Source organism: Rhinatrema bivittatum, chromosome 4, assembly GCF_901001135.1.
Source record: "Rhinatrema bivittatum chromosome 4, aRhiBiv1.1, whole genome shotgun sequence".
Classification (NCBI taxonomy): Eukaryota; Metazoa; Chordata; class Amphibia; order Gymnophiona; family Rhinatrematidae; genus Rhinatrema; species Rhinatrema bivittatum.
Genome location: NC_042618.1, coordinates 467159888 through 467448245, shown reverse-complemented (window position 1 = coordinate 467448245; position 288358 = coordinate 467159888). Strand labels below are relative to the sequence as shown.

Sequence of the window (288358 nt, the reverse complement as noted above, 5' to 3'; positions counted from 1 at the left end):
TGAAAGGTTACAGGTGAAATTTTCAGACCCTTCTACCTTAAGCCTTTTCATTCTTCCAGCTCATTCACCACAGAGCAGTTCTACAATCCTAAAACAAGCAATAATCTCTGGCATCTGCCATAGTAGCAAAGTCATGATGGCAGAAAAAGACCAAACGGTCCATCCAGTCTGCCCAGTAAGTTTATTATGTTAGTAACTACCTCTCCGTGCAGGTTACCCCCATGAGTTCTGTTAAGGGCAGTAACTGCCACTCCGTGCAGGTTACCCCATGTTTCTGTTAAGGGCAGTAACTGCCACTCCGTGCAGGTTACCCCATGTTTCTGTTAAGGGCAGTAACTGCCACTCCGTGCAGGTTACCACATGTTTCTGTTAAGGGCAGTAACTGCCGCTCCGTGCAGGTTACCCCATGTTTCTGTTAAGGGCAGTAACTGCCACTCCGTGCTGGTTACCCCCATGTTTCTGTTAAGGGTAGGAACTGCCGCTCCGTGCAGGTTACCCTCATGTTTCTGTTAAGGGCAGTAACTGCCACTCCCTACAGGTTACCCCCATGTTTCTGTTAAGGGTAGTAACTGCCGCTTCGTGCAGGTTACCCCCATGTTTCTGTTAAGGATAGTGACTGCCAATCTGTGCAGGTTACCCCCATGTTTCTGTTAAGGGCAGTAACTGCCACTCCCTGCAGGTTACCCCCATGTTTCTGTTAAGGGTAGTAACTGCCGCTCCGTGCAGGTTACCCCCATGTTTCTGTTAAGGATAGTGACTGCCAATCTGTGCAGTTACCCCCATGTTTCTATTAAGGGTAGTAACTGCCCCTCCGTGCAGGTTACCCCCATGTTTCTGTTAAGGGTAGTAACTGCCGCTCCGTGCAGGTTACCCCCATGTTTCTGTTAAGGGCAGTAACTGCCACTCTGTGCAGGTTACCCCCATGTTTCTGTTAAGGATAGTGACTGCCAATCTGTGCAGTTACCCCCATGTTTCTGTTAAGGGTAGTAACTGCCCCTCCGTGCAGGTTACCCCCATGTTTCTGTTAAGGATAGTGACTGCCAATCTGTGCAGGTTACCCCCATGTTTCTGTTAAGGATAGTGACTGCCAATCTGTGCAGGTTACCCCCATGTTTCTGTTAAGGGTAGTAACTGCCCCTCCGTGCAGGTTACCCCCATGTTTCTGTTAAGGGTGGTAACTGCCACTCTGTGCAGGTTACCCCTATGTTTCTGTTAAGGGCAGTAACTGCCGTTTCAGTGAAATGCCAGTTCCAGTGACGGAGAACAAGGATTTTTACTCAAGATAATTCCTGATACTAAAGAAATCAGGTGGCCTTTGCCCTATCCTGGATGTAAGAGAACTGAAAACTTGAAAATGAATTCCCTTGCCAGCCTTCATCCTCATGTGGAAACCAGTGGCTGTTTAACCTCAGAAAGTATCTCAGGATGACACCAGAGGACAAACATCACCAATATAAAGTTCTGTTTGGTCTTTCGGCTGCCCTGAGGGGTTTCACAAGATGTTATAGCAGAGGTAGCCTCCTACCTGAGAAGGAACACGCAGGCCGATACAGTAAGGTCGCACAGAAAGCAGGTGCTCAGCGTTGTGTGCCTGCTTTCCTAACGCACGCCACTAGCGCCTCCTTGGCAGCAGGCGCCCAGGAGAGGAGGCTGTCAGCGGATTTGGAAAACAGATGCTCAATTTTACTAACCTGACCGCCGGCACAATTTTTTTTTTTAATTCTTTTTTAAATTTTTTTTTTATCCTTTTGCTTCCCCCGACTTAATATCGCCACGATTTGAAGTCGGAGGATGTACAGAAAAGCAGTATTTTCTGTACACTTTTTCGGGCTGCTCATAAATTAACGCCTGCTCTTGGTCAGGCGTTAATTTCTGAGCGTAAAATGCGCAGATCAGGCGCACATTTTTTTACTGTATCCCGGGCGAATAGCTAATAGCCTCATGAACATGCATTTGCAGGTGATGAGCACTGTTAGTTTCGGGAGGAGGAGAATTTGGACGCACTAAACCTCTTATTGTATAAGGGGTTGTGGACGCGCGTCCAAAATGCGCATCCCACCCGGGTTGAACAATGCGCTCAGCTGAGTGCATTTTATTGTGTCGGCCTGAAAGTAACATAATGATGATGGCAGAACAATGTCAGTTTTTCCAGAGTAGTTGTTCCAGTTGTCCTAACAGTTTAATATTGAGCAGATCCTTAAAAGAAGTCAAAATACGTGTGACAATCTTCCTTCAAACTCTTCTCTCACAGGTGTAAACCCCGCTTCATGGGAATCATTGAATAAAGGGGATCGCACAGTTCCCCAGGCTGCTCCTCAAAGTCCCAGACCTCTGTTACTCTCAAACATAGGGACCCCAGGGTGGGGGGTGGGCGGGGGAGGTCTATCTCTTGAGCCCCTGGTGCTGGGATGGGTAACACAGTCTCAGTCCTCAACTTGCACCCCCAACTGGTTCAAACTGGTCAGTATGCTCACAGCAGAGGAGGTCTTCCAAGGGATGCAGCCTGTAAGAAACCACAGACTCAGGAAGGATGGTGTTCAAATAAAAGTTTGTAAAGGAAGATCCAGGGCAAACTGATGAAAATGAAGCCATCAGGAAAATCAGAATAACAAAAACAAGAGTTTCTTCATCCATGATGCATCCCGAAATTGCTCGTCCTCTAGCAACTGAAGCAATGTCCAACTCAGAAAATACTTCCCCCCCCTGGAGGGGTGGTCCTCTGAAACAACCAGCATTAAACAGGTGCTGGGTGATGATGAAAAAATCCTTTCGTAGAAAACTTCAAATCTTCGCTCAAAAAACATTAATAGTATCCAGATCTTCTCCTCTGCTGCTTTCTGGGCACAAAGGCAAGGAAAACCCCCAAGATCCAGCTCTTCAAGTGCGAGCGACGTGCTCCTCTTTCAGGAACGGATCCAAAGTCCATTCCTGAGCCTCAGCTCTTCCGAAATTCTTCTTTCCTCAAAACACCTCACTCTTCACTTCTCCAAGAAGCCCTGCATCAGCAGAGACCTTCTGTTCCGTTCTCTTAGCAAAAAGCAAAGACCCTCCAACTTGATCAGTCCACCAGGAAGCGGAAAGACTCTTGATTAATCTGCCAGGGATGCAGAAAGACCTTGTGCTCTTTGCCGTATCTCCTAATCCATGGACTCTGAGCATGCTAAAAAGGCAATTTGTAACCCCAAGCAAAAGCCAACAAAGAGGTGGGGGATAGGCAAGAGGAGGACCTCAAAAATGAAGAAAGAAACCCAACCCTCAGATAATGAATCAGGGAAAAATATTAGCGATAAGCAAGGCCGGGTCACACGGGTATTCATCCTCAACTATGAGAAGCCTCATCACCTACGGGCTGTTGCAGTGTGAAGTGCGAAAAAAACCTGCGTCCAAACTGTCCCCACGTTTTTTCAATGTGCGCACATCCCCCTCTCCTGGGTGCCCCATGCAACAGGCAAATGAGCTGCTGCACTAAAAAGGACGCGCTAGGGATAAATTGTGCGTTCCTAGCACGTCCATGGCATCGGGCACCCAAGAAATGTGGCTGTTAATTGAGCATCCGTTAATTGAGAGTAAATTGAGCGTCCGTTTTCCTAACCTGAGTGCCATCAAGATTTTTTTTTCATGCTGCTTCCTGTGGTTCCAATAATACTAAGTAGGAGGAAGCACAGAAAAGCAGTATTGTTTGCTTTTATGTGGCGCTTTGGGGTGCTTCAATACTTAACACCAACTGCGGGGCTGGTGTTAACTTTTGCATGTGTGCTGGGCGCTTGGTGATTTTTTGCATCGGGGTAAGAGCTAATAGCCTCATCTATATGGCATTTACATGGGATGAGTTTGGATGTGCTGGTTTGGATGTGTGGTTTAGATCTGCTAATCCCATTATTACATCGAGAGTTATTCTAGTGCGTCCAAAACGCGCAGCCAACTACGCGGCAAGATGTGCGCTAGGCTGAGCGCACTGTACTGCATCAGCCTGCTAGAGGTTGTAAGGAGTATGCTTAGATACTCAAGCAGGAAAAGCTTTCCTTCCTTTCCAAAGAATGAGCAAGCTAATTCAATTAACACATTTTCTTTGTAACCAGGGGCAGGACCAGTGAAAGATGACACAAAATTATGCAGAGTTGTTAAATCTCAAGTGGATTGTGATGAATTGCAGGAGGACCTTTTGAGGCTGGAAGATTGGGCATCCAAATGGCAGATGAAATTTTAATGTGGACAAATGCAAGATGGTGCATATAGGGAAAAATAATCCATGCTATAGTTTCACGATGTTAGGTTCCACATTAGGAGTTATCACCCAGGAAAAAGATCTAGGCGTCATAGTGGATAATACTTTAAAATCATCGGCTCAGTGTGCTGTGGTGGTCAAAAAAGCAAACAGAATGTTAGGAATTATTAGGAAGGGAATGGTGAATAAAACGGAAAATGTCATAATGCCTCTGTATTGCTCCATGGTGAGACCACACCTTGAATACTGTGTACAATTCTGGTCACCGCATCTCAAAAAAGATATAGTTGCGATGGAGAAGGTACAGAGAAGGGCAGGCAAAATGATAAAGGGGATGGAACAGCTTCCCTATGAGGAAAGGCTGAAGAGGTTAGGGCTGTTCAGCTTGGAGAAGAGACAGTTGAGGGGAGACATGATAGAAGTCTACAAAATCATGAAAGGACTTGAATGGGTAAATGTGAATCAGTTATTTACTCTTTTGGATAATACAAGTACTAGGGGGCACTCCACAAAATTAGCAAGTAGCTTATTTAAAACAAATCAGAAAAAAATATTTTTCACTCATTGCATAATTAAGCTCTGGAATTCATTGCCCGAGGATCTGGTTACTGCAGTTAGTGTAACTACGTTTAAAAAAAGGTTTGGATAAGTTCCTAGAGCAGAAGTCCATAAACTGCTATTAATCAATAAGGATTAGTAGCTTGGAATCTATTCATTTAATGTTTGGGTACTTGCCAGGTACTTGTAGCCTGGATTTGCCACTGTTGGACATAGGATACTGGGCTTGATGGACCCTTGGTCTGACCCAGTATGGCATATCTTATGTTCTTACGAAACCACACCCAAGAGATCTATTAAATTAATCATCCACATGGCAGCCAGAATTTGTGTGACACCCAGGGCCGGCGGAAGCACTAGGCGAACTAGGCGATCGCCTAGGGCGCTGAGCATTAGGGGGCGCCGAGCCGCTGATGGCCAATGGCCGCCGGTGGACGTCATCCCAATGGCGGCTGAGCGGTGAACTACTGCTATGCTGTGTGCCGGATACACACAGCAAGAAGATCGGCAGGACCGTGGTACAGTCGCGTCTAAACATGCTGGTGCTCCTCCTCCTCCTTCCTGCCCGCGCGGCCCCGGAAGAAAAATGTTGCCGGGGCCGCGCGGGCAGGAAAGAGGAGGAGCATCAGCCAATGCAGGAACTTCTCCTCCTTCCTGCCCGCGCGGCCCCGGAAGAAAAATGTTGCCGGGGCCGCGCGGGCAGGAAAGAGGAGGAGCATCAGCCAATGCAGGAACTTCTCCTCCTTCCTGCCCCCGCGGCCCCGGAAGAAAAATGTGGCCGGAGCAGCGCGGGCAGGAAAGAGGAGGAGCATCAGCCGCGTGCAGAAGAGGATCAGCGCGGCTCGAGAAGACCGGGGCCGCTGCAGAGCCCATCCTGCAGTGGCCCGTGAAGAGGAGGCCCAGAGGTGAGAGAGAGACTGAGGGTTTGTACAGTGTGTATGTGTGCGTGTATGAGATGAGTTGAGAGACTGTGTGTGTGGGTGTGAGTGAAGACCTGAATGTTTGCAGAGACAGCATGGGAGAGCCTCTGTGTGTGTGAGAGACAGCATGTGATAGTGAGAGCCTGTGCTTGAGCAAGACAGCATGTGGGAGTGAGAGAGAGCCTGTGTGTGTGTGTGTGAGTCAGCATGTGACAGTAAGAGCCTGTGTGTAGGAATGATTGTATGAGAGAGAGCATGTGACAGTGAGAGCCTGTGCTTGAGCAGGACAGCATGTGGGAGTGAGAGAGAGCCTGTGTGTGTGAGTCAGCATGTGACAGTGAGAGCCTGTGTGTAGGAATGATTGTATGAGAGAGAGCATGTGACAGTGAGAACCTGTGCTTGAGCAAGACAGCATGTGGGAGTGAGAGAGAGCCTGTGTGTGTGTGTGTGAGTCAGCATGTGACAGTGAGAGCCTGTGTGTAGGAATGATTGTATGAGAGAGAGCATGTGACAGTGAGAACCTGTGCTTGAGCAAGACAGCATGTGGGAGTGAGAGTTAGGATGTGCAAGAGAGAGACTGTGTATAAATAATTGTATGAGGGACAGCATGTGAGAATGCCTGTGTATGTGAGAGAGAGAAAGCATGTGAGAATGAGAACCTGACTGTGTGTTTGAGGGAAGCAGACAGATGGAGAGAAAAGAAATATGTTATAAAAGGAATTGGCAAAAAAATAAGAAAGGGAAGGTGGAAAAAAAAAGCCTGTGACCAACCGATTAGAAAACTAAGATAAGACAGCAAATGTAAAACGAAATAAATTACTTTTTACTGATTGGAACATGTAATCTTTGGGAATGTGCAAGAGTAGCACTTTCTCTATGCGGATCTCACAATGTACGAGATCAGCATAGAGGAACTGGAAGCCCATGGGGCCTGCACAGAGGAGGCAGCAGAATGGGCTTCAGTGCCAATAGCAGCAATCAGCACCTCCGCAATAGCCATACAGCAGCAGTGACAGTGGCAGCAGAGGGATGAGAGAGGCTCTGAGGTTGCTGGCAAAAGAAAGAGAGGGGGTCTCTGCCTTTAGTGTGTGCATGTGTATGAATGGGAGTCTGCCTGGCGGTGTATGTGTGTGAATGCATGGGTGCCTGCCTGAGGGTGTGTCTGTGTATGAGAATGTATGGGTGTCTTCCTGGGGTTTGTATGTGTAAGAATATGTGCCTGCCTGTTTGTGGTGTATGTGTGTGTGTGAGAATAAATTGGTGCCTGCCTGGGGGTCTGTGTGTGTGAGAATGAATGTGTGCATGCCTGGGGGATGGAGAGGGAGTGGTGTGAAAATGAATGGGAGCCTGCCTGGGGTTCAGTGTGAGAATGACTAGGAGCTTGCCTGTGTGTGTGTGTCTGTGTGAGAACGAGTGGGAGCTTGCCTGGGAGTGTGTGTTTGTGTGTATGTGAGGGAGCCAGTGAGAGCATGAGTGTGTATGAGAAAATCCAGGGGAGTAAGAGTGTGTGTGAGTGGGGGGGGGGGGGGGGGAAAGAGAGTGTCTTACACCCTGAGAGTGTGTCAGTGTCTGAGAGAGCGAGAGGTTATGGTTGGGTATAAGAGCATGAATGTGTATGTATGTGACAGTGTATGTGTGAGAGAGAATGGACATGTGAGTATGTGTGAGAGAGAGAGGATAACCTCCTAATCCTCGACAATATCAGGGTGACTGGAAATCAAGAGCTCCCATGTATGGACAGCAGGGGCTTTTTAAAATCCTTATTAGTTTTAATTATTGTGTGTTATTTGATATATGTACTGTTTTGAAATATTTTATTGGTGTTTGGGAAATTGTAAAAAATGTATATGATTTTAATTAATAGAAATTCTATTTATCAGTAGTTTTAAAATATTTTATTAGTATGGTTTTACTATTATAACTGATGCTTTGTTTCTTGATTTTATTTGTTTTATGAGGAATGGTTGTTCTGTTTTCCATTGCTAATACACAGAGTCTGGCTTCTTGGGGTTTCCATTTCAGTTTTTTCTAATTTGTGCTCCTTTATTTTGTATTCTGTATTTGGTGAAGGTCTGTCTCTGCTCTGTGTGTGTGACCATGATGAGAGATTCTGCTAGCATAGGGATCTATAGCAATTGGGTTTGTTTTGTTTCCTCAGTAGGTGGTGTATTGGTATTCTAGGACCCAGTGTAATATTTACCCTTGCTTATTCACAGGTAGGGTTATTGTTGTTTGAGTCCTTGGTGTTATTACTGTTATGTTATGATGGGATTGCAGTATAGATTTTGGGTGTCTCTTTTGCGGTGCTTTATGTTAGTTCACAATGTGTCTGGCAGTGGAAGGTGTTTGTGCTGCTGTTACTGTGAGGTGACACCAGAATTTGAAAATATCTTTTAGTATGATGAGCTGTAAGGGAAACATCCAAGCTCCATTGTTTGGGGGAATTTCAGTGGATGCACAGAGATACAGAACTGGAGGTGCAGGATTTGTATTGACATTCTGTCCCTTCCTATAAATTCCAGACTTCACTCTCATAATCCATATAGAATTAGTTGAATGAGGCTATCAAATAATTTATAGTAGTTTTACTAGAAGTGTGAAACTGGCCAGCTTTTTAAAATAATGCAGAGGACCCTTTGGACTTTTTTTAACAACACTTTTTTTTATAACCAATTTTAAAGCAGGATCCATGCTATAGAGGTGGGTGTGATGAAGAAATGTCATTTTGGCTCCCCCCCCCCCCACCCAAAACAAATTCTTCTGTCTAGAGATGCCACTGATTTTCTGTGGCACACAAATGCATTGGCCCCTGGGCGCTGGAGACCCTTGGTGCGCCACTGGGTGCGAGCCATATGGGGCCGCAAGTGGTGGCAAAGAGGAGTGGAGATTTGGCGGGCCGCAAGCAGTGCCCAATCTGCTCGCGACCCAGAAAACCCCAGTCAGCGGGCGTGATTGAGAATGAGGTAGGAGTCGGGGCCGAGACCGGGGGGGGGGGGGGGGGGGCGCAAGGAAGAAGGCTCGCCTAGGGCGCCAAATCCCCTTGCACCGGCCCTGGTGACACCCTTTGCTCGACTACAAGATATCCTACAAGATACTGGTTTCTCTTTCTCTTCTGCATTTCCTACAATGATGAACACAACTGTCACAGATGTGAGCCCTTGGACTGTGGCATAGTTGACACATGTTAGTAGATGAACCTACAAGGCCTTATAGCTGGTAGACACACCCTACAGGGACTGAGCTGGAGCTTCACTTATACCAGCCCTGTTCCCTGCAGGTTGAACCCATGGGTTCCAGGGTCTGGCAGGACGTAGGCAAATGCCCTTTAAAGGGCAGTCTGACATAGTCCAGGTATGGGCAGCAGTCAGTGCTGGCAGTGAGGAGACAGGGTCCAGGTCCATGCCAAGGTCGGGGCAGGGCAGCAGTACAAGAAGTATCCAGAGTCTGTAGCAGCAGTCAGTACCAGGCAGCAGGCAAGAAGGTAGTAAGGGTCAATAGAAGAGGTCAGTACCAGATGGCAGGCAAGGGAGTGGTCCAGGTCCATAGTAGGAGTCAGTACCAGGAGACAGAACAAGAAGATGGTCACAGAGGACTAGGACAAAACAGGATGGGCCAGGCAAGGAAACAGAAAGGTGGGAGAGGGCAGGAACAGGACAAGGAGGTACAGAGGCAAAAGGGAAAGTAGGGCATGGCAAGAAGACACAGAGAAACATAGATAGCAACATGCACTGCAGGCTAGGCAGGGAACCTCAACATGCACTGCAGGATGGGCAGGGAACCTCAACATGCACTGCAGGATGGGCAGGGAACCTCAGGATGCACTGCAGGCTAGGCAGGGAACCTCAGGATGCACTGCAGGATGGGCAGGGAACCTCAACATGCACTGCAGGCTAGGCAGGGAACCTCAACATGCACTGCAGGATGGGCAGGGAACCTCAACATGCACTGCAGGATGGGCAGGGAACCTCAGCATGCACTGCAGGATGGGCAGGGAACCTCAGGATGCACTGCAGGCTAGGCAGGGAACCTCAGGATGCACTGCAGGATGGGCAGGGAACCTCAACATGCACTGCAGGATGGGCAGGGAACCTCAACATGCACTGCAGGATGGGCAGGGAACCTCAACATGCATTGCGGGCTAGGCAGGGAACCTCAACATGCACTGCAGGATGGGCAGGGAACCTCAACATGCACTGCAGGCTAGGCAGGGAACCTCAACATGCACTGCAGGCTGGGCAGGAAACCTCAACATGCACTGCAGGCTAGGCAGGGAACCTCAACATGCATTGCAGGCTGGGCAGGAAACCTCAACATGCACTGCAGGCTAGGCAGGGAACCTCAACATGCATTGCAGGCTAGGCAGGGACCCTCAACATGCACTGCAGGATGGGCAGGGAACCTCAACATGCACTGCAGGATGGGCAGGGACCCTCAACATGCACTGCAGGATGGGCAGGGAACCTCAACATGCACTGCAGGATGGGCAGGGAACCTCAACATGCACTGCAGGCTAGGCAGGGAACCTCAACATGCACTGCAGGCTAGGCAGGAAACCTCAACATGCACTGCAGGCTAGGCAGGGAACCTCAACATGCATTGCAGGCTAGGCAGGGACCCTCAACATGCACTGCAGGATGGGCAGGGACCCTCAACATGCACTGCAGGATGGGCAGGGAACCTCAACATGCACTGCAGGATGGGCAGGGAACCTCAACATGCATTGCAGGCTAGGCAGGGACCCTCAACATGCACTGCAGGATGGGCAGGGACCCTCAACATGCACTGCAGGATGGGCAGGGACCCTCAACATGCACTGCAGGATGGGCAGGGAACCTCAACATGCACTGCAGGCTGGGCAGGGAACCTCAACATGCACTGCAGGCTGCGCAGGGAACCTGTTGCTGAGAGGCATTGGCACATAGCATGGCTGGGATTTAAATACCAAGCCGCATGATGACATCATTGAGCACCGGTCCTAGGATTTCCCACCTTGGAGCCTTTAAGGCATGCGTGCCTAGGAGGGCCCAACGGTAGAGTAGTGTGGCAGCATCAGCAGTGTGAGAGGGCTGGGAAACTGATGGTGAATGTGGCTGGTTATGGGACATCCCATGGCTGGCCAAACGTTTTAACAACCACCCAATGTTCTATTGGGCCATTCTTTTCATCCTCCTCAAATTTAGGAAATCTTGACCACGGATAGGGAGCACATATACATGCGGTCTGTTCTCAAGGGACCTGGTCCTCCCAGGAGGAAAAAACTTCACATAAATGTTTTGGAATTAAAAGCCATCTACAAAGCCCTCATAGCTTTTGAACCTTTCATAACAGGGAAGGTGATTTAAATTCAAAGCGACAACATTGTCGCAATGAATTATATAAACAAAGGAGGAGTAGCTGATTCCACAAAGCTCTGCCAAAAAGCAATAACAATATGGACTTGGGTTTTAGCACAAAATATTCATCTTAGTGTGAAACATCTACCAGGGAATTATAACATCATGAGCCAACATCTTCAACCTCTACTCCTCAAATTGATCTCTTTACGGGTCTGTTCAATTTTAAGCTTCCCCTATATCGCCCAAATTGCCACAGTGTCAGACACATTTACAATCTCCTGCTCAGGAGCTCTTTTTTCCATTTCCTCTGATTGCTAAGCAAATTACAAAGAGGCAAGGAGAAAATGGTTGTAATAACTCCATTCTGTCCACACGACGTCCTTCCGGTTTCCTTCCTTCCAGAGGATGACCGTAACTCATCCGATCCACCTAAAAATATTCCCATGTCTCCTAACTCAATACAAAGGATCTCTTCTCCACCCAATCTCAGCTCTCTAGCATGGACTGTCGAAAGACATGCCTTTTTCCTCAGATAAATAAATAAACAATTATCAAATAAGTATTACTTGGCAGCAAGGAAACCATCTACATGATGCTCCTACAACTTTAACTGGAAAAGATCCTCTGGTTGATGCTCTTCCCAGAACCAGAATCCTTTTCAATGGTAAATATCCAAGTTGCTTCAATATCTTTATCACCTTTCCAGGTCAGTTTAAAATCCAATTCTGTTACAGTGCATCTGAGTGCTATTGCAGCATACCACCATCCTTCAGGAGGGCACGGTGTGAGAGAGAGAGAGAGAGACTCTTTATAAAGCTCTCATATAAGTAAACTATTTATGCCACTGTAGGAGGGACAACTAGTAACTCAAGGAGAGGTTTTGATGGTGGTCTAGGCTTTGGGGGCAGTTTTACATGCACAGTCAAATCACATGAAATCACATCAAATCACATCAAATCTGCACTGATGTGTACTGGGTCGTTCGTGCCTCTGCCTTTGCAGGTAAAACTGCCCCCCCCAAGCCTAGACCAGCAGTAAAACCTCACCTCGTGTTACTAGTTGGCCCTCCTACAGTGGTATAAAAAGTTGACTAATATGTGTGCTTCCCCAGAGGCTCTCTCTCTCTCTCCCCAAATGCCCTTCATTTTCATATCCCCTTTGACTACATTTTTCAAATTTGCATACACATCTTGTGATGCAATAAATTTCACATGCGTTATGGCATTATTGCGGGCATTAGGGCCATAACGTGCACAATGACGCCTTAACGAGATTTGAAAAATCACCCCCTTAGCCAGATAAAACTTATCCGGGAAAGAGTATTTATTTATTTACATAGTCAAAAATCATCCAAGGCGGTGTACAAAAATACTAAAAACAATAAAATTAAATAATGCAAATACCATAATAACAATGAACAATACCAATTGGCTGCCACCATATCATTTCAATTATTTGCAACTTGGGCAAATACCAACAGAAAGTACCTGTACAGAGTTACAGATGTTGGCCAAACAAATGTAATACTGCACGTGCATAGCCAGTCTGCTTGGCAGTTACATGCAGACAGTCATAATGACCACTTGTTCTAGTCCATTCACTGCAGCAATCCAAACTAGAGAGAAATAACTATAGATTGGCAGGGAAAACTACGTTTTCACTTTTTTCCCCCTAAAAGCAAGGTAATTGGTTTCCTGCCCAACATCCACAGGTTGATCATGCTATAGCCTAGGAGCTGCTATGGAAAACATCCTAGCTCTGACTTGAGACCACTGAACTTAACGCAACAAAAGGATGCTTTAAAGGCAGCCCTGGCCTGAGTAAAGCTCCCTTCCTGGCCTGCACCAGGCCAATCTGCCTTTAAAATGGGGAGAGCAATTGCCTGGCAATACTTGAAAGACGAGGGTAAGGGAGCTGCAGCCGAGCTCTTGCTGTCGTGGGTAATAACGAATGTAAACTTTAGAGCCATGGTCCAGACCCAGTCCTCCTTCTACACCCTAGGTCCACTCTTGCTGAAGCATTTTGTATGATTTGTAACCTGCAAACAGTGCTTGCAGGCGAACCCACCTACAGAACATCACATACAGAGCAATATATATTTCAATGTTCTCGGGGCTTTTAAAGTGTGCACGTACGTTCCCTTTCAAAACAGGTGCAGAGCCCATAAGTAAAAATACCCCCAGACTTTGCATCAGTGCATCCAATTGTAACGGACCCTATGATCCCGTTACCAGTAAGCCCTGGGAAACTCCTGACTTACATAGTGCAGGCAGAGGAAATAATTAGGGGAGGATCCGTTCGATACAGCCCTTGGGTACTTGCCAGGTTCTTATGGCCTGGATTGGCCACTGTTGGAAACAGGATGCTGGGCTTGATGGACCCTTGGTCTGACCCAGTATGGCATGTTCTTAATGATCTTGTGCATTTGAGGGTACTGGGATGGACGTCCCCCTCTGAGGGTTTATAAGCAGCTCTCTAGAGAGAGTTTGGGGAGGCAGTATGACTTGAGAGTTTGGGAGGAGGTTGGAGTGTTTTCCCTCTCAGTTGGATTCTTGGCCTACCTGGAGGCCTGTGCTCCACCTTGCCTGGGACTTTCGGGGTCAGGTCGGGGACTCCACTCCTGCAGGGTGGTTGTCCTGGGTTCTTTTGTTGTAAGAGGACTGTGATACCCCAGGGCGTTGCTCGGGGAGAGTTCTTGGAGAACCCTCTCCTTGGAAGACCCTGGGTAGGGAAGACCTGCCCAGGAAACAGCCGTATGGTGGTGAACTCGCTGCAGTGTCCTCTGGAGCTTCCTCTGAGGTTGGGGAGGAAAACGTTTGTCGCTGGCCAGAAGGAAGATTTTTGCCCTTTTCCTGCCTGGGACTCAGTACATCTGTACCTGCCTGCTCCCATAGGGATCCCTCCTTTCGGGAGTCTGGAAATACGAGACAAGTTTAAGAACATTCAGGACCCCCATCTGGAGTCTTCACCCCTGGGAGAGCGAGGGATTGACGCTATGCAGTGACGGAGTTTTTCAAAGACCAGTGGTTGGAAGGGGTTTTCCTATTTTTAAACAAGGACACCCCGCTCACCTGGGGATACCACTTATCCAAGCCCTGGAGGGTGGAATCTCCCGTATTTGGCCAGATTGAGGGAAGAGACTGTAAGTTGGACGCCATTGTGGTACTGAGGACTCTGTTAATTGTGCCATTCACCACGTCTGATTCACCTCAGTAAAGACTTTTATTTCGGACACAAACTGAGAAGTCTCCAGTGTTTTATTTGGCCCTACAGACCACTGTGGGCAGAAGGAAAAATAGTAACCCCTTTCCCAGAGAGAGAAGATCGAAGGTACAAAGGGTCATCCCTAGCACTCTGGGCCGTGAAAGGATGATCCTTTACCCCCACCAAGCCAAGGATTCCCACCCTGGGTTTTAAAAGCAGGCCAGGCGTGGTTCCAGCCCCTAAGAGACTTAAAATCTTGTACACACCCCCTTCCCTTCCGGTGCTTAGCCTGCTCCCGAAGGTGGAGTTACAGATTTCTAGTCAGTATATGCTCTTCTAGCCACCAAAAGGGAGGGGAGTAACCAGAGTCCAGGAAAATCAAAGGCTCATGAAGGATTTGCACAGGTTTCGGACAGTTGTTTTATTTTTCTTGATTCAGGCCTGAAGAGTCAGCCTCTCCATGTTTCACATTCAAAATGACTCATAGATCCCTTTAATTAAGCCCTTTTGTGTTTGTATAACCTCAGAGGGTGCAGGAGTGGTGAGTATGAGTAACACTTCTGATGCCCCAGAATGGGGTAAAAATCCACCAGGGATCATCAGTTGGGGACCAGAAAAACCCCTAGATTTCACACCTCTGCATGCTGGGAGGGCCCCGGGGGAGGATCACAGAAAGCTAGGATTCACAGCTCTGCATGCTGGGAGGGCCCCGGGGGAGGATCACAGAAAGATAGGATTCACAGCTCTGCATGCTGGGAGGGCCCCGGGGGAGGATCACAGAAAGCTAGGATTCACAGCTCTGCATGCTGGGAGGCACCAGGGGGAGGATCACAGAAAGCTAGGATTCACAGCTCTGCATGCTGGGAGGCATCAGGGGGAGGATCACAGAAAGCTAGGATTCACAGCTCTGCATGCTGGGAGGCACCAGGGGGAGGATCACAGAAAGCTAGGATTCACAGCTCTGCATGCTGGGAGGCACCAGGGGGAGGATCACAGAAAGCTAGGATTCACAGCTCTGCATGCTGGGAGGCACCAGGGGGAGGATCACAGAAAGCTAGGATTCACAGCTCTGCATGCTGGGAGGGCCCCGGGGGAGGATCACAGAAAGCTAGGATTCACAGCTCTGCATGCTGGGAGGCACCAGGGGGAGGATCACAGAAAGCTAGGATTCACAGCTCTGCATGCTGGGAGGCACCAGGGGCAGGATCACAGAAAGCTAGGATTCACAGCTCTGCATGCTGGGAGGGCCCCGGGGGAGGATCACAGAAAGCTAGGATTCACTGCTCTGCATGCTGGGAGGGCCCCGGGGGAGGATCAAAGAAAGCTAGGATTCACATCTCTGCATGCTGGGAGGCACCAGGGGGAGGATCACAGAAAGCTAGGATTCACAGCTCTGCATGCTGGGAAGGCCCCGGGGGAGGATCACAGAAAGCTAGGATTCACAGCTCTGCATGCTGGGAGGCACCAGGGGGAGGATCACAGAAAGCTAGGATTCACAGCTCTGCATGCTGGGAGGCACCAGGGGGAGGATCACAGAAAGCTAGGATTCACAGCTCTGCATGCTGGGAAGGCCCCGGGGGAGGATCACAGAAAGCTAGGATTCACAGCTCTGCATGCTGGGAGGGCCCCGGGGGAGGATCACAGAAAGCTAGGATTCACAGCTCTGCATGCTGGGAGGCCCCGGGGGAGGCTCACAGAAAGCTAGGATTCACAGCTCTGCATGCTGGGAGGGCCCCGGGGGAGGATCACAGAAAGCTAGGATTCACAGCTCTGCATGCTGGGAGGGCCCCGGGGGAGGATCACAGAAAGCTAGGATTCACAGCTCTGCATGCTGGGAGGGCCCCGGGGGAGGATCACAGAAAGCTAGGATTCACAGCTCTGCATGCTGGGAGGGCCCCGGGGGAGGATCACAGAAAGCTAGGATTCACAGCTCTGCATGCTGGGAGAGCCCAGGGGGAGGATCACAGAAAGCTAGGATTCACAGCTCTGCATGCTGGGAGGGCCCCGGGGGAGGATCACAGAAAGCTAGGATTCACAGCTCTGCATGCTGGGAGGGCCCCGGGGGAGGATCACAGAAAGCTAGGATTCACAGCTCTGCATGCTGGGAGAGCCCAGGGGGAGGATCACAGAAAGCTAGGATTCACAGCTCTGCATGCTGGGAGAGCCCAGGGGGAGGATCACAGAAAGCTAGGATTCACAGCTCTGCATGCTGGGAGAGCCCAGGGGGAGGATCACAGAAAGCTAGGATTCACACCTCTGCATGCTGGGAGGGCCCCGGGGGAGGATCACAGAAAGCTAGGATTCACAGCTCTGCATGCTGGGAGGGCCCCAGGGGAGGATCACAGAAAGCTAGGATTCACAGCTCTGCATGCTGGGAGAGCCCAGGGGGAGGATCACAGAAAGCTAGGATTCACAGCTCTGCATGCTGGGAGAGCCCAGGGGGAGGATCACAGAAAGCTAGGATTCACAGCTCTGCATGCTGGGAGGGCCCCGGGGGAGGATCACAGAAAGCTAGGATTCACAGCTCTGCATGCTGGGAGGCACCAGGGGGAAGATCACAGAAAGCTAGGATTCACACCTCTGCATGCTGGGAGGCACCAGGGGGAGGATCACAGAAAGCTAGGATTCACAGCTCTGCATGCTGGGAGAGCCCCGGGGGAGGATCACAGAAAGCTAGGATTCACAGCTCTGCATGCTGGGAGAGCCCCGGGGGAGGCTCACAGAAAGCTAGGATTCACATCTCTGCATGCTGGGAGGGCCCCGGGGGAGGATCACAGAAAGCTAGGATTCACAGCTCTGCATGCTGGGAGGGCCCCGGGGGAGGCTCACAGAAAGCTAGGATTCACAGCTCTGCATGCTGGGAGGGCCCCGGGGGAGGATCACAGAAAGCTAGGATTCACACCTCTGCATGCTGGGAGGCACCAGGGGGAGGATCACAGAAAGCTAGGATTCACAGCTCTGCATGCTGGGAGGCACCAGGGGGAGGATCACAGAAAGCTAGGATTCACACCTCTGCATGCTGGGAGGCACCAGGGGGAGGATCACAGAAAGCTAGGATTCACAGCTCTGCATGCTGGGAGGGCCCCGGGGGAGGATCACAGAAAGCTAGGATTCACACCTCTGCATGCTGGGAGGCACCAGGGGGAGGATCACAGAAAGCTAGGATTCACAGCTCTGCATGCTGGGAGGCACCAGGGGGAGGATCACAGAAAGCTAGGATTCACACCTCTGCATGCTGGGAGGCACCAGGGGGAGGATCACAGAAAGCTAGGATTCACAGCTCTGCATGCTGGGAGGGCCCCGGGGGAGGCTCACAGAAAGCTAGGATTCACAGCTCTGCATGCTGGGAGGGCCCCGGGGGAGGATCACAGAAAGCTAGGATTCACACCTCTGCATGCTGGGAGGCACCAGGGGGAGGATCACAGAAAGCTAGGATTCACAGCTCTGCATGCTGGGAGGTCCCGGGGGAGGATCACAGAAAGCTAGGATTCACAGCTCTGCATGCTGGGAGGTCCCGGGGGAGGATCACAGAAAGCTAGGATTCACACCTCTGCATGCTGGGAGGCCCCGGGGGAGGATCACAGAAAGCTAGGATTCACAGCTCTGCATGCTGGGAGGGCCCCGGGGGAGGATCACAGAAAGCTAGGATTCACAGCTCTGCATGCTGGGAGGCCCCAGGGGAGGATCACAGAAAGCTAGGATTCACACCTCTGCATGCTGGGAGGCACCAGGGGGAGGATCACAGAAAGCTAGGATTCACACCTCTGCATGCTGGGAGGGCCCCGGGGGAGGATCACAGAAAGCTAGGATTCACAGCTCTGCATGCTGGGAGGCACCAGGGGGAGGATCACAGAAAGCTAGGATTCACAGCTCTGCATGCTGGGAGAGCCCAGGGGGAGGATCACAGAAAGCTAGGATTCACACCTCTGCATGCTGGGAGGCACCAGGGGGAGGATCACAGAAAGCTAGGATTCACAGCTCTGCATGCTGGGAGGCACCAGGGGGAGGATCACAGAAAGCTAGGATTCACACCTCTGCATGCTGGGAGGCACCAGGGGGAGGATCACAGAAAGCTAGGATTCACAGCTCTGCATGCTGGGAGAGCCCAGGGGGAGGATCACAGAAAGCTAGGATTCACAGCTCTGCATGCTGGGAGGCCCCGGGGGAGGATCACAGAAAGCTAGGATTCACACGTCTGCATGCTGGGAGGCCCCGGGGGAGGATCACAGAAAGCTAGGATTCACAGCTCTGCATGCTGGGAGGCACCAGGGGGAGGATCACAGAAAGCTAGGATTCACACGTCTGCATGCTGGGAGGCCCCGGGGGAGGATCACAGAAAGCTAGGATTCACAGCTCTGCATGCTGGGAGGCACCAGGGGGAGGATCACAGAAAGCTAGGATTCACACCTCTGCATGCTGGGAGGCCCCGGGGGAGGATCACAGAAAGCTAGGATTCACACCTCTGCATGCTGGGAGGCACCAGGGGGGGGATCACAGAAAGCTAGGATTCACACCTCTGCATGTAATTCCAAAGCCAGGGCAGGCGGGAGCATTAGGCGGAGCAGGTGGTCTCCTAGGGCACCGTAAGCAGGTGGGGGCAGCAGAGTCGGAGGTAAGGGAGGCATGGAGGGGCGAGGCACGGCTGAGGTACGAAGATGGCGACGGTGGTGGTTGTGGTGTCTGACTTGCCGCACATTTTACTTTCAGAAATTAGCGCCTACCAAAAGATAGACACTAATTTCTTCCGGCACTGGGAAAGTGCCCAGAAAAGCAGTAAAAACTGCTTTTCTGTGCACCCTCCGACTTAATATCACGGCGATATTAATTCGGAGGTCCCGCAGAGTAAACTAAGAAAAAAAGAAAAAAAAAATTTGAAGTCGGCCGGCGGCTGTCTGGTCGAAAACCGGATGCTCAATTTTGCCCGCGTCCGTTTTCCGAGCCCTTGGCTGTCAGCAGGCTCGAGAACGGATGCCGGCAAAAATGAGCGTCGGGTGTCAAACCCGCTGATAGCCGCCGCTCTGGGCCAAAAGGAGGCGCTAGGGATGCGCCAGTGTCCCTAGAGCCTCCTTGTGCCCATTTCTACCGCCCGGCCTCATTTAAATACTGTATCGCGTGCACAGTCGAGTGGCCTGTGCGCGTGCCGGGAGAAGTTCGCCCGCTCTCCTGCGGACTTTACTGAATCGGCCCGATAGTTCTCCTCTACCACTTAGTCAGAATCCTGTTTTAGGAATCCCCAGCCTCTCCCTCCTGCTTATCTTCTGCTCCCTTATCTATTCCCACCCTTTAAAGGAAGGTGGGGTTGCCAGCTGGCTCCAGATTTTCAGGACAGGTTTGATCCAGTCCTGGTTTTACCCCATTGCATGCTGGGACTTGTTCTGATTTGCCTATTGCATTCCCTAAGAGAAGCAGGACTTTAAACACCTGCATGCAGAGGAGTAAAACCAGGACTGGATCAACCTGTCCTGAAAACCTGGAGCCAGTTGGCCACCTTAAAGGAAGGAAAGAGAAAAAAAAACCCCGCCTCTCCCCCAAGCAATGCTTGCACAGTAGCTCTCTGCACTTGTCAGGAATCTCCTTTGCAGGAAGCCCAGCTCCAAACCTTAACGTCAGCTTAGAGACCCTAGGCAGGGTTTCATGCTTATACTGTGCATTCTCATACGCTGATTCTGCCTGAAATGGCCATAAAATGTCACTAAGCAACCCAATAATGGGGCAAATCCATACTTGTTCTGGGTTTCCCTCTGACTTACTCCCTGGGCCAGGCAGTGCTGGCAAAGGTGCAGAAGAAGGAAGCCAAGATCCCAAGCCAGGACGTGGTCAACCCAATCGTCCCTACAATCTCTCATCTCTCACCTCCCTGTGCTTTATTGCCCTTCCATTTGCTCCATCCCTCTGCCCTCCCCACCCCATACAAAAAAAGCAACTGCCACCATATGAAACATAGAAATCCAGTATTTTATAGCCCTTGCAAGAATGAATGTGTAACTTATTAACCCAGTATAAAGGAAGATATTGTTCTGGAACGGTGAAAGGGAATCCTGGCTCTGACACTTCCAGTGTCGTCCCTTCAGCTCATGCTTGGTGGGTTTAAACTGTTTCAGCGATGCCCTTGCTTGGGTGTCCTTGAGTTATAATGCATGCACCAGTTTATAACCTGGTAGAAGCTTCCTTTTAAAGTGGCAGGGCTAAGGAACACAAACTCTCAATAACGCAGCTTCTACAATGATGAGCGTTTTCCTTTGTTTTGGGTTGGGTTTTTTTTGTCCAAGATCTTGCCATATTCCTCCTGAAATATTCGTCTTTAAAGTTTGAAAGCCTCCCACTCCGCTGCTCCCATCAGAGTCATTCTAAGTAAGCTGGCATGGTGCTGCACCAGTTTTCATGGGAGGTTCACGCACGCATCCCCCTGATGCCTGAACATGGGTGCAAGCATCTGAGAGAGGATGCATCCCAGGAGGCCATAAGAAACATTGCAAATCTTTTATTTAAAAAAAAATGTTAAAATATAAGAAATGAAAAAATTAAAGAAGGAGCCACGAGGCTGAATGAGGAAGCAGCCAAATGCTGTCAGGAGCTAAAAAGAGCACAATTAGGGGGCGAGTTCACAAAGACGTTTTGTGCACTCTCTTCCTATGGGGAAAACTATTTACTGAATAAGTCACATAAATGACTTTTATGTCTTTGGTTGTGATGGCTGCTCCTGCATAGAAGAAACTTGCCTGACACCATCTGTCTTGTGAGCAAGAATCCTCAGTGCAGCAATGAATAGCGGTCTGGACGTTGATGGAGAGTCCTGAAACAGTCTAACAAATTTAAGAAGACTCCACGCACGTGAACCGCGTAGCGCGTGGAGCGTTAAAATGAGTCTGGAAGCCAGCCCGGTGGCTGAACCGTGCACTGCCCTGCGGAAGGACCCATGCTCAGGTCTTCTGCTCCCCGGATGGGCCAGGGCTGAAGACGCGATGCAGGCAGCATTCAGACCCAACCCCTGGGGGGGAGGAAGGACGGCACGGCGTTGCCGAGTGGTGACATCTAGTGGTCATGCTTGGAGCCCCTGATTGCGTGGTTCCAGAAGCAGCCTGTGGGCAAGGTCTGCCGCCGCAGTAACTGAACTTCAGTAAACTGAGAGGGGATATAACATTTGGGGAAAAAATATCCATGGGTAGTTGCAAACGAAAGCTCATGGCACAGGATCCCAGCCCTGATTTCGATTGAGCTGGATGTTCAAAGGAGCAAGAGGCACCTGCCTAGTCGGGAGGGAAGGGGGGAAGATGAGTTCAGATGATTCAGCACGGAGCCCTGTTACAGTGATAAGAGTGTTCATTCCGTTCCCTTAATATATTGTTCATTATGTAACTCTTGGGCTGAAGTCCTCACCGAGGAGTCCTTGAGCACACTTCAATTTCAAGGGCTTAAGATGTCCAAACTCTCCGTACGTTCCATAGGTCCTTCTCTTTCCAGAATTACCTGTCTAGGGGAGGGAGAATAATCTCCAAAGGCCTGAGGGTTGTTTTCACGGATAGTTTGATTGTGAAGTGCAATGAACAACTATTCACAAGTCCTTGCTCGTTGCAGTCCATTACATTCTCAGTTTCCAATAAATCTGATGGTTTAATTTCATCTGTGCGTTCCACTTCCCAACCCAATTTCAGGGGCAGTTTTGGAGCTCCACCCAAATTGTTGGACAGTGCTCCATGAATTCAAAGTCCCATTCCTCATGCCTTCAGTCAGATGTCAAGAATGGTCCCCACCCAGAATATCCTGATGATAGGTTGGTGCTCCTGCTCCTAGGAATGAATGAAGATCCATTCCATGCATGACCCTCTGAAAATTCCTTTCCAATGATGGCAACTAAATTCCCTTGACTACAAGGAATTTGGTTGGCTGGAAAAAAACATTAAACAAAATATTCTTCAAAATCCCAAAGAAGGAAGGAAGGGCAGACAAAATCTTCCTTCAATAAAACTGAACAAAAACATGGCAGAAAATAATGTTCCTTGAAATTCTGTCTTTTACATAAGAACATAAGGTTTACCATATTGAGTCAGACCAAGGGTCCTTCAAGCCCGGCATTCTGTGTCCAACAGTTACTAATCCAAGTCACAAGTACCTGGCAAGTACCCAAACATTACATAGATCCCATGCTACTAATGCCGGCAACGAGCAGTGGCTATTCCCTACAGAATAATAGCAGTTTATGGACTTCTCCTCCAGGAACTTATCCAAACCTTTTTTTAAACCCAGCTACACCAACTGCCTTAACCATGTCCTCTGGCAATGAATTCCAGAGCTTAATTGTGCATTGAGTGAAAAAGAATTGTATCCACTTTGTTTTAAATGTGCTACTTGCTCACTTCATGGAATGCCTGCTAGTCTTTCTGTTATCTAAAAGAGTAAATAACTGATTCACATTTACCTGTTCAAGTCCTTTCATGATTTTGAGGTTATCTATCATACCCCTCCTCAGTCGTCTCTTCTCCAAGCTTAACAGCCCTTACCTCTTTAGCCTTTCCTCATAGGGGAGTCGTTCCATCCTCTTTATCATTTTGGTCACCCTTCTCTGGACTTTCTCCACTGCACCAATATCTTTTTTGAGATGCAGAGACCAAAACTGCACATAGTGTAAAAGGTGCAGTCTCACCATGGAGCGATACAGAGGCATTATGACATCTACTATTTTATTCACCATTCCCTTCCTAATAATTCCTAACATTCTGTTTTCTTTTTTGACTGCCGCAGCACACTGAGCCAACAATTTCAATGTTTTATACACTATGATGCCTAGATCTTTTTCCTGGGTGGTAGCACCTAATATGGAACCTAATATTGTGTAACTACATCATGGATCATTTTTCTTTATATGTATCACCTTGCACTTATCCACATTACATTTCAGCTGCGATTTGGACGCCCAGTCTTCCAGTCCTTCTGCAATTTATCACAAGCCGCTTGAGATTTAACTGCTCTGAATGATTTTGTGTCATCTGCAAATTTGATCACCTCACTCATTGTACCCCTTTCCAGATCATTTATAAATATATTAAAAAGCACCGGTCCAAGTAGAGAAACCTGAGGCACTCCACTGTTTGCATTTTTCCAATGTGAAAATAGATATTTAATCCTACTCTCTGTTTCCTGTCTTTAAATCAGTTTGCAATCCACAAAAGGACATCTGTGTCCCATTAAACCAGGTCTATCTAAATGTTCTGTGATTTTATTCTTTATAACAGTTTCCACAATTTTTCCCGGCACTGAAGTCAGACTCTCCGGTCTATAGTTTTCCTGATCACCTCTGTAGCCCTTTTTATATTATCAGGGTTACATTGCCACCTTCCAGTCTTCAGGTGCAATGGATGATTTTAATGATAGCTTATAAATTACGTGTAGGTCTGAAACTTCATTTTTTAGTTCTTTCAGAACCCTGGGATGTATACCATCCGGTCTAGGTGATTTGCTACTCCAGTTTGTCAATCTGGCCTATTACATTTTCCAAGTTTACCGTGATTTGAGTTAGTTCATCTGAATTATCACCTTTGAAAACTGTCTCTGAAACGGGTATTTCCCTAACATCCTCCTCAGTAAGCACCAAAGCAAAGAATTCATTTAGTCTTTCCGTGATGGCCTTTTCTTCCTTAAGTGCCCCTTTAACCCCTCAATCATCTAAAGGTCCAACAGACTCCCTCACAGGTTTCCTGCTTCGGATATATTTTAAAAAGTTTTTATTATGAGTTTTTGCCTCTACTGCCAACTTCTTTTCAAATTCTCATTTAGCCTGTCTTATTAATGTTTTACATTTAACTTGCCAATGCTTATGCTTTTTCTTATTTTCTTCACATGGATCCTTCTACTTTTTGAAGAAAGATCTTTTAGCTAAAATAGCCTCTTTCACCTCGCCTTTTAACCATACTGGTAATCATTTGGACTTCCTTCTACTTTTCTTAATGCATGGAATACATCTGGATTGCACTTCTAAGATGGTACTTTTTAACAGTGTCCATGCCTGTTGTACACTCTTAACATTTGTAGCTGCACCGTTTATTTTTTTTCTATTATTCTCATTTTATCAAAGTTTCCCTTTTGAAAGTTTAGTGCTAGAGTCATGGATTTACTTATTGTCCCCCTTCCAGTCATTAATTCAAATTTGATCATGCTATGATCACTACTGCCAAGTGGCCCCACCACCTTTACCTCGCTCACCAAATCATGCTCTCCACTAAGAATTACATCTAAAATAGTTCATTCTCTCATTGGTTTCTGAACCAATTGCTCCATAAAGCTGTCATTTATTCCTTCCAGGAACTTTATCTCTAGCATGTCCTGATGGTACATTTGCCCAGTCAGTATTGGGGTAATTGTAATCTATATTTGAAACACGTGGTATTAGAAACTTTGACAATTTACAATACTGTATATGACAATATTTTTATATATTTATTTAAAATATGAGTTTAAGGACCATCATACCACCCACAGTGCTCACAAGTTAGAACTTGTATCTCATGCACTTCATTTGGGTCACTTTTAATCATTGGTCAGATCAGCTAGCATCCAAAACGTCAATGTTCAATTTTTTTGTTTTTTTGTATTTTTTAACAATATATATTAAAAGGTATCAACTTCCCTTTATGTAGCTGTCGGGGTCACTCGTCCGACGCACGCGTTTCGCAACCCAGGCTGCTTCAGAGACATCAGTTTACACTCTCCTGATCCAGCACTCCCCTTTTAATTCATTCACGGGGATATAGACAGGTCTTTAAGCGGTGCGAATTCATGCAAAAAACTTGAGCGATGCTGCGGGTCCATCAATTTTTCGGACCTGACGCCATTTCCCCGCTTAGAATTTTTAGCGGACCCAAATGAAGTGCATTTAAATAAATATATAAAAATATTGTCATATACAGCGTTGTAAATTGTCAAAGTTTCTAATACCACGTGTTTCAAATATAGATTGCTTTAATCGTGGGATTACATAGTAAGAGAATTTTGAATTTGGTAATTGTAATCTCCCATTATTACTGCACTATCAATTTGGTTACCGTCCCTAATTTCTTTTAGTATTTCATCGTTCATCCCATCGTTTTGGCTAGGTGAACGGTAGTATACTCCTGTCATAAGAACATAAGAAATTGCCATACTGGGTCAGACTAAGGGTCCATCAAGCCCAGCATCCTGTTTCCAACAGTGACCAATCCACGCTACAAGTACCTGGCAAGTACCCAAACACTAAGTAGATCCCATGCTACTGATGCCCGTAATAGCATACTCTTCCCCAACACAAGGGATTTCTACCTATAAAGATTCTATTGTGCATTTAGTCTCTTGGAGGATCTTTATCCTGTTGGACTCTATGCCCTCCGGAACATAAAGCACCCCCCACCCCACCAAGTTGCTCTCCCTATCATTGCAATCCATAATATATCGGGCTTGGTAGTGTGTCCGTCAGTGCTCGCACATGTTCCCCAGCCCGCCGATAGATGGCACAGGCAGCTCCCTGGCCATCTTGGAGGCTCAAATACTCCATCATGGGACAGGCAGAATATAGCAGAGGAGACCCTGGCATGCCACGATCAGTGTGCCCGGGCCTTCATCTTCGCCGCAAACGGAGCGTGTGCCGCAGGACGCACTCCGTTTGCGGCATGCCGGGATCTCTGCTGATATTTTCTGCTCAAGGCGAAAATGGAAGGCCCCCGTGTGCCATGAATGGCACACCAGGCCTTCATCTTCACCGCGAACAGCGCGCCAGGCCTTCATTTTCACCGCGAATGACGCGGGTCCCGTGGCATGCCGGTGAGAGAGAATGTGTGTCGGGGAGGGGAGGGTAAGAGAGAGCAGGAGGGTATGAGAGAGAGGGCATGGGGGGATGCCGATGAGAGAGAATGTGTGTGTGAGAGGGGTTGGGGAGGGTGTGAGAGAGAGCATGGGAGGTAAGAGAGGGTGGGTGGGGGGATGCTTGACTGTGGGATTCAGAGAGAGGGAGCCTATATGAGGGGAGGGGGATGCTGGTGAGAGAGACTGTGTCTGTGAGAGAGGAGAGAGGGTGTGGGGGAGTGCGAGAGACAGTTTGGTTGGTAAGAGGGGGAGTGCGGGGGATGCTTAACAAGAGCAGATGTGCCAATAAAAAGGCTCGCCACCCGGGCGTAGAACGGGTACAGTTGCTTGTATAATTTATACCCTGGTATAGCACTGTCCCATTCGTTATCCTCCTTCCATCATGTCTCTGAAATGCCAATTAAGTTTATCTCATCATTCACTGCTTTACACTCTAATTCTCCCATCTTCTTAGATTTCTGGCATTGGCATACAGACATTTCAAAGTGTGTTTTTTATATTAACAGCTTGCTTTTCAGTTGACAGGAATAATTTGGAATCTTTTAGCTCAGGTGAATTTTTAATTATAGGCACTTGGACTACTTTTCTTATTATTGGAACCTCTCTGTTGGGATGCCCTAATTCTAATGCTTCATTAGTATCTTTTTAAGATACCTGCCTCCTGCCCCCCCCCCCTCACCTCCCCCCACCCACCTCCACCACCTTCCTTCCTCTAAGCAGCTTCCTCCTTCTGTTACCAACTCACCATCCTCACCGTTACCCACAGCTCACTTGTACAGTTTCACCCCCTCCCCCCCCACTTATTACACCCTTCCCCCCGCCTCTTGTACAATTACTCATAATGCTCGCCATATCTCGTGTACAGCACCCCTCCCTCCCTCCACCACCCTACCCTCTTCCCCCCTCCCTTTTATTGCCCCTGCTTCCCCTGTCACCCTCCGCCTCCCCAGCCCCTCCTCCTCCCCCTCCCCCCCACGCCTCACCTTCCACCCCCCGCCCCCCGCACCACCTCCCCCTGTAATTAATTAATTTTGTCTAACTTTGTATAATATTATCTAATTCTTCTCTAATATGGTTTATCATATATAATCGCGTTTTAACTGTGATGCATGTTGGCACCACAGTAAAGTTAACCTACCTTTTAACTATTTATCTTTCTTCCACCTATCATTGTAATTTCCTTTCTCAGTTACATGTAAACCGACATGATGTTTTTTACGAATGCCGGTATATAAAAGTTATAAAAAAAAAAATATTAAAAATACCTCTCTCCAAACCATGCGCTGCTGAGCAACTGTCGGCTTGCCTGAAGGAAGTTTCTCCTGTTCTCTGCATGCCTACAACTCCAGTGATGGCAGGACTGCCGCCTCAATATGCATCATTCAGTGGTGTGTTTTCCAAAGAAGCTGCTGACATCCTCCCTCCACACAGATCTTATGACTGTGTCATTCGGCTGAAACCAAACACTGAACCTCCGAAAGGACGTGTCTATCCACTCTCTGCAATAGAGAATAAGGCTATATCCGAGGACATCAAGGAGAATTTACAGAAAGATTTCATTAGACCTTCAAAGTCGCCAGCCAGCACACGATTCTTCTTTGTGGGGAAGAAGGACGGAACCTTACGTCCTTGTATCAACTATTGAGGTCTGAAAGAGATTATGATTAAAGACCGTTACCCCCTGCCTTTAATCTCAGAGCTGTTTGACCGGCTTCAGGGGGCCAAGATATTTTCGAAACTTGACTTGAAGGGAGCCTACAACTTAGTCCAGATTCGCAGTGGTGACGAGTGGAAAACGGCTTTCAACACTCGAGACGGTCATTTTGAGTACTTAGTAATGCCCTTCGGCCTGTGCAACACACCCACTGTGTTCCAGAACATGATGAATGACATTCTGCGGGATTTATTGTACAAGAGTGTCGTAGTGTACCTAGATGACATCCTGATATTTTCTCAGAATTTGTCTACTCATCTAGAAGACGTCATGCAAGTTCTACTAAGACTCCGAGAACACCGACTCTACGCCAAGCTATCCAAGTGCGAATTCCATAAAGACTCTGTGCCTTTTCTTGGCTACATTGTGTCTAAAAATGGCTTCCAGATGGATCCCCAAAAATTAGAAAGTATCAAGAATTGGTCCCAACCTACCAGCCTGAAGGCCCTGAGATGACTTTTGGGGTTCACCAATTAGTATAGAAGCTTTATAAAGAACTATTCTTCTTTAACAGTGCCCTTGACTGCTATGACCCGGAAAGGGGCCAATGCTTCTAAATGGTCTGCGGAGACCATTTCCGCATTTGAAGATTTAAAAACTGCCTTTTCCACGGAACCATGCCTACATCATCCGGACCCCAACAAGCCATTCATCGTAGAGGTCGACGCCTCTGATGTCGGTGTGGCGGCTGTTCTGAGCCAGATGGAGACTCCAGGTCCTTACGTTCCTGCTCTTTCTTCTCACGACGTTTTTCTCTGGCAGAGAAGAATTATGGGATTGGTGACAAAGAGCTCCTGGCTATTAAGTTGGCATTCGAAGAATAGCGGCCTTGGCTCAAAGGTGCTCAACATCAAATTACCGTGTTTACGGACCATAAGAATCTAGAGTATCTCTGCCATGCGCAATGTCTTCACCATAGACAAGCTAGATGGTCCTTATTTTTCAAGCGCTTTGACTTCGTGCTCAAATATAGCCCCGAAGATAAGAATACCAGAGCTGATGCCCTATCACTCTCCTTTCTCTTGGAGGATATTCTGGAAGAGCCGCAGCACATAATCGACCTGAAGAAAGTCATCTTAGCGGCTACTTATTCTGTGCTCGCTGGTAAGACCATCGTGCCAAAGCATCTCAGAAAGAAAGTGCTCTATTGGGCGCACAATTCCAAGCTGGCTGGCTATCCTGGTCAACACCATACCCTGCTGAAGCTACAGAAGCATTATTGGTGGCCAACGATCAAGGAAGATACACTCTCCTATGTGGCATCTTGTGCCAACTGTGCCAAGCACAAACCTACTTCTGGCCAACTGTGGGGATTCCTGCAATCGCTTCCAGCTCCAGATAGCCTTGGATGCATATTGCTACTGATTTTGTAATTGATCTACCCCTTTCTGGAGGTATGAATACCATCTGGGTCACAGTCGACCGCTTCAGCAAGATGGCCCACTTCGTGGCACTGCCTGGCTTACCTTCAGCCTCGGAACTTGCGAAGTTCTTCATAGTCCATATCTTTTGCCTCCACAGCCTACCGAAGCACACAGTCTCGGATCGAGGATCACAGTTCACGGCAAGATTCTGGAAGGCCCTGTGCAAACTCTTCGACATCTCTCTAGATTACACATCTGCCTATCATCCTCAATCTAATGGCCAAACAGAACGGATGAATAGGACCCTGAAATAGTTCATTCGGGCCTTTGTGAGTTGCCATCAGAATAACTGGGCCGAACTGTTACCATGGGCTGAATTCGCCATTAATTCTCATCCAGCAACATCAACTGGATCATTACCATTTGAAGTGGTATATGGATGCTTACCATCAACGCCACTTCCACTGAAGCTCTCAGTGACGTCCCGAGCAGCTCAATCTACTGCTGAAGAAATCCATCATTTATGGATTCAGACGAAAGCAATGCTACTCAAAGCGAGTGATTGAGCCAAAAGGTTTTATGATGCTCATCATTCCAAAGTGCCTGTCTTTCAACCTGGTGACAAAGTCTGGCTATCCACTAAGCACCTTAGACTGAAGTTACTCTCTTCTCGATTTTCTCCTCGCTACGTTGGACCATTTCCAATCCTCCGACATCTTGGCAATGTTACCTACAGTCTGAACTTACCACCTGGATTGAACATCCATAATGCTATTCATGTTTCACTTCTGAAACCACTCATCAGTGAATTATCTTCCAAATCTCAGGAACCACCTCCTATCAATGCAGAAGATGACCTAGAATACAAGGTCGAAGCCATTCTTGATGTCCGCAAAAGAGGCAAAACCTGGGAATACCTTCTCTCATGGGAAGGTTTTGGCTCTGAAGAAAATTCTTGGGAGCCTCTGGCTAATATCCTTGACAAAGAGATGCTTCATCAGTTTCATCTCTCGCATCCTTGGAAACCAAAACCTGGTACCCGCAGAGGAGACCGCCCTTTGAAGGGGGGTACTGTTGCAACCATCCCTTCACGACGGCTTCACTCTGCCTATCTTTCTTTCTTTGTACCTCCTCTTGCTGTGGATGGACGCCTGGCTGCCTGCCGCCTCTCCAGTGTCCCCGGACCGGCTTGGGCGCTGCCTCTTGCCATGCTCCGTCAGTACCTTAGGGCGCACGCGCCGCGTGGCCCTCACTCTTATTTCCTACTTGGCGCGAACTTCAGGGGCGTCCCCCTGTGATGACGTCACGCTACCCAGATATTTAAAGCCTACAATGTTTGCTAGCCTTTGAGTTAGCAAGGGGATACCTTACGAATGGGATTCGCTCTCCGTACCCAGCTACTCTGCCTCCAATCTTCTTTTGGTCTCTTAACGCCTTCGGGGTACCCGCTCCTCGGGGGCCTCACTTGCTTTTCAGGTCGCTATCAGGAAACTGGTACTCGCTCCTCGAGGGACCATGTTCCCTGACTCGCTGCCTGCTCCTACCTTCTCTTCTGCCTAGAAGGATTCGCTATCTTCAACACCAGTGAGTACTACCATCTTCACCTCAGAGCTGTTCCCTGGAACCAGGTACTCGCTCCTCGAGGGCCTGCCTCCGTTCCAGCCCTGGTGCCATCTCCTACGTGGAACCGCTGTGTGAGTTCATCACCTTCCAGCCTCTCAGCTCCTATCCTGGGGTTTTCCTTACTGGGGCTTTGTGCATATTCCACTGTACTCATTATTCTCAGTTCTCTCCACTACAGCACTGCTACCGGAGGAGTCGCTGTTCCAGTGCCTGAGGAATACTAGCCCAGCCGGGCTACTTCTACTGCTCACTACTGCCACTTCTGGTGGCTTCATCACATTGTCTAATAAAAGATCAATCTCTGTGTTTGTGTGTCCTAAGCTGAGCCTCACCTGTGGCCCCTCACGGGACTTCCCTCCATGGGCGTGGTCAGCTGCCACAGTGTCCAAGGGTCCACCCAAACCTCACTAATTATAACAGATATGTATCCCAGAGTGCTGAAAGAACTGAGAAATGAAATTGTGGACCTGCTATTGGAAATTTGTAAACTATCAATAACATCATCTATGGTACCTGAAGAATGGAGGGTTGCCAATATAACATCAATTTTTAAAAAGGGATAAGGGGATGATCCAGGAAATTACAGACCAGTGAGTCTAACGTCTATGCCAGGCAAAATAGTAGAAACCATCATAAAGAACAAAACTGCTAATCATATAGATAATCATAGTTTAATGGGACAAAGCCAACATGGATTTAGCCAAGGGAAGTCTTGCCTCACAAATTTGCTACATTTTTTTTTGAGAAAACGAAAAAATGTAAGGGATTTAACTAGTATATATTTGACAAATCAGAAGAATCCACTAGTTAATATTCCTTGTAAAGGCACCACAATAAGTCCTGTGATTTCGAAGTTGCTATCTATAATTAAAATATCTTACTTTATTCCACTGTTGTTAAAACCTTTTTTTGAACAATTATTTTATTCGTTAAATTTGTTATTTTTCATTTTATCAATTATTTTTATAAAAGAGAAGATTTGCTACATCTTTTTTGAGGGCATAAATAAACATGGATAAAGGTGAGTCATTTGATATAGTGTATCTGGATTTCCAGAAAGCATTTGACAAAGTCCATCATGAGAGACTTCTTAGGAAATTAGGAAGTCATGAGATAGGTGGCAGTGTCCTATTGTGGATTGCCAACTGGTTAAAAGATAGAAAACAGAGAACTGGGCTAAATGATAAATTTTCCCAATGGAAAAAGATGAATAGTGGAGTGTCCCATAGATCTGCTCTGGGACTGATGCTTTTTAATATATTTATAAATGACCTTGAAATGGGAACAATAAGTGAGGTGATCAAATTTGCCGATGACACAAAAGTGTTCAAAGTTGTCAAATCACAAGAGGATTGTGAGAATTTGCAAGAGGACAGAGCAAAACTGGGAGACTGGGCATACAAATGTCAAATGAAACTTAATGTAGACAAGTGCAAAGTGATGCACTTAGGGAAGAGTAATCCAAATTATAGCTACACAATGCAAGGTTTCACATTAGGAGTCACCACTCAGAAAAAGGATCTAGGTGTCATCGCTGAAAATAAGTTGAAATCTTCTGCTCAGTGTGCAGCAACAGCCAAGAAAGCAAATAGAATGCTAGATATTATTAGGAAAGGAATGGAGAATAAAACAGAGAATATCATAATGCCTCTGATTCGACCTCGTCTTGAGTATTGTGTTCAGTTGTGGTCACCACATCTCAAGAAAGATATAGCAGGATTAGAAAAGATACAGAGAAGTGTGACCAAGATGATAAAGGGAATGGAACAATTCCCCTATGAAGAAATGCTAGAGGTTAGGACTCTTCAGCTTGGAGAAGAGACGGCTGAGGGAAGATATGATAGAGGTCTATAAAATAATGAGTAGAATGGAACAAGTAAACGTTAATCAGTTTTCTCTTTTGAAAAGTACAAAGACCAGGGGACACACAATGACCTTACTGGGTAATACATGTAAAACTAATAAGAGAAAATATTTTTTTTACTCAATGCATAATTAAGCTCTTGGATTCATTTCCAGAGGATGTGGTGAAAGCTATTTGTATAGCTGTGTTTAAAAAAGGTTTGGACAAGTTCCTGGAGGAAAAGCCCATTAACAATTATTAAGCTAAAGTTGCAGAATCTATCTACCCCTTGGGATTCTGCCAGGTACTTGTGACATGGCTTGGCTACTGTTGGAAACAAGATACTGGGCTTCATGGACTCTTGGTCTGATCTAGTCTGGCAAGCCTTAAGTTATGTTTTTATGTTCTAATTATTGTTGAGCTCCTAGTTGAGTTTAGGTTACTATGGGAGTAGGAATGTATACAATTAGAGTCCTTTAAATTTATTGGTATATTCACTTATTAATCTGATAGTGACCTGCAACAGGATAATTAAACTCCTGATAAAGCCTGGGGCAATCTTGTGTTAAAGATAAAAGGCTGATTGATTTCTAATGTGAAAGTATCTCTTGCCTATAAATCAAAGGATGAGCTAAGAGTGGGTGAGAGAAGGGTGGGAGGGAAGGCAATATAAACACACACAAACTAAGCTTTTCCTACCTTATGGCTAGATTGTTATAACAAACACACACACACTAAGCTTTTCCTACCTTTTGGCTAGATTTTTATAACAAACACACATAAAGTAAGCTTTTCCTACCTTTTGGCTAGATTTTTATAACAAACACACACAAACTGAGCTTTTCCTACCTTTTGGCTAGATTTTTATAACAAGCACATACAAACTAAGCTTTTCCTAACTTTTGCCTAGATTTTTATAACAAACACACACAAACTAAGCTTTTCCTACCTTTTGCCTAGATTTTTATAACAAACACACACAAACTAAGCTTTTCCTACCTTTTGGCTAGATTTTTATAACAAGCACATACAAACTAAGCTTTTCCTACCTTTTGGCTAGATTTTTATAACAAATACAATAGTTTACTCTCCCAAAATTTTTTTAAATTCTAAAATGTCCCAAAACAATACTTACCAATGCTCTTCAGCCACCAGCAAGATGATCCTCTCCTCTCAGTGGCTTTAATGCCTAAGACCCAAAGGGTCCTTTCCCAAAAGCAAGCGAAAAGAACAGCAGCATTCTGCTGCGTGGTAAAGTTAACAAAAACTCCACCTTCTCTAGATGTTTCTCCCATATATAACAGTAAGAAACAACCAACACAGCAGCCCTCATGGAGATCTGTAAATCATTTGGAATGCTTTATCTCTACCTTCACAGATGATTTGGTCTTCTTAGTAGAAACCCCATAGGGTTCTCTATACTTAGTTAATGATTGCATGGGGAAAAATAAAAGCATTTCTGTGTTTTCCCTCATTCTACGACCTATTGGCATTGATATTGAGTAGAGATCACTTAGCAGTCAAAAACATTTCCAAGGGTCCCTGCATAGGAATGGCCCTTATAGATCTCCTTATTCTATGATGGATGCTGAAAATGCTTCATAGATACATATATACATATATTTTTTTTTTTTTAATGTCTCATATGCAAAATTAGGAAAGCAAGACAAAATATTTGTATTGACCAGTGTCTACTCTAAGATTTGTACTTTAAGAAATCCTTCTTTACAATTTATTTTGTTCTAAATTAACCTCTTTGGCAACAGCAATGTTTGCAATATCACCTCATAAGAAAGATGGAGTTCCTTTCTGGGTGTAAATAAGGAAGAGCAGGCCAATTAGATTTCCTCTTTGGGAATGGTTTTAGATATGCTCCAAATTTTGATGTTGAATTATTCAGTGTTGGTGATGTTGGAGTCTGGAGACAGTGCTGGGACCAGCATTTTCTGTGCCTGGGGCAGATATTCAGAATTACACCCTCCCACCCCCCAGACCTACCCTTGGTTGTTCAGACACAGCGCCTTCTCTTTTTGGTGGCAAAGGCACAGCTCTCCCTTTGATGGTGGCAGCTCCAGCAGAGCACTCCTTTCTCTCCTGCCTAGCATCCCCCTCTCTATCTTCACTCCACTCCCTCTCCCCAATTCAATCTGCAACCTGCATCCCCCATTTCCCTCCCACTCTAATCCATGCCCTGCAAACCCTCTCCCTCTCTTTTCCCAAAATCCTGCATTCCCCTTTCTCTCCTCCACCCACTGCTTACCTCACATTCCTGTGTTTCTCCCCATCCGCTCCTTGCACTGCTGTGGCAAACCAGCCACACCAAAACAGCACCAACTCCCAGAATCCAGGCAGCAAGAACCCTGCAGGCAAATATTTCACCGGGCATTAAAACACCACTGCAGCTTCCAGTGGGAGGAAAAGAACAGCTGGACCACTGCAGATCCCTACACGCTAGCAAAATACTTCACCTCGGTCACACGTATAAGAACCCAGACCCGCACCAGATATTGACTATGGGATCACAAATTAGAAATATGCAAAGAAAAGCTGAATTCTCTTTGGTTCTGCTGTTCACTCCGGCTTCACCCTCTCCCTGTTCCCCGCAGACAGGGGGGAATGAGAAGAGAGGATGGGGCTGGGTTAGGGAGCAGAGGGCTCTCCTTTGCTTTGCACTGTCTGCTCGTAGCTCCCTCCCCTCCCCCCCCCCCCCCCCCCCCCCCCCCATACCGCTGGGGATGGAGCAGGAGGCAGAGGGCTGTACCCTGCTCCCTGACATTCAGGGCACTGGCCAACAGAGTCAGCCGGGCAGAGCCCTGGGTGCTTCTTCTTGTAGGTAAAAGCAGCCCTGCCGATGATGCCCCAGGTGCCCATGAGCCTGGCACCTGGGGCAACTGCCCCTCCCCTCCCCCAGTCCTGACCACACAGGACTCTTCTTCGGACATCTAAACATTCTGAAAAAAAACAAAACAAAAAACCACATTCCCTTGAACCTATGCAGCCAAAAGACCCCTGGGAGAATTTTCAGTGCAAAAAAGAGGAAGGAGGCAAAAGTTTGGCAATTTTGCAGAACTTCTGCCAGATTTATTTTTTTTTTGTGAGGATTAAAAAAGAGAGGGGGGGGGGGGAGAGTTGCAGATGCAGGGGAAAATGCCGGCTTTGCCGTTTTCCACCTCCTCCCAGCAAAACGTCTGGGGTTGTGCAATATTCGACGAATGGCAGAAAGCTGAATTTTCCTGGGAATGTCCACTTTTCCCATAAATCTCTGGGCCTAACCAGGCATTATCATTAGGATTCTACCAGAGAGAAGCAAAAAACAACAAAACAAAAACACACGGCAAACTTTACAGCACCACCAGAGGAATAGGGAAGGAGGAGGGGGTCTTGTGGTTAGGGCAATGGGCAAGGGATCCCCCAGGGTTCAAATCCCACTTAAACATTGAACATGGCAGCAGATAAGGGCCATAAGGCCCCTCTAGTCTGCTCCTTTCCCTTCCTGTTCCAGTACAGTGGGGCCCCAGTTGATCTCTGGCTCTCTTCTCACCTCTGGGCTTATCCCGGGCTTTCTTAAAATTCTGTTACTGTTTTGTCTCCATCACCTCCATCTCCATCACAGTCCCTTCTGATGCTGCTCCTACGTCTACCCCCCTGCAGTCTCTTACTGTGACCTCTCCTTCTGGAGCAGGGGTAGGCAACGCCTCCTCCCACTGGCCCTGCTCGTGACCTTGGGAAAGTGACCTTATCTCCCGTAGCCTCGGGTACCCACTTAGGTTGTAAGCTCTTTGGGGCAGGGATGTATCATACCTGGATACTTATCACCATTGGCCCGGCGCTACACACGTCCCACTAACAAAATACAAATTAAGCAGTAAAATATTTGTTCCCAGCTCCCTCGCCTCTCTTCTTCCATCCCTCCTGAATGTAACCCACCTTCCTGAAGGCTCTAGGCTTCCCGGCCCGCCTGCCCCGAAGGTGCAGAATGAAATGATAAGTCATTAGTACCTCGTTCCTCTGAAATCTCCCGAAACGTTCAGCAGAATTTATTAGAAAGGCCTCCTTTTAATCTTCGGGTCTGGCGTGCTTCACTGGGACCACGGGGAGCAGATGGTACTTGTTATGTGGAGTAAACCACAGCTTTTGTTGGCAGCCAGATTTACATTTTACTCATTCAGCGGTTGGGACACGATGCTAGAACTATGCAGGAGACAGATATAACTAAAAAAATAAAATAAAAAAAAATAAAATAAAACACGTACATAAATATACGGAACAGAAAAAGGGCGATGAATTATACCAAACAGCTGTATTATTCTAGCATCATAGCTTTCAATTATAGATATATATATATATACAGTATATAAAATATCCAGACATATTTTATACTGGACAGCAGTTCTGGACCTTTGCAGGCAACAAAACAGAATAATCACCAGGGCCATACTGCTACTTACAATTCCCCTAGTGCCAGGTCAGATTCTTGCGGGAGATATTGAGATGAGGATAAAACAGAAGCTGCTAACAAAAATATTATAAAATCAGGGGGGTTATTTTGGAGAAAAACAAGAGTAAAAGAAGAAAATAAATTATATATATATATATATATATATATATATATATATAATTTACCTGCATGAACAGGCGTGGAAGGACACTAAGGGGGTAATTTTCATAAGGATTTACACGTGTAAATGTAACTGCTACTGTAGCAATTTTCAAAAGCCATTTACTTGCGTAAAGGACACGTACGCGAGCAAATCCTATGGACAATTCATGGCATATATTGTAGCAATTTTCAAAAGTCCACTTATACGAGTACTGTGGGGTAATTTCAAAAGGATTTACATGTGTAAATGTAACTACTATTGTAGCAATTTTCAAAAGCCATTTACTGGAGTAAAGTGCACTTACACAAGTATATCCTATGGACAATTCAATGGCATATATTATAGCAATTTTCAAAAGCCCACTTACTCAAGTAAAGTGCATTTACTCGAGTAAAACCCTGTTTTACTCGAGTAAATGCTTTTTAAAATCAGGCCCTAAGTGCAGTAGAAGAGAAATACCAGAATAACAGAGTGAGAGTGAGAGGAGAAAGCATCTAACACAATCCCGTCGCTCTGGCCCCGGCGTACACGGCCGTCTGCTAAAGCCGAGGATTTAGGACTGCTGATATTATCATATGTTTTCCAGAAGGTCGGAAAGCCAAACGCTCAAGCGCTCGGTGGAGTTTGGCGCATGTCTCGCCCACGCGCGTGCTCCTCCTGCACCAGAATCCTAAATGTATCGGTGCACGTCCCTGCTTTGTGATCTGGAAATTGCCCAAAAGCCGATATAACTTAACTACTACAAACGATGTGAAATGTCACATACACGCAGAGCAGAGAGGAAAGTCTCCCACGGCGCCTGGGTCCTGTTGCCATAGAGGTAGACCTTCCAAAATAAATCGCAACTGGTTTTAAAATAGGCTTTTCCTGGATTATAAACAGCAGAGCAATGCAGCTATCGGAGACCTGCGATATCAGCATCTCAACAGCTTCAACCCGATTGCAACTAGAGCCAGGCCAGCTGGTTTTTTTATATTCAGCTTTTCATGACACTTCAAAGCAGATTGCGTTCAGGTGCTGTAGATATTTCCCGATCCCCAGGGGGCTTACAATCTCATTTTGTACCTGAGGCAATGGAGGGCACAAGGAGCGACAGTGGGATCTGGGCTCTGCTTTCCCCGGTTGGTAGCCCGCTCCTGTAACCACTAGGCTACTCCTCTAGCCGCCATGCACAAGACCTGGCGTCCATGAGCAGCCGGAGCTGGAGATGCTGCAGGGTTAGCGCTCACAGTCCCTGGGGGGGGGGCGACGGATTCCTGAGCATCGCAGCAAGAGTGACCCTTAGTGACAGGGTCTGGGGGGGGTGTCCGTGTCAGCTCAGAGGGGATGCACAACAGAAGGATTTTGCCTGATCATTTAAATTAAACAGGACTCAATATTGGTCCTCTAAAGCAAGGGTGAGCGAACGGGGATGGAGGGAGAGGCTTGAACAGTCCTGAAGGGGGGGGTAGGAGGGGCCGCCGGGTGCTCAATCGGGCAAGAAAAAATGGCTGCGCCGTGGAGCCTTTGCTCGGTGGCAGCATTGCCCGCTGAGGAGGGAGGGAGCTGCCAGGATTTAGGGACATCCCCGGAAGCCCCGGGCCACGGCTTAGCCCTGTGTCTCTTTTGGTGGGGCCCGGGAGAGGAGCTGCTGCCTCTGCGCTAGGACTGGACATGGGAGGAGCCAGTGCGGTGATCCACAACCCAGGAAGAGCTGCCACCCGCAGGGGCTCAGCCCGGGAGGAGGCCCTACCCCGGGGAGAGAGATGACAGCTGTTGCCTGCCGGGGGGGGGGGGGGGGGGGGGGGGGGGGGGAAAGGGGCGAGGTTAGGTAGGGGGATGGGCGAAGAGGCCAGAGAGAATGAGCCCGTGGAGGGGAGAGAGGGAGGAGCTGGGGAAGGGAGAATAAAGGCAAAACGTGTTAAAAAAAAAAAAGAGTTAAATAAAGCAAGTCAAAATATGAGAAAATTAAAAAGATGAACAAACTAAGAAAAATACAAAAATAAAGAAGGAGAAGAATGAAAAGAGTAAAATGAAAAAATAAGTGTTGGGTGGGGAGGAATGGAATGGAGTTTTTCTCAGCACCTAAAACATTTTCACAGGTGCCAGAGGTTTTTTTCTAGTCCTTTCCATTGTGGGGTGGCCCATTTGTTTGGGTGTGGTGTGGAGTGGAGTGTGTGTCTCCCTGTTTGTCTGCTCTATATCTCTATGTGTGATGTGGCCTGTCTGCCTGTTTCTCTCTCTGTGTCTGTGAGTGCTGTGTCTGGCTGTGTTAGGGTGAGTTGTGTCTATACCTCTGTCTGTGTCCGGGTGTCTGTCTTCCATCTGCGAGTGCTATGTCTGACTGTCTTTGGGAGCGTTGTGTCTATACCTCTGTCTGTGTCTGGGTGTCTGTCTTCCATCTGCGAGTGCTATGTCTGGCTGTGTTTGGGAGCGTTGTGTCTATACCTCTGTCTGTGTCTGCGTGTCTGTCTTCCATCTGCGAGTGCTATGTCTGGCTATGTTTGGGTGCGTTGTGTCTATACCTCTGTCTGTGTCAGGGTGTCTGTCTTCCGTCTGGGGGTGGTGTGTCTGTATTTTTCTGTCTAATAGGGTCATTCTTTAAAACGCGATAGGCTGTTATCGCGTGTGTTAGGGCCCTAACGCAGGTGGTAACTACCGCATTGGATCGGTAATATTTAAATTCGGGAAAGGGGAATGGTTAGGGCAGGGTTTGGGCGGGTAAAAAAAAAAAATGTACACATTATCGCCAGCAGTAGTGCCAGAAATAACACCACCTTTTTTTTTTTTTTTGTGGCGCTATGGGGGCAAAGGTGGGCAGCGAGGCTGAAACCACGGCGGGCGAAAACTCACTGCTGCGATGCGGCCGGCTGCCCACTATCTCCCCTCCCCCGCCCCTTTTTTTTTTCACGACTCATCATAAATTCTGCTATAAATATAAATATAGCAGAATGATGAATCTAGGGGTAAGTGGGGTATGTCTGTGTCTCTGTGCCTGTCTGAGCGTTGGGTTTCTGTCTTTTTGTGGGGAGTCTGCCTCCCCATGCCCGTGTGTGTGTGTGTGTGTGTGTGTGAGCTTACTCCTGTCAGCAACTTGGAAAAGAAACAAGATGGGGGCTTTGAGCTGCTGGTTGGCAGTGTGGCTGCCTGGTGACTTCACTTCACATGCATGTGTGTATAATATATATATAATGTATAATATATAAATATATATACATACCCACATCCTGAGGGGCCTCAACCAACTGCATGAATCCCTGCTCTGAAGCCACCGTCTCTACGAGTCCTAGCTCCCGCTGCTGATGGTCAGAGTTCAAACGAGGAGCTTTAGCAGTGGAAAGCTTTTTAAAAAGCAGCTGTGCCGGCTATGATTAGAAGGAAAGAAACCAAATAGTTAATCCACAAATGACTTTATAACTCTTCCTCAGTCACAGGGTTTGGAGAGCTTTTCTAAAACTCCTTGCATTGCATGTTTTCTCCATTTTTCTTGAGATTTTTATAAACACTTTGTCTTATAAATCAAAGGTGATGTCAGCAGACAAGGGGCACCCGGTCCACGCAGACGGCTCTCTTGTACCCGCCGCCCGTGCTGTCACGAGTCTCCTCTCTCCCTTCACCATGAAGGTCCCGGAAGGGACAATGTTCAGACTCTCCATGTTGGGACAAAGACCGCGTGCACTTTTTATGTGCCTCGGGTACAGAGAGAGTGCAGGGGTGGCTTGCAATGCTACCTCTAATTTTTGAAAGGATACATGTGCAAAATGTTTTTTTTGTGCAACTTTTGATAAGCCGAGTTCAAGTTTGTACGCTATGAGCCAGTCTAATGCAAACAATCAGGCCAATACAGAAAAACGCGCGGGAGAGCCGGCGAGCGCCCGCTCTTCCAGCGCGAGCACAGGCCACTCTCCTGGGCGCGCGATTCAGGAGGGTGGCCTATGCAAATTATGACCCGCGGTAAAAAGAGGCGCTAGGAACACTAGCGCGTCCCTAGCGCCTCTTTTTTGACAGGAGCGGCGGCTGTCAGCGGGTTTGACAGCCGATGCTCAATTTTGCCGGCGTCGGTTCTCAAACCCACTGACAGCCACAGGTTTGGAAAATGGACGCCGGCATAATTGAGCATCCGTGTTCCGACCCGCGAGCCACAGGCCGATTTTAAATTGGTTTTTTTTTTAATTTTTGATTTTTTTTATTTTTGGGGCCTCTGACTTAATATCGCCATGATATTAAGTCGGAGGATGCACAGAAAAGCAGTTTTTTCTGCTTTTCTGTACACTTCCCCGGCGCCGGCAGAAATTAACGCCTACCTTTGGGCAGGCGTTAATTTTGAAAGTAAAATGTGGGCTTGGCTGCACATTTTGCTTTCTGGATCGCGTGGGAATAACTAATAGGGCCCGCAACATGCATTTGCATGTTGCGGGCCCTATTAGTTTCAGGGGGTTGGATGCGAGTTTTCGACGCACTATTACCCCTTACTGTATAAGGGGTAAAGCTAGCGCGTTGAAAACGCGCGTTCAAACCTGGGCTAACAGTGGAGCGCACTGTACTGTATCAGCCCGAATGTCGGGATTTCTTATGTGCGCGCTACGTTTTGCAGTTTGCGCGGGGTTCATGACCTGCGTGTGCACACACGTGTGCACAGCTTAGAAGGAACAGTGGTCACTTGCACCTGCATTTTTCTGCGGGTGGAGCTCTGCTGGAAAAGTATCTGACAATGAGATCTCCGTGCATACTTTTCCCAGTGACGGACTGAGGATTTTGCTGTCTCCAGCTGCTGGGTGCAGGGTGCAGAGGTTTTCAGCAGTAGCTCAGGGGTAGATTCTGTAGCAAGAACACGAATATTCTGAAATGCATAGACAAAGTATTTCCATCGTTTATTTTATGTTGTAATAGTAAAGTAATTTTCCAATCTTGCTTGTGTCCGTATAACTTATTTTCCTTTTATTGGGTAAGGAAAAGGAATCTCAAGAATCGGCACAGGAAGGAGAGGATGGGGAGAGGAAGGGAGGAGGACAGGAATGGAGTGAGGAGAGGGATAGAGGACCAGGATGATGGAAGATCAGAAATCTGCTAGGGGAGAGGAGGAGGAAGAGGGAGGGATTCAGGAAGGGGAGGAGGGAGTTGGGGGGTGGGTTCCAAGATCTGGGGAGAAAAGAGAGGTCGGGAGAAAGGGAGGTCCCCAGATCTGGGGGAGAGAATCTAAGATCAAGGGAGAGAAGGTCTAACTTGCTGTTGGAGGTGGGGAGAGGGTTGGGAGGGGGAGGGGGAGGGGGAGGGGGAGCAGAAAACTGTCCCTACCATACTCCAGTCCTGTTCCTTCTTGCACCCCCTTTCTAACCTCCCACCCAATCTAGCATGCACACCCCCCCCAGCACCAACCCCTTCTCTCATACACACAAACACTGCCCCCTTCCCCGCCTTCCCCCTCTCACATACACACTCACCCCCCAGCATAACCCCTTCTCTCATACACACAAACACTGCCCCCCTTCCCCACTTCCCCCCTCTCTCACATACACACTCACCCCCCAGCATAACCCCTTCTCTCATACACACAAACACTGCCCCCTTCCCCGCCTTCCCCCTCTCACATACACACTCACCCCCCAGCATAACCCCTTCTCTCATACACACAAACACTGCCCCTTCCTCACTTCCCCCTCTCTCACACTCACCCCCCCAGCATAACCCCTTCTCTCAAACACACACACTGCCCCTCTTTCCCACCTTTCCCCCTCTCTCACATACACACTCACCCCCAGCACCAACCCCTTCTCTCATACACACAAACACTGCCCTCTTCCCTGCCTTCCCCCTTCTCATACATACACACTCACACCCCCCAGCACCAACCCCTTCTCTCATACACACAAACACTGCCCCCTTCCCTGCTTTCCCCCTTCTCTCATATACACACTCACACACCCCCAGCACCAACCCTTCTCTCATACACACACACTGTCCCTCTTCCTCACCTTCCCCCTCTCACATACACACTCACCCCCCAGCACCAACCCCTTCTCTCATATACACAAACACTGCCCCCTTCCCTGCCTTCCCCCTTCTCATACATACACACTCACACCCCCCAGCACCAACCCCTTCTCTCATATACACAAACACTGCCCCCTTCCCTGCCTTCCCCCCTCTCTCACATACACACTCACACCCCCCAGCACCAACCCCTTCTCTCATACACACAGACACTGCCCCCTTTCCCGCCTTCCCCCTCTCTCACACATACACACTCACCCCCTCAGCACCAACCCCTTCTCTCATACAGACAAACCCTGCCCCTATTCCCTGCCTTCCCCCTTCTCACACATACACACTCACACCCCCCAGCACCAACCCCTTCTCTCATAAACACAAACACTGCCCCTCTTCCCCGCCTTCCCCCCCTCACACATACACACTCATACCCCACCAACCTCCTCTCTCATACCCACACTTTCCCTCTTCCCCTCTCTCTCTCTTGCACATACACACTCAAACACACACGCACCACCAACCCCTTCTCTCACACAAACTGTCCCTCTTAACCACCTGCCAAACTAGCACAGACATCATCACATTTAAAATATACTATTTTTCTACTGTGCTTTTGTGTCTATAATTTTCTGATCTCTGTCTCTGCTTGATATTCTTTTAATTTCCTCTCTGCATCCTCTTTCTTTCCCTTACAAAACTGACATTTCCTATCTTAATTTCTTTAGCATTTCTGTTCCCTTTCCAAAGACGTTATAGACTCCTCTTCTTACAGCCAGCATCCCTTCTTCCACCTCCTGTCCCAGAAAGCATCCCCTTCTCTCTCTTCCAACCTGCTTTCCGACTGCTAGCCAGGGCCGGTGCAAGAATATTTGGTGCCCTAGACGAACCTTTGGTCATTTACCCCCACCATACTTAACTCTTTGCAGCAACTCCAACACAGTGCTCCCGTCTTCTGACGGCGGTGACTCCAGCACACTGTTCCCTTCTTTGGTGTATTGGCTGTGGTACAGCAGCACTCTGGACCTCATGCTGGCAAGATTTTACTGCCCCCCAAAATCTTGCCGCTCTAGGCAACCGCCTAGCTTGCCTGATGGAAGCACCGGCCCTGTTCCCAACTCCTATCTCAGTCCCTTCTCTTTCTCACTCACCTCATAGCTGCTCCTCTCTTAGCCTCTTTCTCCTCTCCTGATCCCCCCCCTCTCCGCAGCTCTCATAGCAAATCTGTCAGCTCCTCTTCCCCTCTTTCCACTTCTCTTTGTCATCCCTTTTTCCCAGCTGCTCTGTGAGCTCCTCTCCCCCTGCAATGCTGCTTTATTCCTCCCCTTGCAGTCCATTGGTCGGGCAGTCCTTTGCCAGCCAATAGGCTGCTGGAGATGGAGGAGTTTGCAGCAGTAGCAGGGCAAACCCTCCTGCTGCCACCTCATCCCGTGGTTGTACGGCACCGATTTTAATCTCCCGGGAGACCTTCTCCCAACCTCCTTGGGAGTGCAGGGCACTTGGCAGGTCTGCAATTGGAACAATGCTGTGTATAATTAATGACAAAGGAGAAGGTGGACCAATTAGATCCAGCGTGTGGGAGATAGTTTATAATGACAGTCCAATCATGGCTGTTCCCATGGGTTCAAGGTAGCAACATAAAAGTTGTCAAAAATAATTTAAAATCCACATTATTGTTACTGTTCATAAGCTTTGAAAACTGTACCCACTGTGTGCTGGGTAAATTTTTTTAAGTAATTTTTTTCTATAAAAATTGCTTCTTCTTTTTCAAATACTGCTACAATGCGTTCACGTACGACCATGGGGATGTCTGAGACCTGGCCAAGCATGATTCTGGAAGAGCTGACCTCCATAACTGCAGTTAAACCTTTTAGATACCAAATGCTTTTAAGCACTTTGTCAGGCAGCCAGTAACACAGGTACATAAAGTACCTAGAGCTCCTTTAGGCAAGCAACATTTCCATTCCAAAAGAGGAAGCGTGCTGTGCATTTTACAAATCAAAAAACACCGGCGTACTGTTCCAGCTCCTCGCCACCTCTGCCAAGGCTGCCAACTGCAATGATGTGGCAATGACTAAATCGGGCTGTGCCGCTCTGGGCCTTCAGCCACGGCCTTATCTGCAGCTGCGTCCCATCTCTTCTGCCGCTGCTATTCTGCAAGGACGCTCCCACCCCTGTCCCGGGGAGGAGCAGCTCTAAATGGTAACGGGAAAGTCGTCGGTTTGCTTTTAGCAAAGCCAAGTCCTCCAAGGTTCATGGGGCACTGGTTGGCTTCAACCCGTCGAAGAGAGCACTAGACAACCTGAGGTGGAACAGCCCATGGAGAGGCAGCGTACAACGAAATAAAACAGGTGGGAAATTCGGGAGTAGTTTTGTACCTGCGGCCCTTGCTGGCCCCAGATTTTTAAAAAGTAAACCGCGTGGAGAGGTTGCAGGGTCACTGGATGCAAAGTGCCCATGGGCCTGCAAGCTTAGGAGTCAGAATGGGGCGTGGCCATGTGGACGTGCCTGGGAACTTGAGGCTGTCCTGGAATAGCCGGGAAAATGAGGAGGCCAGTAGACACACATACATTCTCCTCTCTCATACACGCACACTCTTAACTCACATGTTCTCTTTCGTACTCTCACTCACAGGCTCATTCTCACATAGGCTCACTCGCATAGTAACACAGCAATGATGGCAGAAAACGGCCAAGTGGTCCATCCAGTCGGCCCAGCAGGTTTCTCAAAGTAGTAACTGCCGCTCTGTGCATGCTACCCCCATGTTTCTGTTAAGGGTAGTAATTGCCACTTTGTGCAGGCTACCCCCATGTATCTGTTAAGGGTAGTAACTGCCGCTCTGTGCATGCTACCCCCATGTTTCTGTTAAGGGTAGTAACTGCCACTCTGTGCATGCTACCCCATGTTTCTGTTAAGGGTAGTAACTGCTGCTCTGTGCATGCTACCCCCATGTTTCTGTTAAGGGTAGTAACTGTCGCTCTGTGCATGCTACCCCCATGTTTCTGTTAAAACTAGTAACTGCCACTCTGTGCATGCTACCCCATGTTTCTGTTAAGGGTAGTAACTGCCACTCTGTGCATGCTACCCCCATGTTTCTGTTAAGGGTAGTAACTGCCACTCTGTGCATGCTACCCCCATGTTTCTGTTAAGGGTAGTAACTGCCACTCTGTGCATGCTACCCCCATGTTTCTGTTAAAACTAGTAACTGCCACTCTGTGCATGCTACCCCCATGTTTCTGTTAAAACTAGTAACTGCCGCTCTGTGCATGCTACCCCATGTTTCTGTTAAGGGTAGTAACTGCCACTCTGTGCATGCTACCCCCATGTTTCTGTTAAGGGTAGTAACTGCCACTCTGTGCATGCTACCCCCATGTTTCTGTTAAGGGTAGTAACTGCCGCTCTGTGCATGCTACCCCCATGTTTCTGTTAAGGGTAGTAACTGTCGCTCTGTGCATGCTACCCCCATGTTTCTGTTAAAACTAGTAACTGCCACTCTGTGCATGCTACCCCCATGTTTCTGTTAAGGGTAGTAACTGCCGCTCTGTGCATGCTACCCCCATGTTTCTGTTAAAACTAGTAACTGCCACTCTGTGCATGTTACCCCCCATGTTTCTGTTAAAGGTAGTAACTGCCGCTCTGTGCATGTTACCCCCCATGTTTCTGTTAAAGGTAGCAACTGCCACTCTGTGCATGTTACCCCCCATGTTACTGTTAAAGGGAGTAACTGCCGCTCTGTGCAGGTTACCCCACATGTTTCTGTTAAAGGTAGTACTGCCGCTTCGTGCAGTTACTTCCAAGCCTTATTTAGGGGAGGTAACTGCCACACTGTGCCGGTTACCCCCAAGCCTTATGTTAAGGGTAGTAATATGTTATTATTTGTGATAATTGTGAGATAGTGAGTAGGCAGAGTATGCAGAGTTCAGGAACAGAACCTGGATACTAACACTCACACAATAGTCCCTTGGAACAGCCCAGGAGTTGGAATGAAGCAGGTACTCGCTCCTCGAGGGCCTACTTCACTCCTCTCCTGCCTCCAGCTGCTCGCGAAGATGGACACCTGCACGGCCGCTGAAGACGTGACGTCACGACGTTTGGCGTCACGGTATGTGATGTCACGTCTTCAGCGGCCGTGCAGGCGTCCATCTTCACGAGCAGCTGGAGGCAGGAGAGGTCGTCCGATGTCCGGAGGGGGGTGCAAAAAGTAAGTCGCTTCGCCGCTTCGTCGCTTTACACTTTGATGTCCAATCCAGAATCGAGGTGGTTTTGGGTAAGAGTGTTGACTCTGCAACCTCGGGTTTATGTTGGGAGTTGCTGCGGGAGGCTGCTAGCCTAAGTGCAGCAGAGAAGTGCTTCCTTTATTTGGTGGCATGATTGACTAGAAAATGGCGCCGATAGCCTTTGCCCATACTATGTCACAGGGGCTACCGGTGCCATTGGTCAGCCCCTGTCACATGGTAGGAGCACAAGATGGTGCCGATGGCCATGTGACAGGGGCTGACCAATGGCACCGGTAGCCCGTGTGACATAAAATGGGCAAAGGCTATCAGCGCCATTTTGATAGAGGCAGGCCCGAAAGTCAGACAGCACGGAGAGAGAAATCCCTCGCAGGACCCCGCTGGACCACCAGGGATGTTAGTAAGTCTCGGGGAGGGATAGGGATGGTGGGGGGGGAGGTTGTATTTAATGTATTAAAGTAAATTTTAATGCTTGGGATGGGGGTTTTTTTGAGCTTCGTTTTCCCATGTCGTTTTTTGGGCCGGTTTCGTTTTCCCCGTTTGGTTTTTGGTCGTTTTTCCAAAAACTAACCGAGGAAAAACGAACTTTACCCTGAAGCATCCGACTCAAAAAACGACCCGGTAGAAAAAAACGAAGCTCATCTCTAGTATGTTGTGTTCCCTCCAATCATTGTCGCCAAGCCTCAAAAGCCAGTTTTATGGCCAGGAGCTCCTTATCTCCGATACCATATCCTTTTTCAACAGCAGAGAATTTGCAAGAAAAATAGGAACAAGGGTGGAAAACTCCCTTAGTAGAAATTTGACCCAAGACAGCCCCAACAGCAGTTGAGGAGGCATCCACTTCTAAAACAAAAGGACGCGCAGGATTTGGATGGTGAAGGCAGGTTTCAGAAAGAAAGGCCTTCTTTAGCCTGGAAAAAGCGTCCACTGCCTCCATTGACCACTCCCTGGTATTGGCTCCTTTTCGAGTTAATGCGGTCAATGGAGCAACTAATTGGGAGTAATGTGGAATGAAGTGCCTGTAAAATTTGGCAAAACCCAAGAATCATTGCAGGGAGTGCAGACCGGAGGGCTGGGGACAGTCCCGAATGCAGGCCACTTTATCTGGATCCATTTGGAACCCGGTATTGGAAATAATGTATCCCAAAAAGGGCAAGGACCTGGCTTCAAAAATACATTTTTCCAACTTAACCTATAACTTGTGAGCTCGCAGACATTGCAGTACTTGTTGGACATCATAGTGGTGAGATTGAAGATCTCGGGAGAAAATCAGTATGTGATCCAGATAGACAACTACTTTATTGTACAATAGATCCCAAAACATTTCATTCATCATAGACTGGAAAACTGCAGGTGCATTGCATAGTCCGAAGGGCATTACTAAATATTCAAAATGTCCATCCCAAGTATTAAAAGCAGTCTTCCATTCGTCGCCAGGTCTGATGCGGACTAAGTTATATGCCCCTCGTAGATCAAGTTTCGTAAACACTTGGGCGCCCTGTAACCGGTCCAATAATTCCGGAATGAGGGGCAACGGGTAACAATCTTTCCTGGTTATGGCATTCAAGCCTCGATAATCTATGCAGGGCCGTAAAGTACCATCTTTTTTGGCCACAAAGAAAAAACCATCTCCAGCCGGCGATGTTGACGAGCGAATGAATCCCTGGTCTAAATTCTCCTGGATATATTGGGCCATAGCCTGGGTCTCAGGAAGTGATAATGGATACACCCTTCCTCGAGGAGGTATGGTCCCAGGAAGCAGATTGATGGCATAATCAAACTGCCGATGTTCAGGTAGAATTTCTGCATTTTCTTTGGAGAATACATCAGTATAACTGGAGTATTGTGAAGGGAGATCTCCTGAGATGGTAGCAAGACAGACAGTGAGAGGACGTGTCACTGGAAGAAGGCATTGCTGTTGACATCGTGAACTCCATTTGGTTAACTGAAGTGTCTCCCAATCGATCGTGGGGGAATGTTTTTGGAGCCAAGGCATCCCTAGAATGACTGGATGAACGGCCTTGTCAATGACATGAAGGGAGATATTTTCCATATGTAGAATACCAGTCCTGAGGCACACCGGAAGTGTAGTCTGAAGGATTCGTCCAGGAAGTGGATTTCCGATATAGAAGAAAGTACCAACGGTGTTGCTTGTAGTGCAGTAGGTAAACCAAGGTATTCGACCAGATTACTCATAATAAAATTCCCTCCTGCCCTGGAATCCAGAAGAGCCAAGGTAGAGAATTCTTCCTGGTTCTGAATCAACGTTACAGGAGGAATAAGCTGGGAGCAGAGCTGGTAAAACCTAGGTTCTAGGCTCTGAAGTTTCCCCCTTTCTCAGGACAATTGGCCAGAAAATGCCCCTTTCCAGCGGAGTATAAACATAAACCTTGAGTTTGGTGATACCGTCTTTCTTCGGTCGTTAAAGGACTCCTCCTTAATTGCATAGGTTCTTCCGGCTGAAGGCTCACAGCAGTCGTCTGGGGGCTTGACAGTGGCCTGGAGAAGGAGGGTGCCAGAGTGATTGGTCTACGTGGCCCACGCAATTCCCTGGAGGATTGCTGAAGATGCTGATCGATTTTGCCAGCTAGATCACTCAGACCATCCAAAGAATCAGGGAGATCTCGAGCAGCCAACTCATCTTTGATTCGGGTGGCTAATCCTTCCAAAAAAGTACTCTGTAAACTGTCCTCTCGCCAATTTAATTCAGTAGCCATTGTCCAAAATTTGATGGCGTAATCGGATAATATGAGCGCCTTGACATAGATGAAGAATATCTGACCCTGTAGCTGCCAAATGACCAGGATCATCAAAGGTCCATTTAAAAACCTGAAGGAAATGTTGAAGATCCTGAAGAATTGGATCTCCCCTCTCCCATAGCGGGGATGCCCAGGCCAGAGCCTTGCCGTCTAAATGAAAGTATGAAGGTGGTCTTTATTGTATCCGAAGGAAACTGCGTTGGTTGCAGCGAAAAGTGCATTGAACACTGATTGAGAAAACCTCGATATTGTCCTGGATCACCTGTGTACTGGAGAGGGGCCGGTAATCGAATGGGAGAGGTGCTGAGTGTTGGAACGACTGGTGGTCCACTGGGAATTTCAGAGGCGTCTAACCGGTAGTTCAGACATTGTAGGGATGACGTCAGGGAGTCTCTATAAATATGATCTTCCTGCGGGTTTTACGCTTCCGTGCCTAGGTACATTGCACACGAATCTGGGCCCTCCGCCGGGGATCAGCGGGAATTAGGATTGCTTCAGAGCAAAAGGGGCTATGGAGGCCTCAGCTGCCGTAAGAATGGATTCGAGTCAGTGAGAATGGGACGTGGCCTCTCTTGGGGGGGGGGGGGGGGGTTACACGGCTGTCACGTGCCTGCATTCTCTGTTGTTAGACCAAATTTATCATTTCAGAGTAGCAACCTATACAAAAAAAAAAAAAAAGAGGTTGATCACACTTCAATTATCATCAAAATCTATCTAACGTGGGAGTCCATCTTACAGTCTCGCTCTCTCACGCTTGAGTCAGAAAAGGCTGGATATTCTGTCTGCAAACTCTTAAGGATTTTCATTAGGAAATGTAAATATCTCAACAGAGTTCAGACTGATCTCCTTACCTTTCCCTCCAAGTCCAGCTCCCCTCTTCCTCCTTCCTCCGTTTCTGTGGATATTATACTTTAATCCTCTCAGTTCCCTCAACTTGTAACCTTGGAGTCACCTTCAGCTCCTCTCTCTCCTCCTCTATACATAGCTCTAGCGCTGCTAAAACGTGCCGTTTCTTTCCCTATAACATCGCCAAAATCCACCCCTTCCTTTCTGAGCGCACTGCCAGAGCCTTATTCACTCTCTCACCTCCCGCTTAGTCTCCTGCAACCCAACAGGTCTCCCCGCGAGCCATCTCTCTCCACTACCATCTATCCAAAATCCAGCTGTGCGACTTATCTTTCCCCAAAGTCGCTACACCCACATAACTCCTCTTCTCCAGTCACTACGTTGGCTCCCTATCCATTCCCACTTACAGTTCAAGCTCCTCTTACTCACCTACAAGTGCCTTCTCTCTGCAGCTCCTCACTACCTCTCCTCTCTTATCTCTGCTCACCAGACAAGTCCCTCCTATCTAGGGGCTTCTCCTCTACCACTAATTCCCGACTCCGTGCTTTCCAGTTGGCTGTGCCGTGTGCTTGGAATAGACTTCCTGAGCTGGTGACCCATGCTCCATCTCTCACCTGCTTTAAATCCAATCCAAAATCCCACCTTTATGAAGCTGCTTTTAAATCTTAAGCCTGAATCTCCGTCTTCATCATCTCATCATCTAATTTTAACTATGTTCTTATTATACGAAACTCCCCAAGTCTCTTGACCTGTAGGTTTGTCTCGATCGGATTGTAAGCTCTATCGAGCAGGGACCGTCTCTTATGTGTTGTTTGTACAGCGCTGCGTACATGGAGCAGCGCTTTACAAATGTTAAGTAACGGTATTAGTAGTAGTAAACATGAACGGGGAAGCAGGTTATTAGAGGGATGTGATTGTCCAGGCAGGGGAGGAGGGGGCTAGGAGAGAAGCACACTTTTATTTTTATAACAAAAGTAGGTGGCTGGGATGCTAGCCTTGGGACTGAAGCTAAAATCCCAAAAAATATGGCAAAAAAAAAATCATACACTACCACTGATCTTGCCACCATCCCGGAAATAAAGGGCAACGAGAGAGTTGTAGACGAGGCCTTTTCGCTGGACCAGTGGAATCTGTGACCAGGTTTGGGGAGCTCTGCTCCCTTCGTCACATCCTGAGACCGTGCAAGCAGCTGCCTGACCTCACCCCCCCCCCCGGTCAGCCCAGCAGTGCCCCGGTGAGCTCCGCTCTGGGTGGCACATTTGGTGCCTGCAGGCATTCAGCAGAGAGAGGATGTGCCACATGCCAAAGCTTTGATACAGTAAGCACCCCCCGGGTTGGGGGGTGGGAGAGGCTGTTCCCGGCCCCCCCCCCTCTCTCTCTCCACCGGCTAAAAGCGGCAGCACCCTTCTTGGGGGGTGACTTTGATCTTCCCTGGAACCTAAATGAAAGGGGCCTGTGCTATTTGGCTCCGATCAGTGGGCATGAGGAGAAATACTTGACATGCCTGATGGGAGTAACAGATTGTGGGATAAGGGGTTGCTAGGCATTGCTTGAAGATACAACACATGCGGGATGCCGGGCACGATGAAAGCAGCATTGCAAAGGACATCAGAGCGAAAGCTCATACCAGAAGAAGAAGATAGCACAATAGAGCTGCAGGGGAAACCTGGCCCGCTGCTTTTATCCAGAAAAGGAGGTTTTTGTGCAACTGTAGGACCACGCGGTGCAGTAGTGCAGGTAGGGAGGTCTATACCCTAGTGCTCGTGACAAAAACAAAAAAAAATGGCCAGTGGCACCGCTTCTGCGTTTCTCCACCCCAAACCCAAGAAAGTGACTTTAATGCGTTTTACATGGGTGGGAGAGAAAGTCAGAACAAAACAAGCACGAGCATCGGGAAAATCAGCATTCGTGTTCCCTAGAGAAAACTGTTTTATTGGGGGGCAGCGAGATATGGCAGGGTAGTTTCCCTTTGACTATTCACTAAAGGTTGCGTGGGTAAAAAAAGAGCCCCCATATCTTACCCCAGCTGATATCTGCACCTTGACCAGGAACTATATCTGCATATTTAAATTTGAATACGTGCACATGTTTTCCTCCCTCGACGCGACTCATCTCCCTGAAACATCTACATTTTCAGCTGCTAAATAAGGCAGTTATATTTATTCCCCCCCCCCCCCCCCCCAGGGAGCAATGTTCAGCCCGACAGATCACACTGCCTAACTCCTTAGAGGCCGAAGCAAAACAAATGCCTCCAGCTTAGTGCACAGGGTAACGAGCGGTTGGATGCGCATTTTGGACACAATAAGGGGATCAGCGCCTCCAAAACGCGCGTCCAAGCAAAGGCGTGGCTAATAGCGCTCATCACATGTAAATGCCATGTAGATGAGGCTATTAGCTATTACCTCGCCAATGCAAAAAAACCTTTTAAACCCATCAAATTTTATGCCTGCCCTGGAGCCTACTTAAAATCAAAAAAATACTGCTTTTCCTTGGTTCCTCCTAACTAGGATCGTCGCGATACAAGTAGGAGGAACCACAGAAAGCAGCGATCAAGAGAAAAAAAAAAAGGCTTGATGGAAACCAAAAATTTCTGGGCTCACAATGCACCTGCACAATATTCACAATCCAAGCCATGTATATTGTGCGTGTATATTGTGTGTGTATACTGTGCATGTATATTGTGCATGTATATTGTGTGTGTATATTGTGCATGTATATTCACTGCCGCGGGATAAAACGGACGCTCGTAAATTGAACGCCTGTTTTGGTAACCCGCACACAGCCACGTCTCCTGGGCGCCCGATGCCAAGGATGGGCTAGGGACGCATAATTTATCCCTAGTGCATCCGTTTTAGCATGGCAGCTCATTTACATATTGCATCGGGTGCCCAGGAGAGGTGGATGCGCACATGTTAAAAAAACGGGCGCCCGGTTCGGACTCATGATTTTTACATGCACTTTACTGCTTCGTCCTCACTTAGATGAGGGGCTCTGTTTGAAGGTAACCATGCCCTAGTTCTGAATATTAGTTCCTGCAACCATGCAAATGTTAGTAGCTGTATTTTATTTAATTTTATTGTACGATTGTATTTTTTTTAATTGTTTTATTTTTATTTATGTAAAGTAGATGTACTTTGTTATCCACTTAGCACGTTTGAATATTTATTTATTTATGTTCTGCTTTTCGGGCACTTCAAAGCCGATTATATTCAGGTACTGTAGGTGTTTCGCTCTGCGCAGAGGGCTCACAATCTAACAGGGTCATTCATCAAATCGCGATAAAAAAAACGCATCGCGGGAGTCGTATGCACACATTTTTAAATTTTAATCAAAAGGGAGGAGTTTGGGCAGAGTTTATGAAAATGAGGGGCGTTTAATGTTGCGTGCGTTAGCGTAACGCATGGCCTTAGGGCCGTGCGATATGCCCAAAACGTGATTTATTTATTTATCTATTTATTTTATTTATTTATTTAACGCTTTTTATATACCGGCATTCGTAGGACACATCATGTCGGTTTACAGGTAACTGAGAAAGGAAATTACAATGAACGATGAAAGAAGGCTAAATAGATAATATACGACAGTGCAAGGAAGGAGAGCCAGCGAACAGAAATACAACTTGGTAGAACGAAATGGATTTTGATTATCCATATTAAAATTAGATATACAAGTGAACTTATACACAATGTTAGGGAGGCGTGTGCACTTATGAGCTTAGCATATGAACTATGAACAATATAAAGAAATTATGTGCACTACTGTACAATTGAATAAAGGGGAGGGGGCAGAGAGGGAGGGAGCGAGGAGGAAAAGGGCGGAAGGGGGGGATAAGTGGGGGGGATGAGGGTGGGGCAAAGGGAAAAAAGGGTACTTTAAGTCAGGGGTACTTTAGAGGAAAAGTTGCTAAGGGGTGAAAGGGCGGGGTGGGGGGAGATATTTATCGCGAATCCCGTTTCAGACAGGAGAGAGAAGGGAGAGGGGGAAGGAGCAGAGTGGAGTGGTGTAGAGAGAGAGACAGAGAGAGACTCTGGGGTGGCACACATATTATTATACACATATTTATACCACTGCAGGAGGGGCAACTCGTAACTCGAGGTGAGGTTTTGTTGGGGGGCTAGGGTTTGGGGGCAGTTTTACATGCACAGGCAGAGGTACGAGCAGCACGGTACACTTCAGTGACAATTTGATGTGATTTGGAGTGAGAAAAGGTGCAGAAAGATGAGATTTGTACTCTTGACCCAGTCTGATGCACTCCCTACCCAGCTGCTATGGGGGACCCAGAATCAAACCAGCAGGTGCCGCCAGAAGGGCCGTGAATGCTCCCTCCACAATCTCCCCTGTGCTGGCCAAAGCGGAAGATCGGAACTGGAAATTAAACCCATGTCCTCCGCATGGCAGTGCAATAGTAATTAATGTTATTAATTATTGAAATCCAGAAAAAAGAGAGCCGAAACCCTTCAGATGTGTTTGGTCATGACTGCTTTAGTGAAACTGTTTTTGTCTGCTGCCTTGGGGAGGGATCATAAGAACATAAGAGCATTGCCATGCTGGGTCAGACCAAGGGTCCATCAAGCCCAGCATCCTGTTTCCAACAGAGGCCAATCCAGGCCATAAGAACCTGGCAATTACCTAAACACCAAGAAGATCCCATGCTACTGATGCAATTAATAGCAGTGGCTATTCCCTAAGTAAACTTGATTAATAGCCATTAATGGACTTCTCCTCCAAGAACCTATCCAAACCTTTTTTGAACCCAGCTACACTAACTGTACTAACCACATCCTCTGGCAACAAATTCCAGAGCTTTATTGTGCGTTGAGTGAAAAAGAATTTTCTCCATTTAGTCTTAAATGTGCTACTTGCTAGCTTCATGGAATGCCCCGTTTATGGGATGAAGACAAGATGCCAGAAATCTGCAATAACTATGGCAAAACCTTTCCTTTTTGTGCAAGAAGCTGCAGATCTGGAAGAAATGGGCCCTCACATTCCAGCACAAAATATTTTATCAGGAGGAAAGCAATTGTGTTTTAAAATCTCCATTACCAGCAATCTTTATATTAGCCTGTATGCTTTATTTTAAATTAATTACTTTGTGGTTTGGATTTGTGCGTGTGTGGACAAACTGTCAATACAGCTCAAGCCCTCTCTCTTTCTGCCCCTCACCCACCCACCCCATTTCTTGTTTTTCTTCTATAGGGCCTCATTTGCTAAGCATTTTCCCATAGTAAACCAGGCCCACAGATTGTTATTAGGGCAAACTCCTGACTTCCAGCAGATTTATTCCATTAGATAATTTGTCTATAACTCTCAGAGCCTCTTGTCTATGCATATTGACTAGATTGTAAGCTCAATGAATCAGAGACCATCTCTTGTGTCTATACCCTGCTGCATACTCCTTGTAGCACTATAGAAATGAGCTGTATTAATAATAATTTATTTGTAGCGGCCTCTTGTTGTGCACTGTGTGCGTCCTCAGGAGGTGGCAGAATGGCGTCGTGTTGATTGACAACCCCCTTGCTTTTCTCCCCTGCTTAGTAATACCCACTGCCGAATGCAGAAACTCTTCCCAGCAGCGAGAAGGAAACAGAACTAGGAAGCTTGAATAAACTGAATGCAACATAATGACCAGGGTTTGGGAAACCTTTGGGTTTATGGGGCCTACAGAGCGGGTTGTAATTATATTTTTATAATATGGAATATGTCCATCTTTGTTACCTAGATTTGTTTTCTCAGTGTTTTATTGGGTCAGTGTGGTAGAGAATACTTATTTTATGTGGGAGTAGGAGTTTGGTTAGGGCTAAGAACATTTTTCTATTTTTTGGTTCCTCTGTTTTGTGTGGGTTTATTTGAGGTTTATGGTCTGGGGTGGATTTTGTTTTGTCTGTTTCACAGCCCTTCTGAGAGAGGAGGGGGTGGGGTTGGTATAATTTGGGGAAGGGTTGTTGTTGTTTTACAATTATTGTATTTTATATTCCATCTTATTTTGTTATTTGTATTATATTTTATTGGATACAGGTGGGGAATATCGAAAAGTGCTAAAAGCCTGCAAGTCAGATTTGCTCTCACGGTTTTGAATTTGCATGCCCTTTACTTGAAATTTCTAGGAAGGAGAAAAATTGCACTTTATTTTCATCTTAGAATTGCTTTCTGTATTGCACTGAACACAACAAATCAGAGAAATTATTTTTCACTCAATGCACAATTAAGCTCTGGAATTCATTGCCAGAGGATGTGGTTAAGGCAGATACAGGCCGATACAGTACCGATGCATAAAAAAAAAAGTGTGGCAGAACCGGGCGCCCGCACGTTTGACGTGCGCACATTTTAGTTCGCAAGCCGCTCGATTCAGTATTCAAATTAGACGCAAATCCAAGCGGCGGCAAAGGAGCGTCAGAAGCGCGCCTATGAAGCGGTAGGCGTTCGCAATCCATTTTACTGTATAGAGCGGTATACAGCACCTATACAGTATCCAGTATCCATACCTGTCATTTCAAATGTCATTTCAAATGTCATTCCAGCAGGTAAGTGGATGGTTCTTTTCTACAGACCCCGCATGGACACTGGGGCCGCTGCCCTGAGCATCCGGACGTCCTTGACCGGAGGCCACCCCCAACCTTCCAAATCCGGGTGCTTAAGGATGTGCAAGGACGTCTGGGCATCTGTGAAGGTCGGGGCCTCCGAGCATGGACGCCCATGATTGGAGGCCCGGCTGCCTTCCAAACGTCCATGGCCGCTGCCTTGAGTGCCCGGCTGGATGTCCAAGGTCGTGGCTTCCATTCATGGACATTCCCACTTCTTTCCGGGCGTCCATGATCGGAGGGGAGGCCCCACTGCCTTCCAATGTCCATGGCCGCTGCCTTGAGTGCCCGGCCGGATGTCCAAGGTTGGGGCCTCTGAGCATGGATGCCTGGAAAGAGACGGGAATGCTGGCTTCCAACGTCCATGGCCGCTGCCTTGAGCGCCCGGCAGTATGTCCAAGGTCGGGGCCTCCGAGCATGGACGTGCGAGGACGTCCGGGCGTCTGTGAAGGTTGGGGCCTCTGAACATGGATGCCCGGAAACAAACGGGAACGCTGCCTTCCAACGTCCATGGACGTTCCCGCCTCTTTCCGGGCGTCCATGATCGGAGGCCCCGCTGCCTTCCAACATCCATGGCCGCTGCCTTGAGCGCCCGCCCGGACATCCAAGGTCAGGGCTTCCGTTCATGGACGTCAGAGCCAATATATATATAAACTACGACTTTTAAAACATCTTCGACCATTACTCTTCTACCGTGACTATAGAACCATTCTTCAATCACTAGTATTTTCCGGATTAGACTATTGCAATGCACTCTATTTAGGACTACCTGATTCCTCTCTACATTCCCTTCAATTGATTCAAAATAGTGCCGCCCGAATATTAACCAGGACCCCTTTACACAGCCATATCACCCCAATCCTTCAATCATTACATTGGCTCCCAGTAAAATTTAGGATACAATTTAAAATTTTGTCTATTATTCATGGCTTGATCCATAACCCAACCTCCATCTGGCTTTGCTCATCACTGCGGATCTACAAACCTATCCGTCATTTACGTTCTCTTACCCAAAATCTCCTAGATATCCCCTCTCCTAAACTAGCAAGGCTAGAAGTCACCCGAAAACGAGCTTTCTCGGTAGCTGGGCCTATTTTATGGAATTCCCTTCCCAATCCTCTTCGTTCAATTTCAAATTCTTCCCATTTCAAAAAATCACTTAAAACCCATCTTTTTCAATTAGCATTTAAAACACTTACTCCAGAACAAACATAAAGTCTTCTCTACCACCTCATTTACAGCCACTATCATTCTTTTTCATTTCATTTCCCCCCCCCCTTTTTTCCCATTTGTTCCCCAGTTTTCGGTCTTACTTTGTCACTTCTCTACCTTTCCTCTCCTTCCCCCCTCCCTTCCATATTAATAGCAAGTTCCACGGCAACAGTTTTATTTTTATTTACTTTAGTAAATATTTGTTTATTTCTAGCTAGAATTTGTTCCAGCTATTAATTAATTTTATGTACTTTTAATTTTATTTATTTATTACCCTTTCTTTATAATTTTATTTTATTCTTTTTATTTTATTACTCTTTCCAATGTAAACCACTTTGACAAAAACTAATTTTATAAAGTGGTATATAAATTCTTTTAAATAAAATAAATAAATAAATAAATGTTGTCCATGACGCTGTCATGTCCGAAGCTGACTAAACACCACACTAATGCCAGGGTCAGGGTAGGTGGTAAATATAGAGGTTAAAGACGCGGTAAATAAGCTGGTTAAAAACGCGATAATTTGGGCGCGCATTACTGTATCGGGGGAATAGCTAATCCGATCATTAACATATCATATACATGCGGCGGGCGGAAATGGATATGCGTCTTTGGCAAGCGCTAAGGATGCGTAAAAGCCGATACTAAATTGCGCATCCGTCTTATGCTCTCAAAACGTGTATCCAAAGTGGGTTAAAAACCGCGCAACCGCGGCTGCGCTTTACTGTATTGGCCCGTTAGTGTAGCTGGGTTTAAAAAAGGTTTGGATACGTTTCTGGAGGAGAAATCTATAAACTGCTATTAATCAATAAGGAACAGCCACTGCTTGTTATTAGCAATAGTACCTTGGATCTATTTAATGTTTGGATATTTTCCAGGTACTTGTGACTTGGATTGGTCACTCTTGGAAACAGGATACTGGGCTTGATGGACCCTTGATCCAATATGGCATATCTTATGTTCTAACCTTATGTTTCAAACTAGCTGACATTTTTGGTTCACCTACCTGGTGTCACTGTTATGCTCATCATATATTTTGCCACATTTAAACAAAAATAAAAAAAAATATATATATAGTAGCAATAAACCAATAGTACATAGTGCAGACAGCAGTTTGAGAACATTCATTTTCCATGGCACTATGTTTCCACACACACAATAAATCTAAGAAAAGTAAATTGTTTTTACATCAAGCTGCCCTAAACTGTTTTCCCTTACTTGAGAAACATCTGATCTACGTGTCTCCAGAGAGAGATCCCACTGGATAACATCTGCTCTATGTCCTTGAAAAAAATAAGGTGAGCCTGAAGGCCTGCACGGGGGATTCCCAAGCCTGTCCGGAGACACCCCCTTCCCCCACCGCCCCTCCAGTCAGCTGCATTTTCAGGATATCCACAATGAATGTACATGAGATCAGTTTGTATACATTGGATACCCAGTGTTCGGTAATTTATCCCACGCAACTCAAAATATCAGTATAGAAAATATGTAATGCATTTATCTCTGCAGCCCACAATATCACAAGTTAGTATAAGCTCTACAGCACAGAAAGCAATGTTATATTAACATTCAAAGTGTTTTTCAATGAGATTGAAATACGGTATATATATGAAGCCTTCCACTCTAGACTGGTCAATCACTCCTATGCACAACCCTTGCAGTTAAGCGCCATCAAATTGGTATTGGCATCTGGTGAGCTGATGCATCAGCTCTCTCCAATGTACTGATTCTATTTGTCACGGCTTCCACTAGTACCAAACGAAAAGCACACACAAATGACTGATCACCTTATTGGGAGAAAAAATATTGTCCTTTATCTGATGATTTCCTTTATACACATCTGGATTAGATAAGATAGTACAGGGTGCTACACTCTGCACCCGGTCTGTCGCAGGTTTTTTGCTCATCCTGTTCACTATGAGGAAAACCTTTAATACCTCTGGCCCTGTGAGTCTTAGCAAACGTAAGCAGAGCCTTTATTCACCGACCAGTGCTCATATAAAATAATACTCGACACCCCCCCAGCACAGATGTGCGAGATCCTTATTTGACCTTGGTGTCTGTCTACAGTGCTTAACACAAAATAATGTTTATGTGGCCTTCTACACTCATATTAATCTTCTTCGTCCAGGGCCATTTCAAAGTATTTCAGGAACAGCGGAGTCAGGCAGGCGAGCAAACCAAGTCTGTCTGGCTCCACGGGAGCCTTCACAAAGACCAGATGGGGCTTGTATCGATAAGTTCAATAAAATGATTTAAAACAAGACACTACAGAAACAACAGGCCAGTGCTGGCTTTACATTGTGTGCCTTTGATTCTTTTCCATTTAAAAAAAAAAAAAAAAAAAAAGGACTGCATGGTTTTCTTGCAGTTCCAAAGAGAGTAAAATGTTTGTGCCTACAAGTAGGACCAGACGTCTTTAGAAAGGTTACATCAGTAGCAGCAGTGTATGGGCTGCGATACTTGTTCTACTACTAAGGACATGCATTGGTTTTAATTCCTTTTTGGCAATTCGTTTACCTGCGTACAGGCGCATAAAATGTGATTTTTATTTGGGGGTCTGATTTTCAAGGCCATTTCAGAGCATAAACCCAGATGTCCTGTGCATGAATAACCGTTCTCAGAGCGCATGAAAGTGTGCATGTGACTCAGTTTGCATGGAGTGGAGAGCGGCGTCCCAGGGGATGGAGTTGGAAGTCACCCCCACACTTATGCACCAGCTATGCCCAGGGCATTTACACCTCCGTTTTCAAAACAAACTGATAGGTTCGCTCTGAAAATTTGGGGTTACGTCTGCCTATAAAAGATGGGAGCAGATTTTATCCCATCAAGCACAGTTCTTACAATTACCCTCCCATCTGCGCAAGCACGACGTGCGTGCATATCATTAAATTTAACGCGTGCACAACAGCATTTATGTGCATAAACTTCTGAAATGAAAAACAAAACAACCATGAGGGGAAAAAAAAGGCAAAATGAATCACAGGACCAAACCGAAAACTTTGCGTGCGCACATCCCTCGAGCCTGCTGGTCACCTGCTCAGCAGATGGCAGCACAGAGCTACTGAGGGCTCAAAAAGGAGATTTTCCTGTACAAAACTTGTCCACTTAAGCAAGGAACAAAGCACCTCCACAGAATGAGCTATGTTTTAATGGAATAGCTGCAGTCACCTGACCAGCATCAGTAGACCTATTAAGTAGGGCTGGATGGTATTTAAAACACAATTGTGTTAAAAAGATGTTTTCTCTATCTGTTGCCAGAATGGAGGACTGAGCACAACCCCTTTCATCATTTTTGTCATAAGCCAGGGATGAGCAAACTGGGGGGGCCTGAACAGTCCTGAAGGGGGGGGGGGGGTAGGAGGGGCCGCCGGGTGCGCAATCAGGGAAGGAGAAATGGCTGCGCCGTGGAGTCTTTGCTCGGTGGCGGCATTGCCCGCTGAGGAGGGAGGGAGCTGCCAGGATTTAGGGACATCCCCGGAAGCCCCGGGCCACGGCTTAGCCCTGCGTCTCTTTTGGTGGGGCCCGGGAGAGGAGCTGCTGCCTCTGCGCTAGGACTGGACATGGGAGGAGCCAGTGCGGTGATCCACAACCCAGGAAGAGCTGCCACCCGCAGGGGCTCAGCCCGGGAGGAGTCCCTACCCGGGGAGAGAATGGGGAAGTGAGAATAAAAGCAAAAAGTGTAAAAAAGTTAAATAAGCAAATCAAAACTTGAGAAAATAAAACAGAGCAAACCTAAGAAAAATACAAACATATAGGGTCATTCATGCACGTGACAATAACACTGGTGCAGATGCAAAGGGGTGGGATCAGGGAGGAGTTTGGGTGGGATTTATGAAAATGGGGGACAATATCACACAGTTTTAACTACACTTTTTTCTGAGAGGCAGAGCCTGTAGGATGGCCCTCACAGGGTGCAACTATTTATATCTGTATAGGAGGACCATCATCTAATGGCTCAAGGCGAGGTGTTGGTTTAGGGACCGGTTTCTCATGTAGAGTGAGACGTACCCCTTGAAGTTTTGACATCATTTGGAGTTTGGAGATTCTCGCACATCTGACACTTCATATTCCACTTTTTGCAACACTTCAAAGTGGATTGCATGCAGGTACTGTAGGTATTTCCCTGTTGGGCTTACAATCTAAGGTTCAGATTTTAAAAAGGTTACGCGTGCCGGGCCTATTTTAAAAAGGCCCGGCGGCGTGCATAAAGCCTGCGCCTTTTGCGCCTGCTGGCCAATTGACTGGCAGGCGCAAAAGGTAAAACAAAAAATTTTTTTGGATGGGGGGGGTTAGAGTAGGGCTGGGGGGGAAAGGTCTGGTTAGGGGGAAGGGAATTTCCCTCACAGACCGTTCTGATTTCGGAGCGGCCTGGGAGGGAACGCGGGAAGGCTGTGCAGCTCAGCACGCACAATTGTGCACCCCGACCCCTGATTTTATAACTTGCAAGTGCCTGCACGTTATAAAATCAGGTGTGCTTGTGCGCGCACATGTACGCCCACGCCTAAGTTTGTATCTGAGCCAATGGAGGGTAAAGTGACTTACCCAAGGTCATGAGGAGTGACAGTGGGACTCAAACTGTAGTCTCCTGGGTCCTAGCCTGCTTCTCTAACCACTAGGCTCCTCCTCCACTATCTTGCCCTGTTATAGAGTCCATCAAGCTAGGGTGAGAGAACATAGTAGACATGGCATCTTTGCGAGACTTTCCTCACTCCAAATGACGTCAAATCTTCACCAAGGTGTACTGTCCTGTTTGTATGTCTCACTCCATATGAGAAACTGGCCCTTAAACCCTAAAGCACCACCAACACCTCACCTTGAGCTATTCAATGTATTAGACTAAGGAATTATATTTCCTGCTTATTCAGTTTCACTGTAAACCGGCCTGATTTGCATTGTATGCAAGAATGTCGGTATATAAAAATTAAAAATAAATAAAATAAATAAATAGATGGCCTTCCTATTGAGATACAAATACTTGACTACTATAACAGCCTTGTAGATTGATATATATTCATTCTTTCTCTCTGTTTCTCATATGAATTATCTGCATCTATCTGCATATGGGGTGTCTGCCTCTCTGTTCCCATGTATGTGTGAGCTTACTTATGTCAGCAACTTGAAGAGAAACAAAATGGGGGCACTAAACTAGGGGTTAGCAGTGCAGATGCCTGGTGAATGCACTTTGTGTGGGTGGGTATAATACAATAACCCATCTCGAGGGGCCCCAACCAGTTTCGTGAATGGAAGGGGGGCTGCAGCTCAAGGTTTGCCTACCCCTCTCATAAGCCATATCACAGGCAGCAGTTCATATGATAGCCACTGCCCTCTCTCACATATAATTTAAGACACAAAACATCCTGGCTATTTGAGTCCTACAGTAAAATGTTTGTCATCAAAGAATGACTTCTATGCATTTAGTACTGTAGTACAAAAGGTCCCCAAAGTCACTCCTCAAAAGCAGTAGCCCTTTTGGGCTTTCCCCGATGTCTATGCACGAGGTATATGGGGAGGTGCACTTGTTTGAAACGAATTGGGAAATTTGTTAACAAACCTTCCCATTTTATTTCAATTCATTTATAAAATAAAATGAAAGCAAAATGAATGCGGTTTTATTCAGTTTCAGTCCTTTTGTTTTAAAAGGAAAATAAGGTCGACCCCAGCCCAAAATAAAACACCCCCAGAGCTCCCCCTCCCCCCACCAAAATCTTCAGCCCCTATTACCCTTGTGAGGTATCTTTGCAGGGCATGAGCAGTCTTCGGCTCCTCCTGGCCCACCGGAGCTGTGATTATAAATGGCACTGGAAGACAGAGGCCGGAACCATGGTTCATTTCCCTCCATGTGAAATGGCACCATCCGAGACTGGCCCCGGTCTGAGCTATTTCATATGAGAGAAATGAACCATAATTCCCACTGCACTGCTGAAATACACAGTGGATCTTCAGCATTTTTGGAATGGTGAGTTCATTTTTCATTTAATTTAACTTGGTTTCACCTACAATATGGACCCACCACCCTAAGATAAAGATTTTTCTCAGCACAGAAACATACTGTAATTTTGAAAATATATTGGAAACGTTATAAGCATCCTTAGGATAACCTAAGTATATGAGATTTTAGTATCCTGACTCAGACTCATGGGGTTACTACAGGGGAATAAAACAAGCACAGGAAAGGGGCTATTTATAAGATACATACAAATAATCACAGGGTAATATTAGAGTAAAAATAAAAGTTTTAAAACAAAATATTAAAAAAGAAGATCATTATAAATTATTTTGTAGACGTTTTTGTATGCTGTTGAATTATTCTGCATTATAAAACAATTAATATACGGGGGGGGGTGACAAGATTGCATCTTATCAGAGACACTGAGTGCTAGGAACTCCTACCTTGTCCTTATTTTTGCTTTCCATGATGCCACATACCAAGAGAAAGGTGAAAGTCCGGGAGGTGACCCCAGCTACTCCTCTTCTGACCCTTCTCAGCTCAAGACTGTTGGGTTCCTTGCCCACGGCTGGGCCATTATCTCCGGTTGCTGGTTCCTTGGAGGTGCCGAGGAGCGTGCGGCCCTCCTTCAGGACGCCGATGTCACTCTTTGAGTCCTGGTGTGCCGATTACTCCGTCCCCTCCGCGGCTGATATCATCAACGGGACTGGCCTTGCCGCTGTGTGGGCAGCTTCAGAGCTCTGGGAGGCTCTTCTCGCTGATGTGAGTCCTCTGGTTGGGAGCACATCTGCGGGACCTGTGGAGCTTCCGGGAATGCCTGAGGATATACTGGGGCTTGCTGTGGAAACTGCAGCCATCATGCAGATTCAAGCCTCAAAGCAGCTGCGAGGAGCAGGAGCACTCAGAGGCCTTCCATCATCTCCCACCAAACAAGGTTTGAGGAATCCTATTATTTCTCCTATGCTGGATAAGCCTGTTGTGGTGACTTTGGACTTAGTTTGGTCTGCTTTGATGACCTTAGAGAAATCCATTTCCTCCTTGTTTGGTGTTACCTCTGACATTTACAATCGGTTTAAAGGTACTGAATTGTTGGTTGCCCAATAGGGAGAAAAGTTAACTGATATGGGTAATCAAACTACTATTTGCCAAATCTGAATACAATCTGAATTGATTCATTCTAGAAAGTTAGAAAACATTGAGAATTCCCTTTGCTATTTAAGTCTCAGAGTTTTGAATTTCCTATTGAGTGATCTGCTCTTCCCATTGGATACCTTTAAGAAATGCGCTTCTGAAGTCCTTGAGATTCCACCTGACCATATGCCTTCTATTGCTAAGCTTTACTTTTTGAAGAACTCAAAAGTGGATTCTAATGTTTCTACCCACCTGCCAAGTTTGAATATAACAGAGTTCTTAGAATCTTCTGTTGATCCAGTGATCTCTAATCATGGGACATTGATTATTTCCTTTGTTTTTTCCAAAGAACGTGATTTTGTTCTGAAAATCTTTTTGCCACAGAACATCATTATTTTTTGGTCAGCGTGTACAGATGTTTCCAGACATTATACGTGCTATGCAGGAAAGAAGAAAAAACTTTCTTGCAATGTGTCAAGAGCTTATATCCCTTGGCACTAATTTCAATCTTCGTTATCCTTGCAAATGCATCTTTATTCATCAAAACTCTAAGTTTATATATTTTGACCCTCCGCAGCTGAGATCATATCTGGATGCTCACCTTGTCTCTGATGTCTTTTTGATTGGCTTTTTTGTGAATTGTGCCAATTTAATCTCTGCATGTTTTTGTACAACCTGCTCAAAATTAAGTAAGGGATGGACTTGATGGAAGAAGTTGAGCAGAAATGCTGACGTAGCACAACTTGGCCATTTCTGGTTTTCCGTCTACTCTCGGCTGCTGATCACAGAACCAAAGACTTCCTTCCGTGAGTCTGATAAACTGACAGGGGAGTATCTACTCTGCCTGAATGTAATTTGTCTTGAGCTACCAGTGAAAAGGCAAGAGCTAAATATTGGTAAATAAATAAATGGCAGAAGGATTAGTTTGACAGGGTTTTGACCTTGCTGGACAGGTCTTATGATTTTTTTTTTTTTATTATTTATCAAAGTTTCATAATACATAACAAAGAACTTCTTTGCACAGAAACTTCATGAGTGAAAATATATATATGAAATAAAGGAAAAACATATTGAAATAATCCCTCACTCATTATAACATTCTGAAAATTCATGGGGGAGGAGAGGAAAAAGGAGAAAGGAACGATAACTAGAAAGGGAAAAGCATTAGCACTGAGCATAAACCCAGTCTGAATTGAATATAATAGACCTAGCAACTCAAGGCTCTAGATGTTATGGCTCATTCCTGTTTCTACTATCAATAAAGACTCTAAGCTGCTCAGGAAGAAAAGAAACGAAGGAATCCGAATTTAGCTTCACAATACATCTACAGGGATATCTTAGAAGGAAGGAAGCATCCAAGGCCAAAACCTCATGGCGCATACCCAAAAATCCCCTTCCTTCTTTCCTGCGTCGTCTTAGCCTGCCTAGGAAATTCTCATTCATGTGACGGAAATATGTTTTCATTACAAAGCTTAGTTCTTGATCACATATAAAGGAAACTAACCATGTTGGTCTTTCAATAATTTCATATGCTGAAGACTCCAAAAAGAGACAGTAAGATTCCCAGAAATATCTGTCACTTGAGAGACATTAGATTTAAAAGGTAAAAAGTAAACCTTGTTAAAGGAAGGCATTTGTTCAATTGAAATCTGTAAAATCTCAGATACTTACGTAAGGTAAATCTGGGGAGGTCGCCCATGACTCTAGGATAAAGTATGTAAATCTCAAGTTTAAATGACGAAGCTGGTTTTCCATATTCTTAACTCTCCTAGTGAGAAAGGCTCACTCCCGCATAAAAGTAGCGTTGACTTCCTTTAAGACATGAATATCTTTTTCCACATCTTGAATTTTCTGTGAATGATCCTGGGTAATCTGTTGTTGGTCTGAAGCCAAAAGATCTAACCTTTGGGAAACAGCCTGGAAGTTGAAAGAAAAAGCCAAAAGGGACTGGGTTAGAGTAGCCGTTAAGTCCCATAGAGCGTCAAGGGTCACCACTGTTGGCTTAGTGAGGGAAAGGATATTTATTTATTTATTTAGAACTTTTTTATACCGACATTCATGTAAAATACATATCACATCGGTTTACAGCGAAACAACTTTTGGAAAAACATTACATCAAACAGGGGTTACATTGAACTGGGACCAAGGATATTTAAATAAAACTGATAACATATTTTTTAAATAAAAGTACAAGGGTGAGCGGAACAGAGAAGGACCACCACCTTCTCTGAGGTGTTCAGGGTTACTTCTATGACAGGAGAGGGATAAGGATCTAGTATATGAGGGGTAGGGAATGCTAATGCAAGTTGAACAAAGAGATTACAACAGGTAGGGGATGCTTATGGTAGTTTAACAGGAAGATTACAACAGGTGCCTAAGAGACTGCTAGCTCTCTAATAGATTGATATGCTAATAGATTGATATGGGGACAGAATCCAAATGTCCTCCACTGGCTTCTTCATATACACCCATCAAAAAAGCCCTGGACACTGCTTCTAAAGAGCAAATTCTTACACCGCTGGGAGCGCTGACCGCCCCCTCCGTGCGGGCACTCAGGATGACATCATCTTCCCGCACCCGAAGCTGGTTGGCAGTGCACAGCTCGAGTCCTGGCGGGCTGAGTGAGACTTCCCCAGGTGAAAGCAGAACTCCTCCATCCGCACTACGCCAATGGGGCTCTGCACCGCATCAGACTGAGACTTGGGAGATGCGAACTCATCAATAAACCACTGGTCGGAAGGAGTAGAGGCCACGGTAGGGAAGATTCTAATCTTCCCTTCCCTCTTAGCAGCCATCTTAGTCGAGGAAAAATTGAAAAGAGGAAACCGAGGAATATCAGCGTCGAGAGTCGCGTCTAGCTCCGGCTGCCATCTTGTTCCCGGTCTTGTGATTTTTGACCCTGCAGTTTTCTCCTGCTTTTTAGGGCTGTAGTTCAGTTGGAGCCAGGGCTGGGATCTTGGCATCAGGAGCCTTCGTTCATGTTTACTTGGGGATCCCCCCCCCCCATTTCATATCCCTTTCTTTACCCCCTCCCAACATAACAAGTCTCGCCACTGCAGCAAGAATCCTGGGCCAGGGGCCAAGCTCCAGAGCTCCTTCTGGTTCCCTGTAAGCACAGGCCATTAGATGTGACTGCCTCCTCCCCTTGCCTGGGGGCGGGGACTGCTAAAGCCATCTCTGCAGCATCCATGGCCCAGCTAACATAACTAGAGGACTGAACCAGGGACCTTCCTCATGACAGCACGCAGCACCGTCAGAAATGGATGCATCAGTGAAATTAATTTTTGTTACTCGATGAACTCAGACCTTTAAAAATAAATAACAACCAACATAAGCATGGCCACATCTCTAACTTTCATTATATCTGGCAAACGGGTATGGGGGTCTGAAGTCTGAAGTAAATTGGCTTAGTGAACTTATTTAACTTACCTATAATGTAGTGTTACATGCCAAGGTGCACGGAGGTTAACTGGAGGTCGACTCAGAGTCCCTCAGCTAGTCCACGTCTATCGCAGAAAGAGGTGATGCATGATTTAAAAAAAAGAAAAGCTAAACCAGCCAAGCAGACTGATTTATGTTTTTCTGCTGTCTGTCTCCTCGCTATATGGGAGATATAAACCAGTCATTGGACATCTTAGTCAGCTCCTATATCACAGGATATGCTGCAGTGCAAGCCTTGATGAGCTATTGAAGCAGTCAAGAAACTAATGCAATACTTGTGCCCAGCACCTACCAAAAATCTCTGCAGTTCACACAAGAGACTGCATAAATTACACTTTTCTGTTTCAGAAGAAAAAGTTTGACCGTCGTAGTCTTAATTCTTGCCATATTTATTGGAAATGAAAGGGGTCATTTATCAAGGTGCTATATGGTGTTTTTGCTTTACACTTTGCAATGTTTTCCCAAATAGCATTTTAAAATGGAGAGAGAGAGAGAGAGACTAGCTAAAAGGCCCTCATACTAGGTAGGTATTTATACCTCTATATGAGGCCCACCTAGCTGCTCCAGGTGAGGTTTAGGTATTAGTGTAGGGGTTAGGGGCCACTTTGACATGCAGAGTGAGACGTACGAACAGAACAGTGCACTCTTGTGAAGATTTGATGACCCTCGGAGTGAGGAAACTCACCCAAAGATGAGATTTGTGCAATGTTCTCTCCACCTAGCTTGATGATACCCAGGTAGAGAGTCCATCAAGCTAGGTGGAGAGAACATTGCACAAATCTCATCATTGGGTGAGTTTCCTCACTCTGAAGGTCATCAAATCTTCACAAGAGAGCACTGTTCTGTTCGTACGTCGCACTCTGCATGTCAAAGTGGCCCCTAACCCCTACACTACTACCTAAACCTCTCCTGGAGTAGCTAGGTGGGCCTCATATAGAGGTAAAAATACCTACCTAGTATGAGGGCCTTATAGCTAGTCTCTCTCTCTCTCTCTCTCTCTCTCAGAATTACAACAATTCTGGCACTTCCCGCAAACTGTGAAAAAGTTATTGTGGTAATACCTATGCTAAAATAGTGCACTTTGCGATAAACCCCCTATTACCATAAAACACACCCCTTTTCCTATCACATGAGATATTTAATGCATTTTGATAAATCCAAGCCTAAATTAGTAGAGAGAAAGTGGAAATCATCAAATCTTCATGCTAAGCCATTGGTAAAGGGTGAGCCTGTGTAATAGGTGAAGAATGCTACAGATAAAGGGATTGTGGTCACCTTCCGGGATGGTTATAATTTACTCTGGCACATTTTCAGGATTTCTGACCGGTTAGCCTTGCATTTACCAGCACAAAAGCATACATTTCTTGTTTGTTTTATGGTTTACTTGGGGGGGCTTTCCAATTATTTTATTTTTTGGAAAAAGCAAAAAAAAAAAAAAAGTTTCTTCATGTAATACAATATCAAAAATATTCCTTTAATAATGCAAAAAAAAAAGAGAGAAAATCTGTAAACCTAGGCACATGACATATTCAGAGATTTATTTTATTATTAATATTTTGATGATGTTATTTTTAACAGTTTTCCTGTTCCTGGTTTCTGCTACAAAACCTGGCTGTGTTTCTTGCTGTTCAGTTCTGAAACAGTCCGAGTTGTTTTTGTCCATATATATATATATATAATGACTCTGAATATACAATTTGGCTTCCATTCATTTGCCATAAATCAGGTGATTTCAGAGCCGTTTTTTTTAGGACAACTGCAAAAACAAAACAGAACAAAAAGCTAAGCAGTCTGCCTGTGGAGTAATAAAACCTCCTACAGTTGTCAAGATCTATACAAATGCACTATTATTTTCAGATTCATCACACATGTTTCTAAAAACAAACTGTATGTTAAGAAGAGTTTATATCACAATGAATCGTTCAGTCTGTGCTCAGGTGCCTCCAGCTGGTGAAACAGGTTTAATATTTCAGGATGGATTCAATCAGGCAGGGCTCTTAGGAGCTTCTATCATTCCTCCCCAAGAAACCTGTTGGTAAATGCAAAATTAAAAAAAAAAAAAAAGCAAAATACCATAGGTTCAAGTTGTGGCGTTCGAGCAGCTGTATCACTCTTGGCAAAGGGAAAAAAGCCGTTTCCTTGACAGCTGTGATATCTTATATGGGACCATCAGAAGAATTTACCCATGGACGTGGCTGGATGTGAGCTTTCAAGACCACAGCAGTTCCTCGGGTACCACAGGAGCCCACATATGGAGACATCTTTGGTTGCCAACAAAAGGTATCAAAGCCTGAAAATCAATGCGGAATGTTGCTTACCAGGAGCTTTAATAGTGCAATGATGTATTTACGATGTGTATTATGCCTTGTGGTTGTGATGTATTTTTTTTTTTTATGACGTTTTGCTACTGATTGCATGATTGTTATGTTTGGTGAATCACTTTGGGTTAGACTATGTCTAAGGAAGGCGATAAATAAATTTAGGGTATCATTTGGGTAGGGCTCGGAAGATTTTGAAATTGGTGATCGCTGGGCGCAGCTCTGCTAGGATGGGGAAGGGATTAATACTCAGGTAACCGGAAACTTGTCATGATGCCTCCGTTTGGGTTTTTCCGTTTCAGTCCAATATGGTGATGAAGAGTGTTGCTAAAGGTGGGTCCCTTCTCAGCCAGAAGCCTCAGAGATAAGGAAGGCCCGGGAGAAAAGTACTCTTAGCTCTGAGAGTTGACTTTAAGTGCATTTTTCTTAAGATACTCCAAATATTGGGTACATTCATACAGAGCCAAAAAAAACGGATAATAGATGGAACACTGGTGTCTAGAAATATTTGAGGCCCCTCCCCCTACATGCCCTTCCTCAGTCTCTCCCTCCCCAGCTCTTCTTCTCCACACACTCCTCCCTCAGTGCCCACTCTCACTCAAACCCCACCTCTGCCAGTCTCGGTCCCCGCCTGCCCTCTTCCACCAGTCAGGCTCCAGCATCCTGCCCCTGCCTCCATCCCCATGCTCCCCTCACCTTGCCGGCAGGGCTGACTGCAGGCGCTGCCTTCGGAGCAGGCGTCCTGTCTTCCTCTGGCATGTTTGAGCCGGACGGTGCCTGAAGCTTCTGCGCTGTTTTCACAATCTCAGGAGAACAGCGCAGGAGTTGGGGGCACAACCGCAGCTCAAACTCACCGAGAGCTGCGTGGTGCCGGAAGGGAACAGAACAGCTTCTTATGGAGCCACCAGAGAAGGTAATGGGAGATGTGAATTGTGTGGAATCGGTCGGAGAGCCAGGCTTAGGGTCGGTGGGAGAAGCCACTGGCTCCTGGTCCTTAAAATGAAACACAGTGCTAAAGAGAGGGTAAACAGAGCCATAGTTTCATGACTTATTTTTTTTTTCCACAGATTTCCTCCCATTTTTATTCATTGGAATAAATGCTGATAAATACCCTCTGAAAGATAAGATTAAACACTAAAATTGAAAGTCCCTAGCCATGGCAGTTCTTGCTCAATGCGCTGCAGGCATCAGCACGGGGCAGAAGGGGGTAATGCCCCACCTGGGCTCCCATTCCAGAGTGCAGCTGCTGGCTCTGCTTCACCCTCTGTTACCTCCCCAGCTGAAAGGAGAACAGCATCAGTGGCCTGACACTGCCAACCCACTCCCCCTGCCACCCCTGCAGCTCACGGATCAGCTGTTTGAACCATGCAATGCTCTGCACATCTACAGCTAAACACAATCACAAAAGGCTGAGTTGTACACCCCCTAACAAGCAATAAAGAAAACAACTTGAGACACACCTTTTTTTTTTTAGCATAAAACACAGTTCCTCAAATATTTTGCAGCACAAATATGGGACATTTATGCACAGTTTCCTATGATGATAGGGTTTCCCGCAGCATCCCAGTCTGTTGCAGTCCAGATATTTGAGGAACTGTGTTTTATGTTAAAAAAAGTTGTGTCTTGCGTTGTTTTCTTTGTAGTCTGCAGATCTACAGAGCACCGTGTAATTCAAACCACTGATGGTCGTACTTTGAGTCACGTGCAAGAGGTGCTGGTGGTGGGAGGCGTGGGTGAGAAGAGCCAGGACACTGTCACCGCTCTCCTGCAAGGTAAGACAGGGCTGCGGAGGGGGTCCAGGCAGGAAAATGTTTGAAGCTTCGTGGGAGAAGGAGAGAGCAGAACCTGGGACTGAGTGGGTAGTGAAGCATTGGGGGAGAGTGGACAGAGGATAGTAGGGACTTGGGGAGAGCATAGACTGAGATTGTATGGGAGAGTGGGGACTCTGATTAGGGGAACAGCAAGCACTTGGCAATCGAGTGGAGCTTTGAATGGGAATGCGTTAGGCTGAAGGATATACATATCTATTAGATAAATGAGGCTTGACCGACGTGCCGCAAATGCGCAGTAGAGAGCAGCTCTACTGCGCATGTGCGGGCGGACACGTCGGTCAGAGCAGAGCGTCAGCTCTTTGAAAACATGGCGGCAGCGAGGAGCAGCGGCGAGGAGCGGTAGCAGCGGTGGCAAGGAGCGGCGGTGACGCGCGCGAGGGAAGGAGGGACCTCCCCCGGAGATCTTTCGTTTGTGCCATCCGAAGGGGTTGTGAATGAACTGAGAGAGGGGGAGTGACTGAGGGGAGGGAGTGACTGAGGGGAGGAGGGAGAGAGGAGGGAGTGACTGAGGGGGGGAGAGGCGAGGGAGTGACTGAGGGGAGGAGGGGGTGACTGAGGGGAGGGAGGAGGGAGTGACTGAGGGGAGGTGGGAGGAGAGAGGGAGGGGAGGGGGGAGGTGGGAGGGAGAATAGAGAGGGAGGGGAAGGAAATGGACCGAAAAAAAATATAGCCCATTGTTACGGGCTTAACGGCTAGTACCTACATAATTTGTACACTGTTCTCTCAACCTACCTTGATGTTACCCAGGTAGAGAGTCCTTCAAACTAGGTTGAGAGAACATTGTACAAATCTCATCATTGTGTGAGTTTCCTCACTCCGAAGACATCAAATCTTCACAAGAGTGCACTGTCATGTTCATACGTCTCACTCTGCATTTAAAAGTGGCCCCTAATCCCTACACTACTACATAAACCTCACCTCGAGTTACTAGGTAGGCCTCCTATAGTAGCATAAATAGCTAACTACTATCGAGACCTTGAACATCACTGTTGAATCTGTGCCCTCTGTGTATAGGATATTTTGACTCCCTGGGAGAAGAATTTGGGGTGGTCTGGTGAGGAACGTGGAGCAGGTCAGATTACTTTGGACAGTCTGGACTTGACTGCTCTTCTGGAAAGGTCAGCTTTGGAAGAACAGGATCCAAGTGTGATTATTTGCCTGCACTTTCAGAAAGCTCAGAGGTAACAAATCTGGAGTTTTCCAGACCTGTCTAAGGCAACTCAAGAATGGAGACAATTTTTCCCAGATATGCACAAGAATCTCATGCTCTTGGAGCATTGTTTTTTCCTTCATTACCCCTGTAAATGCATAGTTAAATTTTGCAATAAATATGTTTTCTTTGTCCCTGATCGGTTTAGATTTTTCATAGAATCTAAAAACCTGACTAGAGCTAGTTCCACTATGGTAAAGGAAATCTATGGTACAGGAAATATAAAGTTGACATATTGGTTTGATATCTTTTCCAGGTTCAAATGCCTTTGCCATTTCCTTAGATATATTCTGGCAAATTATCTTTTTTGTTTTTTTTACTCTTCTCCATCTTATTTAGGATCTAATGGAAAGATGACATCCTATGTTTTATTTGTTTTCTTTTCCTACTTGTTTCTTGATAGTTCTTGCTGAATGTAATTTGAAATTCAATAAATAAATAATAAAAATGGGGACTGAAGACCAGAAGATGAGAGAGGAGGAGAAGGAGGAATGAAATCTAACTATGAGTGGGAAGAGAGGAAAAGGAGAGAGAAATGGAGAAATAGGAGATGACGAGGAAAGATCAGCTTTTTGTCTTCTTTACTTCCTCCCCTACAGCAATGTCAGAGGGTGAAGTGAAGAAGAGAAGAGAAAAAAATAGAAAATGGAAAGGAGACCCTAGAAAAGGCAATAAGAGAAGACCAATAAGAGGCAAGTAGAAAAGAGAGATCTAGACCATTGTAATCGGAAAAATAGAAGGGAACACTTTGTTTCAACACTGGAACAAAGTGCTTTAAAACTTGCCGCTAGTAAGAAGTAACCACAGACATTTGCACCTGCTTTTTGGGCTGGTAGAGTTTTCATGGTAAATTACATGCGTAGCTCTGAAGATGCAGTCCACATGTGTCATTTCCTCCTCCGACCTAAACACATGAGATGATGTGAAATTTGGAAAGGTGGGCTGCGAGAATCCAGCAAACTCAAAAGTTGTGCCATGAAATTAAAAAAAAAAGTTGAGAAGCAACGACCTAGAAAATGGCCATTTATTTCATTTTTGTATTTATTTATTTTTAAAATGTATGGGCCGCAATTATCCTAAGTCCTAAGCAGCTTACATAAAAAATGTTACATAAAATCAAGCACTCAAATTGACAAAACAAGACAAACTCCAAAAAAAAAAATATATAAACAGCAAATTTGACTCATAGGCCAACAAAGATCTTAGCCTAAGGGAAACAAGGATGTTACTCAGGATGTTGCCAGCCAGCTCTTAGATAAGCTACACAAGTTCTCTATGCTCTGGAAACCAGACAACCGGCTAGTGGTGATGGGATAGCAAGCTGGCTCTGCATCCGATCTCTATGCCATCCCTCTGGCATGGTGCTGTCTAGCGACAAGGTTACTTACATGATGCCAAATGTTCTGCAAGTCACCAGCCCAACCTTCTGCCTTTTCTATTTTACTCCGTATTGTGCTTTTACCTTGGTAGAATTTCATACTCTTTACTCTGCTTATTTGTCTCTCTGCTGCAGAGGAGCACAGACTCCCGTTAATCCAGCAAGACTGAGATAGCCAGGTCACCAAAAAAAAGGCATAGGAAAAAGATGGATTTGTTTTTCTATACCTCCTCCACGCTTGACCATCTGCCCCAAATAACGGGTCAGGAATGTTTTAATTAAAAATAAAAGGAGAGGGAGGAAGCTTCCCTTTAAAAGATAAACTCATTAAGAGAAAGAATTGTATTAAAAGAACATTAATAAATTGGTGATATGCTGTGAAGGGTGGCGGTGGGGGTGTGTGTGTGAGGCCTTTGTGCTACGGCATAGTTGACGCAGCCTCGCAGGTGAACCCATGAGGCCAGCTGGCGAACGCGCCCTATAGTGGGGACAGCCTGGAGCCTTCCCTATAGCAGCCACCTCTCCTGCAAGCTGAGCTCTCACGTTCTGGTGCCAGAGATCTAGAGTCCAAAGGCACACCGGGGTCAGAGACAAAATATTTTCTCCTATTTGTTTTAAATGTACTATTTAGTAACTTCATTGCAAGTCCCCTAGTTTTTGTACTTTTTAAAAGAGTAAACAATTGAATTGTGTTCAACTGATCCATTCTGCTTATTATTTTATAGACCTCTATCATATCTCCCCTCAGACGTCTCTTCTCCAAGCTGAAGAGCCCTAACCTCTTTAGCCTTTCCTCAAGGAGGAATTGTTCCAACCCCGTCAACATTTGGTCTCCATTCTCTGTACCTTTTCTAATTCTGCTATATCTTTTTTGAGCTACGGTGACCAGAATTGCACCCAGTACTCAAGATGAGGTCGCACCATGGAGTTATACAGAGGCATTATGATATTCTCTGTTTTATTCTCCTTTCTTTTCCTAATAATCCCTAACATTCTATTTGCTTTCTTGGTTGCCGCCGGACACTGAGCAGAGGATTTCAACGTATTATCCACGATGATGCCTAGATCCTTTTCCTGAGTGGTGACTCCTAAGGTGGAACCTTGCTTTGTGTAGCTATAATTTAGATTGCTCTTCCCTAAGTGCATCACTTTGCACTTGTTCATAATAAATGTCATCTGCAAGCCCAGTCTCCCAGTCTTGCAAGGTGGTCTTGCAATTTCTTACAATCCTCTTGTGAATTAACGACTTTGAATAATTTTGTGACATCTGCAAATTAGATCACCTCACTCATTGTTCCCATCTCTAGGTCATTTATAAATATGTTCAAAAGCAGTGGTCCCAGAATAGATCCCTGGGATACCCTACTATTCACCTTTCTCCATTAAGAAAATTGACCATTTAGCCCTACTCTCTGTTTTCTCTCTTTTAACCAGTTCCCAATCTACAATAGGATATTGCCACCTATCCCATGACTTCTAAATTTCCTCAAAAGTCTCTCATGAGGAATTTTGCCAAATGCTTTCTGCAAATCCAGATACACTATATTTACTGGTTCATCTTTAATCACATTTATTTACAATTTCAAAAAATGTAGCAGTTTGGTGAAGAGGTGAAGGAAGACTTCTCTTGGCTAAATCTTTGTTGGCTATCTGTATGTTCAGTGATTTTGTTTTTTATGATAGTTTCTACCATTTTTCCTGGCACTGATGTCAGGCTCACTGGTTGTTAGCTTCCTGGATCATCCCTGAAGCCCTTTTTAAAAAATGGCATTACATTGGCAGCCCTCCAATCTTCAGCTACTACAGATGATTCTAAAGATAGTTTATAAATGACTAATAGTATGTCTGAAATTTCATGTTTCCGTTTTTTCATCACTCTGAGATGTGTACCATCTGGTCCAGGTGATTTGCTATTCTTTAGTTCGTCAATTTGCCTTATTTTATCTTCCAGGTTCACTGAGATTTGTTTCAGTTGCTCTGAATCGTCACCTTTAAATATAATTTCTGACATAGGTATTTCCCTTTTACCTTCCTTAGTAAAGACTGAAACATAGAATTAATTTAGTCTCTCCGCTATGGCCTTGTCTTCCCTAAGTGCCTCTTGTACCCTTGATCATATAGGGGCCGATGTAATAAAGTGCGCCCAGCCTAGCGAGCAGTTGGACGCATGTTTTGGATGTGCGTCCATAACCCCCGATGCAATAAGGGGATCAGCGTGTCCAAAACACGCGTCCAAACTTGCATGTAGCTAATAGTGCTCATCACATGTACATTCCATGTAGATGAGGCTATTAGCTATTACCCTACAATGCAATAAATTACTGCTTGCCCAATGTACCCTTTACAATGCAGCCAATTTAATGCCAGCCCCTAAAGCTAGCATTAAGCCTTGCCAGGTGTCAAGGGCTCATTAAAAAAAAATAAATCCTGCTTTCTGTGGTGCCTCCTATTTAGTATCGTGATGATACTAAATCAGAGGAACCACAGAAAGGTGTATCATGACAAAATGAAAAGAGGAAATGCAATACTGCGCGCTCAGGCTAGCACACAGGTTAACTGTGGGGCTGGACATGCTTTTTGGACACGTGTCCATAACCCCTGATGCAATAAGGGGGTCAGTTATTCCAAAATACCTGGAGCTGGCATTAAGTTTTGAGGAGCCCCAAAAGTTGATTATAAAAGCAGAAAATACTGCTTTTCTGTAGTTCCTATGAATTAATCCATGACAATCTCGGGATGACTGGAGATCAAAGTTCCCAGGTTATGGAGATCATGAATTTTTTAAATCCTTTTTAGTTTTATTTTTCAGGTGTTATTTGCTGTGTCTGCTGTTTTGAAATATTTTATTGGTGTTTGAGACATTTAAAAGAACTTGCATATGAGTTTTTAATTATTTGATCTTTTATTCATCAGCTTTTTAAAAAATATTATTAGTATGTTTTTAGTATTATGATTATATATTTATTTTATTTCTTGATTTTATTTTTTGATGTTTGAGGAATGGTGATGGTTCTGATTTTTCATTGCTGCACTGCATAGAGTGTCTGGCTTCTTGCGGTTTCCAGTTCAGTTTTTGTCTGCGCATTTGTATTTCTGCTTTATGGTTACTCTATTCTGTAATTGGTGAGGGTCTGTTTATGTTCTGCATGTGTGACTGAGGTGAGGCATTCTCCTAATAGGAAGTATATTAGTGTTTTAGGGCTTTCAGAGGGTCAAGCCCACACCCAAGACACATCACAATAGGCCTAATACCATATGGGTTCCAAGGGTCTTTTTTGCAGGGATTTCTGGTTGGTGTCACAGCAGTGCATGTAAATATAATGTAAGGGATATTTTTATCTCAGAATACTGTACTTTGATAAAATGTAAAATATAAATGCATAACTCTTACCTGTGTGTGTGGAATGGGACGGGGGAGGGGGTTTCGCCTGGGACACCTAATACCTTGCACCGGCCATGGGTTCGGGGTGTGGGGGGGGATGGTGTCAATTTTTAAAGTTTGTAGCACTGGAGGGAGCTGGGATTATTTTTGGTGGTCCCGGGACAGAGAATGAATGAATGGGGGCGGGGGGGGGGGGGGCGCAGCACAGTAATTGTTCACACAGGGCAGCAGAAAACCTAGCACCGACCCTGGCTGGGGGGAGGGGGGGGCAGGGGCACCTAGTTTCCCAGCGATCTCTGATCTGCACATTTGAGGCCAATTCCTTTTAATCGGCGCCTCCCTAATGCTACTTGCAGATAGGTCGGTTGGGTGAAAATACTGTAGGCAGGTCATCCAACAGAAATCCTATTTTCTCTGAGATTCTTTTACCTTAGTTTGTAATCACTATTTAACATAGCAAAAAGGCTTTGGGTTTCTTTTGAAGATGTTTTTTTTTTGTTTGTTTGTTTGTTTTGTGGTTTTTCTTTACCAACCTGAAACTCAAGTCAAGTGGATGCCTGGTAATGTTTGGTTCCATGGATTCCAAAAAAGGTGGCCACATCCATGCTAAAAATGTCACCGACAGAGAGTCTGCTGAGGCACGGAGGGACCCGTCCTTCAAGGAAGCTCCTGCCTGCATCTCCGCCAGTTTCTGGGGTCAGGAAAGAGGTCACTCGTTACGTCGGCCTCATCCGCTCTGGTGATTCCCCCCCCCCCCGAAATAGGGCACCGTTCATAAATGCCCGCAGGAGACTGAGGTGAGAAGCACCAAGTACCCCAGCCCTGAGCCGGACCCTGGCTGGAGACGGAAGGATGCTTGTGCTCAGGGCCATCGGCGGCTTCGCCCTTCTGGCCGGGCAGACTGCACTTGTCTGACAGCTTTTCCTCTCGGGTTCCTTGCATGCGGTTTCTCTGGCCCTGCAGGCGACTGCACTGGCCGGCAAGCGAGGTCAAGTGGACAGGAGGAGACCTGTCGGTCTCCCTTCCCTCTGCCTTCACGGAGCAGCCAAGGAGAGCTCCCAAGGTGCAATAAAGAAGAGCGAGTCGCATTGAAGCGGGGAATACAAAGGATGGAGCTGCTGGGAGCGAAGGGGCAGCGCCTCTGCAGAGCCGCTTGACAGGTTTCTGCTCCCGGGAGAAGGAAGATCCCCAGACACGAGTCCGGAATGACCCGAGGCCGGTGCAAAGCGCGTGCCTTTCCCCCCACCCTCGGCCGGGGGGGAAGAGATTGGGTAAACACTGGGCGCCCAGCGCTTTCTCGCAAGTCAAATAAGCCCAGAATAGGCCACCGGTTTAAGTAAATACGAGTCCACTGCACCTAGGGGCTGAAATATTTGCTCTGCCTTTTAGCTCCGATTATTCGTCGCCCTTGCACCAGACGCGGGCACGGCCCAGTCCCTGGGAACAGCCACCCCGCAAAGATCTGAAGGAGAGAAGCGCGCGAGGAATTACGCAGGAATGTATTAAAGACGAAGGGAAACTATCGGTGGCGGAGCTCGCGAGGTCCTCCCTCGCCTCGTGGGAGGAGAGGAGGGTGGGGAGCGGAGCGGCCGAAGAGCCCGGCATCCTCCCCTCCCGGCCGGAGCTCCCCCAGCGCCGGCGTGACGTCAGCGGGCGCACGGCGCTGGCCGCCGCTCTTTAAAGCAGCGCGCGCGAGGCGCGAGGCTCCAGACTGCAGCCCTGCGGAGAAGCGGCACGAGAGAGCGGGAAACTACCCCCATGGACGCCTCCCCCACGGCGAGGGCGCTGCTGCGGCTCGCGCTCTGCCTCCAGGTGCTGGCCGGGGCCGGCAGGCCGAGGAGGGGCTGCCCCGCCGCCTGCCGCTGCGAGGACGAGGGCCTGCTGCTGAGGGTGGACTGCTCGGACCTGGGGCTGGCGGAGCTGCCCCGAAACCTCAGCGTCTTCACCTCCTACCTGTAAGTGGCCGGAGGGGGGCTGCAGCCGGGGTGGCACCTGCAGGGTGCAGGGAAGCCCACACCTCGGAGGGGGAGGGGGATGCACTTTGCAGCTGAATCGCCCTGCTGCCGTGCAGAAGATGCCCTTGCATGCAGCAAGCCTGCCCAGACTGCAGCCTTACCATCCCCTTTTGCTTCAGCCGTTCATAGTAGGTTTACGATGAAAGTGGGGTAGGGTTGTAAAACTTTTTTTTTTTTTTTTTTTTTTACAAATGTTGCTTTACCTAGAGTTGCAAAATCAAGCATTGCTCATACACCACAACACGGAATTACTATGTGCTTTATCGTCTGCAGGGCAATTAAAAGTGAGGCAACAGCCGATCTTGATTAGCCCTGCCAAAAGCCTTTTATCTTTACCTTTGCTTCATGGGACAAGGCTTTGAACTGTCGATGTAATCTTTAACTGATTTAGGAAAACAACGTATAAACCAATCCACTATGCTCGGGTGCTGCTGCTAGCCTTCCAGGAGAGCGGGGTGCAGAATCTCGCTCGTGCAGTGCTGCAAGGCATCCATTTGGGGCTGATCGTGGGGAGGGGGGCGATCTGGTTAGGCATTTCGTGGGGGGGGGGGTGCCGAGGGGGCTGTGCGTTTCTGACACGTGGATCTCGGGCGAGTGCACGTGTGCCACCCCGTTGCTGACAGCTCCTAGCAAAGCCTGACAGCAGATTTGTGAATGAAAACCGGGGGGGGGGGATGGGGGATTCTCGGAGAAACCTCTTGGCTTAGGGCTTCCCGGAGCCTGCACGTGTTGTAGGCTTTGCGCTCCCTATGAGGTAATCAGACAGCACGACTTAGCCACTTATTTCGTTTCGGAGGATTTTGGACTCCTAACGCCCTATACGCCTTGCATTAGAGCACCCACAAAAAAACACCAAAATAAAACAAACCCCGGAAGCTTGGGTGCGAGCTCGGATTTCTGCAGAATCTGTCTGGGATCCGCCGCGAAGAGGTTTTTGCTCGTCCGCTTCACTTCTCTGCTTTGACTTTCTCCATTTCTGCAAATACAGGGCATGGCGCTGTATAGTAGGGAAGTGTTTTAGATCCCTTTTGTTAAATCCTTTTCTTTCCCCCTCTTGTTGTCCTGAGCACACCGGGGAAACGTTATCCTCCTTCCTGGCCGGCTCCCCGGCGTCTCGGATCGGGACCGAGCCGTCTCCTTTCTCACCTGTCCGGACGGCCGGTGTCGGTGGGAGACGTTCACGCTGGGGGGGGGGGGGTGGTGCCTGCCTAGGGATTTCGCCAGTAACGCTGGCGGTGCGGGGCCGGCTCGGGCGGCGGAAAGCTTTCCGTGCCGCTGGGATGCGCCAGATGTGCTGCAGCTGCCAGGGATGCTCCCAGCGGGCCTTGCCCAAACGGCCGCTTCACATGCAAAGCGTGCCCCCCCCCCCCCCGCACCGGCGGCGGCGGGGGGGGGGCTGCTGGTTGCCCTCCTTCCGATCGGTTACCTTTGCAAGGTGTAAGAGGGAGTTCATCAGCAGACGCCCCGGAGTGTTAATGAGTGCCAGCTTATTATTAGTGCCTGGCGTTTCCCCTCGCAGTGGAGGGGGCAAGGCGCGCGCCATTTGCTGCTGAGGATCAGGGCTGTAGGGGGAGCCGTGCCGCGTGCTTGACGTGCGTGACATTGCTCCTCGCGGGGCTTGACCTTGCCGCTGCTTCTTCTGAAGGCAGCTCCCCCCCCCCCGGCGGCCACAGATTCAGCGCCTGGGCGCTACCGAGGGATGTTTCGGATTCCTTTCGGCTGTGTAAGCGCTGCACGTGACGCCCGGCCGCTTCTGGCTTAAGAAGATCCGGGCGGACGGGAGGCAGAGAGGAGCTCCGGCGCTGCCGCATCAGAAGGGGGCAGGGCAGCTGGCAGAGGGCGCCCCCGCTGCCAACTCCCGTTAAGCCCGTGCTCGAGGCAGGGGGGGGAGGGGGCTTCTCGCTCCGTCGCCAGCAGTCACTTGGGGACTCGACCCGCTGCCTGGCTCCGCCGGAATGAGCAGACCAAACTTTAAAACGAAACTGCCCGCTTCGGTTTATTCAGCTAGGTTAAGGCTGCAGCTATAAAAAGGCGCAGTTTGGCTAGCAAGGTGCACGTCGAGTTAAGTATTTTCAAACTGCTTCACGTATTCCCAAGAGTGCTTGCTTGCAAGCTGATCTGGGCTTGTAGACTAGTGAGGGAAGTGGCGGCAGTGTACAGAATAAATTCTGTGCTGTGTGGATAAAATCGCCGTGCTTCATTCAAAGGTTCCCCCGGGGACGTTTCCTTCTGTTTATCAGAAATATCAGAGCTTCGCTTGTGCTGTTTCACTGCATCTTATTTGCTGTGCTAACTTTTCCAGCTATCGGCATCTATAATATTTAAATCATGCCAACGAGTTGATCTTGGAAATGCTGCATTTTTGTTGAATTAGTCAGGGATAGGGAGGGGATCTTGCACTTATTTTCCTGTAATTCTGTTACACGGAGTGTCCCCAGTCCTAGCATAAATTGATTCAGTAGACTGAATAGTATTAATGGTGTCTGAGACTATCTTGGAATTATTGATATGTTTGCATGTCTGCTTTATAGAAGCTTCCTAACTCTCCTAGACAAATGAGTAATATTAAAGTGTTGTCCACGCGAATATTTAAAACCATTTGATTGTCATGACTGATTGCATTGGAAAACCATGTTAACAGGCACCACTTGCTCTCAAATAAGTGCAAAATTACAAGCAGAAGATACAACATACAAACAATCCATAAAGCATTTTCTAAGGCTAACGCCCGCACCTCTGCAAAGCTTAAGAGCAATGAAAATGTCTTGCTTGGGAATTGGACTGCTTTTCCAACTTCACAGTGAAGCAAGGACACAAGGTGATTAATCACAACACACTTTGTAGTGCCTTATTGCTTCTTTGGGTACAGCAACTACGTTTTTTACTATGAGGAAAAAGATAACTAGCTCATGACAGGAGGTTGTAAGCTTTTTAAGCATGTCCACTTTAAGAGCTTGCTGGTCGTGGGCTCATTTTAAAGCATTTCAGTGTCTCCTGGGCTGGGAAGAGTCCACCAGTTCCGGGTTTTCTGTACATGTATCATATTACTTATGTTTAAGTTTATTTTTATTAACCATATGTAGTTCCACTTTTTCCAAGAGGAGTGGTGCCATCTTTCGATCAAATCCCAATTTGGGTTTTTGCACGTTGGGCTGGTGAGGACTGGGAGTGAGCACGCAGCTGACAGTATGAGCATCCGACACTAGTCTAGACTCTGTTAAGGCCGGGTGCCATCTATATCGCAAGTGGTCACTGCACAATCTTATTCTTAATAGGGGAGAGAATGGAGATGTAAAAAACGTTTTAGCCTTTTCCAACCCATAAAGAGCAAACAGCAGCATCTTAATCCTCTCTTTCAATGCCGATAGTGAGTCATGGCCTCTCATGCTGGAATGCCCTGCACGTCTTCTGTACTGGGAATGCCACTTGTCAGCCCACCAAAAACCCCATTTTATTCTCAGTCTGACTCTGTTAGAAGCTTCCTAAAGAGGCCCAGCTCCTAGTACATTTTAGCGATCATGTGTGTGTGAATGAATCAGAAGTGTACTTAAACTTCTTTCCCCATAGGAGTGAAGGGGGAAAAAACATTCATAACTCAGATTTTGTGTATTACACTGTCCTCACAATAGTGGTTTGACTGGAACCTCAGATTATATGCTTTATATACTGTTATCATACAGACTTTGTGATTATCTTATAGTTAGATATCTTATGATGCATATATATACTCATTCAGCAAACAGTAACAGAGACTGCTGTGGTAGATAACAGCAGAAAGACCAAGCTGCTCATCCAGTCTGCCCCAGTTACTCCTATCCCAGCTGCCAGCCATAGAGAGATCATTCCCAGTCCTCCTTAGCTTCCCACCATCTTGGGTAGATAACCTTGCAAGACCTGCTGTTTAGTTCACACTCTGTATCTCTCTTCCCATGTTTAGCCATAAGTTGATGCCTGAACATCTGGCCTCCTAGCTCTTGAGTAGCCTGTCACCCACCTGAACATCTGGCCTCCTAGCTCTCTTGAGTAGCCTGTCACCCACCTAACCACGTGAGCACCTGTTTCTGGACAGCCTGCTAGCTGAATTCTGTAATCGCAGTCTGCACACACATCCTGTCTTAATCTCCCTAAACAAATTAAATACCTTCCCACATTTTCTTCTCCATTCCATCTTTCATACCAGTTTCTTTGAGGCGGTATCTGAGCAGACAGTCCTAGTTTAGGGGAATAAAGCTCGTAGCCAAGTCTTCCATAGTTCATTGAACTGGGGAAAGACCCTGTATAACAATTTGGGAGCTGAGCTAATAGCAATGAATTTAATACATTACTGTTTGTTTTTTTTGTTTGAATTCATTAATGAGTTCAAATCCCTTGCTGACCACAAGCTCATTGCCTTCTAGGTGAGTCTGAAAGATATGCAGTAACGTTGATCCCATCTCGTTCAGTCTTTCTATCCAGGGAATATGTACCCCTTTTGGTGCTAATGCTAACTTTTACCATCTCTTCTGCAGCTTGTTTTCTTGGCTGCTAATGCAAACGTTTCACTGTGTCCTGCTAAGGCTTGGTCATCTGCTCTCGTGTGTGGTACCTTGCCTCTGCACCAACCACTAAAGTTTACTAGATGTGGGTTACACGTTTTTACCTCAATCGCTACCAACCTGGCCTGGGGAGCTGTAGCTTGCTGATACCAATTCGGCTACCCTCAATGACTTGCAGTGTCAGATGCTTCTGCCATCTCTCTGCCTTTTTTTTTTTTTGCAAGTAAGGATCCCCTGTGTTTCTCTTATATTCTTGAAGCCTATTACTTAATTAGCCTCTACCACTTGTTCCAGGAGGGTGTTCTACACATCCAGCCCCCTTCCTGTGAAAACATATTTCCTGACGTTTGGTCCCGAGTCCCATGACTTAGAACTTCCTTGCCATCAAAAAGGTTTACTTCTTGTGCATTAATACCTTTCAGATATTTGAATTTCTTTCAGATCTCGCCTCTCCTTTAGGTCCTTAAATCTCGTCTCATGTAGATTTTGTTGGCCGTTCTCTGGATTGCCTCCAGCTTGTCTCAAAGGAGAACAACCTTCACAATTGAAAATACCTTAGGTGAGGTATCACCAATGACCTGTATGCTTATACTTATGCACCCTCGTTTCTCGTTGGCTCTGGTAAAACCATCCTGCCTCAGATAGCCCACGATCTGCTAGGTTCTAGAAAGTTCTTTACTTCGGTAGTCTTACTGCTAAGGTAAGACTAAGCAGCTTGTGAACTTCCATACACGTCCACCATAGAAGGATGCCATTTGCATAAAGTTGTGCTAGTCCATTTTTGACCTTTTGGGGGTCGATCTTTCTTTCTCTAGGGAAAGAAGCTTTGAGATCTGTTTCTAATGAGCTTAGGGGTTTGGTTATCCTATCTACATCAGACTTTCAGGACAGGGGAGGGGAGGAAGGAGGATTTAGACCAGGCTCTGTCTTGCTGGACCCATGCCTTTCCATGAGCTGCAGATGCACATGTCCTGGAAAGGAGGCTCGTTATCTGGTGAAGCCCCTAGCAGCATGGGGGGCTTAGGGTGGGGGCTGCGTTAGATAATTCCATCCTCAAAACTCAGGAGTTGTAAGGTGGCAATGTCAACAGATTAGTTCTGCATACTAGGGCCCTGCCTCAAGAGTCTATCAACACTGAGAAGAAGCCTTGCATCTAAACGGCAATGTAATTGTTGCTGCTCTTATCTCGCTGTTAGCAAATATTGGACTCTTATCCATGCAGCCTACGGACATAGAGCAGCATCTGCATAATGCGAGGTGACTGTATAAACAGACATGTGGTCATTAACACTCTGCAGCGTTTCTCGAGAGCGTTTGCATGGCTTGGCTCTCAGAAGCAGCACTGACCGGAGCTAAGCAAGATGAATGAGGAGCATCGAGCATCATTTATTGTGTCGAGAACACGAATGCGAGCAATCCTGCTAATCCCTTACCATGAGAGAGTGCGACTTTGGAAGCAGCATCCTAAAAAAAAAAAAAAAAAATCTTGTTTAAAGCTGGTGCTTGATTGATCCCAGTAGTGCTAGGGAAAACTGAGAATCTGATGTCACCAGTGCAGGAATGCATCCCCAGAAACAGAACTGCAGCAGCACCCCCGCAGGAACTTTGATTGCATAAGTCAAGTGCCTGTGACCTTTTTATTTTGGCAGAAGCTTACCACTCTCTGTAGACCACAGCACCTGGCCTTACCTGGCTGTCCCTCATCCAGGTATTAGCTAGGCATGACCCTGCTTAACCTCTGGGATTTAACAAGTTCAGACTTTCCTGGGCCAGTGCTGCTGAAGGAGCTTGGAGTATCACATTCAAATATTTAGTGTTCTATCTTCTTGAACAGATTTAGTTTCCACAGTTTCTAAAGTCACGTCCTTATGGTAATTACTGTTCATTCACAATAATATGCTTTCAAAAGTTGTGCTAAGGTTTCTGTAATGTTGATCAGAATGGTACACTCTAGCGTTCAGGACACAACCGCAAGGCAAAAACTGACGGAACAGGAAGTTCATCAGTTAGATTCATTGGATGACCTCTAATTTAAAATCTGTACAGTGCATGTAAATTCCATAAAATAGGTCAAGCTGTCATCACAGGTTTTAATCTGTATTGATAGGGTTGCACTCTAATGAGGCTGTAATAGCTGATTAAAGATTTATGGCAGTGATTTTCACAAGGTTAGCATGTTTCTCGTTTTTAGCCAAATACAACCCTCCACAGAAGACGTCATCAGCTCATTTACTGCCCGAGTAATTCATCAGTTCAAACTGTTAGGATGACAGTAATTATTCATTTTGTTAATCTGCAGCTCTGAGCATGTCTTATGTCAACCTCTTTGTTATTTGATACGATTTATAAATGATGCTACTCTAGGGGTAGAAACTACTAAGCAAAAGTAATCAAAATAGCTCAGAATTATAGTCGGGGAGGTTGTGACCTGTACGCACAAAATGTTTTAATTACAGTTGCATTTCCTTAATTCCCGTGTCCTTGATCTTTGCAAATTAATCTGCCATTTTCAGTGAACCATGACTAGCATGCATAAAGAAAAAAACAAAACAGGGACAACAAATTGACTTTAGTGCAGACGTTAAGGGCCAGATAATTAAAACCTCTTTCCCAGAGACCTAAAATGGGGGGGAAAGTCTTTGGCACATGTGGTGCTGAATCTGCCTTTCTGCCAGGCACAGGATATTTATTGCACCAGTCAGTTGATCTGTGATGCAAGGAACAGTTCTCTGGTCTAGGAGGTTTTAGAGGAAAGCATACGAACACAATGAAGGGTGCTGGGCTGAGGGCCGTGTCCATGCTGAGGTGACACTTTCATATGGATTTTTTTAATTTGTCAAAAGTGGTTCTTGAACTCGACCCTAAAACACATTTCTATCTTCTACTGATTTTCTACAAACATAGGATTTTTTTTTAATTTCAAACAAAACCAGACACAACTCCAATGTCCCTTTCTTTCCCTGATTACTTCCCTTATAAAACCTCTTGATTTGGCACCAAAGGATTGAATCAATTACAGCAGCTATTTTTTTTCTTTTTTTTTTATAAAAATCAATGTCTCACAACCATTTGGATTGCATCTTTCCTGAGCTGTTCAACACATCTTATTTCTAGTGACGTCTCTTGCTTTGGATACTCACCCAGCATTCTAAGGCCTGGATTTATCAAAATGCACTAAATATCGCATGCGATAGGAAAAGGGGCGTGTTTTATGGCAATAGTGCATTTTTCAATAAACAGCCTATCTTAATGCTTTGCATAGGTATTACTGCAAACTGCGATAACTTTTCGTACTTTGTTGTAATTCCTACCTGGACTGAGAGAGACTGACTATAAGTCAGTCTCTCTCAGTCCAGTCTCTCTACCTAGTATAAGTCCCTCATACTAGGTAGGTATTTATACCTCTATAGGAGGCCCACCTAGTAATTTGAGGTGAGGTTTAGGTATTAGTGTAGGTTAGGGGCCACTTTGACATTCAGAGTGAGACGTACGAACAGAACAGTGCTCTCTTTTGAAGATTTGTTGACCCTCGGAGTGAGGAAACTCACTCAAAGATGAGATTTGTACCGTGTTCTCTCATCCTAGCTTGATGTTACCCATGTAGTCCATCAAGCTAGGTTGAGAGAACATAGTACAAATCTCATCATTATGTGAGTTTCCTCACTCCGAGGGTCATCAAATCTTCACAAGAGAGCACTGTTCTGTTCGTACGTCTCACTCTGAATGTCAAAGTGGCCCCTAACCCCTACAGTAATACCTAAAACTCACCTCCAGTAGCTAGGTGGGCCTCAGAGGTATAAATACCTACCTAGGAGAGCCTTATAGCTTCTCTTGCGAAAACGCTATTTGCGAAAACATTGCAAAGTGCAATAAAGCCATATTGCACGGCTTAACGCAAATGAAAAAGGTGTACTTAAAGCTGTGCCACTTGGCCAGAAATCCTGCCCCAAACTCCTCCCCTTTTCCTAATTTGCATTGCAGCATGCGTTGCGGTGCTTTTCACAAGCACTTTGATAAGTGAACCCCTAAGTGATTGATCTCCTGGGCTATTGCGCTAATCATGGAAGAGGACAGAGTGAGAAAAACCTCTGTATACTTAATTAGATGAGTTTATATAGTCACGTAGTAAGTGACAGCAGATAAGACCAAAATGACTCATCCAGTTTGGCCAGCAAAGTGTTTAAGTAGGTAGTACCTGATTTTAAAAAGGCTATGGTTTGGCCAGTTCTCAAACCTGGCTTGCCAGTGGCTGAGAGTTATAGACCTATTTCAAATTTTCCTGTATTGAGAGGTGCTGGGGGAAAATTCGTGTTTTTTTTTTTTCTTTTTTAAATCATAGCTTAATGTCTTTTTAGAAGAAAGTAAGTTTACATTTGTTACGATGCAGGTTTCATAAGAATCGCAGCACCAAAATTGTGCTCTCTGTGCCCTGTTGTGTGAATTAGATAGAGTAACTCCAGTGCCTCCCCTTTATCTGTAGACACTTCTGCTGCCTTTGACTCTCTCATTCTGCTGGAGAGGACAGGATTGCTTGGTATAGGAGGGGACATTCGTAGGTGGTTTAATTCATTGCTAATGACTTGTCAACAGCAAAATAGGAGCTGTGCAGTCAGGTGGGTCCAAGGTTCAGTGCCTTCTTCAGTGCTGTTGAATGTCTGTTTGCAGCTATCTTGTCAATGAATTGAGTTATTGAGTACAAGTAATTTGTCCCATTGCTAAGAATACTCCTCTGTTATGATGGCGTGTGTAAAAGTGACTAGTGGTTGGTCTGATAGAATGGATTCACAATAAATATGTCTAAAACCGAAGCCCTGTGGGTTGAACATTCTTTGCCTGCTGTAGGATTCCCTAAATTGCAGATAGAAAAGACTGAAAGAATCCCATCTAAGTCAGAAATTTAGGTGTTCAAATGGACACTTGCCTTTGCCCACAGCTGAGCTCTGTTTACATTCTGCATCTTTTTAATTGTATTTAAGTTGTCTTGTTAGGCACTTATAAAATATCTTGTCAAAGGGGCAATTTCCAGATGTGGCAAGGGTCATTACATGTAATTTAAGAGCTCATATCACACCAACTTTAAAGCAGGTACCTTTGGTTACCAGTTAGCCAGAGAATCATATTTAAGGTGACAGTATTAACTTTTATGACCCTAAAGGACATGGTCCCTTATATTTGCATAATGTACTTCAGAAATACTCCCAAACAGATCATTAACAGTTACTTAAGTGTCTTTTTAGTGATTTCCATCTAAACATGAAGCTAATCTTCAAGTCACATGTAAGCGTGCCTTTTCTTTTTTATCATACTCCTTACCATTAGATTTGAGACAAATTGATCGTAAGATTTTTGTCACAAACGTATGAAAGCTTGGCTATTTTGTCAAGCATTTGAAGGGCTCTGAATTACTCTTATTTATTTATTTGAAGAGTTTTATATACCGTTATTCGGAAAGCCATCATAACTGTTTACAAAGAGAATACATTTTAACAAAGAGGTTTTAGATATCAAAACATGTTGTAATTACAATAATGATAAACATATATTTTATATAGTTTTACTGTTATGATTGCCACATAACTATCTTATCCCAAAGCAATCTGCTTAGAGTGGCTATGGTCAAGATTAGGTGGAATATATTAGAGATGTGCTTCGGCTGAACCTTTCAGTTTGACCTTTATTATTGGCCCGCCGCAGGAAAATTTTGGTTTCCCACGGTTTGGCCTTTTTTTTTTTTTTTTTTTGGCTGCCCCGAATTTCAGGTTAGTGCGCACTAACTCCCGTTGAAATTGTCTGATTCGTCCTAGACGAATGCACATACCTAGGGGCCGAGCGCTCTGTATAACCCGCCTTCCGACGCAGGTTAATAAACGCTAATCCACCCCCTAATGCAATAGGGGGATTAGCGCCTATTTAACCTGTGGACGCGGAGTGAATGTAATAGCGCCTATTACTCATTCACTCCGCATTCAAAAAAATAAATGTGCGTCTGGAGCAGGCGTTAATAGCTGAGCGCAAGTAAAAGAAGCACAGAAAAGCAGAAAACTGCTTTTCTGTACTTTTAAAAAAAATTAAAAAAATAACTCTGACTGCTGAGTTATGAAGACAGATGCCGGTCTTATCTTATCAGCGGCCGTTTTTCATTACTGGCAGACGGCTGGTTATGAAAACAGAAGCTGAGTTTACCGGCGTTGGTCTTCATAACCGGCAGCCGCGGCAGGGTCACGTTAGCGAGACCCTCCCTAATTTGAGTATTGCAAGGTGCCCCCTCCCCCTTGCAGGTGCCATGCACGCATTAGGAAAGCGGGCGCTGACTTTTCAGTGCCCACTCTCTGTGCTTCGTATTGCATTGGCCCCCTGGAATATATACATTTAAATAAGGTTTATAACTGCCACTCATTGCAAGTTAACACTAAACAGAAGACATAGGGTAAAACTGTAGCTCTTTCTAGGGTTCATTATGACTTGCACCGTTTCTATAATACATTCTAACTTGATATGTCTTCATCTTCCACTCAGTTAATCGGTATGGGCTATATTTTTTTTTGCACCTGAAAAAAAAATCATGCTCTTCTCAAGATTTGAAATATCTGAATTAGGTCAGGCCTCGTAACCTGTGACCACCCCTTCCTCATGAGCCTCCCTATTTGCAGCTTCTCTCGTAGAAGTCCCAGCTAGGCATGGGTGATCGTGTCTAGAGCAAGCAACAAGAGTGAAACACAACATAGAACCATAGAATATGACAGTCTCACCATTTCTGTCTTCTGAAATATGGCAGACTCTACTTGATTTCTAGCATAATCTCTTGCTTTTCCACCATGGAGTCTGTCTTAAATATTTACTGTGTATTTCTTCCACACCTGCACTGGGAGGCTATCGCACGAATCCACGCCCCTTTCACCTCGTTCCTTTTTGCCTGTTTTTGAGGCTGTATTTACTGCATGACCCTGCATTTCAAAATGGCCTCATCAAGCACTTGAGCTCTTCTCTATCTTCTACTAGGGACGTTACATCCTGTGCTCCTTCCTCCACACTCCCCCCCCCCCCCCCTTCTCAAACCTTGAAGCATCAATTCTATAATACTTCCCATGGAAGATCCAACCAAAAATGGGCCTCGTTCTCTGACGTGCATAGAACTAACCACTACCTGACAGGCATTCCTTGTGGCGGGATCTTAATGTTAACATTAATGTAGCATGTGTTTAACTCCTGCCTCAGGAATTCTTCAGCGTTTAAACCGGCATAAGTATACGTCAGGGCACAGTTTCTTGCTGGAGGAGGTCAACAAGCATGCACTTCTGCAACTGGTACTTCTTACCCTTATCAGCACAGGCAGTACCATGCCTCTTTGCCCGTTGTGCCTCCAGGCCTGGATGCTGCAGCTTTAAATTCTGCTATCAAACTCCACTCACCCCACCGAAACTTATGATCGGCAAACAAAGGTTTATTAACTATCCCCTCTGTTCCATCTGCACATCTCTCCCAAGTAAGAGACCGTGCGATTTCATTAGCGGCCCCAAAGATATGGAATTCTCTCCCAGCAGATATAAGATTACAACAAGTGCAAGGTGTTGCATATAGGGAAAAATAACCCTAGCTGTAGTTACACGATGTTAGGTTCCATATTAGGAGCTACCACCCAAGAAAGAGATCTAGGCGTCATAGTAGATAATACATTGAAATCGTCAGCTCAGTGTGCTGCAGCAGTCAAAAAAGCAAATAAAATGTTAGGAATTATTAGGAAGGGAATGGTTAATAAAACGGAAAATGTCATAATGCCTCTATATCGCTCCATGGTGAGACCACACCTTGAATACTGTGTACAATTCTGGTCGCCGTATCTCAAAAAAGATATAGTTGCAATGGAGAAGGTACAGAGAAGGGCAACCAAAATGATAAAGGGGATGGAACAGCTCCCCTATGAGGAAAGGCTGAAGAGGTTAGGGCTGTTCAGCTTGGAGAAGAGACGGCTGAGGGGGGATATCATAGAGGTCTTTAAGATCATGAGAGGTCTTGAACGAGTAGATGTGACTCGGTTATTTACACTTTCGAATAATAGAAGGACTAGGGGGCATTCCATGAAGTTAGCAAGTAGCACATTTAAGACTAATCGGAGAAAATTCTTTTTCACTCAACGCACAATAAATCTCTGGAATTTGTTGCCAGAGGATGTGGTTAGTGCAGTTAGTGTAGCTGGGTTCAAAAAAGGTTTGGATAAGTTCTTGGAAGAGAAGTCCATTAACTGCTATTAATCAAGTTTACTTAGGGAATAGTCACTGCTATTAATTGCATCAGTAGCATGGGAACTTCTAGGTGTTTGGGTAATTGCCAGGTTCTTGTGGCCTGGTTTGGCCTCTGTTGGAAACAGGATGCTGGGCTTGATGGACCCTTGGTCTGACCCAGCATGGCAATTTCTTATGTTCTTATGTTCTTAACAGTTTAAAGATCTTCAAAAAGGATGTTAAGACCTGGCTATTTATGAAGGCATACCAAGACCCTATATCTACCTACCCTCTCACACTTATTTCACCCTATTTTATCGTTTTATGAAATCTTAATCTATTTACTATTTTTTTTTTTTTTAAATTTATTATTGACATGTATTAATAACCATTTTACTATTTTTATTTTATCTATTACACATTGGGGTAGATTTTCAAAAAACGCGAATAGGCGTACTTTTGCTGGCGCATCAGGCGCAAGCAAAAGTACGCTGGATTTTAGTAGATACGCGCGGAGCCGCGCGTATCTACTAAAATCCTGGATCGGCGCGCGCAAGGCTATGAATTCTGTATAGCCGGCGCGCGCCGAGCCGCGCAGCCTACCCCCGTTCCCTCCGAGGCCGCTCCGAAATCGGAGCGGCCTCGGAGGGAACTTCCTTTTGCCCTCCCCTCACCGCCCCCCCTTACCTTTGTCGGGATTTACGCCTCCTGGAGGGAGGCGTAAATCCCCGCGCGCCAGCAGGCCGCTAGCACGCCGGGACGCGACCTGGGGACGGGTCCGGAGGGCGTGGCCACGCCCCCGGGCCCGCCCCGAAACGCTCCTGGCACACCCCCTAAACGCCGCGACGACCGGGCCCGCCCCAGACACGCCCCCTCAGAGAACCCCGGGACTTACGCGAGTCCCGGGGTCTGCGCGCGCCGGTGAGCCTATGTAAAATAGGCTCACCGGCGCGCAGGGCCCTGCTCGCCTAAATCCGCCCGGATTTAGGCGAGCAGGGCTCTTAAAATCCGCCCCATTGTATTTATGTTCTTATACATTGTATATTTCTTTCTATCATGTTGTAAACGGTTGTGATGGTCCCACCGAACAATGGTATACAAAATCAGCTAAAAAATAAATAAAATGAGAAAGGGAATCTGCTTCTTCTGCTACTGATGTACCCAGCTCCCTGGATTACTGCGGACCCATTTTTCCTTTTGCAGTGCTTCCATAAGACAGCTATTTTTAGAATCTACTAGATAAATGAGGCTTGACCGATGTGCCGCACATGCGCAGTAGAGAGCAGCTCCAAAGCACGTGCGCAAGAGCACGTCGGTCAGAGGGCAGCAACATGGTGCTGGGAAGCGGCGGGGAGGAACAGTGGTGACGGCGGCAGTACAGAAAGCCTCCGGGGGTCTCTCTCTCACGCAGGGAGAAGCAGTGGCGGCACAGACAGAAATGGGAGGTCTCCGAGAGTCTCTCTCTCTCTCGTGCGCATGCCTCATCACCGAGCGTCGGGCGGGCCAGCAACGAGCCCGGTGGAGAGGTGCGCGAGAGAGACCCCCAGTGGTGAGACACACGTCCCGGATAAGAGAAGAAGAGGAGTGGAGGAGGGCTGAGGGAGAGGGACAGGGTTGTGGAGGAGGTGGGAGGGGAAGGAAGAGGATGTGAGTAAGCAGGGAGGGTAAAGTTGTGGAGTACAGAAAAAGGAAGTGGAGGAGGGCTGAGGGAGAAGGAAGGGGTTGAGGAGGTGGGAGGGGAAGGAAGAGGATGTGAGTAAGCGGGAAGGGTAAAGTTGTGGAGGAGGGCTGAGGGAGAAGGAAGGAAAGGGAAGGTGAGAGGGGAAGGAAAAGGGAAGAGGATATGACTGAACAAGTGAGAAGGGTAAGAAGTTCTGGAGCAGAGAAAAAAGAGTGGAGGAGGGCTGGGAGAGGGAAGGGGTTGTAGATGAGAGGGGATGGAAGGAAATGGGAAGTTGTGGAGAACAGAGCAGCTCTAACCGTGCCGGTCTGACCGATGGAAACTCGCCCGTTTTTAACGGGCTTAACGGCTAGTATAAAATAAAATGTACATTATTTAATGCACGCATGTGAATTTTATATAAATATGCTACAGGAAACTCTCTCCATAAGACAGTCCCGTCTGCCCATCAGCCAGACCGATTCCCTCAGGACATTCAAGGCATGGGCACGAGAACTTCTGGATTCCTTAATTTCCACTAAGACGGGTTATCACGGGGATCTGGATTCCTTAATTTCCACTAAGACGGGTTATCACGGGGATCTGGATTCCTTAATTTCCACTAAGGCGGGTTATCACGGGGATCTGGATTCCTTAATTTCCACTAAGGCGGGTTATCACGGGGATCTGGATTCTTTAATTTCCACTAAGACGGGTTATCACGGGGATCTGGAGTCCTTAATTTCCACTAAGACGGGTTATCACGGGGATCTGGATTCCTTAATTTCCACTAAGACGGGTTATCACGGGGATCTGGATTCCTTAATTTCCACTAAGACGGGTTATCACGGGGATCTGGATTCCTTAATTTCCACTAAGGCGGGTTATCACGGGGATCTGGTTTGCTTCTGCTTTTACCAGAGCCTGAGCCGGATCCACTTTTAACAACTACATCTTGCTCGTTAGCGATTACATCACTTAATTTTCATATAAGCTGCTTATTACTGCTATCTCCCAATGACTGGACTAGGCAGCTGCTGTATTTGGTTATCTTCAGATGCAGAACCAGGCACCATCTCACTGGCTTAGGCAATGGGCTCTTTGCCATTCAGAAGTTCCAATCTCTTGGCTCGTTTTCTTTTTTTTTGCTACTAAATGCTAGTTCTCTTATATTTTTATTAAAATTCTTTTAGAGCCCTCATCAGTCTTTGACTTCCTTCTCTCTCATATCTGCCCTGTAAAAACCTTTTTTTTTTTTTTATATTTAGTTGGGGATGGGGGAGGGGGGGTCTGCTGTCTCTATTCATTTTCTGCTGGGAGGTGCACCTCCTCCCTCCCCCATCCCACACACAGACGTTTAAACGCCAGCAGCCTTCTGTGGACTGATACCCTGGGAATCATTGCCAGTACCTCTGTGTGCCTTTCCTTAAGAAGACTTGCTTGTGGGATAAATGTGCGAAACAGATGTTGTCTCTTAGTAAAGAGAAGTGCGGCCTAATGTATTCGCCTCCCAGGATCTTTGGGTACAGTTGTACAGGGTCATCTCCTGCTTTAACAGAGCTCTCCCGACAGCAGGCTCACTTCAGCCTGCAGGCCGCCACGTTATTTGCTAGTGATGTCTGTCGTTGGCGCTCAGTGTTTTTACTAAGTATAAGCCCAGCGAGGTAACAGGTTTTGACTTTCTCTTCCCGAGTATGTTGCTTTCTATGTAACTTTTTTTTTATCAGCTAGGGCACAGGAAGAGGCAAAGTAAAACTGCACTGGTGAACCGTAGGCCATCAGTAATACTGGTTAAAACAAAATGCTCTTCTCCCTGTCCACGGAGTTTATGTTAAAGGTTTGGAAATGGGGGGGAAAATATTTCCATTTGATTGCACTTTAAGCTTTCAGTCTACAAGTTGTAGAACTATTTCATATGTTGAACTAAAGTCAATGATTGCATAGCCTTCAGGGGTATAATCCTCTCTAGGGGTCTGCAGACCAAAAATGTAGGGCTTTTGCAATAGGGGATGGGGTTGGGGGTTGTGGTTTTTGGTTTTTTTTTTTTAGATTATTCCACACACTTAAAGGTTTTTCCTGTAACTTTATTTTGAAAACAAGAGAAATGTGGTAATTGTGTTAAAATCAAAACAAAACAAAAGGCACATCCCCACTTTTTTTTTTGTACCTGTTGCAGAAATTGCTAGTAAGACTGTGGTTCCCCGTCCCCCAAATTTAAAAGGTGCATTACCAAGTTCCACGAATGTGCCCTGGCCCCACTGTAATTCAGTCCTTCATTGTGCTGGCAGTTTCTGTAGAGCCCATGTCATTGCAAAGTACGGGTGCCCTTCTGCCTGTGCTGCTCTGAAAATGAGTCGCGTGCAAGCTATGCCCGTTGAAGGCCTCCACCTGCTTTGCACCTGCTGTCTGTATAGGCAGGTGGGGGCGGGGACAAAATAGCCAGGTATGTTTTAATATGTAAGGCCAAGGCACTGCTCCCTGCCTCCCCCCCCCCCCCATGGTTAAAAGTACAGGAGCTATGGAACCTGCAAGGACTTAACAGAATTTGAGGGCACATTTGAACTTATGGCCTTTTTACCTTAGTGGGTGGAGGGCAGACTTTTCTATCTGGGCACTTCAAGCACCAACCAAATGTGCTCCACTAACATGAAGAACTGCAACAATAATCCCTCAATGTTGCTTGGAGGAAAGCCTCTCCCATCACTGCTCCTCCTGCTTTATTACTCGTTCTTTTTTTTTTTCATCCCTTATTGTTGTTGTTTACGTTTCTTGACCATTACTCAGCCACTTAATTGTTTTCACAGTTTAGAAGGCTCTGCAGATTTGCCTTAGAAGTTTATTCAGCTCCTCAACATTAAATCAACAGCCGGGGCTACTTTTCTGCCTTTCTCTGGCAAGATGAATAGGTTTTGGCATGGTGTGCATGTCCTGTAGTACAGCCTCTCGCTGGGAAAGCCACGAAGCCTGACTAATTCTCAGCAGGGCAAACTTCATAAACTTATTTTAAGCTTTTAACTTGAATTGAAGATTAAGGGCAAGGGCATCGGGTTATTAAATTGTCAGATGGTCAAAAGTAATGCTGGACTTTTTTTTTTTTCAGTAACTGGATAGTATTTATAGAATAAAACATAAGTAAATGGTTTTTTTTTTTGTTTTGTTTTTTACAAGGACCTAATAACCACTGAGGAATTCCGGTGATCTTGGTGGCGCAGTCTGTGTTTTTTCCCAGCGAATTAAGTTAGGATTCTGGTTATGTACAGGTTTATTGCCAATTCAGGAAGGTGAATCCGTGTATATTACAGAAACTGACTTGCAAGCCAGGCGTCGGGCAGACTACGCCAGTGATTAGGGTCGAGAAATCCAACTTAATGTCACTTTTCTCTCTATGGTGTGACCTTCAGCTGGTCACTCTACCTTTCTGTGTACAAAGATAGACTGCAGACTCTTCTGTGGCGAAAATAGAAGGGCTGTTAAATGTTCCCTGAAACTTACTGTACAATAAGCACATGGCTTACGAATTATCGCTGATATGGTCTTAAAGGCAGAAAATGTTTCACTGAATGCTTTACTCCTTACAAAGGATATGGAAGCATGAAAAATGTATAGAAGTAGGAAGCCAAACAGCAAGGTAGATAATGAAATAAACTGGAAAACAAAAGTAATGTGCAGGGCAATTGATGCAAAAGTTCTCTTTTTTAACAGCATAAACACTTCATTCAAAAAAAAACTTAAAACCTGGCTCTTTAGCCAAGCTTTTCCAGGACCATGATCATCATTTTTTCCCCTCCAACCAGCAAGAACATATCTTCTTCACAAACCCCCATTTTCCATACCACTACCTACTTCGGTATCTAATCTCTTGCTGCAGGACACTTGAGACTTTCTCACTTATACGTTATAATTTTTATGCTCAATAAGACCTGTCAACTTAATTGTTTAAGTCTTTTTTTTTTTTTTTTTCTCCTTTATCTTTTGGTCATCAATGTTACAACGTTATTGTTAAATTTTGAACTTATGTACACTGTTCCAAGTTTCATAACCTTGTTCTATGTAATGCCTTTTGGCAATTTTCATGTTCTGTTTCAATGTAAACCGATGTGATCTTTATTTCATATAGGAACACCGGTATATAAAAATCTAAAAATAAAATAAATAAATAAATGAATGATGTAATATTATACATTTATAAATGTATATTTAGTTATACATAAAAACATTTGGAAAGTTAAACTCTTGAGTTTAAGCAATATAAAAAATTGTAAAAATCCTATTGTAATGTATGTAAAAATACCCATGCGTCCATTTAAATAGGGAACTTACCAATGCTGACTATTTTTTATTGTATTCCAGTAGCTCGAAAGGATACATTTTCACCTCAAAAGACGTGCAATTAGCATTTGCCTTTTGCCATTACCGGCTTAGAACTGGCAATTCAAAAGTCTGAAAGAACACAGAAGGAGAAAAAAATATTTCCAGGCTGCCTGACAAGACGACATGAAAAGCCCCTGATGAAAAGGTCCTAAGTACACTTTACTGGTGCGATAAACAACATTTTTGTCTCTCTTTTTTTTTTTTTTTTATTAGATTTATTTTTTTCCTCTGAAAACTGCGGTAGCCAGCGTAGCGCTTTGTGAAAGAAAGCTGGCAGGGGCTGTAGGTTTTTGTTTTTTTTTTTATTCCTAATTAACACCTTCGGTCGAAAAAGTATGAACAGGAATGCCATAAAACGTTGCAGCTGCAGTCTTATTCCGCTCGGTTGGTTTGTTAAAAAGTCGGCTGTGCATTGGCAGCTGCAATAAAGGGAAAAACTCAATAGATGTTTTGTATCGTGCCTACTGAAGTGAGAGAAGCCAACCATTTTCTGTTGAAATGGACAGCTGCACAGCAATCTTTTAAACAGAGCTAAATGTAAGATTTACTGTTAAATTTAATAGTAATTGATTATAAATAGTCAATGCGGCTTCATCTTTTTAGAAACTGATTATAGGAAGCAGAAAAGATGTACAATTTTTTTTTTTTCCCCCCAGGGTCTCTAAGAGAAAATATTTGGAGTAGCATTAGCTGCAAGAAGGAACATGGTTTCATGCTAAAAAAAAAAAAAAAAATCCTATCTGCTCCTTGTGCGTAAACTAGCTAAGACGGGTCATTCATTATCCAGATGCCTGCTCTTATAACACAAGTGTGTATGTCTATATATAATTTTTCTAGTGCTCAGAGGTGCAGTTCTGCCTTTTTGGCTTTTGGTAGTAAAATAAAGAGGGCTTTTAGGTTTGGCTTTCTATTTAAAAAAAAAAAAAAAATGCATGCAATTAGGGCAATATGTAAATGTTTCATGAAATGCTGGGCTAAGGGGTTAACGGTTCTTTTCCAGCACAATGAATGAATTAAAAGAACTTCAGCGTCTGTGTAAGGAGCATTGTCCCGGAGGCAGCGCCTGTTTGGAAGCGGAGTCCAGCCCGGCCGTGGGAAATACCCACATATTTGACACAAGCCCCCTTTTTTCCCGAGAGAGAGGAATACAGAGTATGGAGATTTTTACTGTTGCATTCTATACGAGCCATGATGATCCGCCTAATTTACTTTGATCGGGGAAGATAAAACTCATTTTTCTATAGTCCGAGCGAAAGCAATTAGCAGTGGAGTGCTTTCATGTCTGAAAGGGTATAGAAAGGCAGATACGGTCATGGGTGGTGGGAGCTGGGGGTGCATCTTTTTTTCTTTTTTTTTTTTTTTTCGGCTCATCTGAGCATTGTTGCTTCGTAAATAGGAGGGTGACACGGGAGAGGAGCCTTTTTGGCCTGAGATGGATTCATGGCTGAAGGGTGATCGCAAACCTCCAATGGCCTCTGTTTTACTACCAAAAAGGCCCTAGGGAGAGATTCGGTCACCACTTTCACTCTTTCTACTTCTTCTGTCTTCATAGGTGACCATGTTTGTAGGTTTTGGAAAAATATAAAAAATAAGTCACATATTTCTGGCACAAATGTAAGCTGTATCTGTGATGCTCAACTCCTTCTTCTCCCCCCTGAAAAAAAATAATTTTGACTTTTCCCCTTGTATTCAATGAATGCTCTAAGATGAATTCAGAAGGTTAGCTTCCTTATGATAAATCTTGTGACTTCAGAAAATGTAACGCGTACTGTTGGGGGGTGTAATCTAGTCATTGTAACACTTTCCACCTAACACCCCCCACCTCGATGCCTGGTCATTGAAAGAACTGCACATCTATAACAAAATTACAGAGCAATCTGGTCAATAACTGGAGGTAACAGCTCATTGCCTCTTGCTCAGCCTCAGCTAACAGGTGTGAGCTCCCAGCTGTTGCCTAAAAGTAAATTTAGAAATACTGCACATAGGATAAGGAAGCCACGATCCAGGGCGCACCACGGGAGATGCATTCTGGGGCCCTTGTCACAGCCCCCTTTATCCCAATAGCTTGTCTGTCTATAAACGTCCTCCTCTGCTGGCTAGAAGGGTGCGCAGGAGTACATTTAACCACAATTAGGAGAGGCATGAGGGGGAGAGTTGTTTTGAGCAGGATCAGAAATTAAGGGGCGTAGGGTGTAATTCCAATTTTTTTTTTCCTGCTTTCTCTAGAAACTTTTATCCATCTACAAAGCTCATAGGTACACCCCCTTCTCTATGCATGTCCAAAACGCTGCTGAAACGTGCTGTCTTGCTGTAACATCACCAACATCCATCCCTTCCATTCTGAGCAGGTTACCCAAACCCTTTTCCGCTCTCTCTCATCGCCTCCCACTCAGACTATTGCAACCTGCGCCTCACGGGTATCCCAGCGAGCCATCTCTCTCCACTACAGCTGCGCGACTTACCTTTTTTGCCAAATTTGCTACACCCATGTAACCCCCTTCTCGAGTCACTATATGGGCTTCCTGTCCGTTCCTGCATACAGTTCAAGCCCCTCTTACTCATCTACCAGAGCCTTCTCTCTACACCCTTCTCTGTAGAGAGAAGAGTCCCTCCTATCTGTGCCCTTCTCTACCACCAACTCCTGACTCTCTCTATCTCTCGCTTTCCATCTGATTGCACAGTATGCTTGGAATTGTTCCTGAACTTGTGCATCATGCGCCCTCTTGCCTTATTCAAGTCCAGTCTAAAACCCACCTTTTTCAGGCTTCTTTTACATATTAACCCCTGATTATCTCACTTGCAGCCTTATTGATCTGAATCATTTTCTTTACAAAAAAAAATGCTTTAAGTGTATCTTGCCCTGTATGTTTGTCTTGTCTTGATTGGATTGTAAACTCTACAGAGTAAATTATGCATTTTTTTTTTTTTAAACAGTACTGCATCTATTGAGTACTGCTATAGAAGGTATTTTTATACCCTTGGCAATTTTCAAAGGAGAGTACTTGAATACTTTCCCTCTTGAAAATTACAAGGTCCTCAGGGATATTGCACCTAGGTGTGGACAGTGACCTGAGGACTATATAAATATGGTTAAACTCAAATATTTTGATTTTGTCAGACAGTATCATGTGACTGGTCCAAATGCTCACTTGGTCCATAATCCTAAGGCCCTGGCCAGTAGGAAAACAGCCCTAGCAGTACTTGATGACATCACAATGTGTTCCAACTCCTCCTAGCTTTATGCTTGAACATATGGTGACAGGCTACATAGGTTAGGGCTCTTCAGCTTGGAGAAGAGATGACTGAACACAAGCATTTGTCTTACTGGGTCAGATCCAGGGCTCCATCAAACCCAGTATCCTGTTTCCAACAATGGCCAATCCAGGTCACAAGAACCTGGCAAACTTCCAGATAGTAAATAAATCCCATGCTGCTATCATACAGCAATTAACTAGTAGCTATTTCTTAAATCTACTTGGTTTAATAAGTTTATTGACTTCTCCAGAAACGTGTCCAAACCTTTTTATTTTTTTAAGCCCTGTGCTAATTGCCTTAACCACATCCTCTGGTAATGAATTCCAGACCTTAATTGTGCATTGAGTGAGACTGTCTGTCTGATTTAGTATGTAGTGCATTCAAAACAAACTTACTTCATGGAGTGCCCACAGTCCTCTGGCTTTTTTTTTTTCTTTTCCCCTTTCAAAAAAATGTACAAAAACTAATTTAATTTACATTTACCTGTTCCACTCATGGCTTTATACTTCCAGCATCTCCCCTCACCTCCCTCAGCCATCTCTTCTCCAAGTGGAACAGTCCTAACCTCGTTAGCCTTTTCCTCAAAGGAGAGCTGTTCCATCCCTTTTAGCATTTTGGTAGCCCTTCTCTTGTACCTTTCCCAATTCAACTATCTCTTGAGGTGCACTGACCACAAACTGCACACTACAGTAGGTGCAGCCTCTCCATGGAGCAATAGAGGCATATTGACACGATTAGACATTTTATTCTCCTTTCATTCCTAATTCCTAACATTCTGTTTGCTTTTTTTTGACCGCCACCACAAACTGAGCTGAGTACTTCAGAGTATTGTCCACTATGACATCCAGATCCTTTTCCTGGCAGTAACTCAGTGTGGAACCTAATATTGTGTAACTACACTGTGGGTTACTTCCCCATATGCATCACTTTCCACTTGTCCACATTAAATTTCATCTGCCATTTTTGGATGCCCAATCTTCCAGTCTCACAACGTCCTCCTGCAATTTATCACAATCCATTTGTGACTTAAGAACTTGGATTAATTTTGTGTTTGCAAATTTGATAATTTCACGTGCCCCTCTTTCCAGATCATTTATAAATATATTAAGCACTGGTCCCAATACAGATCCCTGAGGCACTCCACTGCCTACCCTTCTCCACTGAGAAAACTGATCACTTAGAAAATGAAGTAGGACTATCTTTTTAACCAGTTTTCAATCCATAATAGGACATCACTTCCTATTCCATGACTCTTTTTTTTTTTTTAAATTTTCTTAGGAGGCACTTTCTGAAAATCCAAATGTGGAAAGTGAGCCGGTAAATGTAGTATGTTAACCCTTCAAAAGAAAATGTAGCAGACTGAGGCAAGATTTTTCTTGTCAATCCTTGCTAGCTGTGCCCCATTAAACCATGTCTTTCTATATGGTCTGAGATTAGGTTCCACGATTTCTCCTGACACTAAAGTCAGTCACTGGTCTACTTTCCTGAATCACCTGGGATCCCTTTTTTTTTAAAGATCGAGGTTAGATCAGTCACCCTCCAGTCTTGAGGCACTATGGATGATTGCAACGTTAGCTTACAAATTACCAGTAACAGGTCTGCAATCTGAGTCTAGGGTGGGACCATTTTGGTCCAAGCAACTTGCCACTCTTCTGCCTTACAAATCACTGCAAAGCTGGAAGATGTAATATCAGTTCTTCTGAATTATCACCACTGAATAATTCTGGCACTGGTAACTCCCCAACATCCTCTTCAGTAAACACTGAAGAAAATAATTCAGTCTTTCCAAGATGGGCTTATCTTCCCTAAGTACCCCCTTTAACCACTAATGGTCAAACTACCTCACATGTATGTATGTACACAAGCTTGTAACAGACCTCTGATACCTATATAAAGGATCAAACTTAACTAGGACCTTCAATATTGGGAGAAGACAAAAGCTGCTTCCTGGAATCTGAACACAATACGAAGCAATCTGCAATTAACTTTCTAACACATTTGCAAGGATATCTCAACCAAACAGATGCACCTAAAGACTGAACTTCCTGGAAGGACTAAAAACCTTTCCTTCTTTGAGTGACTCTGGTAAGGTCTGGAAAGATCCATACAAGACAAATATCTTGTTCAGAAACAAGAGACTAATGTTGCATTTTCAGATATTTCTAAAGTGGAGGAGTCAGAAAAGTTACATTTGCGAAGTCTGAAGGGGCTTTTGCCGATCCTCAGCCCTGGAATAAGGAAAGAGCAGGAAGAACACGTTATTAAAAACATTTTTCTAAAGAAATATGCAAAACATCAAGTACTTTTTTTGCAGAGAAATTTGTAGTAATTCCCCCCCAATAATTTTAGGAAAAATTTTTTAAATCAAAATTCTGATGCTTCAAACTCTACTTTCCTTGTAAGAGCTTCCCATACCAGTATCATGGCATTAACAGATTGAATATTTTTCAGATCCTCTTCCAATAATTGAATCCTTCCCTGCTCCTGCAACTGACCATTGTAATCTCAGTTTAGGGTGTCCAGTCTAGAGGGCATTAAAGAAACCTTTGAACAGTCCAGAAATTCAAAGTTGACTACAGCTGGCTTAAGGAAAAGATGGGTGAGGTTCTGGATGGCATTGGAGTCAGGTAGTAATAGAGGTGGCTGCCGGCGCACATTTAGTTGTAACAGAAGAAAATGTCTCAGCAGTTAAGCCATAAAGCAACTGCAGACATCCCAGAACTTAGTCCTGGATGAAGAAAACGCCATTTCCAAACCTCAACCAGCAGCAACGCCCTCCGTCGCGGCTCTAATGGTATCGCCACTAGGAGATGCAGGAGACTCAATACATCCACAGATGAGAGACCTCTTATGGATCCTAGCAACAGGGTTCTTGTCCCCCACCACAGGAGTCAAAGCTACAAAGTCTGGACTACTAGGCTTCAGAGGCAAAACACAAACTTTCCCTTTCCTCTCTGAAGGCATAGCAGGTAAAAAAGAATAAGGAGGCTCTGACTACCATAGCCAAGCCCTACTGCCATCTTGACTCCTCTGCATCAGATATATAAAGTTTTTATTATGAGTTTTTTTGCCTCTGAACAGCTTATTTTCAGATACGTTTAGCCCACATTACATGTTTACCTCTAACATTTCAAGACACTGAAGAGCACCTAGTGCTTATAAAATAATTTCCCTGAAGCAATTTGGTTTTTATGAAACACCAGCTGGTGCTGGGTTGATGGCTTTCTGTTGACAAAACACTGAAGTTTTTTATGTGCTATGTGAAAATTATCTCAAACTAATTAGGAGGTAAATGGTGGTGGCGCAAGCATGCCACATGCATCATTGGCTTGCCGATAACTCCTAGTTTCAGTTGGGTTTGTCAATGGTGGTGTGCTGCAATGGAGTACAGCTTTTTCTAGACTTCTGATTTTTTTTACATCTAACTTGCAAAGGCTTATGCTCTTCATATTTTTCAGATGGATCCTTTCTCCAGTTTTTGTGTTTTTTTAAGTGTTTTTGGCTAAAATAACCTTTCACCTCACCTTTTAACCATGCTGGCAGTTGTTTTTTTGCCATCTTTCCACTTTAATGCATAGAATACATCTGGACTGGGCTTCTAAGGTGGTATTTTTAAACAATGACCATGCCTGATAGAAAACAAATGAGGTGTAGCTGTAAAGGTTAATGTACATTTTCCTCATTTTATCAGTCTCCCTCTTTGAAAATTTAATGCTAGAGCTGTATATTTACTTAGGGGTAGATTTTACAAATTTGCGCACACGCGTACTTTTGTTCGCGCACCAGGCGCAAACAAGAGTACGCGGGATTTTAATAGATACGTGCGTAGCCGTTAACATCCCGGATCGGTGCGCGCAAGGCTGTGCAAAATCGGCAGCCTGTGTGCGCCGAGCCGTGCAGCCTGCCTCAGGTCCCCCCCCCCCCCCCAGTATCTTTGTTGCACAAGTTACACCGGCCTGAGGCAGGCGTAACTTGTGCGCGCCGGGCCAGTCGCCGGCGTGCGATTCCCAGGCCCGAGAGCAGTTTCGGAGGCCTCGGCCCCGCCCCCAAATGATGCACCGCCGCGACATGTCTCCCCCCCCCCCCCAAGGAAAGCACCAGGACTTACGAGCGTCCCGGGGCTTGCGTGTGCTGCTGAGCCTACTCAAAATAGGCTCGGCGCATGTAGGGAGAACTTCGGGCAGGTTTTTGGAGGGTACCTGCTTATCCCTTTGAAAATCCGGCCCTTAATGTCCTCCTAGTCATTAAATCAAATGTGTGTGCACTATGATCACTTTTGCCTCTTGTGCCACATACTGCTTTCCATTAAGAATTATTAGGTTTAAAATGGCGTCCCCTCTTGGTTCCCAGCTCAGCTGCTCTATGGAACAATGTTTCATCTAGAAAATTTGCTTCCCTTGCATGTCCTGATGTTATGTTTACCTGGTCAATACTGGGATAATCGAAATTTCCCATTACTGTGCTGCTAAGTTTATTAGCTTCCCTAATCTGTTCATTTTGGCCAGGTGGACAGTAATGGATCCCCATGGCTATACTCTTCCTCATTACATATAGAATTTCTACACAAGTATTCTACTGCACATTTAGTCACCTGCAGTATCTTTATCCTGTTGGACTATGGTATCCCTAATATAAAGCTCCACCCTCCCACCAAGTTGATCTCTTAGCATTGTGATAATTTAAACCCTGGAATAGCAGTGTCCCACTGGCTATCCTCCTTCCTGGTCTCTGATATATCAGGATGCTCTAACTCCTCTATTTTAGTATCCTTGGAAGATACCACCCTCTGAACCTTATGTTGCTGAGCAACAGTTGGATTTTCCCCAAATTCTAGTTTAAAAGCTGCTCTATTTCCTTTTTAAAAGGTTAGTGCTATTCCCATCCTGGTTAAGATGGGGCCCATACTTTCTAAATAGGCTCCATCTTCCTCAATGTTGCCAAGTTCCTAACAAAACTAAAGCCCTCTTCTCTGCACCATAGTCTCATCCTCGCCTTGAGAGTCTGGAGCTTTGCCTGCCCCTGTCCTGCAAGTAGAATGCAACCCTGAAGGTTCTGGACTTCAACTTTCTACCTAAGAGTAAATGTGGCTCCCAGAATCTCCCTCCCATACCTTCCTATCAGGCCCATACAGTAAAACCCGCAGGAGAGCCGGTGCTCTGAGGCGAGCACCCACTCTCCCAACGCGTGCCCAGGCCACTCTTCTGTGCGCGCGATCAAGTATTTAAATGAGGGCCTGCAGTAAAAGGAGGCACTAGGGACACTAGCGCGTCCCTAGCGCCTCCTTTTTGACAGAAGCGGTGGCTGTCAGCGGGTTTGACAGCTGATGCTGAATTTTACTGGCGTCGGTTGTTGAACCCGCTGACAGCCACGGGTTCGGAAAATGGACACCGGCTAAATTGAGCGTCCGTCTTCCGACCCTTGGGCTGATTTTTTTTTTTTTAAATTTCTTTAAATTTTGGGGCCTCTGACTTAATATCGCTATGATTAAGTCGGAGGGTGTACAGAAAAGCATTTTTTTTTCTGCTTTTCTGTACACTTTCCTGGTGCCGAGAGAAATTTAATGCTTACCTTTGGGCAGGTGTTAATTTCTGAAAGTAAAATGTGCGGCTTGGCTGCACATTTTACTTCCTGTATGGCATGGGAATAACTAATAGGCCCATCAATATGCATTTGCATGTTGCGGACGCTGTTAGTTTCGGGGGGGGGGGGGGGGGTTGACCGCATGTTTGATGCTATTTTTACCCCTTATACAGTAAGAGGTAATAGTGCGAGTCAAAAACGTGCGGCCAATCGTGGGCTAACAGTGCGCTCCGCTGTAGCACACTGTACTGTATAGGCCTGTATGTCATTAGTGCCCAAATGTTCCATGACAGCCAACTCCTCCCTAGCACTATCTAAAATCTTATCTAGGTGATGCGTGAGGTCCACCAACTTTGCCCCAGGCAGGCAAGTTACTAAGTAATCCTCACATCTACCAACCACCCAGCTATCTAAATTCCTAATAACTGAATCGCCAGTTATGATGGCTGACTTCACCCTTCCTTCCTGGGGACTAGCCCTTGGAGACACATCCATGTGAGAGGATAATGCACTACCTGAAGAGCAGAATCTTGCTACAGGATCACTTCCTGTTCTCCGACCAGGTGACCTCCTTCCTCCAAAGCATCATAATGGGGGCTGCTAGACTAGAGTTGGGAATTGGCTACTTGTGTCCCTGAAGATCTCCTCTGTATCCTAAGCTCTTCCAGATGTGTTACTCTAGGATCCAGAGATCAGACTCATTTTCTGACAGCTTGGATCTCTTTGCACTGGGTGCACACAGAACTTCTTGCCAACTGGTAGATGATCATACATGTGGGTCTTCAGTCTTTTGCACTGAGTGCCACATCTTGCAGCTTGACCGCTGTCAGAAGCTTAATATTGGAGAGTTCCTAGTTTAGATTGCTATAGGAGTGGGGATATATAAATAAGAGTCCTTTTTAAATTTATTTTCCGAATTAACATTAAATACACCAATGACCTGCAAGGGAACACAATCTAATTGATAAGGGTTAAGTCACTCCCTTGTTTTAGATAAATCCCCAATTTGATTTTGTTGTGGAAATCTCTTGCCCATTTTATAAATCAGCATAGGGGGTGGATGAGAAATGGAATAAGTAAGGGAAAGAAAACCACTAAAGTACCTAGCTTTCTATCTGTTTTTTTTGTTAAGATACATATATACTAAATTACTTTCCTTTTCTAGTTTTTAATCAAAACCACACACACACACCTACTTTACCTCACAATTTCATCTCTCCCCAGTATTACCCAGCAGGCAATACTTACCAAGTTTTTCAGCCACCAGCCAAATCTTCTCAGTATTCCTCTCCTGGGAGGAGATATGAAAACCATGAGTGGGGTGGAATGAATAAATAGGGAATGGATATTTGAGAAGGTAAATAGCACACAGACTACGGGGCACATCATGAAACTGATATTTAAAACAAATTGGAGATTTTATTTTAGTCCTGGGGGAATTCTGTTCTACTGCGGAGCGCAGAATTCCCCCTCTGCACAGAAATTCCAGTTTCTGCGCAGAATTTGGAGCAGACCCCATCCTGCTTGCAGCAAAGAGGTGCAAGTCCCAGCATGCCGCAAGCAAAGCAGGCCCTGATGAGTCTGTGTAGTGGTTGTGAGAGAGGGAACCAATGTGCAGGGGTGTGTGTGTATGAGAGAGGTAGCTTGTGTGAGGGTGTATGCATGAGAGAAGGTGGGGGGTGTGCGAGAGAGAGAGGAAGCCTGTATGAGGGGGAGTGTATATGCATATGAGAGAGGGAACCTGTGAGTGAGAGAGAGGGACAGAGGGAGCCTGTGTGAGAGGCAGTACTGAGAGAGGGGTCAAACTCTGGGAATGGAGATAGAGTGGAAGGGGTTGAGCCTAGTGGGGAAGGGGAGAGATAGTGGAGGGTGAAGGAGTTTGGGGGCCTGAGAAGGCAAAGTGAAAGGAGACTGAGCAGGGAGGGAGGAAGGGACATTCTTACAATGTACTTCTAGGGAAATTCTGCTCAAAATAGTCAAAACTCTGCATCTTTAACTAATAATTTTTTTCTGTATTATATTTTAAATGAATTACTTAAAGATTATCATGTGTATTGTGCTATTTTAACCAATATAGAGTGTGCAGAATTCCCCCAGAAGTGTTATCTCATTCAATGGACAGGTAACTGAGATTTGTGGCCGGATGTGGTTAAGCCATCTAGCATAGCTGGGTTTGGGTTTGAAAGGGGTTTTGTACAAGTTCCTGGAAGAAGAGTCCATGAACAGTGAGCCAGGTGGATTTGGGGAAATCCACTGCTTATGAAAGTCTCTACTCTTTGGGATATGCCAGGTTTCTCCTCGAGAGCCAGATGGACCAGTGTTGAAGACAGGGCAGTAGGCTTGATGGACCCTTGTACAAAATTAATGTTCCTTGTACTCCAAGCAAGTTTTTAAGTTCATGCCAGGATGTCAATGACCTTCACGTTGCTGAAGGTACTTCAGCTTTGGACTCATGCCTCAGGGTACCCAGGGCACTCAGAATCCATTAAGGTCTGCTCTGTTGTGCGTTATTGCGCATTCACCAGCTGCAGTCTGATGTATAAGATTTTAAATTCCTCTGATTACTCAACCCCTTTGTTACCATTCTTAGTTTCAAGTAATTCTTTCCTGTTAATACTGTTCTATGTAAACCGGCATGAGGTACCTATGAATGTCGGTAGATAAAAACCGTAAATAAATAAGGTAAATGTACCTAGGAAATGCATTGAAATCGAATGGCAGACCGTGAAATGTGTTTATTGCAATTACAAAATATATTACAATAAGTCGTAATCTTTTAATTTTAAAGAAAACATTACATTCTTTTCTTTTTTTTTCTTTGTATTCATTTGTCTCGGATGAAGCTTCTGTGAAGCTAGGGTATGTTGACCATTGTGGAAACTCTGCAATTGCGGGGTTAGCAGGGGAAACTATTTTATTTCTCAACACTTTTTTGTAAGCTTTAAGATCCTCTTAACACTCTGTTGCACACTCTTGCTTGTGTAACCTTGTCTTGCTACTCAGATTACTTGACAATGACATGCTCAGGTAAAACAGATCTTACCAGCAATGCAACACCTGTCCTAATTTAATTAGGTGTAACACTTTATGAACTGGAAGCCACGATCTGTGTTCAGCTGGCTTTCCATTTCTCACACCTGTAAGCCTGCAATAAGGGACGAGCTTCACCTGTATAAAGACTAAGATGCATCATTTTTAGGCAAAATGTAGATGCATTTCTATCCTTGTGCAAAAACCACCACTAAAGGAGAGGATTGTGTGCATGCAGTAGACCCCGGGAGGGCAGGGGTTTGGTTGGATCTGGTCCCTAAGCAAGGGGCCCATGCAGGGCAAGTCGCTTCAGGCGGCAAAAAATGTCTTTCAAAACTCCTTCCATCTGCAGCTGTTTTCACCGGGCCTTCAGGCACAGGCAGGAAACGAGCAAACAACAACAACAACAAAAAATCAGCAGCCTCAATCTGATTGGCCCATGGGAAGAGCCACAGCCGCCAAGGGCCACTTTAATGAGGTGGCGGCTGGGTTTGACTGACATGCCCCCCGTGGGCAAAGGGGGGAAACCCAGCAACACACCGATAACCTGGGTGGAAGCAGAGCCGTGAGGTGCCAGAGATGACTGCCTGCAGGATTCCCACCTTCCTGCGGGGAAGTGGAGGGGGGGCTGAGCTGAATGAGTGAAAGGGAGGGGGTAGGGGTGAGTGACTGGGGAGAGATAAGGAAGGAGCGAGCTTGTATTGTGTGGGATGTGAATGAGAGAGAATACAGGGGCCAGTAGGAGGCTGCGTAGAGTGACACAGCGGGGGCCAGACTGTGGCAACTGAAGCTCCCTGTTCTTCCCACCCATGTGGGCCCAATGTAGGAAGCTGTTGCATGGACCCACATGGATGGGAAGAGACTCGGACACTGCAGCCAGAAGGAGCAGGAGCAGCCTCTGCCCAAGGGAAAAGGGTAGCCCTACTGACTGCAAGGGCTATAGGTGGACGCCACTACGGCTTGTGTATTCCAGAGGGGGAGACTGAGTGCGTATTAACAAGAGAACAAGGTTTATGTGCAGCTCCCCTCCTCCCACAACAATCTGAGTGACTGCAATTCAGAGTGCACAGGTATGGCATTTATTTTATCCTTATTAGTTGGAATTAGTGGGTGTTTGCTGTTTTTAAATATTTATTGGGGTGGGGGGGAATGGTGGGTTGTTTTTTTTTTTTTTTGTTTATTGAAGGTTCTGTTTATCAGCAGATTTGAAATACTTTCCTTGTTCTTAATACTATGTCTTATATACAGTGTGTTTTATATTTCTTGATTGTATTTGTTTTATGAGGAATGGTGATTCTGTTTTTCCATTGTTGCACTGCATACAGAGTCTGGCTTGTGCAGTTTCCAGTTCAGCTTTTGTTTAGTGCTGTTTCGGTATGGAAAGTTTTATTGTATTTGTAATTTTCTGAGGGCCAAGCTCACATTTTATCATAGGCCAAATACCATATGTCTTACAGGATTTTCTGGTTGACACCACAATAATGAATGTAAACATAATATACCTCATGTAAGTGTTTTTTTCCCTGAAGACTGTATTTCATGTAACATGTTTAAAAAAATTAGGTATTTATAATTGTGTGGGAGGGCCAGGGGGCGGAGGGGGCTAAGTGCAAGGCTGTAAAACTTGCCTAGGGCGCCAGTACCCCTGCACCAGCCTGGGGAGAAGGCTTCATACACAAACCATTCACTCTCCCATTTCCTCAGGGGTCAAATGATGGGCAAGGGTGGAAGGCAGTTGGTAGAGTTCCTGGGCGTGTGACCAACTTCCTGCAAATATCAATGGCACGCGATCTGCCACTCCTCTGGGAACCCTGATGCCTGTCTCCCCTGTTCTCCAGCATTTCTATAAACCAGAAGGGCTAGACTACGGGGAATCCACCCCCCCCCCCCTGCTGTCCTGGCAATTTGACCTGCACCATGCCTTGGGGGGGGGGGGGTATTTATTTTTTCCACCCTTGCCTCATGCAGCAGATTGCCTCGAGCCACTCCACACACCACTCCTCTCCCCCGTCATGAGATACATTTTTATGCAATAAATTGTACAGTAGCATTTTTTTTTCTATTGCATTTGGTGATCTCCTTCCTTTCTTACCTGTCTTAGTCTGTTTGAACTTGCTGTCACTCATATTTGTTTTGAGCCCTTGTGTTCCTGTCGCCTACATTTTTCTCCACTTATTGGGGGGAAAACAGCTTGTTTCTTCAAACAAAAATTAGACACTATTAAAGAAAACCCCCAAAAAACTTGCACAGCTCACAAAATTAGAGGGTTTTTTCTCTCTTAATCAGAAAGTCTCTGGTAAAGATGCAGTACTGGCTCACTGACCTGCAGCCAGAGAAGCCATCTCTTTCCAGAATGTGAGAAATGAGCTCTAAGTCCAGTTATTAAATGGACAGTGGTGTGTTGAAGTAACTGAAAAGCAGGTAGGGCATAAGTTTACCATTTACCTTTAGTCTGGGCATGATGGGATGAATGTGTAATGCCAAAATAAGTTCATAGTCCTGAAGGACTGTCAAGATATGTCAGAGGTACAAACTTCATCAGTCTATGGTGGACCTAGCATGGATGGGTATAAAGGGCCTGGAAAGGATGGGAATCTGACACACACAATGCTTTTTGGTGGTCTCGGCTAATATTCAAGCAGAAGTCCTAGGCAACGAACTAAGAATGGCTTTTTGGCTGAGATTGAGAACCTATGCAATAAGTAGGGGGAGAAGGTTAATGCCCTGCCTCCTGACTCCTTCGGGGACATGACCATTTGGAAAAGTAGGAGCCTTTCCTAGCATGTAGACCAGCGGATTCTCAACCAGTGTGTCGCGGCTCCCGGTGTCCCGCTCCCCCCCCCCCCCCCCCCCATTCCCTGCCCCCGTGGGCCAATGGCAAGCCTCTTCCATTCTTCTTGCGCAGGCCAATCAGAAGCCTCCTTCCTGCCAGTGGAAGCAGAAGGGAGGAAGCTTCTGATTAGCCGGTGAGGCAGAAAGAAGGGACATAGCATAGGCTGGGGGTGGGAGGAGTGGCGGTGTAGAAGCAAGGCTGAGGAAACCTGACTCCCCAATGAAGCCAGGCCGCCACGGGAGCCCATCCCCGTGGCAGCAAAAAAGAAGTCCCGTTGGAGTAAAAGCCACGGCAGAAGTGGAGCCCATCCCTGCAGCGAAGGAAGAAGAGGTTTGGCAGTGAGGCCTAGTGCATGCATGTGAGAATGGGGCTGTGGGTATGAATGGGTGCCTGGGTGAGGGCTTGGGTGGGTGGGTGCGATTTTGAGTTTGTACATAAGAGAGCGTGTGTGTGATTGAGTGACTGGTTGTGGGTGCTAAAGAAGAGGACTGTGAGGACAGAGCTTCAGCAGCCACTGCTGCTTCTGGTGAGTGCTATTGGCCTGCAAGGGAAAGGAGTAGGAGAGTTGCTGGAGAGGGTAAGTAAAGGTGGCCTTTTAAATTTATTTTCTTGATTGGGTATTATGTAATCAGTCTCTTTTTTTGAAAAATTGAATTGGTATTTGGACAACTTTTTTAAATTTTTATGAGTTTTTTTTAATTGTTGGATGTTCTTTTCATCAGCTGTTTTGAAACATTTATTAGTATAGTTTTACAATTATTTCTGTGTGGGGCTCTATAGCAGCTTGGCTTATTCTGTTTTCCTAATAGGAGGTGTATTGGTGTTTAGGACCTGATTTAATATTTGTAGTGTAACTTTTTCATAGATAGGGTTGTTACTGTTGGAGTGCATGCATGCCATAATGCAGGTATTAGTTTGTGTGCATTATTGTAAATCCTGAGAGTCTGTTATGTACTATATTTGTTTCCATTTCTCCAGGTTTGCACTGCATGCAGAGTGGCTCTTTTTTGGTTTTTTCCATTCCAGTTTGTCTCCAAATTTATAATTTGTGGTCTTTCTGTACTCGGTGAAGGTCGGCTTTGTGTGTGACCGAGTGAGGTATTTTACTAGCATGTAGGCATTTGTATCAATCTTATTTGTTGTATTTTCTCAATAGGATATGCATTAGTTATAAATTACTGTCTTTTCATAAGGAGGGCTATTGTACCTGGTAGTAAAGGGAGCTTGTTTTGCTTTTACTAAGATGTCACCAGGAACCAGAATATCTTCTTTGTATGGTGAGTTGTATGGGTAATGACCTAGTTCTGTTCTGACCCATTGTTGGGGGTCCAGGGGGTTCCCTTGGATGCAGAGTGTGTTTACATATAGCCTCGTTACGGTCACATGTTCAGTGTGTCATGCATGTGAGAACCATCTGTCAGGTGTGTCCTGGCCGAAAAAAGGTTGAGAACCACTGGTGTAGACAAATGGATTCAGGACCAGTGGTTTTTTGCTCCCCTGCCAGCAGATGGAGACAGAGCAAGCTGATGTCACAGTATATAGAACCCTGCAGTGACCCCAGCCTGCCAGTGTTCTGTCTCCAGCAGATGTGCATCTCCCTATGGGGATTGCTTTGAGCTTTTTGAAATGATAAAGTTTGAAACTTTAAATTCAGGATAAGAGCCCTGCTCTCCTGAAGTGATACCTAAAGGTCCCTCCCCAGTTGATTCCTGAGGCAATTTCCGTGGTCCAGTAGTTGGGTTTCCAGGCGTGGACTTAGTTGCTAGTTCAGCTGAAAGGCAGTGGGTGCAGGAGGCCAAGTGCTGTGGTGATGGCAGATGCCCTCTCCCCCTGCAGCCAGAGACAGTCTCTGTACTCATCCAGTAAGTGCTGAGCTCAGGTAAGGCTTAAATATCAGACAATTGGAGGAAGTCCTGAAACTCCTCTGGTCTCTGTTCTCGGTGTGCTGTGCCGACATTCGTTCTCGCTGCTGTTGGTTGGGGACCTGAGCGGCCCCTGGTGGGCTAGGCCCTGCACTTAGACTTCTTACATGCCGTGTGTTAGCCATGGCGGCCATTTTCATGTGCTCTTGTGGTGGTCTGCTGCCCTCTATAGGCCGTCTGAGTGAACAGTGTTGGCTCTGCGCACGCATTGTGCGCTCTTTTGCATGTTTTTTATGCGCACAAACTTTTTTTTAATGCACTTAACTTGGCGCACAGGTTGTGTGTGTGCACCTTGCCGCACTTTCTTCTAGGAGCTTACTTTTTGGGCACATTTCACTTTTGAGTGCTAGCCATTGAAATGCACATTTACTGCAGTGATGGTGCTGGTAAGCAAGAAGCCTAAGCATCTTCCTATTTGGGTTGCCTGTCATATTAGGGCTTCTCAGCCTGACCTGGCTTCTAACCTGTCAGCACTGCTCAGATGCTCAGGGAGATTTGTCTTCCTTGGATTTTGCTAAGCCTGGCTCTTCCCATTCTGATGATGGGTTGGTCATGGCCTTTACTTGGGCAGATGCCAGATGTTGGTTCTCCCTTGATTGGCTCCTCTGCTGGCAAGGGCAGTTCTGTGGGACCAACTCCAGTTCCTACTGGGCTTGGTTTAGACCCGGCTGCTTTTTCTTGGGTGGAATTTTTTCAAGGCTTACGAGCCTTTCTTCAGGCACAGTCCTCCACTTCCCCCATTTCTGTCCGGTCAGACCCTGTCAGTGGCTCCTCCCTCTTCCAGTCCTTTGCTTAAGTGCCAGGGCTCACCCTGGCTCCCTGCGAGTGTTCCCAACAGGAATCCAGATGGCACTGATGAGGTTGATTTGGATTCTCTGGAAGATAGGGAATTCCTCCAGGGCTGGAACCATATCAAACCATGTTTGTGGTTCTTTCATAAAGATGAACTGCCAGCCCTTTCGTGGTATTCCTCAAAGTGTTTATGGTGTCCCCTTGGCACTCCCCGCAGAAGAAGTAGGCAGTAGAGTTCATGCTTCAAAGGCTCCTCAATGAGGGCTGTGGTTCTGGCGCCCATGTCAAAGTATGGGGCGATATTCCCTTAATTTTGTTGTGCCCAAGAAGGAAGGCTCCTTTTGTCCCATCTTGAATCTCAAATAGGTCAACATTGCTTGAAGGGGACTAATTTTCAAACTGAAACCTTACGCTATGTAATGACAGTGCAGTTGAATTTCTGATCTCCTTGGATCTGTCAGGCTTACCTTCATATTCCCATCCGATTGGAATACCAACACTTTCTACACTTTGGTGTTGGGGCACCATTATTGGTTTCAGGGGCTGCCTTTTGGTCTTGCCACCGCTCCAGAACATTTTCCAAGATGGTGGTGGTGGTAGCAGCAACCCTTGCGATAAAGAATCCTGGTGCACCCATATTTGGATGACTGGCTGATTCAAGCCAAGTCTCAGGAAGAGAGCCATGTGGTGACACAAGGTGATATCCTTATTGCAGGAGCTCAGTTGGGTGGTGATCCTGACCAAGAGCAATCAACCATTCCAGTTGGAGTATTTGGGGGTCTGGCTCGACACAGGACAGTTTTCCTACCAGAAGTTTGAATCCAGAGACTGATGTCTCAAGTGTGTCAGTTGATGAACACCATATACCTGACGGTGTGTTCAGACAAGGGTCCAAGCCCAGCATCCGGTTTCCAATAGTGGCCAAGTCACAAGTACATGGCAAGTACCCAAACATTAGATAAATCACAAGCTACTATTCTTATTAATTACTGTCATAGCATGTTTTATTTGTTTTTTAAACCTAGTTACACTAACTACTGTAACCACATCATCTGGCAATGAATTCCAGAGCTTAACTAGGTGCTGAGTGAGAATTTTCTTCAATTTATTTTAAATGAGCTACTTGCTATCTTTATGGCGTGCCCCCCTGGTCCTTCCATTATCTGAGAGAGTAAATAACCAATTTATATTAACTTGTTCAAGTCCTTTCATGATTTTGTAGACCTCTATCATATCCATCTCAGTTGTCTCTTCCCCCAAGCTGAACAGCCCTTACTTCCTTAGTCTTACCTCACAGGGTAGCATTTCCATACCCCTTATTTTGGTCGCCCTTCTCTGCACTTTCTCCAGTGCAGTTATATCCTTTTTTTGAGATGTGGTGACCAGAACTGCACACAGTATTCAAGATGGAGTCTCACCATGGGGCGATAGAGGCATTATGACTTCCTCCACTTTATTTTCCATTTCCTTCTTAATTCCTAACATTCTGCTGGTTTTTTGATCACCACAGCACACTGGAAGTGGTGCCATGGGAAATGGCGGATATGTGTTCTCTTCAGCATACTCTATCTCTTTGGAACCTGCAGTCTCAGGATTATGCTGTTCGGCTCCACTTGCTGATTAGAAATCTTCTCCTGCCTCCAGTGGTGATTGCAAGAGGATCATCTGAGAAAGAGAGTCCCCTTGTCCTCTCCAGCCTGGTTGGTTCTCACAAAAGATGTGAGTCTCTACGGTTGGGGGCCTCACTGTCTGGAGTTAATGGTCCAGGGGTGCTGGAATATCAATTGCCTGGAGGCCCAGGCAGTATGTCTGGCATGCATGCAGTTCAGCCACAGCCTGCAGAATCAAGTAGTGCACGTGATATAAGACAACGTGACTGTGGCTCATATCAATCTCTAGGGAGGAACCAAGAGCCAGCAAGTGTGGCAGGAAATAGACCAGTTGATAGAATGGGTGGAAGGTCATCTGCAGATCTCAGACTCACATTGCAGGAAGACAATGTAAGAGCAGATTCTCAGCAGGGAGAGTCTGGACCCAGGAGCATGGGTGTTGTCAGCTGATTGTAGATCGTTGAGACCTTCTGTTCCTAGACCTGCTGGTGATTTCTTGAAATGCAACGGTTCCTCGCTTCTACAGTTGCAGGAGAGATCCATGGTCCCTGGGAATAGATGCTTTTTGTACAGGTCTGGCTGGAAGACAGATTGCTTTATGCTTTTCCACTGTGGCCTTTGCTGGGCAAGATAAGTCACAAGATCAAAGGCTACAGTGTACTAGTACTCCTGCTGGTGCCAGACTGGCCCAGGCATCCATGGTATGCAGATTTGCAACGGCGCCTAGTGGAGGCCCCCCCTTTTATCTTCTGCTGCACATGGATCTGCTTCGGCAGGGACTGGCTCTTCACAGGGATCCAACTCTACTCGGTCTTACAGTTTGGTGCTGGAGAGGGTCAGAGGTCATGACAAGAGTAGACTCGTATACATGAACATAATCTTTGGGGTGGTGCTTTTTAGAGGATCAAAATAACGTGTCACAGCCAGCAAAGAATCTGGCTTTCTCCAGGACCAATATGATTACTAAACCTCTGCACTATATGTAGGGACCTTTTTTGTTTTTCAACTTAAATTTTTTTTAACAAGAATTCATCAAAAACAGATCAGTGAGAAGAAATGATTCATTTGCCCGCACACACAACACAAACAGGAGCAAAATGCGTGTGTAATAAACACAGCTAAATTCCTGGGGCAAATAAACAAATTGTAAAGAAAGGTCCCTGACTATATACCCACTTCCTTAATAGATTTTGGTATCTTCAAAGGAAGGAAGTCTTAACTTAAAGTGTGAAAAACATTATAGCAGATTTTGCCAGCATTGTTATGAGAGCATTACTAAAGAACGTAAATAAAATGGGCAATTTTTTTTTTTTATTTTGAGGCTAGAAGAATGGGTGCAGAGATGGGCTATCCATTTTTTAGAGGCTTTCACCAGCTGTTCAGTTTGGGAAAACTTCTGCTTTCATATGGTAACTAAGAATTTGTGCCTGAGAACTCCTCATGTGTTCCTTCCATCTGATATACTTAGACCACAGACAAAAAAAAGTACCAATTTCAAATAAGTTAATCACTGTAATTATAGGAGAAAGGTAAGGGTAGGAAGAGCCTTGTGTAAAGTAGGTTAATATCAATTTTAAGTACCTGACACTATGAACACTTTCTGTCAATCCTAGCATGAAAACTGCAGCAGGGAATGAATAGGATATCTGTTTCAGATAAGCTATCTGTACTTCAAAGTTGGCTTAATACATTTTGAGCCTTACCCTGCTTGAATCAGAGTAAATTCTTGAAGGTAAGATATGATAGAATTCCATATTCTGGAGAAAGCAGCAAACAAGGCCGAGGCACTGAAGAGAAAAAGGGTAAATAAAGTTATGGGTGGGGGAGTAGCAGAGCTTCAGGAAGACCTCAAGCAGCTGGAGACCCAAGGAAGAGCCCCAGAGGAAGGAGAATCAGGCAGCAGAAGACTATTGGCAATTGCCATACCCAAAAAAAGTAAGCTATGAGGTTTGGAGAAACTTGGAATTGGTGGTATTGTGAGGCCTGCCCTTCTGCTATGACTGTGCTTCATGGAATAGTCAGAATCTGACGCAGACACTTGGTCAAATGGCTGATGGCTTAGCAACAGGTACAGCTTGCAGCAGTTATGCCTAGCATTAGCAAAAAGCCAAGCACTATAATCGATAATTAAACGGCTGTTACAGAACCTGCTGGGCTCCAATCAACCCCAGAAGCAGCGAAAGGGGCAAGCTGGGTGACAGCAGCAGTGAGGAAACCCTCTGGCTGGGCCCTGATAACTTGAGTGTCACGGAAGGGGCTGTATGTCCCAAGAACAATAGGCGATGAGGCTGGCCTCTCCCTAGAAGGGAGGCCTAAGTTGCATATGTGAGCACCTCTGAGGGATTATACAAGAGTAGAGGTTGGTATATTAGACTGGCAGGGGAAGGGTTTGATCCCAATATGTACCAGGAGAACTATATAGGATCCTAAGTTTCTGCCCCGGTACTCATGTGAGAGGCATGTTGGCAGTGGCTACAACTCAAGGGTGCATCCATTGACATTATCTCAGCTTAGCAAAGTCATGAAGCTGCCAGAAGCGTTCACTAGCAGAGAGGTGGACCCCCCCCCCCCCCCCAAGCTGCCTCAGCTCATGAGGGAGGGAGGAGGATTACAAGAATGAATACATTTCTATCTAGGAGGGGAATACTTGAAGGGAGAACCTCTTTCCCCCCCTCCCAGGGTGGTCAGAAGGAAGCCAGAGTTAAAGCTCAAGACCAGGTGTCTGGGCGGTAGTACACACTAGAGACTCACCTGTTTAAACATGTGGTCAAAGCAGGCATTTGGGGTGAGATTGCCTTTTCTCATATGGAGGTCTTTAAGGCCCTGAAGAAGGGGTTGAATCTGAAGATGTTTGGGGTGGGGTATAGAAACAAACGCTATCTGCAGCAGATAGAGATTCTGCCCTGGCTTAAGGTGTGACATTAAACCCTTAGATAGAATAGAAGGTGACTACAGGCCTCAGTGCCTAGTAAACCCTGAGGCCACTGGATCAGAGAGAAGATGGGGTAGTTCTCTATTCTCACCCTTTTTTTTTTTTTAACCAATAGGGTGAGACTAGCCACAGTGTCAAGTTCTCAAAAAGGAACTTGCTAATGATGACAAGGGCTTAGTCCACAAACAAGTAACTGGACCCACTGCCTCCAATGGGAAGGTGTTCCTATTTATCAGTCCCACTCTCTTTTAATGCAAAGATCTGTACAGAATGTCTAGAAAAGCAAAGAGGGAATAGGTACTGAGGCACACAGTTCCCTAGAAGGGTCTGGCAGCCAGGAGAAGGATCCTGAAACTGGACATGACCAGAAACCCCATAAGGGATAGGGGTGGTGTTGCATTCGTGCCTCCTCTTGCCCTCTCTCCACCCTCTCTACCTCTGTGGTGACTCCCTTCGGGACTGTTGGACAGATGCTGCCGCGGCTTCTTCTCGCCGCTTCTCTCCATGTTCCTGATGATGTAAGGGCGCAGGCGTGCTCTGAACTTTGTATCAGCAAGGGTGTGAACCGCGGGGGCATTCCCCCCCCCCCCCGTAGTGATGTCATCTGCTTCCAACTTAAAAGGTCTTCGCTTACGCTTAAGAATTGAGTTAGCAAGGAGTTAGGCGGGGATCATCTTGACCCGCTTCATTCTCCACTGCTCTGCCTCCTCAACTTAACAGGGGTTACCCACTCCTCGGGGGGCCCTGCTCTCTCTTCTTGATTTCAGATTGCTAATACGGGATCCGGTACTCGTTCCTTGAGGGCCTACAATCCCTAAACACTCAAGACTCGCGATTGCCGACTGAACATTGAGCATTTCTATTCAGACTACAACAGAAACCGGTACTCTCTCCTCGAGGGCCCATGTTCTTAGAACACTGAAGATTCTTTTCTGTCTAGATGCTTTTGCAGGGACGGAGATCATGAGTTACTATTGCAGATAGGACCCATGTTCCTAAACCCTCCGAAGACTGTCTTCTATTTCAGAAGCTACCACATACACAGATATTGTGAGTTCTTATTTCAGTTTGCATATAGGAACCAGCACTCGCCTAGAGGCTCCTTGTTCCTGAATAGACTGAAGAACCTTTATTGCATAGAAGCCATTACAGGGATATAAAATTGTGAGTTAATACCACTCTCTCAAAGCTGTTCCTGGAACCAGGTACTCACTCCTCGAGGGCCTAGCTCTTTCCAACTACTGAGCCTTCTCAATGATCTATGTGAGTGTACCATCTATTACTGGTTATGTATCTAGTATACTCTGTCTACTCACTATCTATAGTCTCTCTGTACAGCTCACCAAAGCCAGAGACCGCAGTTCCAGTATCTGAGGGACTTCAGCTCGGCTGGGCCCATCGGCTCACTACTGCCACCTCTGGTGGTTCTACTACCTGTCTAATAAAGAACTATCTGTGGCTGTCTCCATACTCCAGCCTAGGCAGTGGTTCCACTCAGAGTATCCTCCTGAGGGTGCTGTAGTCTGCCATTGACTCAAGTGCTCATCCCTCACACTTCAAGAGCTGACCTCTACGAAACTGCTAGCTCCTCCCCTCTGGGGGAGAAAAGCCTTAACAGATTGTACTCTGATACAGATCTTGCTAAGAAGGTAGCAAACTCCTCCTCTCTTGAGGAGTTGGCACCAACAGCTTGCTAACTCCAGCTATGGCGTATATCAGTTTGCTAACGCTGTAGCTGAGTCAGTAACAGACTGCTAATTCCTCCCCTCTAGAGGAACATACTCTGCCAGATTGCTAGCTCCTCCTTCTCTGGGGGAGTCTATCCTTAACAGATTGCTAACTCCTCCCCTCGGGGGGAGCAGATCACTAAGAGGTGGAGGTACAGCTATAGCGGATGCCTGAAAGCTCCTGGACCTTAAATGGGAGCAGCAGGACACCCTGTGTTAAGCTACCTGCGTATGCAATCTTATGCAGTAGGAGAGTGCTAATAAAATTCAGAGCTATGCGACCCCTAGTTTGAAGTGAAAGATGGCCTCTTATTCAGGATAAACATGCTGGTTTAGATGGAGGAATTCCAACAGATCGGTACTGAAAGTAGAGCAAAGGACCCTATTAGAAGTAGCCCACACTTCCTTCTCCAAACATTTAGGTATTACGTTCTTGCCTGCCTACTATAGCAATTATTCTGTCCTAGGATACACTGCCAAGTATGAGACGTCTGTATGATGTGACCTGGCTGGACTACCAATTGATAGTTTCTAGGAGGCCAGTACCCTCACACCTAGTATGGCTCCCCAAAATAAAGTCCCTGATCATTGGACTGGCATGGATATCATGGCCTGGAGTGCTGAAGGGAGCAGTTATAGCTGGTAGCAGTGCACTATGTATCACATAAGTGGGCTGTATCATTTTGGTCCCTATCTGCCTTAGCAGAAGCTAGGGAATTTTAAAATATTCTCATATATGGTCCTAGCTTGTGAAATAAATGGACCAGGGGATGAACTTTGTTCCAGCTCAACTGGGAGTTTTATCTGCTGCTATAGAGCAAGACCCTGCAGCCTTCCATCTAACACTTTTTTTTCCAAATTGAGAGGTTGATGGTGAGATTCAATCAGACCTTTAAAGTTTGCTTTGCATGCTTATAATTAGCAAGAAGAGTTGGTAAGTTTATGCAGCTGCTGCTTATCATTTGGGAAGTATCCCAGATGCATATAACTTCCCCCCCCCCCCCCCCTATTTAAAACTGCTCTATCGTTTCTAACCTTGAAAGAAATATGGGACAACTTGGTTCCCCCAGGAGAGAAGTGACCTTGACCAGCTCCTAGTGTTATGGCAGAAGGCTCAGAACATCGTTCAATTTGTGCAGGAGAACCTGTAATAAGCCCAGAGGAAACATTTTGACTATCATAATTGAAAGCCCATCGGTAAGTGCCGACCTGGAGAGAAAGTGCCAATAACTTGTTAGCCAACTGGAGGGGGACACCTATATGTTCTTTAGAATAAGACCTGTCAATTACAAATTTGGCCAGCTTGGACATGGAGAAACAATATACCACATGCACTTGCTGAAGCTCTAAAATATGCCAAAGCATCAGTTGATCACCTTAAAAATGGATATCTAGACCCAAGGCCTGGGGATGGACTTATGTTGGCTCAACAAAGACAGGTACTAGATGTAGTTAGGATTTTTCCAGGTGATTTTTCATTAAGTATAGATGAAACTCTAATCACCCATCATAAACGAACCCTTGCAGATCAGAAGGTAAAACAGAAGCATTTATAAGTAAGGCTTCTATATTTACATGTTTAGAAACTGTGAATGTAGATGTTTTATTTCCAGCTAATTAGGGTTTCTTACAAGGTACTTAATCAGTGTGTACATGGTGCAGGCACTAGCATTGCCTACTATTTTTTTTTCCAGTTGATTCAAATACTTAGTTTGCAATATTCTAGCATGCAACATCTTAAAGTAATTCAATGTTCTCTAAAGTAAAACGTTTATACATTTTTCTGTCCCAAAAAGTTAGAAAAAAAAAAATAGGAGCACAGTAGCTTTGATTCCTGCAACTTAGCAGAACCTTCAGTTCCCCAACTGCAGCCCAACAAGGAAGCAGGTTGAGAACACCAGGAGTTTGTTTTGTGTCTTTTTTTTGTTTGTTTGTTTGTTTTTCCCGTGTTTATCCAATAAAGAATTAACATTTTTTTAACCATGGTATTTCATTGATATTTATCAGTTAAAACCTAAAAATAGAAGACCGGTAATGGAAGAGGAAGTTCAGGCAATTGTTCCAGCTCCATACTGTTGGTGTCGAAATCAGTAGGGACGACAATGAGGCTTTTATAGAATTCAGGAAAATTAAATCTAGGTTTGTTTACCTGATTTTGAGTGGACGAACTGCTAGACTATTTGGGATAGGCCAAATACATTTCTAAAGTAAAGCTAATGGAAGGGATATTGAGAAGTTTGCCTTTAACCTGGACCGGGTGGAGAAAACTGCATTTGCTACTCCCTGAAGCTTGTATTGGTTTAATTTACTGCCATTTGGATTGCAGGGTGTTGCAGCAACATTCCAGCACCTCACAAAAATGGTGTTATAGTTCCACTAATTCTCTTGCCTGGATGATATTAGCTGTAATATCAAATGAGTAAGTCATTTTAGTGACACTAATAGCTGCACATTATTCCTTGATGATGGCAGGCCTGATAGACAACTCCTAAGTGCAAGCTAGAATCACAAGTCATGACTGGGTGAAACCACTGGCAAACAAAGTGCAAGCAACAGCAGTCTACCATTCATCTAAAACAAAAAAAGGGTACAAGCATTTTGGATCTAGTTTGGTACTATGCGAAATCTATTCTTTGTGTCATTGGCACCCACTGCCTTATCTAACCTGCTAAAGAAAGCAATCCCAAGTCAAATGCTATGGAAAACCAAATGTGAAAGATCTGTAAGGCCTTTGAAGTATTACTTATGTAGGAAACCAGTCTTTCATAGATATGAGAGGATGTCATGCTGCAAACCAACATAGCAGTGATTGGATTGGGATTAATTTTATCTCAGTTAATCTAGAAGCTGGAACCTGTTCCCAAGAGAACAAAACTATTCAGCTATCAGTGTCTGGCAAACGAATTGCTCTAATGCCTAAGGATGACTTCCCACTACTGATAGATCATGAGCCACTGGAATGACTACAGGCTGTGAAGACTAAGGCACAGCTCATGTAATACAACGCTACAACTTTAAAGAACAACCTCTTCTAGGAAAAGGAACACAGGAATGCAAATCTCTTATCTTACAAGCAGGAAGCCGAGCTAACACAAAAGTGGGCTAGCAGCCACTTTGAAAGGGGTGTGATGGTATTTACATACCCTGGAGAAAGTCAGCAAGCAAGGAACTATACAGCAAGTATAGGTACAGAGGGAAAGACAGTAAAAAGCTGTTCTGGGGCAGAGCTCTTTCCAGGGTCAAGCTGCCTGAACAAATGGGAGAAGCTAAACATTTCAAGAAGAAGATATGGAGAGGAGGTTAGTTACCCGAGCAGAAGACTTTAAGGCAGGAGAATAAAATGGCAGGTCCATTCCTGCCAGGGTTGAGGGCTTACTGACCTTGCCAAGCGAGAACTAAGAGGACGACCAGAAGTGGGCAGAGGTGAACCAAGGACTAGTGGCAAATGCCATGCCCTAAAGAGTAACTGACTGTTGGAAGACCTTCGATTTGATTGCGAATGTAAGAATCCAAATGAAATATCTTTCTGTCCCAATCTTGAAGAGGAAAGGCCAAATTTAGGGAACACAGCTGTGCTTCAGTTGGCTTGGATTTCGGCAACCCTGAGGCAAAACGCATATTGCCAGGACAAAGCTGGCGCGAATTTGGAAAACTCAACTTGCCGTAAAAGTTCCTGCTTGAGCTTGAATCCAAGCTGTCTTTGACCATCTTTCTTCAGATAACCACATGTATTCTCCCCTTATCTATTAGCTTTAAAATGAAAGCGAAGCGATGCAAGTATATCCTCTAGTTCTCTTTCCTCTCCTTGCACAGGAAAATCTTCTCTATCAGAAGTGAGAGAGTGGCTGACCAGGACCGTGTAAGGCAATCAAATTCGGTTCCAGGGGAGAAAACCAAACACTATGAAGTTCTCCTGCATTTCAGCACGTTGGTACCTCAATAAACGAAGGAGGCAGCAACTTAAGACGCAGCAAACGAAACTGAACATACGTTTCAACAAAACATGTGCTACCTAAACGCCACGATTTTTCCTGGCTTAGGGCGTGCACAACCTATAAGCCAATTGCCTTCCCAGCAAAGTAGGATTTCTAGACTCCTGGGGTTTTGTTTTTTTTTAACAGTTCTGTATTTGTAGAAATTAACAAACCCTGACGTACACATGCAGAGCCCGAGTTTCGGTAATTCACTGGGGAATGTCTCTGCCAAGTCTTTGTGGTCAAACGTCTTGTGTGCGACACGAATGCAGCAGAGCTGGAACTCGCATCCCCGGTGCAGGGGCTGTGCAGCAGGGCCAGTGCTAAAGCGCTCTCTGAAAAAGAAAAAAAAAAAAGGCCTTGGTGGCCTTATGCACAGATGAATGGGAAAAGCCGAGGCTCCGAGTTCAGCTATTTGCAGAAACCGTTTTAAAGATTTACTGACGGCTGACAAATGTCATTTAAGTTTTGAAAGCCATCAATACGCCATTGAAAAGGCTTGAAAAGGGGGGGGGATCCTCCCCCTATAGAAGAAAAGGCTTTGAAATATCTCTGCGGTAGCCCCTGTTTTGTTTTGTGTTTAAACTCCGTCTGCAAAAAAAAAACCAAACCAACCCTCTTTTTTTTTTTCCCACTGGCTTCCTCCCAGCACCCAGGACCCTGCAACACGTGGCTGGGGAGAAGGGGACCTGGATGTGCCGTTCCTGCTTTTGTTCACCTCCCTGAGAACCGGAGTCCAGAGCAGCACCGGCAAGAGGGCTTTTCGCTAATAGCCCTTTCATGGGAGAGGACCCTGGTTTGGGGCTTTCAGCTTCCGCTCCATGTTGCAGTTTTGTTTTTTTTTTTTTTCTCCAATAAAAACGCATCGCTATTGGCGACCTGAGAATGTGTATGAATGCCACAGACAGGACTGGCAGTAGGGATTTTATTTCGCTGTAGGTCTCCTGCACAGTTCAAAGCTACTTTTTTTTCCCCGTACACTGAATTACAGGTGTAAACTTTAAAAGCACTTCTGGGCTGCTTGCTTTTTTATTTTTTTTTTTTTTTTTACCATCCGATTAACTTTCAGCGCAGGATCACAAAATAGAAGCTATGCCACATTAAAAGATATCTTCATCTAGTCTTTTTTTTTTTCTAAAGAGCAAACACAGTTTAGAAAAGGGCTATTCTTACAAAGTTCATGCAGAACTTGCGCAGCGCCTGCCCCCGCGGTACAGGAGCGTAAGCCCGGTGCCTGAGACCTGAGGAACACCTGGCTCTGATCACCTGTCCTCGCATTCCCCTCTGCAAAACAAGGAGGAGAAAACCAGGCGAATAACATTAAGCTGAAAAGAAAAAAGCTTTTCCTCTTCATCGCGTTTCTTTTATATTTGTTTTTTCTAGAACCACAAAAAGTGGTGACTAACCGTCCGCAGGAATGGGAGGAGGGGAGTGATTATATATAAAAAATGTGGATTAGCCAAAGCTTGGACTCGGTGGATGAGAGAAAACACACTTCATAGAGCAGACTTACTTAAAAGCTTTGGTGTTTGCAGTGCCAGATTAAGTTGCCTCCGGGGTTTACAGATGCCTGAGATTTGGTTGGTGTTCTTTTCAAAGCAAAGACAGATGATATTGGGGAAAGGGAGCCGGAGTGCTTCTGCTAAATGTACCCATGCCAAACGTTTTGATCTCTGATTAATACGTAGGGTGCAAGCTTAGCCTGCCTGAGACCGGTTAAGGAAACCTTCACAATAGAAATGCAAAAAGCTCTCGGTAACAGGAGGCGAATGAAGACTTGAGTAGTATAGCGAAAGTGACAAAGACTAAGCTTGCATTTCCACCTCGGAGCTTGAGCTGCAGAAAAGCAGGGTTTCCCTCAGAGAGGAGGGGAGAGCACCCCCCCCCCCAGCGACAGGCTCGGGTCAGCCATAGGCAGTGAAGCTGAAGGGCTGGGGAGGGGGGGAACCCTGCTTTTCTGCAGCTAAAATCTCCCAGAAACTGCCTCCGAAACGCTGCCTGCAGGGGAGGCGCAGGTGCAGAGAAAAACTGGGGATGTTTGTACAGGGACTGTCGAGGAGCGTTATAAAAGGTGTTCGTGGCGCACTACACCGAACAAAGTGTCAAATCTCTGAAAAGTATGCGATCGGATCCGTTATGCACAGATTGGACTTCTTTTTTTTTTTTTAAATCTAGCAATCGGAAATCCAGGTCTTTTGTGCTTGCTGTTTTTTTCTCTATAACGCCTTGTGTGTGTGTGTATAGCTATAGCCTCCTGCCCGTCCCGTGCTATAACACATTGCTAGCATCTAATAGACTAACAACTTGTGTCCAAAAAGAGAGAACTAAACGAGCTGCCTGCATTAGCGTGGAAGAAAACATCTTAACTTGGCACAGGCGGCCCTTAATGCTTTCCCTCCCCGCGTTAACCGCCTGCAATAAAGGTTGGGCATCTTGTAGCGCTCCCTGAAAGGTGCCGGCATGAAAGTGAATGGGAATGAGGGGGCTCTGTCAACCCGACGGGAATCGGGGGGGGGGGGGGGGGTGCCCGCGACGTTGCCAGCCTGAAAGCTGCTAATACAAGAGGAGCCACTTATCAGATTAACTCGGCCCTTTCTTGTATGGGATCTGTTATTTCTTTCTTTTCCTTCTCGCCTCATTGCGCCCTCTGCTGGAGCCTTGACCAAACTGAAGCGGGGGGAGGGGGAGATGGCTGCAGAGATTTACGCTTGCGGTCGGTGCTTTTGCTTCCCAGACCGCGTGAATGTGCAGTCTGAGGGAAGGGTTGCGGTTCTCCTCTCTCTCTCTCTCTTTCTGTAGCTCTCCAAACGCCCTGTGTTGAGGTGGGAAGTACAAGCCCTGTTGTTTCTGGGGTCGCTTCTCGGTTAGTCGCGTGCGCCGCCGGTCTGCAGACTTAAAATGCAATCCCGTCCGGGGCGAGCACGCGCCCTTCCGCAGCAGAGCGGCTGAAGGACCCTGAGAGCTAGCTCTGCAGCCCGGAATCTGTTAGGAAGGAAAGCTCAATTAAGCGTCTCGGTTATGAGCTGAGGACAGCCCCTTCTGGGCTTTCTGGCCGGTCTTCAACCTGTTACAATATGGGGAGTTAATGCGCTGCCGCTGCAGCTCATTAAGGACACACTGATGAGGATTAAACGTCCTCCTAAAATATTATTTTAACTCCCCCCCTCCCCCCAAATCCTACTACTTGGCCTCTGCAGACATTTGCATCTAATGAAGGTGCAGCAAGAATTAACTAGGGCTTGATTTACTAAACTTCCCCTCCCCCCCCATATTGAGGGGAGGGCATTAACCCGCACCAAGAAGCTTTTAGACAAGTCTGCACGTTTGGCAGTTCTGTTGAACATTGGCAAATTCATCCAAAGCCCGATTCTTTCTATAGGAATACTCTTATTGAACTTGCCAGGTGGATTTGGTTTAAAATCCCCATTTGAAGCATTGGTAAGATTAAGCCCTTGATTCGCCGCCGATAACTAGTGCTGGACCGATGGAAGCAAGCGCGATGTTGGATGCTGTTTCACCTTTGCGTCTTCTCTGATTTGGTGCCTATGCAGATTAATTTTTGGTAACTGCCCACACATCTAAGATTGCCTTGTGGGACCTGATGACACAGCTAATGCCCATATTGCAGCCACTCTAGCCTAACCTAGCCTAGGTTGTTTCCTGTTTTTTTTTTGTTTTTTTTTTCTTTTTCTGTAGTAGTGAATTTTTATCCTTTCTCACCCATAGAGTGGCATCCTTATGCACGGCAGGGAAGAATAAAACTTCCCCAACATCCCCCGGAAGCAGGTAGAGACAGCCCGCTTCTCCAGCAGATTCAGTGCAGTAGTAGTAATATACTTGTGCCAAGTGTTTTCTGTTTAGTTCTCTATAGGCTGGTTTTCTAATGATCCAGGTGCCTAACTTTAGAAGTCAGGGCATACATTCAATGTTCCAAATCTAGGCATCTGAGCACCTAAATTTATTTAAGAGGGCTGGACTAAAGGAGGGACCAGTTCAGGAGAGTGATGTTAGGGGACTCCATGGCAATCCTAAACTTAACATCCTCCAGATTTAGGTCCCTCTATTCAGCCCAAAGACCCCTAAAGTTGACTGAATTTAGGGACATGAATTTAAGCTCCGAGCATCCTCTCAGACAGGCCGATTCAGTACGGTGTGCTCAGGTCGAGCGCACCGTTAGCCCCCGTTTGGAAGTTTGTTTTCGACGTGCTGTTATATCCCTTATACAGTAAGGGGTAATGGTGCAGGAGTTAATTTCGGCCTGCACCAGGAAATTGTACAGAAAAGCAGAAAAAACTGCTTTTCTGTACACCCTCCGACTTAATATCATAGCAATATTAAGTCGGAGGCCCAAAAAAATAAAAAAATCTGCCCGCGGGTTGGAAGACGGACGCTCAGTTTTGCCGACATCTGTGTTCCGAACCCGTGGCTGTCAGCGGGTTCGACAACAGACGCCGGTAAAATTAAGCATCAACTGTCAAACCCCCTGACAGCCACCGCTTCTGCCAATAAGGAGGCGCTAGGGTCGCGCTAGTGTCCCTAGCACCTCCTTTTTACAGCGGGCCCTCATTTGCATACTGAATCGCGCACCCAGGAGAGTGGTCTGGGCGCGCGTTGGGAGAGCGGGCGCTCGCCTCAGTGCGCCGGCTGTCCTGCGCGTTTTTTACTGAATCGGCCTGAATGTTGGGCTCTCAGAAGTCCATATTCAGCGCCTTTGGCTAAGTTTAAAAATCCCACCAGTCTGATCACCCCTGGCATAGCCAGATAACGTATATCGGGGGTGTTCTGGGGTAAAATGCACTTGTCCATCTGGATAACTTTAGGACAGAATGGCCCAGAGATGCGGCCATTTTATAACATACGTGCTTATGATATAAAATTGACTGCACAACGCATGCATGTGCACGAAATCTTATATGGATGTGCATACAAATGCCTCTACCACGTAAGGGGGGGGGATTTTATTAGATACAATTGCCAGTTTCCCCAGTCTGTTCCCAGTTCGCCCAGAAAAAGGATAAAAGCCCCCTAGCTAGCCTCGCTCGTTTTGTTTCATTAATTACTTGTACTATGGATGATGTGTAAAGTTCCTTTAGGGGACCCCTGACACGTGCATGTAAATATGCACACATTTCATGTAACATACCTGGACCGCTCGTCCCACGGACGCTCCCTCCCTGCTTTTGCTTTTCCCATTTGTGTGCATACCAGGAGAGGTGCATACTCCGGGCTCTTCTTATAATCCTTGTGGGATGTGCTGGATTTCTCCCGGCTTTTGGGTGTGCCTTCTAGAGTCTATAGCGATGGTATGTAAACATGAGCCTATTGGTGCTATAGTGGTGGTTGGTAGTTTTCATGATGGCTGACGTGTACTGAATACAGAACCATTGAGCTTCATATGCATAGGGAAAGTGTAGTATTGTGTCCTACAGCGTAATGGAAGAGGGCTTCTTGCAGCTAAGTAGTCTATATTTTTTCCAACAGTAAAGGTTTTAGAAGTGTCAAAGATCAGTCCCTTGGGAAGGTCTAGGATCTCGGCTGCACAGCTGTGGAAGTGTTTCAACCCAGATTTATACCACTCTAGAGCAATCGTGCGTCTCTTTGTCTTTGTGTCTGGGGACTGCTAGAGGTGAATAAAAGGCAGGTATGCCTCTGGCTGACAGTGTTTTATAGTCCTGTCTGGGCAGTGGGGAGGGGGTAGAGCATAGCATATTTTGGCTTTTCCTACACATGTTAAGACTTACGCTCAAAATATGGTGAATGTCAACTACTGTGACACTGCTGTTCAGCAAAACCTCCCAAATATTCTCTATATTCCACCTCCAAAGGTGGAAAATGATTTGGGCTGAATTGAACCCTATAATTTTATTGATGATCCTCTCGTGTGGAATGAGTCGATAGGCTCCATGGATCTCTGATCGTCTTTCAACCTACCCAACTATCGGGTCGATATAGCCTGCCATTGGACGCGCATTTTCCCTTACCCCTTATTCAGTAAGGGGTGGAAAACGCGCATCCAACCCGCCGCACCTAATAGCGCCCTCAACATGCAAATGCATGTTGAGGGCGCTATTAGGTATTCCCGCGCAATTCAGTAAGTAAAATGTGCAGCCTAGCCGCACATTTTACTTTCAGAAATTAGCGCCTACCCAAAGGTAGGCGCTAATTTCTTCGGGCACCGGGAAAGTGCACAGAAAAGCAGTAAAAACTGCTTTTCTGTGCACCCTCCAACTTAATATCATGGCGATATTAAGTCAGAGGTCCCGAAGGGTAGAAAAAGTAAAAAAAAAAAGAAAAAAAAATTAAAAATAGGCCAGCGGCTGTCGGGCCGAAAACCGGACGCTCAATTTTGCCGGCGTCCAGTTTCCGAGCCCGTGGCTGTCAGCGGGCTCGAGAACAGACACCAGCAAAATTGAGCGTCGGCTGTCAAACCCGCTGACAGCCACCGCTCCGGGCCAAAAGGAGGCGCTAGGGACGCGCTAGTGTCCCTAGCGCCTCCTTTTGCCTGTTTCTACCGCCGGGCCTCATTTAAATACTGTATCGCGCGCACAGTCGAGTGGCCTGTGTGCGCGTGCCGGGAGGCTCTCCCGCGGACTTTACTGAATTGACCCTTATGTAGGGTAACAGCCTTTTGTTACTAAATACCTAAGGAACGAAAAAAAACTTTCAATATACATAAATATTGGTTCTTCAGCACAAATTGCTGAGGAAACCATACAGATGAGTCACTTGTTTTACATAGTATAAATCAGGAAGCACTCATTACAGTCTTTAGGGAAAAAACAAAACACTTTTTAAGAGGTGCAGAGAAGCAGTCCAGTTTCTCGGTGGTTGTGAGGTGACACAAAGTTGTACCGTTCCATTTTTCATTTAGAATCCATGGCATGAATATGATACTCCTGTACTACATACTATCCTTCTGTTTGAAAATATCCGGGCAAAACTGCATGATAGCTTGGCTGGTGGATCTTTGCTGGGTGATGCAATGCTCATGCTTTACGAGAAATTCTGCGAGCATTAACACGTTCCTCGCATTTCAGTGCAGACTTAGGAAACCTCTGAAAGGACTTGCAAAAATCACTTTCCACGTTTAGTATGAAGAGCTGAGGAACGTGTCCGGATATGAACCGCCGGCATGTTCTGCATCATATTAAACTGAAACTGAGGATCGCAGAAATAGGCCAGATGGTCGTTCTGCCATCTTATCTAGCCTGCCCATCGCTACAGTCCTCCCACTCCTTCGGAGATCCTCTGTGTGTGTTTATCCCATGCTTTCTTAAATTCAGATACTGTCCTAGTCTGTCACCTCCAGTGGGAGGCTGTTCCACGCATTCATTACCCTTTCTGTAAAAGATATACTCGAGTCTATTCCCTTTCACGCTCATATACCATTCCAGAGTCTTCTTCTTAGCATTGATACCTCTGAGGTGTTTAAATGTCTCTCTCAGGTCTCCTCTACTAGGTTATACATGTTTAGATCTCTGTCTCAGTGAAGCATATGGGGGACAATCTTAGTAGCCACCCTCTTGACCAATTCCATCCTGTTTATATAATTTGGGAATACTGTGTACAATCCTGGAGACCACATCTTCATTGAGGTTTCACCAGAGACTTACAAAGGGGCAAGATCACCTCATTCTTTTTTTTAGCATTAAGTCTTAGCTGCCAGACTTTAGACCATTCCTCAAGCCTTGCTAGATCCACCCTCTTGCTTTCCCCATCTTCCTGGCTGTTGCAGGTTTCGGTATCCTCTGCAAAAAGAGAGACCTTTCCTGACCATCCTTCAGTGTCGTGCACGGAAATACTGAAAAGGACCAGTCCAGGGACCAATCCACTTGTATAATACTAACTTTCCAAAATTAATTACTTGAGATTTTTCATTCAGACTTCAAATGACGTCTTGCGTTCAGCATCTGAGTTTGGCTAATACTTCTGACAGTTAGGGAGTTTTTGAAGCATCTCTGCTTCTTGTTTTTAATCTTCTGGTTGGGTATGCAGGATGGGAATTGTATAAATAGTAACGTGATCTGATTGCATGGAATTTAGTCTCAAACAGAAATGGAGTTGTTTTTTTGCAACATGTAACTGGTAGTTGCCTTCCTGTGCCAGGAACTACTATAGAAGCCCACCAGGAAGCATGCTACAAAGCCAGATTACATTACATCCTTGTTTTATGGTTCGTTTCACTTATTTAATGCGGTCTGAGAATCTGCAAAAGGAACGTGCTTTTTATTGGTGTTGGTGAAAATAAGTCTGCTTTTTATAAGCAGAGCCAAACCATGGCCAAAACTAAACATCAGCAGTCATGAAAATATAGGTACAGCCTTAGATTTTTCCACTGTTTGTTTTTTTTATTTTTAGTTTATTTTTTCATGATATTGTACTGTATCAAACTGTGACAACAGGGATTACATGCAAAATCATCCTTGTTGTGATGAAATATACCAGCCTAGTTAACCTACTGTATAAAAAACGTATTGGCATTATTTATTCTCGCTGAGCAGCATTTGTAATTTAAAGTATGCTCTGTGTGTGTGTGTGTGTGTGTAATTTTATCATATAATATATATACATTTATTTTGTTTATATATCTGTGCTTATTTATCTTCCACTTTTCCAAGTATGTATATAGAGACAAACACATTAACACTAAATTCTACGTTAATTACTGAATTGCATGCATTCGTCCTTTTTTATATAGTGTACGTTCCTGCATCTTGTACATTATTAAAGGATAATAAATTTGAAAGATCAAGAATGCTAAGCAGCTAACTGTTTGGTGGGTTTTTTTTGTGAATATACCTCTTTTTAAAACTGACCAGCTGGATGCCAGAGTCTCAGAATATGCCACATCTTGTTCTTCTGTTTCCTCTGCAGTGACCTCAGTATGAACAGCATCACCACGGTGGCCTCTGGCAGCCTGCAGCACCTCCGCTTCCTGGAAGAGCTGTGAGTAGCATTGATTGTGTCTTTGATGGGTAGAATCTGCGTCCCTCTCTCACTTGCTGTGGGAACCAGATAAACCAGCGCAGGAAAAAGCTGTCGGGGGCCGACACTTTTGGCACGTGAGGAAACACTTTAGATTTAAAACAAAACACAACTAAAAGTTGCCCGCCATGCTGGAAATGAAATTTTAAAAGGTGTCCGTGAAAGGCTACAAGTCTTCTAAAGGAGGGGAATTTAAAGTTATAGAGCAAGACCTGTTGAAAGAGGAGGGCGACTCTTTGGAAATAGTTAAGCAGCAGGATTTGAAACGTTTGCGTGCTAGCTTTATGTTTGTTGGAATAACTAGTAAAGCTGTAATGAAAACTGAAGATGGCGGGCTAGTTTTGCTCATGACGGGGTTTGTCGAGCACCCCACTTCATGAGTGGTAATGACAAAGTTGTTTTTTTTTTCTAATCGTTTTTACTTTCCATTTCTCAGATTTTAACTTTGGCACTCCAGGGTTTACTGCACGAATAATGCGTTTCAGACATTTTGCGTTCACAAGTGAATATTTTGATTGTTATCCTCAAAGGAGAGAACGATGCAGCAGCAACACATGGCCGATACAGCTTAGAAAACATTCTTGGACTGATAAAAGGCTTGAGGTTTAGAAGTTGGCCCCCATGGCTATGACCTGGATAAATGTGGAAATTCACTTCCCAAACAGATTGAAAAGCCTATGGAGGTGATGCATCTTTTAGACACCCTGGCAAATTCTAGGAATTCATTCATATTGGTAATCAAAGTCACAGTTTTAGGACATGCAAAGCAAACTAAACTCTTCGTTTTGTTGTGCTGCGAACTTAAGCTTTTTTTTTGTACACCCTGGATTCTTAATGAAAGAGGTAGGTAGGTAATAAACTTGCACTTACTCTTTTCCCAAAGTTTTTACCTTAGATTTTGTGTTTTGGAAGGTTTTCTACCCTGCAAAATATCTGCACGGCCACGGACACTGGGGTCTCATTATTTCTAAAAATGAGTCCGTTCTCAACCTGCTTTTTTATTTCATTTCAGTTACGTTTCTGTTGCTTCATTTATTGTGTTTTCTTATCTGTAACTGACACGTCTGTACGCTGCCCAGAACCCTTTTAAAATTAGGTGACAAATATAACTTAAAAACTAAAAAAAGCAATTGGAAGTTCAGGGGCAAGGAGTTGTGGTGCGAGGCTGTTCTGACTGAATTGTTGCCCTCTGATCCGGGAATGTAAAAGACGTATTGGAGAGAGCCGAAGCAGACAATGAGGGCATGGAAAGAGCAAACGTTTTGTGCTGTGTGCAGAGAGCTGAAAGGAAGGCGTTTTCATTATGGGAAAAAGCGTGGCGCATGGTGGGGGATTCTGCCCTGCGGGATTTTTCTAGGCCACCCTCGGAAATATCCACGATGCTGAACTTTCGATTTCACAGACCAAACGTTTGCCCTATGATTGAAGCCAAGTGCCTTTGGGCTGCATGAAATCATTTTTTGAGCAGCTTGGGTTCTTGTCCTACTCCGTACCAACATCTGAGGGCCGCGCGCTGGATTTTATAATCTGCGCGTGCAGGAGGGGGGTGCCCAAATTCTTGTAAGAGCACGCGTGGCGGTGCACTCGGGCCTCCCCGATTTCCTTCCCCGTCCACTCCAATTAAGAAGCGGACGGGGAGGGAACTTTCCTACCCCTCTATCTAACCATCCTTCCCTTCCCCCTCTTCCCTCCCCCCGACCCCTAATTTTTACTTTTTTTTTTTTTTTTACTTCTCCTTGGAAGAAGGAGCAATCTGCACTCGCTTCCCCGTACAGTGGTGCTGTCCCGGCCCGGCACTTGTGCGCGTACCGGGGTTTTTATGCGCGTGGCCTGGGCCTCTTTGAAAATTTGCGCAGCGTGCGCAAGGCCCGGCCACGCACATGAACCCCGGGTTTTACGCGCGCAGGGGCCTTTTGATATCTGTCCTCTGATTGACAGAGCCCGTGTGTGTGCTGCACCCTACACAGGCTTAGGGGGTGTCCAAGTTATCAGACCACAAAGGCAGCACTATAAAAAAAAAAAAAGAATTCGGGCCATTACTATTTAACCCTGATAAACGCATTCCTCTCCCCTCTTCAGTCATGTGATTCGTGTGCAGGCATTTGCAAGCCGTGTTCTGCACCTTTATGTAATACATAAGAACATAAGAAGAGCATAAGAAAATGCCATACTGGGTCAGACCAAGGGTCCATCAAGCCCAGCATCCTGTTTCCAACAGTGGCCAAACCAGGCCATAAGAACCTGGCAAGTACCCAAAAACTAAGTTTATTCCATGTTTCCGTTGCTAGTAATAGCAGTGGCTAATTTCTAAGTCAACTTAATTAATAGCAGTTAATGGACTTCTCCTCCAAGAACTTATCCAATCCTTTTTTAAACCCAGCTATACTAACTGAACTCACCACGTCCTCTGGCAACAAATTCCAGAATTTAATTGTGCGTTGAGTAAAAAAGAACTTTCTCCGATTAGTTTTAAATGTGCCCCATGCTAACTTCATGGAGTGCCCCCTAGTCTTTCTATTATCCGAAAGAGTAAATAACCGATTCACATCTACCCGTTCTAGACCTCTCATGGTTTTAAACATCTCTATCATATCCCCCCTCAGTCGTCTCTTCTCCAAGCTGAAAAGTTCTAACCTCTTTAGTCTTTCCTCGTAGGGAAGTTGTTCCATTCCCCTTATCATTCCCTTTCACCCTCAAAGGACGCTTGCTGCGAGGTGATGCAGGTAACCATCTGGTGTCTTGCTTGTCATTTCATTGGATTTATTTTTACTTTTTTTTTCTCGGGGAGCTGTAACTGGTTGACACCGACACTAATGCAATACTGTGTGCAAGCATGATGAACACATGACGTGCCACAGAAACAGATTGCAAGGAGAATGCAAAGGCCCTGCCTGCTGGCTTTAGAAACGTGTGTGGGAGGTCACGAAAAGCCTCCTCGTGGGCTTACATGTTGGACATCAGCTGGCCTAGGAGTACTGTGCTAAGTGGTGGGCCTGTGCTTGAATGCAAAGCCAAAGAAAGCACAACGTTTTGCTGCATTGGAAACTAATGCTATTGAAAGAGTAACAAGGACTTGGACAAAGAGTCTACCAAGCCAACAACAGTGACGCAAGCTTGAATTCTGACACCAGGCCAGCAGGCTGCAATCTCAGAGCAAAGATATATCTCGGGAAAGGGGGGTAGATGTGCATGTACAAAAAACAAACTGAGGACCCCCCTTCCCCCAATACTCAAAGCAAAATTAAAAAGTAGTGAATTTAACCACAAGCTACATTTTTGTTTAATACATAACTTACTGTGGCACTCACCCTCGGACCCTGCTGTAACTTCAGTGACCCAGAAACACAAGCTCAGAACGGCAAGCGCTTAAGACTCTTCTCTAGTCTCAGCAAGTCAAAGTAACTAGGTGCTTCTCGGATGTCTGCCCACCTGCGCGGCATCTCCTGGGCACTTCCCGGGAGTCTGACTACCCTCTCCCAGAGAGGTCTGGAGATCCTACTCCCAGATCCATGGGGGCCCATCCTTTCCCTGCTGGCTTAACTTATCCTCCCCTGTAGTGGTTACGCCCTCCAAGCATCTCCTGTCCGGCAAGGGCCCAGCCATAGACCTTCCCTCTCTAGGAGATTTAAAAGCTCCTAGCCTGGTCCTGCCCATGCTCACAAGGGGACACTAGGGTGCTGCCTCGCAATTACATTCTCTGCAAATGTGCAGAATGTGTCTGACATTCTGAATAGCAAACTATCTCTTAACTCCTGAAATTCTTGTTTATGGAACTACATGGATCAGACTATTGATGGGCCATACCAAGGGGAGTAAGAGAAACACTTCTAGGTGTTTATTTCTCAGCAGCATGGACAGGTTCGGGCATGGTGCTTTCTGTGGAGCATTCATGCACACATGCATTGCACTGAAGCATGACGCACACAATGAGGAAACTCTTCACAGAAGCTAAATCAACATCCTATTAATGCAGAACACAAAAGGATACATAATTGAGACAACACAATAAAAACCCAAGCTGCAAATCATTTTTAAGAAATAATTATTAGCTAAATAAGAAATAATTAAGAAATAATTATTAGCTAAATAAGTTGTTCTTGATACCATATGTAACTGTTCTAATGTTTTATGGAATTCAGCTATTATTATATTGTTATATGTACACGCAACTGCGTATTTTTGTTCTATGTGCACCGACGTGATATCTTTGATGAGCGGCGGTATATAAAAACCAATAAATAAATAAAAATAAAACAATTGATAAGCACTTTTTTTTTTTTTTTTGATGGAAGAGTACACAAGAATCTTGACAAATTAGCTCCTTGTGCATCACTCCTCAGAAAAGAATGGAACCACATCCCTTTACAGCTCTAAAAGTAAGACAAGAGTTGCGAGAATGCTCTGTACTCAGCTGCAACAGCAACTGTTAAGGGGTTTGCCTGCTTTGCAATATGAAAAGGTTTTGACTTGGAATATTTCTTTTTTGGAACTGGATATTCTGCTTTTACAAATGAAGGCGAAATCAGGTTACAACAATAAAAAATCCAATACAGACAGCTGTATCTGCATAACTAACGTGTAACATCGGGACACACAAGCATAAAATAGTAAAACGGGCTCTGGGTCAGTGTTGACCCAATAAGCTCCACAGCTCCTCCCAACCATTCCTAAAGTGGCCAGTTAAACAGCCAGCGCGTAACCATTTTCCTGAAGCAGGGAAGTCCCCTCCAGCCTTGCCTTTCAATGGTCTCATATTCCTAAAGATCTTGAAGATTTAAACAATGTACACCCTTTTGGAAAGGCAGGGTAGAGATATATGATGGAGACTTTTAAATATTTCCAAACTTTCTGTGCACGGGAGGGGAGCTTATTTTAATGGAAAGGAGGCAATGGGATGAGAGTGAAAGGGGACAGACTCAGGAATACTCAAGGGAATTTTTTTATTTTTTTGACACACAAAAAATGGTGGCTGCATGGAATAGCCTCTTGGTAGAGGTGGTGGAGACAAGCACAGTATCTGAATTCAAGAAAGCATAGGATAAGCACAGAGGATCTCGGAGGGGAGTGGTTGGTGTGGATAGGCAGACCAGATAAGCCATACGCTCCTCTTCATGTCATGTTTTCAGAGGGAATGCTGGGTGACAAGTTGCAAGCAGTTTGGTTTTTGCTGAAGCTGGAAGGACCTTAATTGCTTCAATTGTATGGGTCGTGTGTGTGTGCATAGCTATGGTACATACTCAGGTATATTCTGAAAACCCAAGTAGGCTGCTATCCAAGGGACACTGCTTCCACTTTCTGCAGAATCACTCCAAATTAGCTCAGTTGAGGCAGTCTGGAATTGAATGCGTTCCCCGTAGTTTGTTTTACAGCAAAAACGTCCCAAGCTGTTGGTAGAGCTATTTATTCATATTAGATATTTGCACACTATTGAAAATATTTAACTTCTCATTTTTGGTTATGCAAACAAACTTAATTTAAAATTGTGCGCCTGACAAGGTGCATGAACATAACGTTTTTTTCCAAAGGAATTTGCTAATGTAATTAAGGCGTTACCTGTGTTAACAAAATTCAGGTAGTAAGCCAAAGACAATGCCCCCCTCCCTCACCCCCCCCCCCCAAAAAAAAATCCAAACAAACCTCCAAAAAAACTAAGGACTCTATATATACTTCCTTGGAATCTAAAGACACGTAACCATGAAGGGACAAAAAAATATTTCATAACATTCAGAAATAGAATACATTTATGTGGCACAAGATTTGTTTTATGCTATCCAATAAACTGTGCTTCTTGGCACATTCCAAGAAACGTCTTTCTAGGTTCCTGTGTTACTTTAGAAACAGCCAGAAATATCCATAAAATATACCCATAAAACAAGGTTGAACTATGCCTAAAGAACTTCATAGCCATGTTCTTTATCTTGAAGAAAAACAAAACTAACCAGGAGCACTGGATATTTCAATAGCCCTCAGTCCATTGCAGTAATGTGCAAAGCATCCCTGCCTACAAGGCCTCCTTCCTGTGAAATGGGTGGTGACTCCATGGCCACTTTCTCAAGTCAAGAAGAAAGCCCTACTAGTACTAATGAGAGGAAGACCTGCAGCAGGACATATTTCCTGTAAGTGTTCCTTAAATAGTTCCTAAGTTGCATAAGTTGTACTCTTGGGAAAACTTAAAACTCATACATTTAATTACCTAGCTTGATTTTTCAATATTTTCCACTTTGCGAGGTACAGCAGAGTTGAATTGAATTAAACCACACTCAACACAAGCTGCATGGTCCTCATGCTATTGTAAGGAATTGATCTCCCCTCTTTAGGAATTCAAGTAACATTCACCAGATTGCATTTTAGAAAACATTTCTGTGGTAGTCACTAGGGCGGCCACAGACTGCTCAAGTGATTCTAGTAGGTACCATAAAGAATTCAAAGCAATGGCAGTTGGCTTACTTTAAAGTCTAACTGGCCAGCCAGCTAATTTTGATAATGCAGTCTCAACTGCAGAGGGGAGTTTCTCCATCCTTGGTCTCCCACATTGGTGTAACAACTTGATCCAGTCTTACAAACTCTCCAGCCTCAATTGATCTTCCCAGACAGGCCTGCCGGTTGACAACAGGAGAGCTTCTTCCATCTGCTGCTCCTCTGTCATCAGATGGGACAGAAGCACTCCCTCACTCTTGCTGCCTGCCAGGTTTGTGGGCTCAGACACGCTTAAGTCAGACTATAGGGCTGCTTGAGGAGATGCAGCCAAAGACAACAACCAGGTAGAAGCTCTGTCTGCGAAATTAGGTAAACTTCCGTTCTAGCCTGCTGAGGGGGTATAGCAGTCAAGGAAACAGAAGGGTCCTTCTCTAAGCTTTCCTTTTAACCATTGCAAGAATTAGAGCAGAAAAAAAGTATCTCAGCAGACAGAGGATCCCTCAGAGGATTAGAAGAAGCTTCACACCATGTCTCTTCATGAAGTCGCCATCTTGGATCTCAACAGCATGGGTACTTTGTGATGCAGAGGAAAAAGCTGGGTCAGGGAAGGCAGGAAAAAGGGGTGAGGCAGAGGAAGCTGGATCAGGGAAGGCAAAGTGTGTTAGATAATGTCTCAGTACCACCCTTACACTCACTATTAACCCTGTGGCCACTCTGAGGGTCCTGCAGGCACTGCCAACCTCCCAGCTGCCAGCTGGGTCCTGTTTGCCTCTAGGCAAGTACCCCACCTGCAAGTATCCCCTGATGGTTTTAAGGGACCCTAGGGCCCCACACAACCCAGGGGGTCACAGTTCTAGAAATACACCTACAGATCAAATAAAAAATCACTGTGAACATTAATACTCAAGATGAGATTGCATAACTGTTATGATCGGGAACTCACGGGATGGCCTCGCAAGCTCTTGGTCACCCCTGCTGCCATTCTGCTCCGACACGGCAGGATGCCGCCATGACCTCAGCTTCTAGACATCCTTCCTTAGGCGTGCACATGCCTGACAGCCGATCTTATAGGACCCGCGGCAGGAAAGTCCCTTTGATTCCTCCTGATATCTTCACGCAGTCTCTACATATAAGGGTTCCTCAGACTGCTAGTCTAAACCTCGGCAACTGATCTCCTGCATCCTGGGCCGTGCGTGTTGCTGCTTCTGTGTTCTTGTTTCTTGCTTAGTCTTCCAGCCTTGCCTTGTCTTGCCCCGTTTTTCCAGGCCAGACTTGCCTCCTCTTCCAGTTTCAGCCTCATCCAGCCTGCCATTCTCGTTCTTTTCATCTGTATCTGTGACCATGACTCTCTTGGCTTACGCCTCTGGATCTTGACTTCTTGCCTGGACCTGCCCATACTTACCTGCCGCCTGGATTTTGACCTCTCTTGGATCTGACAATTATTGCCTGCCATCTGGACTCTAGCGACAGCCTTTATCCCAGGGCCCCTCCTAAGTCTTTCCAGCTATCAGAACTCAAGGGGGAGGCGGCTGATTATAGGCAAATCTCCAGTCTGGCCAGTTATCAAGTCCGTTCGCAAGCTGTCTGCATAGGCCTCGGCTTCACCCTTGAGGCTGAGCCAACTACACCTCATATCTATTACAATAAGAAATTAATAAGATCTACCATACTGAGTCAGACCAAATATATGTCAAGTACAGTATCATGTTTCTGACAGTGGCAAATCCAAGTCACAAGTATCTGGTAGGATTCCAAAGGGTAGCTGGATTCCGTACTGCTTATCCCAGGTGCATTTCTACAACTACATGTTAATAATGGTTAATAGATTTTTCATCCAGGAGCTTGTCCAAACCTTTTTTAAACTCAGCTACACTAACAGCTTTCACCACATCTTCTGGCAATGAATTCCAGAGCTTAATTATGTGTTAACTTTTTTTTTTTTACTCTCTTAATCTTAAATGTACAACTTGTGTGTCCCCTATCTTTTGTACTTTTTAAGAGTAAACGACTGATTCATATTTATTTGTACCACTTTACTCTACATTTTATCATATCTCCTCTCAGCTGTCTTTTCTCCAAGCTGAAGAGTCCTAACTTTAGCCTTTCTCCATAGGGGAATCATTCAATCCCTTTATCATTTTGGTTGCCCTTCTCTATACTTTCTACTTCTGTTATACCTATTTTGAGATGTGGGTGACCAGAACTACCCAAAACACAGGCAAATCTAATAAACTATTATTAGAAAAAAAATGGAAACAGTGAACAGAAAAAAATTTAATTTTCAATCAGCAACAAATAAAATAATGAGGATTAAACAATGTTAGCTCAACATGTTCCACTACTTATCCAGTACCTGGGGAACTTCAGAAAGTGTGCTGCCTCAGCACAGAGATCTGTTTCCTCTGTACTCCAGCTGAGACCAGAGAATTCTAGCCATTCCAGGGCTAGTTCTGCCTGACAGGCCAGTGAGGACACACAAGGCATTAGTGCTCTGACCAATGGCCTTCTGGCCAAAATTACAGCTTCCTCGTGGATACTGGGATAAGTGCTCTCTAAACCTCATTCTGAGTCAAGCCACTATTCCAAGATCCTGAACTACAGTGCAGAGGTCAAGCACCACTGGCAGGCCAACTCTGAGGCAATGAGCCCACTAAGGAAATTTAGTCATAGGGTGAAGTAATAGCAAAGCACGTAAAATGCCTGTTTCACTACACAAAGCAAGTGCACAGATTTCATTCTGAAATGCTAGCACATACCTTTTGTATATACTTTGCACCTGCTGTTCAAAACATGCCAGCCCTTTTCAAACTTTAGCTTGCAGACACCTGTGGTTATAAAATACCTAAGGACCTGGAAGCAGCCCAACCAGATTCAAAACTGCCTCAAAGGGAGTCGTTCTTTCATATACAGGGGTGGAGTGTGTGTAATACGCTAGAAGGGACACTTTGAATCAGGGTGGGTTGGGGTTATGGGGGATGTCACAGGCACATTCAGAGGTATTCATAGTAAAATTGACATCAGAAAGGATTATAGCCCTTATATGTGATGTAAAGTCTAACGAGGAGTTGATTTGCATACTGCAGCGTACAAATCTACTCCTGTTCATCACTTATAGGACTATAATTCTGTACTGATGTCAATTTTACTACGAATGCCTCTGAATGTGCCTGTAAAACGCACCCCGATTCAAAGTGCCCCTCTAGAGTGGTATATAGAGGGTCAGACTGACTCTATACAGTCTCTCCCCCTTTCTGCCTCCTGCATGTATGCACACCCAGCCTTCTTAAAATGTGCCTGGCCCACGTACACGCGTGAGCACCGCTTTTAAAATCTACTTCTGACCATTTAATCCTACTCTCTCTGTTTCCTGTCTTTTAACCAGTTGGTAATCTACGAAAGGACATCGCCTCCTATCCCATGACTTTTTAGTTTTCTTAGAAGCCTCTCATGAGGGACTCTGTCAAACATCTTCTGAAAATCCAAATACACAGGTACCGGTTCACCTTTATCCACATGTTTATTAACCCCTTCAAAAAATGTAGCAGATTTGTTAGGCAAGACTTCCCTTGGATAAATCCACGTTGACTGTGTCCCATTAAACCATGTTTATTCATATCTTCTGTATTTTATTCTTTATAATAGTTTCTATGACTTTTCCTGGCACTGAAGTCAGGCTTATTGGTCTATAGTTTCCCAGACCACCCTTGGAGCCCTTTTTAAATATTGGGGTTACATTGGCCACTCTCCAGTCTTCAGATTTTAATGATAGGTTACAAATCTTTACTAACTGGTCTGAAACTTCATTATCACCCTTGAGGCTAGTCACTGGAACCGGTATCTCCCCAACATCCTCAATAATAAACATGGAAGCAAAGAATTAATTTAGTCTTTCCACAATGGCCTTATCTTCCCTAAGTGCCCCTTTAATCCCTCGATCATCTAATGGTCCAACAGACTCCCTCTCAGGTTTCCTGCTTTGGATATATTTTAATAAGTTTATGGCCAACTTAATTTCAAATTCTCTTAGCCTGACTTATCAATATTTTACATTTAAATTGACAATGCTTACGCCTTTTCCTATTTTCTTCAGATGGATCCTTCTGGTTTTGAAAGTGAGTTTTGTTTTTTTTTTGGCCAAAATAGCTTGTTTCACCTCACCTTTTAACAATGCCGGTAATTGTTTGGCCTTCCTGCCACCTTCCTTAAGGCGTGGAATACATCTGGACTGCACATCTAAGATTGGTATTTTTAGACCATGTCCATTCCTGTTGCACACTCTTAACTTTTGCAGCTGTACCGTTTCCGGTTTTTTTTTTCTCTTTTCCTCATTTTATCAAAGTTTCCCTCTTGAAAGTTTAGTGTTAGAGCTGTAGATTTATTTATTGTCCGCCTTCCAGTCGTCCGTTCAAATCTGATCATGTTATGATCACTTTTACCAAGTGGTCCCACCACTGTTACCTCTTTCACCAAATTCTGTGTTCCACTAAGAATTAGGTCGCTCATTATAGGCCTTTTGCACGCAGTTTTATTTGCAAATCAGTCAGGCAATTAAAAAAAAACCCAAAAAAAAAAAACATTTCTACAGAAATAGTTTTGAAAATTCCCCTAAAATGACCAAAATGAGGCAATTTTCAAACTGACTTACACGCATAACACTGAGTCTTACACATATAACTCCTCTGAAATTTCACTGAATTTTCAAAAGGTTTTACGTGCATAAATGGGCTTTTGAAAATAGCTATAATGTGAGTCTTAAGTGCACAAATCCTTTGAAAATCTACCGCTTAGTGATTAGCTTAGGCCACTGTCGGCACTTGTGCTTCCTTCTTGAAAAGAGAGCCCTGCTGGTCTTTTCCACCTTATCTGTTTAGATAATATTCACTTCTCATTGTCCCAGGAGAAAACTGTTTTCTAATGAAACCAAACCTGCAGTGTGCCAGAACACTCTTGTAACCCTCTGATTGGGGTTTGCTGTTTTCCACTACGGCCATAAAAGTATTTATTCTTCGGGACTACATTTCTTTCCGTCGTGCTCCTCCCTGCAGCTCCCAGAGGGGAAGGAAATCCTTCTTGACCCAGGTGGAGTGTTTCTCCTTAAGAGTGACTGTGCGTCTCTTTGGTACTGTGCGTTCCTCGGACAGACAGGCTGGACCCAGACTGGGTGTTCAAATAACATTTACTGAGTATTTCCAAAATGTCATTCATAGCCCAGGATACTTACTTTCCACAACTGAAACTGTACATTAGAACTCTTTACATAGTCCTTCTGACGGGGGGGGGCTTGTGTCCATCTCTCTAGTCCCCGGGGGGGGGGGGGGGGGAAGCTCACCACTTCTTCCTCATCAGTGCACAAACTGCCCCAGGTGTAAGGGAATTCTACCGGAAAACCCCCAAAGCTCACAAAAATCCTACCTGAGTCCAAAGCTCTGTGTCCTGGTCCCTTTGGGATGGAGAATCCAGCTGGGAGTCTCCAGATCTTGAAAGACGGTGCAGGATGGAACACGAATTCTGTGTGACTTCTTGAGGAGGGGATCAGATGTTTCCAGCCCTGATCAAAGTTCTCAGTCTCCTGACTCCAAACTGCAAATAGGGGTGGGGTGGGGGGGGGGGGGGGGGGGGGGGAAAGCCTTCCATACTAACCAAAAGGGGGGAAAATCAATTTTCTAAGTCCAAAAATCCCATGCTGGGTAATGCTGTCCCTGGTCTTGTTTCCTCTAGGGAGTAGAGGGATAGCTCACAGGTCTCCAGCCCCTGCTGCCTGGATTGGGGATGGGGGTTCTCCAAAATGAGAAATAAACAAAAAAAAAATCCTGACTATTACTTCAAAAACCTAAGCAAACCCTCTCAGACAGGGAGTGCACTGAAAAGGGATCTCCTTGAACACAAGAAAACCACCAAGTTGGGTCAGTGGGCCCAGCATAGCAGGGGACAGGGAGAAATAGCTCCTTACACTTCAAGAGCCACCTCAAAATGATCATGCGTTCTATACCATGAACTCCCCCCAGTGCCGTCAGGATAGCAATCACAGTCAACCTCATAGGAGAGACTGGAATGGAATGGAAAATTCCACTAATCCGTTATTAATGGAGAAAAATCTAGGGCCATCTAGTGGCGGACTCCAGGTTCTTTCACCTGGATCTGTGCAGCTGCAGGAAAGTCTATGGCCATATCCACTACTGCACAAAGCAAGTAATGCATCTGCAATTCCTTACTAAAAGAAATGGATTTAATTTTTCAGACGTGCTATTTTAAAAACCTTTTTTTAATATATATTTTAAGAGAGCCTGTAAGTTGTTTCTAAGTGTCCCTCTTATTTCTCAAAAATTCCCAACAAACATTTCAACTCTGAAGACCGTCTTCCTCAAAGGTAAAACCATCTTAAAAAATGCTGGTTCCAAAAAAAAACAAAAAACATTTTTCCACCTGGCTCCATACATTCACCTATCTATACTTGAATCACATTTTTATGAATCAGAAGTACTGTTACAACTGCTGAAAATCAAAGTTGTATTAGGGAATTAGCAAGTCAAGTTTAGTCAAAATCACTTAATTGACAAAAAAGGAGGAGCATCTACATCTGACTTTACTCCTGATTCAGTGGAGAACACTTCCTTCCTAACAGAAATCACAAGACAGAGGAATAGCTAACCAGCCGCCGAGTGTGAATTGGCAACAAATCTCTCACCCACCACTTAAGCTCCTCACCAAAGTTTTGCGTCTTCTACTCAGTACAGAGGAGCAGGAGGTGAAAGGCCCCCTGCTCTCTAAAAATCCACATAGGCATTAGAGATCACCCTCTAATAAGGAAGCAGAAATGCATTATTGCCGCAACCTCCCATGGGGAGGGGCGTTGTGGTAAAGGTCGTACATTCCTCCAATTTACCCTGCACACTGTGACCCTTCTACAGGATCCTATTGGGACCATACGTATGCAAACAAAAATAGTGGTTTTCTTTGCTCTTCTGTCCACGTCAGCCTTACCCCTCTCCTCTCCTCCTGTTCCCTGCGGACAGGAGGGGATAGGGTACCGAGCAGAGGAGGGGGTGGATGAGTGAACAGAGCAGCTCAGTTTGCTTTGCTCTGGGTTCTGTCTGCTCCAGGCTCACCCTCTCTCTTCCTCTTCCCTGCAGACAGGAGGGGATAGGGTACCGAGCAGAGTAGCTCAGTTTGCTTTGCTCTGGGTTCTGCCTGCTCCAGGCTCTCACCTTCTCTCCTCCTCTTCCCTGCGGACAGGAGGGGATAGGGAACCGAGCAGAGGAGGGATTGGATGAGTGAGCAGAGCAGCTCAGTTTGCTTTGCTCTGGGTTCTGTCTGCTCCAGGCTCTCACCTTCTCCCCTCCTCTTCCCTGCGGACAGGAGGGGATAGGGTACCGAGCAGAGGAGGGGTTGGATGAGTGAGCAGAGTAGCTCAGTTTGCTTTGCTCTGGGTTCTGTCTGCTCCAGGCTCACCCTCTCTTCTCCTCTTCCCTGCAGACAGGAGGGGATAGGGTACCGAGCAGAGGAGAGGGTGGATGATTGAGCAGAGTAGCTCAGTTTGCTTTGCTCTGCTCTGGGTTCTGTCTGCTCCAGGCTCACCTTCTCTCCTCCTCTTCCCTGCGGACAGGAGGGGATAGGGTACCGAGCAGAGGAGAGGGTGGATGATTGAGCAGAGTAGCTCAGTTTGCTTTGCTCTGCTCTGGGTTCTGTCTGCTCCAGGCTCACCTTCTCTCCTCCTCTTCCCTGCATGCTGCCTGGGAGGGGAGGGGCTGAAGCAAGATGCAACAGCCAATAAAAAGAGCCCTTTGTGTTCATGCAGTGGGCTTTCTTGTGTGCAGGGCAGATGCCACTTTTTTCCCCCCATATGAATAAATGGCTGCGATTTGTGGGACTGCTTGCAAAACCACTCGCAGGTTAACTTTAAAACGGACGCACATGTGCCCGGTGGTACGCTGGAATTTTAAATCATGCGCCGACTTGTGCACGTAGGATTTAAAATCCGCCTACCGTGCTTAAGTAAGCGCCTAATATTAAGAGGTTACTCGAGCAAACTTGCTTCGCGCATCTTCCATAAGGACTTTACCGGCTTTAACGTGCTGGCGGCCTTAGAGAAGGACGTGGTGGCCACGGGCAGACCCTATCCCACTGGTGGCTGAAGGGTGAATGAGGAGCTGGTGCTGCCAGTGGACCCCATCCCGTTGGTAGCTGAAGAAGAGGCCCAGGCTTGGTGGAGGGGGGGTGTGTGGGGGGGATTTGAGAGGATGGGGAGGAGGAGTGGCTGCCTGCCTGCCTGGGTGGGTGAGATCCTTCCTGTTTGGGTGAGAGAGGCTCTGTATGTATGGGTTAAGAACCTGTAGGGTACAGCTTCAAAACTTGCGCACGCACGCTATAAAATGCCGGGTCGGCGCGCGCAAGGGGGTGCAGAGTTCAGCAAATACACCCGGCAGTGCATCGGGGCCTTCCCCAGTTCCTTCCCAGTCCATTCCAATTAAGGAGTGGACTGGGAGGGACCTTCCCAACCCTCTAGCCTAACCTGCCCTCCCCCTATCCCTGTTCTAACTAGCCCAAGTTTTTCTGGTTTACCTTTTGCTCCTGCCGAGGAGCAGGAGCAAGCTGTGGCTGCTGGGCCGGGCACCTCCATCCCTGCCCTGGACTGCCCCATTTTCAAGCCCTGGGACTTGCACGTCTCCCGGGGTTTACGCGCGTGGTGGGGCCGATGGAAAATTGGCCTGGTGCGCGTAAGGCCCAGATATGCATGTAAACCCCAGGGTTTATGCGTGCCGGGGTTTGAAAATCTACCCCGTGTGTGGAGGGGGGTTTGAGAAGCTGTGTATGTGTGCGATTTGAATGGGATCCTGGCATGGGGGTAGGGGTGGATGAGGTCCTGTGTATATGTGGGGGGGGGGGGGGGAGGTGTGAGAGAGGGGCTGTGTATATGGAGGTGGGTGAGAGTGTATGTGACTACCAGTGTGTGGGTATGGATGATGGCTGCCTGCGAGTGGGTGACTGCCTGTGTGAGAGTCCATTCATGTGTGTGGTAGGGAGAGCCTGTGGATGGGCCTGTATGTGTCAGAGGATCAAGTTTGTATAGCTCCCTGTCTCCCAATCCACAACAATCTGAGTGGCTGGAAATCAAAACATACTAGTTATGGAGAATAGGAGACTTTTTAAAAAAATCCTTATTAGTTTCATTATTTGATGCTGTTTTGAAATATTAAATTGCTATTTTGGAAAATTTTATAAATTTTTTTGAGGTTTTAGTTATTGGATGTTCTCCATTTTTCTTTTTTAATATGGTTTTGCTTTTATGATATTTCTTTATTTTGTTGATCTCTTATTTTGCCTTTGATAAGGATCTGTATGTGTGATTAAGGAGAGGGATTCTGCCAGTGTATACTTTGTGTAGGGGTCTATAGCAGTCCGTCTTGTTCTGTTTTCAATAGGAAGCTTTCATGTAATATTGGCAATGCTGCTCTTTCCTGGGAGTTAGTGTCATGCTGATATGGCAGATTTCTCTTTGAGTAAATTGTATTTTTGGCAGGCTGTGAAAACTTTTATTGGAGCTATGTAAGTATTATCCAAAAATACTGTGTGTGTGTTGAGACAATATAGTACCTGACTTTCAGATGTGACTGTCTGTGATCTGACATCTGAAGAAGGAACTTAAGTAACTTTAAAAGCTTTTGTACATGTATTTTAGGCAGCCTGGCTTATTTTGTTTTGTAAATAGGAGGTATATTGTGTTGCCATTTCGTTGGTAGAGTTGGGTTTGAGCGCTGGCAGTTAGTGCTGTTTTGGTATTGTTTATGGCTTACTGAGGGCCAAGCCCTCACCCAATACATCTTACAGCAGGCCCTAATCAAAATGAAACCATTCAAGGATTACCAGCAAATTTTGGGAAATAGTATCAGATAAGAAATGTGCTCACAATGGTATAGTCTACAGGCTCTCGCCCGCCATGGGCTTCAGCCAGCATCATAACCTGAGCACTCAAACTCACGTCATATACACTTTCCCATAAGTGAAAACTACTGGTTTTTATAGTACTACTTTATTCAGTAAGGGGGGGAAAAAAGTTAAACATTTTAAACTTTAATCACTTCTTTAAAAAAAAAAAAAAAGCTTTTTTTCAGAGATTAAGGTTACTTTATCTTTATCTTTGTTCTTAATGTTATTTAAACCGCTCTCTTCAAAAACGAATGCTCAGTACACATCCTGACATTGCCAATGTTTTGGCATACACTTCAGGGGTGTTTCATAAATTCTACAGAAAAGCCCAACCCTCTGCTCAATACAATACATCTCTAGAGGTGAAGGGGCTGAGGATGCGAGACTGAATGCCTTGCTATATATGTCACCGCATGCCCCTACCGTAGGGGGTGTGTGTGTGTGTATGAGAGTTAAGACTCTCACAGCACTCAGAGCCTCTGTGTGAGAGTGAGAACAAGAGCATGTGCGTGAGAGACTGTGTGCGTGTGAGGGAGCATATGAGACTGTGTGTCTCAGAGAGAGACTGCAAGTGAGAATGAGAGGGTTTGAGAATGAGGGCCAGACTTTAAAAAGATTATGTGCACTGGGCCTATTTTCAAAAGGGATTTGCCGCTGTGCTTGGGATCGTGTGCCGGCAGTCGGCTGGCGCGCGCAATTTGCACCTGCCCAGAGGCAGGTGCAAAAGGTAAATTTAAACATTTTGGGGGAATTAGGGGAAGGGGTGGGAAGGTCAGGTTAGGGGGGAGGGAATGGAGAAAGGCAGCTCAGCCCGCTCTAGGTGCATAACTGTGTGTGTACCACCTTGTGCGTGCCGACCCCCGATTTTTATAACATGTGCATGCCGGGTAGCATGCACACATGTGGGCTGCGCACGCTTCTTTTAAAATCTACCCCTGAGTGAATATACAACTGTGCATGCTGCTCCAATCGTGTCTTTAAGGAGTGGGTGTGAGCATAAAATTGATAGGCTTTTTGCATCAAAGAAAGTAGTGCTCACAGGGTAATGAAACCAAAAATATTCACAAGGAAATATTTTTGCGCACAACAACCCAGTCCCTTGAGGGAACATGGGTGAGGGGTACAATCTGTTTGCATGGAACGTGCAAATGTAGCTGCAGCTTCCCTGGCCCTGGAGAGAATCACGAGTGCCAGCACATATGCGGACAACGCATCTCCAGGTGCAGTCGTGCAAGTCCAGCCTGTCCTTTGCAGCATCAGTATGAGGCCACTCTGTGAGTGAAAGGGCTGTTGCAGTGTTTAACTTTGTTACATCTCTGCCATACTCTGCTGTTCAGGTCATCCCCGTGCAAATCTCGTCTCACAATCAAAGGAACTGCTTGTTGGCTTTACAACTGGATCCCCCGTTGTGAATATTTAAAAAAATATATATATATATTATTTTTTCAGAATCCCTTGTGGCTAGAGGCAGAGACCACTCTCACTTTAAAAGGGGAATTGCCATGTAATTTTCTTCTAAAGAATGTTACTGTAAAATAACCCTATAATTGGCAGAGGAGGCTGCGATTTTGAAAACGTGCTTAAAACTTGTTGTTTTGTTTTTGTTTTGTGTTCTTTAAACATGGTGGTTGTGGCATGTAAATACATTGCCCAAAGTCTGAAAAAAATAAATAGAGAAGCAGTGCTGCCTAGAGCTCCGCAGCAGGGGCTCCTGAAAACCTGCGTGACCGTCTAGAATTTGTAGTAGTAGCCTGGAGAGTTTTGGTCAGAGCGGGGCGCTCTCTGCTGTTGCTCCTACCTGAGACCAGCAGCGTTTATAGAAAAAAAGAAATAAAACCACTATAAAACAGAAGAGGATAGTATGGGAATGAGAGTGTGGGTGAATGAGAAAAATTAAATTGGGATAAGATAGCAGGAGAAAGTAAGGTAATTACTAAAATTCAGCTGGCTCCCAGGCATTAGCTTCAGAGTGGACTGGAATCTGTGATTTGGAATCTGTGATTTCGCCATAAGTGAAAGTGATTTATATTGGCCAAAGGGAAACAACGAAAAGAACTTTGTCATTGACACAAAATGTCCCCCTGAAATGTGACGCTTCTACATGCGGACGGCTTTCGAGAGAGTGTTGCTTCTTACAATGACAATTCCTGTCTGTATGATGCCCCTGCAGCAACCAGCCAGAGCTTCATGCAGGGGAGAGAGCCTCTGTCTTATCTGAAGTTCATGTAAGAAAACTATCAGGCTCCAAGTTAGGGAAGCAACTCACTGTGGCAAGGCTGCTACAGAGCACAGCAACACAGGTAGCTGCCCTCTTAAATGCGATCTCCCTTGAGGAGGGAAAGGTTACCATTTCTACCTCTGAGCCCGAAAGTGTGAAAGGATAAGGTGAGAGAGGGTCCCTCTGGTCTTGTTTCAAGACAGAGAAATAAGAAAACGGATAATTTTTGTTTATCTAGTTATACAGTAGGAAACATGCATAACCTAACCGGTGCAAGATGGCATGGTGACGAGTTAGCCTCTTATGTTTTATTAAAGTTAGGCCAGTAGGTAAAGGAGAACACCAAGACAAGAGCTCCAGCTGGTGCTTCTCAGCTTCAACCCCCAGCAGTGCCAGCCAGCTCCAGAAACACTTGTGAGATGTGTGCACACACCACCCTTACAACATAACCCTGAATAGAGAAGAGTGCATCAAAATAGACAAAGAGAATAGAAATTAGGAGAGAAAACCAAGATAGGGAAAGAAATTCTTGCTTACCTGGAAAATTTGAAGGAGTACGTAAAGGCTCAGTTCTTAAAAGAACAATACAAGTTAAGGGATAGTAGAAAAGCATTTTAGATGTCAGTAGGAAAACAAAAGAAATACTTCTCTAAGAGTAATTGACAGTGGTAGAACTGATTCTGAGGCATGATTTACCTGCATGTATAAAAAAAACAAAACAAAAAAACAGGCTGACTTGTGTTACAGGTTTTGAATGAAGTTTTTAGTAATTTATTTTATTAAATTGACTTTTAAATATTATTTGAACAATACTTGATCTGTGTGACACAATTTAATTTATTACTCTTAAACCTTTGCCTTCTCCCTCAACCCCTTTAGTTCTTGGTTAGGTGCCCCAACAGGAAGAAATATTCTTCTTAGCTGATCCCCCTTTATGTGCACCATCTAGTGGTACCCAAATTGTGACATCTGGAAACATTAAAGTGCAACAATCAGCTACCAAAAGAGGGCGGGTCAGAGATTCCAGCAGTGGTGCAACAATGGGAACTGGGCTTGTGATGTCATTGCAGGAGAGAGCCCCCATCCATTCCCCTATTGTGATGTCACTGCAGGAGAGAGCCCCCATCCATTCCCCTATTGTGATGTCACTGCAGGAGAGAGCCCCCATCCATTCCCCTATTGTGATGTCACTGCAGGAGAGATCCCCCATCCATTCCCCTATTGTGATGTCACTGCAGGAGAGATCCCCCATCCATTCCCCTATTGTGATGTCACTGCAGGAAAGATCCCCCATCCAATCCCCTATTGTGATGTCACTGCAGGAGAGATCCCCCATCCATTCCCCTATTGTGATGTCACTGCAGGAAAGATCCCCCATCCATTCCCCTATTGTGATGTCACTGCAGGAAAGATCCCCCATCCATTCCCCTATTGTGATGTCACTGCAGGAAAGATGCCCCATCCATTCCCCTATTGTGATGTCACTGCAGGAGAGAGCCCCATCCATTCCCCTATTGTGATGTCACTGCAGGAGAGAGCCCCATCCATTCCCCTATTGTGATGTCCCTGCAGGAGAGAGCCCCATCCATTCCCCTATTGTGATGTCCCTGCAGGAGAGAGCCCCATCCATTCCCCTATTGTGATGTCCCTGCAGGAGAGAGCCCCATCCATTCCCCTATTGTGATGTCACTGCAGGAGAGAGCCCCATCCATTCCCCTATTGTGATGTCACTGCAGGAGAGAGCCCCATCCATTCCCCTATTGTGATGTCACTGCAGGAGAGAGCCCCATCCATTCCCCTATTGTGATGTCACTGCAGGAGAGAGCCCCATCCATTCCCCTATTGTGATGTCACTGCAGGAGAGAGCCCCATCCATTCCCCTGTTGTGATGTCACTGCAGGAGTTCCGTGCCTGTAGAGTAATGCTTGAAGTACCAGTCTGCCAGCTCCACAGCATAACATTAAAACCCAGCTTCTCCTGGCATGCAGATGCTTACACGGGAGATCATGGCCCAAAGCAGTATCCATGCTTCAGGCTTTTCTCACACAGAGCAGAAAAGGTCTCTAGAGCCTTTAAATAAATAGTCCAATAAAAAAACAAAACAAAAACCCACACACCATTCTATCCTGTAGCTGGTCACTGATTGTGCACTATACACTGATTGTTTTCCTGCAATCAGTATAAGATAAGTCCAGTAACACAAAAATAAACTTTTTATAGTAGCAAATGCACACCCTGCCAGGCAAGCTCCGTCATGCACCCCTCCTTCTGGGCACTTGCTTCTCTGGATACAACTCTGTGACCAATCGTAAACTGGAAGTGCTGAGCTGGTGCTTCCCTTGAGGTAGAAGCTCTGGGACAGATCTCAAGGTCCGGCAGCCTTCACTGAACTCCAGCGTGAGACTCCACTCATTTTCCCAGCTTGGAAGCGCTGTCCTTGGACAGATGAGGAGCGGTAACGCGTTCACTTCTGTCCCTTGGGACCACCTCTGTCTTCACCAGGTGACTTTAGAATTTACTCTTCCCCCCCCCTGAAGAAACCCCTCTGACAGATATTTTCAGGAACCTTTGAAATCCCTCTGGGACCTCAAAACATGACCTCCCCAATCCTGAAGGCCCGAGCACCCTGACCGTGGATCCCAGCCAACTTCCCAGGATAGGAAGCAGAATTCAGTCCTCTTCCCGTGGAGAGACTTGCCCTCCCCCAGCACCTCTCTTGAAAGAGGTATTACAAAAAAACCCCTGTGATCCCCGTATCAGGGGTTATATATTTTAAAAACCCACTTAGTGCTGCTGATGACCTGTATAGGCACTGACCTTAGGGTGTTAGATCTATTATTGAATCAACTGAGTCGGACTGACACGAACCAAGATTTGTATGCGTAGCTAATTTTATACACTAAGCCCCTGATGTCGCCCTATCCATAAGCAAAACTCGGCCAGAGCCGGGCGCTACGGTTCTGTTCCCTGACTCTGATCTCGTAGTGAAAGCTGTTGCATGCTCTGCCTCGCCACAATCCGCAGCTCTTGGGCCTGCTAGACTGTCCCCATTTTTTTTTTTTTTTTGCTATGTCAATATGTTTTTTTGCTATGTCAATAGTTGATTGTTATTGTTCTATGTTCTATGTAAAAAACCCCAGTCTAACCTCCCAGACCAGGGCAACCTTTTCGTTACTTGTAAACCGGATTGATTTGTATTGCATACAGGAATTCCGGTATATAAAAAAATTAAAATAAAATAAAATAAATGCCAACTTGGGTGACCAGGTGCTTTTGGGCCTTCTCTGCCCCTGCAGAAAGCTGTTAATCCGCATGGCAAGATCTCGGGAGGGGGTCCTGAGACAGGTAAAACGAAACCTCTCCATTTCTTTCTTTTTTCCTATGAGGGCAGGAGGACGCACAAAAAAAAAAGAAAAGGTGTAAGAGCTCCCGAGTAACATGACAGCATCTCCCAGCACAGCCTGCAGCCTCTGGCCCGCTTTAATTATGCACAGAATGTGACCTGCTGGGGGCAGGGAAAGAAGTGTTGTCATTGAAACGCAAGTGGTGAGCAAAAGAAATTACATTTAAAGGGAAATGTCGCTCGAGTTATTCAGTCTGAAGATTGCCCTTTCTCAGCGTCGCTATAAATCCCTGCGTTCTTGCACCATGCGCAGGCTTTTTTATCCGCACGGAGAGGAAGAGTTCCTGGGAATGTGTTTAGGGCGAGAGACTGGGGGGGGGGGGGGAGGGAGAGGGAAAAACGTGCAAGCATCTGTGGCATTTTCGGATCTTGGAGGTAAGACTTTAAAAGCCCGGCGCACGCATCGATTAGGGGATGTGCGCACAAGTCAGGATCGCGTGCGCCCACCGAATTTTAAAAGCCACCCAGGTGCGCGCGTACAGGGAGTGGTCTGGGCGGGACGTGGGCATTTTGGGGCGTGGCCAGGCGATGTGCATGTAAATGCTTTCGCACCTGGGCAGGCTCCCGGGACCCCTGCCGCATAACTTTACTTCCTGTATGGAGGAGGTGCAGGTCTAAAAAGAGAGAGAGAGCCATTTCTCAGGGATGTAAAGGGTCTGGGGTAACTGGGGGGGGGGGATTGTAGACAATCACACCAGGGGAGTTTGGAGGACCCCAGCTGTTAACTTGAAGTGGTGAACGTACTTGGTGAAAGTGGAAATGGCATGGACACGTGCCCCTTTAAAATTCACCGATTTAGATGGTAGAAGCGGGATCTACGGGCGTAGGCGTGCCCCCAAGGTCGTCCGACAGTTTTATAACTTGCATGCATCTACGCGCGCAAGTTATAAAATGGCTGCATCCCTGGCTGCGCGTGCCCATGCGCCCATATGAAAGTTACTGTCTTGATGCCTGCCTTGAACCCGCAGCAGCTCTCTAAGCGAAAGTAACTCCTGCGCCGTCCCTTCCAGACTGGGTGCAAAGCCCGGCTCGCTCTTTGTCCCAGTGCATGCTTACCCCCAACCTACCGATTCTTAATAGATTTCTTGGGTGGGGGCGGGGAGGGGGGTTCAGAAATAGGACCTAACATAATACAGGTCATCTTTAAGTGCAAGACTTTTTTTTTTTTTTTAAGCTTTACCAGGCCAAGAAAAAAACAATTCTAGCCTGGGTTTGCAGCGCAATCTGCAGCCCTTCTCACCCCCGCGCATGGATTTAAACGCTTTTCTGTCGGTTTTCCCTGTTCCTCTGCTGAGATTTCCTGAGGCCGATGGAAGATGCAAAGCCTCCCAGACTCTGTGTGCGCGCCTAATCGGTTGCGTCTGTCGCCGGGCGGGCGGCCAGCCAGCCACACATCGTAAATTCCTCGGCCCTAAGACAGATGGGGCCGATAAGGCTCGGCCGTGGCTCCAGAGCTCCGCTTTGAATGCAGACGGGGGCAGGGCAGGTCACTGTGAAATTAAGCATGCCCCCCCCCCCCCCCGGTGCAGGAGGGCACCTTTCTTTAGGTTCTCTCTCTCTCTCTCTCTCTCTCTCTCTCTCTCTCTCTCTCTCTCTCTCTCTCCAGAAGGTCGAGCCATGGCCTGGCTGGCGGGAAGCGCTGGATTTTGGTTTTTTAGTGATGAGAGCAGTAGTGGAAATCGCAGGCTTCCGTGCATATCGCAGCCCTGGCTTCTGATGCCCACATTTAAGCTTTGGTAGACCCCCCAGCAGTGGACTGGGTGGCTGCTCTTCAGCTCTCCGTGCCCTGCCCTGCCCCTGAACTGTGGTGAGATGAATCGGCCTGGCTGCAGCGCTGTCACTGGGGAAGCTGGCATGGCGTCGACCAGGAGAGAGATGGTCAAGAATTGGGGGGGGGGGGGGGGGGGGGGGAGGGAGCTAGTGGTAGAAAATAAGTCCATTCCTCTGAAAACCATTGAGAGGCCCCTAGCTGGTATTCATGTCAGGCCACGTGTGACCAGGATCTTCACCCTCCTAGACAGCAGGACTATTGCAGTCCATTCTGCTAAATGTTTTTTCAGGTTCATGAGTGGATTAAATAGAGGTCTTTTAAAATCATGAGAGGTCTAGGGACAGGTAGATGTGAATCGGCTATTTACTTTCGGATAATAGGACTAGGGGGCACTCCATGAAGTTGGCAAGTAGCACATTTAAGACTAATTGGAGAAAGTTCTTTTTCACTCAGAGCACGATTAAAGTCTCTGGAATTTGTTGCCAGGAGATGTGGTTAGTGCAGTTAGTGTAGCTGGGTTTAAAAAAGGATTGGATAAGTTCTTGGAGGAGAAGTCCATTAACTGCTATTAATCAAGCTGACATAGGGAATGGCCACTGCTATTACTGGCATCAGTAGTGTGGGGTCTGCTTAGTGTTTGGGTACTTGCCAGGTTCTTGTGGCCTGGATTGGCCACTGTTGGAAACAGGATGCTGGGCTTGATGGACCCTCGGTCTGACCCAGCATGGCATGTCCTTTTGCTCTTATGGTTTTAATACTACTAGATTCCTTCTCAAAAAACTCCTTATCAAAAATCTACAATGGAATCCATGACTGAGATCTCAAGATTGTATCTGTTCCTTCAGCCTTCAAAGAAAAGCCAGGAAGTCTGAGCAGGGAAAATGCTTTGTCTCTCTGGCCCCTTTCATCTAGATTAAAGTTCTGGTTTCTCCTGTGTAAGTGTTTTCTTACTGCTTCCGTTTATATCCTCCTAGAGCTGTGGCTTCTGGAAACTGACATAATTCATCAGGCGTGGTCTCGCCAATGATTCTACAGAGCTGTCATCACCTTTTCTCCATCGTTATGCCTCTCCCTGTGCACTTCCAGGGTTTTTTTTTTGTTTTGTTTTGTTTTTTAATCTGGACTAACAATGTTTTTTAAATTACAGGTCATAAATTTAACCTGCAACTTCTGGCATATGCAGACAACCTCATGCCTACCTGACTCTGCACTATTTAAACCCAGGGAGGCTTTAAATATGGGGCTAGATGTACTAAGCATTTTTCTCGTGGGCACCAAAACAGCATCAAGCGGGTATCATCTGATACGCTCCTTGTCGGAATGGATGTGAAACCATTTTACAGCCACATCCCCTGTGCAAGTAGCAGAGCTGCATGTTACAAACTCCTAAAGACGAATGCTCTGGAGCACAAGTGCGGAGCAGAAACTGCTGCAAAGCTTACTGTTACTCAAAGATGGACGGATATGGAACTTAGCTGAATATGAGTTATCCAGCTAAGTTTAAACCTGCTCGTGGGCAGCTGTAACTTATCCGGCTAAGGCTAAAGATCGCTACTTAGCTAGATAAGTTATCCGGTTAAGCAGCACTGCTCTGATCTGCCCACTCTCTAGCCGGCTAAGAGAGAGCTGGATAAGTGACTTATCTGGCTATCTAGCGGCCGCTGAATGTAACCAGATATTCAGCAGCTGCTACATAGCCGGATAAGTCCTACTTATCGGGCTATCAAGCGCTGAACGCACTTTGAATATCACACCCCTTGAATTTATCCTGATCTAAAACTAATACGGCTCTAATAATGACATATTTACAGATTATGTGGACCAATATGGGCATCAGAATAGCACCATGGTACGCCAACCTTTTTACAAAAAAATTAACTTACCCAGCATTGCTCAGAAAATCCAGTATCTAATGAGCGACAAAGTGGTCAAATTAAATCAAGCCTAACAGATTTTTATTGTACAGTGGTGGGATACACAATGTATGGTTTTTTGTTTTTTTTTTGTAATACAATTTTTATTGAGTGATCCTCAGACGGGTCTAACAGATACAAATTCTTTCCAGTTGCAACTCTTGCACGCTGCATAAGGTTGCCCATGAGAAAAGCAAAGAGTCTGTAGGTTAATACCTGCTTTGTTGGACATCACAAAATCATGACGTATCAAACTACAGAACTTTTGAATTCCAAGGGCATGTCGGTAGGAATGATCTGTGTATCTGGCATGAACACGTCCTCATCCTTTGCTTCAGTAGTGTGGGGCATCAACCTTTTAACAAGCTTGGGCCGTTGCATAGTCTTGGTGCTTTCAAGTCCCTCAGAAGCATAACTGGAGGAGCCGCTAGCTTAGACTGGATAATTTGAGTTGAGAAGTAGTCCATGTTGAAAAGGTATCCCCTGCGGAGTTTGGTTACATTTACTCAAACTGTCCAAATGCATAAAAAGTGAACAAACTTTAAAAATTACTGCATATATTAGATTGGAAGAATCATTTTTGAGTAGATGTGCATGCAACTAAATTTGATTTTATTTTGTTCCTGAAGTCGGGGGGTAGGGAGGTGTTAATTTTTTTTAACTTACCCCATCCAAGGGCTGAAAAGGGAGCAGGCGTGATCCTGGGTCAATCCTGTTCCACTGGTGCCAGCCAACTCTGGCGACATAGGTGGGTTTTGATGGGGGGGCAGTGGCCATCTGAAAATGAAAAGCGAACATGTCTTTCATTTCAAAATGAAATGTAATAGAAGCCAGGGATGGGCAAAGCACGAACAATTAAACAACCATACACACTGCATAAATTCACTACGTGTGTAGTTGTTAAGATATAGCGCACCATTACTAATGGATAAGTGACACGTATGAGAGAGAGAGAGAGAGAGAGAGAGAGAGAGAGAGAGAGAGAGAGAGAGAGAGAGAGAGAGAGAGAGAGAGAGAGAGAGAGAGAGAGAGACTGGCCATAATAGCATGTCCCATACATAGGTATTTATATCCCTAGGATAGGCCCACCTAGTAACTCGAGGTGGGGATTAGATAAGAGAGTAGGGGGTTAGGGGCCACTTTCACATTCTACATGAGACGTACGAACAGAGCAGTGGTCTCTTGTGAAGATTAGCTGGCCGTCGGAGTGAGGAAACTCACTCCAAGATGAGATTTGGGCAAGGGTCTCTCAACCTTGCTTGATGGACTCTCTACCTGGGTAACATCAAGCTAAGTTGAGAGACCCTTGCCCATATCTCATCTTGGAGGGAGTTTCCTCACTCCAAAGGCCAGCTAATCTTCACAAGAGACCACCTTTACATTGTCTGAAATCAGCCTTACGGAACGCATCGCAAATGGCGAAGGTACATCATCGCATGTTACCGAACCTTATGGCACCTATGTAAACGGACAAATTGTAGTATCATTACTTTTTTATGCCTTAATGTAAACCGTTGTGACGGTCCCCACCAAACGACGGTATAGAAAAGATTTAAAAAATAAAAAACGAAAGTGCATTCCTAGTAGACTCTGACATTACCAGTACATTGATGATAGCTTCATGTCTTGGACTGAGGAAAGAGAGAACCTTGAACCTTTTTGTAAATCCTTCACTAAATTCCATCCCTCAGTGAGAATCAATATGGACCGCAGCTTGGAAAGTTGACATGAATACTACAATCCCAATTAACAATGTACCCTTCCAAACATCTGTACACAAAACTGATCAATGCAACTTCCAGCACATCTCCAATTTCCATTCTTTGCATACAATAAAGGCCATTATACACAGCCAAGCTACCCGGTACCACCATGTTTGCTCTGACTGAATAAAACAAGGTCAAACTCATCAGAGGCCAGACTGAATCCTTCCAAGTGCTATTGCCTCAAAATCATCGAGAAGAAAATTGCATTCTCACTCAAAACACCAAAAAAACTTACTATAGTTCAAGGAGAAAACTGGAATGGATTCCACTCATAACCTCCAGTCAGGAAATAGAAAACTTGAGAAAAATCATATGACCTACAATCACTACTAATGGTGGATGAATCACTAAATATTCCTTTGAAGGAGTCTCTAAAACTTCCTCAAGCCACCTTAAAGGACCAGCCACAGGTATCTGGCCTGCTCCTCCTTAAGGACCAACACCACAAGGGATTCTGGTCCAGGGGAGTTCCCTCTAGCCTAGGTTAAGTTGGCAGGACCGAGAGGGGTTAGAGATCCGAGGAGCAGAGAGAGAGAGAGCTACTGTTTGAAAGGATCTGCTGAGTTTAAGGACTGCATTATACCTGAAGTAAGGTGAGCTGTCAGAGTGGCTTTGAGTTTTTCACTGTAAAAAATAAAAGTGCCCTTACAGAATAGCCAGAGTCTGCCTCCTGATTCCTCTGGCTGTTATCAAGCCACTTACTGCTCGATCTACAGCAATTCCCTCCTCTTCCAGTTCTAGCTTTCTGGCAATTAACTAAGCTCAAAATCAAAAAGGTAAAAATGAAACAGCCTGCAAAATAACCTAATGCAAACTATGCCAGAACACTATTCACAAGACATGGGAAAGATTCAGCATAGAGGGGTATGCATTCATGCCCTTCTATGAATGTTGTATACGTGATCCTATGCAAAAAAATAACTACAAAATTGAAGGAAGTGTGGGCATAAGTTCCAGCTGGGAGTGCTTGAGCAAGCTCCTTCACTGTGTCTAGGAATCTTGTGTTTAGCACCCCAATCATTTTGAAAAGCTAGTTCCTATGAGATTGACCTAAAGCAAAACTAAACCTAATTAAGAATCTACACGGACTCGAGTTTTCCCTTGCGGCAGAAGATTGACCGGGACAGTAATCTGCCGCACGAGCAAAGGGCTGCCAGAGAAGCTGAAGTCAAGACCAGATTGTGGTAAGCTGAAAATTATCCAAAAACTGAGACCACTGAGCCTGCTGGTAAGGGCTAGCCATACAGCAAGAGTACGGACACGCAGACGTATGGGGAAAAAAACCCAGGACAGCTTCTACAGCCAAGTCCCAAAACAAAGAACGTCGACCAGCATTGTCTGAATTAGCAAGATGGCTCCTCACCCAGTAAAATGTTGCTAGCAGTAACTTTTTATGGGCTTGTCAGTTGCTTGGTTGTGATTGCGTGTAGATGTTACTACTCTTATCATAAGTCCATAAAGGGTAACTGCACGGAGCGGCAGTTACGACTCTCTTAAGAGAAACATGGGGGTATCCTGCATGGAGTGGCAGATACCAGCAGAATAGATAAATATTCTCAAGGTTGCCGGGATGCTCTCACTTGGTCCAGCATGATATCATTACCCTGCCTGGGGTAGTCGTATGTCAATGACCATACCAAATCTCAGAAGCCAAGCACCAAGTCATTAAAACGGAGGTGAAAGATGCTCCAACTTGGAGTCAGGATCTAGGAGTGACTGTTCTTCACCCATAGTCCTAGTACCAAATCCGGATGGGAGCATAAGATTTTGTACAGACTTTAAAAAAAAGTCAACAAAGTTTCCAAACTGGTTTCATACCCAATGCCTAGGGTAGATGAGCTGATCGAATGACTGGGATCTGCTCAGTTCATCTTGACCCTGGATCTCACCAAAGGATACTGGCAAGTACCCTTCACACCAACAGTGAAGAAGACTGCCTTCTCAATACTGGCAGGGCTCTTCCAGTTTATGGTCCTCCTGTTTGGCCTCCATGGTGCCCCTGCAACATTCCAGCGCTTGGTTGGCCATATGCTCCACCCGCACCAGGGCTATGCCGCTGCATACCTGGACAACATAGTGGCCTACAGTCCAGATTGGATGACACACACCTGAGACAACTTCAAGCTATCCTATCTACTTTGAGGAAGGCTGGGCTGACTGTGAACCCAAAGAAGTGCTTTTTGGGAGGGCAAAAAGTCCAATATCTGGGCTAAACTTTACGGAACCTTTCATCATTAAGACAGATGTCTCAGAGGTAGGACTGTGGGTGGTCCTCAGCCAAATGAAGGATGGCCAAGAATGTCCTGTGACCTATATGTCTGAAACTACTGCCACGGGAGAAAACGTAGTCTAGAGTGGAGAAAGAGACCTTGGGGTAAAATGGGCCCTTGAAGCCTTACAATATTACCCCTAATAAAGTAATGTGGTTGCTATGTTATTTCTTTTGGATATATAGGTCAACAGAGGTATAGCGGATATCTTTTTATAGTACTATACATTTGTCATTAGCTTTTGAGCTCTATCCCCTTCATTGGGTTTTAATTCTCAAAACCTAGTAAGTCTTTTTTTTTCTAAGAATGCTAGAAGATAACTTTATTTTACATGTGTTATAGGTTTCACCATATGAACACAGAGAACAACATGGATTAAATGACTTGGATAATTTTTAGTGCAAACCATTGGCAGCAAAATCACAAGAAAAAGAGAATGTGGGGCTAGCCTGATGGCTGCGTAGCAGTGCTTCGTGCTGCTCTGCAGGAGACCTAAGCTTGACTCTTAGGTCTCTTAGGTCTCTTAGGTCTCTGCTTAAACGGCAGGGGAGAAGAAAAAAGATTCACACTCACAAAGCGGGGAGTAGCTGGCTTGTTACGGCGGTTACTACCCCAAACCAAATGTGCCTGATACTTCACTTTCAATGCATATCCAGCATAGCTCTCTGCTTCAACGGCAGGGGAGAAGAAAAAAACTGATACCTCACGCATATCCAGCATAGCTCCCTGCTTCAACGGCAGGGGAGAAGATAAACAACCAATAAGGGCTGTATAACATAATCTGGGTAAAAACAAATAAGCATGGGTGTAGCTTGCTTATTGCGGCGGTTACTACCCCTACTATCTCTAACTACTCAAGCTAGATATTTCACTTGGATGCAGCTCCATCACCGCTCTCTACATTAATGGTGGGGGTGGAAGGGAATTAGAACCAAGAGCTAAGAGAAACAGATAAGTATGAGAGAAGAAATGAGGGAAGCTTGCTGGGCAGACTGGATGGGCCATTTGGTCTTCTTCTGCCGTCATTTCTATGTTTCTATGTTTCTATGTTTCTATGACTCCTGGCAGCTTCTGCTGCTTGGGTTAGCTGGAGGTCTAGGTATTTTGCAGAAGCAACATTAATATCCCCCGGTGGGAAGGGAGTCCCAGCCAACCACGAGAGCGAGTCTTGGTGCTCATACACAGGGTGCCAAAGAGGCTGGTGCTGACTGAGTGGGAAACTTACAGGAACAGGAGGAACCTGCTGGGCTGAAGGTGGGTAAAGTTAGGAGTTTGTGAGGCTCAGGGTTTAATGAAGCAAGTGGCTTCCAACTTACTGTACAACTTTTTTTTTTTTTTCCCAGCTGTATGTTATCCTTATGGAGATGAGATGGATAAAAGAAATTAGGCTTTTCCTGAAAGATAAAAATCTGTCTTAAATTAGATACATAACGGGGGATATTTTCAAAGCTATCTGCTTGCATAAAACCTGGCTTTAGCACATAAATGGCAGCACTAAACTAGCCCAGGACTCTGTGCGCATAAAAGCACGCATGCAAGCCTGTCACGAGCATGCTTTTCCACAAACTGCAGAGAGGCGATCCAGGGGTTGGAGTTGGAACTTTCATGCCTACTCTTTTTGCTTTTAAAAAGTCTGCATGTGACTTACCCTGCCTAAATTACACCCTCAGAAGAGCAGATAATGTGTGCAATTACGTGAGCATTTTCAAAGGGCAGCTTATGTGCGTAAGTTTGCTTCGTGCACACAAACATTACCAAGTATTTTCAGTGTGCATGCAGACTTTACTGCAATGCACGCTGTTTGAAAGTTTTATAATTTCCATGTGCATTTGTGTACAAACCTCAGTTAAAGAAATCTTCATTTCCCTGTCTTATTCTTTAGTATCTTCCTTGGGTTGTCTTCCTTGTCTTAGACCCGAGACAGATGTCTCCTGACCATACCTTTAGTGATGCAATGAAAGATCCTCTGTGTCTCAGCATTGAAACTACTGGAATTTCACTCAGTACATCTTGTTCCACAACTATCCCAGTGGGATTGGTTATTTTTTATTTTTTTTTTCTAATCACCTCTCAGCAAAACTGGAGGACCGAGAATAATAGCAGGCTGATGAAGTGGAGGGAGGAGTGAGAATGTAAAAAATAGTACAAAGTATATGACTTATTGAAATGTCTCAAGTACTGAGCCTAGCATAGGGAGGCAGCGGACTGACTTCCCACACAGCTCCAACAATGCACCTCCGTCCTGACCTGCAGTACCCCCTGCTATGCTAATAAAAGGCGTTCAGTTAGCAGAGGCTGCTAATGGTGCTGACCTGAGCCAAAACAACAAAAAAAAAACTAACCCCCTAATGACTAATGGCAAGAGCATCTCATTAAACAGAAGACCAGGAACAAGCCTTTCTGTCAACCCAATACAAGTACTACTTGTTCTGGAGATGGGGGCTCAGTGGAGGAGAGGGAGAAGTTTTGGGGGGTTTTTTTTTGTTTTTTTAATATCTAAGCAAATTTCAGAACCGTGCCACCTTTTTTGGAGAGAAATTTAGCTAGAAAGAAGCATGACTGAGTGGGAAACTTACAGGAACAGGAGGAATCTGCTGGGCTGAAAAGGTGGGTAAAGTTAGGAGTTTGTGAGGGTCAGGGTTTAATGAAGCAAGTGGCTTCGTTTATTTTGCTTTATCATATGCTGGTAAAGAAGAAAATGCAGGTCGACAAAACTTCAACAATCAGTGGAGATTTATAATATATTTCATGCTGTTTGCTAATTTAAGGGATAAGACATTTTATCCTGATAGCAAAACTGCAGTACAACAGTTGAGCAGGAGCAATAAGGTTCTGTGAAGAAAATCAATTTGAATTATGTGATTGAAATCAGCAGTGGAGGATTCTTTCAGCTCGACCATGACCAAGAGATGCAATGAGCCTGGGAGCTGACGACTGTGCAGTATATTCTCCTCATGAGCTCTGAAAATAAGTGCTATTCCAAGACACCTGCTTTGGTGCAAATGGAGTTTCCCATCAGTATCAGTGTGCAAGATTTCAGTAACTCCCTTTGGTTGAGTTCATTTACACTGCATGCCCATTGGTGTGATGTTAGACCAATGTGCAAGTGAGGCCACAGGTGATACCTGGAGTTGTTGGAGTGCGGTCCACAACTGGCCTTCCTTGTGTCTTTTCCCTCCATAAGGTTAGACGCTTAGCTAAAGAGAGAATGGAGACCCCGACAGCTGGTGCAGAGTAACCTCCTGTTTATTTATAATTTCTTGGGGTTGGTTCAGAAAAAGATTTCCATCACTAAAGTATCTTACCTTTCCTGCTATCAACACAGCAGTAAATATCTCAGTCAAGTATAAAGTAATTAGTTACTCGCCATGCTCTCTTGCTAAGGAGATCTGACAGGTGCCAGGCTGCAGAGTTACCCAGGCTCTGTCCAAGTGTGAATATTTGCTGGTATTTGTGAAGTTTTGGAGATAAGATCGGCTCATTTTTCTCACTAGTGGCAGCCAGACCCAGCCTGTTCCCCCAGCTTTCACAACTGGGTGACGGCTGTATGAGATTTCGGTTCTAGGCACAAGTTGAAAGGTTGTATGTACACGCTGTCCATGCATTGAATGTTTAGTTTGCTTGTTAAATGCTACAGTGATTTCCCTACATTTTAGCTGCCACATCTGTACGTATGGGGGGGGGGGTCCCTGTTTAGAACTGGTGGGCACAAGTCAGACCATTGGCTTGTTTTCATGACAGAAGCTGGTGGCTCTCACAAATATGGCACAACTAGATTTGGGGGATAGGGTCACTATTTTTTTTTTAAATCCAAAATGTGTTAGAAAAGAGTGTTATAAAAATAGGCAGCTGTAGTATTTTATGTTTAATTTTAAATGTTTGACTACTTTACCTGTCAGCTTAGTGTCTAATATACATTCTGTGTCATGATGATAAAAATATTGTACTTAGCTTTTATCTGCTTCAGTTTCAGTTTTAAGATGCTTTTGTGATGTGATGTGATCTGTAAGCTCTGGCCTGGATTAAGTATTTGAAACCTGGGACTTTGTACTGCCAAATCTCTCTCTTTCTCTCGTGCTCTCTCTTTGTGACCTATGTGTCATTATGGTGTACGGGCCTGCAAGTTTATTTGAAAAAGACTTTTTAAGCGCCTTACTGATTACATCTCTTTGCCGTTTACAATATAATCGTAGCATTAAGACAGTGTACACAACAATAAAACAAATCTCGACAGACCAATATTATCAGGTAAAATTGTTACTAGTCACTCACCAGGCCAGAAAGCATTCTGGGATGTGATAATTAATTAGGAGCATACTGTGTGTTACTAGGGAAGATGGAAGAGCCTCAGATGCAGAATGAAATACAGCCCCTTGTTATGACAGTTTTCTTATTTTGAAAACACCTCTGAAAGTACACTTCATAAAACATCTGTGTAGGAATCCAGACCCATGACTGGTCACACCATCACTATTGAGATCCTTATGCTTATTGGATGAATAATACAATCACCAGCCCCTACTAAATAAATAACCCCCCCCCCCCCCAAAAAAAAACCCACCTTCACCCTATTCTCAGAAAACAGGACGAGCCGCTAAGACAAATTCTGGATTTAGGAACTCATCTTTCCAAATCCAAGGTCAAGATGAAGATCAGTGCTCTACGTACAATAACAATCTATACATTTTGATTTAAATTAACCAAAAAAAAGAATCATCCCCCCTCCCCCCCCCCCCCCCCCGAAAAATCTCTACATTTTATTTAGTTTTCCTGCAGTAGTATCCAGTCAGAAAAGAGACTCTTGGAGTGGCTTTCTAAATCTGCTTATCAGGAATGATAGGGAAAGGTCTTAGACGGATCGAGCAGACGTGTCAAAACAGACTTTTTAAAAGTTGTGTTTTCCCAGATGGGGATGCAATTCATTGGGCCAGTATGAAAGTTGTCCAAAGATGTAGCAAGCAAGTTTGAGACCCACATGGCTCGAAAGCTCAAGGTTCATATTCAGTCACAGCCCAGATAGCAAATTTAGGGGGTCATTTATCAAAATGCGCTAAGGCGTTTTCGCATGCGTTAAGGGCTTATCGCATGCGAAAAGCCCCGTTAACGCATGCGATAGCACCATAATCGTATGGTAAGATGCAAATCCGAAAAAGAGGAGGAGTTAGGGGCAGGCTGGGTTTACCAGTTTGCGAAATCCTATTGCACAGACTTAATGCTGATTTTAGCTGCACCTTTTTCAGTAGTGTTAAGAGCACTAGCCTAGCCATGTTGGGCGGGGGGGAGGGGGGGGGAGAGAGCACCTAGCCATAATGCCCGCTCCCTAGATAGGCAGTTATATTTCTATGGGAGGCCCACCTAGTAACTCGAGGTGAGGTTTAGGTAGTAGTGTAGGGGTTAGGGGCCACTTTGACATGCAGAGTGAGACGTACGAACAGAACAGTGCCCTCTTGTGAAGGTTTGATGACCTTCGGAGTGAGGAAACTCACCCAAAGAGGAGATTGGTGCAATGTTCTCTCCACCTAGCTTGATGTTACCCATGTAGAGAGTCCATCAAGCTAGATGGAGAGAACATTGCACCAATCTCCTCTTTGGGTGGGTTTCCTCTCTCCGAAGGTCATTAAAAATGGTCCCCCAGTGGTTGTATGCAGGAAATATATCGCAATTCGCGCTAACTTAGCTCTTCGCATAGGTATTAGCGCAAATTGCGATAAACTGTCTATTAGCATAAAACACGTCCCTTTTGCTATCGCATGCAATATGGATAAATCCAGGCCTTCGTCAAATAAACATCCTGCTAACTTTGGAGGTATATTATATTCAATAATGCAGCCGCATCTTAAACATATATGTGTGTGTGTTATAAAGTCGGTTATCCGTGCATATGATTTTTATATCGACATGCGCATGAATGCCATCTTGAGCGCGCAAGTGGGAATTTTAGTAAGTACATGCAATGATGCAATTGGCCTTTTTTCCCAGTTCGCCCAAGTAAAGGACTTCCTCAATCCCCTAGCTAACTTGCCTCCCTTTAAACCCTGCTGACTAGTGCGTGTTATTTGTTACATGACTTACATGCTGTCCATAGCACGGTAGGGGACCCCGGCACACGCTTATGCATTGGAGTCCCGGCCTGCCCACACTATGTGCACACCCTGCCCCTTTCTCGCCAAACTTTTTTTAATTTGTGTACCAGGAGATACGTGCGTGGCCGCAGGCCTTTTAACATCTGAGCAGCTTGTGCACATAGGGCTTTTAAAATTCAGCGTTAGATTTTACTGATACCAAATGCAAGGGAGATTTAAGTGGTCATTAAAATACTGCTCCTGTACAAATACCCCTTAGCTTCTATGGGACTTGCTCATGCGTTTGACTGTTGTGTTCTCTCTTTCTGCAAATGACAGACATTCGGCCATCAAATGTGCTCAGGAGGATTTTTTTTTTCTCCCCCCAGTGGATTTTGATCCCTAAAGGAAATAACAAACAAGGTCTACTTTACAGGGACGTCAGTTTGATATAAACAGGATTTCTTACAAATGGACTTGTTTTAAGGTGGGAGTGCTACATTATAGATAGGGACCTTCATTTTCGGTTTTTATTTCATTTTTTTCCTGGAAATTTATCAATATTTATTGCAAGAACAAATTACATTTTACCCTCCATGGATTTTTGACAGTCTTTCTTCTTATTGTAAATAAACTAAGGCCTAGATTCATCATTCTTCTCAGAATGATGAATCCAGCGAAAAAGGGGCTTGGGCCTGCGAAAGCCGGCAGCCTTCCCACCACCGCGGTGTCTTTGCTGCCGGCTTTCGCACCGAAAAGCGCCACCATGTTCAATCTTCTTCTTTTTTCTTAGGCTTATTGATGAACCTCTTGTAGGGAATGAACGATAAACTCCCAGGGCCCAGTATTCAGCCAGAAGATAGCCAGATAAGTGGGCGTTATACGCTTAAGTTCAGTGGTTGCTAGGTAGCTGGATAAGTCACTTATCTGGCTATCTCTTAGCCAGAGATCTTTATGGGCAGGCAGTGAGAGGATCGTGCCGGCGCTGCTTAGCTGGATAAGTTACCTAAGTTAGATCTGCTCAATAGCTGGTCTAAACTTAGACAGATACAACTTATCCAGCTGAAGGAGCGACTTCCATGCAGATATTCGGCGGCACAGCCGTGCTGCTGAATATCCACATAACTTAAGCCGGATAAGCCGTTTAGGCTTTAAATATCTACCTCCCAGTGTTGTCCTCGCTATTGGCTCTGAAACAAGAACTACAATGGCAAATCGGGACATGAAACGACACTTGACAAGAGCAATTCAACGTAGTTGAACAAAAGTTAGGATATCCGATTTAACAGCCAAATCAATGCCAGATGGAGAGAGAAGCATTTCATCTTTTTTTTTTTTCTCTTTTTTTAACCTTGTAGACGTCTTGCAGGAAATGATCTGACATACATTCCTAAGGGAGCGTTTGCTGGCCTTTCCAGTCTTAAAGTGCTGTAAGTATACTCTCTACGCTTGTCTCTTTTGGGTTTTTTTTAAGTACTTTTCTGATATCAGCTCTGAAATGCTTCAAGAAATTCATTCAACTTAAAGCATTTGGATCCTAAATTTCCTTTGAGTCATTCTGGAATAGCCTTCCGCACAGCTGCATGCTGCCATGGTGTGTGTTTGTGTGAATGGCAGCACGGTTCATGCATGCCTCAAAACTTCAAATGATCTTCCAGAAGCAATTTACTCAATGTTTGTGTAGAGTGCCGCTATCAAAACAGAAGGAGCCCGGCTTTCCTGATGAAACATGGTGGGGGCAGGAGACACCTCCTGCTTCCTGGGCTGAGCAGAGCTAGGGGTGCTGCGGTGGCAGCATTTGCAGCCCACAGGGAGGAATGGAGCATTCGGCCATTGAACAACGCTGACACCTACTGGTAGAGCTGATTAGGAGGGGGTGGAGCCCAAGGCAAAACAGAGTGCAGGGGGTTCCTGGAGAGCTGAAACTACAATATTGGGAGGGGGGACCTGCCCATTGAGGGTGCTGGGTTCCTGGAGCAATAGCTGTACTAGATGGGGTGGGGGGGGGGGGGGGGGAGGAGAAAAAAGAATGAAAATAGGGACCTCCCCTGAAACGCATCATGGGCACTATTGATTTATTTATTTATCTACTGCTCTGTGTATCTCAGCAAAAGGATAAACTGACACTAGCTCTCCAGAGCTTGTCAGAAATACATTCAGTTACTCCATTAAGGAAAGTATCACCTGCTACTTATTGAGCTTTATTTTTACATCCCAAAATGACAAATTATATAACTTTCAATATTTAACTATCCTTCGCTGTCACACTTACAGGAGCTCAGTCAAAGGGAAAGTGTAGCCGTAGAGAAATGCACATTTTTTCCTGCACTTTAGTGTTTGCTGGATGTGTTAATTTTCCAATGCAACAGAAATGAGTGGCTTTGCAAAAGCTTTAGATGTGGGAACCATCAAGAAGATTTTCTTTCATGGCAGAAGAAGCAGGAAAAGGAGGAGCCTTCTCGTCTTCTGCATCGAGTGTCGCATGTATGATTTTTTTTACCTGCCGGTGAGAGGTTGCATGTGTGCACTCCTGGCTCTCAGGGAACGAATCCGATCTCTAGAGACTAAAGTGGCAGACAGAGAGGTATATAGATGAGACCTTTGGGGACATCGTAGCCAAGTCCCAACTTCAGACTGGCAGCCCTGGTGCTGCCTTGGAGAAGGAAGGTGGTCTGGTTGGAGAGCATCATTCTGGTGCAGCAGGAAGTGATCCTGTAGCAAGGACCTGCTCTCCAGGTGATGTATTGTCCGTGGCTGGTGGACATGAGGATCGCCTGGTAACTTGCCTGCCTGGTGCGAAGGTGGCGGACCTCACGCGTCACCTAGATAGGATTTTAGACAGTGCTGGGGAGGAGCCGGCTGTCGTGGTACATGTGGGCACCAGCGACACAGGAAAATGTGGGAGGGAGGTTCTGGAAGCCAAATGTAGGCTCTTAGGTAGGAAGCTGAAATCCAGAACCTCCAGGGTAGCATTCTCTGAAATGCTCCCTGTTCCACGCGCAGGTCACCAGAGGCAGGCAGAGCTCCGGAGTTTCAATGCGTGGATGAGACGATGGTGCAGGGAAGAGGGATTCAGCTTTGTAAGGAACTGGGGAACCTTTTGGGGAAGGGGCAGACTTGTCCGAAGGGATGGGCTCTACCTTATCTGTTATCTGGCTGCTCTAAGTTAGCCAGATAAACTTGGTAGGTATCTGGGTATATTCAGCAGCATGGCATGCCATTGAATATCCTGGCTGGCTGAATATGGACCTCTTAGTGTTTGTGGCTCTGTATTGAAAAGTGGCCGTCACATTTCTTCTCCAACATTATTTGGTAATGAACAGCATAAAACTTCTTAGGGGAAGAGATCTGAAGCCTGTGATCGAGGCCTCCACTACACATTTTACAGCATTGTCTGTGCAGATATATAGGAACAGTTTGAAAATGCAAAGCCATAGCAGCCAGGCATGAAATGTAGAAGCAGCCTTATCATATCAGAAATTGAGACACATTTTCCAAGGGAAACAAAGAACAAAAGTTACATTTTGGGACTCCAAAGTTCGTTTTCTGTCAAGGTAAACGAAAACAAACAGATGTCCCACCAAGAAAGATTTAATACACCATTCAGTGTTTTTGCCAGAGGGAAGAAGGGAGATACGAAAATCTATAAATGTTTGACAAGCTTCAGTAAAGTACAAGAAGGTGAAGCTTCTATAAACATTGAATTTCAAGGACAAGGAGTCATGATCTGCAGTTGCATAGCTAAATACATTTTTACCGAGAGGGTAGTAGATACGTGGAATAGCCTACTAGGAGAGAAATTGGCACAGTGGTAGGGAGAGGGGCTAACAAGTAGAATACAGCCCTGTCTACTTTGCCCATCCACACCAGAGCTTTACAATTCTTACCATTCCCTCGCACATCCTCGGTGCTTGTCCCATGCTGCTGTGAATTTAGATACTGTCATTCTCTATCACCTTCATGGGGAAAATGCAAGTCAATAGGCAGGAGTGGTTGTAGGGGTGCACCATGCTCCTAAAAGCATAGGGGTAACCTGCACGGAGTGGTCGTGGCTACAACTCTTAACAACCGAAGTTCAATTACTTTGCAAGAAGCAGTCATAGCTACAGCCCTAACAGCGGTACAGCTGCATCGGGCTTCAGTAACCTGCATGGAGCAGCCATGGTTATAACCCCAACGTCAACAAGCATGGCTGGATGTTCTGGACAACTGCTTCGCTAATTTCAATGGTGGTTTGGTGGTAAGACATGACGTGGGAATTTGGATGTTAAGTATGGGACTTGTAGGAACTAAAGAAGGTGACAAAGGTCTGGAAGCGTCTATTGCACCAGTGCTGTTATGGAGTTTGAACATGACGGGAACCAATATAGAGGACAGTGGAATGATCAGGGTTGAGAAGTTGGATAAAAGATTATAGGAGAGCGAACTGGTGTGTCAAGTATGGAAATGTGTATGCTTATCTACTCAAAAGTAGTAAAGACCAGAGAGGAAAACAGCTGGGCAGGTTGGATAGGCCAATCTGTCCTTTACCTATCATTTATATTCTGCAGTTCTAATAAAATTCAATGCAGATTACAGTATACAAGCATAAAATAAAGACACAAACAAATGAACACGATTAGCTTACATATAAAACCTCACAGATTGGTAAATGCCTGAATAAAAATAATTGCTTTCATTTTTTTTCCGAAAATTAAGATAATCTTGCTCTGTAGGGACTTCATCAGGCCAAGTGTTTCATAATCTGGGGGACATTATAGAGACAGCCCTTCCTCTTGACCTACTCAGTCTGTCCAAGGTTACTCCAGGGTGGGAAGAAGAGCACAATGTCCTTGTGGCAGTGCATCTGCCGAGCGATAAGCACGGGAGTAAATCACTTTATGTAACAAACCCAAGACCTTAAACTGTATTCTTTGATTAATGGGGGTAGCCAACGGAGCTTCGTTAAGTACGACTTAATAGTAACTCCCCATTTAAAATGAAACATTATCCGCGCAGCTGCATTTTTGTATTCGTTGTAGCACCTGCATCTTATAGTTTGTAACTCCATACTGGGCTTCCAATCTAAATAAAGTAAAATCATTGCTTGGGCCACCAGCCTGACCTCTTCTAGTGAGTGCCAGTTCCTTAATGGCCGGACTAATTGTAGTTTAAAATACTGCTGTCTTAGCCACGTTTCTAACCTGTGTTAAAGACAAATTCAAATCAAATACTATTCCTAAAGACAGCCATACATATTTGCTGTCTTTAAAAAAAAAAAAATAAATTTCAAACTATTTTAAAACTACTCCACTAATACCAATAGCACAAAGTCTATCCAATAGCTTTCTGAGACGGATCGTATCAAAGGATGGACAAGATTTCCTGATTTCCCATACTCTAAACTGCAATGCAATTCATCCATAAAAGGTAATCGCAATATCTCTGTACCCTGCTGTTTTCTAAAAGTAAATTGACCACCTATCCAAAATATTGTTGTCCAAAAAATCGATCAACTGAAGAAGAAGTACCCATTTCTCCAGTAATCTGGCCAAAAAAACCCCAAAACACAAATTGGAAATAGGGCAGTAATTTGTCAGTAGACGTGATGGAGGAGCAGCACCAATGCTTGCACGAGTGCTGAACGTGGTCCTTGAGTTTACAGGACACAGCGCACGCAGAGACCCGAGAGCACAAATTCTGCCAGCATGGATACCAGAAAGTAACTCCGAGCTGCAGAGGCACTCTGTAAAGGCGTTAACTTTTTTTTGCTCAGCTCCTGGGAAATATTTTGAGTCAATCAACTGATTTGTAAAACCGCCTTTAGAAGCCAAAGCGGTTATTCTGTCCCGTGTAATACGGGCACTGTTTTGATGTGTGCTTCCTTTTTTATTCTGTTAATCAGCAAATATGAGATTATTTAAATGGATCATTTTGTATTGCTTTGTATTTTTTTGGGTTGGTTTTGGGGTTTTTTTGTACTTGGCTGTGGGCACCTCAGTGAGAGAGAGAGTAAGAAAAAAATATATATTTTTTTAATGAAGGGACTGCGGGCAGGGCCTTTCTGCCTGGACTGTTTTATCCGGCAGTAGCACCGCGGCGTCCCGTCCGTGAACACTGGACTTGACCGGCACTTCTGTCTTTCTTTTCTCATAACCTAGGATGCTGCAGAACAACCAGCTGAAACAGGTCCCCAGCGAAGCTTTCCACAATCTGCGCGTTCTTCAGTCCCTGTAAGTACAAAGCTCTAGTCGGCTCATTAGTGGCTGCCAACGGTCTTTTTAAAACGTAACTTTTTAATTGCGGCATTTTTTTTTTGTTTAGTTGAAGGACCAAGTTTATCCTGGAATACAATGCAAACAATGGCGAGAACCCTTTTGGGAAAACCCGCTTTCTTCAGCCTGTATCTTGACACTGTTTCCTAAATTTCCTTATCAAGCGGAGACACAAAAAAAAAACAAAACATAACCAGAGCACCCCTTCCTCTCCCCCGTCCTCTCTCTTGCAAGCTTTCCTTTGATTTTCCTGAAATGTCCTGGGGAGTCATCTGAGGTGTTCTGTACTGCGGCCTGTCTGAGACGATTTCCTTTCCAGCAGGCAAGAATATAACCAGTGAAATCTCATTATTCCATAAGTATTAAAGAGTAAGATAAAGCCAGGCAAACAGGGGTTCCTTTGTGGTTGGTCTGTAAGGTTTTGCTACATTTTTCAATGGGGTTTGCTAGATAAGGTGAAAGCATCTCTCCTTCTTTGTTCCCTGAAGCAGGCGGGGGAGAGAAGGGAAGCCACGCAGCCAGGCTGTCAATGCAAAAAGACTGGCGGTATCTCCCGACTTAATACAAAAAGAGAGAGAGAGAGAGGGAAAAAGAAAAAGCCATGAATGGAAGTGGCCAGTCAGACCTTCAGACAGCTGCCTAGCAGAGAAGAGATAGGGCGATAAGCGTTGGTAATAGAAAAGGCACTCTGAGCAGAATGGATACCAGGGGGGGGGGGGTGTGGGGGGAACGACTCTGAGGAGGAGAAGAAAAGCCAGGATTTATTCTTTCCTTCATTCACACTCTGTGCGCAGCCTCAGGTTTCTGGTTTCAGGCACTTCAGCTATCTTTTTTTTTTTTTTTCCCAGTTCAACAGGTGTCTCTTGTGTTTCTCGGCTGAATGAAGAGACTGCTTTTACTGGCTTCTGTGCGGAGTCGGAGCATTAAAGGGAGGAAAGGTATAAAAAGCCTTTCACAGACCTTTAAGGCCTTTCAGAGAGGCTTTGTAAGGCTGACCTGAGGGGTTTTTTTTGGTAGGGGCTCGGCTATTGTTCTGCCTTAACCTGTGGCGGGGACGCCGGCTGAACCACGTGCTAGGGCCGGTGCGCCCACAAAACGGGAGGCAGCGATGGTAACCGGGCCACAGGTATCGGCTAGGCCTCGGCTACCGAGAAGAAAAAGAGAAGCAATTTTGTCTTCAGTTTGAAAGAAGGAAAATGCGGTTGCCCCCATAGGGAGCTGATGCAAAAAAAAAAAAAAAGCAGCGAGCTAGGGCAGCGTTTCCCAACCTTTGCAAACCCACGTGAATGAACACGCCGCGCGGCCGCCGCCCGCCAGCCTCCACGCAGCGGGCGGCGCAAACTCAAAGGGGAGGCGCGTGGCCAAAGGAAGAGCTCGAGGAAGCCGTGAAAGCCCCGCCGGTCCCTCTCCAAAGCTTTAAATCCAAAGCAGAAAGGAGCCAGAGGTTTGGACGCGGGGCGATGGAGCAGCCCCGCCGCTGGCTTTAGAAATAAACGGAGGCTCCATTTTCAGAGAGCGCCATCGTGTTATACTGCGCGTTAAACCCCCTGTTTCACCGGCTGCCAGGACTTTGCTTGCCCCCCCCCCCCCGGTTCCTTTACCCAGCGAGGGGGGCGGGGAAGTCTTTCAAGCCCCCCCACCCCCCCCCAGGCTTTCTGGAGGTCTTCTGCTGGTTTTCCAGTCTGAAATATTAAATCCTTTTACTGGTTAACTTGATTGCAGGTGAAACTCGCAGCACAGAAATGAAGTTCCCGTAACCGCCCACTGCAGTCGGCGGGAAGCTGGCGCTGTTAAGAAGAGCCTTCCTGGGCCCTGCCAGCTAGCTGCAGACTCCTTCCCAACAGGGGACTGGGAACGCCTCCTGACACAGGTTCAGAGAGGAATCTCTGTTAATATTCTTTCAGCAGCAACTCTGCTGGAAGGTTTCCCAGTCCGGCAGCCCTCAAGCTGACACCCCCACCCCCCACCCCGGAAAGCCACTCTTGGATCATCTCCCTTGCCAGGTGAGGAGTGTGGGACTACTTTCCCCTCTTCCTCGAGATCACATCCAGGTCCTTCCACTCTCGAGAGCCTTCCTGGATCCCAATAAAACGTCCCAAGTCCCTGCAGCTGGGTCCAGCCATCCTCTCAGAACATGAACCCAACTCCTCTCGTATATTTATATGTGTATATATATATTCTTCAGTAACACCTTCTTGGGTTTCAAACACAATTTGGCCCCACTGTCGTGCAAAGATGGGTCTTTACTTCTACAGCTGTCTCATATAGAAACATAGAAATGACGGCAGAAGAAGACCAAACGGCCCATCCAGTCTGCCCAGCAAGCTTCACACATTTTTTCTCTCATACTTATCTGTTTCTCTTAGCTCTTGGTTCTATTTCCCTTCCTCCTCCACCATCAATGTAGAGAGCAGTGATGGAGCTGCATCCAAGTGAAACATCCAGCCTGATTAGCTAGGGGTAGTAGCCGCCGCAATAAGCAAGCTGCACCCATGCTCATTTGTTTTTTTCCCAGACCATGTTATACAGCCCTTATTGGTTGTTTTTCTTCTCCCCTGCCGTTGAAGCAGAGAGCTATGCTGGATATGCATCGAAAGTGAAGTATTAGGCACATTTGGTTTGGGGTAGTAACCGCCGTAACAAGCCAGCTACTCCCCGCTTTGTGAGTGCGAACCCTTTTTTTTTTCCTTCTCCCCTGCCGTTGAAGCGGAGAGCCTGGGTCCACTGCCCACTTACCCCAGGTCCTCAGCCTGCAAATGCTCCCCCGCTTCAGTGCCGCCTGCAGACTCCCGCTCCTCCTCGCGCGTGGACTCCTTCCTCGGTGGAACTCGCCACTCCAGTTTCCCTCTAGATCCGTGGCTCGGGTAGCCGGCTCTGTGGGTTACCTCGGTGACCGCTGGAGGCGACGCACGTGGCTGCCACAGCTCAAAACGCTGCTGCTGCTGCTGCTCTCGACGCTGGGAGGGAGCTGCGCAAAGCAGGACTCGACTGGCCGTGCCCCCTCGTGCCGCCCGTTTAATTCCTGCCGCGCTCCGGGGCCTGTGGCCGTAGCAGGCGCGGCTGCCCGTGCGCTCGGGAAGGAAGCCCTGCGTGTCCGAGAGCTGCTGCTGCTGATGCCGCCTCTCGGCTGTGAGGTGCCGAGAGCAGGTGCTGCTCTGGACCTGAGGACCGGGCAGTGGTGACTTTGTGTCGCACGCTTGATCAGGTCCGATTGGTTGGGGAGAAACCCTGCACTAGGGAGCACAGGGAAGTGCCAGAAAAAGGAGACTCTTCAGACCTTTTTTTTTATCAGGAGGACTGTGATTTCATTTGTGCTCTAAACGGTATCCGTCCTCACTGTATCAGTATGAGAGTAATTCTGCTGGAAAGAGAATCTGTGAAAAGGATGCGACGTTAATTTTATTTTTATTTTTCATGCCAAATAACGTTCCATCACGTCCGTTTTCGTAACGTCGACAGTAGCTCAGCCAATCAAAGAAGGCGCCCTATCACAGAAAATATCCGAATGTGCTTTCGAGATCCGATTCGAATTAAAACTGGAGGCTCAGCGGATTGCGAAGCTGAAGCCGCGTGTAAAATTCAGCGCGGTAACGTTTTAAAATAAGCCGCCACCCGATATCGGGGCGGGGACGTTATCAGAAAGCCATTAACCCGCATAAATCGAGGGTCTGAAACTTGGCCCGGCTCTTACCCGGCTGCGGAGGTGCTCGGACGTCAGCAATGAACTTTCCCCCCCCCCCCCCCCCCCCCAGGGCAATTATCAAAGGGAAGCTGTGCTCGGACTTTCCCCTCTGATAATGGGTGCAAAGCCCATCCGTAAAGCATCCGCAGACTTCATACCAACACGCACGCTTATTAAATGGGAGCGTGTAGAGGAAAGAGGTTTAATTTTGGGGAGGCCTAGCTGCCTAAGTGCGACATCATTTTTTGTTTAATGTTACATTCTTGTGCGTCAGTACAGTAAGGGCCTATCTGAAAAGCTATAATTTATAAGAAACAAAAGTCTATAAACTCCCCCCCCCCCCTCCCTAACAGCAGCTAGATCTGGTTTTATTAGGTGGATAAATTTAGCTGCAGAAAAAATTGTGCAGCCTGTGAGGTGTTCCCGGAGTCCGGAGGGGCAAGAGGACTTAAACACTGGCCCACAGCGCACGAAAGGAGCCCTAAGTATAGGTGGCCAGATTCTGAGAGATGCAGAATAGGCTTTTTTTTTTTCTTTAATTTAATATAGGGAACAGTTTCTTACCCTTTTGAATAGTTGTAGGGCTAAAGGAAACATCATCATGAAGATTTAAAACAAATCTGAGAGCATTTCTTCAGTCGGTGCACAATTAAACTGTGTGGTTTGTTGCTAGAGGATGTGGTCAAGGCTAGTGCTAAAGCCGGTTTAAAAAAAAAAACAAAAAAATTCTGGACAGGTTTCTGGGGGATAGGACTAGTAACAATTAATAGGGAGGTAGATTTGGGGGATTGTCACCTCTTTTTCTTCTGTCAGTATTCAGCAGAAAATGGATCTCTGGGGTAATGCAAAGTTTCACTTTTGGAGACAGGATGCTGGGCTCCCTGGTCCTCTGGTTTGGCCCAGGATCATCCTCAGTGTTCTAATCTAGGGGATGGGAAAACGTTTGGCCCAGGGGGCCACATGGGAGGGTCAGTGAAAAGTTCCAACTGGAGAATTGGGGGGGGGATTGAGAAGCATGGGACTGGCGCCATCACTCCCAGCCCGCATGTGTCACCTCCAAGTGGAATGGACGTGCTGTTGCTGTCATCAGTTGGGAGGCGTTTTGTTGAAAGATCAGGTGGCTTAGCGGATATCCAGCTGGGATTTAGTCCGGGTTATAATACAGAGGGTGAGCTGGCGTCCCTGACGGTATCTGGATGTGGGGAAATCAGTTAAGCTAGTTCAGCCAGACTTGTCTCGTAATCTTAACGTGGTGGCTTGTGGGATTCCTAATGTAGACGTCAGCGAGCGTGGCTGGGTGGAACGGTGGATGCCGGGATTTCATCCTTCTCCCAAGGCAGATGTCAGAGGATTCAAACTGGGGATGAGTGTTCTCATTTGGAAAAGGTGCGACATGGAGTGCCACGGGGGTTCCTGTTTATATCCCCATTGTTAACATCTCTACGCGGCCATTGATGGAGCTTTTTTTGGGTGCTGGATGTCAAGGGAGTGTGTGTGACATCCAATTCCTGTTTGCAGTGGAGAGCAATTTGGGTGAGATAATTGGCTGGTTACATTTTTGTCTGGATAAAAATGCCAGATGGTTAGGTAATTGTCAGTTGGTATTAAATCAAAAACTGAGATTTTGATGATGGGTGAACGGGTGATTGTGATCTCAGATAAAGTGAGACGCTGTGGGGTGACTTGATTTGGCTTTTTCTGTGGAGGCCTTTGTGGGCCAGGTACGTGGTTTAAAAAAAACTCAATTCTCCCAATGAAACCGTTTTTGGATAGGGATGCGGTTGAGATTTGTGTTATCCCTCGTGCTGGGGTGCTAGATTATCGTAATGGGTTGTTGGTGGAGTACCGGGCTGTTTGGTTGAATAGGGCTGCGCGGCTGGGGTGCAGGCAGACTGGGAGGGAACGGGGCTTCAGCTTCGGCTGGGGCATAATACCCTTTGCAGAAAGGGAAAAGTTTTTAAGTTGCTATCCCTGCTCAGATGGACCTCCGTGCCTGGCAGCTAAGTTGGCGTGGCATGAGCCAGGCCCGTCGTCTGGGGCTTCTCCAGGGATCGTTCTGGTTATAAGTTTAGATCTCGGCATCGATCCAGGTGGGCCTTTTACTTCTGTCTCACCGCGGGTTTGGCGCAGTTTGCCTATGGTGATGAGAAATGGAGTAAATTTATCTAAGATTTTGGAAATTGCTCAAAGCCCATCTGTTTCTGATTAAGGTTTGGGAATGGGGGAAGACAGGGATGGTTGGTTAGTAGTGCAAGGGAGGTTGGAGAGGGTGCAGGGTTAGTTCAGGTTGACATTGTCTGGGATGCTGTAATATAGTTTTATTTTGTGTTCATTCTGAAAAACTGCTTTTATTGTATTTTACCTCCTTTGCGGTAGACACACTTTTTTTTTTAAATAACTAAGTAAACCATCTCACCATTTGCGGGATGGATTGAAGCCTCCCACAGGAGAGATGTGGCTTGAGGGGGTGACGTTTTCCCACCCATGTTCTGTCTTACTGACCCTAATGCTATTAAGTCTTTCTGATTTTGCTAAGGCATGTGCGAGTTTCATTCATTTATTACCCTTCTTAATTGCTTGTCTCCTGCTCCAGGTGATGAACAAAATTATAACAAATGCATGGAATATGCAATAAAATCATAACTGAAGTGTAGCAAGAAACTACAACAATTGTCTCAAATACAAACCATACGCAATACGATCATAAGATTAAAGCATGACATTAATTTAAGAAAAAAAATATCCCCTAAATCCCAGCCCACGCAGCTGGTTCACTATAATGCTGACAAACCAGGAGCAATAAGCAGATAAAAAGTAGCAGTAAACTATCCATGCTAATGTTAACAGGATTAGCGAGTGCATTCTGAGAAATGTGGCATTCGGTGTGGTGTGACTTTTCCTGAAGTCTGCCTGACAGCAGAGTAATAACTGCATCCGAGGCGGAGAACTTATGAGAAAGCAAACAAAAGCTGACTTGCAAAGCGGCGTTAGCCTGTGAGTGGCCATCTAGAGCCTGGATGTATCCTTGTAGCAGGCAGGGATGGATGGGTCAACTGGCCTTCATTCTGGCCTTCATTCTGTCCTTCATTCTGGCCTTCATTCTGGCCTTTAAGCAGTGAGCATTATTACAGGGAATATTCACAAGTTTGCAGAGAAGCTAGTACAGGACACGTGGCTCAAGCAAAAGTATCCCAGCTTCTTTTAAGCACATACAGGTCGGCGGAGCGCACTGTTAACCCGCGTTTGTGCGCGCGTTTTCGACACACTAGCTTTACCCCTTATTCACAGCCAAGCCGCACATTTTACTTTCAGAAATTAGCACCTACCCAAAGGTAGGCGCTAATTTCTGCCGGCACCGGGAAAGTGCACAGAAAAGCAGTAAAAACTGCTTTTCTGTGCACCCTCCGACTTAATATCATGGCGATATCAAGTCGGAGGTTCCGAAACTTAAAGTTTAAAAAAAAAAAAAAAATTTTGAAAGCGGCTCGCGGGTTGAAAACTGGACGCTAAATTTTGCCGGCGTCCGGTTTCCGAACCCGTGGCTGTCAGCGGGTTTGAGAACCGACGCCGGCAAAATTGAGCGTCGGCCGTCAAACTCGCTGACAGCCGCCGCTCCTGTCCAAAAAGAGGCGCCAGGGACGTGCTAGTGTCCCTAGCACCTCTTTTTACTGTAGGCCCTCATTTAAATACTGAATCGCGCGCGCAGGACAGTGGCACTCGCCCGCTCTCCCGCGGACTTTGCTGTGTCTGCCTGATTATGAGTTTCTGCTTGGGCCCGTGTTTGCCTGAGAAGTCTGGATAGGCTAATTAGATGGCTTGCAAAATCCCCAAATAATTTGTTGGGCTCTCTAGGCAGTACTAGTGGGGGTGGGAGGGTGGCTGCTGCTCCTCAGAGGCTCACCGGTTGTATTTGGACCACATTTGGGGAGCAGATGGTAGTTCAGTTCGGTGAGGCTTTCTGTAACAAGTGGGACCCCTGCTCATTGCGACCCGAAGCGAGTGAAGCCGCTGATAATGGCCCCTGGCTGATATTTGGACTGTTAGCTCCATTGAGGTGCATGGCCCTGCTCAGTGTTCTCAGATGTATCATGTTTCATTGATTGAATGATTGGATGTAGCCGTAGAGATGTCAGTAGTCCAGGTCAGTGACCTTATTACTGAATGTTTTCTTCCTTTATAGTTAAGAGCACAACATGTTTTAACAAAGGTTAATACAAAGTAGCCTGAGGGCTTATACAAATACTTCTATTGTGACTGTAATTGGTAGCTGGGATTTGGGTTTTTTTTGTTTTTTTGCTTTAATGGAAATTCCTGGTTTTGAACAGTAATGTTTACCCAAGCATATACGGCCAGTTTATTTTGGATAATGATAAACAAATACACAGTTTTTAAACATTTACATGCCAGCAATTATGTCTGTCTGGTCCACTTTCATCTATGCCAGTTTGTTTGTGGGGGATGGGAGGGTGGGGTTCATAATATCTGCACAGTGGAGCTCTGGCCGGCAAGTCGGTCCTGTTAAACGCTAAACCCAGCACACGGCCTTCTCTTTCCGTCGGTTCTTGCTCTCTCAGGAAATGCTTTGCAGTTGCTCCGTCATCCCTCATCCTCTCGTCGCGTCTTCCAGCATCCTTTCTGGCTAATGTTGGAGAAAGGAGGGTGGTTGCCACGTTAGTCCACTGGAAGGCACAGAAAAAAAGGCCAACAAGAAAAGGCTACCCAGTGACTGGGAATCTCACTTCTCCCACTCAGGCACCTCATCCTCCTTTAGCTTAGATTAGGAGCCCTCTGGGCAAGGACGTTCCTGCTGGACCTGAATTGTACGATGACTTGAACATAGCTTTGGAAAGACAATAAGAACAGAATCCTAATTAAAGTTCTTAGTCCAATAAAAAGGCATCACTTTTTTTTTTCTCCTCGTTGACCTTTATTTCTGTTCCTAGACTCTTGAAATTGACTTGGATGCTGCTGTTCAAAAACGCACGTACAATTTCTGTGCATAAAACGTGTTTTGTGCTCACAGTGTCTCCTGAGCATAAAACAAGATTTCTGTACACAAAATGCAATTTCTGCGCAGAAACATTCGGGGGTAATTTTTCAAAAGGGTTTATGTGCTGAAAACTGGGTTTTACATGTAAATACTCTTTTGAAAACTGCTACAATATATGCTATTGAATTGTTGATAGGTTTTATGCATGTAAGTGCACTTTAAAAGCTGAACACGCGTTGAAATTGGGAGATGGGGCACATCTGGGACTTGCGCGCGCGTCTGCCTTATTTTATAAGGCGGGCAGATGCGCGCACAAGCGTTGATGCGAGAATATCTCCTGTCAACCCAAAAAGGGGCATGGGCATTTCAGCGCATGGCTAAGAGATGCATGCAAGTACCTAGGTACCTGGGCGCGTGCCCGGGAACAGTGCCGCATACATTTACTTCTCCTTTGGAGGCAGTGTAAGGTTTTTTTTTAAAGTTAAGGACATCTGGGGTAACTGGGGGAGTGTGAGCTAAAGAGCCAGAGGGGTTAGGTCCTCCTAACAGAACACTGGGCAAATCGGTGGATGGACTGGACACGCGTCTGCTATACAATACAAGCAGTTGTGCATCCGTAAGCAGACTTAGCCGAGGCATGTGTATCTGTGCACCCAGTTTTATTTTATAACATGCGCGCGTATGTATGTGTGCGCGCTGAGACGTATATGCTGCCCACGCTCCCATTTGTGTAAAAGGGCTTCTGAAAATGGCTACGATATATGCAACTTTTACCTGCATAAATCCTCCAGAAAATTACCCCCACTGCCTACAAAACATATTTTCTGTGCAGAAAACATGCTTTATGTGCAGAAAACTTGATTTGTGTACAACTTGTGTTTTGGACTGATAAAGCAAGAGGGAAGGCTGTCTAAAAAAGCCGTTTAGGCAATAATGTGGATTAGACGCCAAATATAGTTCAAGTGTAAGCTTTTGTCTCCATCCAAATAAAGCTTACACTTGGACTATATTTGGCATCTAATCCAACTTGTGTTTTGTGCACGTACGTTCCAAGGACAGGATGCCCGCACCACGAACTTCGAATTCATCCCTATTGACTAACATTAGCTCAAGCAGCTTTGCTCCCGCTCTGATCAAGAGTGAAATGTCCAGCATAAAGAAGCCATGAGTTATGCCTTACCTGCTTCTCCGCATCAAGGACTAATAGCTAATGCTCTCATTAACATGGGATTTAAGTGGCGGCGTGTTAATCTCTATGCATAGTTTTACACTGGATTGTGCGCACATAGAGGTAGATCTTAAAGTACGCAGGCGCGTACTTTTGTTTGCGCAAACAAAAGTACGCCGGATTTTATAAGATACGCATGTAGCCGCGCGTATCATATAAAATCCGGGGTCGGCGAGTGCAAGGCTGCGCAAAATCGGCAGCCTGCATGTGCCGAGCCGTGCAGCCTGCCTCCGTTCCCTCTGAGGCTGCTCTGAAATCGGAACGGCCTCAGAGGGAACTTTCCTTCCGCATCCCCCCACCTTCCCCTCCCTTCCCCTATCTAACCCACCCCCCAGCCCTACCTAAATCCCCCCCCCTACCTTTGTTGTGCAAGTTACACCTGCTTCCAATTCCTTAACGGCACCCTAAATACTTTTCTTTATCTTCGGCTCTTCAGTTCAGGACCTGCTTCCTTGACACACAAAGTACTTGAGGCGAGCTGCAGCCAAACATCACATCATTGCGACAAGTTAAGTACCCGATTCACTAAGGGTTTTTCCCCTAGACATTAAATGGGAGAAAAGCCTTAATGAACCTGGCCCTAAATTACCCAAAGGTATTGTTCAGAAGCTCATAGAAGAGTTGTGATATAGTAATGTTCAAGTATGAAAAAGCAAACTCATGAAATAGTATTTAGGATGAACCAGCGGGAGACCTACAATCCTACGGAAATGGAAGGAGGTCGGCCCTTAGGTAGAGTGCTGTTGATGCAAGGTGCAACGAGAGGTTGGAATCAAAAGCAATGTGTTGATGTATTGTGGCCATCAAATGAAACTGGGGCCTTAATGAAGGCAGAGACCACACGGTCACACGGTTACACTGACTGTAGCAAAACGCAGGCTGCAGTCAACACCCGCTAGCTTTATGTATTCACTCCAAAATGCTTTGGAACATTTTAGGTACCTTAATGATAAGGAAGTTATTCTTCAGTCTGCATTTGAGTTTATCAGCAACTGATATGGGCAAACTAAACACCCCATTTCTATGGTTTGGTTTTCTTTGCTGCTAAGATTAGACTCATATGCTACATTTTATATTAAAAAGCAGATAAGATTTTTAAGATAATACAGCTCTGCATGTGTAATGAGCTTGATATAGCAAGAATACAGCAGAGGTAAACCAGAATGTTTGCATTTTTTCTATACAGCAGGCAGGGCAGATTATTTACCTTTATAACAGGAAAGGTTTTATCTGTAATAAGAAAAGCAGCACTTTACTGGAACAGATTAGATAGCACAAAGAATATTTATGGTACGATAACCGGATAACTCCATGAACAGGACCATTTTAAATCAAATTCAGCTCTCCATTCCGCTCTAGCCTGGGTTTTCTCTCTTCTTGTTTCAGGAGTAAAAGGCAGGACTATGCGGCACAGAATGCTTTGCTATAAAACTTTTGGGGAAAAAGGAACCAGCTATGAAAATATAGCTGGGACGGGGCTAAGGCTGCTCTGCCTCCTACTGCTCAGCGCCAGCTCCCCCTGCTGCACGGGGCCAATGCTGCTGGCACTTCTGACGGGCGACATGCGCTTTCTTTCCTCCCACCACGCACCATTTCCTCAGGGTGGGAAGGAGGAGGGGCCGGGCTGCCACCACCGTCCCGGCCGGGCTATCGGCATGTTCAAGACCGGGAGGAGGGAAAGTTTTTTCTCTGCATCCCGCCAAGGGGGGTGGGAAGAACAGCCGGGCCAGCAGGAGACCAGGAAGCTGCCAGTGGAGGATGGCAACGTACCTGCTGTGGCTTAATACCTGCGTTTCGCAACACTCCACCTGAGAACCGCTGTTATAAACTGTGTCAAGGATTGCACGGTTCATAAAACACCACATATTTCTGCCCCAAAAGTGCATGCGAATGTTTCAGTATGCAAAGTAAATTCATAGAGAGAGGAGCACACAAATCGGAGCAAATTCTTTTTCACTCAGTGCATGAACTAAGCTCTGGAATTCATTGCCAGAGGATGTGGTTAAGGCAATTAGTGTAGCTGGGTTTAAAAAAGATTTGGGCAAATTCTGGGAGGAGAAGTAAATGAACTGTTGTAAGCAAGTAGACTTAAGAAATAGCCACTACTCATCACCGTATAATAGCAGCATGGGATCTATTTACTGTTTGGGATCCTGGCAGGTACTTGTGACCTGGATTGGCCACTGTTGGAAACAGCATACTAGGCTTGATGGCCCTCAGTCTGACCAGTATGGCAAATTCTTGTGTGTAGTAATTGTAACAATTTGTACATAATAACCCAGAATTAAACATGGAGGCAGATATTTTATAAATTGTGCATGTACTCTCCTTTTGAAAATACTTGCACACATTCTTAGTTCTCCAATACCTTCATCAATTCACCTAGACCAGGGGTGGTTAATTCTGGTCCTCGAGAGCCACAAAAGGGCCAGATTTTCAGGATATGCACAATGAATATGCATGAGAGATTTGCATGCACTGCCTCCATTGTATGTGACTGTATTCAGTGCTACTTATCCGGATAAGCAGTGCTGCTGAATACAGGGATATTCAGCAGCATATTCCATGTAAGTTAGCCGGATCTGGCTAGCTAACTTAGCTGTTTTCTAATGTATATATAAAATATATGCATGTACATGCTACTTATGTACATTTATGCTAAATTTAGATGCACAACCTCTGGGTAACTCTCTGCTGCAAGTCTATTTGGAGGTAATTTTCAATCTCTATGTGACATTACCAGCATTGTCGCTGTTCTTGAATCTTGATGTCGCAGAACATGATGGAGATGGTTGACCATCTCTTAGAAACTGCTGGTATGTGATTTTCTGTAAACCAGAAAAAGTCAGCTAAAGGGAGAAGGTAATACCACAGACTATGCTAACTAGAGGAAACGTTTTACTTTGACACTTTTGTCTCTGAGGGAGTTCTGCTTGTGCTCACAGTCTGTTAGTGCTATAGACGGTGCCCCTGGGCTCTCACGATTGTGTGGCCATGAGAGAAGTGGCATAATTAGCTTGTTGCCACGTAACTAACGATGTTCCTGAAGCCTTCCCACCCTTTAATTCAATCATTGGAAGAAAGTTACAGGGTGCCTGCTTTCTCTCTCAGCTATCTGTCTGTTCCTGCTTCAGCCCCTTCCCTTGCAAAAACAGCCTGCGGGCAATAGATGTATATGAGGAATGAGGGGAGAGGGGTGAGGCTGAAGCTGGAGTAGATGAAAGACACTCTCTCCCCCTCCTGAAGGGAACAGGAGGGCAGGTGCGATGCAGGAGTGGACAGAGAAATTAGTCAGAATGTTTGATCCCTGGAAGATCTCTTTAAAACCAAACCATCCCTGGAAGATCTCTTTAAAACCAAACCAAACATGATTTTGATATAGTTCTTGAAGTTAATCTTACATCTGAATGCGGTCAACTATGCATCCAGGTCTTTGTAACTGGAGTATTTTTGGAAGTCTGCAACCGCTGGTGTCTCACAGCTGGCAGAGAGGGCATTCCTTTCGGTTCAGAGAAGCCCTGACGACGGGCACTGCGGCTGACAGGTTTCAAACTTGTGTAAGTTCAACCCCTTTCTGTGTCTGCGGCCATATGCTCAATACGGGGGTTAATTTTCAAAAAGATTTATGCGCGTAAAAACCGGGTCATGTTGCATACATTGGCTTTTGAAAATCGGTATGGTATATGCTACTTTTATTTATGTAACTCCTTTGAAAATTACCTCCTATATATGCACATATCTTTGTGTAATTAGCATGACGAATCAAAGTACACACAAGCTCAGACTCAGAAAGAGGGCAAGGATTTTCTCAAGAAAATATAAAAAGGATTGTTGCACTATTTCAATTCAAGCCAAAAGGAGTAACATTTCACAGGTAAAAGGTTTGTAACTTGTGGGATGAATTTCCAAAACGTATTCGCATGAAATGCCATTTCACACACACAAGCTTTTTGAAACTTACGCAGAGGTTGTACCTTGCAACCTAAGGCACATATGCAGGCTTAGGTGCAATGCAGTGCACTGAACGTGTACTTTTTCCTACCTACTTAAAAAATATATGCATGCATATTTTATGCACAAAAGTAAAGCAGGACTTATGTGAACTGATGTATTTTAAAACGTGTGCATAAAGGAAATAACCAGTTTTACCACTTACTCCACCAGTTTACCCAGACCTTCTCCAGGTCATCGAGACCCTCCTGGTTCTTCAGCCTGAGCTCTCACAGTTCACCCAGACCTCCCACCCAATCTGTACTACAGAACAAACATGTTTAATATCACTTATTCCAGATAGTTAGCAGGTGTAAAATCATGCAAGTAAGTTGATAAATCTGTGTCTTTTAAAATAGCAACTTATCCACGTAAATGCTCCAGATCGCCCCAGACCATCCCTTTTTTTTTTTTTTATATGCATATCAGTGCATGCAAAAGTGCAAAAAATGCATATTTAGGACTTCTATAAAATATGGAATATAAGGGGGTAATTTTCAAAAGGAGTCATGCGCATAAATGTAACTACTATTGTAGCAATTTTCAAACGCTATTTACTCACGTAAAGTGCATTTATGTGAGTAAATCCTATGGACAATTCAATGGCATATATTGTAGCAATTTTCAAAAACCCACTTACTCAAGTAAAGTGCATTTACTCGAATAAAGCCCAGTTTTACTCAAGGAAATGGTTTTAAAAATCAGGCCCTAAGAGTAGAGGCTACTCGTGCGCGTACATGCTAATTTTACATAACGTTTGAAAATGCATCGCAATATGCGTAAATGTACGAGTATTTACACCTGCTCCCATGCAAGTATCAGTGAGCACGTGTATAGCACGCAGGGGTTTGCCTGTATCCGCTCATTTTCCAAGTGGATTTGTGTGTGTAAGTCTTCTTTGCAAATTCTGTGAAAAGTCCACCTGTGCTTTGTACACACGGACTTCAGCCCTAAGCTCTGTTATAAAATCGGGCTCTATATATTGTACTGTCATGATACACCATTGATTTTTGTACTTGATACATTTATTTGTATGTAGTTTAAATATTTTTTTTAAAAAGTGTGACTGGTTTTCAATAAAATATTGACTTTTTTTTTTGTGCAGTCAGAGGTGTGAATCTATGTGCAAAATTATTCAAATCTGCCACATCTGCTGCAGAAGCATGAAAAATCTCTCGCTGGAACCAGGGCCTCTAGTTATAACATAAGCATGAGAATTTTTTAAGTATCTACACTTATTGTTTAACCTTTAGTTTACCATTAGGCTTTTGAGTTGGGAAATGAATCGTGATCATTCTTCTCAATGAATACATTTCATGAACTTCTCTAGGCTGCATAAAAGGTAAAGCTGTGTCTAATATTTTATAATGGAAGAATTTTCTTTAACCAGTCCTGACAGCTATTCTGTATCTTTACTAAGATGAGAAAAATATTTAGCTAGAAAACAGGGCCAGCTGGTAGGTTCTCACCTAGAATCCTTGAAATACTAATTGTAAAGTGAAAAGAAAAACTCTCCAAACCCCCAGAATTTCTGATTGTAGGTGCCAAGAAGCTATTTTAAGAAGAGAGAACCTGTTTTATTCAGTGGGAGCTATGTGATGTGAGCATTTTAAAGACTGTGTGCATCATACATGGAAGACATCACATGCCATGGGGCGGTAAAGGATTAGAAGTGCAGATAGACGGTTTAACCAAGCAGCTGCGCGTATCCTGGCACAGGAGTGAAGTTCACTGCCGTCACATTTTGAGACCCCGCCTTGTGAAAGATTATAACTAGGGCTTTGGCTTTTTGGTTAAAACTGAAACCCCCGCATAAAACACCACTAATGGGAGAAATTGAGCATTTTTGTGTTAAGATGAGAGCAGATCAACCTGCAGCAGCATGGCTAGATACTAAAAATATCTGGGAAATGGGTCCATAAGCCCCACCCCCTACCCTAGAACAGTCCTGTAAAAATCCATACTTTTAAATATTAAACTGTGTCTGATCTCTGTTCTTCAGTCCCATGTGGCCGCTACCAGGGCGTCATTATTATTATTATTATTATTTCGAATTTTTCTATACCGACATTCTTGAACAAAGATATCAAATCATATCGGTTTACAATTGAACAGAACAGTCGCGGCAATGGCGTTACATCGAATGTAGAACATTGAGCAATAAACATAGAACAGGTCAACAATTCAACAATAACAAATAGTGAAATGCTTCATCAGTCATCCTCCATGACCTGTGATGGGAGAAATGGAAATATATACTTGGAATATTTAGAGCAGTCTTTCTCAGGACAGTCCTGGAGTATCCGCTTAGCCAGTCTGGATTTTAGGATATCCACAATGAATGTGCAAGAAAGAGCCACCCAGTTCAAACAGTGACGGATTAAACCGTGCCGTGCAGAAGAGCCGCAGCTTACAAGCTGCAGCAGCAGCCAAGGCAGGCACAGCAGCAGCCACAAGATTAAAAGTGTGGCGAGGCGGGAAGAGGAGGAGAACCAGAACTGGGCACTTGGGGGCACTGACAGAGCGACTCAGGCCATGGACCCTGTGTGCTGATAGCGAACGATGCTTCCGCCTACCTGGAGGTGCGCCGATGGTGGCATCCGGCACTGCGAGTCGAGAAGAGAGATACGAATAGCAACCGAATGATGTCCTGGTAGGGGGGCGGTGGGGAGCCCAAACCCCCTCCGTGTAAGAGAAGAAAGAGGTGTTGTAGGAGCAGGGCCGGTGCTATCATTTCTGCTGCGCTGTGCCAATAGTTATTGTGCTTCTCCCTCCCACCACCACGACGCGCGAACACACATTCTGTTTTTTATACAGCATTTTTGTTTTCCAAATAACTAACACACAATAGAAACGGTCTCGTGCTCTGTCCCACACCTCCTTTCCCTGCCTAAAACACGCCCTGCTCCCTCCAGCGATCCAAACTTTCAAAACTGACACACACTGAACATACTTTACCCAATCTTCAGGTCCAAACTTCCTAAATTGTGCAGGGGTGATCCCCAGGTGCTCCCGCCCCTACCTATCCAAACATAAAAATGGCACCAGCTGGGCCCTGTAGCTATTACCCTTTATTGTACAGGTAAACCATGCACTCTGTGGTGGCACCCAGAAAACCCTGCAATAAAAGACACTTGGAACCCGTATAGCATTAGACCTATTGTAACACATGTTGGGTGCGGGTTTGGCCCTTGGACAGCCCTGAGTAAACTGAATGACAATGATATAGTAAACTTCCCATACCAAAACAGTACTAACTGCAAGCACTCAAACAGGAACAACCCAATCTAATAAAAGGCAAATATTACACCAAGCCCTAAAACACCTCCCATTAGGAAAGCAGAACAAACCAGTCTGCTCTAAATCCCTACATAGAAACTTGCATTTGGTAGCAGGGAGAGGATGATTTAATGGGTTTTTTTTGTCTGCAGCTGTACTTTGATTCTCCCTGACTGATCCCTTCACAGTACTTCACGCTGAGTTGCCCCCGGGCCGGACGGAAGGGTACCAGCATCCTACATGTTAGCAGAATGCCTCGCCTCGGCCACACATGCAGAACACAGACAGACACTCACCAAATACAGAATAAAGTATAACTAGAAATGTAAAGACAGAAACGAACTGGAAACTGCAACAAGGCAGACCCTGTATGCAATGCAACAATGGAAAAAGAAACATCACCAATTGTGCACCCCCTTGTGCGCGCCAACCCCTGATTTTATAGCTTGTGCGCATGAGTTATAAAATCGGGTGTACATGTGTGCGCGCCGGGTAGCCCTTTTAAAATCTACCCCAAAATGTTGTAGCTAGTTGGGATCAACCAATGCAAAAATATGTATTTCAGACAAGATTACAGTCTGCGTACCGAGAGACTCCTTATTCTCGGGCATTTCAGACATAGGGCAGGCACTCTTACTCATCTCTGCCAGCTTTTAAAATAAGCAGATGATTTGTTTGGAGGGTTTGTTTTTTTTAATTTACATTTTATTGAATTTTTAATTTTCATGACATATCATGCCAAAAACCAATATGAATATCCATTTTCAAATACATTAAAGAAAAACACTTGTAAAGACAACTAGAAAATACTTTTGTATTTGTAGATCTCTATTGAGATATCATTAACACAAAATTATACTAAGTTTTTTCTTTCACTTAAAGATATCCTGGTACCATGAAATTAAAGGGAAACCAAGATTTTTTAGATGAGCAATGTTTAGGTAAATTCTTTAAGGAAAACAGGAACTATGGGTATCCCAACTATTAACTTTTATGCGATGACACTCTTAACCATCATTATTCCCAATTAATATCTTAACCTCTAAGAACACTTCAAAATCGGTATATTTCACTCTATTCAATGTTAACATACATTTGCTGGGATTGTGAACAACCATTTAAGCATCTATTTGTTCTGCAAGCTGTCTTAGGGCTAGGAATTATTTTCTTCTTTGTTGTGTCAATTTGGCTATATCTGGAAATATCCATATTTGTTGATTGTAATATTTAACAGTTCAGTTTCTCAAAAACAACCTGAGAACCATATCCCTATCTGTAGGGAATATAAATTTGACCAAAACCGTTTCATGCTTTTCAATCATGTCTTCACCTGATGTCTCTCGCAGTTCTGTCACGTTCAAAGGAGATGGTAGTCTTTCATTTTCTCTTTCATTTGTTACATAATAAATTTTAGCCAGAGGTGGAATGGTTTCTAATGGTATTTTTAATACCTCATTCATATATTGTTTAAATTGGTCTTGCATCGCTATACATCTGATTTGGGGAAAATTTATAACTCAAGTTCAGATACCTCATCTCATTTTCCAACCTTTCCATCTTCTTAATCTGCACCGTTTCCCCTTGAATTAACCCTCCTTGTACTTTCTAGACCTGCAATACTTTCTGTTCCAATTCCTCTATTTTTATTTTTTGTTCTTCAGTCTGTTGTTCCGATTTTACTACTCGATTGTTCACATCTGTTATCACATTGGTTAATGTGGATATTGATTTCTCCAAGGTCAAAATCGCGGTCCATACACTGTCCAAAGTTATTACCAGTGGCTTTTCCAGTTTTTTCCCCAGGGATATTGATGGCTATTTCTGAACTTCCAGTGTCCAACACATTTGTGTGCACTGGAGGTTCCTCCCTTATCGAGGACCCTGCTCCTTGGTCTCCTCGAGGGACCTTTCCCCCAACTTTCCCAGAATACAAAGAAGCAGATTCACTTGCTTCAGCTGTTATTTCTCCAAGCAAAGTTCTTTTCTCAGGGTTCTCCACAAAGGGTGGGGGAGGGTGTTGCCGGCGCTCCCGGGCTAAGTGAGATGGCTCCATTTGGCTCCATAGCAGCTATCGCAGCACTTCCTTCCACGGGATCATTTTCGGGGCCCAACTTGAAAAAAAATTCTCAATTTTCATCTGCCCTTTCTTTTAGTGTGCGGCATAATTACTTATACCGCTCATAAAGAAGTAACTTTTCAAGTATCGAAGAGGGTATTCGACTATTCTTCCTATAATTACAATTCTTTGTTTCCCCTATGGAGGCTTCAGGAGAAGGAATAAGTAATTAAATTTTATAACTTATGATAGGTGGAGGAATATTATAGTTGCTCTCTAAGTCCCAAGAAAATGTAAACAAAGCTGTACCCCTTTGGTGCGCACGGCTTCGGTGATGCGCCGGCGGAGGCTGCGCACTTTGGGAGGGCCAGTTTTGAAGGCCCCCTTACCGGACCCTCCCCAAAGACATCAGGATCTGGAAGTGCTGCTGCAGCCCTGTTGGGGCCGGGTATTGCTCCTCACCCCCAGAAATGGCCACAGCAAACAAACAGGTAATCTTGCAATCCTTTCTCCTCCACCTCCTGTTTGGAAGTATTTTAAGTTGAAGAAAGCTGATGTATGAAAAGGTAGGGCATGGAGATTTTATTGCTAACCCTGTACGGTGGAACTAAGGGTGCGCTGGCGTGGTTGGAAGAATTCGAAGAGCAGGTCATTTGAGGATGCATTCTCTGGGGCTGTAGGTATAAGGGAGCACTGGTATAATCAGGAATGGGTTAGTCTGGAAGGATTTCTTGGGTAAAGTCGAGCCAGAGAGAACGGTGAGGATGTTGTATGTCACAGCTTGTTCAATGGAAGCATTCCTAGTATTGCTTTCTGGTTTGTGCAAAACATGTCCACATCGCTAAGATTATTTTGCATTTTATGTGCCAAGAAAATGTGAATCCAAACCCCAAACCATGTTTTTGGCTGTTTTCATATAACCAAAGCACAGGAGTTATTAGGGAAGTAAAACGAAAACCAAACCACCGTAGGTTTGGCCAACCTCTAAATACTAATGAATGGTATGTAAGTCTTGTCTAAACCATTTATTAAGCAACCCCCACAGTGCTCACAGTGCTAATTCTGTGCATGGATGTATTCATTTTCTAGAAGTATTTTCAGTTGAACACAATTTTTGTGCATTCATTGCTGCAGTACCCTTTGTAGGAAGCAGAAAGCGGGAATCCGGGTGCAATCCAAGAATGCAAGCTACAGGATCCGATATGAAACACAGGGTTAAGAAAAATGTAAACATATGACTCCTACGAACTTCAGCAGCGTTGCCACGTAATTAAAATGTCCAGAACATCACAACCTCTCTTTGCTGGCTTCTATGTAATGTTGGGTTTGGTTTTTTTTCCCTGCTGCAGTTCCTTGAAAAAAAAAAAAAAAGAAACATTTCGTGAGGGTATTTTTTGTTGTAGTCCACGGTCAGCAAGCTGACTTGCCGGCAAGGTGCAGAGAGTCCCATTTTCCAAGTCTGGAGCTGGGAGTGTGAAGCATGCTGTCGAGCAAGTGTGCAGTTCCTTCGGCTGAACTTGCCTTTCCATCCATGGACTGCGTCCAGTCGTGCTCTTGCAACTGAACAAAGTTAATGGGAGCAAGCAGCATTTTTCCCACCCTGACCTGACATTTGAACTTCTGCTTTTCTTGCTGGCAGGAATTATTTCAGAGCTATGCATCTGGCACTATCTTGGTGAAACAAATCAAAGACTAACTTCAGTACAGAGGCGATTTTTTTTGCTAGATTTAGGTTCAGTACTAGATACTGTCTTCCGTTGTCAGCGTGGTGTCCCGACTCCTGGGATGGATCGGATTTTCTCATTTTGAAGACAATTTGGGGAATTATTGGTAATTTGAAATTGTAATATTGTGTGATTAGATGCACTTTTTGTTTTTTAATGAACTGATTATGAATGATTCATAATCGAAATAAAGTCAGTAACACGTTGTTATTTTCAGATTGCAAAGCTCCTCAGCCTGTAGATAATAACAGATTGGATTTGCTAAAATTGAAACATAAATGTTAAATTAGTCATGCTTTTCTGGTCCAATATTTAACTCTAAAATCCTGACTAATATGATTTTTACCAAGCGTTCGTAGTACATCACTAGTTTTGGTAGCTGTTTAGATTATTTATATTTAAAACTGCCCTTCCGTTTTTTTTTAACTCTTTATTTAAGTAAGGTGTTTTTTTTATTTTTTTCATTTTAAACAATGAACAATAATGCAAGGGTCATACAGCATATAGTATCAGTCCAATTGTACGTAACTCACACAGGGCTCAAGACAGTCCATGAGATAAAAGAGGAAATTCAGCAAGCAGTCCAACAAAATATATTAAACATCAGATCTTTCAGGAAAAACCTTAACTTGAGGGTTGCAAGCTTAAGTTAAACCGAAAAAAGTACGATAAGGGCCCCTCACATTATGCCATTTAAAGATTTCACATTTTCAGTCGCATCTTACTTTTTCTACATCTGCTATGTTCCGTACCTGGGTTAACCGGTGATCCATACTGGGACTAGATTTCCAGAAAATGCCAAAAGGAGCTGGCTGACCAGAAGCTGACAAAGCAAGCTTACAGCAAAGAGTTAAGTACAGGTGAAAATAGACAGCAATAAATCAGTAAAGGAATGTATCAATAACAAAACATCACAATAAGTCACAAACACAATCCTCAACCCAGTCCTTCATTTGCAATAGGCAAAATTGGTTAACAAGAACTTTTTTCCCAATGATATTAATATTGAAGGCTTTCGCAAGTCACTGTTACAGATCATCTCGTACAACATAGGAATATAGTCTCTCATAGGCAAAAAGGAGTGATTTATTTATTTAATGGTTTCTTATATACCGAGGCACGTTTGCAAAACATCACCTCGGTTCACAATGTAACATAACTTAGCAACAAGCTTTACAATAATAATAATGATAATAATAACTTAGGAACAAGCTTTACAATAATAACATTAACAGGTAGCGGTTAATAGGGCAGGGGATGATAATACGAGATATATATACAAATGTACATGTTAGTTTCAACAATAAAGTTATATAAAGCAATCAGGAAAATCAGCAGGGTGAAGTGAACGATGGAAGGGGAAGATGAGGAGAAGACCTCAAGAGGTTGGGAGGGGGGGAGAGAAGATAGCGAGGGTGAGGGTCAATTGGGTAGGGAGAGAAAAAAGAAAGGGCGAGGGTCAGGTGGGCAGTCGGTTAGGCGGTCAAGTCATAGGTGATATGCAAGTGCTGGAGTTTCTACAGCTGGCATATACCTTTAGTAGTGAAGAATGGATGAGCCAGTTGCTGCTTACCTGCCTTATCTACTAGGGTATTCTCTGACTCCATTGCTGCTGCTTCCTTTACAACAGTGGTTCTCAACCTTTCTAATGCCGTGACCCCGCAATACAGTTCCTCATGTTGCGGTGACCCCAAACCAAAAAATAATTTTGGTGGCTACTTCAAAACTGTAATTTTGCTACAGTTTCGGAATGTAAATACCTGATATGCATTATGTATTCTCATTGCTACAAATCAAACATAATTATACATTGGGAAACAGTGTGAACTACATCTTATAGTGGTCTCTTATAGTATAAGACCGATGTAGTTCACATTTCTAAATGTATGGTGCTTTGTGTAAGTGTAAGCTGCTTTGTGTACTGTGTAATGATTACACACAAAGCACCTTACACTTACACAGTATTGTGTGTATGGTGTGTGTACTATTTTTACATTATTAACCTTTTTTACACCAGCAGGCTGTCTCGCAGGCTCTCTTGGCTCTCCGCCTCTTGCCTCTCCGCCTCCTAGGCTTCTGTCCTCCGGCGCTTGCTGCGTCCGCCCACTGATGACGTCAGCAAGCGCCGGACACATGTAATGCGTTGCTATGGACTGTGGAGCGTTCCCCCCGCTTCCCCCGCCCCTTAGGCCCCGGACGGATGATGCAATCACATCTGCGCATGCGCGCAGGCATTCAGTTTGGAACGCGCATCCATAACGGCGTGCGTTCCAGCTGAATAGCGCTGCTGCAGACGGTAGCGCGACTTCTCAGCGGCTAAGGCTATCAGAAATATGTATTTTCCGATGGCTTTAGGCGACCCCGGTGTTTTGGTCGTTCGACCCTCGCCGGGGTCGCGACCCACAGGTTGAGAACCGCTGCTTTAGAAAGTCAAAATGTTATTTAGTTGTCTCTTTTTTTGTTTTTTTTATTAGGCGTTTGGATGCCAACCACATCAACTACGTGCCACCTAAGTGCTTCAATGGCCTGGCTTCCCTTCGACACCTTTGGTTGGATGACAATTCTTTGACAGAGATTCCTGTGCAAGCACTGAAGAGCTTACCTGCGTTACAGGCCATGACCCTGGCCCTGAACAATATCCGCCATGTACCAGATCATGCTTTTGGAAACCTCTCCAGCCTGGTGGTTTTGTAAGCTTCGTTATATTTGTTCATTGCATAGATTTTCATCTAGATATGTATATGCACACACTCAAAAAACATTTTCCAGGCCATTTACGGGGGTCAATTGTGATTTACAGGCATGAATTGGCCTCTTAAAATTGCCCTCCCTCAGTCTGACTAAAAGTAGATACTGATAGCCACATTCAGGGGAGGTATTTCAGGTGGGGGAGTGCGGGTGGAATTGAGGAAAATAACGCACTTAGATTGTGTTTCCAAATCTCTATGTACGTTATTTTTCAGAGAAATTTATCTACACAAAAAAGAAAGTGCAATCGTCTGCAGGTGCTTTTAAACCTATCACAGGTCCAAAGCAGGAGTATGCTTGGGTGCTTTCTCTTCGAAATTTGGCGCGAAGTCCACGGATAAAACGTGCCCTGTGACCTTCATCCTAATGTGGGAGATTCTGAAAGCAGCCCTCATGAGAAAAAGGAGGCGGCGATGCCTTCTGTCAAAGTCATTGGCGAGAACTTATCCGGACGCTAGTGTCCGGTTCCGGAGGCCGCACCTCCAAAAGGATACAGATGGTTCGGACTGCCTCTGCTCTGTGGCTGCCAAAATGGTGCAGAATGTGCACTGAAAGTTCTAAATCTATACCCGAGAGGAGGAGGATAAGACAGAAGCATTCAAATAAGTCAGGCACAAATAATAATGCACAAAGGGGCAGATTTTAAACGCTGCCCCTTCCACCCCCTGCGTGCGCCGAGCAAGCCCCGGGACGCGCGTAAGTCCCAGGGCTGTCCTGGGGAGGGGGGGGGGCATGTCGCGGCCGGCGCGTCATCAGGGGCGTTCCGGGGGCATGGCCGCGGCCTCCGGACTGGAACATGGCGAGCCGAGGCAGGTGTAACTTGTAAAATAAAGGTGTGGGGGGGGGGAATTAGGGCTGGGGGGTGGGTTAGATAAGGGAGGGGGGAAGGTGGGGGGAGGCCGGAAGGAAAGTTCCCTCCGAGGGAATGGAGGATGGCTGCGCGGCTCGGCACGCGCAGGCTGCCGATTTTGCGCAGCCTTGCGCGCGCCGACCCTGTATTTTATAACATGCGCGCGGCAGCGCGCGCATGTTATAAAATCGGGAGTAGATTTGTTCGCGCCGCGTTGCGCGAACAAATCTACTCCCGCGCACACCTTTTAAAATCTACCCCAAAGTGCCCACACTTTTCCGTGGAAAGAAGTTCTAGAACAAGAGGTCATGATGTGAGGCTCAAAGTGAGTAAACTTGGAGGGGTAACATTAGAAATGATTTCTTCATGGAAAAGGTGATGGATACAAACCCCCCCAAACAATATCCCGCCAAAAACCAGTAGGGCTTGTGTCAAACCCGCTTTATGCGCACAGGGCTGCATATTTTACAAGCTGCGGGTGTAGCTGAAAATGCACGATTTCTAAGTCCTTGTCCAAGACATCGAGACCCTCCCTGTTCTTCAGCCAGACCTCCCACCAGGCCAGTAGTGCACAATAATTAAGCCTGATATCAATTACACGGGGTCGTTAGGTGTAAAATTGCACGAGTAAGTTTCCAAACGTACATGCGTAAGTCTCTCATAAAATGGCAGAATGCCCCTAGACCACCCCTTATGTTACAGGTATATGTGCGAGCGAAATCTGAAGTCCGCGCATACTTTTGCTGTTTATAAAATACAGATTACGCAAGTACCGGCTACCTGTGTGTGTGTGTGTGTGTGCGCGTGCGTGTGTGTATGAGTGTGTGTGTGTGCGTGTGTGTGTGTGAGAGCGTGAGTGCGTGTGTGTGTGTGAGAGCGTGTGTGCGTGTGCGTGTGTGTGAGAGTGTGTGTGCGTGTGTGAGAGTGTGTGTGTGTGTGTGAGAGCGTGTGTGTGTGTGTGTGTGAGAGTGTGTGTGCGTGTGTGAGAGTGTGTGTGTGTGTGTGTGTGAGAGCGTGTGTGTGTGTGTGTGTGAGAGTGTGTGTGCGTGTGTGAGAGTGTGTGTGTGTGTGTGTGAGAGCGTGTGTGTGTGAGTGCGTGTGTGTGTGTGAGAGCGTGTGTGTGTGTGCGTGTGTGTGAGAGTGTGTGTGTGTGTGTGTGTGCGCGCGTGCTAATTTTCTTTGTGCGTAGAGCTCACTAACAGCTGGCAGCCAGCCTTAATCCCCACGTCTGCCACCCCCCACCAGTTAAACCCCCACAGTCTCCATCTTGACAGTCGGCCAGCACCATTTTGGAGTTTGGCACCGGCGGGGAAGGATTGGGTATCACTTTTGCCCTCGTTTGGATGCCGGGGCTCGGGTAATATGAAAAGGAGAGGTGGGGAGTGGGGAAGGATGGAGAGCAAGCTCAGTTTGCGTGGGTGTATGTGCTTAGGTTTGGGATTTGGATTTAGTTGATGGGGTAGAGGGCCAAGCGCGCTCGTGTGGAAAAAGCAGTGGTGTAGGGGGCGTTCCCGGGCAAGGCCAACACTTACAAGTGTGTGTGAATAGCCATTTAAAAATACACGTGCATACTTTTGCCAGGTACTTGAGTATTTTAACGCCTGCTAATTATCTGGTGTGGGTGATATTAAAAGTGATTGTGGTGTAGGACTGAGCGGGTGGGAAGTCTGGGTGAACGGAGGGGAGTTCAGGCTGAAGAACCAGGAAGGCATTGAAGGCATTGGAGAAGGACTGGGCGAACTGGTTAACTTCACTTCCGCGTGCATGTTTTAGAATTGGTCGACTCGTGCGCATAAATCAGGACTTGGGCGATTAAAACACGGGGTGAATTTTAAGCTGCTCGCATTTAAAAGGCCCATGGACGCGAGTATCTGACCTGAGCGTCAGCAACGTGTACTTTTAAAACGGCCGAGCTGCACGCGTGTTACGCATGGGTGGGAGCAACCGAACACGTGGGGGTTACAAAGCGGAAAGAGGGAATGTGACTGCATTAAAAGTGGGTCCCCTGTCCCCCCGCAAGCTTTGGGGGCCTCCATCGAAAGAATTCCATGCCCCGGCTTTTGAAAGGACGGGTGCACGAGAGCTGGGACTTAGCCCCGGGCCTGAGTGTGTTCCCTGCCCCAGTTCCACCCTAAGACCAAGATAGGGGGGGGGACTACAAGGAATTACATACACTAACATGGGATCAAATGCTGTGCCGCTATTAAAAAGTGCGCCTGAGGAATTCTTGGGAGAGGAGGAAAATGTAAAGCCTGTTTGGGAGTTTCCTATTACTTTTATAATATTTATAATTTAATAAACAAAAAAAGTGGTGGGGAAGGCATGGAACTGAAAGACCCTCTTAGGCCACAACGGTTCACAAAGCATTCGCCTCTCCGAGGCTTCCATATCCTTTTAAGAAATCGAGCCATCCCCTGAATCTTAAATAACCGGGAGTCCAGCAAAAGGCTCAGCTCCTCATAAATATTCACAGGGCTGTTGTGAGAAATTGAACGGTGGGAGAACGCATCCAGTTAACTAATCACTTATTAGTGAACCGAGTGCTCGATTGCTTCGTCAATGTCATGAGAAAAAAAAAAAGAACCAGCAGAAGTGAGGCGGTGCTGGAAAACTAAGCCTTTACAAAAAACTTCTTTACCAGTTGGCTTACAAAATAGCCATCTGCAGATCCATATTAAGTCCTCAGAGTGGCAAGATCTTGGCTAAATCTACAAAATTGCTGAGAAATAGTTCAGCAATACAATGATCAATTTCTTAAATAGGCCCGGCGCTACCAGGTGTGCATACAGTCAACTGCACAGGGTGGCACGCCCAGTGGGGCAGCGGAAGAAGCAGCCCGTGAGGCTGCCGGTGGACCTAGCCCACCAGTGGTCAAGAAAAGGAAGAGGCCCATGAAGCCACCTGTAGATCACATCCCACCAGTGATCCAGAAATTTTGCAAAATCAAATATCTGGTGATATTGGACCTATTGCAATTTTTTCTCATACAAAAGAAAATGATTTTGGCCAGTCCGGGGGAGTATTGAGCTCTGCCCTGCATAAGAATTCTTTCAGCTAATAATTTTGGAAGAATTTCCTACTGGATTTTTTGTTTTTTTTTCCAGTAAAGGAAAATCTTGCAGACTGGACAGAAAATGAGTGGAGAACATGATGCACCTTTGATTGCTCATCTAACCCATGCTGCTGAGCCATGCGTGGGACTCTTCCCATCTCTCTACTGCCAGGGAGATGTTTCTGGGGCAGAATTCTCGCACACCTTCAGGTGTCATAGACTTGAAGCCGTTGTTTGTATTTTCCCGCTGGGCAGCATCAAATAAAGCCAAGCTGTGTTTATGAACGCCCTTGTTTTGACCTTCATTGCACAAGGATGTAGTTTGATGTGCACAAAGAACCCCCCAACCCCAGTTCGTCTCCGGGCTTCCCTTTCACTTCTTTGCATTTTCTGTGCTTCCGTGACACCCATGCCCGTTCCTCCATCACCTCCCCTGGGAGCCCGTGCAAGAAATAGAAACATAGAAACATAGAAATGACGGCAGAAGAAGACCAACCGGTCCATCCAGTCTGCCCAGCAAGCTTCACACATTTGTTCTCATACTTAACTGTTTCTCTTGGCTCTTAGTAACCTTATGTTCTAATTCCCTTTTCACCCCCACCATTAATGTAGAGAGCAGTGCTGGAGCTGCTTCCAAGTGAAATATTAAGTTTGATTAGTTGGGTAAGCGGCAGCATAGCTCTCTGCCATGAAGCAGAGGGCAATGCTGGAAATGTGTGAAGTATCAGTTTTTCTTTTCCCCTGTCATTGAAGCAAGGAGTCATGCCGGACATGCACCGAAAGTGAAGAATGCCTTGAAAGTCACATTAACTATCATCAAATATTGAAAAGCCTAATAATTGGTAATACCTATAAGCCCATGAACCCATCCCTGTTTTTTTTTCTTTTTTTCTTTTCTTTTTTTAATTGGGAGATGGATGCCCTTCATCCTTCTACTCTGTGAAGGTGGACACCTACCACCGGCCACTGGCATCCCGCTCCGTTAATGCCTCTGTGGCTACTGCCGCTCCATGCAGTGTTTTACTACCTGCTCTTTATATGCGTCCTCTAGAACTGATGGATCCCATCCCTGGGTTTTTTTATTATTTATTTAATTGGGAGATGACAGCCCTCCTTCCTTCCGCTCCGTGAAGGTGGACACCTACCACTGGCCACTGGCATCCCGCTCCGTGAATGCCTCTGTGGCTACTGCCGCTCTGTGCAGTATTTTACTACCTGCTCTTTATATGGACACCTACCACTGGCCACTGGCATCCCGCTCCGTGAATGCCTCTGTGGCTACTGCCGCTCCGTGCAGTATTTTACTACCTGCTCTTTATATGTGTCCTCTAGACCTGATGGATCCCATCCCTGTTTTGTTTTTTGTTTTTGTTTTTTATATAATTGGGAGATGACAGCCCTACATCCTTCCGCTCCATGAAGGTGGACACCTACCACTGGCCACTGGCATCCCGCTCCGTGAATGCCTCTGTGGCTAACGTTGCTCCTTAGTCTACCCACTTTGAGCCTCACAAACGTACACACGACTAGACGAACAGTGAAGCCATACAGCTTTTGGAAGACTGGGGGGAAAAGCAATTAAACTACATTTTGAAATCCTGGAAGACCAAAAGCAAAGCTTGGTTCAGAGTCCTGACCCCCCCTAGACTCATGCCACGGCAAAGCATGACTTGTACACAGTTAGTGCAGGCTGGAAAAGCAAGTTGCTTTAGATTTCTGCTGCAAGCCCTTTGCTTAGGTTCAGTGTGCATTTCTGACTGTGCTCTTACCCTCCCCCTGCAGGCATCTCCATAACAATAGAATCGACTCCCTGGAGAAGAAGGGCTTTGATGGACTCCACAGCCTGGAGACCTTGTGAGCTGACCTCCTGTTTCTTTCCTTTTTTTTTTTTTTGCTGGTGTTCTCATTGATATTCTGAAAGAATCAAAATAGCCTAAAATCCAAACATGCTTCTTGGCTGACTCAGTAGCTGTGGGCTCTGAATAATGGCTGGCGAACGATGGCCACATGAAGCAAGGAGGTATTGCAAACAATGGAGCCAGCCTTTAGCAGGGTGATTTTCTAACCTAGGTGGCTTTTATAAGACTTGTTCCTTACTTAGCTTATGGTCGTTTTCTTTTCTTTTTTTTTCTGTGTGTGACACTCCATGCAAAACTGAGCATTTTATTTCTTTTACTGTTTTAGAATATTAACTTCATTATTTAACACACAGAAACAAAAAATCAGGGTCTGCATTAGTGCATAGGGAGGTGCATTAATTTTTTTGTTACCTTATGTGCAATTTGTATGTGTTCAAAATAATTTATCTGCATTAAATCAATGTCATGAGCAAACAGAATGGCGTAGATGCCTAAAAAATGTATTTTATGCACAAAAGTAATGAAGTTAAACAAAACATTTTAAACACACAACAAAAAATTCCAAGCACAATGAAAGGAATAGCATTACTGCCGTGCACACCCCTGTTAGTATATGCACTGGGTCATTCAGCACCTGCTTAATTGGATCACCCACCCATTCTGCCAGAGTGCCTGCCACTGCCTGTCAGACATGTTAGCTAGGCACTCATCTGAATCAAGCTGAGAAATATCACATTTTGAATGTTTAAACTAGTGCTGCTGTTCTGTCATGAGCGACATCATAGTTTGTAAAACCCATTTTAAGAAGCCACTGTTTCTGGCACGCCTCGGAGGGCTGACAGTTATGACTCTCTCAGATTACCCTGTGGCCAAGGGACAGAAAGATGTTTCCAGTTTTATAAGCAAAGGAAGAAAGAATTATGAAATTACCATCTAGTAAACAGATGTCTTATTCAAAATACTTTTCGTTTTATTTTTTTTTTTTCTGTTTTTAAAATCATGAATTGTGAAATTATTTCTGCAGCAGACTGCAGACATTTTCGTGTAAACTTCTGATGTGGCAGTGGCAGTCTTGCGAGGGCTGCAAGACCAGCGTTATCTGTACATAGCCTCATGTATTTTATTTACTGAAGATAAATTATAAAGGCCGCTGAGATTTTGAGTAACTTTGTTTGATTAGTGGCCATTCTTTTTTTTTTTTTTTTTTTAAATCATAACAATGTACAATTAAAACAAATACAGCCCGGTTCAGGATGTCTGATATGTTTAAATGAACAATATTGCACAATTTCTAATCACAGAATAATGTGTATGCACAAGAGTTGCTTTACTAAGAAGCATAAGTCTTCAGAATTAAGAATATGTTGAGCTTTTCTTTGTGGCTCGGGCCACAGCACTGTACTGTGTGAGGCAAGGGCATCCAGGTTTGTCCCTCCTGTCCCTCGGGGCCTGGGTCTGTCACGCAAGTGGCCAGCTAAGATGTCCTGCCACCACCGTGACAGCCTCTGGACAGGGGCCTGGAGGGCTACATCTGCCCCCAGCATCGCAGCGATTTTCCCAGAGCCGCCCAGGCACGTCCTCTGAAAGAGGAAGGGTGAAAAAAAGCAGAACGAGGGCAGTTCTGTGTGAGTGGGACAATAATTATTTAACGCCAGGCCTAGCTGTTAGGATGCAGGAGATAAATGGGCTTAATCAGAAAGGGCTCTTTCCTGTCTTGTAGAACAAATCTTTATTGAACAAAGCCCAAAGCTTTATTGACATTGGTGCTGAGGGGCGTTTTCATTCTTTATGCAAGTTGTATAGGTTTGGTTGTATTTGGTCTATTGTTAAGGCACATCGCCTTAACAATAAGTAAGAAGGTCTCTGGTCCCAGTACTGTCGTGTTATACCTAAATATTTTCCCTTAAATAATCTTCTATTCTACAATTTCCACTGACCTGTATAATTGCACCGGGTGACAAATGTGGAATGAGGTGGGCGAGCGGACGACAGAAGAATGAATGAACGCATTAAGGTGAACTTTAAAAGCCCCACGCGAGCCAAAGCCAGGAGACACGCGCAGCAGTCAGGCCCGCAGGCGCTGCGCGGAGTTTTAAAGGCGCGTATCTCCCGGCAGGCACACACACAAATGTTTTCTTAGAGGGGCGGGGCATGGGCGTTCCAGGATTTTAAAATGAAACCAACGTGTAAATCCGTGCACAAGCGCGCACCGGTGACCCCTGCCGTGGATGGTGTGTAAGTTGTAAAATAAATATCTAGGCCTGTCAGCGGGGTTGTAAGGGTTGGGGTAAAAGGGAGGCTGTTTAGCTAGGGGGATTAGGAAGTCCTTGGCGAACTGGGGAAATTGGTAATGGCGACAGCACGCGTGTCTACTAAAATCCTCCCGCTTAACGCGGTAGAGGTGGCATTTGACAGAAATTGCCATGCTGGGTCAGACCAAGGGTCCATCAAGCCCAGCATCCTGTTTCCAACAGAGGCCAAAACCAGGCCACAAGAACCTGGCAATTACCCAAACACCTAGAAGATCCCATGCTACTGATGCCAGTAATAGAGGCCATTCCCCAAGTATACTTGATTAATAGCAGTTAATGGACTTCTCCTCCAAGAACTTATCCAAACCTTTTTTGAACCCAGCTACACTAACTGCACTAACCACATCCTCTGGCATCAAATTCCAGAGTTTAATTGTGCGTTGAGTGAAAGAATTTTCTCCGATTAGTCTTAAATGTGTTACTTGCTAACTTCATGGAATGCCCCCTAGTCCTTCTATTATTCGAAAGTGTAAATAACCAATTCACATCTACTCAGTTCAAGACCTCTCATGATCTTAAAGACCTCTATCATATCCCCCCTCAGCCGTCTCTTCTCCAAGCTGAACAGCCCTAACCTCTTCAGCCTTTCCTCAAAGGGGAGCTGTTCCATCCCTTTTATCATTTTGGTTGCCCTTCTCTGTACCTTCTCCATCGCAACTATATCTTTTTTGAGATGCGGTGACCAGAATTGTACACAGTATTCAAGGTGCGGTCTCACCATGGAGTGATATAGAGGCATTATGACATTTTCCGTTTTATTAACCATTCCCTTCCTAATAATTCCTAACATTCTGTTTGCTTTTTTGACTGCTGCAGCACACTGAGCCGACGATTTTAAAGTATTATCCACTATGATGCCTAGATCTTTTTCCTGGGTGGTAGCTCCTAATATGGAACCTAGCATCGTGTAACTACAGCAAGGGTTATTTTTCCCTATATGTAACACCTTGCACTTGTCCACATTAAATTTCATCTGCCATTTGGATGCCCAATCTTCCAGTCTTGCAAGGTCCTCCTGTAATGTATCACAGTCTGCTTGTGATTTAACTACTCTGAATAATTTTGTATCATCCGCAAATTTGATAACCTCACTCGTCGTATTCCTTTCCAGATCATTTATATATATATTGAAAAGCACCAGTCCAAGTACAGATCCCTGAGGCACTCCACTGTTTACCCTTTTCCACTGAGAAAATTGACCATTTAATCCTACTCTCTGTTTCTTGTCTTTTAACCAGTTTGTAATCCACGAAAGGACATCGCCTCCTATCCCATGACTTTTTAGTTTTCGTAGAAGCCTCTCATGAGGGACTTTGTCAAACGCCTTCTGAAAATCCAAATACACTATATCTACCGGTTCACCTTTATCCACATGTTTATTAACCCCTTCAAAAAAATGCAGATTTGTTAGGCAAGACTTCCCTTGGGTAAATCCATGTTGACTGTGTCCCATTAAATCATGTCTTTCTATATGCTCTACGATTTTGATCTTGAGAATAGTTTCCACCATTTTTCCCGGCACTGAAGTCAGGCTCACTGGTCTATAGTTACCCGGATCGCCCCTGGAGCCTTTTTTAAATATTGGGGTTACATTGGCCACCCTCCAGTCTTCCGGTACAATGGATGATTTTAATGATAGGTTACAAATTTTAACTAATAGATCAGAAATTTCATTTATGTGCACACGTGCGCGCGTCTGTATGCAATTGTGCGCGTATGTTATAAAGTGGCTGCGTCCATTGGCGCAAACTGGTATACATGTACGCCTGCACGCCGGAATCAAAGTTACCATTATTGTTTTCACTCTCTAGTTATGCACATCCCCAAAACACAGTAAGGTGAATTTTTGTAGAAATGAGCACATGCGCGTGCAAGGATGGTAACTTTCAAACCGGCGCACAAGTATGAAGAATAAATGTAGTGCCAAGAGCCAAAACTTTCCAGAAACTTCTTGCTACGTATCAGTGACCTGAGTATCCGCAAAAGATTTCAAGAATTCAGACCAGTCCATCCATGGCCCTTGACCCAATCCCTCTAGAGCTTCCTTAGTGAGAAAACAGGAGGCAGCTTCAGCAGCAAATTTCAAGACCTCAAGCAAATATATTTTTTGTAAAAAGATCCAACAGTAACATTAATGCCAACACTGAGAAATTCAGTACTTGCAGATTAAGATAGCACAAAGAATTTTCCATATTTTTCAACTTCTTTGCATTAATTATATCACTCTGTGCTAAGTTCCCTTGTGCATTTTGTAAAACTGTCAAGTTTTATTCGAGTTTTCCAGTTTCTCACGATGACAGTAACTTTCAAACTGGCGTGCAGGCATGCATTGACGCAAGTGCATTGGTCTCCGGGCACACGGACATTTTATAACTTGCATGTGTGTATGCGCACTTTGTAAAATAGCCAGCACACGCGCACCTAATTTTAAGTGAGCGTACACATGGGCACACAAATCCCACTTCTCCCGCATAGGTTGGGGGATTTTTAAAAGGGCGCATGCTCATGCCATTGCCAGTTTTAGCTAGGTCTTCCAAAGCCCCCTGGTTTGATAGCCTACATTCCCCCCAGTTATCCGGGACCTTTTAAATCCCTCAGGAATGGCTCAGTCCTTTTTTATAACTTGCACGTCATCCATAGCAGAAGTAAAGTTACACAGCAGGGGACCTTAGCGCACACTGGGGCGCGTAAGTATTTATGTGCACACCTATGTCCCACCCCTTTTTGGAAACTTTTGAGAAGTGTGCGCAGTGGGATTTACGCGCACATCTGGGTGCTTTTTAAAATACAGTCAGCATGTGCGAGAGCAACCTCTTTGCGCATCCCCTACTTATACATGCACCAGACTTTTAAAATTCACCTTTTGAGAGGAAAGTGTTCTTTCAGATATTTGAATATAATTATTAATGCCAGAAGTAACGTCCACAAGAAAGGAAATTGACTTTTCTACCACCTCCAAAGCTGATCAAACAGAGTCCAAAGTCACCGTCTACGGTTTTTCTAATGCTGCTTGGAAGATAGTTCTTACCGGAACTTCATTAACAGAAGCAAAGGATGGAAAATGGCTTCCATTGTCCTCTAAACTGCTGGAAGGAGTAGGATCCCGGGCCCACTGAATCTCCGTGGCATCCCGAATCACAGTGGCGCCTCTAGGGTGTTTCAAGTGATAAATGTCTTATCCAGGAATCCCAGGAAAAAAAGCTCCCTCTATACAAGACGAAACTCCCACAGACGTCGTATGTCCGGGCAGAAACAACTTTCCATCAAGCTGCAAAGAGTCACCTGTGGATGACACCCAGTAGGGGAGGAACTGTCTGGGACTCAATGACGATTCAATGCCCTCTCGCTCTGCAGATCTCCCCACAATGTAACTGCCCTCAGGAGATACTTCATAAGTGCGGGTAAGGAACTCAACAATCTTAGGCTGTGAAGTCAAAAGTGTGAGTGGCTGGGGGACCCTCTCGAATTTGGGCTTTGCGCTTAGTATCAGGCACAGTAGAACAGGCAAATAGAAATCTGGAGAGCTCTGACACACCACGTCTTCTCACCAAGTCGCCATCTTGGTCTCTCCCCCCTTGGCACTGATTGTTTAAATTTATCAGACATCACGAATCCAATGGGAGCTGCTCTGACCGTGAGAAACTTGCCTAGCCACTTCCTACCTTATTACATGGATCGATCTGAACAGCTGGCACAACTGGAACTAGGCAGGTGGTAAAATGGAAGACTTCACGTCCAAGAGGACTGCAGCCCATGCAATAGGATTGTGGATTTATTAGAAATGAAACAGGAAATTTCAACAAAATGTCTTGTTAAAATTTCATTTTTTTTTTTTTAAATTGTATTAATTTGTTTTGTTTAAAAAAAAAATCCTTGCTCTCCCCAAATCCCACCTGATTTCCTTCGAACCCTCTTACTCTCTTTGCTGTATGAAATTTTCTTCAAGGGACTGGAGCAATCCACGGTCACTCCTGCCCTGTAGGTGAGTAAATTGAAAATGGCATCAGAGGATCAAGGCCAGTGCCATTGTTCATTTCTTCTGTGCACCCAATGATCAATGGCGCTGGCCTTGATCTTCTGGTGCTATTTGTAAAATTAACAATAAAACCCCACAATATTTAAAAACAAAAAATGAAAAGAAAAAATTTTATTTTTTTTAAATGTGGGTCCCTGCCAGCGCTGAAAGATTAAAAACAAAAAAGCACTCCTGGCCATCCCCGATCCTTTTTACCCTCTTTATTGCTTGAAAGTTGCCTCACGGGGCAGAGCAGGAACAGCTGGGGAATACTCTGCCCCGTGAGGCAACTTTCAAGCAATAAAGAGGATAAAAAGGATCGGGAATGGCCAGGAGTGCTTTTTTCTTTTTAATTTTTCAGCGCTGGCAGGGACCCACATTTAAAAAAAAAAAAAAAAAATTTTCTTTTCATTTCTTGTTTTTAAATATTATGGGGTTTTATTGTTAATTTTAAATAAATGGAAAGAAATGAAACACATGTAAAAAGAAAGAAATATAAGCAAAAAAAAAGTCTTGGTATACCTCTACCATTTAGAAATGTGTGCAAAACGGAGAGCTAGAAGACGTCCATCCATATCAGACTATGAGGGGGAAGGCCATCAGCTTACCCATTATTATGTTAGCTACAGTGTTTAAAAGAGGTAAGATGAATCACATCTTTGCTTTGTGCAAATTCATGCCTATAATTATATGCATTATAGAAACACCAGTGTAGTAGTCACTGGCAGTAGTCAACGCTTGGCTTCTTAAGGTTAGATGAAGGGAAGCGTTCAACATTTGACATGGGACAATCAGATGTGAAATACTCTGCCATAATCACCAAGACAGATAAACCAGCAGTAGGCTATCTAAAATGCTTCCATGGGCAAAGGACACCAGTATTTATTTTATTTTTAAAAATACTTAGAATATGTGGTACTAGAATCCAACTTTATTTAGTGAGCATGATTACCCAATAGAGATGTTCACACACAAAACTCAGTTCAGTTTTTTTATTGGTTTCATCTCTTTTTTTTTGTTTGTTTTGTTTTTGTTTCATTCGTTTCTGGAGTTTATACACTTAAATGCTTTCTTGCACACACAAAATTAAATATTATAGGCCTGATTTTCAAAAACATTTACACGCAGAAAACTGGATTTTACGCTATGAATGCACATTAGCCGTGTAAATGGGCTTTTGAAAATTGCTATACTATATGCCATTGAATTGTCAATCGGTTTTATCCATGTTAAGTGCACTTAAAACACATTTATTTGTAGAAGCATTTCAGGATTTTCAGGACCAACAATTATGCCATATTACAGTACTTGTTCATATAGGGCTGGATTTTAAAAAGGTTACGCATGGCAGGCCTAAAGCCCCAGGACGCGTGTAAGTCCCGGGGCTTGCAAAAAGGGGCGGGGCCAGAGGCTCCAGGCACAGTGGCCATTTGCCCCTGTGCTTGGGATCGCGCGCCAGCAGTCGGCCCGCGCACACAACCTACTTCAGCCCCAGGGCTGACGTAAGTTTAGAAACAAAAAAAGAAGAAAGAAAAAAGTAGGGGGGAAAGGGCGGGGGAGGTTAGGGGAAGGGAAGGTGGGGTGGGGAAGTTCCCTCTGAGGCCGCTCCGATTTCGGAGCGGCCTGGGAGGGAACGGGAGAAGGCAGTGCGGCTCGGCGCGCGCAAGGTGCACAATTGTGTACCCCCCTTGTGTTTGCTGACTCTGGATTTTATAACACGCACGCCTGCTCGCGCATGTTATTAAATCAGGCGTACATGTGTGCGCGCCGGGTAGCAGGCACACATATACGCCCGCATGCTCCTTTTAAAAATCTACCCCATAAAGCACAATGAAATGGCTTTAGCTATGGTAAGTTTGTTTTTATTGATTTATTGTCTGTTATTTTAGCCAGTGTGTTCATATGTAACCCACCCCAAACCTTGAAGGGTGTGCGATATAAGTAATTTTAAACAAGTTCACCTAACGCCGGTAAATAGGCTTTTGAAAATTGCTATCATAGTATATCACATTTACACGTGTAACTTCTTTAAAAATTCACCTGTTAGCATGTTGGGTGTACTTACATGCATAAAATCAAATTTTATGGGTGTAAGAAGATTGTGTTCATAAACTACTGAAACAAATGAAAACGAATGCCAATTGCTATAATCCAAATCATTTAGCAGTGCCTGCAATAGAAATGGCTTTTCCTAATAATGAATTTGCAGAGGCAGTCAACTGTTTAACCTCAATGTCGTGAACAAAGAAAAAGCTTGAAGGGAACAATGGTTACAAATGAGGTCTTGTTAAAAAAAAAATAATAATAATAATAAGGCATCAAAGTTCAGAGAAGGAGTGTTAAATATTTGTTAGCTGCTTAAAAAACGATCTTCCTGTGGAGCGGCAAAATCACCCCTGCTCTCACCGCTATTATCTCCCAAGCAGGAAGTCAATCTGTAGCAACTCAAGCTTTCCGGAGAAGTTTACAAAATAGAACTCTAGGAAAACAGCCTAAGCAGGAAAACAGAGGCCTGAAATTTGTGAAGTAACTTGTAAATTTCCATGTCCTGTGCAGTCAGACACAGAATCTGGGGAGGAGGAGTTATAAATAGGAAGGGAAAGCTATGCACAGAGCCATTTCCTGCCTCCAAGTCTAGTGATGCGTTATCTTGTAAATGACTGTTAAATGTACATCACGTTTTCTCACTTAAGTAAAATTATGAACTATAAAATGTTGGTTACTTCTGAACACACAACCATATGCAGCCTTACAGCCACCTCTGTTGGTGCCTCACAGTGTTTTCCAGCTTAACTACACTTAGGATTTTTTTTTTCTCAATTTTCCACTTGTTCTGTGATTTCGTCAAGTTTCTTACAGCTATAGGAGAGTATTCTATGTGCTTTCCAGTCTCAAAATACATCCCCTTCGGGAGTGGAGCTAAGATGGTGGCTTGCTAAGCTCCTCGTGCACATCGGAGTTCCTTTTCCTAATTCTTCGTTCCCTCACAATGCCACTGAAGCAAAAAGGCATGCCCAGGCTATACCTCTCCGAGCCTGTGGTCTTACCTGGTCAGTGTACCCTGGACAATTTGATCTGCCAATTGGTGGGTGAGAATTCCGTTGTGGTTCCTATCGAGGGAGTGATGGATCTGCTGGATGTTTACACTTAGCCCCCCTGAGCGCCTTCCCCCACCCCAGCCGGGTCGTTCCAACAGCGTGGTGTTGAGGCAGTCACAAGAAGATGACGCCACTGCTATCATGGTGGGAGGGACCATTGCTGGAGAAGACTCGCCTTGGCCAAAAGTCAGCAATTCTGGGGGAAATGAGGAGGCCCTTTGCAGAGCACCCAAATTGGAGATACATCTGCTTCTCTTCTGAGCTGACCCCAAGAACCATTGGTAAGTCCTGCTGAAATCGCTGTAGACGCGTTATGGACAGTCTTAGTGCATGTGGATTCTACTATTTCGAACTGTACCTCGATAATAGTTGGTGAAAACGGTTTCTGAACTTCGAAAAGTTCATTCAGAAAGGCTTCATGTGATTGAGTCAAAGGTGGACAATATGGAAAAGCACGTGCAGGATCTCCAGAAAGTAAATGTTGCTTTATTTCAAGATAAAAACTCTGTTCATAAGATTGATCAGCTTAAAAACTTTTAAAGACGATTGAATTTGCGCTTTTTGAGTTTCCTCAATATATCGGGGATTCCTGCTGGAGATACGCTAAAGAAATATTTCATTGAAATTTTAGGATTACCAACTGAGAGCAAAGCTTATTTTTTGCCAGCTCGGAGAAGAGAGGGGAGTATTCTGTCTTTGGCACCTGAGTCCCCATTGCACGTGTCTGCTGTATTAGAGAGTTCATGGAGGATGAGGATAGAGAGACTCTCCTGGTCTCATTTGTATTTGAGCAAGACTTGAATATGACCTTGAAACTTTACTTTCAATCTGGATTTATCCAGATGTTAAATCTACACAGGAAAGAAGGAAACTGTTTCATGTTGTGTCAGAAAGTTTTGTCTGTGGGTGCTACTTTTTTTTTGCTTAGATAAGCCATATAAGTGTGTGGCCACACGTCTTGGTAGTAGACATTTCTTTTATTCCCGATCAATTTCAATTTTTTCATGATCAGAAGAAACGTCCAATTGCAGTGCCTGATGATGGCATTTAATTTAAATAAGATACCATGACTATTTAGAAAGTTAATGCTTTTTTCCTCCTTATGTTTTCTGTCTCTTAAGTTGCCTTTACTTCCAACCCCCTTTTATTGTTGTGGACATTGGCTAAGCATTTCTTCTATTGTTGCTAATGTGAAATGGTTTTCTTAGTGTTTAGCCTCTGCCTGTCACAAGAATACGGCTATGTAATTTGAAATTCTTAGATAAAATCCCTTCAGGTTTGCACTCGGGACATGGGGAGGGGAAGCAGTTTTCAAAGCTATTGCCATGGGTAACAGCGGTTTTAGCTGCTGAAAACTGTCCCCTCCCCTGCAGGTAAGAGGATCAGCACCGGTCACAGCACAGGTGCTTCTGCCTGTGGGCAGAAGGGGGAGGGAAGGTATGCCAGGCCGATGCAGTACCGAGGCACTAAAAACGAGCGTCCAAACTCAGCACACGCACAATCACCGCTCCTGGTGTCTCGATGCAATAGGGAAAGGAGCCGCCGCGCTGAAAAGGACGCGCTAGGGATAAATTGTGTATCCCTGGCGCATCCATGGCAGCGAGCGCCCAGGAGATGTGACTGTGCGCAGGTTAGGAAAACGGACGCTCACTAATTGAGTCTCTCTTCCTAACTGTGCCATTTTAAATACCTTTATTATTTTTTTGCTGCTTCTGCGGTTCCTCCTGCTTTAGTATCGTGACAATACTGAGTTGGAGAAACCACAGAAAAGCAGTATTTTCTGATTTTTCTATGCATGGCACGGGGCGCTTCAAAACTTAACGCCAGCTCCGGGGCTGCCATTAATTTTTGAGGTTAGAAACGTGCACGTCCAGCGTGCGGTAACTTTTTTCGTTGGGCATACTGGCTAATAGCCTTATGAACATGCATTTTCCTGTGATGAGTGCTATTAGCTACGCGTTTGGACGCGCTAATCCCGGTATTGCATCAGGTGTAAGTCTAGTGCATCCAAAACGCACATTCAGCACCGCGCTGACCTTAGCGTCCGATATTGCATCAACCTGTCTGAGTATAAAGCAGGTGCAGGGAGAAGCAGCAGAGTTCCCGCAGCTGGCCTGGTTTAAGAGTTGAAACCAGAGCGCGTGGCTTTTCATTAGCAGGCCCTTCTCTCTGGAATTCCCTCCCTAAGGGAATAACTGTGAAAGAGTCCAAACTTTTTAAGAAAGCCCTTAAGACCTATTTGTTCCAGAAAGCATGTGAACACTGAAACAGCCTGTCTTACCTCTGGAGGCATGTCCTACCATCTATTTTTATTTATTGTTTTAATTTTCGTTGTGTTATACCGATTGTAAATGTATGATTATACCTCACCCTGAACATAGGCAGGGCAGGTAATAAACGTTTTAAATAAGTTATTCCGATTTACAGCCCACCTTAAAGTTCAACCTAGGGTGGAAATTGCTTTCTTATGGGGTCTGTTCACTATAGGGTGATAAGATTTTTCAAATAACATTTCTGTTTGGCCTAACTCTTTGTCCTTTAAATCTACAAAGTTTTTGCAGTATTTATTAACATTTAAAAATGAACATAAGAACATGCCATACTGGGTCAGACCAAGGGTCCATCAAGCCCAGCGTCCTGCTTCCAACAGTGGCAAATCCAGGCCATAAGAACCTGGCAAGTACCCAAAAACTAAGTCTATTCCATGTTACCATTGCTGGTAATAGCAGTGGCTATTTTCTAAGTCAACTTAATTAATAGCAGGTAATGGACTTCTTCTCCAAGAACTTATTCAATCTTTTTTTAAACACAGCTATACTAACTGCACTAACCACATCCTCTGGCAACAAATTCCAGAGTTTAATTGTGCGTTGAGTGAAAAAGAACTTTCTCCGATTAGTTTTAAATGTGCCCCATGCTAACTTCATGGAGTGCCCCCTAGCCTTTCTATTATCTGAAAGACTAAATAACCGATTCACATCTACCCATTCTAGACCTCTCATGATTTTAAACACCTCTATCATATCCCCCCTCAGCCATCTCTTCTCCAAGCTGAAAAGTCCTAACCTCTTTAGTCTTTCCTCATAGGGGAGCTGTTCCATTCCCCTTATCATTTTGGTAGCCCTTCTCTGTACCTTCTCCATCGCAATTATATCTTTTTTGAGATGCGGCGACCAGAATTGTACACAGTATTCAAGGTGCGGTCTCACCATGGAGCAATACAGAGGCATTATGATATTTTCATTTTATTCACCATTCCCTTTCTAATAATTCCCAAAATTCTGTTTGCTTTTTTGACTGCTGCAGAACACTGAACCGACGATTTCAATGTGTTATCCACTATGACGCCTAGATCTTTCTTGGGTGGTACCACCTAATATGGAATCTAACATTGTATAACTATACCATGGGTTATTTTTCCCTATATGCATCACCTTACACTTATCCACATTAAATTTCATCTGCCATTTGGATGCCCAATTTTCCAGTCTCACAAGGTCTTCCTGCAATTTATCACAATCTGCTTGTGATTTAACTACTCTGAACAATTTTGCATCATCTGCATATTTGATTACCTCACTTGTCGTATTTCTTTCCAGATCATTTATAAATATATTGAAAAGTAAGGGTCCCAATACAGATCCCTGAGGCACTCCACTGTCCACTCCCCTCCACTAAGAACATTGTCCATTTAATCCTACTCTGTTTCCTGTCTTTTAGCCAGTTTGTAATCCACGAAAGGACATCGCCACCTATCCCATGACTTTTTACTTTTCCTAGAAGCCTCTCATGAGGAACTTTGTCAAACGCCTTCTGAAAATCCAAATATACTATATCTACCGGTTCCCCTTTATCCACATGTTTATTATTTATTATTTATTTATTTATTTAGATAGTTTTATATACCGACAACCGTTCGCACATCGTGTCGGTTTACATGTAACTTACAACCAAAGTAAATATAGGCAGAGCCTTTACAAAAAACAGTAGAACAGTAAACGTGGTAACAGATAATTAACAAATATGTTTAGACATTATAATTAAGCCGCCGTTTCTTTTGTTTCATTGCCTTTTCTAGTTCTCTTCAGTTACACTGTCCTATACCTCTGACTAGCCTAGCCTCCAAGTTAACTACCCTTGTTATATGTAACTTCCGCGTCTAGTGAATTGTTCTTGTTTAAGTTATACCCTTTGTTACATGTAAACCGATCTGATATGAAATTTTTTCATGAAGGTCGGTATAGAAAAGTGTTAAATAAATAAATAGATAAATTAAAAATGGGGATTGAGACTAGGAGAGACAAAGGAGGGAGGGAGGGAGGGAGGGGGGGGGGGTCATTGTTACCCCTCCAGGGAACAAGGGGGAAGGTTATATACAGGAATTTTGGTGAGAAACATTTGTTATGTACAGGGTATATACATGGTTATATACAATTCTTTATATACAGAGTAAGGTCAAGAGAGGAGGGCTATAGGGGGCAAGAGTTAGTGCTGGTTATTAACTCCTTCAAAAAAAGTGAAGCAGATTTGTGAGGCAAGACTTGCCCTGGGTAAAGCCATGCTGACTTTGTTCCATTAGTAACTTTCAAACCAGCGAGCGGGTGCATTGGGAACATGCATCTTGGTGCATGCTCAGGCCCATGGTGGTTTTATAACTTGTGCGCACACATGCATGCAAGTTATGAAATAGCCTGGCCACCTGCAAATCCTGATTCTACCGGATAACTCGGGTATTTTATAATGGGCACGTAGCCACGCCATTGCAGTTTCATTAGTTTGTCGACCAGTTCACCCAGTTAAGAGCTAGGTCCTCCAAACAAACCCTCCTGGTTTGATAGCCTATACTCCTCCCGTTTTTGTACAAGAAGTAAAGTTACAAGGCAGTGGACCGGGGAGCATAAGTATTTACGCGCACATTGCTTGGCCATGGCCCAAATCCCGCCCCTTTTTGAAATTGAGGGAGATGTGCGTGCGGCAGGAGATACGCGCGAATCTGGGCGGCTTTTAAAATTCAGGGGGTGCTTATGAGCCCAACTTGGTGCATGCCAGGCTTTTAAAATTCACCTTTTGGGGTGCAAATATCTTATCTAAAGCAACTTATTGTGCCTTAAGTTCTTTTATTTTTTGTCTTTTCCTCTGTAATCTTTGCCGTTTCTGCCATCCCCGACTCTCCCCAGATGATGCCTCTCTCCGGTGCTGTTGGTAGGCTGGCAGGGAATGGCACCGCCTCCCTGGAGCTGAGCGTGCCGGCTTCCTTGGCGCTCCCACTTCCAGCTGGCCTTGTCTGAACCTGGAGCCCCCCTGTACTGCAGCACAAGAGGGCTGGGTCCTAAGCTCTGGGGCCCGCTCCACCTAAGGATGGTAACTCAAACGGGCGCGCATCCGCACTCTGTTCATCAGCCCGCGTCCAGGGATGTCCATTTTCTAACATACATGTGTATAATTGCCCATGTTATAAAATAGCCTGACCGTGCGCCCTTGTGCTCACTTCTAAGTGGCTGCACGCCTACGCATGCAAATGTCGCTTCTACTGCGTAAATGGGGGCGGGGATTTTAGTAGACATGCGCGCCGAAGCCAGGTAAGGTAGAGGACTTCCCAAACCTCCCTGGTTTAATAGCCTTCGCCTTTAAAACCCCTCTTTATTTCATCCCTTACACGCCCTCCGTAGCAGAAGTAAAGTTATGCGGCGGGGACCCCGGCGCGTGCCTGTGCACGTAAGTATTTATGCGCAGATTTGAAGTTGAAATCCGGGAACGTCCATGCCCTGCCCCTTTTCAGAACTTCTCATTTGTGCGTGAGGCGGGAGATACGCGCTTACGTGGGAACTTTTTTTAAAAATCTGCTTGGCGCGCGCCGGCCCGACATATTCGCGTATCTCCTGGTTTTGGCGCGCGCTGGGCTTTTAAAATTCTCCTTAAAGTGTGGGTCAGTGGAGGGTTTGGGGTTGTTTTTTTTAATTATTTTCTGGTCTCCGTTTCCTCCCACTCTTGTCTTCTGAGTCAGTGGAAACTGGCCTCTGTTGTGAGCCTTCCTTTGCAACTAACCCAGGGTTTTTCATGTTTTAGGTCATCCTCCACCTAAAGTCATTCTTTGAGTCTTATTTAAAGGCTGTGTTGAAACTTTTTCCATTGAAGTTCCAAATATGCAAACATGAAAATATACTAGGACTATAATTAAAATTGAAGTTACCCTCTTCTCAGTTACCGTATAAGTTGACCAGATTTAAAACTGCATAAAAATACAGGAACATAGTTTAATGGTCACAGTATATTCTCTATGATCTATGCGAATAAAGAGCCCTCACATTGCATCCTGCATTCACCTTCAAAAGCAGACCAACGTGGAAGGAACTGCAGCAGTCGACCGTGAGAAGACAAGGTCATGTATGACAGCGAGGAGGAACTCAATAGCTTCAACTTCTGAATATGTCAAAAATTAAAACATGTCAGCCTTGGCCACTGATGAACCCTAGATTTTAGATTTAGGAAAAAAACTAGAGGTCTGTATTCAAACACTATTTAATCAGATAAGTAAGACTGAACCAGCTAAAAGAAAAGTAGATTTGTACCATGTTCTCTCTGCCTAGCTTGATGCTCTCTCTCCCTAGCTGCAATCAAGGTAGGTAGAGAGTAAAGTGTACAAATCTACTCTTCTTTTACCTTTCATCCCTCCAAATCACATTAAATCTTCACTGATGGTAACTGTGCTGTTCGTACGTATAACTGTGCATGTAAAACTGTCCCCCAGAACCCACTCCACCCCACAAACCTCAACCCATAAGAAGTTGCCATGCTGGGTCAGACGAAGGGTCCATCAAGCCCAGCATCCTGTTTCCAACAGAGGCCAAACCAGGCCACAAGACGCTGGCGAGTACCCAAACACCAAGAAGATCCCATGCTACTGATGTTAGGGAATGGCCTCTGCTATTACTAAGTAAACTTGATTAATAGCAGTTCCCTGTACGTACCCGGATCAGTCCAGACCGTGGATTGAGCCTCCTTTCCAGCAGATGGAGACAGACCAAAACTGAAAGGGTATCCTATATGAGGACAGAGCCTACCCTGCAGCCCTTCAGTATCTGTCTGTCCCCAGCAGGTGGATCAGCTCACCCTTCGGTCTCCTGATTTAGGCTAGTCAGCCTTCTAGGATCAAGCAAGTACTTCTTCCTCAGGGAGCTTGTTTGGATTTCTTTCTGTTAAAAAAAAAAAAAAAGGGAGTTTAACTTTATTCTGTGCAGGAGACGGTCCCTTCTCCTGGCTCTGGCCGGACTCTGGGGCTTCGCCCCTTGTGCGGAGCATAGCCTGAGTCCGTGATTGCTTCCAGGTGTGGGGACCGAGACTGGTGGTCCAGTCTTTCGTCTCCCCTCCCCCTCTGGCTGCCTAGGGAGCATAGGGCTCCATTGTTGTGCTCAGCCTGAGTTTAAAAATAATAATATTAATAATAAATAAAATACTAAATTAATTCCAAACTTTATTTTTGGACCTTACCTGGGATTTGAACTGGCAGCCAGACAGACAGGAGCAAGCAGGCTTCACTCCCCTGCCTCTGCTCCTGCCGGCGGGCTGCCAGTCAAGTCTATTTTTTAACTTTTTTCTCTTCAGCGCGCGGCTCCTCTTCCCTGAGGATGCCGCGGCCAGCAGCCTGCCTCGCTTGTGGGCAGTCCTCGTCGCGCGAGGGGCTCTGCTCAGCCTGCCTGCTGGGTGAGGAAGGCCCCTCCTCGGTAGGCCAGGCAAATTTAGCCCGGGGACTGATTCCCCAGCGCATGGCCAGGCCGTTCCCGGGTCGGCAAAGCCCGGGAACGGTGGCCATTTTGGGTTTTTCTGTAGCTCCCGATTTGGAGCTGCCTGGGGCTGGGGAGCCAGATTTTTGCGAGTTTCCCCCCGACATGAGAGTGCCACCAAGTAACCCAAGTTACTAGTACCCCCTCTTACAATGGTATTAAAAAGTTCAAATACAAGTGAGAGTGTCTCTTTCTTTCTCTTTCTCTCTCTCTTTCTCGTGCTAGCAGCAGACTTCTCAGCTTGCGATGTGAAAATGCTATTTTTTGCTATATTTATAGCAAAATGCTGAATCTTACTTAGCCAGCTGTGACTGAATATTGACCTCCTAAAATTCCAGATATTGGTGAAAAATGATTCCCCAATTTTAGATATCTGTAAGGAAGCTCGGCTTCCGGAGTAGAACGGTTTTCTATGTTTTCCATCGTCTGGCTCCAAAGTGTTCAGATCTTGCAAGGAAAGGTTTCTATAAACAATCTGGGCTCGCGTTGAGTTTACCCGAGTTGGGTGAGATGTGCACTCTGTGCTCTAGGTGAACCTTTCCGGCCCCTGTGATTGCTGGACCCAGAATTCTGTCCTGACGCTTGACAGAGAACCGTTAATAAAAAGAAATATCCGTTGTTTCACCGTACGTTTTTTCAAGGAAGTCTTTGTGAAAGGAAGAAAGAATTTAAACAGAAGTAGCTAACCGACCAAAAAAAATTAAAAAAAGAAGGCATGTGTGACTGCTCTTTTTATGTATGGGCAATAAAACAACTGCCAGGAAAGGTGTGATTAAAAAAAACAAAACTGAAGGAAGAACACCTCAGTAACTTCAGACAATTGTGCTCACTTGCCCAGTGCAACACAACGTTGTGACCTCTCACTGTGTGATGAATTGCACTTTACTAGAAACATTCTGGAACGTGTTCACCCGGAACGTTCAATAATAATCGGCTACGACGGCTGACGAAATGTGGTGAGGTTTCTTTTTCAGAATCCGGCCGTGAGGCAGATGGAGTTTGAAATACATGGTACTGTCTTTTGGGTTTCTCAGTGCGCTGCTGCAGCCAAAGGCACGCATTCGTTGATCCAGAAACGCAGTAGCCAAACTCTGGGATGCCGCACTTGGCTGAGTCCCATCCCCAGTGTACAGTATCTACAGCTTTTCACTATATGCATTACACAGGGCAGAATCAAGGATAGGGGCATGTATCTTCGACTCCCTTCTATTTATGGGGGCCCTCTTCGTCCCCATGAATACAATTACGGTCTAATACTTAGAACATAAGAAAATGCCATACTGGGTCAGACCAAGGGTCCATCAAGCCCAGCATCCTGTTTCCAACAGTGGCCAATCCAGGCCATAAGAACCTGGCAAGTACCCAAAAACTAAGTCTATTCCATGTAACCATTGCTAATGGCAGTGGCTATTCTCTAAGTGAACTTAATAGCGGGTAATGGACTTCTCCTCCAAGAACTTATCCAATCCTTTTTTAAACACAGCTATACTAACTGCACTAACCACATCCTCTGGCAACAAATTCCAGAGTTTAATTGTGCGTTGAGTAAAAAAGAACTTTCTCCGATTAGTTTTAAATGTGCCCCATGCTAACTTCATGGAGTGTCCCCTAGTCCTTCTACTATCCGAAAGAGTAAATAACCGATTCACATCTACCCGTTCTAGACCTCTCATGATTTTAAACACCTCTATCATATCCCCCCTCAGTCGTCTCTTCTCCAAGCTGAAAAGTCCTAACCTCTTTAGTCTTTCCTCATAGGGGAGTTGTTCCATTCCCCTTATCATTTTGGTAGCCCTTCTCTGTACCTTCTCCATCGCAATTATATCTTTTTTGAGATGCGGCGACCAGAATTGTACACAGTATTCAAGGTGCGGTCTCACCATGGAGCGATACAGAGGCATTATGACATTTTCCGTTTTATTCATCATTCCTTTTCTAATAATTCCCAACATTCTGTTTGCTTTTTTGACTGCCGCAGCACACTGAACCGACGATTTCAATGTGTTATCCACTATGACACCTAGATCTCTTTCTTGGGTTGTAGCACCTAATATGGAACCCAACATCGTGTAATTATAGCATGGGTTATTTTTCCCTATATGCATCACCTTGCACTTATCCACATTAAATTTCATCTGCCATTTGGATGCCCAATTTTCCAGTCTCACAAGGTCTTCCTGCAATTTATCACAATCTGCTTGTGATTTAACTACTCTGCACAATTTTGTGTCATCTGCAAATTTGATTATCTCACTCGTCGTATTTCTTTCCAGATCATTTATAAATATATTGAACAGTAAGGGTCCCAATACGGATCCCTGAGGCACTCCACTGTCCACTCCCTTCCACTGAGAAAATTGTCCATTTAATCCTACTCTCTGTTTCCTGTCTTTTAGCCAGTTTGCAATCCACAAAAGGACATCGCCACCTATCCCATGACTTTTTACTTTTCCTAGAAGCCTCTCATGAGGAACTTTGTCAAACGCCTTCTGAAAATCCAAGTATACTATATCTACTGGTTCACCTTTATCCACATGTTTATTAACTCCTTCAAAAAAGTGAAGCAGATTTGTGAGGCAAGACTTGCCCTGGGTAAAGCCATGCTGACTTTGTTCCATTAAACCATGTCTTTCTATATGTTCTGTGATTTTGATGTTTAGAACACTTTCCACTATTTTTCCTGGCACTGAAGTCAGGCTAACCGGTCTGTAGTTTCCCGGATCGCCCCTGGAGCCCTTTTTAAATATTGGGGTTACATTTGCTATCCTCCAGTCTTCAGGTACAATGGATGATTTTAATGATAAGTTACAAATTTTTACTAATAGGTCTGAAATTTCATTTTTTAGTTCCTTCAGAACTCTGGGGTGTATACCATCCGGTCCAGGTGATTTACTACTCTTCAGTTTGTCAATCAGGCCTACCACATCTTCTAGGTTCACCGTGATTTGATTCAGTCCATCTGAATCATTACCCATGAAAACCTTCTCCATTACGGGTACCTCCCCAACATCCTCTTCAGTAAACACCGAAGCAAAGAAATCATTTAATCTTTCCGCGATGGCCTTATCTTCTCTAAGTGCCCCTTTAACCCCTCAATCATCTAACGGTCCAACTGACTCCCTCACAGGCTTTCTGCTTCGGATATATATATACTTATATATATATATATATACTTAGCCTAATGTAGCTGTTTACTTCATCGTTTGAGCACAATGAGCACATCGATGCATGCCGGATTAAGGACCAGCGAGTGACTGATGAAAACTGGTTGTTGTTCACCCAGAATGTGGCACATTTTCCTCTGAGAGGGTCTGACAAGTTGGCAATCTTGCAATGATAGACAAAGGTGAATTTTACAAGCCTGTCGCGCGCCAAAACCGGGACATAATGGGAATATGTCGGCCCGGCGTTCACCGAGCAGATTTTAAAAGCCGCCCAGATATGTGCATATGTCCCGCTGCCCGCGTACCCGGTTTTTTTCCAAAAAGGGGGTGAGTTTTAAGGATGGTCTGGGTGGAGCATTAATGCTCCTGGATTTCTCAATGAAACCAGAAGCACGTGCCGGGGTCCCCTACTGCTTAACTTTACTTCTGCTATAGATGGCATGTGAGTCCTAAAACAAAAAAAAACTAGGCTAGTCAGTGGGGTTTAAAGGGTAGAGGCTAACAGGATAAAAGGGAGGCTAATTAACTAGGGAGGTAGGAAGTCCTATCCTTTACCTGGGTGTACTGGGAATGAGCTGGGGAAACTGGTAATGCATCGGTGTGCATGTCTACTAAAATCCTCCCCACTTACACGTAGAGGCAGCGTATGCATGGGTCCTTATAAAATTGCACGCACGTATCCGCGCATACAGCCTATTTTATACCATGCACGCATATACGTGCGCATGTTATAAAAGGGGTGCGTCCTTTGGAGCAAGCCTGTCTACGCATCTACACGTGTGCCCGCACGCCGGTATCAAAGTTACAGTCTATAGGGCAGATTTTATAAATCTGCGCACACGCGTACTTTTGTTCGTGCACCAGGCGCGAACAAGAGTAATAGCCTAGTGGTTAGAGCAGTGGCTATAAACCAGGAGACCAGGGTTCGAGTCCTGCTGTCGCTCCTTGTGACCTTGGGCAAGTCACTTTACCCTCCATTGCCTCAGGTACAAAAACTTAGATTGTAAGCCCTCTGGGGATAGAGAAATACCAACAGTACCTGGATGTAAACCGGTGTGATATCTCAATTGAGATCGAATGTCGGTATATAAAAATAATAAATAAATAAATAAATAAATAAATAATCAAGTTTACTTAGGGAATAGCCACTGCTATTATTGGCATCAGTAGCATGGGATCTTCTTAGTGTTTGGGTAATTGCCAGATTCTTGTGGCCTGGTTTGGCCTCTGTTGGAAACAGGATGCTGGGCTTGATGGACCCTTGGTCTGACCCAGCATGGCAATTTCTTATGTTCTTACGACCTTGCAAGACTGGAAGATTAGGCTTCCAAATGGCAGATGAAATTGAATGTGGACAAGTGCAAGGTGATGCATATAGATAAAAATAACCCATGCTGTAGTTTCATGATGTTAAGAGTTACCACCCAGGAAAAAGATCTAGACATCATAGTGGACAATACATTGAAATTATCAGCTCATTGTGCTGCGGTGGCCAAATAAGCAAATGGAATGTTAGGCATTATTAGGAAGGGAATGGCAAATAAAACAGATGCTGTGATAATGCTTCTGTATCACTCCATGGTGAGACCGCACCTTGAATATTGTGTACAATTCTGGTCGCTCCATCTCAAAATAGATATAGTTGCACTGGAGAAAGTACAGAGAAGGGCGACCAAAATGATAAAGAGCATGGAACGGCTTCCCAATGAGGAAAGGCTAAAGAGGTTAGGGCTGTTCAGCTTGGAAAAGAGACAGCTGAGGAGGGATATGATAGAGGTCTTTAAGATCATGAAAGGATTTGAATGGGTAAATGTGAATCAGTTATTTACTTTTTTGTATAATACAAGGACTAGAGGGCACTCCATGAAGTTAGCAAGTGGCACTTTTAAAACAAATCATAGACCATTCTTTTTCACTCAGTGCAGAATTAAGCTCTGGAATTCATTACCAGAGGATGTGGTTAAGGTATTTAATATAGCTGGGTTTAAAAAAGGTTTGGATAAGTTCCTGGAGAAGTCCATAAACTGCTATTAATCAATAGGGACTAGCTACTGCTTGTTGCTGACATCAGTAGCATGGGATCTATTTACATTTTGAGTACTTGCAAGTACTTGTGACTTGAATTGGCCACTGTTAGAAACAGGATACTGGACTTGACAGACCCTTGTTCTCTACCCAGTATTGTTATGCTCAGGCTTGTGAACCCTTGGGCCGACTGGAGGATGGTATACCTCGGAGGTGGATCCTCAGGTTCTCCCGTCGGGTGGCGAGGCGGATCAGAAGATGTGACCGGCTGACCCTGGCACTGGATACTGAGGTGACCGTGGAGACAAAGGATGAGTCGTGACGTCGAAGAAGCCAACTGTGTCTTCGCCACTGGAAGCCCACGGTCCCCCCGGGAGGAGCCTGTAGGGACCCGGGCCGCTGGGACTTAGGTGGACCTTTGAGAGGTCAAGGAGTCATGAGGTCGGTGCAAGGGCTAACTGGAGCTTCACCCCTGGAAGCCCGCAGTCCCCCCGGGAGGAGCCCGTAGGGACCCGGGCTGCTGGGACTTAGGTGGGCCCTTGGAGACAATGGTCCGGAGGAAGTCCAAGGTCAAGTGCCAGAGGGTCGTCACTTACCAGTCCGAGGTCACACACCAAGGGATCGCCACTTGCTAGTCCGAAGTCACACACCAGGAATCACCGCTTGCCAATCCGAAATCAGGAACCAGGAATCACTAAGATGAGACAGGAACCATGAAGCAAGGATCCAAAGCACATGAAGACTCACCGAAGCAAGCAGACTCGAACAACCTGAAGTGTTGCCAAGTCAAGGAATGAGCAGAGGAAGTCTCCTTATATACTTCCTCTGCTCTAGCTCATTGGAAACAGGTGGAGGCACTTAAAGGGACGAGGTCCCTTTAAATTCAGAAAGGAGGCGCAGCCTTGCGCCTAAAGATGGCGGCGGCCATCTTGAATTCCCGGCCCGCGGGGAAAGCCGCCCAATGCCGCAAGGAAGGAGCAGGGATAGCTCCCAAGCTTGGCGACCATCACAGGGACCCGCACCGGCGCACGGGAACGACAGGCCCCAGCTTCCCGCGACTTACCCGACGCTGCCGTGGCGGCCCACTGGTCCGGGTCAGGTAGGGGGCTGCGGCCGATGTGGCCGCGGAACACAACAAGTATGGCATATCTTATGTTCTTACGTTCAAAAGCAATATTCTGATAAGCGTACTGTGATTATATAGGACCACTTATGAGAATGGCCTAAAAAGAGGGAAAAATTAAATACAGATTTTATAAGGATATCTCTTCAGGGATTTGCTTTGCAAGCAATCAAGTGAAAGGTCCCTTTCAATCAGGTATGGTGGCTCTAGGTCCCACTGAGAAGAGGAATGCAGTCTCTCTCCCAGTTCTTGAGGACTCTGTGCTGGAGAATCAGATCACGGTCTTGTTCATCATCTGTTCCATTTTTGTGTTTTAGGCTTCCTTATATAGGGGCAGATTTTAAAAGCCCTACGCGCGCCAAGCCTATTTTACATAAGCCCAGCGATGCGCGCAAAGCCCCGGGACACATGTATGTCCCGGGGCTTGAAAAAAGGGGCGGGGGGCATGGCCAGAGGCCGCTGTAGGGCTGCTAGGCTGGGGGATCGCGCGCCAGCACTTGGCTGTTGTGAGCAACCTATGCCTGCCCAGAGGCAGGCGCAACTTGTAAAATAAAGGTATGGCGGGGTTTTAGGTAGGGCTGCGGGGCAGGTTAGGGAGGGGAAGGTGGGGGGGGTGGAAGGAAAGTTCCCTCCGAGGCCGCTCTGATTTCAGAGCGGCCTCGGAGGGAACGGGGAAAGCCATCGGGGCTCCCCTAGGGCTTGGTGCGTGCATGTTATAAAACTGGGCATACATTTGTGCATGCCGGGTTGCGCGCACAAATGTACGCCCACTCGTACGTCTTAAAATCCGGCCCATACTGTATGAAAGGGATCTTATTGGTACAGGTGCCGTCTTATTTTCTGTCCTTTGCAATTCAGCTGACACCCCAATTAGGAGATACAGCTTTTCAATCAGTTACATGCTAAAGGTTCCTACTTCTACTGATGTAAAATGTGGTTTCTTATTTCTAAGCTACAGTAGGTAGCTCCTCATTTTCCGATTTACAAAGTTTCTATATACTAAAGTGTTTTCTATAGAAATATTTCAAAGTAATATTTAAAAGCAGTTTTCTGGTATTTAGCTGTAATAGTTCAAGGCGTTTTCTTATCTCTAGGTTGCAGGGTCTAGGCAAAGGGGCCCAGTAGCTACATGTTAGAAGGTGCATGCATACATTTGCATTATTGCTGCTTGCTAGTAGGGCAGGTCTAAGAGACAGAAGCAATTCCCAGTTGCTCCTGCCCCCTGGGGTCTCCATATCAAAATGATGCTGGCTGGTGCCATTTTGAGATGGAGATTTGACAAGGTAGGAATGTCTGGGATCACTCCTGCCTCTTAGACTTCCAGATAAGGGAATGGGGACAGGAGTTGATCTTGTAGACTCTGAGGGGGGAGGGGCACTGTGGGATGCTTTGGCAGTGGTGATGACCGAGGGAAAGAGGGTGGGTAGAGCTGAAATTTTGTTTTCTGGTGGGGGGGGGGGGGTAAAGTGTTTTTTTTTCTTCTTTGTTTTATTTTAAATAGATTAAATTAGGCAAATCGCAAATGAATTTTATAAAATGAAAAAGAAAATAATGAAACAAAAAATGAAATGTACAAATGTTCAGTGCTTACCCCCACTGAATTCTCATGAACATAATGCAAGACCAATTGATTATTGATCATATACTTTTATGACTTTGGGACTAGGATAGAAATACATTTTTTTCATAAATATGTTCACATATCTTGAGACAACTTTAGTTTTACTTTTTATTTTATTTCTCCTGGGAATTTCAATGTTATAACCAAAAAAATAATCAGTGGGAAAATGACTTTGTTATAACACACAGGAGAAAAATAAGTGGAAAAGTCATTTTTCCACTGATAATTTTTTTGTTGTAATATTTGAAATTCCCAGGATAAATGAAGTCAAAACTGAAAATGAAGGTCCCAACCATCTTTAAGTAAGTGAGCTGCGCTCTGCCGTGAGGAAGATCCCCTGTTCAGTCCCTGCATTGGGTCTTCCACTGCCTGCGTGGGCTGGGGCATGGACCCACCCCCAACCCAGGACTGTCACTTATGGCACTGGACACCAACCCTGGCTCCAATTGCCCTGAAACTACAAAGGTGCCAGGTAAAAAAAAAAAAAAAGTAACTATGAAGAGAAAACAGAAAAAAAAAAAATCTAGAGTTTGAGATTCGGAGAAAGAGTCAAATTATCTAACCCAGGCTCAAATGCTTCCCAGAGTCCTTCAGCTTTCAAAAAATGTAAGAGATGCACCAATATATTATGGTTCTGCTATATTAATTCAATGCTACTGACTGCACTGGGGACAGGGACTCAGTTTCTAGCCACTGTCCTTGATATACTAAATGTAAGAAATCAGTATCCCCCCTGCTCCTCGCCAACATAAACACAGTTGCATCCACAATTAGGAAACTCTCCGAATATTCCCAGTCAAGCACAGGCCATATGTAGTCCTTTCAGTGTATGTCACTACCTGCCCCGCACCTGGGGATGTCATGAAGCCGTTCCTTGGATGGTACCTGGTTATGTGCTGATGGTATAACAAAGCATTTCACCACACGGACACATAAACACTCCAGATCTGTGCTGAAAACCTGCTAGCAGTGGCTCAGGTTGTACTATCCCCATGCTGCCATCCCCGCCGCCACATGTGCACTCAACACCTGGCCTCACCCAGCTCCTTTCTCTCATTTGCTTTGTCTATATGCCCTCTTCCCACCTCCTCCTCCCTTCCCCCAGCTTCTCTCCTCCCTTCTCCTTCTGTCCATTTCATCCCTTCTCTCCCCCCCTCCCACCAGCCTCCTTGTATTTCTTTTCCTCCTCTCGACAGTGGGAGTAGCTCTTCATCCCTGCCCACCGGGAAGGGGTTGCCCCAGGGCACAGTGGCTCCCCCTCAGTGTAGCCTGCAAGCACGGGGGAGGGGGGGGGTAAATACCCCATGCCACAGCAGTAGCCACCTCCCCTGCTTGCATAGCTGTTGAGGCCGCTCGCAGTTCCTGAGCTTGTAAGAGAGATTCTTGTGAGGCTGCGTACATAGCTGTGCTCGGGTTTTTTGGAGTTTTTTTTAATTTTCTTTATCCATTTTATAAATTTATAAACACGAGCACATGTTGCATTGTTAAATTGAATTCTGTGCTCTTGTCTTTTTTTTCTGCAGAGATTTAAATTACAACAGTCTAGATGAATTTCCATCTGCCATTAGGACACTAACAAACCTAAAAGAATTGTAAGTATTAACATATTTACTGATTGAGATGGGTTTCTTTTTCGCCGAGCACTTGGAAGGTTAAATTTCCAGTGTCCCTGAAACAAACTTGGCGGAACTGTACAAGTATTCGGGCTATTCAAAGATTTTCAGTTACAGCATAAGTCACACTCTACAGTTAAAAATGAATGAAAAAATTAAAAATATAAATTGAGGGTGATTTTTCAAAGGTATTTCCACAGGTAAAACTGTGCTTTTACCCGCAGAAGTGGTCTGTTATAATAATATTGCCTGTCCAAAATGTCAGGATATAAAAGCAATTTTTTACCCGGCCTGAGCGTAGGTGTTCTCCGGGGCAAGGCTTTGTAGGGGTTTGCAGTTCTGTGTGGCTACGTCTGGTGGGATAATTCTCAAACCGAATTGAAAGCACACAAGTTTGCTTTGAAAATTGTTGCAACGTATGGGCTTTTTTTTTTTGTTTGTTTGTTTTTTTCATCTGTGTGGGCAGTTACAAAATGACTCCCACGAGGGCAATTTTTTTTTTAAAGATAAAACAGGGCTTTTAAAGAATTGCCCTCCCTGTGTGTGGTTAATCTCGCGAGCGTTAGCGCTCACTGCACGCAGAACTTCATCCACCGAGAGGAAAGATGTTCTCGTGGGTGGGAGAAGGGGTTTTGCACTTACGGACATCCTTTTAAGAATTTTAAAAGGTAGGTTCGTAATTTTTCTCAGAAAACAAATCTCCCACACACATTAGCAGGCGTAAGCGAGGGCAGGTAATTTTCCTAGGTAAATTTCAAAGTGAAGGTACACGCTTAATTTCACTTAAAAAAAAAAAATAACATATAGTCCGTGGTAATTAGATATCAATGCAGTTACAAAATTGCCCCCTTATACGTATATAAAAGTCACCTTGGCGATTCCCTCGCACAAGGTCACCTGATATTCGGGGCTAAAGATGGATTGCTGCCTTGACAATCCAAACCAGTGTCTTGTGTGTGATGATAGACCTTCATCTTCTCAAAAAATGAGTCCTATCTATTAGGGATGTGCAATCGTTTTTTCCAGAATTAGGCAATGTCAACGATATTGCCCAATTCGGAATGGTTTGGGAGAACCAAAAAAACGAAGCCTGATACGAAATTTTTACCCGAAGCACATCATTCCTAGTCACAGATGCCGTTTTTTTTTTTTTTTGTTTCTTTTCAGGGGGTTCCACAGCAATAACATCAAGTCCATACCCGAAGAGGCATTTGTTGGCAATCCATCACTTATAACCATGTAAGTGTCCCGCGTAGAAAAATAGAATATGGCAACAGGCGAGGACCATTGGACCCATCCTGTCTGTCCAGTCCCTGGTGTGATGCCATAGATCTCTGGTTTTCCTCTCACCTCTTCACAACTAGGGATTCTCAATGATTCTCCCAGGCTTTTGTGAATTCCTTTTACTGTATTTGCCTCATCTACCTCTACTGGGAGGCTGTTCCATGCAGATTGAGAAATAGCTAAAAGATTTGATAAATCAAAATAGACCTCAAGGTTTTTACATAATATTTTTAACACACAGTTTTGGATTCTTTGATTTTTTTTTGTGTGTGTGCAGTATACCAAGACGTCTGTTTGTTGTGCTCAAAATGCATATTTCTGATGGGGTACCATTAAAAAAAAAAAGAATTAAAAGAAAATTGTAGATAATTTTCAAATGACCTCAGAAATTTCAGATTGAAATTTGCTGTAATGAACAACCAGGGCCTTAATAGGTTGCAATTCCTTTTTCAAAGACCAACAAGAAAAGCTACCGTAGCACGTGAGCTTCTGAGACCTCATGAATCGCATCTGACAGAGACCTGAGATGCTTCCAAAGCTCTCGTACAACATCATGTAACCGAATAGAAAATATCATGACCTAGGGATTCAGTTCTCTCCAGGATCAATATGGCTGCTGGCAATTACAGTGTAACGAAAAAGACAGGCTCTGAAGCGTGCATCCGAAACAAACTTAGACTTTCACATCGGCTGTCAGAGGAACTGTGCACGCACCTTCTTGGTAAATCCTGCTAAAGAATATAAACAGAAACAGATTGAACAAAGAGAAGTCCCACTGTTGCTCCTTGTGACCTTGGGCAAGTCACTTTACCCTTCCTTGCCTCAGGTACAAACCTAAGGCTAGATTCATCAAACTATTGCATGCAAAAGGAAGAGGGGTGCCTCTTATAAATTTAGAAACACAAGCACATATTGCATTGTTAAACTGAATTCTGTGCTCTTGTCTGCAATAATACCTACATTATTGCAGTTCCTACCTGCAACCACTTGGGGGGGGGAGAGAGAGAGAGAGAGAGAAAGACTATCTACAAGGCCTTTCTAGTAGTTAGCTATTTATGCTCCTATAGTAGAGAGTCCATCAACCTAGCTTGATGGTCTCTCTACCTGGGTATCATCAAGCTATAGGGTGAGAGAACATTGCACCAATCTCATCTATGTGTGAGTTTCCTCACTCCGAAGGTCATCAAATCTTCACAAGAGAGCACTGTTCTGTTCATACGTCGCACTCTGCATGTCAAAGTGGCCGTTAACCCCTACACTACTACCAAATCTCACCTCGAGTTACTAGGTGGGCCTCTTATAGTAGCATAAATAGCTGCTTACTATGGTGCCACTCCCAGAGGCTCTGTCTCTCCCTTTCCAACTCTCCTCCCCTCCCTCATCTCAGGGCCCTCCCCCAATCCTCCTCCCTTCTCAAGGCCCTCCTCTAATCATTCCCCAGCCTAAAAATGCCCAAATCACAATTTGCATTACAGGTATATTGCACAGTTTATCGCCAGTGAAAAAGGTGTAGTTATTTTCAGCATTAAAACTGTGTGATTATGGCTTTGCACTTTGCGAAGCCAGCCCACTTTTCCAAAAACCCCACCCCCAACTCCTCCCCTTTTAAAAATTAGCATCGCACCATGTGTTATGCTGCTTTTCACAAGTGTTAAAGCCATAATGCGAATTGGAAAATGATCCCCTTAGATTGTAAGCTCTCTGGGGATAGGGAAATACCTACAGTACCTGAATATAATCCACTTTGAAGCGCTGAAAAAAGTGCGAAAAGCAGAATATAAAAATCTAAATAAAATCTAAATAAGGCAAAGAAGATTCAAGTTCAACAAAGTAACAAACTCTTAAATGGCAATAAAACAGACTAAGTTGGAATTTTAATGTAGTAAATCTAAAAGAAAATGAAAATGTAAAAAAGAATCCTGAGTGAGAAAAAAAAAAAATGAAATGCATCTCCTTACAACGAGCACAGAAACCCACGATGATTTTACTTTCAAGCAGAGTACTGAGGAAAGGAGGGAAGCAGCCTGATGCTATTAACTCAAGTGAAAGAATAAGACATAAACCTTTCTGCTTACCAGCCAGAAAAGAACGCAATAGCACCTACAACTAAGAGCCAAGAAAACCCTGCCAGTGGCTGAGGGGCCAGTCAAAAATCCATGTGCCGTCTGACAAAATAATCCCCTAATTCCAGCAGCAGAATGATTACGCGTACCCCTAGCAAGATGCAAAAGGACACACACAGATTAACCAGGACAACTCCTAACATGGAGACGGAGCAGGAGTCCCAGCCTCGTGTGAAACAAGCTTTAGAATCGGGGAGGGGGGGAGCACAGAAGTACAGCTGAGGGTGCTTACCAAATGCAGCCTAGGAATCCGTGAAAGAAAAAGCAAAGATGCTACCTGCCCGCGAGACTTGCAGATGAATTACAGTGATGCAGCATTATTTAGGGGCCTGCAGGGGATTTCCTACTTTTTGGTTTTGTTGGTGGAGTTTTTTTCGTTTTCATTTGTTTCAGTCTCACTATGGGCAGCATGCGCTAAATTGGCCACCAGCCCTGCTCTTCCCCAATCCGACAACCAAACTCCTTTAAAAAAAAAAACCAAGTTAGAAAACAGTCTTTCCAGCCTTCTCTTGCCTCTCCCTCTTTAACTTACCTCCTCCCCGGGCTTCAAATGGGGCATGAGCCATTCCCCTCGTCCAGGGCTGCTCATTCATTAGGGATGTCCTGAAAACCCGACTAGCGAGCAGCACCCCTGCCCTGCTGGTGCTGTTCTCTAAGGAAAACCTCGCCTTCTCATACTTCGGTGAAACCTGTCAGATATCTGAACGTTTCTATCACAGCCTCTCTACCCCTTATTTTCTACAGCAAGTATAATTTCGAGCGTCTTGCGTCTCTTTCTAGGGTTTTATGTTGCAGGCCCTGTGTGGTTTTAATAGCAACCTAGAACTGCATGCTCTTCTCTTTCCCGGTTGCTTTCTCACTTTGGCTGGCTTCCTCGAGTTCATTTGAGAGGATTAGTCCTAGATCTCTTTCTTGTTGGACAGTTTCCACTTTTTGTCCTTCTGACTGATGGGGGTGTAAAGGTCTCTTGCTCCTCCGAGCAGGGGACACGTTGAGGTTGGACTGTACCATTTGCTATGACACTCCCCTCTAGGAGCAGCCGCAGTGGTGCAGTCCTGGGTTTGGAGAGAGAGAAGCAGAGAGGAAGGAAGCCTCTCATCCCCTGTCAGACTGGGGAGCTGGAAAGGGGTAAAACCTGCCTCGGTCCCTGCTGCTCCATTGCGTTTAGTAAATAAAGTGCTCCCTGTGGTGGTGCTTCTGATGCGGGGGGATCCGGCACCTCTTGCACCTAAGAGGAGTATGCGGGTCCTCGCGGAGGTGGGAGGATTCGGCGGAAGCTGGGGTGTAGGGAGCATCAGTGTCAGCGAACCAAGGACAAGAGCGGACATGAGGAGGCTGATTGTATTGCTCATTTGAGCACTGCTGAGTCTGCCTGTGGCAGTATTTTGCTGATATGTATGAAGTTGCTGGAGAGGAGTGGGATCAGAGCCTGGGGGGGGGAAGGGGTGAGTATGAGGATTCAGGGAGGCTGGAAGGGGGGGAGTGTGAGAGATCTGGAGGGGGGAGGATTCTGGGAGGGTGAGGATCTGAGAGAGTGGGAGTCTGGGTGGAGGGGTGAGAGGATACTGGGATGGAGAGGTCTAGGGATGTGATGATTCTGGGAGGGGGATGATGGATGGATGGATGGATGGATGGGTAAGTGTGAGGATTCTGGGATGGTGGGGGTTGGGTGATAGTGTACAGAGAGGATGGGAGTCTGGGGGCTGAGTGTGGGGGTCTGGGGGTAAGTGTGAGGATTCTGGGATGGTGGGGGTTGGGTGTTAGTGTTCAGAGAGGATGGGAGACTGGGGGGTGAGTGTGAGGATTCTGGGATGGTGGGGGTTGGGTGTTAGTGTTCAGAGAGGATGGGAGACTGGGGGGGTGAGTGTGGGGGTCTGGGGGTAAGTGTGAGGATTCTGGGATGGTGGGGGTTGGGTGTTAGTGTTCAGAGAGGATGGGAGACTGGGGGGTGAGTGGGGGGGCTGGGGTAAGTGTGAGGATTCTGGGATGGTGGGGGTTGGGTGTTAGTGTTCAGAGAGGATGGGAGACTGGGGGGTGAGTGGGGGGTCTGGGGTAAGTGTGAGGATTCTGGGATGGTGGGGGTTGGGTGTTAGTGTTCAGAGAGGATGGGAGACTGGGGGGTGAGTGTGGGGGTCTGGGGGTAAGTGTGAGGATTCTGGGATGGTGGGGGGTGGGTGTTAGTGTTCAGAGAGGATGGGAGACTGGGGGGTGAGTGGGGGGTCTGGGGTAAGTGTGAGGATTCTGGGATGGTGGGGGTTGGGTGTTAGTGTTCAGAGAGGATGGGAGACTGGGGGGTGAGTGTGGGGGTCTGGGGGTAAGTGTGAGGATTCTGGGATGGTGGGGGTTGGGTGTTAGTGTTCAGAGAGGATGGGAGACTGGGGGGTGAGTGGGGGGGTCTGGGGGTAAGTGTGAGGATTCTGGGATGGTGGGGGTTGGGTGTTAGTGTTCAGAGAGGATGGGAGACTGGGGGGTGAGTGGGGGGTCTGGGGTAAGTGTGAGGATTCTGGGATGGTGGGGGTTGGGTGTTAGTGTTCAGAGAGGATGGGAGACTGGGGGGGTGAGTGGGGGGTCTGGGGTAAGTGTGAGGATTCTGGGATGGTGGGGGTTGGGTGTTAGTGTTCAGAGAGGATGGGAGACTGGGGGGTGAGTGTGGGGGTCTGGGGGTAAGTGTGAGGATTCTGGGATGGTGGGGGTTGGGTGTTAGTGTTCAGAGAGGATGGGAGACTGGGGGGTGAGTGGGGGGTCTGGGGGTAAGTGTGAGGATCCTGGGATGGTGGGGGGTTGAGTGTTAGTGTTCAGAGAGGATGGGAGACTGGGGGGTGAGTGGGGGATCTGGGGTAAGTGTGAGGATTCTGGGATGGTGGGGGTTGGGTGTTAGTGTTCAGAGAGGATGGGAGACTGGGGGGTGAGTGGGGGGTCTGGGGTAAGTGTGAGGATTCTGGGATGGTGGGGGTTGGGTGTTAGTGTTCAGAGAGGATGGGAGACTGGGGGGTGAGTGTGGGGGTCTGGGGGTAAGTGTGAGGATTCTGGGATGGTGGGGGTTGGGTGTTAGTGTTCAGAGAGGATGGGAGACTGGGGGGTGAGTGGGGGGTCTGGGGTAAGTGTGAGGATTCTGGGATGGTGGGGGTTGGGTGTTAGTGTTCAGAGAGGATGGGAGACTGGGGGGTGAGTGGGGGGTCTGGGGTAAGTGTGAGGATTCTGGGATGGTGGGGGTTGGGTGTTAGTGTACAGAGAGGATGGGAGACTGGGGAGTGAGTGGGGGATCTGGGGTAAGTGTGAGGATTCTGGGATGGTGGGGGTTGGGTGTTAGTGTTCAGAGAGGATGGGAGACTGGGGGGGTGAGTGGGGGGGTCTGGGGTAAGTGTGAGGATTCTGGGATGGTGGGGGTTGGGTGTTAGTGTTCAGAGAGGATGGGAGACTGGGGGGTGAGTGTGGGGATTCTGGGATGGTGGGGGTTGGGTGTTAGTGTTCAGAGAGGATGGGAGACTGGGGGGTGAGTGGGGGGGTCTGGGGTAAGTGTGATGATTCTGGGATGGTGGGGGTTGGGTGTTAGTGTTCAGAGAGGATGGGAGACTGGGGGGTGAGTGGGGGGTCTGGGTAAGTGTGAGGATTCTGGGATGGTGGGGGTTGGGTGTTAGTGTTCAGAGAGGATGGGAGACTGGGGGGTGAGTGGGGGGTCTGGGGTAAGTGTGAGGATTCTGGGATGGTGGGGGTTGGGTGTTAGTGTTCAGAGAGGATGGGAGACTGGGGGGTGGGTGGGGGGTCTGGGGTAAGTGTGAGGATTCTGGGATGGTGGGGGTTGGGTGTTAGTGTTCAGAGAGGATGGGAGACTGGGGGGTGAGTGGGGGGTCTGGGGTAAGTGTGAGGATTCTGGGATGGTGGGGGTTGGGTGTTAGTGTTCAGAGAGGATGGGAGACTGGGGGGTGAGTGTGGGGGTCTGGGGGTAAGTGTGAGGATTCTGGGATGGTGGGGGTTGGGTGTTAGTGTTCAGAGAGGATGGGAGACTGGGGGTGAGTGGGGGGTCTGGGGTAAGTGTGAGGATCCTGGGATGGTGGGGGTTGGGTGTTAGTGTTCAGAGAGGATGGGAGACTGGGGGGTGAGTGGGGGGATTCTGGGATGGTGGGGGTTGGGTGTTAGTGTTCAGAGAGGATGGGAGACTGGGGGGTGAGTGGGGGGTCTGGGGTAAGTGTGAGGATCCTGGGATGGTGGGGGTTGGGTGTTAGTGTTCAGAGAGGATGGGAGACTGGGGGGTGAGTGGGGGGTCTGGGGTAAGTGTGAGGATTCTGGGATGGTGGGGGTTGGGTGTTAGTGTTCAGAGAGGATGGGAGACTGGGGGGTGAGTGGGGGGTCTGGGGGTAAGTGTGAGGATCCTGGGATGGTGGGGGTTGGGTGTTAGTGTTCAGAGAGGATGGGAGACTGGGGGGTGAGTGGGGGGTCTGGGGTAAGTGTGAGGATTCTGGGATGGTGGGGGGTGGGTGTTAGTGTTCAGAGAGGATGGGAGACTGGGGGGTGAGTGGGGGGTCTGGGGTAAGTGTGAGGATTCTGGGATGGTGGGGGTTGGGTGTAGTGTTCAGAGAGGATGGGAGACTGGGGGGTGAGTGGGGGGTCTGGGGTAAGTGTGAGGATTCTGGGATGGTGGGGGTTGGGTGTTAGTGTTCAGAGAGGATGGGAGACTGTGGGGTGAGTGTGGGGGTCTGGGGGTAAGTGTGAGGATTCTGGGATGGTGGGGGTTGGGTGTTAGTGTTCAGAGAGGATGGGAGACTGGGGGGGTGAGTGGGGGGGTCTGGGGTAAGTGTGAGGATTCTGGGATGGTGGGGGTTGGGTGTTAGTGTTCAGAGAGGATGGGAGACTGGGGGGTGAGTGGGGGGTCTGGGGTAAGTGTGAGGATTCTGGGATGGTGGGGGTTGGGTGTTACTGTACAGAGAGGATGGGAGACTGGGGGTGAGTGGGGGGTCTGGGGTAAGTGTGAGGATCCTGGGATGGTGGGGGTTGGGTGTTAGTGTTCAGAGAGGATGGGAGACTGGGGGGTGAGTGGGGGGTCTGGGGTAAGTGTGAGGATTCTGGGATGGTGGGGGTTGGGTGTTAGTGTTCAGAGAGGATGGGAGACTGGGGGGTGAGTGGGGGGTCTGGGGTAAGTGTGAGGATTCTGGGATGGTGGGGGTTGGGTGTTAGTGTTCAGAGAGGATGGGAGACTGGGGGGTGAGTGGGGGGTCTGGGGGTAAGTGTGAGGATCCTGGGATGGTGGGGGTTGGGTGTTAGTGTTCAGAGAGGATGGGAGACTGGGGGGTGAGTGGGGGGGTCTGGGGTAAGTGTGAGGATTCTGGGATGGTGGGGGTTGGGTGTTAGTGTTCAGAGAGGATGGGAGACTGGGGGGTGAGTGGGGGGTCTGGGGTAAGTGTGAGGATTCTGGGATGGTGGGGGTTGGGTGTTAGTGTTCAGAGAGGATGAGAGACTGGGGGGTGAGTGGGGGGTCTGGGGTAAGTGTGAGGATTCTGGGATGGTGGGGGTTGGGTGTTACTGTACAGAGAGGATGGGAGACTGGGGGGTGAGTGGGGGGTCTGGGGTAAGTGTGAGGATCCTGGGATGGTGGGGGTTGGGTGTTAGTGTTCAGAGAGGATGGGAGACTGGGGGGTGAGTGTGGGGGTCTGGGGGTAAGTGTGAGGATTCTGGGATGGTGGGGGTTGGGTGTTAGTGTTCAGAGAGGATGGGAGACTGGGGGGTGAGTGGGGGGTCTGGGGTAAGTGTGAGGATTCTGGGATGGTGGGGGTTGGGTGTTAGTGTTCAGAGAGGATGGGAGACTGGGGGGTGAGTGGGGGGTCTGGGGTAAGTGTGAGGATTCTGGGATGGTGGGGGTTGGGTGTTAGTGTTCAGAGAGGATGGGAGACTGTGGGGTGAGTGTGGGGGTCTGGGGGTAAGTGTGAGGATTCTGGGATGGTGGGGGTTGGGTGTTAGTGTTCAGAGAGGATGGGAGACTGGGGGGTGAGTGGGGGGTCTGGGGTAAGGGTGAGGATTCTGGGATGGTGGGGGTTGGGTGTTAGTGTTCAGAGAGGATGGGAGACTGGGGGGTGAGTGTGGGGGTCTGGGGGTAAGTGTGAGGATTCTGGGATGGTGGGGGTTGGGTGTTAGTGTTCAGAGAGGATGGGAGACTGGGGGGTGAGTGGGGGGTCTGGGGGTAAGTGTGAGGATCCTGGGATGGTGGGGGTTGGGTGTTAGTGTTCAGAGAGGATGGGAGACTGGGGGGTGAGTGGGGGGTCTGGGGTAAGTGTGAGGATTCTGGGATGGTGGGGGTTGGGTGTTAGTGTTCAGAGAGGATGGGAGACTGGGGGGTGAGTGGGGGGTCTGGGGTAAGTGTGAGGATTCTGGGATGGTGGGGGTTGGGTGTTAGTGTTCAGAGAGGATGGGAGACTGGGGGGTGAGTGTGGGGGTCTGGGGGTAAGTGTGAGGATTCTGGGATGGTGGGGGTTGGGTGTTAGTGTTCAGAGAGGATGGGAGACTGGGGGGTGAGTGGGGGGTCTGGGGGTAAGTGTGAGGATCCTGGGATGGTGGGGGTTGAGTGTTAGTGTTCAGAGAGGATGGGAGACTGGGGGGTGAGTGGGGGGATCTGGGGTAAGTGTGAGGATTCTGGGATGGTGGGGGTTGGGTGTTAGTGTTCAGAGAGGATGGGAGACTGGGGGGTGAGTGGGGGGTCTGGGGTAAGTGTGAGGATTCTGGGATGGTGGGGGTTGGGTGTTAGTGTTCAGAGAGGATGGGAGACTGGGGGGTGAGTGTGGGGGTCTGGGGGTAAGTGTGAGGATTCTGGGATGGTGGGGGTTGGGTGTTAGTGTTCAGAGAGGATGGGAGACTGGGGGGTGAGTGGGGGGTCTGGGGTAAGTGTGAGGATTCTGGGATGGTGGGGGTTGGGTGTTAGTGTTCAGAGAGGATGGGAGACTGGGGGGTGAGTGGGGGGGTCTGGGGTAAGTGTGAGGATTCTGGGATGGTGGGGGTTGGGTGTTAGTGTACAGAGAGGATGGGAGACTGGGGAGTGAGTGGGGGATCTGGGGTAAGTGTGAGGATTCTGGGATGGTGGGGGTTGGGTGTTAGTGTTCAGAGAGGATGGGAGACTGGGGGGTGAGTGGGGGGTCTGGGGTAAGTGTGAGGATTCTGGGATGGTGGGGGTTGGGTGTTAGTGTTCAGAGAGGATGGGAGACTGGGGGGTGAGTGTGGGGATTCTGGGATGGTGGGGGTTGGGTGTTAGTGTTCAGAGAGGATGGGAGACTGGGGGGTGAGTGGGGGGTCTGGGGTAAGTGTGATGATTCTGGGATGGTGGGGGTTGGGTGTTAGTGTTCAGAGAGGATGGGAGACTGGGGGGTGAGTGGGGGGTCTGGGTAAGTGTGAGGATTCTGGGATGGTGGGGGTTGGGTGTTAGTGTTCAGAGAGGATGGGAGACTGGGGGGTGAGTGGGGGGTCTGGGGTAAGTGTGAGGATTCTGGGATGGTGGGGGTTGGGTGTTAGTGTTCAGAGAGGATGGGAGACTGGGGGGTGAGTGGGGGATCTGGGGTAAGTGTGAGGATTCTGGGATGGTGGGGGTTGGGTGTTAGTGTTCAGAGAGGATGGGAGACTGGGGGGTGAGTGGGGGGTCTGGGGTAAGTGTGAGGATTCTGGGATGGTGGGGGTTGGGTGTTAGTGTTCAGAGAGGATGGGAGACTGGGGGGTGAGTGTGGGGGTCTGGGGGTAAGTGTGAGGATTCTGGGATGGTGGGGGTTGGGTGTTAGTGTTCAGAGAGGATGGGAGACTGGGGGGTGAGTGGGGGGTCTGGGGTAAGTGTGAGGATTCTGGGATGGTGGGGGTTGGGTGTTAGTGTTCAGAGAGGATGGGAGACTGGGGGGTGAGTGGGGGGTCTGGGGTAAGTGTGAGGATTCTGGGATGGTGGGGGTTGGGTGTTAGTGTTCAGAGAGGATGGGAGACTGGGGGTGAGTGTGGGGGTCTGGGGGTAAGTGTGAGGATTCTGGGATGGTGGGGGTTGGGTGTTAGTGTTCAGAGAGGATGGGAGACTGGGGGGTGAGTGGGGGGTCTGGGGTAAGTGTGAGGATCCTGGGATGGTGGGGGTTGGGTGTTAGTGTTCAGAGAGGATGGGAGACTGGGGGGTGAGTGGGGGGATTCTGGGATGGTGGGGGTTGGGTGTTAGTGTTCAGAGAGGATGGGAGACTGGGGGGTGAGTGGGGGGTCTGGGGTAAGTGTGAGGATCCTGGGATGGTGGGGGTTGGGTGTTAGTGTTCAGAGAGGATGGGAGACTGGGGGGTGAGTGGGGGGTCTGGGGTAAGTGTGAGGATTCTGGGATGGTGGGGGTTGGGTGTTAGTGTTCAGAGAGGATGGGAGACTGGGGGGTGAGTGGGGGGTCTGGGGGTAAGTGTGAGGATCCTGGGATGGTGGGGGTTGGGTGTTAGTGTTCAGAGAGGATGGGAGACTGGGGGGTGAGTGGGGGGTCTGGGGTAAGTGTGAGGATTCTGGGATGGTGGGGGTTGGGTGTTAGTGTTCAGAGAGGATGGGAGACTGGGGGGTGAGTGGGGGGTCTGGGGTAAGTGTGAGGATTCTGGGATGGTGGGGGTTGGGTGTAGTGTTCAGAGAGGATGGGAGACTGGGGGGGTGAGTGGGGGGTCTGGGGTAAGTGTGAGGATTCTGGGATGGTGGGGGTTGGGTGTTAGTGTTCAGAGAGGATGGGAGACTGTGGGGTGAGTGTGGGGGTCTGGGGGTAAGTGTGAGGATTCTGGGATGGTGGGGGTTGGGTGTTAGTGTTCAGAGAGGATGGGAGACTGGGGGGTGAGTGGGGGGGTCTGGTGTAAGTGTGAGGATTCTGGGATGGTGGGGGTTGGGTGTTAGTGTTCAGAGAGGATGGGAGACTGGGGGGTGAGTGGGGGGGTCTGGGGTAAGTGTGAGGATTCTGGGATGGTGGGGGTTGGGTGTTACTGTACAGAGAGGATGGGAGACTGGGGGGTGAGTGGGGGGTCTGGGGTAAGTGTGAGGATCCTGGGATGGTGGGGGTTGGGTGTTAGTGTTCAGAGAGGATGGGAGACTGGGGGGTGAGTGGGGGGTCTGGGGTAAGTGTGAGGATTCTGGGATGGTGGGGGTTGGGTGTTAGTGTTCAGAGAGGATGGGAGACTGGGGGGTGAGTGGGGGGTCTGGGGTAAGTGTGAGGATTCTGGGATGGTGGGGGTTGGGTGTTAGTGTTCAGAGAGGATGGGAGACTGGGGGGTGAGTGGGGGGTCTGGGGGGTAAGTGTGAGGATCCTGGGATGGTGGGGGTTGGGTGTTAGTGTTCAGAGAGGATGGGAGACTGGGGGGTGAGTGGGGGGGTCTGGGGTAAGTGTGAGGATTCTGGGATGGTGGGGGTTGGGTGTTAGTGTTCAGAGAGGATGGGAGACTGGGGGGTGAGTGGGGGGTCTGGGGTAAGTGTGAGGATTCTGGGATGGTGGGGGTTGGGTGTTAGTGTTCAGAGAGGATGAGAGACTGGGGGGTGAGTGGGGGGTCTGGGGTAAGTGTGAGGATTCTGGGATGGTGGGGGTTGGGTGTTAGTGTTCAGAGAGGATGGGAGACTGGGGGGTGAGTGGGGGGTCTGGGGTAAGTGTGAGGATTCTGGGATGGTGGGGGTTGGGTGTTAGTGTTCAGAGAGGATGGGAGACTGGGGGGTGAGTGGGGGGTCTGGGGTAAGTGTGAGGATTCTGGGATGGTGGGGGTTGGGTGTTAGTGTTCAGAGAGGATGGGAGACTGGGGGGTGAGTGGGGGGTCTGTGGTAAGTGTGAGGATTCTGGGATGGTGGGGGTTGGGTGTTAGTGTTCAGAGAGGATGGGAGACTGGGGGGTGAGTGGGGGGTCTGGGGGTAAGTGTGAGGATCCTGGGATGGTGGGGGTTGGGTGTTAGTGTTCAGAGAGGATGGGAGACTGGGGGGTGAGTGGGGGGGTCTGGGGTAAGTGTGAGGATTCTGGGATGGTGGGGGTTGGGTGTTAGTGTTCAGAGAGGATGGGAGACTGGGGGGTGAGTGGGGGGTCTGGGGTAAGTGTGAGGATTCTGGGATGGTGGGGGTTGGGTGTTAGTGTTCAGAGAGGATGAGAGACTGGGGGGTGAGTGGGGGGTCTGGGGTAAGTGTGAGGATTCTGGGATGGTGGGGGTTGGGTGTTAGTGTTCAGAGAGGATGGGAGACTGGGGGGTGAGTGGGGGGTCTGGGGTAAGTGTGAGGATTCTGGGATGGTGGGGGTTGGGTGTTAGTGTTCAGAGAGGATGGGAGACTGGGGGGTGAGTGGGGGGTCTGGGTAAGTGTGAGGATTCTGGGATGGTGGGGGTTGGGTGTTAGTGTTCAGAGAGGATGAGAGACTGGGGGGTGAGTGGGGGGTCTGGGGTAAGTGTGAGGATTCTGGGATGGTGGGGGTTGGGTGTTAGTGTTCAGAGAGGATGGGAGACTGGGGGGTGAGTGGGGGGTCTGGGGGTAAGTGTGAGGATCCTGGGATGGTGGGGGTTGGGTGTTAGTGTTCAGAGAGGATGGGAGACTGGGGGGTGAGTGGGGGGGTCTGGGGTAAGTGTGAGGATTCTGGGATGGTGGGGGTTGGGTGTTAGTGTTCAGAGAGGATGGGAGACTGGGGGGTGGGGGGGGGGTCTGGGGTAAGTGTGAGGATTCTGGGATGGTGGGGGTTGGGTGTTAGTGTTCAGAGAGGATGAGAGACTGGGGGGTGAGTGGGGGGTCTGGGGTAAGTGTGAGGATTCTGGGATGGTGGGGGGTTGGGTGTTAGTGTTCAGAGAGGATGGGAGACTGGGGGGTGAGTGGGGGGTCTGGGGTAAGTGTGAGGATTCTGGGATGGTGGGGGTTGGGTGTTAGTGTTCAGAGAGGATGGGAGACTGGGGGGTGAGTGGGGGGTCTGGGGTAAGTGTGAGGATTCTGGGATGGTGGGGGTTGGGTGTTAGTGTTCAGAGAGGATGGGAGACTGGGGGGTGAGTGGGGGGTCTGGGGTAAGTGTGAGGATTCTGGGATGGTGGGGGTTGGGTGTTAGTGTTCAGAGAGGATGGGAGACTGGGGGGTGAGTGGGGGGGTTCTGGGAGAGGTGAGTGTGAGGCAGCTGTGGATGGAAGCAAGACTGCTTCTGGGGGGTGAGAGTTATAAGAGATGAGACTATCATCCCCCATACCCATCCCTAGCAGTATCGCTCGCCTCAACCCAACCCCGGAGCTCATGCTTGTCCGCCGTGGGGGAAGGAGGAACACTGAGAGACAGAGACTCCTGGGGACGGGGCTTGGGACCTGAGATGATGAGTTAGGAAATGTAACTGGTGGGACAGTTTGTTCATGCATTGCCAAAGTAATGCACAAAGTGTTTAAAATAAAGTGTAATAAAATTAGAGGTTAAAGAGAAGAAAATAACGAGAACAATTTCCAGGTTCTTGTGTTGGAGTCTAGTGACAGGAGAGAGAAAACGGTGGAGTAATTGCTGTTTCTCTTTTTTTTTTTTGTAATAGAGAGGAGGGATGCACTTTTGGAATAAAGATGGTATTTTGTTTTTCTGCGGATGTATTTTTAGTAATTTTATGATTATTGTAAGTTTTTTGTTTTTTTTGTTAAACCACCTTGGATCTCCTTTGACTTTGAGTGAGGAAGGCGGTGTATAAAAGTGAACAGAGTACTCACAGGAGTGTTTTCTGCTCGTTCTTCTATGGGAAGAGTTTCATTTTCCCTATCACTTTGGGAAAATATGCATCCCTGATAACTTTGGGGTTTTTTGCACAATACAGGAGGAAATGGCATTTATTTTTTTCTCTGGGGTTGCACTGCAGGCAGATTCTGGCTTTTGGGGGTTTCTGTCTAAATATTTCTAATTTGTGGTCATTTTTTCTATATTTGGTGAGGCTCTATCTGTGTTTTGCATTTGCAACCGAGATTAGGCAGGTTTCTGTGCCGAGATCTGTAGCGGTCCACTTTGTTTTGTTTTACGATCTGCAGGTTGTGCTGCAGTCTAGGGCAGTGGTTCTCAGCCTTTCATGACTACTGTACCCCTTTTCATGATTGCCAAATATCTTGTGTACCCCTAGGGTAAAAAAAAAAAAAAGATTCAAATTCACAGCAAATGCTGTAACCCGTATTCAAAAAGATGCAACTTTACGATCCACATTTAATTTTGGCACTGTTTTCTTTTAAATACAAGAAAAATGCAAGAGTCTGTCAGCCCGTGGTGTCGTATGTTGTGTATAGCGTGAGGGCGCCCTTTTTCCACATGGCCATAGGTGCCAAATTGCCCGGCTACGGCTCTGCCATCCGCTGCTCTGTAGCCAGTGATCTAGGAGGAGGAAGGAAGGAGAGAGGAATGTAAGGAAGCAGATTCAAGAACTAACAAGGATCCTTGGAAGGCAGAAGAGGGCCCAGCTTCGATCCACAGGAGGCTGAAACCCAGGAAGGAGGAGCGAGGGGATCCCAGGAGCTCGTATCAGCAAGGACCAGCAATTCAGCCCTTGCCTGTGGACGGTGAAGCGCCTTCCAGACCGTACCACTTACAACTAATTTATCTAAGCTGTGCAGTAAAAACGTTACATTTTGGAGCGCCATGCCATGCGTCCGGTGTGGCCTGGGTTAACAGCACCTAAACACCTTGGGCCCTGCAAGTCAAACCTTCCCCCTTTTTTGAAGAATCCATGCCAGGGAATTAGGGCTGAGCCCTGATACTGAGTTCGCTCAGTACCGGGGGGGCTAACGGAGCTTTGTATCCCAAATGCGTTATTTTAGCACTGAAACTCAAATTTCCAAACCCTTGAACGTTTATCCTCTCATTCTTTTCATCCCTGTTGGCTTCTCTCCTCTGCTCTGGATTTTTGTATGCCCTCGCATTCTTCATGAAAGGTCACTAATAAAGATACTGAAAAAAAAAAACAAAACTTTACTGTTCGCTGTGTCTTCACCAGAGAGAACTCCGCTTGCCACCGCTCTGTGTCCTGCCTAACGCTCAACCAGTTCCTCGCCTAACGTACAACTTTGCGGCCTGCTGCCACTGAAAACTCCTTTAGAAAGGACCTTCTGTGTGGGAGCAGAGGCAGGAGGGGAGTGCATTTCGCTCCATTTTTGATGGAGGACGCTGAAGCATCTGTTTTTTGTGTTCCTGGGGCTGATTTGGCTGACGGCAGAGCAAGAGCCAGAAATGCCTTGGGATAAAGTCCATGCCCCTCGTAAACTGCCATGTGCCTGCCGCATCGCTCAGACATTTTTCACCAGCACGGTTGAAATCTCCCGTGTTCCTTATAATGACCTTGGCATGGGTACGCGCTGCGTTGGGAAATGTCATCGACTGCTAGCACTCGCCAGCATTCCTGTCGTGCCGCGCTGGGACTTAAGCGCCTGCTGCAGCCCAGAGGAATGTTACATGTGCCCAATAAATGTCGAGGTGCTCAGTCTGCACTTTGCTAATAAGTAGTTGCCTATTTGAAAGCAGAAGGCTTTCCCTTCAGGAAAAAAAAAACCGACCACCACCACCACCGTTTTATTTGCATCAGTGCTGATGATTCCCTGTCCTCAGCGGTTGAAGAGCAGAGCTCTTACTGCTTGCTCGTTCGAGGTACCGGGGCTTGGTTTGCTGGAAACTAAGGGCCAGAATCGCCCCGTCTTTTCTCCCCTTCTGTGGTGTGTGGAGAGGGGGGAGAGGCTTAGTAAGCGGGGCCGTAAATGCCCTTCCTATTGAATTTTCTGGTCCCATCACCCCCAGGTCATAGCCTCATCAGATGGTGGTTTTGGAAATGGCCTTTTGTCAAAGCAGAAATCACGCGTACATTGCCATGAATCGCTTTCATGATGATGCCAAATTATTTTCCCATCACTAAGATACACTTGGGAAGCACATGAGTTCATTGTATTTTTTTTTTTTTTGGCTATTGAATAAGCATGCAATATTTTTACAGTTCAAATAAAGCACCATGAATAAACATAAAACTACGGTTTCCGGTGAAAACTATGGGGCGGATTTTAAAAGCCCTGGTCGCGTAAATCCGCCCGGATTTACGCGAGCAGGGCCTTGCGCGCCGGCGCGCCTATTTTCCATAGGCCTGCCAGCGCGCGCAGAGCCCCGGGGCTCGCGTAAGTCCCGGGGTTTTTTGTCGGGGGCATGTCGGGGGCGGGGCCAATCGACGTGGCATTTTGGGGGCGGGACGCGGCGTTTCGGGGGCGGGCCCGGGGGCGTGGTTTCGGCCCGGGGCGGTCCGGAACCGCCCCCGGGTTGCGTCTCGGCACGCCAGCAGCCCGCTGGCGCGCGTGGATTTACTTCTCCCTCCGGGAGGCGTAAATCTGTGGACAAAGGTAGGGGGGGTTTAGATAGGGCCGGGGGGGTGGGTTAGGTAGAGGAAGGGAGGGGAAGGTGAGGGGAGGGCGAAAGAGAGTTCCCTCTGAGGCAGGCTGCGCGGCTCGGCGCGCGCCGGCTGCCCAAAATCGGCAGCCTTGTGCGCGCCAATCCTGGATTTTAGAAGATAACGCGCAACTACGCGCGTATCTTCTAAAATCCAGCGTACTTTTGTTTGCGACTGGTGCGCCAACAAAAGTACGCGAACGCGCATTTTTTAAAAATCTACCCCAATTTGTTTTATTGCATATCCACAAAATACAAAATTGCATTACAGGTAGAAAGCATTTTTTTTTTCTTTAAAGGTTATTCTTTCAGCTTCCTATTGACTTTATAGGAATATAGGATATGCTGGCAGATAAAGACTGTCCGTGCGGACCTCCTGCCCAGCTTTGTCGCCTCTTCCTCTGAGATCCCCTGAGCTTGTCTCGTGTTTTACTGAATTCCGATACGGTCCCTGCCTCGCGTTCCTGTAAAGAGGTTTCCTTAGGTAATGCCTGACTCTACCTCCTCTCACCCTCATCCTAGAGCCTCCTTTCATTAAGAGGTTCACTTCAGCCGGAGGTATTTAAGTGTCTCTCTCCTATCGCCCCGTTCCTTCTTTCCTCCAGGGTGTACGTGTTCAGAGCTTTAAGTCGGTCACTATATAATGACCACTGATCATTTTTCTAGCTGCCCCGGCTAGCTGAACCATTCAGTTTTTTTATTAGGATCATTTTTTTTAAATTCGACTGCAGCCTCCTTTTGCTCAGATCCAGACCCTACAGGGGGTTACGGTGACCTAAGGCTTCAGTGGATGCCAAAGCCAGTGTTTCAGCTTAGAAACAGCATCCTTGGACCAGCCAGCAGAGATTGCTGTTGCAGTGATGGTTTAGAGTTTTCTGCCTCCAAGCTCTCCCCCCTCACCTCCAGAAATGTGAACACTGCATCCAGTGCGAGCCTGGGACCATAAACTCTTAACTTCCTAATGCTGCAGCTGGGATGCGGATTAAGTCCAATCTTTCTCAAAGCCATAACCGTCTTGTTTCAGTCATAGAATGGGATTGCATGAGTAACTCGCCTTTTTGCTTTTAGACTGAGCAATACGGGGGAGAGAGAGGAAGGGAGGAGTTTTCATGCTTGGTCATTATTGCACAGATCTATAGAGACGCCTTCATCGAGCAGCCAACATTTTAATTGTTTTTTTTCTCCAGTCTCCTGTAAATGTCTCATTAACTGGGTTGCTTGATCATTTTTATAAAACTTCCAAATCTGCACTGATGGCGACCCATCCTTTCGTGACATCAAAGCGCAGATAGGGATCCTTCCCAAGAGCCTTCATTCTCTCTTAATGCACCCAAAGGTGCCCTGCATAGAAGCAACTCCTTAAGTAGCTGTATCAGTAGAGGTCATCCCAAAGTAGATGGGTTTTTAACCTGGAATGGAACCACCACAACCAGGCATCAAAATGTGCCAGATTTTACCATGTCAGAACGATCAGCCCTGAACACCGTGTCAGAACGATCAGCCCTGAACTAAGCCTCTTTTGAACCAAGGCATGAGAGTAGTAACTTTGATAATAACAGACGTGATAATGACGCAACATTTTTTTCAAATCAAAAAATTACTACTACTGCCACTGATTATCATTTCCATGGCACTACTAGACCTGAGCTACGTCATACAGATGCACTTAAGAAGCAGTCCTTGCTCCGTGAACCTTACAATCTAGTCAAGACACACAGAGAAAACAAATTATTGACATTAGGAATTGTATTTAATCGGAGAAAACATGGCTAAACGCAACAAGGCTGTGGTCCGGGAAATCCAGGGGTTTAAGATTTTAAGAGGGTAGTTTTTAAACAGCCTTCATACCGGTAGCATCCGCGTGCTGTGCACATTGCACGTGCTGACTTTACCGAGGATTTGCAAAGGCAATGAGCACGCACAAGTTCACTTTGAGAATACTCTGGATAATCGGCCGGGCACACATTCGCTCGCATGACGTTACACCTCCTCTTCGAATGATGTGACTCCCATGTGTACACTTACAGGCACAGATTTTAACATAAAAAAATATCCTCGTTAATGCTGAGTCTGCCTCCCCACCCCCCCCGGGAATGCCTCTTCTCTGTGCACGTAAAAATATGCTTGAAACCCAGTTACGTGCGTACTCTCTGCACACTGAGCCCCTGGCTATTTTATTTTATAAAACAGGGTTTTAATCACCTAAATAGCTTTGAAATGTACCCCCTGAAAGCAGGCTCACGAAGGTGGTTTCTTGATGAGATTTGTATATGCCCAGAGGTGGAGAAGATGCCACAGATATTTATTTATTTATATGCCGTCATTCTGTAGGCAATCACAGCAGTTCACAACAAAAAATACATCAATAAAAATACAGTAATTACAATAGCAATAATAATGTATAGATATCAAAATTACTAATTACTGTTTCATGTATAATGACACTATAATCTCCCAGCGTTACGTCCCTGTACTTCTGTTTCACCCCTCCTTCTCCTAGCCAACATACGCAAGACCAAATAGCCATGTTTTTAAATCTTTCTTAAATGGCCTTATATCCTCCTGGACGCGTAATTCGACTGGCACAGAGTTCCATCACTTCGGCGCAGCAGCTGAGATCGCTCTTTCCCTCTCCTCACTTAAATGTGTGGATCGCAGTGAAGGTATTTGTAATAAACCCTTGTTGGCCGATCCTAGGTTTCGTTGTGGTGTGTATAAATGCAGCGTTGCGCTTAACCAGTCAGAGTTATTTTTTATTTTGTAATGTACCCTGAATTTAAACGGTAGCCAGTGTTTTGATTTCAGAATTGGTGTAATATGGTCATGTCTATTATTCCCGGACAGAACTCTTGCAGGGCTCTGCTTGTAATCAAATTCAGTGTACATTAGGGTTTGTAAGGCAGTCCTGAAATCATCATCTTTCACTAGTGGCTTCAGTCGTTTTAGTATATTTAGTTTTATTACAACAGTTTTTTATTTTGTTTGAATTATGTTTCTTCAGTGTCAAACTGCTATCTGTTACAATTCCAAAGTTACGTGCCTGTTCCGTCAGCCTGATTTTAGTAGAATCCACATCCAAATGCACTCTACAGATTTAATTTTCTCGTTTCAAACTCAAAATGCAAAACTGAGCGTGAGTTATGATCCGTTTTCTTTGCTTTTTTTTTTCTTTTTCAGTCATTTCTATGACAACCCAATCCAGTTTGTTGGGAAATCGGCATTTCAGCACTTACCCGAGCTGCGAACACTGTAAGTTTTTCTGCTGCGCTTTTGTGAACTCGCTGTCAGCCTGCAGTCCTTCGCCGATTGCAGTGGTAAGAAACCCTCCCACTTGTGTTTTTATGATTTCAGGACGTTGAACGGCGCGTCACAAATAACCGAGTTTCCTGATCTCACAGGAACAACGAGCCTGCAGAGCCTGTAAGTTCTCTCGGTCGCCGGCTCGGCGCCGCATTTCCAGAATTGGCCTGTTTGCCATCAGAGCCGTACCGGGGCGTTTATGGTTTGTAGGTGCTACATGACACGAGGTCTGTCTTTCTTCCCGCAGGACGCTGACGGGAGCGCAGATCACATCTCTTCCCGAAGCGGCCTGTGACCAGTTACCAAATCTTCAAGTGCTGTACGTAAGGCCGATGAGCAGTCGCGTTATCAGAATTAGCCAGTTTTCGTTTGATGCATCCCGGCTAACCAAACTATTTATGTGTAGCCCCACCTCGTGGCGTGGTCTGTATAATGACTGACCTGCCCCCCCCCCCGGTGAATAGAATTCCGAGAGGAGCAGTCCCTTAAAGGGTAATTTTCAAAAACATTTTACGTGCATAAATGGGCTTTGTGAAAATCACCCCAAGGGTTATGTGTGTAAAAGTACGAGCGGAAACGATTTCACGCCTACTGTAAAGCGGAGTTCCTGGGGGGGGGGGAGAGCAGAGAAATCGTTTACATGCGTACTTTTGATTTTTGAAAGCGTGCATGTAAATGCTCGCGTGAACACTTGCGCCTACTCTCTAGTAGTGTAAATGAACTTGTCTATGCCCCATTAAGGTACTTCCTCCCCAGCTTTCAAAACGCATGACGTCCACCTGCAAATTAGGGTTGAAGTCCCTCTGCGGGCTGTTATAAAATTACCCTCCCACTCAATAGTCTAGTGTTGCACCCAATCCAATGAACGCAGCAAGGAAAAACAGTGCAGCTCTTATTATTTCAAGAACCAGGGCTGCAGTAAAAGAGATGCAAATGAAGAGTTAACAGTAAACAGAGACGAATATAGATACAAAATCAAACTGGTTTCCAGCAATTCTCTGTCCTATACTATAACCTTAAGACTACTGGTGCCAAGACCTTGTATTTCTTTACAATTATTAGTGAGCTCAGTATAACCCTTGAGGTGATACATTTATACTAATAACTGGGCCCAGTAATGTGCATGAATAAACATACACAGTGCCACCCAGGCACGCAGAAGGCAGTAACTATGGTACATACGTTGTCCCTTAACCCTTGGGGTTTGCCGTGTTGTGATGTGCCCTCTGTCATAGATACATAGAAATGACGGCAGAAAAAGACCAAACGGCCCATCTAGTCTGCCCAGCAAGCTTCCACACTTATTTTCCCATACTTATCTGTTTCACCGACCACCAAGTTCAGGGCCCTTGTTGGTAAATGTTTGATTCGAATTTCCTGCCACCCCCTGCCGTTGAAGCAGAGAGTAATGTTGGAGTTGCATCAAAGGTGAATCGTAAGGCATAATGGTTAAGGGTAGTAACCGCCGCATCAAGCAAGTTACCCTGATGCTTGTTTACCCCAACTGCACAAATCAATGCCTTGTTGGTTGTTGTCTGAATGCAAATCCTCTTTTCCACATTTCCTCCTGCCATTGAAGCAGAGAGCAATGCTGTATATGCATTCAAAGTGATGTATCAGGCTTAATTGGTTTAGGGTAGAAAGCGCAGCAATAAGCAAGCTACCCCCACACTTATTTGTTTACCCAGACTGCGTAGTTCAGTCCTTGTTGGTTGTTGTCTGAATGCAAATCCTCTTTTCCACATTTCCCCTTGTTGTTGAAGCAGAGAGCAATGTTGGAGTTGCATTAACCATGTGAAGACTTATTGAGTAAGGGTAGTAATCACCAGGTAGTAGCCACCATACCAGCAAGCCACCCCCATGGCTCTTCTCTTCATTCCCATCCTCTAGCCTTTATGGATCCACAGTGTTTATCCCATGCCCCTTTGAAATCCTTCACAGTTTTAGTCTTCACCACTTCCTCCGGAAGGGCATTCCAAGCATCCACCACCCTCTCCGTGAAGAAATACTTCCTGACATTGGTTCTAAGTCTTCCTCCCTGGAGTTTTAAATCGTGACCCCTGGTTCTGCTGATTTTTTTTCCATTGTAAAAGGTTTGTCGTTGACTTTGGATCATTAAAACCTTTCAAGTATCTGAAAGTCTGATTCATATCACCTCTGCTCCTCCTTTCCTCCAGGGTGTACATATTTAGGTTCTTCAATCGCTCCTCATAAGTCATTCAATGAAGACCATTCACCTTTTTTGTCGCCCTTCTCTGACCGCCTCCATCCTGTCTCAGTCCCTTTGGAGATACGGTCTCCAGGACTGAACACAGTACTCCAGGTGAGGCCTCACCAAGGCCCTGTACAAGAGGATCATCACACTTCCTTTCTCTTACTAGATATTCCTCTCTCTCTATCCTTCTGAGAACCACTAGCACTAAGGAAGCATGTAAAGAGTCTGCTGGGATATGGAAAGGGAAGCAGGTGATGGGAGCATGGATTCAAGGGGTAAGATTAGAAACAATCAAGAACTTGGGTTTAATCGTAACCACAGGCTTCCCTCTGGTGAAGACGAATCACTCTGCTTGTAATGGGATGAGGGATGTTACTGGAATATAGACTGATTTATGCAAGAGGCGGGTATTTATTCCCGGTGCATGTATGAGAAGGGTTACTCGGGTTTCCCAAACAATTTCTCCAAGAGGTGGTCTTCCCCCACCGCCGATAACAGGAGCCTGGCTACAGCGCTCAGCTAGAATAGCAACAACAAGCATTCAGCAAAAAATTGGCACTGTTAATTTCTAGCAAGTTACAGTTAGTCTCTTCCCAAGCTATCCATTAATCTTCTGCTGCCCAGTCTAACTGGGATGCTCGCTGTGTACATCCTGCAAGGTACAGCAGGCCTAAAGGGTAGAGTCGCAAGTGGCACTTCTGCTGTCCTACTCTACCTCTCTCCAGCTGCATGCCAAAAACCCGGGGCAGGTTTGAAATCTTTGTCCTCTCAGCTTTCTCATTGGCCCATAATTATTTATTTATTTATTTATTTATTTAACATTTTTATATACCGCAATTCATGTAGCAAAGTTACATATCATTTCAGTTTACATTATAATGATGTGATCAAGGGTACGGTGCAGTCCACCGAGAAGGGGTGCAGATGCCCCCAGAAGCAGCAAGCCAGCAGTGTCGTGGCTACAATTTTGTGACAGGCATGGCTGTATGGTCTGACTGCACAAAGAGCGCAAGGTAAGAGGGCGCCACACGTCTGATGCTGCTAAACGTTCAGTATGCACCCACACAGAGCTCACAAACGCAGGAGAAATTTGAACTGCTGATGAACGATGCCTCTGCAGTTCCATATTTCCCAGTTCTGCATCTTTTATTGAACCAACAAATAAAGCATCGAGCTTGCAAGACCTTGCGGGTGTCTTCAGTAGATATGAATGAGTGCCCTCTGTGAGTCCCGGTTAGATATCACAACCTATAAGGAAATCAATCCCGCTTTCTCCAGGACCAGTACGGTGAGTACAGCTTTCTAGTTCTTAAGAAAGAATTGTGGACTTGTGATCAGGGAGCGAGCTGGGATTCGGGAGATGAAACCTTTTTGTCCCAGTTACTCTGTGTGACTTTAAGCAAGTCTGAATCGCCCGCTGTCCCAGTTCATCCAACTCCCACTAGCTGTTCCTTTGTCCTCTTAGAGCCTGCCATGTAGATCAGGCGCAAAAATGGGGAGTCTGTCCGCACCAGATGATGCTTCTGAATATAATTCCATAAATATTCTGAGATCCTGCTCAGAGGAAGCACCATATGAATTATGCTGCTGTTGTTAGGGTCATCTCTTATTTTATTTATTTATTTATGTATTTATTTATACAGTTTTTATATACCGTTGCACAGAACAAGTTCTATCTCTACGGTTTACATAGCTCATATTATAAGAACATGATAAAAGGAATAAAATGAAAAAATACAATATCAAATTAAGATCAAGTTAAAATAGGAACTAAATTAATATTAAAAGATAAGAACAGACAAGCAAAATAGTTGCACAGACCCTGGAAACTTGCTTGGAGAATGGGCAAATTTAATAAGAGTTTATCATAAACACTATTCCCTTATTAAAAAAAATATAGCTTTCAATTCCAAGTGAAATGCTGATACATTTTGGTCTAACAAAACATTATTTTCTTTCAAATTTGCCTTCACAAACTCCTTTCCCAAGGATTCATTCATTATAGCTGGCAGCCTATTTCTGGTGTATGAGCTGCACAGCGACTTAGGAGGAGGATATGAAACAATATTAGGCTTCGTGATCTCATATCTGCAGATTTCCTCAGCTCCAGATGTTTGACCCCCAGCATCTTTTTTTTTTGCATGCTACACAAAAGGGTACTTGGCTTTCTCTCGTGCAGCTTTCCTTCCTACATGGTTTTTCCACAACTCTGAGTCTCACATCATTATTGCCCTAATCAACCTTTGAGGCACCTGGAGCTAGCGACCCACACGGAGCCTGGCGGAGCTCCTCGCAGAGCAGCAGCTCTGCTGCTCTTCCCGAGGGCATTCTCGAGACTCAAACCTCCAGTGGTCTGGCCATTAAACCACACGATTATACCACTTCTCTTCTCAAGCTAAGCAGCCAACTTCGTCCACACACCTCAGACAGACAGATCAGAAGAGCTTACAAAGGCTCACTGTATGCCCCCCCCCCCTGCAAAAACTGCCCTAAGAAAGCGAGAGTTATCAACAGCAGGGCCCGCTCCATGGAATACGCTGCCCCCCGGATCTTCGTCTAGATTCATGCCCCCAGACTTTCCAGAAAAAACTGAAAACTTGGCTCTCTAGTCAAGCTTTTTCAGGAGACCTAAGCACACACTGATACCACCTCACGGACTTGGACTAAGGCTAGTGGTTTTGGGTGCACACCGCAGCCTCTACCCAGTCCTTCCCTGGCATTATTGTTAGCAGTTCTTCCTTCTACTGCTTTCGCTCTTTCCCTTCCCATCTCCCCTACCCCCCCCCCCCCCCCCCACCCAGTCTCCCCATTCTACTGCACTGTACCCCTATTTCCTATGTTAGGCAGTATTAGTTATGTTATATGCTATTTATTCTGCTGAACAGATGCATGGGTTAGATATGTACATATACTTGTGTTTATTTGTTACTTGTGTCTCAAATTTTCAAACTTTAAAATTTGCAAATGTTCATTGCATCGCTCCCACGCGAAGGTTCTGTTTGTACTGTAAACCGGTGTGATCTGTATACTTTACAGGAATGTCGGTGTCTAAGAATTTAAAATAAATAAATAAGTAAGTGTGCCACTTACAGGCCGCGATTAGCAATTTAGTGACCTGGAATTCACAATGCCGCAACCAGTGTGCTCTGGCTACATAGAGGCGAACTGCAATTTGGCTGCAAGATAGAGATGGTTAAACGTATATTGCTTGTAGCTATTTGAAGCCTAGAAAATATAGTGGCACCATGCACCCTTCTCTGTGGCAAAATAAACAGTAAAATTATTCAAGCAAAGCTTTGTTAGAGTTAACACTGGCACGCTATCATTAAGGACTCAGAAATCAAGTCACGCCAGCCAAAAACGCAACACTTTTTATTGCATTGTCATTTCATCACAAATGGATTTTTTTTTTTTTAGAGCACCATCCCAAAATAATGTGCACTACAGATGGTTAGAATTTTCCTCCCTGAGCTAGGGCCCTCCTGCACCATTACTGCTTCAAAATCACATTCAGAGCTGCCTTCACTGACAGCGGTCCTGCGTTATGTGGAATACTCTGTTGTGCATTTAGTGGCCCCAATAATAGATCAGACAGTTTTAGCATGGAAACGTGGAGTTTCTGTATCTTTCATCCTTTTCAGCCCTCGGCGGTCTCTGCCAGCCACGTCCGATTGGCGCAGATGACTCTCCTGAGGCAGCCCCCTTGCCCTCCTTCCCTAGGCTTGTGTGTATGTCCAGGCTCGGCCAGCTCCATTGGACTGGGGGATCTGACCCTTCACCCCCCTCCTCCCCCGCCCTGCCTTCCATTTTGCCTGCTTTCCCCTGTACGTAGGATTTTGTGTCGCCCCCCCCAATATACTTTCTTAGTAACACATTCCTGAGAATACTATACTGGCCGTTCCTCTGATTTAGCACCCATGTTAGTAGATCGTGTATTGTTAGAGTGGACTCTTATCTTGCCGTTGAGTTCATTTCTAGGAGTTTGATCAGAGCCACAATATAAACCCTTCCGCTGTGGTGTGTACACTTCATCTCCCCTGTATTTTACTCGTTTCTGCCCACATTCTTGGTCAAGTGCTTTCCGGTAGCGTTCTGAGGATTTTTCCCCGTAATGGCTAAAATGCCACGAATGAATTTATTTTAGGTTTGTTCCAAATTGAACAACCCAAAAATGATTTGGCTTTTTCAGTCTGGCAAATAGTGTGCGCTAGCAAATAGGGACTCGCTCCTGCTCCTTCTCTCCTGGAAACCCCCCGTGGAGTAAGGGGGAGACAGGAGGGAGTGTGGGATGTTTTTTTTCAAAGGGTTTTAAAATGTAATGTTTGTTTCAGTTTGACAAATGAACCACACTGAAATAAACATGTAATGAAATGAGTCCTGAACATCTCCCCCCACCACCCGTCCCGAGACGAACTGAAACATTTTTCCAGCTGGGCATTCCCTGATGGCCAAGCTTTCTGAATCCTTTGATGTACTCTGTTACCTTCTAGAATTTACCTTTTGGATATCGGTTGAGAGTTGTGGTTGCTGGGGCTTTCGGCTCTCTGAGTTTTCTTACTTCTCTGCGTTTACATTAGAATCTCAAAGGGGGTTTCCTATCTTTTTTTTCATATCATGATTATCCAGATGGATATCTCGTTGTGAAGACACATGGACATTACGAATTGACATCTGTCTGTAAAGTAATATCATCTCTCTAGGAATGAGGTCGTAAGCTGATGCTTATCTTTGTACTGACGTTCCTTTTCAGATATTTCCAACATCACTTTTAAGAATCGGCAGTCCTAGATCTGGGTGGACAGTGATAGACAAATGCTATATAATGTCGTGAAAATGAATCTTCAGTAGTAAATATATTCCAAACGTTCTTGTTAACAATTAATTGGGAGAGTAGAATCCCTATCTACATTCATCAAAATCTAAAACAACAAAAAAAAAATGCTTTTGATAGCACCAGTTCTGCAACAAAAGCAACCCAATGCAGCCATGCAACAAGGCGGAAATGGTGCTCCGGCCTTCCAAAATGGCAGACTTTCTTTCGTTCTGGTTTAAAGGCTTCACAGCTCTCCTCCTGGATCTCAATTACCAGGCTAAGCATTTTTGCCGGAATGGAGTCTCGTTGAAGGCTCTCCCTCGAAGCAGACAATTCAGACTGATAGAGAGTGACGCCATTTTTTAAGCAGGATCTGGCGGGACAGGAGCAACTGGGGACCACTCCTGCTCCTTTCTACTTTGTAGACTTCAGGAAGGGGATAAAGGTGTGTGGGCGGGGGGGGGGGGTAATTTTACTATTTTGGCACCAGGTTGGGGTGGGGGTGCAGGGTTTTTTAAAATTTCAGTTCAGCAAATGAAACAAACCAAAATAAATAAATGAATGAACTAAAACAGGAATTAAAAAAACACCTGAAACAAAAACAGAAATGAGAAAATGTTCCCTGATCACTCCTAATATTAAAGCTGCCTAACTTCCCCTCTCCTCTTCCTCATGTATTATCCCTTTCGCAGCCCCCGTTTGATGTCCGAACCTTTTCAGTTGAAGGTGTCCTTTTCCCAGAGGTCCAGGATGCACCACGCTCTCTACCGTCGTCTAAGGTTAAAACCTTCCTAGTCAGCCAGGTCTGTCCTAGTCTGCACCATGCTTTGGCATTGCACTCTTTTTTACTGTGAGGTGCTCTGGTCAGAGCGCCATACAAAAATGAAATGTAATATAACAAGCCGTTAAGCCCGTTAAAAAAGGCTACATTAAAAAAAATTTTTGGTCCGTTTTCGGACACTGCACCCGTCTACACTTCTTTTCCCTCACTCCCCCTTCCCCTCGCTCATTCACCTCAGTCACTCATCCTCCTCCCCCTCGGACACTCACCCCCCCTTCCCTCCCCTGCCCCCACTCAAACTCCCTTCCCTCACTCTCCCACTCCCTCCCCTTCCCTCGCTCTCACCTACCCCTCATTCTCACTCACCTCCCCCCTCAATCTCACTCACCTCCCCCCTCATACTCCCTCCCCTCACTCTCACCTCCTCCTCATTCTCCCTCCCCTCACTCTCACCTCCTCCTCATTTCCCTCCCCTCACTCACCTCCCCTTCACTCTCACCCTCACCTCTCATTCTCCCTCCCCCTCACTCTCCCCCCTCATTCTCCCTCTCACTCCCTCAGTCATTCCCCACCCACTCTCAATCCCCTCCCTCACTCTCAATCCCCCACCCCCTTCCCTCTCTCTCTTATGCTCTTCAGCGTGGCCTGCTTATGGAGACGGGAGGTCTCCGGGGATCCCTCCCCAGCGCGCACCTCAGCTGCTCCATGCCACCGCCGCCACATTTCCTCCTGATATCGCTGCCGCTGCCGCCGCTCCTCCCACCTATTGTAGCTCGGCCCACCTGACACTCGCATACCGCCGCTGCTCCGCCCGATATCGTCGCCGCCGATCCGCTGCTGCTGCTCCTCCCAGCGCCATCTGACCGACGTGCTCTCCCGCCCACGCATGCGCAGTAGAGCTGCTCTCTACTGCGCATTTGCGGGCCGTCGGTCAGAGCCCTTTTATAAGGTAGATGATGATCGCAGAAAATAATATAAATAAATCTCGACTGAGAAGAAAACCCATTTGTTCATGTCTGTATTACCATTTCTGGCCTGTTTCCCCTCCTCCTTCCTTTTAGTGAATGCTCTTGACTTGTTTTTGATTAGCTATATTACTCTGTAAATCAACCCAGATGTTTCAGTTATTCTGTAATTTGTTGGATTACATCTGGAGTCTTTCCAGTGGTTTCATTGTGAAGATTGATTTCCAAGTTATTTCTTCTCCATTCCATTGTGTTGCTTTGTCTGAGCACGTTTGCCAGGGGATCTCTTTCCTGAGACGCTGGTCTTCCTAGCGTTGGATGCTTCCAGTCCACTGCCTGGGTAGCCGATGAGGTTTCAGGAAAGTCACAGCATACATTGCTTTCAGCCTCTCTTGACAGCAAGCCAAAGGCAGAGGTTTTGTGAAAGAGTTCAGTGAATTATTTCAAAATAAGTTACAGCAATCCTTCATTGAACGGCAACTCGCTCTACAGAATTTAACGGCCATCGCTATTTGGGATCTAAATTCAATTCATGGAATGGAGACTTGCCTTCATGGAATTCTGGTTAGAAGCAAAGAGAGTCAAAAGGAACTGTTAAAATAACTGAAAATAGTATTTACATTAATGTATATCCTGTGGGAGGTATTGTCATTGTACGGGAGCGTTACAGTGGCGTCTTCCTCTGCAATGGAACGCATTCCAGATTTACAAAGGAAGTCTCTGGGGAAACTGGATTACGGTGTTCGGAAATAATTCTCTTCAGTACGTCAATGGGATGGCTCAAGTGCATATCTTGTCCAGTCTTGAATATAAGCATGAAAGGGAAGGTCTGCATTCACTAACCCTCCTGGACCAGTCCAGAGTCTCTCCTGGAACGATTTTTCCTGAACAGAGTTCATCTCTTAATTAATTGCACTTGTTGGTCAATAATGCAAGTGGATGTTTGCATGTTGAGAAGGTAAAAGTTAGAAATCTCAATTAGATTGCTGTTTTTCCCAGCCAGCGCCACAGCTAACTGGTTAGGTATTTCTCTAGCTAGCCATAGTGAATATGCATGAGAGAGATTTGCATACACTGGATCCCTAATACATGCAAATCTATCCCCTGGAGGGGTGCCTCCAGGACAGGGCTGGGAACCACTGAATTATTAAACACTCGCACGTCAATTAACAAATGTTTACTCATTTAGTAAGTACAATAAACCAATTGTGCCCAAGAAATCACAAGCACAATAACTATTTTCACTGCAGCCACCCAAGTGCTTGAAATATCAATTTTGTCCCAAAAAGATAAAATAATGAGACTAGTGTAGCCCCCGGGTCACTTCTTCTCTTGACCCAGTGTCACATCTGAGAGCTTTGGGGCCACTATACATCCCATGGGCCTCTAGGATCCTTCAGACAGGGCGTAAAACAAGCTTTCGGGACCCTTAGGCTATGGTCGTCTTCCGTACTGCCACACATGGTTGGGGATGTCCCGAAATAAAAGATTTCTGTGGTACCTGTGCAGTGAGAATAACTTGACAGGACATTTTCTTCTAGTGCAATCCATCCAGAAATTAAAATTCAATACACAGTCAATGGCCCTACAGTCACAGGATCGGCAGAACTAGGGTCTCCTCTCATACCCTGGAAGTGCCCCACACTGGAACTTTCCCTCTATTAGCGCCTGGGAAAGATTGCTGATCCTCTTCTCCAGGTAGGGAACTTGTAAATGTTCCTGTTTCAGGTGAAATATCCTCTGTAGTAACAGAGATGTCTGGCAGCCGCCTTCTTCTGCCTCAGGCTGGGGACTTTACTCTTCACTAATGCTGGTAATCCCCCTCTTGAACGAGGAATAGAGTGACTGCTCCCTTTCACTAATGATCGCTTCCTGGTTCTCTCGCTCAGACATCTCCAAGATCCACTCCCAAATGTCTGGGTGCTCCATCCTTGAGTCCCAGTCACCTTCCCCGGAGGAGAGCTAGAACAAGGAATGGTTTGTGTGCCTCCGCTGTACAGAAGAGCGCCTCCCAATGGGGAACTCTAACCTCATAGATTTGAGCGTCTGAAGACACACACACTCTTGAGAGTAAGGGATGTGCTTGAGACCGCCTTTAACTTGTTTCTCCAAGAAGAAAGGAGCAGTGCTCTGTCTCTCCATACACGCATTCAGTTTGCTACGTTTGTGTGTTGGTCACTCCGTGTCCCATTCCAAAAACCAGATTTGCATCGACTATTTATTTATTTTTTTTACAAAGTTTAATTAAGTTTCTTTAGGACGTACTTTCAGTATCCCACCAAAAGTTGTCCCTTAACAACCTTAACTGAAGACAGAATTTGGTCCAAAAGATCTTTTCACAGGATACTGTAAAGATGGCAGTTTTCTACATGTCACATGGGTTAGCACGTGTTGATGCTCATAAAGCGGGCCTTCTGAACACTGCCCTGAATATGAAGGTAAAAGTGGCACATGTGCTTTTCACCTTCCGGTAAAAGCGTGACCTCTGCGTGACCATGTAACAGACGGTCTACCCGCCATAAAAAGGGCCACGCACAGTTACTGCGTGCACGTTACACGGCTGAGAAACAGGACAGTAGAAGGTCGGCGGAATGACTTTTACGCGTGTGCAGACTGATGGGGGGTGGGGGAACAGGGGAATTTGATTCAGACGGCAACCAACGCGGTCTGGTACCGATATGCAGACATAAGAGGAGAAGCACAGGGCTTCCTACACAGCCAAGTCCTAACGCAAAGCAAGCCGGCATTGCCGGAATTTTCTGGAAGGCTCCTTGCCCAGTAAAAATGTTGCTAGCAGTCTTATTTTTATGGCTTTGACGATTGCTTGGTTCTTGTTTGTAAATATTACTACCTTTAACATAAGGATTGGGGGTAACTGCATAGACTACCCTTGAGAGAAACCTGCGGGTGACCTGCATGGCCCAAATAAATATTACCATAGGAAGTTTGCTGGGCAGGCTGGATGGACCATTTGGGCCTTTTCTGCCATCATTACTCTCTTACTTGATAGTATATGCCTATTTCCACGTTCATATAGAGGGAGGGGAATTTTCAAAGCCTTCTGCGCAGGACCGGGCTATTTAAAAATCGTATGGGTAAGAGTGCATGCATTGGGGCCTGTAAGCCTGCACTGTAAGCCACAGTATGAAGAGCCCTTCTTCTGGGCGAGGTTTGCAATTACAGGCGTACTTTTTACGTCGTTAAAATTATACATGCAACTCCCTCCCCCCCACTCCAAAAAAACCCCAAAACTGCACAGTAGCAGGTGTAAATGCATGCGGGTGGATCTGATGGGACAATTTTCAAAGGCAGGGTACGACGGTACTTTCCCTTTGAAAATTGCTGCAAAGTCTGCGGTTAAAAAGTAACTACAGACTTTACAGCAACAGGAGCAGCTACGAAATGACACCCCTATCCCCTTCCTGCATTTTAACAATTTCACGTCATGGCAGAGTTTTTTACCTCTCTGTACTCACCTCTCTGTGTGTCCCTTTGTTTCGCAGGGATCTGTCCTATAATCAGATTCAGGAGTTACCTAATTTTACTGGCTGCCAAAAGCTTCAGAAAATGTAAGTGAAGGCGCGGCGCTGGGGATCAGCTGCATAACTGAGAAATAATTGCAGCTGATAGGCAACAGGGCTGGGCAGATCAGAAACGGCTGTGACCTTTATTTCAACAGACCCGGGCCAATAAAGGTGTGATTAGTTATGATTAAGCAATCAAAGTTTTTTTATAATTAAAACTCCTCCTCTCTCTCCTCCGCTCTGTCGTCTTCTCCCCAATGTCGGTCTCCAGGCCACAGTACCCCCTCCCCCACCCATTGCACCATTTCTCTCTCTTTAAACATAGATCTCCCACTAACCTAGAATGACTTTTGAAGGTCAGAGAAGCAACTGCAGCCAACAGAAAGGTTCCTTTAATTTTAGACTGGAGATTAGAGGAGGAAAAGCTGGAGGGGTTGGTTTTTTTTTTTGTATTTCAATTGATTTATTCACTTTCAATTACACGCCTAGAGCACAGAATGTCTAGGCGAGTTACAATAAAATCAACAGCAGAATAAACACTGAGATCACTACAAACGCACGTCAAATCACAAACGGAACTAAAGGCACAAACAGGAAGGCGGCAATGGCCAACGCGAAGCCTCCTCCTTCATATTAAACTGCTAGGCCTTCAAGGTGCTCTCCCAAAATACTCCCGAAAAAAACATGTTTCAGCCATTATTCAGAAATGAATATAATTTCGTTTGTCATGCTGCTCATTCAGGCAAGACTTCCAGATGGTGGGCCTAGAACAACTGAAGGCCAAGCAATGCTGGAGCATTAACATACCCTTTTTGAGATGATCTTAGCTGTTTGCTGGGTGCATAATATGAAAGATATATTCTGGTTCACCCCTTCACAAGCAATTAAACTAAATCTTAAATTTAATTTTGGCTTCTATAGGAAGCCAATGAAGTCTATGCAAGTTTGCTTACGTAAACAGTGTTTTCTATAGATAGAGTGAATGAGCCATGCTGATTGGGTGCGACGTCTCCCGGCGGCATGGATCAGAACCTTCTCCAGTAGTAGAGCTTTCTGTTCTGCTCATGCACGGGAGTTCCCACGCGCATACCTTAGTCGTCAACGGGTCACTTCAGTTGGCATGCAAGAAAATGGACTATGTCCTTCCAAGTTTTCAGAGACTGCCAGGGGGGTGGGCGGGTTCGCATGGCTCATTCACTCTGCTATCTACGGAAAACACCATTTATGGTAAGCAAACTTGCTTTTCTCCATTGATAAGCGAATGAATGAGCCATGCTAATTGGAGAGTCTCAAGCTAAGGGTTGCTACTTTCGATAAGACTCGAGAGATTGTCAGACTGCTCAGCCTATGAAATACTACCTAGTCTCCTAGGTGGCTGGCTCTGCGCACTTTGTATTTTGTATAAGACAGCCCTCCCTAACAAACTCTCCCGATTCAGAGTTTATCAAGACAGTAGTGTGCTGTGAAGGTATGGCTTTATGATCATGTTGCAGCTCTGCAGATGTCCACAATGGGAATGTCTCTTAAGTGCACCAGTGAGGTTGCTGTGGCCCTTATTTGGTGTGCCTTCACCTTTCCAGGAACAGGAGTGGAGGACATGCTGTGACAGTGCTGGATGCAACATGTCAACCAGTTAGCTAAAGTCTTTTTGGAAACCACCACACCAAGATTGTTAGGATTGTAGGAGATGAATAATTGTTGAGATCTCCTGTGAGCTTGTGTTCTTGCTTTGTAGTAGGCCAGAGCTCAAGTACAATCTAGTGTAGGCAGGATTTTCTCTTTGCAAGTATGGGGTTTTGGAAAGAACGTCAGGTGAGCAATAGATTCATTTAAATGACACCAGTTTTGGCATAAAGTTTGGGTGAGGCCATAATAGTACTTTGTCATGGAAGAACTGTAAATATGATGGAAAGTGGACCAAAGCTTGCAGCTCACTAATTTGTCAGGCGGATGCAATTGCCACTAGGAATAGTACTTTTCAAGTGAGGAACTTAAGTTCAGTTGTTGCAAGGGGTTCGAATGGACTGGACATTAGGGCAATTAACACTACATTAACATCCCATGGAACTGGAGGTTTCTGTATTGGTGGACAAATGTGTAAGAGTCCCTTCATGAAGTGAGATACTAACAGATGAGTTGCGATGGAATTTCCAACTACTGGTTGATGGTATGCTGCAATAGCACTCAGATGGACTCTAACCGATGAAGTCTGCAGACCTGTCTGAGACAAGTGGTATAGGTAGTTGAGTAAGAGCTTTGAAGAACAATTGAATGGATTAAGTGATTGTTTCTGGCACCAAAGTACGTAATGGAACCATTTGAAGGAGTAATTATGATGAGTGGAGGCTTTCCGAGAAGAGAGGAGCATATCTTGAACAGCCGCTGGCAGGTCCAAGGCTTCTAAGACTTGGCGCTCAATCTCCAAGCGGTAAGGTGGAGTGATGAGAGAAGGGGGTGCAGAAGGGTTCCCCCCTCTTGTGTCAGAACTGTCTGACAACCCAGAGGTCTGGGTGGTCGTACTGATAGTTTATTAGATATGCATACCATGGTTGTCTCAGCCATGCTAGGGTAACAATAATCATGTCCACCTTGTCGTGGATGCATTTCTATACTGTGCGGGTTATAAGTGGTAATGGTGGTAAAGCATAAAAAGACCCTCGGACTATGAGAAGAGAAAGGCATCTGTCCGGAGACTGAAGGAGAGAGCAGAAGGCTTCCACCTTTGCATTGTATTGGGGCACAAATAGGTCTATGGAAGGTTTGCCCTACTCGACAAAGATACTGTTGGCCACGTTTTGGTTGAAGGACCACTTGTGTGGGTGGAACACTATGCTGAGTTTGTTGGCCTGCGTGTTTGCTATTCCTGGAAGATAAGTTGCCTGTAGGTATATGGCCCATTTGGTCACCCATTCCCATGTCAGAGTCGCCTCCTTGCATAAGATCAGCGAATCTGATCCGCCTTGCTTGTTTATGTAAAACATTGCAACCTGGTTATCCATATGGATCATTATTGTTTTCCCCATGAGGAAACGTTCAAATACCACTAGGGCTCTGCGAATAGCTCTCAGCTCTAGGAGGTTGATCTCATAGGAGGATTCTTCGGGGGACCACATCCCCTGGGTCTGATGGCGAAGAAGGTGTGCACCCCAGCCCATGGTGGAAGTCTCTGTGGTAAGAATCAACTGATGGGGCAGAGGTTGAAGAGGAGCTCCCTATGTTAGAGACTTTGGATGTAGCCACCAGGGAATCTCTCTCTTCATTGTAGCCCTGATCTTTAGTTTGATTGACAAGGGTTGAGTTCCTTGAGTCCACTGACTTTTTAGTCCCCACTACAACCTTCTCATATGCAGTCGGGTGAGAGGGACTACGTGGATTGTGGCCGCCATATGGCCTAGTAGTTTCAGTAGCAAACGGACAGTGGCTCTGGACTTTGTAAGTGTACTGCCAGGAGCCGGAGGCATTTTATTCTGACCTTGAGCAGAAAAGTTATCTTGGATGGAATCTATTTCTGCTCCTATAAACTGAAGGATCTGAGCTGTCTGGAGAATGGACTTCCCGTAGTTGACTAGGAAGCCTAGATCTTCGAGACGCCGAATGGTGACTTGAAGATCTCTTTGAAGATCTTGTGGATCAGGAGAAACTATTAGCCAATCATCCAGATATGGAAAGATTTGTAAACCCTTGGAGTGATGGTGCACCTCAACCACTGCTAAATACTTTGTGAAAACTTGTGTGGCAGAAGAGAGACCAAACGGAAGAACTTTGTATTGGTAATGGGACGTGTCTATTTGGAAGTAAAGGTATCACCAGCAGGAACAGTAAATCGGCATATGCATCCTTGAGATCTAGGGAGCACATCCAGTCTCTCTGCTGAATAAAGGGGAGGATGGTCTTTGTTTTGTTGAGAGGGCGAAGGTCTAGTATGGAATGCAAGTCTCCTGTGCACTTTGGAGTGAGGAAGTACTGGGAGTAAAATTCCGTATTGTGGCGAGATGGTGGTATGCTTTGAATCGCCTTCTGCGTTAGTAACTTCTTTGCTTCATGCTGTAAGAGGGGAATCTGGCTGAGATGGCTTGTCGTTGGGAGTAAATGGGGTGAGGGGGGGAGTCTTGAATTGCAAGTAGTACCCCTATCGGATTATATTCAAACCTATCTGTCGGAAGTAATTTTGGACCATGCTTCCCAATGATTGGAGAGTCTACCCCCTACCGGGGTGACCATGGTTGTGTTGAGCATTGCTGGCTGTGGCATGGCCTCCCTCAAAAACCTTGTTGTCTTTTGGGGGTAGTTTGCTAAGGAGGCTTTTGTTCCTATGATCCCGTGGGCATGCTCTTTGCGTTGTTTGTGGAATTTGTGGACAAGGCTGCTGCTAAGTGGTGGGTCTATATTGTGTGTACTGCCTTTAGGATTTCCGTGGATAGTATGGTTTTTTGTACTGCAAGAACTGACGTTTAACAGTAGTGGAATGGTCACTTGTTAAAGTGAGGGATTGCACTGTTATGTTTTGTTTCTTAATGTGGCCACTGTTTCACAGAGCTTATCCCCAAAGAGGTTACTACCTAAACAAGGGAGATCTGCTAGTTTGTCGTGGACATCTTCCCTGATTGAGCTCACATGCAGCCAAGATGTTCTCGAGCTGCTATAGCAGATGCCGAGGCTCTGGGGTAGTCTCTTCATAGACAGAATGGAGGAGATGATAGATTCCTTCCTCAAAGTCAATTAATGGTTGAGGAGTGATATGCTTGCCTGTGTCTTCAGGAGTTGTAGGCTTCAGGAGTTGTAGGCATTCATATATGTACTGGACCTCATAGAATTGGTGCTGTTGGATACAAGAGGCAAGTGTGTGGGAGGTGAACCGGGCCATAACACTGAGAGTTTTTAAGGTGGTATTTCGGGTCCAGCTTCCTAACTACTGGCAAGTTGGAGTGAGGAGATTCCCAGGATTTGAGGAGAACTGATTCCAGTACTGAATGAGGAGGTAAAGCAGCTGGCTCAGAAGGAACATCTAGTATCTTTAAGAGCCCAAAAACTTCTTTACAGGGGTCTGGGATCTTTTGGATTTCTACATTAAGCATGGTTCCCATGTTTTCCACAAATTTAGGATATGTGAGATCCTCAAGTGGAGAGGTATGTTCTGGAGGGTCCTCTGGTTCATCAGAAGGGAGACTAGTAGAAGAAGTCTGAGACAACAAAGGTGATTGGTATGGAGGAGGGGAATCTGGCCTCTCTGCCGCTGCCTCCTGATCAGGGGAAGCCTCGTGTGACTCCAGACTTCTCGGGCTTTGTCTTAGTGTGTTGACTGGTTTGCGGAGAAACTGATTCTTGGTGTAACTTGCGATGATCTGAGCTTGAGATTTGAAATCTTGGAAGACTGACCTCTGGATGATGAGAAAAAAAGAAGCCAAATAGAATAGCAGAGATTTGCTGCATGACCTCTGTGGAGCTATGCCCTGGGGATCTAGGAAGCGGCCTATGTGTGACTGCACCGCTGCTTTGTAAATATCTGAGTCGGGAGATTGAAGAGGTCTGAAAGCTAGTGAGCCCTTTACTATCTTCCGAGGTCTTGAATATAGTGGTTCTTGAAGTTGAGTTACTTCATGTCTTCTTCTGGACTCTCATGATAAGCCCGAATTCACCTGTTAACTGTGATGAGAAGATCCCGAGGAGATAATAGAAGGGGATCCAGCCCGCGGGGACAAAGGCTTGGGTGTAAACGTCTGTTGAATGGGCTCCACTTCCACTACTACCTCTAGGTCCTGGGACGTCTGGTCTCTAGAGGAACTATGGATATCCCTGGTCATTGGCCTCTGTGTTCAAACTGAGGGGCTGGAAATAGTGATAGATCTTGATGGTCAAGATTCTCTTGTGGGGGTTTCAAGAATCCTGATTGCATTGTTGAAAGCAGTATAGCTCCGCATGGGTTGAGTTTGCATGGCGCCAGTTGCTGTTTTGAATCGTGTTTGTGTTTCATCTGACGCGTTGCGTCGTGAACCGATACAGATGAGTGGTTGATTGATGCAAGCTTCTCTCTGGACGATGCCGTATTTTCCTATGATGAAGCAGGTGAAGCGTGGGATGACACAGGTGTCGCACACTGCACTCCTATATCACGAGCGATGCAGTTACCTTGTGCCAGGGTGCATAGTGAGGCAATGTATTGGTGGTATGAGTCGCCGTTCCCATTTTAGCAGGCTCTGTGGGAAAGTGCATAGATTTGCCGTGCGTCGAACTGGATGGCTTTACTGGCACTGGATGCGTCACTGAAACACTGACTTTTTAAATTTGGGGCCTGGTTTCAGGTGATTTATGATGTTTTCTTTCTTTGCTGAGCCGTTAGGTCCTCAGAGGATGTCCTCTTTCTGGTCTCTCTCGGAACTCGTTGCTTTGGACCCGGCGAGTATTGAGTTGAGTGCCATGGAGAGGGTACATAGCTGCCTGAATGCGAGGAGGTAGTCTTTGCACAAAATCTGGCAATTTGTTTGTTTCAGCCCTTGATCACCGGGCCCAAGGTGACATGCGTCCGCAGTCCCTACAGGAAGCCTGGTCATGCTCTGGACCGAGGCAGAGATAACAATAGTTATGTCCATCTGTGGTAGATATGATATGCCCACAGGAGCAATATTTGAAGCCTGGGGCCTTTTTAGTTGTTTACATTTGAAGAGATGAAAACACTGCGACTGTGGAGGAAAAAGACTCACTTCTGTATGCAACGTGGAAAAAACGCAACTGAAATAAACAGTTAATGACAACTGAGGTATGTGAGTGGGAACTCCCGCAAATGAGTTCTACTATTGGAGAAGGTTCCGATCTGTGCCGCCGAGATGTCACACCCAATCAGCATGGCTTATCGATGGAAAATAAGGGTTACATGATCAATTTTTTTTTTTTTTTTTTAAATAATCTGGCTGCTGTATTTTTGTAGCAATTGTAACTGACAAACCCTTAACTTGGAAAGCCCCTAATAAAGGGAGTTACAGTAATTATCTAACAAATGGAGAATCATAGCTCGATTGGGGTAATCTGAGTTAGGGGCTGATGCAATTATGTGCGCTGAAAGCGGGCGCTGACTTTTCAGTGCCTGCTTTTTTAACGCACGCATGGCGCCCGCAAGGCAATATGGAAATTAGGGGATCGCGCTAGGAAGGAGGTGCTAGAGTCGCTTGCGCGACCTTAGCGCCTCCTTCCTAACGCGACCCTCCGTGGCTGCTGATTATGAAGACCGACGCCAGTAAACTCGGCCTCGGTTTTCATAACCGGCCGTCTGCCAGTAATGAAAATGGCCGCCGATAAACTCGGCGGTCTGCTGAGTTATCTTATTTTTTTTTTTTTTTACTTTAAAAAAAAGGATAGAAAAGCAGTTTTTTCTGCTTTTCTGTACTTCTTTTCAATGCGCTCAGCTATTAACGCCTGCTGAGACACACATTTTATCTTTTTGCATTCGGAGTGAATGAGAAATAGGCTCATTCACATGCATTTGCACGTGATGAGCGACATCTCATTCACGCCGCATCGGACACGCGTTAAATAGACGCTAATCCCCCTGTTGCATTAGGGGGTGGATTAGCGCCTATTTATCCGGCGTCAGACTGTGGGGTTATACAGTACGCTCAGCTGAGCGCACTGTATAACCCCACAGTACGATGCAATACAGTACGCTCAGCTGAGCGCACTGTATTGCATCGGCCCCTTAGAATGTAACAGTAGAAAACTGCTCAGACTAGAGCTGAGATTTGAGGAGCCACAGCAAAGTACATGTCCAACATCATGTCCCAACTAGTGATTGTAAGAGAAAGCTGCAAAGAAAAGCCAGCAATGTGCAGGAGCATTTTAAGTGGGTTATAAATCCATAAGGAAGTGCTTTTTTTTTTTTTTTCTGGGTTCAGTTTTAACTTTTTCTGAGCAAGCCATTTAGAGCTAAACAAGCATTAAGATGATTGATGACTGTCTGTGAAGACCACCGGTTGAATGTCGTCCACCAACGTATAACAGTTTACATCAGATTTCTCAATTTCCAAAGCTGAGAGCTAAGTAGATATTAAATAATATAATCAATAAAACTGAACACTGAGCAACCCGGCAAGATACTCCTTGAAATAAACCCCGCCCCCCTGCATCCAGAAAAGAGGTAAATCCTGTCGATGGCTGCCCCCGAATCCCCAATACTGTCAACCATCTAAGTAAGATTATCGAGTGCCACTGGATCAATAGGGTGTCTCTCTATCTATCTGCTTGGAAGTGGACACAGCAATAAGAGTTCAGAGCTACGTTTCTCTCAGAATCCTGATTGAGGAGGACGAAAATCTCCCACTCTAAGGAGACGAGCCAAGATAAAAAATGATTGAGAAATAGTTTTATTATAAAAAAGGAAGACTGGACAGAAAACCATAGCTGGGTAATTCCTCTGGGTCCTTATTTCCCTTTAAAAAAAAAAAACAAAACCCAAAACTGGTCTTCCCGAAACCTTTTTTAGGCTTGGACGAAGCTGACCTTCTGCGAGGGTGAATTTTATAAATCGGCTGCATCTCAGGACTTATTTCCTTGCCCGTACATTTCAAGAATTTAAATGGAATTGGATCCAAGGCACATGTTGGATTTATAGTCTTAAGGAGCCTTCTCTACCTCCAAGTCTGAACCCTGTCTGAATGCTGTAAATGTTTGCAACACGGGAATCTCTGATACTAACTCGCTCCCCCTCTGCTTGCCTAAATGAACCACTAAGTCCAAGCTGACTCCTCGTGAGTTTAGCAGAGGCTGGTCTGCTGCTACTTCTCTGGTTACCAACGGAAGCAGTGGCGTCCTTACACCTCCACTGAAACCCGGATCCTTCTCGTCAGTAAGATTAACAAAAATAAATTAAAGGAAGCAAGATAATTAAAAAATCGCAAACGTCTTCTTCTTAACCATGTGCAAAAGTAGATAGACAATATTAGCACAGTATCAGCTGAAAGGGTGCATTCCTTAACACCATCCTACCATTTATTTATTTATTAGTCCTCACAAAGCACATGCCCTGGACCAGGTCAGACCTTTATCAAAGTTCAGGCAGGTACTGAGGTCAGGAGGGTCCTGAGTTTGAGCGGAGTAGTATACTCTTCCCTTGTAGGTAGCAGCAGCTATTTTTGCTGCAGTGTGCACGCACTAATAAACATCTTCCAGTTTCTATCACTGGAACATTCTCAGCATGTCTAGTGTCCCAAAGATGACGAAATTCTGTTTGCCTTTGCAGTGATTTACGTCATAATGAAATCCATGAAATCGGAGCCAACATATTCCAGAAGCTGGTCGCCCTGCGGTCACTGTGAGTCCAGACTCATATTTAATGATTTGATCCTCAGAACAGAACATTTTGCACTGTCCCTAAACTTAGGTGGTGGTGTTCTTGGTAGGTTTTAACATCATTAATGCTACAGCTCAGCTGGCAATTAAAACAAAACCAGAACTAAACCTCACAGCTAGCAGAGATGTTCAGTTGTAGAAGCTGTAAACAGATATGTTTGCTCTAACAGTTGCTATTTGTTTCAATACAATAGCAAGAGAGTCATAAGAACAAAAGAATTTGCTATACAAGGTCAGACCCAAGGTCCATCAAGCCCTGCATCCTGTTTCCAACAGTGACCAGTCTAGGTCAGAAGTACCTGGCAGGATCCCAAACAGTAAATAGATCCTATGTTGCTATCGTGCAGTGATAAGTAGTGGCTATTTCTTAAGTCTTAAGTTTATTGACTTCTCCTTCAGGAACTTGTCCAAACCTTTTTAGACCCAGCTATGTTGACTGCCTTTAACCACATCCTCTGACAATGAATTCCAGAGCTTAATTGTGGATTGAGTGACAAAATGTTCCCCAATTTGTTTTGAATGTGCTACTGACCAACTTCATGGTGTGTCTCCTAGCCTTTGTATTTTTTGAAAGAGTAAATAACCAATTTACACTTACCCATTGTATTCTACTCATGATTTTATAGACCTCTAGCATATCCCCCCTCAGCCGTCTCTTCTCCAAGCTGAACAGCCCTAACCTCTTTAGCTTTTCCTCATAGGTGAGTCGTTCCATCCCCCTTATCATTTTGGTATGTTTGACATTACAAGAAAATATAGGAAATGGCGACTGAGCTGTCTTCACTCGTTGCCCCCTTGTGTCTGTCCAGATAGATTTTACATAGCTTCAGAGACAGCCTCCCCAGACTATTTGACTTTCTGAATTCTACAGCTAATTTCATGCAGGTAACTTCCTCTTGCTCACTCCAGCCAGGGGATAATGCAATACAATTTCCGATGTCTCTCTCCAAAGCTAGCAGATGTAGAAGTGTTGAGATGTGCGGGCTCTTGTCAGCAGGAGGTTGAGCTGGCATGGGCAAAGCTGCTCAGATTCGTCCGTGGTAGAGCAGGCTGTCGACCCGGAACAGCCTGGTGTCCCGTAATTGTGCTGAAGCTGGTTTTTTTTCCATGTTACGGTATCCACCCCTATTTCAATTCAGAGATTGCAGTCCCTAGAACAAAATGCTTAAAGTAATGGGTAGGAAAGCACATTACTTGGCTGAAGAAATACTTAACACTCAGGCGAATGTAATTGCTGAACTGTTGGATGGGGGGGTGGCGGGTGCCATCTGAACATAGATTCTTATGATACGGAGGGTTTATGTAGCATAATTGCCATGTTTACTTTTCAACAGGGATTTAGCTTGGAACAAAATTAAAGTTATTCACGCATGCGCATTTACTTCACTGTCATCGCTGCTCAAACTGTAAGTATTTCCTTAGTTTTGGTTTGGGGTTTTTTTGTTTGTTTGGTTTTTTTTTTTTTATAAACCTGAGGATATTTGTTTTTTTAACCTATTCTAACAAAGTCATAACTTTTCCTGCATTGATAAGGACCCCGTGGAACAAAAGACCTCAGAACTAAGGCGAGATTGATGCTGTGTTCTACAGTCAAAGAAGCCGTCAGAAAGCAAAGCGGTGGAATTGGCTCAAAAGAAAAGGAAAAAAAAAAAAAAAGGAAATGAAGGCCAATAGCTGACAGTGACGTAGGGGTAAAAATGGCTCTAACAGGGAGCACTAAAGGCAGCAGCGCTGGAATATTTTAAAGAAAGCACAGGGTGTCGTCAGGAGAATGAGGGAAGACAGTGGCTGCCTCTTCTGGCTCCGTTTCTTTAAAATGCTGGAATCGCCCCCATCAACTCATCTTCTCGCAGCTGGGGGGGAGGGGGGATTCGCTGCCCCAAACTTCAGCTCTAACACAGAGGCGATTCCAGGGGAAACCTGAAGAGACTGATGCAGGCTCCCATAAAGCTTGCTGCATTTTTATATGGGCCCCTTCCCGTTTGCTTGGATGGCCGCCAAGAAAATTTGCTCTGGGTTCCTCGTAAGGCCTAGGCAGCGTTGGTAAAAATCTGGCAGGACTTGGTCTTATCGTCCCGCACCTCTGGAAGACTATTCCAAGAAGTCTTAACAAAGGAATTAATTGAATTGAATTCCGACGTGGTCTGAAGACCTGGTTTGTTTGGGGGGTTTTTTAAACAGGCATCCGGCAATATAGATCAATAGGAATTTGGATGTTTAAGAATGATGCCTTTCAGCTGGTACTGTGCTGATATTTTCTGTCTATTTTTGTACATGGTTGTGTGTTGTTGAGTTATGTTAATTTTAATTTGTGAAATTTATCTTGCTTTATTTTATTTATTTTTTGTTGCTTGAGTACATTTTAATTTAAATGTTTATATTTACTGTATGTCACTATTTCTTTTAAAAAAAAAAAAATTTATACTCAGTATAATACAAAATGAAAATATAAAATGAAATACTCGCATGAATCATGTAACATCCTTCGTCTGAACCAACCCCTCAGAAAGAAGAGTTAATCCAGATTTTCTTTTCTATTAGCAAATTACAAACAAGGGTATGAAAAACCTAACTTAATACCAATTTGCATCTTAAGAGAAAAAAAAGTCCTCAAAGTTCTGCAACCCAGAACTGTGGTCCTGAGCTTGGAGGCAGGTGGGAGGAGGTGAATGGAGGACATTTTGTTCTTTCCGTATTTCAAAGGGATCCATCTCTGTAGGTTTTCAGAGGGCAAAATCAATCCAGACCTGTTGCCTGCCTTCTCATTTCCCAGTATTTACCACTGGCCTGTGGGTGGCGGTCCAGTGGATGGAGCGATCCTGTTGGCTGTAACGCCTGTCCACATCTGAAGAATGGGCCCAGGAGACCTTGACAAGCACAACCTCTAGTCACACGTCTTGCCGTTTATTGAAGAAGAAGCATCTCTCAAACGGCAAAGCAATTTTAGCTTCTCATCCATATCATACAGAATGTGTCTTTGAATTGCTTTGTAATTTAATTTCTGTCTTTTTTTTTTAATTTGTGTTTTATTGATAATTTTTATTAGTTCTATTGCACTTTTTTATTTTATTTTTCTGTTATAGGGATTTGTCTTCCAACCTTCTGTCTTCCTTTCCTGTGACTGAACTGCATGGTTTAACTCACTTGAAATTAACAGGCAACCATGCTCTACAAACTTTGATTTCATCTGAAAATTTCCCAAAACTCAGGTAGGTAGAGCATTAAGCAGAGAGGCCTTACTCCTGGGAGCGTGCTGTTCAGTGCTACTGCCGTGCGTTGCGCAAAGTTTAATCCAACCCATGCTCCAGAAGCCATCAGCTGTCCTGTGGGTTTGGCTAAATAGAAGACATCCTCAGAAACCTCCAACATTTGTCTTATCAGAAAGCAAACATGAACTATAAGTAGCTGCACTCACTTCACTTGCTACATAAATTCCTAAAAAGAAACTGCTCTCGAGCCCCCCTAGGGCAATTTTCATGGCACTGTAGGGGGTAATTTTCAGGAGTCTGAGGAGATAAAGATTTATACCTTAAATCTGCTTTGCAAAGCTGCGGGCATCCCCAGTACGTGTGGGTGCGGGCAGTTACATCTGCTCCTGAGTGGCTGTAACTCTCTGCATTGCATTTCCCCACATAATGTTGAAAATCGAAAGCCTGTGCTTTCCCTGCCCCCAGCTGCACCCCAGGAGCACCTGGCACGAGTGCGGGGCCGAAAAAATACACCTGCAATCGAGTTGCACCCGTGCGTTTCCCCAAACCACCCCCCTGGATAGGTTTCAAAAGCCGATCCACACCCATAAACTGGGCTTTATGCATATAAATGCTTTTGAAAATCACCCCCTTTATAATACTCTGCTCACAAAAAAGAAAAAAGTCCCTTTATTTATTTAAAATGTACCTGTTTAGCATGTCGAGCACCAGCCTGCACTATTTTGACTTTAATTGGTCTTTTGCATGTCAACGCAAATGTGAAAAATCTCTGTTATAAATGTTTAGCAGCCTTAGAGGCTGAAGAAGACCACCTGAAATCACTGCTGCCTTTTTTAATTATGCAAATGTACTCCAGGGACAGAATAAGATGTCCCGCTTCCACTGTAAACTCCTTTCTGCTACGTTACAGTGGTAAGGCTTGGGTGGTGGAAGGAGCTCTACCTTCCTCCTCCTGCCGCCACCTGAGGCGTGCTGGTATCCTGTTCACTTTTATTCCAGCCCAGTCAGACTGGTGGAAACGCGGGGCATTAATTCCCCAAAATTACACAGACTTAACCTTCTAGAATGTCCTGATACGTTTTAGAAAAAAGACCTACAGGAAAAAAATAACCTAATGCCTTTTATTCTATAATGATGATGATGATCACTGGTGGGCAAGGCTGCATCAAGCCTAGGGCGTTGCTTGCCAACAAGCGCCAGGTCCCACGGGGTGCGGTTACTACACAAAGCTAGGATGTGGTTGCTCGGTTACCAGACCCTGCCTGGCCCAGGGGCCCGGAGTAAGAATTCGCTAAATGGACTCCCTGACGTCTCACGCCTTCAGGAGGGGGACGTTCCAAGGCATTTCTCTGCATGAGAATGTGCTTTCCCTGTGCAGAGGGCTGCTCCGGTGTGCGGGTAAACTTATGCAGTGCATGGCCTGAATACGTGGAAGTTTACGTGGACTGTCCAGAAGCATTCCGGGGGGGGGGGGGGGGGGGGGCTGAGTTGGCTGGGGTTTTGGACTCAACGCATTACCTTTTGGATCTTGAAAAGTATGCATGTAAAACGTCTGCATACGTTTTAGCAGGGCCTCATTATGTGCGGGTAGTTTTGCTGGGGATCCTGTTCAAAGTGAGCCTATGTGTGTGTTTAAGTTTGCTTTGAAAATTGGTGTTAACGTATGCGCATGTTTGCAAACCTTTTATGCGGGCTGCTACAAAATTATCCCCTTAATTAGCAGGGATGCAGTAGGCAAATTAACTAAATGGATACAAAGGTTAAGTGATTGTCACGGAGTGGCCAACAGCATCATGCTAAGGAGATGCATTTGTTGAAAATGAATGCATATTTCATAATGAATAAGTCAATGTTCGGTTCCCTATGAACGGAACGAACCGAAAATTGAATCGGCTTCAACTATTCAAAAATTTTCACATTTTCAGTTCATTTAAAACAACAACAAAAACTGAGGCCTTCCACGTGGTCTTCATTGTAGAAAGGGCAGGAGCAATCTCCAGGCAGTCCTGTCCTGCCGACTCCTGATTCTACAATGGCCAGCACCGTAAGAATAACGACACTGGCCGGCCACGAGAAGGCGCCATTCTGCTTTATGGCTGCATGCAGGGCCAGCTGGCAGGGCAGGAGGGACTGGAGATCCTCCTGCCCATTTCTACATGGAAAACCTTCAGGTAGTCCTGTCCTGCTGACTCCTGATTCTACGATGGCCAGCACCGTAAGAATAACGACACTGGCCGGCCACGAGAAGGCGCCATTCTGCTTTATGGCTGCATGCAGGGCCAGCTGGCAGGGCAGGAGGGACTGGAGATCCTTTTGCCCATTTCTACATGGAAAACCTTGGGGGCGCCAGGAAGATCTTGGTACAGTTGTGAGAGATTGGGGTCCTTCTCAGGTCCCCTTTTTTGATTGTATTTAATATTTATTTTGGTTCAGTTCATTTGCCAAACCAAAACAAACATTAAATGAACTGAAACCCAAATTTAAAAAAAAAAAAAAGAATCAAAAAGAAAAAATAAACCAATGAGAGAGACACTCTTCACCATTGAAGAAAAACGAAGAAATTAGCATTTTGCAATCGCGAGGCCTTATTTTTCTAAACAGTGACTGTCTTACATAATCCATTAATACCCAGTTTTCCCTTATGAGGAAAAGCACTTAGCTGTGTATGAAGAGCTGTACCCCGGTGGCATCAGCGTGCTGCCTCGCAGGGGGGGGGGGCGTTAATGAACATTAAGGGGATCATTTTCGATCAGCCCTCATAAGAAGGCTGGCAAAAGCGCCCACAAGCTTCAGCATTAATCTGCTCGGGAATATTACACTCCCCTCCCAAATCTAGCCTGAAGGTTTACATCTGCTAAAGTGGTGTTCGCTCCTTTTCCCTGAAAATGTGCGTGTATGCATTTAAAAATCCAAGACGTATGCACACGAGTCCAGACCTCTCCCCAGACAGTGCCTCCCCTCGCTCCAGGACATACGTGCATATTGGGCAGGCAGTTTTGTAAAAGGCCATATCTGCACATAAAACCACTGTTGTCCCTTTGAAAGTTACCCTCCCTGACCAAAATGCTCGGCCCTGCTAAATGTTTTAATTTTGTGTCTGTACGTGGATAACAGTAATAAAAAACAATGTTAATAACATACGAAGTGCCATGCAGGGTAAAGACCGATAGGTGCAACTGATAAGCAACACCAGTCATGCAGGTCCAACAGGCAAGAGGGAGATTCGCACACTGGGTCCTGATAAACAGAGTATGCAACCAGCTTTAAAAAGGCAGGGAAAATGTCCCAGGGCTTGTGTCTTCAGGTGGGACTTTGTTTCAGGTTCTGTACCTGAATTGTGGCTCATCTTTCACTCGAGTTAAATCCAAAATCCCCAGGGGAGCGAGTGCCACGGGGGGGGGGGGGGGGGGGGGGGGGGAGGGGACAGAAGCAGCAGGGGTTCAAAATCAAGCGTAAAGCTGAGGATGTAAAAGGGATTGGCCAGGGTTTGTACCGAATGCGTGTGCTCTCCACCCCCACACTGCCAGCCTGCTGGGGCCCAGCTTTGTGCCTCAGAGGTGAGTATGGAGGGTGGAGCAAACTGGAGGATGCAGACAGGATGATGGAGCAGGAAAAGAGGCGTGCTGGAGAGATGGAGGGAGGCTAGGAGGATGATAGAGGGTTGATTGGTGCGAGGGGAAAACTGCAGGATCTCTTCAGGTCTTGCAGCCTGCTTGCTGGGGCTTTGGTGAGAGGCACAGCATTACAACTTCATAAGCCGAGGTTTGGCAGCCGCTGAAGCAGTCTAACCATTTCCTTTTCTTCAATGCACAGGGTAATGGAGATGCCTTATGCATATCAGTGCTGTGCATTTACATCTTGTGAGAGTCTCTACAAAGTCTCCAGCCCGTGCAACAGAGATGAGAACAGCACTGCAGACGACTTTCCCAGGAAAGACGCCGGCATGCTACTCCAAGGTAGCAGCTAGAGATCCCGTGAACGTGCTTTCCCGGCTGGACAGCAGGCTGGCAGATAGCGTAAAATAAAATGCCTTTTTCTCCTTAGATGAACGCGACTTGGAAGATTTTCTGCTCAACTTTGAGGAAGATGTAAAAGCCCATCAGTCCGTACAGTGCTCTCCCTCACCAGGTAGGGATCGGCTGGGGCACTTCCTTGCTTGCCATGACCCTAACCTGATTTTAGCAATTGGCAAAAGAATCCAATGAATGCCTCTGATTAGAGACCGCGGTTTTAAGGAGTGACGTTTTGGGGCTCACATCTCATTGGAATCTAGATTTTTTTTTTTTTAACTTTTTTTTTTTAACGAGCATTTCTGATTTCTTGCCAAAGCATTCAACAGGCGAGAAATGGGCGTGTCTGCACTCGGGAATTAACTGCCACCCTTGCAGCCTCAGTCTAGGCAAAGAGAAGAAACTCATCATCCTTTTCCTTTCCTATTACAGGACCCTTTAAGCCCTGCGACCATCTCTTCGGCAGCTGGGTGATCCGAATCGGAGTGTGGGTCATCGTCTTCCTGGCTTTCGCTTGCAATGCTCTGGTGTCTGCCTCGGTCTTCAGGTCCCTCTTCCGCATGCCCTCCTCCATCAAGCTTCTGATTGGACTGATAGCCATTGCAAACCTGCTGCTGGGCCTGTCCAGTGGCGTGCTGGCCTGCGTGGACGTGTTGACCTTCGGCAGCTTCTCCCGCTACGGTGCCTGGTGGGAGAGCGGCGCTGGCTGCCAGGTTACAGGCTTCCTGGCCATTTTCGCTTCGGAGGCATCTATTTTCCTGCTGACGGTGGCAGCGCTGGAGCGCGAGCTCTCGGTAAAGCGGGCCGCGAAGCTTCAGACCAGATCCTCCCCTGCCGGCGTAAAGCTGGCCATTTGCTTTTGCTTCCCCCTGGCGCTGGCCATCACCGCAGTCCCACTGCTCAGTGGCAGGGAACACGGGATTTCTCCCCTCTGTTTGCCCTTGCCCTTCGGGGAGCCCTCCGCTATGGGCTTCATGGTGGCCCTGGTCTTGCTAAACTCGCTGTGCTTCCTGGTGATGACTGTGGCGTACACCAAGCTCTACTGCAGTTTGGAAAAGGGAGAGCTAGAAAACACGTGGGAATGTTCTATGGTCAAGCACATAGCTCTGCTGCTCTTTACTAACTGCATCCTCTACTGTCCTGTAGCTTTCCTGTCTTTATCGTCCCTGCTAAACCTCACTTTTATGAGCCCTGAAGTGATTAAGTCGGTACTGCTGGTGATCGTTCCGCTGCCTGCGTGTTTAAACCCACTCCTTTACATACTGTTCAATCCGCATTTTAAGGAAGATCTGGGAAGCCTCGGCAACAAGGCCACCCTGTGGAGAAGGTCGAAGCGCGGGAGTTTGATCTCCATCGATTCAGACGATGCAGAGAAACAGTCGTGCGATTCAAGGCAAGTACTTGTACCCTTTGCAGGCGCGTCATCCGTCATGGTGGCTCCCAGCTCACCAGCACCATCCTACCAGCTGACAGAAAACTGCACCTTCCCAGCTCTGACGTTCGCTCCCCGCCGCTAGATTTGATGATGCGGAAAAAAAAAAAGAAGGAATGTCCCTTTAACCAGTGGCGTAAATCCAATAATGAGGTGAGGGAAGGCCCTCACCTTGTGCTCAGAAAGAAACGGAAGACTAAGGAGACGTGGCCTTCTTCTAAGTGCCTCTCTGAAATGCTCTCTTACCAAGCCCAAGTAGCAACGTGTAGCACGTGCTTCGGCCCTGAAATCCGTAGAACCTGTAAGCTTGCTTGTTTGTATTGTTCAGCTCCCGAGAGCCACCTCTGGATCAGGAATGTACCTGAATGAATACGCAGGAGGCAGTCAGTAGTAGTGTGTTTGCTGCTCTGCATTTACCGTGGCGTTGCCATTTTTCCTCCTCCTGTTTGAAGGTCACCCTCCACCCCCTAATCAGATAGCACTTGAGACGGTTCCAAGGACAGAAGGGCCAAATCATTACAATAATGAATTGCATATGTGAGTGTGATGGTTTCCTCTGTATTTGATCCTCAAATATTCTTTAAAGGACTACATTAATTGATTTCTGGCTTACATGTGCAATCCTAAAAAAAATGAATAAGAACATTCTCTTTGATAAAGGGGACTTTGTGGCTATCTAAACTTTTTATCTCTAGTTCCTTATGAAGTAATTTAGCAGGCAGCTGGAGAATGATTCCTGAAACCACTTTGGATTAAGCAGAGGGTCAACAGATCATTGCACAAATTGATTACCAAGTTTATTTAGCTTTATTTTAACTGCCTATGTTCTCTGCTGCTGCATTGTTGGTGCATGAAATTACATCTCACATGGCTACTATTAAAGTTGGGACAATGCTTTCAGAACACAGAATTAAAAAAAAAAAAACATTGAATGGCATAAAGACTAATTTATGCTAGAATATTTTTCTAATCTTACAAAGTAAACCCCAAAGCAGAGTGCTATGTTCCTACCCTATCTTGGGGTCTTTTAAAGTTTTTATAAGCACATTTGAAATATTGTGATCAGATGGAACTGAGAACAAAAAAAAAACATTTAAGAGTTTTTAAAAAATATGATGTGTAAATATAGAACTGTATTTATTATTACAGTAAAGATATAGGGATAAAGGACATGAGAAAAACTATGTACAGTTTCACATATTTTCTATATTTTGCATTTCCTGCTCTCCTGTTTTACTAAATTCATTATTTGTATATAATTTGTAAATGTTTAGTGGCTGTATATAGATTATATTCTTGCTTTTCTATGGGTGAACCAAATACATGTAATTTGTAATAAAAATTTGTGATGCAACAACATATAATAAGCAGCATTACCTCCTACTGAAGCTGATAAACCTTATGTGATTTTTCTTGTAGTATTACTCACATCTTCCATTGCATATCTGCCCAACAGGCAGAGTCGTCATATATAATGGCTGTTGATGCTTGAATGTCGAGAAAGATATTGCAAAAGTCCTTAAAAGACCTGGAGTCTTACGTCTAACAAAAAGAAATTACACAGGTCTTAAAAGCTTAGCTTGTATTATTTCCAGAACTAATTAACCCCAGATTAAAATGAGTACATTTTCAGTTCAAATTCACATATTTTAAATGGAATGCTAGCGCTGCTATAGTGCAAGTTCTTATAGGCTTTAGGTGGGAGATGATCCAAATCAGTCTTTAATTAGCAATAAAGTAAATATAATGCGCCATCCTCAGTATGATGCTGAGTCACGCCTGTGACTCAGCATCAGGCGTGGAGAGATGAGCATTCAACTATTGTGTGCCAGACTTTTAAAAACAGCTATTTTCATCTGATTTTAGAAGTTATTATTGTGCAGTACCTGGCACCACAATAAGTCGTCTTAGTCCTAAGTATTACATAT

At 45.7% G+C, this 288358-nt stretch overlaps 1 protein-coding gene across 1 annotated transcript; it reads left to right on the top strand.

Moving 5' to 3' along the window:
• Positions 1–81035: 81035 nt before the first annotated feature.
• On the top strand, positions 81036–287535 carry LGR5 (leucine rich repeat containing G protein-coupled receptor 5). The gene is made up of 18 exons (XM_029597180.1): positions 81036–81408; positions 136783–136854; positions 173996–174067; positions 178778–178849; positions 202315–202530; positions 208273–208344; positions 235012–235080; positions 236269–236340; positions 256023–256094; positions 256197–256265; positions 256393–256464; positions 268423–268488; positions 277670–277741; positions 279114–279185; positions 280863–280988; positions 284802–284944; positions 285033–285116; positions 285431–287535. Exons 1-18 carry the CDS (start codon positions 81212–81214, stop codon positions 286513–286515), a joined length of 2703 nt encoding a protein of 900 aa, XP_029453040.1. The 5' UTR covers positions 81036–81211; the 3' UTR covers positions 286516–287535.
• Positions 287536–288358: the final 823 nt, after the last annotated feature.

What these genes read in the sequence shown, in the direction of transcription:
- LGR5 (XM_029597180.1), top strand. Translation starts at nt 81,212, where the DNA reads ATGGACGCCTCCCCCACGGCGAGGGCGCTGCTGCGGCTCGCGCTCTGC. An exon ending in CTGCGCGTTCTTCAGTCCCT is followed by an intron (nt 178,850 to 202,314) that starts GTAAGTACAAAG and finishes TTTTTTTATTAG; the next exon opens with GCGTTTGGATGCCAACCACA. An exon ending in CTCTCCAGCCTGGTGGTTTT is followed by an intron (nt 202,531 to 208,272) that starts GTAAGCTTCGTT and finishes CTCCCCCTGCAG; the next exon opens with GCATCTCCATAACAATAGAA.